Here is a 288,358-nt window from a genome sequence, read left to right on the forward strand (position 1 = left end):
GCTCAAAGTCCGTCAACTGCACATACGGTTCACGTCCACGCTGTCGCGGCATGCTACCAGTGTTAAAGACTGCGATGGAGCTCCGTATGCCACGGCAAACTGGCTGACACTGACGGCGGCGGTGCACAAATGCTGCGCAGCTAGCGCCATTCGACGGCCAACACCGCGGTTCCTGGTGTGTCCGCTGTGCCGTGCGCGTGATCATTGCTTGTACAGCCCTCTCGCAGTGTCCGGAGCAAGTATGGTGGGTCTGACACACCGGTGTCAATGTGTTCTTTTTTCCATTTCCAGGAGTGTATGAAAGGAAGCACCATAATGCTTTTTTGACAATAAAGGAACGGTTTCTACACGTCACTGAGTGAGAACGGGACAGCATGATCCATTTCCGGAAAATGAATTTGCCATACCCTGGCATTAAAAAAAATTCTTTATTACAATAATAATAATAATTATAGAAACTTAACCCACTTCCTTAAATGATTAGTGGGTCCTAATTTTATCCATACATTAATTGCAACTAGATACAGATTTGATTAAATTGTGAGCTACAACTTCAACTAAATAGCAATGGGCAACGAAAATTATTAATATTAAAAGAATATTACCTACGCTTAACTAGACTCCATTGCCTGCAGCGTGACATTTGTGTCAGTAGTTTATAAACCTACTTTTAGAGCCTTGCCCATCGAGCTAATCCCGATGGGAGTGCCCCTGACACTGGGCAAGCGAAAGATATTATTCGCTGCAGGTTCAAAAAACGGTTCAAATGGTTCTGAGCACTATGGGACTCAACTTAGTCCCCTAGAACTTAGAACTACTTAAACCTAACTAACCTAAGGACATCACACACATGCATGCCCGAGGCAGGATTCGAACCTGCGACCGTAGCGGTCTCGCGGTTCCAGACTGCAGTGCCTAGAACCGCACGGTCACTTCGGCCGGCCGCTGCAGGTTCCTAAACAGCTAATTTCCTATTCTGAGTCCTACTAACTAGTTCTAATATAAGTCAAGTCCGGTGCTTTGTCTTGTATCGGAAATGTTGTACCCCACTCCCCCTAATCCTGTACGCGGCGGATTCCAGACTATGATGAAAGTCGGCCTGTCCACGCACAGGCAGTATGGGAATAGGGCGCAAAATTCAGTTTTTGGTGTGTCTCAAATTGTTAAATTAGTCTATGTCCCTCAGGTATTCCCAACAGTTTTCGCGATACCTCATCTGCCAATTGGTTAAGAATTTGAAAAGTGTCTTCTTGTCTTAGTAGGTGGTATGTGTCATAGTCAGGTAATTGGTCACGTAATGTGGTTGCTACATCATTGAAAAGGGGGCACTCGTAGACCACATGATCGGGGGTACCCTCTGATTCACCACATTCACACGCGGGTGTTGCCCTTTTCCCGAAACGACATAAATATTTCGGGTATGGCCCATGACCAGTGAGAAAATGGATCAGTCCGCTAGTAGGTTCAAAGTATCTCATGTCCAGTCGTTCCCTGACGCTAGGAAGAAATTCAAAAGCTCTACGGCCTGTTTCTTCAGCTTCCCATAGTTCTTGCCACAATTTCTCACCTCTTTGCCTTTGCCTAAAATCCCTTCTTTCTTCGCGATATTCCCTTTCTTAACCCAGAACCACGCAGCCTGTTCTCGAATTCTGATGCCCAGGGGGCAGAGCCCCATTATGACTAATAGGGCTCCCCCAGAGAAGTTCTCTAGAACTACAGATCTCAATATCATATTTCTCTGAACCCTTCTCACTGCCAAGGCGGGTACAACCCTCGTGAGCCTGTGTGCCCAGACTCCCGAGACGTTATAATACCGTTGTGATATAGTTTTCTGAGATGAAATATTTTGTGTCCGATGGAGATGAGACTGTTTAATGTTTGAAGGGCTTTCTGGGTTACGGTGTCAATGTGTTTCCCGAAGTTCCACCTATACCCTGGCGTTATGGCTACAAATTTCCATGACCACGACAGTGTACTCGAGAACACTGTGTACAAGAGAGCTACACAAAGAGAGTTCTAAATCATGTTGCGGGATGACTACTCCCTTGTCAGGGTGCGTGGAACGGAGCTTACACATTCGTACGCTATATTGGCAATGGGGGTAGCAGACGATACTGTGGCGAAGGTTCGACGTTGTCTGCTGGACAGCTGACAAGACGGATCCTCTTGTCGAGAAACTACAAACACCTCACAGTGCAGGAGGAGTCGAAATGACGTCAAAGTGAGCAGAAGGGCTAAATGCGGTGTTAAGGTAGATTCACTCTGGATGTGAACGTCACCGACACACCGTCATTATCACACAGTGAAGTGTTTACAGTTAACGAAACGTTAACACAATTGAGCCGTAGCGGCGTCATTTTATCTTTTCTTCCGCCTTCAGTTGCTGGCAACCCGCTGGGTGGCATGAATTACCCTTGGCTTCCTGTGTGTTACCGTCGGCGCGGAGTCTTGAAAACACGGCGGAGCGTGTGGAGCTGGGAAGTGCCTGGGTACGTGGCGAGAGGGCAACAGAGACAGTGGTCGACCAGTCGGCTGTGTGGGCCGTTGGCAGAGACTGATTGGTTACGAGAGTACCGTTAGTAGCTGAATCGAACTCTCGAACACGCTCTTCAGTGTGCTTCAGCTGAATTCTATTCCCTTATGTTTTCTCTATGTCGAAACAAGGCCTCAGGAGTAGATAACATTCCATCACAACTGCTGACAGCCTTGGGAGAGCCAGGCCTAACAAAACTCTACGATCTAGTGAGCAAGATGTATGAGACAGGCGAAATACCCTCAGACTTCAAGAAGAATATAATAATTCCAATCCCAAAGAAAGCAGGTATTGACAGATGTGAAAACTACCGAACTACCAGTTTAATAGACCACGGTTGCAAAATACTAACGCGAATTCTTTACAGACGAATGGAAAAACTGGTAGAAGCCGACCTCAGGGAAGATCAGTTTGGATTCCATAGAAATGTTGGAACACGTGAGGCAATACTGACCCTACGACTTATCTTAGAAAATAGATAAAGGAAATGCAAACCCATGTTTCTAGCATTTGTAGACTTAGAGGAAGCTTTTGACAACGTTGACTGGAATACTCTCTTTCAAATTCTGAAGGTGGCAGGGATAAAATACAGGCAGGGAAATGCTATTTACAATTTGTATAGAAACCAGATGGCAGTTATAAGTGTCGAGGGGCATGAAAGGGAAGCAGTGGCTTGGAAGTGAGTGAGACAGGATTGTAGCCTATCCCCGATGTTATTCAATCTGTATATTGAGCAAGCAATAAAGGAAACAAATGAAAAATTCAGAGTAGGAATTAAAATCAATGGAGAAGAAATAAAAACTTTGAGGTTCGCCGATGATATTGTAATTCTGTCAGAGACAGCAAAGGACCTGGAAGAGCAGCTGAACGAAATTGACAGTGTCTCGAAAGGAGGATATAAGATGAACATCAACAAAAGCAAAACGGGGATAATGGAATGTAATCGAATTAAATCGGGTGATACTGCGGGAATTAGGTTAGAAAATGAGACGCTTAAAGTAGTAAATGAGTTTTGCTACTTGAGGAGCAAAAAACTGATGATGGTCGAAGAAGAGACGATATAAAATGAAGACTGGCAATGGCAAGGAAAGCTTTTCTGAAGAAGAGAAATTTTTTAACATCAAGTAGAAATTTAGGTGCCAGAAAGTCGTTTCTGAAAGTATTTGTATGGAGTGTAGCCATGTATGGAAGTGAAACGTCGACAATGAATAGTTTAGACATGAAGAGAATAGAAGCTTTCGAAATGTGGAATACTGAAGATTAGATGGATAGATCACATAACTAATGAGGGGGTACTGAATAGAACTGAAGAGAACAGAAATTTGTGGCACAACTTGACTATAAGAAGGGATCGGTTGATAGGGCATATTCTGAGGCATTAAGGGGTCACAAATTTAATATTGGAGGGCAGCGTGGAGGATAAAAATCGTAGAGGGAGTCCAAGAGATGAATACACTATTCAGATTCAGAAGAATGTAGGTTGCAGTAGGTACTGCAAGATGAAGAAGCTTGCACAGAAGCATGGAGAGCTGAATCAGAGCGGACTGAAGACCACAATAACAACATGTCTACACTGTGCGCTTTAGATGCTGGTGTTTTGCATTGAGCTGAAATTAAGGAATAACGATTTTTTGGTGTAGCAATAGTGGGCATCCCTTCCACTGTGATATGCCCGTCTCTGTGGCCCTCACTTTATGGATCTCCAAAAAAATTTTCACCTGTTGTAATTATTGTTATTACAACTGGTCTGTTTGAGTTTGATCCATTTAATTGCCAGTACTTCTTTCGCACGTTTAACGGTGGCTGCTTGCTATTATAGGTGCTACTTAAAGTTTTGCCTTAATGTTACTTTTTTACGCCAAAAGCTGTCTGCAACTTTAAATGTGGTGGCTTCAAGTCTTATTTTCTTGTGTCCCATCAGACCGTTTGTTGTCTCCCTAGTGTTTAGTAAAACTGGGTATTTAGTGCTGTTAAATTGCTCACAGGTAAATTTAGTTTATTAAGTGGATGTTTTTAACGCCTTGGGATATTTCTGGAATTTATTATTAAATGTTTTAATTATTTTAAGGAAATTTGTCGACCTAATGAATGCTGTTCAAATTGTGTTTTAGGTCGTTCTGAAATCTGAGTGCTATGGAAGTGAGCCTTACTTGTGAGTGCTAGCGATCAAGAACCACCTCCTAGAGGCAAGCCTTTGTTGCTCATAGGAATTTCAGTTTGGCGCAAACAAGTCTCTGGCTTTGTAGGTGACTTATTGACTGTCTTGCATTTGATGTAACTTCGTGAGATTAATGATCTCATCTATTCAGTTAAGTGGAAGACGTTTATTACGCCCTGATTTTACCGTTTTATGTTATTAAGCTGTGTTTGCTCAGTGTAATTTTGAATAACGTTACTGTGGCTGATCTGAAGGTTTTATGCCATTAAGTTATTAAGGTGCCTGAGAATTAATTTTTTTAACTTGTATCTTTTAGCTCATGTTTCACCTGATTGGAGTATGTTAACAGCGGGTGTGCTGTTCGGGACAGCACCTGGCCGCGGGGACCTGTTGCTGTTACGCACTGGCATGGTGTTTTTCGCAAGTGTTTGTGGCCTTCCATATTTCTTCAGTTAAGTTTGTTCACCCTGTGAGCTTATTTACAAGATCTTATGTTAATATTTTCAGCGAAATATTTTATGTCTATCCTGAAACGGGTAGTATTATCCGATTAATGATTAACCTACAGATTTTCTAAATCAGATGATTTCAACCTGTACTTACTGTGTTAATATTTGGAAACTATGATCTTACTTTCTCTATTGGTCAATGTTTGAGATGTTTTTCTAATTATTCTTCCATCAATTCATTACATCTACCCTGTACCGAGCAATACGATACATTCGATGAGAAAAAACGTTGAAATATAATATCACAGTTGAGGTACTGCCACAGATACAGTTAATTATGGCCAAAGAAAAATTCGTAATGGATGTGTTTGGCAAAGGCTGTATGGTAAAAAAAAAAGTCGAAACGTTAATATAAAAGAACATACTACAACTGTGGCAAAATGAATGGGACATTTCAGGCAAATATAGGAGAATATACGAATACGTCCCAAACTTTATGGGGAGACTACAAATTGAGATTTCTTAACTCGTCGAGTGGGCGGATACATTACCAGACTGGTTATGGTCCGTAAGCTATGCATCTTTACAAAATCAGCAGACATGTATGATAGATGCGCCTGCGGCAGGGTGGACTCTCCAGAACACACATTGTAGGACTGCTCGCTGTATGAAAGATGCGGCGGTCAATGGCCGTCAGAGATTAAGACTGTCGGATCCCAAAGCAGCACTGAGGACTCAATCAACCTGGCGCATCTTGGACGGTTCTGGAGTCGCAGTATGCAGGAAGGCCAAGCAAGACCTCGAGAGGCATTCAACTGTATGTCAGCATGCTGCCGTCCCGATTAAGCAAAATACTCTGCAAATGGAGAGAAGACGGCTGAGGCTGGCGACCACTGAATGAAAGGCTTTCTCAAGACTTTACGTTGCGGCGGTGAAAGTGATCACCGAAATGACGATTCTAAGATGTAATCGTGAGCAGTTACAGTGGAACCGCTGCTGACGTGCTGACCTACGCCCCTGGAATCCAGTATGCAAAGGCTGTTGCCCGTGATAGTATGAGGACAGTCCTAGTAGCAGAAACAACCACATACAGGTTACATGGACCAAAATAAAAGGACAAAAGCAGAACAGATCCTCTAGTAATCCATTAAATTTCGGGCATGCAGCTGCACAAATAAAATTTCCACCACTGATATTTCGGCCACGTATCATACGGCCATCCTCAGAGTGAGTCACAAGACTGACGACAAAATGCCAAGCGCGGCCATATATGCTCCACCGTACTGTGCATCTGGGTCACAGATGCTGGTCAACGGCAGAGAAATACGTTTACACATGCGCCGCCTGTGGCGAAGGCGTACAGACATTCGATTCGCTTATCGATGTATGATCGGCGGCGGTGACACCATGACGACTTCTGTGCAGTTTAATTACCCCAAGAGCCGGATTCCACGCTTTGTCCAAATGAAAACCATTATCTCTATCTATTAAATTATGAGCTAATCTAATCTCTATAGCTTCCTTGAAGGCAGATTCCCAAAAAGAAGAGATGGATGTTGAAATCTTCACATCACTGTAATTCATGGAATGTCCTTGTCTCAATACAATGTTCAGCCACAGCTGACTTGTCTGGCTGTAATAAGCGTGTGTATCTTCGATGCTGCACACACCTCTCATGAACGGTGCGTGTTGTTTGACCTATATACGACTTCTCGCGGGATTAGCCGAGCGATCTAAGGCGCTGCAGTCATGGACTACGAGGCTGGTCCCGGCGGAGGTTCGAATCCTCCCTCGGGCATGGGTGTGTGTGTTTGTCCGTAGGATAATTTAGGTTAAATAGTGTGTAAGCTTAGGGACTGATGACCTTAGCAGTTAAGTCCCATAGGATTTCACACGCATTTGAACATTTTGATATACGACTTCTCACAATTTCCACAATTTGATACACTCCCGCTTTACGAAGCTGTAAATAGTCCATCACAGAGCCGAGTAAAGCTGCAACTTTGTGGTGGGCCGGAACAAAACGTATTTCTCTACCGCTGACCAGCATCTGTGACCCGCATGCGCAGTACCGCCGCGGTGGAGCATATAAGGCCGCGCTTAGCATCTTGTCGTCAGTCTTGTGAATCACTCTGCGGGTGGCCGGACGATACGCGGCCGAAATATCAATGGAGGAAATTTTATTTGCGTGGCTGCATGGCCGAAATTTATTGGATTATTCATTACGCCACGAGAAGTTGAAAATGCAGATCCTCTAGTGTTAACAGTAGTACCAGTAGTGGCGTAAATAGTTAAGGGTTTTATTACAGTTTTAGTATTTGCGTTTTTGTGCTATAAGTTTTTTTATTATTAAGTAAAAAGCATAAAATATTAACATACACATTCGTTAACATCTAAGTAAATGTAATTATATGGCCTATATTAGCTTTTCAGATAATAGGCTACAACTTTGAAAAATAAATAAACTGACACAACCCCTTAGAAAAATTTATGAATGATTGTGCTGATACAACCCTAACGTTATTTGATTTTCAAACAGTTGAGTAAAACTAAACGTACTCAGACATTTCTCTCTTTACTTATTCTGATCATCACTAAACTGACACACAATATTTTTTAGCACAACGCAATCTGACTTTCAATAGTCCCTACAAAAGAATGGCTCTGACTAACAATAATCTATACTTTTCATGAATCACTTACAAAAATTTCCGTTGCTCGAACTACTGCAATACAGCGAGCCCCATTACTGCCAGCTAAATAAAAGATTCTAAGTGCTGAAGTCACTAACTACTGATAGCCATAGTTAGCAAATGAAACATTTCGATAGAGAGTAAACAATGTATTTACCTTAATAGTGTTCAAAAGTCATAATATATACATCATTTCATGACATCTAGTCTTACAAATTTACTGTCTCTGACGGATACACATCCAGATCGTCCGCTCTCCAAACTCCGCCATCTCTCTCCCCACATCCACCACTGCTGGTGGCTCACCTCCAACTGCGCAGCGCTACGCCCTGTTCACATCCAACTGCCCAACACTACAATAGCAAATATTCCAACAATGCCAACCAGTCGCAGATTGCACACAGCACAGTCAGTTATTTTCATACAGAGCGCTACGTGACGTTACCAACATAAAAACCTAAACAGCCTACTTACAAAACAAATCCAGAGTATCGACATTTACTTGTACACACGGTCCAATCACATTAAGCTGACCACCTGCCAAAACGTGCATAACAACGCTAGAAAATGTATCAGCTCAACCACTTGTTTATAATGTAAAACACTAAGATTGACGCGTTTCGGAAGTCAAGCTTCCATCATCAGAATAATAAAAAGTAAAAGAACCTGTTAAAGCTCGAGCGAGTTTTAACAGGTTCTTTTACTTTTTATTATCCTGATGATGGAAGCTTGACTTCCGAAACGCGTCAATCTTAGTGTTTTACACCATAAACAAGTTGTTGAGCCGATATATTTTTTAACATTGACATTCACAACCACGACCTCTCATCCAGTATGGATAAAATCAAAGTGCATAACAACCTTTTACAGTGCAGACGTGCAGGAATAGAATCGATGAAGTTCTGAAAGGCACCGACAGAAATGTGGAGCCTTGTCGCCTCCAGTGCCTCGGCCAGCTGTGCAGGGTTTCGCAGTTGAGGATCCACAGCGCGAACAGCCCGTCAGAGGTGGTCCTACAGATTCTCCATTGGTCTGAAATCGCTTGGTGGTCAGGGGAGTAGGGTAAACTCATCCGAACTAAGCACGTATATTGCGAGCTGTGTGACACGGTGAATTGTCCTGCTGGTAGATGCCATCGTGCCAAGGAGAAAGCGAACTGTATGTAACGGTGGACAAGGTCTCCAAGGATAAATTCATACTTGAGTTGAGCCACTATACCTTTCAGAACGAAGAGATCATCCAGAGAATGCCACAAAACATTCCCCGGGCCATAAAGCACCCTTTTCCAACCTGGACCGTTCCGACGACTGTTGATATCCGCATACGCCAACGGCCGTCTGTCCAAAGGAGCATAAAACGTGATTCATCTGGAAAGACCACCTGTCTCCATTCAGAGGACGTCCAGTTGCATTACTGGGGTGAAAATTCCAGCCTTTGTCGCAGTGAAACGCAGTCAGCACACGTGTATGAATCAGGCACTTGCTACACATTCCCATATGCAGCAACGTTCACTGAATGATCATTGCGAAGTCATTGTTGGTAGTCCCTGAGTTTATCTGGGTGGTCAGCTGCTCGACAGTTGCACGTCTATTCGCCCCTACACATCTACGCAGACCTCGATCACCCCTGTCATTTATGGCCAGTCGTGTACCACAGTTACCTCGGCGCCAGATCTGGATAACGCCATTTTTCCATGCACAATATTCTTGAACCACGGTAGCACGCGAACAGTTTTCGAACCTAGCCGTTTCGAAAATGCCTCCTCCCTTGGCCCTAAAGCTAATGATAATGTAATTTTGCTCGTCAGATAAATCGCTCCGTTTCCTCACTACAACAACGACTGCACTGTTTCCCGCGTCCCCCCGGTACACTTCATGTATCATCTACTGATAGTGCTGCCACCTCTCGTCTGTGAGTGGTTATTGCACGTGGCCTACGAACATAGGCGGAACATAGGCGTGGCCCGATTGATGGGTCTGGATCGTGTACAAGCAAATCAAGCAATAATTATAACACTGTGTATAGGTCTTAATGACTTTTTCCAGTGTGTTTCATCCTCTTAGGACGATATACAGTTAAAAGCTACTGTTTGGTTTGTCCTTAAATGGAACCCACTTTTTCACTGTTAAAAATATTTTAACAAAAATTTTTACAATTATTTCTGTTCTTATTCGTCAACAGCGTAGCGGTAGTCTTTTTCTCCGTCCAGGTATTGTAAGTCCTGTTTCTTCCCCTTCTGATGTTTGACCTCTTTTATAAAAGAACAAAAATACGAAAAATACCCATGTATCACGAAACCTTCTCAAAGTGCTACGAAAACAAAGCAACCAGTAAAATTAATACTGAGAAGACACGAATGGGTTAAATCCATTGCTATAACACAAAGGAGGCGGCGAGGATAACTTCCATTGTTAGCAGACGACGTCTCTCACACTCGCCCTCCACACCATCGCCAACGTCAAAACTTTCTTCCCGAGAATCCTCTTCGTTGACGTCCCCTTTCGTCCCGTCCCGTCGACGGTCTGCGTGAACGTCACCATTTCAAACACATTGTGGGATGTTTTCACATTCAGTTCCGTAACGACCAGTGTGAGTTGACTTTTATCCAACGAGTTTTATTTCAACGTGTCCTACAGTTGAGGCTCCGAAAGCTCGTCGCGTTTGTATATTTTCCACGATGTTTGTTTCTTGCACATATAGCACTACCTTACTCAACTTAATAGTTCTCCCATACGCTCTGCACATACACGATTCGTAGTCTGTTGTCGTGACTACACTGTTTCATTGATGATGTTTTAAATGTTACAAATATTATGTTTCACGATACTTAGACTAAATTAGTAATTTTGTAGTATTTTAGGAGGCGTTCCGACCAAAACAATTCAACAGACATAATGAGTTGCGAATTCTACAAATAAATTCGTTTCATCAGGTCAAGGCAGTACTTTAAGTCCGCTGTGGCCATTTTAGAGCCGGCCGCTGTGACCGAGCGGTTCTAGGTGCCGCAGTCTAGAACCGCACTGCTGCTACGGTCGCAGGTTAGAATCCTGCGTCGGGCATGGATGTGTGTGGTGTCCTTAGGTTAGTTAGGTTTAAGTAGTTCTAAGTCTAGGGGACCTATGACCTCATATGTTACGTCCCATAGTGCTTGGAGCCATTTGAACCATTTTTGAAGCCATTTTAGAGTCGTGTAAGTACAGTTCAAGCAGCAGGGAGTTTATGTATTCAAAGCACCACAGGCGTAAAAAGTCGCATTTCAAGTATGTTGTTGACCGAATTGTTTTCGCCAACTTAATTGGAACAGTATTCAGAATAACACTGGCGTGTTTCAAAATTATTGTTGGCTCATTTGTTTTGTACAGTATAATTTGATAATACAACTGTTAATAAGAAGTACATTGAAGCAAATACAGTAACTGGATCGTCAAATATCGAAAGATTTACAGAAGTGTAAGAGAGCACTGTGGCGAATCACCAAGATGGCGAGCAACTGTGCGGCGAATGTAAGTGGAGAAACTCTCTATTTTTCTTTTTACGCTTTATTGATACAGACCCTACGTTGCTCGTTTGCCTGCCTTGGAAAATATCATTATTTGGATTTCAGGACAAGCTTTATATTCTCATTTTATTTCCTATTAATTATTTGTTAGCTCGGCTCCGTAGTCTTGCATTACGGAATGAACACTAGAATACTGACATACTTTGAGTGAAAACATCTCAAAATCGTACTGATTGTTACGCAAGCCGCTTCAGCCGTGTTTGATCTTTTTATTATCAGATTATAAGCGGTTCGTTTCATTGAAAAGAGCATCCTCAGGTGACATGTAAGAATGTCTTAGGAGCTAAGTAGCTCGAAACATCGAACTCAACATTCGTTGTCAGACCAGACTAATAAAATGGTAGTTGGAGGTTCTATTTGTATTGCCTGACAACGAATGTTGGATTCCATGTTCCGAGCTACTTAGCTCTTATCACTTGAAACATTTCACCTGAGGATATGGTTTCAGTGCCTCTAAATCTGTTGTGATCTGGTAATAAAAAGATTAAATACAGCTGAAGCGGCTTCTTAATCTCATAGGTGGTTTGTCATAGCTGTGGTTACCCTGTCTACAAAGCTTTTTGTTATACGAGTAGCAATGGTGATCATCACATACTGAGCACCACAAATGCAAACCGGCACCCAGGTCCAGTACATCGACGAATTGTAACAGTTTGGACAACATTGGGTTTTCATAAATAGTTCATAGTGGGCTTCATTATTATATGCAGAGGTAACATGAATAACAATGAAACCCGCTGCGAGAATAATTGGAAACATGAAGAACAGCGTGAGCTTGTTTGGAGAAAGACAGTGAAAACAAATGTTCTCGGCGGTCATCTCACTTACGTTTCATTCTAACATGAGTTTACAGCTATGGCTCGGCACAACCATCATCTTTAAAGATGCTGGATTCCGTACACCACTAGGGCATCAGGTTGCGCACAAGAGGATCCCTATACCGAGCTTTTGTGCAGAGGGAAGGCAGTAGCCATTACCTGCCTGGCGGCGGTTCCTTGTGGCTAAACAGGCGCTCAAGCTCAGAGCGTTTCCGACTTCGCTGGCTTTCCCTGCGACTATTATTATCTGCGAATCCTTAGGATACTCTACAGCACTAGTCCACGAGGAACGAAACCGTACGGGAAACTGGCAAAGCAGTATTTTTTGGATCTAGGACTGTCTCCGACAAACATACAGGGGAGAGTTGGTGTAAAGCTCCGCCCTGGTTATTACTGAAACATACACTACTGGCCATTAAAATTGCTACACCACGAAGATGACGTGCTACAGAGGCGAAATTTAACCGACAGGAAGAAGATGCTGTGGTATGCAAAAGATTAGCTTTTCAGAGGATTCAACAAGGTTGGCGCCGGTGACGACACCTACAACGTGCTGACATGAGGAAAGTTTCCAACCGATTTCTCATACACAAACAGCAGTTGACCAGCGTTGCCTGGTGAAACATTGTTGTGATGCCTCGTGTAAGGAGGAGAAATGCGTACCATCACGTTTCCGACTTTGATAACGGTCCGATTGTAGCCTATCGCGACTGCGGTTTATCGTATCGCCACATTGCTTCTCACGTTAGTCGAGATCCTTGACTGTTAGCAGAATATGGAATCGGTGGGTTCATGAGGGTAATACCGAACGCCGTGCTGGATCCTAACGGCCCCGTATCACTAGCATCTTATCCACATGGCTATAACGAATCGTGCAGCCACGTCTCGATCCGTGAGTCAGCAGATGGGGACGTTTGCAAGACAACAACCATCTGCACGAACTGTTCGACGACGTCATTTTTTCGGATGAATCCAGGTTCTGTTTACAGCATCATGATGGTCGCATCCGTGTTTGGCGACATCGCGGTGAACGCACGTTGGAAGTGTGTATTCGACATCGCCATACTGGCGTATCACCCGGCGTGATGGTATGGGATGCCATTGGTTACACGTCTCGGTCACCTCTTGTTCGCATTGACGGCACTTTGAACAGGGTACGTTACATTTCAGATTTGTTACGACCCGTGGCTGTACCCTTCATTCGATCCCTGCGAAACCCTACATTTCAGCAGGATAATGCACGTCTGCATGTTGCAGGTCCCATACGAGCCTTTCTAGATACAGTAAAATGTTCGACTGCTGTCCTGGCCAACACATTCTCCAGATTTCTCACCAATTGATAACGTCTGGTCAATGGTCGCCGAGCAACTGGCTCGTCACAATACGCCAGTCACTACTCTTCATGAACCGTGGTATCGTGTTGAAGCTGCATGGGCAGCTGTACCTGTACACGCCATCCAAGCTCTGTTTGACTCAATGCCCAGGCGTATTAAAGCCATTATTACGGCCAGAGGTGGTTGTTCTGGGTACTGATTTCGCAGGATCTATGCACCCAAATAGTGTGAAAATGTAATCACATGTCAGTTCTAGTATAATATATTTGTCAAATGAGTACCTGTTTATCATCTGTATTTCTTCTAGGTGTAGCAATTTTAATGGCCAGTAGTGTAGAATAATTTTTGATTTGAGAGAGTGCAACAAATTGTTCACTCCAGACTGCTTTTCCAAGAAAAAAATTATTACAGTTTCAACGGAGTACCAGGACTCTGGCGTAGTGTATGAGGGTCGATCCAAACAGGGCATGCTACAGGGTCTTAAGTCATTTTTCTGGCGTCTGTCTTCAGGTTCCGTCTGCCTAGTGAATTCACTATCTTTGACGCGGAACTCTATGCGATTCTTCAAGCTGTGGACCAGATGAAACGTGAACGTGGATGCAAATTCCTCATATGCTCGTGCACTGCAGACAGTCCAGTGTATACGCAGTAGATAGAACTGTGCAGAACATCTAGGACGCCATCATGTACTTGCAAAGACAAAGAAAGGTCTCATTCGGCTGAGTACCCAGACACATTCCGTGGTAATGAGTTAGCAGATACCGTGCCCAACGAGGCATGTACTCTTCCCAACATAACCGACTACCCTATCCCTCCTTGCGCCACGCTGTCATTGCTGCGAAGGCCTGCCATGCGTCTTTGGGAGGAAGAGCGGCTGGGTGTGACGAAAAATAAGTTGCGATCAATAAAAGAGACGGTGAGGCCATGGCGCACCCACTTCCAGGCAGTTAGAATTGATGAAATCTATTTAATGCGACTTTGAATAGTACACAATTCTATGACCTATGACTTACATCTCATACGTGAAGAACCGCTTATTTGTGATGCATGTGGTGTGCTATAACTAATATAATTGTTTTTAATGGTCTGCCTTGTCTCGCTTGCTCCATTGTACCGTCCAGAGCAGTCGTGTATGTTCATGAAAGAAAGAGTACAAGGGAGAGTATGTGGTTTTATGTTGTATTTTAGGCTATCCCCATTTTGTGTACTGTAGTCCCATTCGTCTCATACAGTCAACGTACGGCCGCTCATGACTGCCACGTTGAGCGCCCTGAAGGCGTAACAGCAGCGGTAGCAGCGTGAGTTTATAGCGCAATCCTGCTTCTCACGTTTTTTTATCTGTGAATTACAGTGTATCCAAGTGCAGCTCACTTGTAAATAAACGTAACATGCGTTTTCATAAAATCATGCAAACCAACGGACTTCTAAATCAGTAACGGTGCTTGTCCAATAAACTACCCAAAACCAAACTGTCACAGTCTGCTGCTGTACGGTATAACCATTCTGTACAGAACAGACTGTCTCGCACGAGGCGGCGTAAGTAAAATTAAGGAATCGTGAGAACGACAGTCCGCATGCGACCGCTATTTCGTTGCGGCAAGAAGAATATCAAGAGTGTCGTCATAAATGTGGACTTTTAGTGGGCAAAGAAGAAGTAATTACCATTCTGCTACGATTTCTCCAATCTCTGAATAAAACAAAATGGGAGGGGCAGCTAGGAGGGGGATGAAAGAGAACGATCACTTTGTTCGCTGGCGGGCAGAGTTCCTCTTGCGTAAAATTGAAGCATATATATTCCGAGGCTCTGGCGGGGACCGGCGCCAAGAATTAACGTGACAAGTGGTCGGCCTGCGAGACTAACTGCCCTGGGCAACCTCAAGCACGGGAGGTGGCGCCTCTCCTTTGTCTTCCCCCGGCGGTTTCCTGAAGGAGCCAAACGTTCTGGAAGACCTCCGCCCAGTGATGAGATGGGAATGGGCGCTTATGTACACTAACACACGAACAGACCGCGAGATTATTAAGATTGCCTTCCTTAGAAAAAGCTATTTTGTGGTTTAAATTCCATCCGAAATCAGATATTGGCAAAGAAATTCAGTACATACTCTTGAGGGCAGTTTCGTCCTCACGTCCTAGCCACATTAATATTACCACCTCCTAAGTTCGACGTCAACGTGCAATAACCACTCCGAGACGGCAGAAGAGAGTATGCGTAATCGATGGGACGCAGAAAACAGTGCAGTGGTTGTCGTAATGCGGAACGGAGCGATTTATCTGACGTACAAAAGGGCATCATCATTGGCTTTATAGCCAAAGGTGGCTGACTGAAGAAAGAATTTAAACTGAAGTCAGAGAGGATGACAGTACTAAGATGCTGTATCAAAACAGATTAAAGGAGAAAATCCTTAATTACCCATGTTTAGACGAACAAGCCGTTTTAAGGATCACAAAAGAAAGTACTATGGATGCTCCAAAAGCAAAAGAAGAATATTAATGAACACATTCAGGTAAACAATGTAAGCAAAATACAGTGTGAAAATTATTTTAAATTGCAGTATAAGAACAAAGTTGTAAACTGGAACAAACCACGGAAGTACAGAAAATGATAGTTAAACAGACTTCTCACTGGAGGAAATCTGCACTGCAATAAAAAGACTTAAAAATTGAAAATTTCCATGGCCAGATGGCATATACAATGAATTAATAAAATACAAGGGCAGGTACTATATCAAAATTGTGGGGGATTACCAAGCTGGCTTTCGGAGGAACAGATCAACTATAGACCAAATATTCACCCTGCGTCAAATTTTGGAAAAGAAATCGGAATAAAATAAACCAGTTCATAATCTTTTCATAGATTTTACAAAATTATATGATTCAGTGTTGCAATCAAAATTGTACAGAATTCTTTTGGAACTTGGAATACCAAAGTTGTATGTTAGACCTACAGAAGCGAGTTTGAAAAACACAAAAGGTAGAGTGCTCGTGAGGAAATTGGAGTCAGAAGAATTTGTAATAAAGAACGGACTTCAGCAGGGAGATGCCCTGTCTCCGCTACTTTTTAATTTAGTCCTAGAATATATTGTACGAATGGCAGCAGATAATTCAGAAGTTGTGGAATTAAATGGAAATATTAAGATATTAGGGTATGAAGATGATCTAAACATCATTAGCGATAGGAAAGAATCTGTAACAACAAACGCGAATGCGTTAATCAAGGCCAGTGAAGATGTAGGTCTAAGGATAAGTGAAGACAAATCTAAATACCTGGTTACTACTAGAATGCCAACAGCAGTAGATCAGGAAATGTTAAGAGTTGGAGACATGTGGTTTGAAAAAGTGAACACATTTAAGTATGTAGGCGTGGACATCACTTCGAGAAATGAGATTGAATCCGAACTGAAGAAGACATTAATGGCGGGAAATGCGTGCTACTTCTCACTGAATAGATTACTTTCATTACGGATATTGTCTAGGAATTTAAAGATTGGAATATACAAAACTATTATTCTACCAGTTATGCTGTACGAGTGTGAGACTTGGTCTCTTATTGTGCAAAATGAAAAGCCGTTTCGAGTATTTGAAAACAAAATTTTGAGGAAAATTTTCGGAGCAAAATGGGATGACATTAGCGGAGAGTGGCGAAAACTGCATAACGAAGAGGTTCACGAACTCTATTCAAGCCCAGACATAATCAGTATTATTAAATCACGTAGGCTGCGATGGACGGGTCACGTAGCTCGAATGGATGAGGGCAGGGCAGCGCGCAGAGTACTGGTAGGGCACTTAGAGGCAAAACGTCCTGTGGGGAGACCGAGGCGTAGATGGGAGGACAATGTGAAGGCTGATTTGACGAGCCTAGGTATTGAAGATGAATGGAAGGAAATAGCCAAGACAGGGACAAATGGCGAAAATACGTTGGTGCGGTAATGGACTCTCGAGTCCGGTATGACCAGTGAGTGTGTGAGTGTAGGTACTATATCAACAGCATCTCGCTTTGTTTACAGTGTCATGAAGAAAGGTAGGATACTAACAGAGTGGAAAGAAAGTATTACAATTCCAGAGTATAAAAAATGAGACAAAGAAGTATTAGATAATTACCAGAGAATTACCCTGATTGATACCATTTTAAAACCTTTAACATTAGTACTTAGAATGCTGAATTATGTAGGAATAGCAAAAGAACAGCTACTATTTCGGGAAAAAATGAGCAGAATAGATGTTAGCTTCGCTTTTAGACATTGTGGAGAAATCCATAAAGTTTAATAACGCAGCTTATGTGACTTGTCAAAAGCCTTTGACAGGACAAGAAAAAAATGATACAATTCAAACGTTAATCGACAAGGGAGTGCCAGTGGTTTAGTGAAAATCATAGGAGATATATACAGTTAACAAAACGAGAATTAAAAAGCACGAACGATTCACATATTAAATTAGACTACATTAAAGAATTAGATACGGAGTCTCATTAAGCCCACTTCAACTTAATAATGGACATCGCTGATGATGTAAGAAAGAAACCGGCCTATAAAATGGGAAATAAACTGGTAAATATTATATGTGATGCTCATGATGATGCACTGATAGCAAATAAGGAGGATACTATACAAAGGTTTGCTCACCACTTTAATTAAACAGCCAAGCAATATAACTCCGAAATCTCATCTAAAAAACAAAGAGTATTGTAGTACCAAAATTAGAAATAGATGGTGTGTCTGTTGAACAATGATGAGCTTTAATTATCTAGAGACTGTTATCACCAGTTGTAAAGACTTAACCATGGAAGTGAAAAATCAACTTCCAAGGGCAGTAACGGTAGCCGGATGCCTGCAGAATAGAATACAGAAAATGAAATTTACTATAAGTGAGGGGGAAATAAAAATATACGAAACAGTGGTGCATCCTGTCTGGACATAAGCAGCAGAAACTAGAGAATAAACGAAAAATAGATGAAATAAAAGGTAACGGCAGTTGAAATGAAGGTAGTAAGATCCAGATAGAAACCACGTGGGACAAAACAAAAAATGTGTCGATAAAGGAACACTGTGGAATACAAAATGTAGGTAAATGAACTAAGGCAAGAAAAATGAACTGTAAGGATTATGTGGAAAGGAAGGACCCCTCAAGACTAGCTACAATTTGTAAATATGGACAACCACAAAAGAAATGGGGCAGCAGTTGGTCCAGTACAACCACAGAATGAGGCAGACAAACAGGGACAACTGTAGTCAGCGGAAGATGAAGATGGAAAAGAAGAAGAAGAAGAAGAAGAAGAAGAGGAGGTGGAAGCATTTCCGAAACAGCTAAGTTTGTAAACTGTTCGCGTGCCGCCGTGGTTACAGTATCCGATGCAAGGCAAAATGACGCTACCCAAAACTGGAATTGAGGCAGCTATGGTGCACACATGGATGACAGGGGTGAACGACGGTAGCGGAGATGTGTACAGGCAAATAGACGTACAACTGTTGAACAATTGACGATCCACGTGAACCGAGGGGCTACAAACAATGTCTCTTCCATGACCGTTGGGCGAACGTTATTGCGTAGGGGCCTCCACAGCAGGGCCTTGTTTCATGCACCCCTGCTGACTGCTGTTCATCAAGAAAGGCTGGAATTTTCGCGCCAGTACCGCAACTGTCCATCTACTGAGTGACGACAAATGGCCTTTTCAGATGAATTACGTTTTATGCTCCACTGGACACACTGCCGTTGGCGCGTACAGAGTGAAACGTCTGAAGGCAAACACCATGCTTGCGTTATGGCCTGGGGAACATTTCCGTGTCATTCCCTGGGTGATTTCGTCATTCTTGAACGCACAATGAATCAACACATGTATGTGTCTATTCTTGAGGACCATGTCCATCTCTACATGCAGTTTGATTTTCATCGGCACGATGGTATGTACCAGCAGGACAGTACAACATGTCACACATTTCAAAATGTACGTGCTTGGTTCGAAGAGCACCAGGATGAGTTTACTGTATTCCTCTGGAGACCAAACTAGCCGGATTTAAATCTAAGTGAGAAAATGTACGACCACGTTGCTCGAGCTGTTCAAACCAAGGATCCTCAGGCGAGAAAACTAGCGAAGCTGGCCACGGCGTTGAAGTTGGCACGGCTACTTATCACTGTTGTACCCTCGAGGACTTCACTGACTCCATTCATGCACGTCTCGCTTCAGTCAGCGCTGCAAAAGGTGGTGATTCAGGCCTCCTGACAGGTGGTCACATCAGCGTGGCTGGACAGTGGAGTAATCATGCAAGAAAGTGAAAAAAAAGGAAAAGAAAATTGAATTTTTGAAACTAACTTTATAGTGAATTGATTCGTCTCGGTTTCTTCATTTATTGTACTTTGTTGTGCGCGGTCAAATCCACGATGGGTTTCTGCAAACCAATGCAAAAAGCTGTTACTCATTATTCTTCGCTCCGGAGTGGATTATGTTTCAGAAAATTGTAAGAGAATGGCTGGTTCAAATGGCTCTGAGCACTATGGGACTCAACTGCTGAGGTCATTAGTCCCCTAGAACTTAGAACTAGTTAAACCTAACTAACCTAAGGACATCACAAACATCCATACCCGAGGCAGTATTCGAACCTGCGACTGTAGCAGCAGCGCGGTTCCAGACTGTAGCGCCTAGAACCGCTCGGCCACTGCGGCCGGCTATTTAAACATGAAAATTTCGTTTGTTCACATATAGGGTGTAAATTTTAAGTTGACAAACCAGAATAACTCGATAAATATGCTTCACACGAAAAAGTGTGTAGAATCGAAAGTAGATTATTTCCGAGGGGGACATCCGCTGGTGCTAATATTAGCCCGGCACCCCAGCTCCCTGGTGGTGGACAGGGAGGCAACTTTAAAATTTTAAATGGGAACCCACATTTTTTATTGCAGAATCAGATTCTACATAAAAAACTACGTACATTTTCTCTTAAACATTTGTCTTGATTCTTGGCGCTGTAATTCAAGAAAATCCATGTTCTCATTTTTGCGTGGAAAATGGTTACGGATAGATAAAAACCACTTATTTAATTCGTAAATTTTGATTAGCTAAAACTCCCCCTCTCTCTCCATATGGGGGTGATTTGTTTGATAATTAAAAGTTATGTGGCCTCATGACCAAGAAACAAACAAAACTTATCGGAATCTGCGGAAAAAAATAATATTAGGGTCAACATTTGTAAAAGTCTAATTCCTCTCTCTCAAACCAAACCCTATGGGTGTTTAGGAAATTATCACAACTATGTGATGCACGTCTATTTTCGAGAATTCAAATTGTATGAGTTCTACGTGCCAGGTGCAGCAGACCAGAATCTTCGATTTATATACCTGTTGCCGTAGGTGCATCACGAAATGGAGGTGCTTGCAATTATTGTGACGAGAGGTGACGCTTGGTGTCACTAAATCGATTCTGCCTTCAAAGAAGAAAGCATGCTGAGGCGACAGTCTTCCCTCGCCCCGCTCTTCCATAAAATGTGTTTACTCTAATTTCAGCGAAGAGGGAGCCGTAGTCGTGAACTGAATGGATGAGAAACAGTTAACGCTGAACTATAGTTCAGCACGTTAGCCATACCTCATCAAACTGGGCTCCTCTCGGACAACGCGACGTTCCACTAGGCCAAGAAGGTATGCCTACTTTATCGGCTGGATGTTCGTAGGTGGAAGCCTTGGAAATATCTCGCAATTGTCCTGATATCTCCGCAGATGTATTCCAAATCTTCGGAATCTCACACCGACAGCTAATTTGCAACTGCAGACTATCGGGAAAGAGTAGGTCGACCACCTATTCGGGAGTGCCTACATGGAAGCAATCTACATCCTTTCTGCGCGCTGTGAACAGTGCATCAACGCCAACGGCGATTTGGATTCTACAATTACAATAATCTATAACAGAATTGTGCTTTTTATATGAATTTACTCTCTTGGGTCATTGTTACACTTATTACACTAGGTTGTAGTTTTTATTTTAGATAGTTAAATTAAACATCAACAACTGGTACGTAAGTGAAAAAGGTATTACTCGCACAAAATATGGAGGCAGTCCCGTTTGTACAAACAAATGGATGGATGCGAATTAGTAAAACTAAGTATTCAAGACGAGATTTTACTATCATAATTCCTGCGTTTTACAACTGAACTACTGTGCTCGGTACTGCGATTGAATGAAATTTCAGACATGAAAAGTGGTAGCTCCCATCATGAAAAACATATAGTGACATAGCCGCATGAAACAACCGTAGCTCTTTTCGTAAGTTGTTAGTTTCCTTAAAATAGAAAAAAGAAAAAAAAAGGTTACCGTATATTGATCACATAGGTACCGAAGTTATGCTTTGGTGGAAAGACGTCGGAACAATAATTAATGCCGCGGTATGACTCTTCATTTTCTCTGGGCGTATTTCTTGCTCGAACAGTCCACGGGTGTACTGCCAGTCCATAGTGCCCCGATTTCAAGTACCCACTAAATGCGGCCATGCTAGATCAGACAAAAAGTGATTAGATTGCTGTAGCCATTTTACTACTGACGTCAATCGATGCAATGCATTTGTTTTGTGAAGTTTGGATCTGTTCGCAGTTCTCTGAGTAAATGCTACTGGCACAACAGTGAGAAGAACAATTTTCTCGAGTGCTTGGTTTCCAAGGCCGCTCGACTAAGCTCTCTGTTAAAAGCAGATACGCCACCTTCCACACACCCACACAAACACACATACTCACACCAACAAGCCGGACCGTAGTGTTCTCTTGTGGGGAACTGGTTTACGTGCAAAGCCAGAGACAGAGAACGCACCGAATGTGAATCGCACTGCAGTGGTTACGGCAGTCATTTAACGATTGTTACCATTCGTACTGGAAGATAATTTATGTATATACATAGTTCTGATTCGTGTGAGACAATATATACTATATTACGTTGGAAAACACAGTTTAGGACACTGAAGGTGAATGTTCAAATTTTACTCCCATTACTTGAGCAATTTACCAATATGATTAACTAGCGTAGCACCTACTGATTCACTCACATAGACAGTTTGGTGTAGGAAGATTACTTATGTTTCTCTTTAATCGAGTTTTCATGTTGTTCACATATTGCACTATCTTATCAACTCTTCTCGCTAATTAAGCCCATAGAGGTACGGTCGTTTCCGAATGTACTTCTGACCAAATCAAATACCAATTTTCATAGGCGTAGCTTTAAAAACGTTTTGATGTCACGAAATATTTTCATAAAAATTTCCATCCCCTATATCTTCCTTGTAGATGATTTATTTCCAAAAAAACACTGAAATAGGTTTCTTTTTTGTTTCTAACCAAGTTGTTGTTGTTGTTATGGTCTTCAGTCCTGAGACTGGTTTGATGCAGCTCTCCATGCTACTCTATCCTGTGCAAGCTTCTTCATCTCCCAGTCCCTACTGCAACCTACATCCTTCTGAATCTGCTTAGTGTATTCATCTCTTGGTCTCCCTCCACGATTTTTACCCTCCACGCTGCCCTCCAATACTAAATTGGTGTACCCTTGATGCCTCAGAACATGTCCTACCAACCGATCCCTACTTCTGGTCAAGTTGTGCCACAAACTTCTCTCCTCCCCAATCCTATTCAATACCTCCTCATTAGTTATGTGATCTACCCATCTAATCTTCAGCATTCTTCTGTAGCACCACATTTCGAAAGCTTCTATTCTCTTTCCGTCCGAACTATTTATCGTCCATGTTTCACTTCCATACAAGGCCACACTCCATACAAATACTTTCAGAAACGACTTCCTCACATTTAAATCTATACTCGATATTAACAAATTTCTCTTCTTCAGAAATGCTTTCCTTGCCATTGCCAGTCTACATTTTATATCCTCTCTATTTCGACCATCATCAGTTATTTTGTTCCCCAAATAGCAAAACTCCTTTACTACTTTAAGTGTCTCATTTCCTAATCTAATTCCCTCAGCATCACCCGACTTATTTCGACTACATTCCATTATCCTTGTTTTGCTTTTGTTGATGTTCATCTTATATCCTCCTTTCAAGACGCTATCCATTCCATTCAACTGCTCTTCCAAGTCCTTTGCTGTCTCTGACAGAATTACAATGTCATCGGCGAATCTCAAAGTTTTTATTTCTTCTCCATGGATTTTAATACCTACTCCGAATTTTTCTTTTGTTTCCTTTACTGCTTGCTCAATATACAGATTGAATAACATCGGGGAGAGGCTACAACCCTGTCTTACTCCCTTCCCAACAACTGCTTCCCTCTCATGTCCCTCGACTCTTATAACTGCCATCTGGTTTCTGTACAAATTATAAATAGCCTTTCGCTCCCTGTATTTTACCCCTGCCACCTTTAGAGTTTGAAAGAGAGTATTCCAGTCAACATTGTCAAAAGCTTTCTCTAAGTCTACAAATGCTAGAAATGTAGGTTTGCCTTTCCTCAATCTTTCTTCTAAGTCGTAAGGTCAGTATTGCCTCACGTGTTCCAGTATTTCTACGGAATCCAAACTGATCTTCCCCGAGGTCGGCTTCTACCAGTTTTTCCATTCGTCTGTAAAGAATTCGTGTTAGTATTTTGCAGCTGTGGCTTATTAAACTGATTGTTCGGTAATTTTCACATCTGTCAACACCTGCTTTCTTTGGGATTGGAATTACTATATTCTTCTTGAAGTCTGAGGGTATTTCGCCTGTCTCATACATCTTGCTCACCAGATGGTAGAGTTTTATCAGGACTGGCTCTCCCAAGGCTGTCAGTAGTTCCAATGGAATGTTGTCTACTCCTGGGGCCTTGTTTCGACTCAGGTCTTTCAGTGCTCTGTCAAAGTCTTCACTTAGTATCGTATCTCCCATTTCATCTTCATCTACATTCTCTTCCATTTCCATAATATTGTCCTCACGTACATCGCCTTTGTATAGACCTTCTATATACTCCTTCCACCTCTCTGCTTTCCCTTCTGTGCTTAGAACTGGGTTTCCATGTGAGCTCTTGATGTTCATACAAGTGGTTCTCTTATCTCCAAAGGTCTCTTTAATTTTCCTGTAGGCAGTATCTATCTTACCGCTAGTGAGATAAGCCTCTACATCCTTACATTTGTCCTCTAGCCATCCTGCTTAGCCATTTTGCACTTCCTGTCGATCTCATTTTTGAGACATTTGTATTCCTTTTTGCCTGCTTCATGTACTGCATTTTTATGTTTTCTCCTTTCATCAGTTAAATTCAGTATTTCTTCTGTTACCCAAGGATTTCTTCTAGCCCTCGTCGTTTTACCCACTTGATCCTCTGCTGCCTTCACTACTTCATCCCTCAAAGCTACCCATTCTTCTTCTACTGTATTTCTTTCCCCCATTCCTGTCAATTGTTCCCTTATGCTCTCCCTGAAATTATGTACAACCTCTGGTTTAGTCAGTTTATCCAGGTCCCATCTCCTTAAATTCCCACCTTTTTGCAGTTTCTTCAGTTTTAATCTACAGGTCATAACCAATAGACTGTGGTCAGAGTCCACATCTGCCCCTGGAAATGTCTTACAATTTAAAACCTGGTTCCTAAATCTCTGTCTTACCATTATATAATCTATCTGATACCTTTTAGTATCTCCAGGGTTCTTCCATGTTCTTCTTCTAACCAAGTAGCCAGACACAAATTTTCAGAGACTTAGTAACAAAAATGCTTTCGTAATGAAATATTTACATGAAAACTTTCACCCCTTATTTTACCTTAGATCTTGAATTTGCCCCCACCCCCCCAAAAAAAAGATGAAACACGTATTTATTTCCGTCCGAGAAGCCAAATTCAAATTTTCATACATTTAGCTATAAAAACGTTTTCATAATGTAATATTTTCATTAAAAATTTCTCCCTCTACTTCAGCCCCTTAGGGGTTGAATTTCAACAAAAACTTAAACATGTATTTTTTATTTCTAATCAAGAAGTCAAATACCAATTTGCGTAGATGTAACTTTAAAAATGCTTTAATAGTTCTTTCGTAATGACTTTAAGAAAAATTCTCCTATTATTTCACTCTCGTAATTGTTAATTCTCCTGAAGTGCCGAAAGACGTATTTCTTTATCTGTGATCGAGAAGGCAAATAGCAGTTTTCGTAGGTCTAGCTTCAAAATTGCCTTAATGGCGATAGATTTTCGAAAAAAAACATCATTCGAGAAATTTATTTTTAAACAATGCCCACAATGTAAGCTCAGCACCCCTTCAAATTTAAAATTTTTATTCTTAGCGGTTTGGACAGAGAGGTGATGAGTCAGAGAGTCAGGACATTTTCTTCTATATCTAGAGTTTTCACGGTTTCTTGCGTCTTTTTTACTAACTATTTTTTAATTAATTATTAACATACCGAATTTTCAATATGCTTAAATGATTTGGTATTGATCACAGCAATAATTTTTTCATTATTCTTTGTACTAAGGTACAAACTGGCGTTAGACCATTTTCAAATACCGTTTTAAACGGCAGCAACATGAATTCACTGCACTGACAATCTGTTGGAAGTTAAACATGGTAACAAATAACATCTTAAAAAGTACTGCGTGTAATAAAAACGTACTGCACAAAAGTTCAGCGATAGCACATTACGCTGCAGAAGACATGTTATATTTGAAATGCGTCTACGGTCATCCAGAATTTGTATGCAGGTGCGACACTTATTGCTGGCATCATTTGATTGTGGCATGCAAACAGACTTGTATGGGATAATGTGCGATCGATGACTCTTTTTGCAGAAAGGTTTTCTTAATCCTATCACAATTTAAGATCTGATTGGTTACTACGGTAAGCTTTTAACCGACTGTCAATGCAATGAATCCAAACTCCTTTCGTTTAACAGGATACTTGAAAATGGTGCAGTTGTACAACGAATAAAGACAAATTGTTAGCTCCAGACGGTATCAAATCATTTAGACATTTCATCACAGTTGTGCACCCAGTTTCAGTCAAGATCTTCAATATGTCTGACTCAACAATGTAGCTTTATTCCTCAGCCAGGGTTGCAGGGAAGACACCTTTGTTAGGTGTGTTACGACATTTATCACGAATTAAATTACGTCATATTTTGCTTTTGAAGAACTATGGTGTGAAACTTCTTCAACACAAAATTCTTCAGTACGTAGTCGTTGTCATCGTCTCCACAGTCGGTACCCACATGATATTCACCATGCATGCGTCTTCAGTTACAGCCAGCCGTCTTGCTGCTTCAGATTTTCTAATACTATTCACCTACTTTCTATTAATGTCCAAATGTTTGGTACATGTGAGCACACTTTGCACCAATCACGAAATGTTCAATCTGATGTTCGTTTGTGGGGAATGTTGCCACATTTCGAGAAGAGTGATGTGTCGTATTAGATAAGAAAGTGGACGTTTAACTTGGGATAGCTGTTTTAAAAACACCTATACACTACTCCCATTCAGGATATTCCTCGTTTGATTTGCATAAATGCTCAACGTCGTTCAAGTGTGGAGGAACATCTGGAGTATTGTGAAATACAGAAGTAAAAACTTTAACAGCCAAGATCGTTAATTATGTTTTTAGCCATCGGTTTTGGCAAATCTAAGTAGTCACCATCGGATCTTATGCAAATAAATCTCAATAAAATACTGTATATATGATGCAAATCTACTGAGATGTATTTGCATCATATGAACAATATTGTATTGAGACATACATTTACTTAAGACCCAAGATTTGCGGAAACCGATCAGTATTTTCGAATGTGAGCACTTAGATACTTGCAACAAAGTTTACACATAATTTCAAATCATTAGGAAATTTTTTCTCGGTGACAACCCCTAAAAAATTATGAAAGAAAAAAAATGTTTATCTCTTACTACCTTTCTGTTGTTTATGCATTAAAAGTGCCATCTGAGGCATGACATTATGATTTATTGCATCATTACTATTAACTGTAAACGCGACATATTTTACAGACAGTATGCACATATACCATTGAATGTAAGTGCTAAATTATATCAGAAGTAATGATGTCATAAACATTAAGTACAAGGACAGACGTTGCATGTACGGGGGGAACGCGCATCTATAAACAAATACCTGGGAAACGCCACGTCTCTCCTATAGCTTTTTTTTAATATAAAATTTCATTTAGAATCAAGCAACAGATGACAAGTGATTCACTGGAAAACACCGGTGCCTCCTTCTACTGACATACGGCTCTAATCCGAAATCCCAATATTCTGAATGACATCGACACTGCAGGATGGACAGTAACTCATAAACCATTAATTTTTATGAGCTACTAGACATGAAGGCCCGTTTACTATACCAGACTTAAGCAATAGTCATGTGAAAGCAAAGCATTGGATGAAAGGCCTATGATGAAGAGGCAATTGAATGGTATTTCTCGGCGATTGCGATAAATGATAGCGATAAATTTGCTCGTAGCACGGATGAATGTACTATCTGAAAATTGCTTGGGGTCTGCTTGTCATGTATCATACTCGTAACATAAATATCTCATATATTCTGGGACCCAGCAATGGGTCCGTGAGAATATAATACGCTACATATGAACGTTATGAGCATGAAATAAATTTCACTTCAATGAGCAAATAAGCCTCCTATCGCTTCAGCACGATTTTTGTTATTCTTTACTTTCTTTAACTACCTCTTAGAAGAGGAGAAGTCACCACCTAAACAGAGCTGTATTGGAGAGGGAACGCTGATGGCATGCGAATTGTACTGCAGATAAACTCCGGGAGTTCACTAGGACTCATTTAGGAAAAGGCAGACAAACTCACAGTGACACAGGTAACGGGAAAACTTGCAGTTTCGGCTGAATACCGGTTGTGATCATTGCACCTTCACTTAAATTAATCAGACTGAGAAAAATTAGGAATATCTCTGCAACATAGACTTTCAGCATACTGGTACAAGCAACAAAGGCTCCTCTCGAATTTCTTCTATCCTTGCAGATATTTTTGACTTTATTGTGGCAGTTCTAATTCACTGAAATAAATGCAAATGTCGGACAATACCGCTTGTGTGTACAGGATTAAGGCTTATTTGCCTGTTTCGTGCATACAGTCTTTAAAAGAGGTTACGGGAATGGTTCTTACTAATAGACATAGCCGACGCTTTTCCTTTCTTTAGCCATGATTAAAACTACAAACTCAAATAAATTAAAAGTTTAATGTTTTAGATATTCTTAGTTCATACTGAAAATACTATAGGATCTCTTGGCAGAAGTTACTTGTCTGTAACAACAGATTGTCTTCTTCACTCAGTTTTGTTCCACTTCTCCGTTAGTGATAATCAATTAGACGCAAGTCAGCTTTTCTGTGTGGGAAACGTGAGAATAGACTGTTTAGCCACATTTATTTTGATTTCAGCTTGTGGCTGTAATGGTTTTGTACATGTGCTGAGGCACAGTGCTTCGAATTTGTGATAGAATTGACAGATTACTTCGAAAACAAAGAGAGGTCCTCTGCTGTGAGTGGATACTCTGGCCTCAGGTGTCTGTGTTTGCAGAATCTGTGTCGCCAGGGGGTCCAGCAGCTATTGTGTATTTTGCAACCTGGACCTGCCTAACGGAAAAAGAGTGAGCAGCCATGCAAACAAAGGGAGAGCACAGGTTTCCTACGTTTCGAGAAAAGTTTATTTGAACTGCCATCGCCTGCTTTCCCAAAGAATCGGGGAGTGCAGAAATAAATGCTGTCGTTTACCGTCTAGTAATCTCATCAGAACATCAATACAAATTGCGAAACGATTCAGACATCTTTGTGATGAGGAAAGTGTCAGCTGATTTTAAACACTGCATATCGTGAGTTCCTCGACATGAGTACTAAAAATACCTGTTAAATTACGGTTATACCATACAAATTTAAACGTTGTCTATTCATTTAAATAATAGGCATTACAATTACAGGGAACTTAAATTGGAAACATTACACAGAAAACGTTATGGACAAGAAGAGCCAAAACTGCGTTTTGAGCGTGCAACAAATATACTAAAGAAGCTGCCTGTCCTCTTCTAGGGCACTGATGCGAAGAATAGGAATGACAGCAGATATCGACAAATTTTGGATAAGAGTAGATCGTTTTGCATTTCATCTAACAGGTGAGAAAATGTCATGGATATACTACGCGATTTGATGTGGAAATCATCGTAACAGATGCATTTTTCCACGAAATTAAAATGGCCAACTTTCTCCTTCGAAAATATAAATATTTTGTTGAGTGCCAGAGTCAGAAGGTGATTTCAAACCTTCTCCCCCTGACTGCAGCTTTCAAACATTACAGCGATTCACCCGATTCTCGAACGTTACGCAGTCGACGAGGTGTAGCGTGTGAGGAACTGGCAGAAAGAAGTTACCTTTTCTTGAGCATGCATTTCCGTTGCGTCTGGAGAGCATGCAACGGCAAGGTTCATTGTTCCTCCTACAGAAAATAGTCCAGTCCCCTCTGCAGTCGATACCGGACGCCTGCGCTGTTAGAAAACGAGCACCCTTTATCTACTAGAGAAGCTGTTGTAGAACCACTAAACCACTACCAGCAAACGCCTCTACAGGTTGCATCAAATATTTTTTACATTGTAGTATCTGAGCCATTGAAAGATAGATCAAAATGTTCAAATGTGTGTGAATTCCTAAGGGACCAAACTGCTTCGGTCATCCGTCTTTAGACTTACACACTACTTGAACTAACTTAAAACAACATATGCTAAGAGCAACACACACACCCATGCCCAAGAGAGGACCCGAACCTCCGCCAGGAGGAGCCGCGCAATCCGTGACATGGCGCCTTAAACGGCGCGGCCACTCCGTGAGGCAAACGATAGATCATTTTTGAATGAAATCTAACTATATATTACTATCTCTTTTATACAAAACACCACCAAGTCCGTATTAATTTGTACTTACTGTTTCATCATTCACACGCAATTACACTTACTTGTAATAACCAACTCACCGAAGCTAACAGAACCCTTTACCGTAAAGATTAGAAAACGGGTTGTCTGTGAGAGAATGCTCTCAAATATTCCAAAACTCGTTCGCTTTGACGTTCAGTTCTCGGTTCCGACTTGCTCAATACGTAAAGCGGATTTTGGATAATTTAAAAGTCACATTGTACACATTACATACAGAATCCCACGCGTTCGCCTTGCTCACACATTCACGTTCACTTCTCAGCACTCCAGGGTCATGTTCAACTAATAATTCCGCGAAGTTATCAAGTCTGTTCAAAGCTCCATACAGAAGCATCTGAAAATGATGGAGGCTGAGCTCCGAACTTAATCTAGTCTCCACGTGCTCCACTCTCATTGGCTGACAAATTACAGTCAATAATCTGTCAGTATAAACCAGCGTTACCCCGCGGCCTTCTGCATCCCAACTTAGTGTGTTGTTATCTGACATTGTCAAATAAAGAGATACGAGATATGTTGAAATCTGCGGATGAAAATCCTAAGAGAAGATCGCAAAAATTCCTTTACTGATGACCATAAAGAGCTTCTACTTTAGTAGGTACATGACAACAGGAGCTGTTCAGCCCAATAGATTATGAAGATGAGTAATGTCTGGTGGCTGACACACAGTGAATTCAGTAATAACTTTTGTTGATCCGAAGATGGCTCGTCAGTGAGCGAACTTGACTTACGACTTTTATCCACACATTTTAACAAAGCTTCCTAGCTTTTATGACCAATTTATTAAATGATCAAATTTAGAAAACAAACAAATATCAAAATTACTCCATCTTTAAATAAGTGAATTACCGTAAAATTTTTCTTCTTACCCAATACCATAAATTTTCTAACTGTGCTACATAAAACTTCCCCTGAGCAAATTGCTCACTCTCATTTTACAGATATTTCTCACGCTTTCATGTACGAGGGTCACTCCAAAAAGAATGCACAATATTTTTGTAAAAATACAGTTTTCATTCTGCATGTGTGAAAGTTTTACAGTGTGTAGATTCAACCTTCTCGCTTGTTTTCAAACTTAGTTCAACCCGTTCCCGTGAGTGGTGCCGTCACAGCACGTCTTCAAGATGGCTGCTACAATTGACGTTCGTCAGAAGTAACGTGCTGTCATAGAATTCCTGTGTTGTGAAAACGAGACAGTGGGAAACATCCACAAGAAGTTGAAAAAGGTGTATGGAGATGCTGCTGTCGACTGCAGTACAGTTAGTCGGTGGGCAAGCAGGTTACGTGATGAAAGCGGGCACGGCAATATTGAGGATTGTCCTCGCAGCGGCCGGCCCCGTACTGCACACACTCCAGACAATGTGCAGAGCGTTAACGAATTGGTGACTGCTGACAGATGCATCACAGTGAACGAATTGTCACGCTACGTTGGGATAGGGGAAGGAAGTGTTTGCAGAATACTGAAAGTGTCGGCGTTAAAAAAGGTTTGTGCCAGGTGGGTTCCCAGGATGTTCACAGTGGCTCACAAAGAAACAAGGAAAACGGTATGCAGCGAACTTTTGGAACAGTACGAGAATGATGGAGATGAATTTTCTTAGAAGAAGTGTGACAGGTGATGACACATGGCTCCATCATTTTTCACCAGAGACGAAGACGCAGTCAGTGGAGTGGCATCATGCAAACTTACCAAAGAAAAAAAAAATCATTCAAAACCACACCTTCTGCTGGAAAAGTTATTGCTACGGTGTGTTTCGATTCCGAAGGACTCTTGCTTGTGGACATCATGCCAAGTGGAACCACCATAAATTCTGATGCATATGTGACGACCCTGAAGAAACTTCAAGCTCAACTGAGTCGTTTTCGACCACATCGACAAAAGCTGGAAGTTTTGCTGTTGCACGACAATGCACGGCCACATGTCAGTCAAAAAACCATGGAAGCGATCACAAAACTCGGATGGACAACACTGAAACACCCGCCTCACATTCCTGAACTGTCTCCATGTGACTGTCATCTCTTTGGTGAACTGAAAGACTCTCTTCGTGGAACAAGGTTTGCAGATGATGACTCCCTTGTGCACGTTGCCGAACAATGGCTCCAACAGGTTGATCCAGAATTTTACCGTGCGGGTATACAGGCGTTGTTTCCAAGACGGCGTAAGGCAGTTGTGAGGGATGGAAATTAAGTGGATAAATGAAAATATTGTTCCTAAAGGATGTACTACACACCGTAAAACTTTCAAACATGTAGAATAAAAGATGGATTTAAAAACAAATATTGTGCATTTCTTTTGGAGGGACCCTCGTACACCTTTAATAGGCACAACAATATTCGTTAGTCATGTTACTTCACATCCGCACCTTCATTCACACTAATAACTGAACGTATTAAATCAACAACAATTAATAAAAGACATAACATTCACAGAAGGTTAAATTTAGTTTCCAGAATACATTGTTTTTTCTATAAAGGATTTCATAATCTGTACGATAGTGATACCTTTCGGCCACAACCGTTTCTGCTCGGAACTAACAGGTCTGCTCGATCGTAAATATACACTTATCGTGACAGAACCATGACTCATCGTCTGTACGAAACTCTCTGCTCTTGTCTGATTTTTATTGGAGCGATGCACAGGTGCTACTCCTCAAGCTAGTACATCAGACCATGAGAAACGTCGGTTTGGTGGTCGGTATGCATAGGCGCCCCGGAACTAAATTACTCCTTGGAGGAGCGGAATCCACGAGGCTCTAACTTTGGCCTGGTCTGGGTGTTCCTTGGACGAGAACACGAGCGCGACTTGCGCGCCATGCATTATTCACCACAGCGTCCTCCCTCGCTCGAAAGCAGCGGCTGAGACACTCCACCAACAGACCAGTGCGAGACAGATCTAGTGGTTCTGATCACGTTCTCGCAGCAGGAAGGAAGTGCTATGCCCGGTTCTAACTTCCACGGATCGTGTAATCCTCTACTGTCCGAGTAATGTCGTACTGGAAAGCACGTGCTGTGATACGTATGAACATTAAATAATTTAGTAACAGCTCTAGCGCGGAGGGTATTTGTGGTGGTGTGAATGAAAACATCTATTATTAGTACCATGTGGTTATAATTAATATACAGGTCCAGTGTGGGCTGTAATTATCGTATGACAGCGAAACCTGGTAGATATGCTAATGCGTTAATGCGGAACCGATTTACCCTGCTAAAAATTAGTTCCAGTTTGGTCCACCAGTTTTTACACTGATACCCGTGGAAGATCCAGATGGTGCTGCAAACGCAACCTCATGATCCGCAGAAACGTTCTAAATTTGCTCTTCTCTTTCTGGCACGGATGGAAATTGATGATATGTGGGAGGGAAATATTCTAGGGAGTGATGAGGCACATTTTGCACAAGAGGGTGCAGTGGATACACAGAGCAGCAGAATTTTGAGTAGAAAATATACCGTGATGTCTGCAAATTTTCGAGACCTCCTTGTACAGCATGTGATTCCTGTTTTGGAAGAGTGCAACTGTGTGGAAACCACTGTTTTCAAGCAAGATGGGCAACACCTCAGGTTTCTCGCCTAGATAAATATCTGCTTAATGTCACCTTCCACGAACGTGTTATTTCCAGAGATTTCCGTAAGCAGAGCCTCCACGATCACCTGATCTGAATCCATGTGACTTGTGTCTCTGGTGGTATGTAAAAGAACGCATTTGCCAGGGACACGATCGGTCTCTACCTGACCTGAATTCCAGTACACAGGAGCACTTTGCTCAGATTGCACCGGAACTGCTGCAAATAACTGTTGATCAAATCGTTTTACGGATGCGGCAATCGTCGACGTCTCTGATGTTCATATTGAACAAACTGCGTAAGTGGTGATCTATGATAAAATTAGCTTTGTGCCTTTCTCGTTTGTCTGACCTTTTCTGCCCACGTCCTGTTCCTTATCCATTGCATATGGAAACATTTCTGTACTTCTGTCCTGTACTCCCAGCGGCAGATTGGCAACTGGTGGCAAAAAAAATCCGAGGTCGGATTAGCGAGATTGGGCTGTATCTTTGTCGGTGTCCAGAGATACGTGGATGCGGAGCCTTGCGGAGACTGGACACTGGACACAACCTGCTCACGGAAGGAATTAGCTCGTCCACAGGGGCAGATACGCTGTCCCCTCCGCCGCCTCTCAATCGCTGGACAACAGGTCGCAGGAAGACCTGTTTATGTGTGCGTGTGTGTAGTTTGGGATCTTATGGGCGCCCAACGGCGAGGTTATCAGCGCCCTGACATCGATTAAAACAAACGTATGTGGATAAGAACGAAAACTGTCATACGCGCATGCACACAAAACAACCACACAATGGCTATCGCACAGGCACTCCCACATGCATTAAAATCAATGAGGAGGCAAGATAGATAATCAAGAAAGTAAAAGAGGGAAAACAAACCATAAAAGAGCTAAAAGAACAGCACAGGAAAATGAGACTGGCTGACCACTTACGAAAAAATTTCGGTGAGCCAGCCACCTACTCTCACACTGCTCGTCACTCTTCGAATTGTGATCATTACTTTGTAAAATGAACCAAAATATAATGATTCAGTTTACTGAGAACACTAAAAGTAGTCCATAGCAATGGGAAGAAAGGACCAATGTAAAAAGAATGCTGTTGTTTCTTTGCTGACACCAGTAATATCCAAAACTCAGTAAAGAATTTTAGAAAGAAATGTGATGCAAATTTTTAAAAAATATATATTTTTCCCATTCACATCCTTAAAGTGAGCTATCCTTTAAATATTTTTTCAACGGGTACTTTTCATAGTTTTCGGGGACCATAATGTTTACACGGTTGTGTATAGTTTATTGGTATCTGGTTAAGTTGAATTATACTTAACATTTGTTGCTCAGGAGCAGTCTTCTGGAACTGCCCTCTTACCTACCATGTTAGGTAAGCTGAGAGAATCAATCACGAAATTGCCACCAAAAGTGACATGGTGGTGTGTAACATGAAAAAGAAAATTGTTCAAATAACTGTGCATGTTTCCTAGTCTATAAAGAAGAAGAAAGCGTTGTTTGGCCCCGGAATATGCCTTAAACAGCAGTATATGTATCCATGCAAGTCTTCATAATACATATTTAAAAATAAATAAATAAAAGAAGTCCTATTTCCTAAGAAATAAGTATTTGGACAGTGTTATAACACATAATTCTTAAGTAGCATAAGTATATGAAAGATTAATTATTTTAACACGGAAATGTGGTTCATAAATTATTATCTGGAACTTTGCTTTCATTTTTAATATTAAAACACTGCTTTACCTTGTCAAATTAAACCACAGCAGTACTACAAATTGCACCTGCGGAAAATGCTTTCACTTCGTACAGTAAGTCATATTTCTGTAAAACAGGGAAACTTCTTTCACTTGGTACAGCACGTTGTATTTACATAAAATACACGTCACTATTACGAATTTTCTACAGAATATTAAGGAACCTGGACAACCAAACGTAGCTGTACTTAGTTATGTGGTGCTTAACATCTAAATCTTTATACGTTTAAGCCTTTTGTACCTATTTCTTCGCATTTAAATAGTGACAATAATACAAAATTTTGTACTGAGTGCTTATACAGCTGTTGAATTGTATCATGATGAAAAATACCGCTTCAGCTGTATGATAAATATTTATTTACGAACCAGTTATTTTCCAGGCTACAGCGACATCTTCAGGGATAGATCAGCACATAAACAAGAGAAAAAGTATAAAGATTCTGTTTCAGTTAAAGCGTAGATGCACTATAGACGAAAGTCTGCAAGAAAATTATGTACTCCCATTTATTTCATGATTTAGTTACAATGATAACCAGTAGATAACCTAACATTCTCTGTCCAATGGCATTAAAAATGTTCCATCGTCAAGAGGTCGGTAGTCAAGTTAAAATACGGCAGAATGTAGGGAACAGGCAGCATTTTATCCACACTAACCTTTGTTATCTACTGTACAATTATGCAAGCTCTCTTTTGAGATCTAATTTATCTTGCCAGGTTACTTCACGTATCATTTCTTTTATACTTTTACGACCATCGGGTTTACCGCTTTATCCTTCCTCTACGTTTCCTTAATCGCTATGATGTTCCCTGAATTCTGCTGTATTTTAACTTGGTTGCCGATCTCTTGACGGTAGAACATTTGTAATACAATTGGACAGAGAATGTCGGGTCGCTTGAACTAAGTTATGAAATAAATGCGAGTACATACTTTTCGTATATACACTCCTGGAAATGGAAAAAAGAACACATTGACACCGGTGTGTCAGACCCACCATACTTGCTCCGGACACTGCGAGAGGGCTGTACAAGCAATGATCACACGCACGGCACAGCGGACACACCAGGAACCATGGTGTTGGCCGTCGAATGGCGCTAGCTGCGCAGCATTTGTGCACCGCCGCCGTCAGTGTCAGCCAGTTTGCCGTGGCATACGGAGCTCCATCGCAGTCTTTAACACTGGTAGCATGCCGCGACAGCGTGGACGTGAACCGTATGTGCAGTTGACGGACTTTGAGCGAGGGCGTATAGTGGGCATGCGGGAGGCCGGGTGGACGTACCGCCGAATTGCTCAACACGTGGGGCGTGAGGTCTCCACAGTACATCGATGTTGTCGCCAGTGGTCGGCGGAAGGTGCACGTGCCCGTCGACCTGGGACCGGACCGCAGCGACGCACGGATGCACGCCAAGACCGTAGGATCCTACGCAGTGCCGTAGGGGACCGCACCGCCACTTCCCAGCAAATTAGGGACACTGTTGCTCCTGGGGTATCGGCGAGGACCATTCGCAACCGTCTCCATGAAGCTGGGCTACGGTCCCGCACACCGTTAGGCCGTCTTCCGCTCACGCCCCAACATCGTGCAGCCCGCCTCCAGTGGTGTCGCGACAGGCGTGAATGGAGGGACGAATGGAGACGTGTCGTCTTCAGCGATGAGAGTCGCTTCTGCCTTGGTGCCAATGATGGTCGTATGCGTGTTTGGCGCCGCGCAGGTGAGCGCCACAATCAGGACTGCATACGACCGAGGCACACAGGGCCAACACCCGGCATCATGGTGTGGGGAGCGATCTCCTACACTGGCCGTACACCACTGGTGATCGTCGAGGGAACACTGAATAGTGCACGGTACATCCAAACCGTCATCGAACCCATCGTTCTACCATTCCTAGACCGGTAAGGGAACTTGCTGTTCCAACAGGACAATGCACGTCCGCATGTATCCCGTGCCACCCAACGTGCTCTAGAAGGTGTAAGTCAACTACCCTGGCCAGCAAGATCTCCGGATCTGTCCCCCATTGAGCATGTTTGGGACTGGATGAAGCGTCGTCTCACGCGGTCTGCACGTCCAGCACGAACGCTGGTCCAACTGAGGCGCCAGGTGGAAATGGCATGGCAAGCCGTTCCACAGGACTACATCCAGCATCTCTACGATCGTCTCCATGGGAGAATAGCAGCCTGCATTGCTGCGAAAGGTGGATATACACTGTACTAGTGCCGACATTGTGCATGCTCTGTTGCCTGTGTCTATGTGCCTGTGGTTCTGTCAGTGTGATCATGTGATGTATCTGACCCCAGGAATGTGTCAATAAAGTTTCCCCTTCCTGGGACAATGAATTCACGGTGTTCTTATTTCAATTTCCAGGAGTGTAGTTTCATCTACAGTTGAAATACATTTTAACCGAAACAGGATCTTAACACCTGCAGCTCTTGTTTATATATGTATTTATCCCTGAAGAAGTGGCTGTAAAGCCATGAAACTAGTTGGTTCATAAATAAAAAATTATCACACAATTGAAGTGGTGCATTTCATCTTGGTGCCCTATAATAGCATCGATTTTCATGCCATGCGAAATAATAACCTCAAGACATCAAAAATTTTTACTTTGCTTTTCTTTAATAAATCATAAGCATTACTGCACGATAAATACAATTGTTTTGCAGGTTTTCAAGACACTTACACTGCTGGCGTTTGCTGATATCACAGACATAAACACCACTTAGGTGAGACGCCTGTACACAGAAATTTTAGTTTATCCTAATCATCTTTAAACCACTATTTCTTCTCTTATTACCCAACACACTTTCTTTTTTCTGTCCCATAATCATTAATAATTTTTCATAAGTCCCAAGAGACATGGTTTTTCAATGAGAAAATTAACTTGGAATATAGTGTTTATTTTTTCAACCATCGACGTATCCATTTTTGTTATTGCTTTTTGGCAGTCATAGTTAATAAAATAGTAACGAACGCTTAATTGTTCTACTATGTATTACCTTCTTAAAATTGCGTTGTCAAATGAAAATAGTGACATGACTGATGATGGTATGGTGGTGGCTTCAGCGTATTGAAGAACTGACCATATAGTTTTGTTAAGACGAGTAAATATTCTACGTGTGGAGCCCCTCATATACTGACGATGTCGAGAGATTCCGACACCACAGCTTGAAAGCGAGTATTTCTGGACGTCGCTGAACTGAGCATGTCCTTCCTTCGTCCTGAGGGATCGACGCCCAAACTGTATGGCAAATATTATGTTCACAAATCTCCGGCAAACACCACTGTTTGCATTTCTGTGGCGTCTTCTATGTCGCTTAAATGTGAGACTGTTTTGAAATGAAGGATATAGACCGCTACTACAGCCAGAGGTTAGATAATAGTATGCAGAGAAGTACACTGGAGCACAACACCAATGAAACTTTACGTCAATGTAGAGTACGTACTTTCTAAGAAAGAAAACGACGCACCACAAAGGAATTATCCGAATGGGACGGAAATCCGGAGATGCGATGTTCGTATACAGACGAACATTTTCAGAAAAATTGATCATTTATTGGCGAGAAAGAGGCTCAATAATGCGATAACCAATCTCTGGTTCTCAAGCAAGCAGCTATTGAGCTTTTGCACTGATTGACGGACTTGTTAAATGTCCTCCTGAGGGATATCGTGCCAAATTCTGTGCAACTATCGTGTTAGATCGTCAAAATTGCGAGCTGGTTGGAGGGCTCTGCCCATAATACTCCTAAACTGGGGAGAAATCCGGCGCCCTTGCTGGGCAATGTAGGGTTTGGCTAGCACCGATGTCAAGCAGTAGAAAATGTCGCCATGTGTAGGCGGGCATTATCTTGATAAAATGTAAGACAGGATGGCTTGCTATAAAGGGCGACAAAATAGAGAGTAGAAGATCGTCGACGTACCGCTGTACAGTAAGGGTACTGCGGTTGACAACTAAAGTCTTCCTGCTATAAAACCCAAATGCACCCCAGACCATCACTCCTGGCTGTCAGGCTGTATGGTGGGCGATAGTCAGGTTGGTTTTCCACCACCATCCGGGCGTCTCCAGTCACGTCTTTGCTGGTCGTCGGAGGTGAGTTTGAAGCGGGATTCAACACAGAAGACAATCCTATGTCAGTCAGTGAGATTCCACGCCGAACGTGGCCGACACCACTCGATACGGGCTTGTTTAGAGGTCAATGGTAGGCGGCATGAGAGGCGCAGTGAATTCGGCCCCATTTCTGTGAGCCGTCTATTTCCTTGTAGTCTCTGGAGCACCAGCTGCACGTCGGATTGATTATAATGGTGAATGCGTATCTATGAAAATTCTCTCTTACGTTCTACCTTCTCTCTAGGTCGACTGCTTCCTTCTTGATGCTGCATCAGCTATGATTCACGCATTCCTGCCAACATCGTGGCATCGCTCCTGTTCAAATGTCGAACCATTCGCCTGTAACGTCGCCAGTCAATACGCAATAGCATTTATTGCACTACTTTGCAGTACGGTGATAGAAGCAGTCGCTTGTATCTTAACGTGACTCATTCTCACCTGTCGCTAGCCTAGCCATGGGAAGCGGTATCTGTGTCAATTCGAGCGACAGAATTTTCAAGCCCCTAAGAATCTAAATAAACTATACTAAACATTATTTAATTTAGTTAAAAGTCATTATGCTGCCCTTGGTTATTAAAAAGACGATTGTGTAAAAATCTCAGTTTCCTAGCTGGCATACTTTCAGAGTTAGAGAAAATTACCTAAAACACCCAAGCCGACACTTGTAAGGCAGTTAGGATTCATAACAGTTTGTCTTTTAGTATCATCTGGAATCATTACTGAAGTTAACAAAATGTTAGGTAAATTTACTTGAATTTTCATAATTAAAATGTTACTTCTTTTTCATTTTCAAAATATAAAATTTATAAAGATCAGTATTTATTTAATGTTTTGTTGTGAGAATAAATGAGAGTGGTGAGAGTGTATATGTGGGATATACATAAAGATTCAATATTATCTGATGTTAAACATTATGTAACTATGTCATGGGAAAGTGTGAAGCACGCAATTGCAATGAAAGCTGTAATTTCCCTACCATGCTGATGACGTATGTCCAAGGGTATTTGCTTTTGTAAGAAGGCAGCCAGAATAGCTATTTGCAGAGTAATGATTTTCTAAAAGCATTTCAAGATTAGTTTTCGTTTGGTTTTGTTAAACATTTTATTAAGATTTTGCATGATGAAGTGACATATATGCATATGTAAATATTGATTATCGTAGGACAATTTTGGCGCTAGACAGAACTCGAAGGATTGTTTTGATTGTCATTTTGAACAACCAATCAGAGTTAAGCATTTACCGCGCTCTGTCAAGTAGTTATAGGCGCTGGAAGGAACGGGAGGTAGTCAGTCGTTGGCTAGCTATCGGACGTGCAGGTCATGTTGGACGTGTCCGTCTACGTTATGAGTAAAATGAAGAAGTTATTGGTATTTCGCGTCCGGATGTACTGCCGTGAAAGCAGTTGCATTTACGGACAGATTGTGGAAATTTGAGCTTTGTTAAGTGTTTAGTTGGAAACATAAACACTTGTGAACTTTCGGCCGTTGTAGAATTCCGCGTGGCATGTTTCTTATTCATCTATGGAACAGTTGGCGAGCAGTTTTTTATTCGAAGTCGACTGAAAAAGAACCGAATGTGAAATTCATATATTCTAGCAGAGCGTTGACTGTAGATCATACAATAATTCGGGTCGAACTTAAGTACATTTCCGGCTGTCTTGCGTGTATACTGTGTTGTATGAACTGTGAACTGAGGACATTGATATTAATCGTTTAAATAAATACGGGCTGATGGCTAATTCTTTAATTTGAAAACTAAAGAAATAAAGAACTTGTTATGGAATTTTTACATTTTTTCTAAAAGAATGAAGCAATCGCCCTCCACCCGAAAATCGTTGCAAGATTTTACAGGATAGCTTGCTACCAGAGTTTATGCGGACTTTATAAACGTTAAGTATTGACGACGTTTTTCTTCAAGGCTGCTATTAACATCGTCTGAACAGTATCTACGTATGCAGAGAATCAGGCCTGGTGACCAGACGCCGTACTGAGGTAGGTGGAACTTTTTGTAGTGCACAATAAGACGAAAGACAGTGGTCAAACAGTTACACAACTCAACGCGACTTTTAATCCGCCTCGCCGCACGCCGACTGCTTCAACCGGTTTCTTCGAGTCCAGCTGTACGTACTCTCTCGAATCGCTGACATTTCCGTACACTGTTCACACGCCTTCCTTTGAGGTGTTGTTACGTCCAACTGAGTGCAAGGAATAAAATTCGCAGACTTTTTGCCCTGGTAATCGACATGTCCCCTGTGTACCTCCTTGCCAGCCGGGGTGCGTAAGTACACAGTTTTGCATTTTCCGTCGGTACCTCTACGAATATCAGCTATTTTTGTCTTACATTGTACACTACTGGCCATTAAAATTGCTACACCACGAAGATGACGTGCTACAGACGCGAAATTTAACCGACAGGAAGATGATGCTGTGATATGCAAATGATTCGCTTTTCAGAGCATTCACACAAGTTTGGCGCCGGTGGTAACACCTACAACGTGCTGACACGAGGAAAGTTTCCAACCGATTTCTCATACACAAACAGCAGTTGACCGGCGTTGCCTGGTGAAACGTTGTTGTGATGCCTCGTGTACGGAGGAAAAATGCGTACCATCACGTTTCCGACTTTGATAAAGGTCGGATTGTAGCCTATCGCGATTGCGTTTTATCATATCGAGACATTACTGCTCGCGTTGGTCGAGATCCAATGACTATTAGCATAATATGGAATCGGTGGGTTCAGGAGGGTAATACGGAATGCCGTGCTTGATCCCAACGGCCTCGTATCACTAGCAGTCGAGATGACAGGCATCTTATCCGCATGGCTGTAACGGATCGTGCAGCCACGTCTCGATCCCTGAGTCAACAGATTCCGTTTGCAAGTCAACAACCATATGCACGAATAGTTCGACGATGTTTGCAGCAGCACGGACTATCAGCTCTGAGACCATGGCTGCGGTTACCCTTGACGCTGCATCACAGACAGGATCGCCTGCGATGGTGTACTCAACGACAAACCTGGGTGCACGAATGGCAAAACGTCATTTTTTCGGATGAATCCAGGTTCTGTTTACAGCATCATGATGGTCGCATCCGTGTTTGGCGACATAGCGTTGAACGCTCATTGGAAGCGTGTATTCGTCATCGCCATACTGGCGTATCACCCGACGTGATGGTATGGGGTGCCACTGGTTACACGTCTCTGTCACTTCTTGTTCGCATTGACGACACTTTGAACAGTGGACGTTACATTTCAGATGTGTTACGACCCGTGGCTCTACCCTTCAGCCGGCCAGGGAGGCCGAGCGGTTCTAGGCACTGCAGTCTGGAACCGCGCGACCGCTACGGCCGCAGGTTCGAATCCTGCCTTGGGTATGGATGTGTGTGATGTCCTTAGGTTAGTTAGGTTTAAGTAGTTCTAAGTTCTAGGGGACTGATGACCTCAGATATTAAGTCCCAAAGTGCTCAGAGCCATTTTCTACCCTTCATTCGACCCCTGCGAAACCCTAAATTTCAGCAGGATAATGCACGACCGCATGTTGCAAATCCTGTACGGGCCTTTCTGGATACAGAAAATGTTCGATTGCTGCCCTGGCCAGCTCATTCTCCAGATCTCTCACAAATTGAAAACGTCTGGTCAATGGTGGCCGAGCAACTGGCTTGTCACAATACCCCAGTCACTACTCTTCATGAACTGTGGTATCGTGTTGAAGCTGCATGGGCAGCTGTCCCTGTACACGCCATCCAAGCTCTGTTAATGCCCAGGCGTATCATGGCCGTTATTACGGCCAGAGGTGGTTGTTCTGGGTACTGATTTCTCAGAATCTATGCACCCAAGTTGCGGTAAAATGTAATCACATGTCAGATCTAGTATAATATATTTGTCCGATGAATACCCGTTTATCATCTGCATTTCTTCTTGGTGTAGCAATTTTAATGGCCAGTTGTGTATTTAGGGTATGACGTAGATATTAATTTTGTTGTCACAGTATTCGTGCCCGGTGAAGCATCATTAATCGCTGACCGCAGATGCGCTGTGTGACGTAGGCTGCGCGGCGTTGCTACCTGTTTGGTATGGTATGCTGGTCAGGCTGGCCGGCGGCGTGGCCTTGCACTTCCCAGTTGGGCCACCGGTACAGCCTTGGTTGCAGCTCAGCCCTCGCGGAGCCCACGCAAGGGCAGTCCGCACGTCGCTACGCCACGCCAAGCCACGCCAGTGCTGCTAATATCCGGCTGGCTCGCGGCCATTGTCTGCGCTGCGCGAAGCTTCCAGACCGGGCACTGCTCGGCGGCGGCTCCATCCGTCGCAGTTAGCTTCCCCCGCTATTGTGCCGCGGAAACCGCTTGCGCGTACCTTTGTTTTCTTTCAGGGCGGCTGCAGGCCAGCTGGCGTGTCCTGCACTGAATGGGAAGGACTTGCCGTAAGGTGGCGTAAAGCCAGAAACGTCGGCACCAGCGCTTACAACTGGATAATTTAACACCGCATCGCAGCGGAAAGCTCTACTTGTGGGATATCATGTAGACGGAAGAAACTCTGGTGTGTCTCTAGCCAACAATGCTCCTCTAATGTGTCTCCTACGTGAGCAGCATAAGATGGGATACTGTTAGATACTGAGAAACACTAATTACTCTGAGCTGACAAAAGTCGTGTGTTAATTCTGTGACGTCTCTTTTTGTCTCAGCTCGATGGTAATGGTTGTCCCAGTCGAGGTGACGTGGAACGGCGTCCGTCGATCACGACAACGCTAATTTGTAACAATTATAAAAACGAACTCCTCGCGCGGTTTGGTTATTTTTCAGATACTCTCTCTCAAAACTGATACCAACGTCTCGATGGAGCAGCACGCAGGAGTGTGAGCGCCACCCTTGCTTGAAATTAAAGGAATGGTGTTCGATGTCTATCGATCTTCTTCACTTATAAATATAGCGACTGCACCACTCGATATCGCGATGACTCCCTTGATCTGAAATGATAACCAAAAGTAATTTGGGTGTTCGCGACAGGTTTTTCAGTTTACGCGAACTTGCTGACTGTCGTTCTTATGCCCGGTTTGAGAACAGATATTCGAAAGTTGAAAATATGTCTTGAGTCATCAATCCATCACGTAAGCAGATGTCACATCATGATTTTTGCGAGGTTATTGAGTTGTTAATTATTATTCCATCGTTAAGCGTCGCTACGTCGCGTATTCAACAACTACACGACGTAATTCCAGAGATAACATACCCTTGAGTAATGTTCAGAATGCGTCGTATTGCGGTGTGAACTTATTGCCGTTTACAGTTAAATTGTGACTAAATCACTTTTCACTTTTATGTTATCCTAAGAATAAGTTAATTCCACAAATACACTTTAAATGTCCATTGAATGATATATACGACACGAAGAATTAAGGTTGAATTAAAGTTTATTGTGCTTCGTAATTATTTGTCCCTACACTGAGCACACACACCGATTTTTCATTCAGGGAATTGCGTCTGTTAGCATCAGCAATTCTGACTTTGACGATAGCTCCTGGCCGGCCGGGGTGGCCGAGCGGTTCTAGGCGCTAGAGTCTGGAACCACGAGACCGCTACGGTCGCAGGTTCGAATCCTGCCTCGGGCATGGATGTGTGTGATATCCTTAGGTTAGTTAGGTTCAAGTAGTTCTAAGTTCTCAGAAGTTAAGTCCCATAGTGCTCAGAGCCATTTGAACCATTTGATAGCTTCTGTCAACACGGCGCAATTGTAAGTTCTTCGTGGTTCCATTTATCTGTTGCCTACTCAAGTCTAATAATTGAGTGTATGTCGGCGATCAGTTTCGTTCCGCGTCCTTTGATGTTCGTGACTACTAAGTATCACGAAGGCTAAGTCCCGTCACAAATCAGCATTCACACGAGTTATTTTTCCATCACATATATCAACTAACCCGTCATCTGTCCAAATGGTAAAGATCATTTTACTTCAGTCCGACTTCTGACTAATACTTCCAACCGTAAAACTTTTAAACTTCAAATCGCTTTTAAAACAATCTATTAGCGCTTGACATGCGTACACTATTGCAAGAGTACAAGAGAGAAGTGAAGTTAGCATCTCCATCGTCGAGTTACATTGTAGTCACAGCTAACTTATAGCTCGATGGGGCTACAACTCTCTTCTAGGATAAATGTTATGTTTGCTCAATTTATGGTCTGGGCTTTAACCTTCGTAAATAATATATTTTTTAAATTCTTTCTTTAAAGTTCCTGTTTCGTTTCTTATGGTATTCTTTCGTTCAGTCCTTTCTTTATGATAAGCATTAGTATCTGCATAACATTCTTGTTAATCAAACTGTCAAGAGTGTAAATTTTGTTGTCAGTATCTGTCATCCCTGTCAGGATGACTGATGTTTCTATTTCTTTTTGCAACAAAAGGGTATTCATTATAGGTTCTATAACTGGGGTGTTAAACCTCCTAATACGGTATCGGACTTCCTTTCTCCCGGGCACTGCAGCAGCTCGACGTGGCATGGACTCAGTACGTCGTTGGAAGTTCCTTGCACAACATTGATCAATGCTGCCACTACAACCGTCGATAAGTGTTGCCGGTGGAGGATTTTGTGTACGAACTGACCTCTCAGTTATATGCCACAAAAGTCCCAGGGGATTCATGTTGGGCGATCTGAGTGAACAGATCATTCGAATTGTCCAGGATGTTCGCGAACAGCTGTGGCCCGGTGGCATACTTGGGAACATGAAGTCTACGAATAGCTGCAGGTAGTCTCCAGGTAGCCCAACATAACCATTTCCAGTCAATTATCGGTTCAACTGGACCAGAGGATCTAGTCTATTCCATATACACACAGGCCGCACTCCTATGGAAGCACCACCTGCTAGCACAGTACCTTGTTGACAACTTGGGTCCTTGGCTACCTGGGGTCCGCGCCACACACTATCCCTACCATCTGCTCATGCCAAATGAAATCGGGATTCATGTAACCAGGAAATGGTTTTCCAGTCTTCTAGGGTCAAACCGATATGGTCACGGGCCCAGAGAGGCTGCTGTAAGTGCTGCCCTGTTAGCAAAGGTATTCGTGTCGGTCGTCTGCTGCTATAGCCCATTAACGCCAAATTTCGCCGCACTGCCCTAACGGATATGTCAGTCGTGCGTCCCATATTGATTTCTGCGATTATTTCACGCAGTTTTTCTTGTATGTTAGCACTGACAACTCGACTTACACGCCACTGCTCTTTGTCGCTAAGTGAAGGCCGTCGGCCACTGCGTTGTCTGTGGTGAGAGGTAACGCCTGAAATTTTGCATTCTCGGCACACTCTTGACAGTATTGACCTCGGAGTACTGACTTCCTAACGATATCCGAAATGGAATGTACCACATGGCTATCACTAACTACAACTCCTCGCTCAAAGTCTGTTAATTCCCGACGTTTGGCCATAATGACGTCGTAAAACTTTTCATATGAAACAACTGAGTACAACTAACAGCTCTGCCAATGCACTGCCCTTTCATACATTGCATCCGCGTTACTACCACTATCTGTATATATGGGCTTATCGTTATCCCAAGAATGTTGTCATCTCAGTGTCCAGACAGAAACAAAGTGTCTTACTGAAACAACGTCGAAACGATTTTCATTTCGGTTAATGTTTCAAATTGAAGCACTGGGCTGCAAGGCATTTACTACAAGTAAGCCACAATTTTCCTGGTGCAATCGTTATTTTGCATACAAGAACTAAAGCAGAGCGCACAAAATTTCAGATCCTCATCATCTGTAACATAAGCACTTGCCCACGAAAGGCAAAGGTCCTGAGTTCGAGTCTCCGTCCGGCACACAGTTTTAATCTGCCAGGAAGTTTCATATCAGTGCACACTCCACTGCAGAGTGAAAATCTCATTCTGGATCTGTAACATAAATTAAAACAGCCACCAATGTGTTCAGAAAGAGCGGATACAGAGGTAAGCGTACTGCAAAACCATCCAGCCATTGGAATAAGATGTACACACCGCATTTCTTCCAATCTCGGGTGTGATTTCTAACTAGACTGGGTGCATATTACGTAAATCTCAATCTATAGTCTGCAAGCCACCTTAAGGTGTGTCACAGAGGGTAATTTACGTACGAATGTAAATCTACATCAATAGTCTGCAAGACACCTTAAGGTGTGTCGCACAGGATACTTTGTGTACGTACGACTGTACTTTGTGCATCAATATGCTTTGTGTACCACTGTGTAATACTGTGTTAGAGCAGTATTTTCATCCCCGCGGAAAATTAAGAACCTGCTGTGACTAGTGCGTATGCGCCAGCCAAATACATTTCAGCAAAAATGTAAATAAATACACTGTTTTCGTTGTTTTGGTCGTCAGTCCTGAGACTGGTTTGATGCAGCTCTCCATGCTACCCTATCCTGTGCAAGCTGCTTCATCTCCCAGTACCTACTGCAACCTACTTCCTTCTGAATCTCCTTCGTGTATTCATCTCTACGATTTTTGCCCCCCATGCTGCCCTCCAATACTAAATTGGTGATCCCTTGATGCCTCAGAACATGTCCTACCAACCGATCCATTCTTCTAGTCAAGTTGTGCCACAGACTCCTCCCCAATTCTATTCAATACCTCCTCATTAGTTATGTGTTCTACCCATCTAATCTTCAGCATTCTTCTGTACCACCACATTTCGAAAGCTTTTATTCTCTTCTTGTCCGAACTATTTATCGTCCATGTTTCACTTCCATACATGGCTGCACTCCATACAAATACTCTCAGAAACGACTTCCTGACACTTAAATCTACACTCGATATTAACAAATTTCTCTTCTTCAGAAACGCTTTCTTTGCCATTGCCAGTCTACATATTATATCGTCTCTACTTCGACCATCATCAGTTGTTTTGCTCCCCAAATAGCGAAAGTCCTTTACTACTTTAAGTGTCTCATTCCCTAATCTAATTCCCTCAGCATCACCCGAGGTAACTCGACTACGTTCCATTATCCTGGTTTTGCTTTTGTTGATGTGCATCTTATATCCTCCTTTCAAGATACTGTCCATTCCGTTCAACTGCTCTTCCAAGTCCTTTGCTGTCTCTGAAAGAATTACAATCTCATCGGCGAACCTTAAAGTTTTTATTTATTCTCCATTGATTTTAATACCTACTTCGAATTTTTCTTTTCTTTTCTTTATTGCTTGCTCAATACACAGATTGAATAACATCGGGGATAGGCTACAACCCTGTCTCACTCCCTTCCCAACCACTGCTTTCCTTTCATGTCCCTCTCCTCTTGTAACTGCCGTCTGGTTTCTGTACAAATTGTAAATAGCCTTTCGATCCCTGTATTTTACCCCTGCCACCTTCAGAGTTTGAAAGAGAGTATTCCAGCCAACATTGTCAAAAGCTTTCTCTATGTCTACAAATGTTAGAAACGTAGATTTGCCTTTTCTTAATCTAGCTTTTAAGAAAAGCTCAGTATTACCTCACGTGTTCCAATATTTCTACGGAATCCAAACTGATCTTCCCAGAGGTCGGCTTCTACCAGTTTTTCCATTCGTCTGTAAAGAATCCGCGTTAGTATTTTGTAGCCCTGATTTATTAAACTGATAGTTTGGTAATTTTCACATCTGTCAACAACTGCTTTCTTTGGGATTGGAATTATTATATTCTTCTTGAAGTCTGAGAGTATTTCGCCTGGCTCACACATTTTGTTCACCAGATGGTAGAGTTTTGTCAGGGCTGGCTCTCCCAAGGCGATCAGTAGTTCTAATGGAATGTTGTCTACTCCCGGGGCCTTGTTTCGACTAAGGTCTCTGAGTGCTCTGTCAAACTCTTCACGCAGTATCATATCTCCCATTTCATCATCTTCTACCTCCTCTTCCATTTCCATAATATTGCCCTCAAGTACTTTGCCCTTGTGTAGACCCTCTATATACTCCTGCCACCTTTCTACTTTCCCTTCTTTACTTAGAACTGGGTTTCCATCTGAGCTCTTGATATTCGTACAAGTGGTTCTCTTTTCTCCAGACGTCTCTTTAATTTTCCTGTAGGCAGCATCTATCTTACCCCTAGTGAGATAAGCCTCTACATCCTTACATTTGTCCTCTAGCCATGCCTGCATAGCCATTTAGCACTTCCTGCCCATCTCATTTTTTAGACATTTGTATTCCTTTTTGCCTGCTTCATTTACTGCATTTTTATATTTTCTCCTTTTATCAGTTAAGTTCAATATTTCTTCTGTCACCCAAGGATTTCTACTAGCCCTCGTCTTTTTACCTACTTGATCCTCTGCTACCTTCACTACTTCATCCCTCAAAGCTACCCATTCTTCTTCTACTGTATTTCATTCCCCCATTCTTGTCAATTGTTCTCTTATGCTCTCCCTGAAACTCTGTACAACCTCTGGTTTAGTCAGTTTATCCAGGTCCCATCTCCTTAAATTCCCACCTTTTTGCAGTTTCTTCAGTTTTAATCTAAAGTTCATAACCAATAGATTGTGGTCAGAGTCCACATCTGCCCCTGGAATTGTCTTAAAATTTAAAATCTGGTCCCTAAATCTCTGTCTTACCATTATATAATCTGTCTGAAATCTGTCAGTATCTCCATGCTTCTTCCATGTATACAACCTTCCTTTATGATTCTTGAACCATGTGTTAGCTATGATAAAGTTATGCTCTGTGCAAAATTCTAGCAGGCGGCTTCCTCTTTCATTTCTTACCCCCAATCCGTATTCACCTACTACGTTTCCTTCTCTTCCTTTTCCTGCTATCGAATTCCAGTCACCCATGACTATTAAATTTTGGTCTCCCTTCACTATCTGAATAATTTCTTTTATTTCATCATACATTACTTCAATTTATTCGTCATCTGCAGAGCTAGTTGGCATATAAACTTGTACTACACTAATGAAATGATTTAAACATAGAACCCTCTTAAGGAACACAGTGAAATAAATGTATTTTTATTAAGAGTGTGGAATTTCGGTATGTAACCTCTCTGGCACAACTAGCAAACAATCCTCATCACATTTCACATTAATGCAGTGCTGCTGTAACTGTAATGCACATGATGATCACAGCATACGGCCGAAACACGTCTCGCTAGTAAATATTAGAAATAGTGACTGAAGAAGTAAAAATTATTTAAGAAATTTGTGATATAGTCGCAGACCTCAAACATACCTAACACGGATAAATGAAGTAGATTCATTTTCAGTTTTAGAGTTAAGTGATAGCCTATGTTGCATTTAGTTCGAAAGGTGGGCAGTCACAACATTTCCCGATCGGTGATCCCAATCCTGTATTCTTACACTTGCCCTTCCTCATCATCCCCTAAAGACAACACGGCGGTTTACCTTCGAAGCAGTATAGTAGACGCTCAGTTGATACCTTGTAAACAGCGATTTTCCACTAGTCCTAGAAAGCTTTAACGATCGCTAAACTCCTGCTCATCCATCCTTAAGCCAGTAATCTCAGCGCACGCGCAGAAGACGCAGTCGTCTCCCACCCGGAAGCTGTGCCCCTCCCGGTGTTCCCAGTCCGCCTGCTGCAGCCTCCTCCAGAGTGATCCGTGCGTGGTCCCCTTCCCTTTTAAATTACTCAGCATTTAGAGCGCTGGCTTCGCTTTACGATGCGGTCTCGACAGAACCTGGTCGCTCCCCCCTTCCCCCTCCCCCGTCTCCAAGCCCCATCCCTCCTCTAGCCCTTTTTCCAGCAATCGCGTCTCTTAATGATGGGCTCCAGTGGGCTTGGCCCTTCCTCACCCAACAGGGCAGTAAACGTCTGCATCCCAAGATCATCACACAGCACTACGGAAACATTGATCCTCTCTCCCCCACTCTTCCTTGCTTCACGTCTTTGTGCGCTGGCCATTAGAAATGCAACACCAAAAAGTATAGCAAATAAAGAAATGACCGTGATTATGCAGTACAGTTGGAGGAACACAGGGGTAAATCTATACCTGATTTAGAGGCATGCAAAGGGTGAAATCTAGTACGTAGGGTACGAAATTTAGTATATAGCTTGCCACTTCTGGCAGCAAAGATGGCTATAGCCCTGGTGGACATCAGTTCGAAATGACATAGGATGACGCCTACGGTTACGTCATTCCACTCTGGTTCAAATATATGTCAGAGGTAATCGCACGTGCTGGCGATTGTAGGCCTGCCAGTTCCGCGTCAAATCGCGACCAGATGACTTCAGTGGATGAGAGGTTTTCAACACGTGTTGGCCGGCCAATATCTGAACACCGTCTGTATCGAGGTAGGTCAGGACATCGCGGGCAACATGTGGTCTTGCGTTATCTTGTAGAAAGACAATGTCGTGGAGACTTCAAAGATAGGACACGGCCTTACAGTTATCTGTCCAAACTACCCGCTCAGTGCAGCAGAAGTGATCGCGTAATATACCCATTACACTGTCGGAAATAAATCGTAACACCAAGAAGGAGTTGTCTGACATAGACAAAAGTTGGTAGGCGTGATTCTGTATCGGAAAGATCATGTTTGTTCAAATTTTGGACCAGTCCCATAAGAGTGGTGTTCGTAGAGCCATTATGAAGATGCAAATCGGGTTTGCTTTAAATCGTCGTGAGTGTTAGTAACCTTTGAGATTGCAAGTGGTCAGTTGATGTTAGTCAAGAATGCCTTTCAAGCGACAAAGACCTCATTATCAACACCTCACCGAGTGTCGTGGTCGTGCAATACGGCTCCGAGAAGCTGGATGTTCTTACTGCAATAATGCAGGAAGACTTGTCAGAATGACATCACTGTACATGATTGTTGGCAGTGGATGCACGGTCACGAGACACTACCTAGATGGAATACCATCGTGTTCGGTGTATGGCTGTGGCGCATCGTACTGCATTTGAAGCAGCAATCTGGGCGGCAGTTGGAGCACAGTGACACAACGAACTGTTACGTATCGGTTACTTTAAGGACAGCTCCGAGCCAGACACCCTGTAACCGAGCATTCCAATAAGTCCAAACCACAGCCACTTGTGACTTCAGTGCGTCAAGCGAGAGCTCATTGGAGGGCAGGGCGGAGATCTGTTCCGTTTTCAGTGAAGGACGTGTGGTGGTTAGATGGAGACCAGCTGAGGGCCTGCAGCCAACCTGTCTGTGTGCTAGACACACTGGACCTGCACCTGGGGCACATATGGGACATCGGACTGCAATTCCAACGGCATCCGCAAACAGCGTTAACCGTCCCTGTAACCAAGCGCAACAGGCATGTAACTCCATCCCTTAAACTAAAGTCCGGCACCTTTACAACGCAATTAATCCGCGTTTGCATGCTTGCCTTCAACATTCTGGCGGTTACAACGATTGTTAATGTAACAGCGTTTAACATTTGCAGTGGCTTATCCCGCCCTTACGTTAACCTATGATGTTGCAATGTTAATCAAATGTTACCTAGACAAATGTATTCCCGAAATTTTATTACTCTACATTAATTAGCTTCTGGTGTTGCGATTTTTGCCGTCAGTTCATTAAGCCATGTGCAGTCCGTTAACGTTCGTCCTCATTGGAGCTTCCAAGCACGGATGTGTCCATCGTGATACCATGCACAGGGCCAGGGCTCGTCTCAAACGAAGGCGTGATATTACTCCTGCTCCTGCGCTCCACATTCTGCGCGCCTCTGTCTGCTGCTGCAGCGTCAAGGGAAGCAGTGAAATGGAAGCAGAGAAACAACTACAGGATGGTGCAGCTGAGGAGGTCCAGTGTGCGCTATAATTGTCATATGGCAGCGAAATTTGATAGATAAGCTAATGCGCTAATGCAGAACCGTTTTACACCGGGAAAACTAGTTCCAATATTTGTTACCAGTTGCAAATCTGGCGCTGAATGCAAGAAAGACGCAGAGAAATGTTTCCTTTCGTAAGGGATTAGGAACGGGACGTGGGCAGAAAAGGTCAGACAAGTGAGAAAGGCATGATGCAGATATTACTATTAACCGCGACTAAACACAATTTCCTGCCCCCATGAACCATGGACCTTGCCGTTGGTGGGGAGGCTTGCGTGCCTCAACGATACAGATAGCCGTACCGTAGGTGCAACCACAACGGAGGGGTACCTGTTGAGAGGCCAGACAAACGTGTGGTTCCGGAAAAGGGGCAGCAGCATTTTCAGTAGTTTCAGGGGCAACAGTCTGGATGATTGACTGATCTAGCCTCGTAACACTAACCAAAATGGCCTTGCTGTTCTGGTACTGCGAATGGCTGAAAGCAAGGGGAAACTACAGCCGTAATTTTTCCCGAGGGCATGCACCTTTACTGTATGATTAAATGATGATGGCGTCCTCTTGGGTAAAATATTCCGAAGGTAAAAGAGTCCCCCATTCGGATCTCCGGGCGGGGACTACTCAAGAGGACGTTGTTATCAGGAGAAAGAAAACTGGCGTTCTACGGATAGGAGCGTGGAATGTCAGAGCACTTAATGGGGCAGGTACGTTAGAAAATTTAAAAAGGGAAATGGATAGGTTAAAGTTACATATAGTGGGAATTAGTGAAGTTCGGTGGCAGGAGGAACAAGACTTTTGGTCAGGTGAATACAGGGTCATAAATACGAAATCAAATAAGGGTGATGCAGGAGTAGGTTTAATAATGAATAAAAAAATAGGAGTACGGGTAAGGTACTACAAACAGCATAGTGAACGCATTATTGTGGCCAAGATGGACACGAAGCCCAAGCCTACCACAGTAGTACAAGTTTATATGCCAACTAGCTCAGCAGATGACGAAGAAATTGATGAAATGTATGATGAGATAAAAAAAATTATTCAGGTAGTGCAGGGAGACGAAAATTTAATAGTCATGGGTGACTGGAATTCGATAGTAGGAAAAGGGAGAGAAGGAAACATAGTAGGTGAATATGGATTGGGGCTAAAAAGTGAAAGAGGTAGCCGCCTGGTAGAATTTTGCGCAGAGCATAACTTAATCATAGCTAACACTTGGTTTAAGAATCATGAAAGAAGGTTGTATACATGGAAGAACCCTGGAGATACTAAACGGTATCAGATAGATTATATAATGGTAAGACAGAGATTTAGGAACCAGGTTTTAAATTTTAGGACATTTCCAGGGGCAGATGTGGACTCTGACCACAATCTATTGGTTATGAACTTTAGATTAAAACTGAAGAAACTGCAAAAAGGTGGGAATTTAAGGAGATGGGACCTGGATAAACTGTAAAAACCAGAGGTTGTACAGAGCTTCAGGGAGAGCATAAGGGAACAATTGACATGAATGGGGGAAAGAATTACAGTAGAAGAAGAATGGGTAGCTTTGAGGGATGAAATAGTGAAAGCAGCACAGGATCAAATAGGTAAAAAGACGAGGGCTAGTAGAAACCCTTGGGTAACAGAAGTAATATTGAATGTAATTTATGAAAGGAGAAAATAAAAAAAATGCATTAAATGAAGCAGGCAAAAAGGAATACAAACGTCTCAAAAATGATATCGACAGGCAGTGCAAAATGGCTAATCAGGGATGGCTAGAGGACAAATGTAAGGATGTAGAGGCTTATCTCACTAGGGGTACGATAGATACTGCTTACAGGAAAATTAAAGGGACCTTAGGAGAACCACTTGCATGAATATCAAGAGCTTTGATGGAAATCCAGTTCTAAGCAAAGAAGGGAAAGCAGAAAGGTGGAAGGAGTATATAGAGGGTATATACAAGAACGATGTACTTAAGGACAATATTATGGAAATGGAAGAGGATGTAGATGAAGATGATATGGGAGATATGATACTGCGTGAAGAGTTTGACAGAGCACTCAAAGACCTGAGTCGAAGCAAGGCCCCTGGAGTAGACAACATTCCATTAGAATTACTGACAGCCTTGGGAGAGCCAGTCCTGACAAAACTCTACCATCTGGGGAGCAAGATGAATGAGACAGGCGAAATACCCTCAGACTTCAAGAAGAATTTAATAAATCCAATCCAATACTAACGCGAATTCTTCACAGACGAGTGGAAAAACTGGTAGAAGCCGACCTCGGGGAAGATCAGTTTGGATTCCGAAGAAATGTTGGAACACGTGAGGCAATACTGACCCTACGACTTATCTTAGAAGAACGATTAAGAAAAGGCAAACCTACGTTTCTAGAATTTGTAGACTTAGGATAAGCTTTTGACAATGTCGATTGGAATACTCTCTTTCAGATTCTGAAGGTGGCAGGGGTAAAATGTAGGGAGCGAAAGGCTATTTACAATTTGTACAGAAACCAGATGGCAGTTATAAGAGTCGAGGGGTATGAAAGGGAAGTAGTGGTTGGGAAGGGAGTGAGACGGGGTTGTATCCTCTCCCCGGTCTTATTCAATCTGTAAATTGAGCAAGCAATAAAGGAAACAAAAGAAAAGTTCGGAGTAGGTATTAAAATCCATGGAGAAGAAATAAAAACTATGAGGTTCGCCGATGACATTGTGATTCTGTCAGAGACAGCAAAGGGCTTGGAAGAGCAGTTGAACGGAATGGACAGTGTCTTGAAAGGACGGTATAAGATGAACATCAACAAAAGCAAAACGACGATAATGGAATGTAGTCGAATTAAGTCGGGCGACGCTGAGGGAATTAGATTAGGAAGTGAGACACTTAACGTAGTGAAGGAGTTTTGCTCTTTGGGGAGCAAAATAACTGATGAACGTCGAAGTAGAAAGTATATAAAAAGTAGACCGGCAATGGCAAGGAAAGCGTTTCTGAAGAAGAAAAATTTGTTAACGTCGAGAATAGAATTAAATGTCATGAAGTCGTTTCTGAAAGTATTTGTATGGAGTGTAGCCATGTATGGAAGTGAAACGTGGACGATAAATAGTCTAGACAAGAAGAGAATAGAAGCTTTCGAAATGTGGTGCTACAGAAGAATGCTGAAGATTAGATGGGTAGATCACATAACTAATGAGGAGGTATTGAATAGAATTGGGGAGAAGAGGAGCTTGTGGCACAACTTGACTAGAAGAATGGATCGTTTGGTAGGACATGTTCTGAGACATCGAGGGATCACCAGTTTGGTATTGGAGGCAGCGTGGAGGGTAAAAATCGTAGAGAGAGACCAAGAGATGAGTACACTAAGCAGATTCAGAAGGATGTAGGCTGCAGTAGGTACTGGGAGATGAAGAAGCTTGCACAGGATAGAGTAGCACGGAGAGCTGCATCAAACCAGTCTCAGGACTGAAGACCACAACAACAACAACAACAAACACAATTTGTTCCATAGGAGCACCGGAGTAAGGGCGGGCGTACTATAGTATGTAAGCGGGGGAACGTTGAGAGCCAATCTGGCGAGTATGGTATTTTCAATGTTTTAGAAGACGAATGGTGAGTTTTTAGTAGTTATAAAGAAGTTCCATTTCTGAACCCGTTAAAAACCTGCATAATACCAACTTTTAGATCTTGTTCTTGAAAGAAAAACGCGGGATGGCACTATATTTTTGCCCTACCCCTAGAGGTAGGGGGAGGGCCGTGACCCCCACCTTCCCTCAGTGTGCGGACGCCCTTGCACCGGAGACGTCGACGATATATTCTACAGCGTTTGATTGGCACCTAATGGACATAATTGGAACTAATGTCTAGCAGCGTAAATCGGTTCCGCATTAACTCATTAGCGTATTTACCATGTTTAGTTACCATACGATTATTACAGCCAGCACTGGAGCCCCATTAGTAACTACGCTTTAATTATAAACACCCGGTATATTGTACAACAGCAAACGGCAGAATCGATTGTCTACGATCCTGCCGCGGTCGGATTCCGGCATGTCGTGCAAGACGTTTCTCTTTCCTACACATAGTATGACACGGTCTTCTCACAAGCAACCAACAATCAGATGCTATTTCTGTATGAGAAACAGGCTACGTAATTTTTCCTTATATACAATTTGTAGATGACGTTATTCTCACCTACTTTGTTTACACTGAAATGGCAGTCACCCGCTTATCGAATCGTTTGTTTATCTAAGAATTTAGGACACATATACCAGTCTGTTGTTTGCTTCTTCCCGTCTTCCTTGTGTTGAGTTTATGGCCAGCAGCCGGTAGGATGTTAGTAATATAAAAGATATTCTTCGAAAGCTGTGTTCCAAAATTGGCAGGTTCCTTCCGGGTTCAATTCACGCCGTAGTACGTCTCATATCTCGTGTGCAACGAGACACTAATTACCAGTACCAGTAGTACCATTGGACATTGTGGGATTTTGCTTGTTGGTTTTGATACGCTCCCGAAAAGATAAAGTACTGGACAATGAAAATCGTCACTATGAAGCGCGAAATTCATACATTTATCAATAGTTATTAATATTTTGCAGGTCAACATACGCAAGATTACATAAAGGTGCGACATAAAGTCACGTAAGACACTAGTGACCATTCTAATAAATGTACGTAAATTTGTAGCTAAGTTGGCTATGTCGCATAGAAGTTCATATAGCAGGTCAATATTGACATAATCGATCACAAAGTATGCATGGCACGTTTGGGAATTATTTCCATCTTCATAAATCCAAGTGCAGAGGTAACACAAGGACGACCCTTACCAGCTGCGTGCTTTACTTGCAGTGACAAACGACTAAGCAAGAGTGTCACTGCGTTAGAGCAATGTTGGAAACATTGCGCAAGGCCCTGATGTAAACAGTTTGTCGTTTTCTTCTTTCTGCTTGCACGAAAATGTCTGTAGGACTGAAATGGCTGTGTTGAGTGTTCATTGGGTGTGGTTGTGTGTTGACACTACAATGGACGATTGTAGATAGAGAAGGAAGGGAGACGGTGAAACTCAGTAAACGTACGTACTGTCTTTTCTCTGGAGATCGACGACAACATGTACTCCCACACCCATGGGAACTGCTCAGCAAAGGAGGTCCTGCTGAACGATTCATGTCATCATAATGACACCATTTGATCACGTGACACATCCCTCTAAAAGACAAAAGCGAAGATTGGCTTTTTTATGTTGTGATATTCACTCACTCCGTGCACACAAGTGAATTATCTCTACTCGTGAACACTCCATGGCTATTACAACTTGTGCTGCTCATGTGTACCAACCAGATACGTGACTGCGTCTTCACACATCAGTGGCTATGCTTCAACACTTATCGACAGTTACTAGACATCAAGTTCTATTTTCATTTGTGCTTTATACAAATAATACTTTGTATTCAATAAACTGCAGTTTGCGAGTGTATTAAACGTCGTGTAAACCCTCTAAAAGCTCTGAAACGTCTACATCGTTAACGTTTCTATCTGCCAGACGGTTAACTGCGAATTGGCCCAGTCTCACTGCAACAGATACACTTTCTTAACTTTGAAGTTCATCGTAAGACATGGGTACACTATCTGCTCTTGTCCGCCGAGTACTGTTGATGAAAACCTCCTCCTCCAACCACGCGTGCATTCGCGATCTCTCCTCCAGAGCCAACTGCGAACGTCATACATAAAAACTGAAAGGCAGTCCTTGCATTGGAACACCTACTGTTTGTCATTTGAAAGAGGACGTAGTGATTTCATTCACGAATACGACATTAGAGCATTATGTTCAGTTGCTGTCAAACGGCAAAGTTAAAACTGTTTTTGGTTGTCCTATGAGATACTAAAAAAAAAAATTGTTTTATGGTGCGTACTGAACACAGCTCTCTTCCATCACAACCCAGAAAAGACTTTCGAATATTCTGCCCAAAAGTACTGCAATAATTTATGAATTTTTCTTGGCGTTTATCTTTTAGCACACTAGCCAGTTCATTCTTTATGAAGCAAAGTATATTTACATTATATATGACACATTACGTTATTTACAGTCATCTTACGTAAAGTATATTAGCACTCCGGATCCATGAAAGAAATATTTTTCACAATGCCTAAAGCAGAGAATAAGTTGTGTTTCAGACGAAACAACAAACAAAATATTCATCGCTGCACGCATGAGGGTGTCACCGATACATGATCAACAAGTCAAGTTTCACTCTCGCCCTCAAACAGTTTTGCCGTTTCTTTCTTCTGTAGAATGTTTCTAGGAGCAATGTTGCATGTTTGTATGAAGGATACTTCTATATGCTTTAAGCTTTGGCAGAATGGTATCGCTTTACAGAGATACTATGCAGACGATAGCTGCACAAGCCACTTCATGAGGAAGAAGGTATGTTTCCGTCTCTCAAATATTTTCGGAAGTCTAGCTATAGTGTTCACCTTAACGAAATGTAAAGATTGTGAAGAAGACACATACAAAACTAGTGTGTGTGTGTGTGTGTGTGTGTGTGTGTGTGTGTGTGTGTGTGTGTATTTGTGTGTAAGTGTGTGTGCGCTTGTGTGTATGAGAGAGAGAGAGAGAGAGAGAGAGACAGAAATCGACAGTGAAAAAAATTGACAGACAGAAGCTGAAAGACTTGAAAATAGAGAATAGCAGAGAGACAGTGATAAGAGAGAAGTAGAAGGTAATCTGAAGACAAAATGAAGGCGCTGAAAACATAAGCGGAGAAGAAGAGAGAGAACGATACTTAATTAGGGGACATACTGTGTAGAGAGATCAGCAACCTTTCGTCTTTAGCAACTGTTTGCCATTACAGTTACATGTTTGTTATAGGATGATGATATTTTGTGTTGGTGGCAGTCAGCTTCCAAGTATATGAAAAAAGGAAGACATGATCATTGGGAGTTGTAGGGTGGCTTGACTTTATTCAGTGTGACGTATCGACAGCATTACCATCATCAGACTGATGTAACTGAGTCGAATAAGACGAATACTTCAGGTCTGTACTACGAGGGCAAATCAAAAAGTCTTTGCCCTTATTCTTTTTCAGCCAAATTACAGTTGTTAATGCGGTTAACACACACATTCGCAGCATTCGACCTTTCTTGGTTTGTGCCGGCCTTATTTACCGGTAGCACCACCGCACGGGGCTGCTGTGAGGTGTTAAAGATGGCGCTTGTGCTTCACACGTTCACTGCGTTAGGGCAATGAGGTGTGATTCCTGTTCTATGGAGCAAAGAACGAACGCCCATCAAGATCAACAGGGAAATGCAACCCACATATGAGGAAAACTGTGTCGCTGTGAAAACTGTAAAGCTGGCCGGAGTGGCCGAGCGGTTCTAGGCGACAGTATGGAATCGCGCGACCGCTACGGTCACAGGTTCCAATCCTGCCTCGGGCATGGATGTGTGTGATGTCTTTAAGTTAGTTACGTTTAATTAGTTCTAAATTCTAGGGGACTGATGATCTCAGAAGTTAAGTCCCATATTGCTCAGAGCCATTTGAACCATTTTTGAAAACTGTAAAATGGTGGTGTTGGTGAGTTCGACAAAGACCGTGAAGTCTTGCATGACAATGAGTGGTCGCGTAGGCCGCGTTCGTCGCCGACTCACGACAACATTTCCCATGTGGATGAAGTGGTGAAATCAAATCGGCGTGTGCACATCACGTGTGAAGGCTGCCGTCAGGCGAAGGCGCCGAGGGGTTCTCGATGCAGACAACACGTTCCTGCTCCACGCGAATGGGAGACCACATGTGGCAATCAGAACTGCCAAAAAGCTCCGGGCATTTCACTCAGAGATTCTGGACCACCCACCATACAGTCCAGACCTCTCCGCTATTGGTTTACACGTTTTCGTACCGCTGAAGAAGTTCCTGGTAGGTAAGCGATTGCCCGCCGTAGTGGCCGAGCGGTTCTAGGCGCTTCAGTCTGGAACCGTGCAACCGCTACGGTCGCAGGTTCCTATCCTGCCTCGGGCGTGGATGTGTGTGATGTCCTTAGGTTAGTTAGGTTTAAGTAGTTCTAAGTTCTAGGGGACTGATGACCTCCCACAGTGCTCAGAGCCATTTGAACCATTTAGGACAGCGATTGGTAAGTAACGGTGAAGCCAGGACAGCTGTCCGACAGGGGTTTCATATTCAGCCGGACGAATTCTACCGCAGGACATCTCAAATTAGTGCTACGATGGGGCAAATGTATGAATTGGTGTGGGAACTATGTGAAAAAATAGTGTAAGATATGTACTATAGGTGTGTATTTGTCAATACCTGTATGTACCTTACTTCGGCTAGCAAAAAATAGATGCAAAGACTTTCTGATTTATCCTCTTAGTATCCTTAGATATGTACACTACGGGCCATTAAAATTGCTACACCAAGAAGAAATGCAGATAATGAACGGGTATTCATTGGACAAATATATTATACTAGAACAGACATATGATTACCATTTCATGCAATTTGGGTGCATGAATCCTGAGAAATCAGTACCCAGAACAACCACCTCTGGCCGTAATGACGGCCTTGATTCGCCTGGACATTGAGTCAAACACAGCTTGGATGGCGTGTACAGGTACAGCTGCCCATGCAGTTTCAACAGTATACCACAGTTCATCAAGAGCAGTGACTGGGGTATTGTGACGAGCCAGTTGCTCGGCCACCATTGACCAGACGTTTTCAGTTGGTGAGAGATCTGGAGAATGCGCTGGCCAGGGAGGCAGTCGAACATTTTCTGTATCCAGAAAGGCCCGTACAGGACCTGCAACATGCGATCGTGCATTATCCAGCTGAAATGTAGGGTTTCTCAGGAATCTAATGAAGGGTAGAGCCACGGGTCGTAACACGTCTGAAATGTAACGTCCACTGTTCAAAGTGCCGTCAATGCGAACAAGAGGTGACTGGTGAGAGGTAACCAATGGCACCCCATACCATCACGCCGGGTGATACGCCAGTATGGCGATGACGAATACACGCTTCCAATGTCCGTTCACCGCGATTTCGCCAAACACGGATGCGACCATCATGATGCTGTAAACAGAACCTGGATTCATCCCAAAAAATGACATTTTGCTATTCGTGCACCCAGGTTCGTCGTTGAGTATACCATCGCAGGCGCTCCTGTCTGTGATGCAGCGTCAAGGGTAGTCGCAGCCATGATCTCCGAGCTGATAGTCCATGCTGCTGCAAACGTCGTCGAACTGTTTGTGTAGATGGTTGCTGTCTTGGAAACGTCCCCATCTGTTGACTCAGGGATCGAGACGTGGCTGCACGATACGTTACAGCCATGCGGATAAGATGCCTGTCATCTCGACTGCTAGTGATATAAGGCCGTTGGGATCCAGCACGGCGTTCCGTATTACCCTTCTGAACCCATCGATTCCATATTCAGCTAATAGTCATTGGATCTCGACCAACGCGAGCAGCACTGTCGCGATACGATAAACCGCAATCGCGATAGGCTACAATCCGACCATTATCAAAGTCGGAAACGTGATGGTACGCATTTCTCCTCCTTACACGGGGCATCACAACAACGTTTGACCAGGCAACGCCGGTCAACTTCTGTTTGTGTATGAGAAATTTGTTGGAAACTTTCCTCATGTCAGCACGCTGTAGGTGTCGCCACCGGTGCCAACCTTGTGTGAATGCTCTGAAAAGCTAATCATTTATAAATCACAGCATCTTCTTCTTGTCGGTTAAATTTCGCGTCTGTAGCACATCAGCTTCGTGGTGTAGCAATTTTAATGGCCAGTAGTGTAATTTATCAAAGGGAGAGAAAGAGAGAGAGAAAGAGAGAGAGGTAGACAGAAAGAGAGAGAGAGAGAGAGAGAGAGAGAGAGAGAGAGAGAGAGAGAGAGAATCGATTGTATCCAGCATATATCACTTCTGTGAGTTGCCCAGGCTTTGGAAAGTGATTTGCATCCCAATTTAGTCTTCCAGAGAGAATGTGGAAGTGCAGGGAAGAAGCTAGAGACAACTAGGGGAGAAAAAGAAGAGTGAAATAACTAAGAAATAAAGAAGGGCGGATACGCAAACGAGAGAGAAAAATAAGCATACAGTTCTTGCCGACTGTTGGGAGAGAGGTTAGCTATTGTCGCAACGTTGCACTGAGCTCTGACAGAGACACGTAAGCGCTTCCAGCAGCCGGCGTCTCTTCCGACGCCTGCGCTCGCAGCCTCGGTTGAAGCGCGCCAGCCTCGCGCCGTAGGTTGAGTCACACTGGCCAGCCCAGCTGCCGGCTCCGTGGAGCGGTAAGGCTGGCGAGGCCGCCCGGCGTAATTTTCACAGCTGAGCAGCACATCCGCGTACGCGGCTGCGCGCCACATCGGGACGAAATGTCACGCAAATGCCGCAAAGCGGTGCGACCTGTAGACGCCCACGGGCTGATCTCCATCTGTGCTCGCAAGTGATCGCAATAGGCAGCGCACAGGCTGGTCTCTCCATATTTCGTTCGTTCACCACCTGTGTCACATACACTCATGCTCATAAATTAAGGATAATGCTGATACAAGGTGAAACAACGCTCTGGTGGGCGGTTTGTGGTTTTAATCCCCTCGGGGTACGACCATGCGGTGCATTCGACCTGCGGTCGTCGCACGGTGCCGCTGGCGGCAATCCACATACGTAGAGGCGTGTTGGTGCATGTCACATTACGGTGCAGCGAGTAAGTGTCCAGATGTTTTCAGACATGCTAATGGTGACTGTGTGTTGAAAATTGCTCAAAGAACACATATTGATGACGTTATGATGGGTAGAATCCTAGGGCGACCGGAGGCTGGTCAAATACACCAGATCGCAGCATGGGCCCTCCGTGTGCTACAAAGTGTGAGCTCAAGATTATGGCAACGATTCCAGCAGGTAGGAAACGTGTCCAGGTGCTACAACACGGGACGTCCACAGTGTAAAACACCACAAGAAGACCGATATATCACCATCAGTGCCCGCAGACGGCCACGGAGTACTGCAGGTACGCTTGCTCGGGACCTTACCGCAGCTACTGGAACAGTTGTCTCCAGTCACACAGTCAACAGACGACTGAACAGACATTATTTATTCGCCCGGAGACCTGCAAGGTGCATTTCACTGACCCCTGGCCACAAGAGAGCCCGTAGAGCTTGGTGTCAAGAACACAGTACGTGGTCATTGGAACAGTGCTCCAAGGTTATGTTCACGGACGAAACCAGGTATATTCTGAACAGTGATTCTCGCCGGGTTTTCATCTGGCGTGAACCAGGAACCAGATACCAAACCCTTAATGTCCTTGAAAGGGACCTGTATGGAGGTCCTGGTTTGATGGTGTGGGATGCGATTATGATTGGTGCATGTAGACCCATGCATGTCTTTGAGAAAGGAATTGTAACGGGTCTGGTGTACAGGGATGTCATTTTGCACCAGTATGTCCGCCTTTTCAGGGGTGCAGTGGGTCCCACCTTCCTCCTGATGGATGATAACGCACGGCCCCACCGAGCTGCCATCGTGGAGGAGTACCTTCTAACAGAAGATATGAGGCGAATGGAGAGGCCTACCTGTTCTCCAGACCTAAACCCCATCGAGCACGTCTTAGGATGCTCTTGGTGGACGTATCGCTGCACGTCTTCAAACCCGTAGACACTTCAGGAGCTCCGACAGGCACTGGTGCAAGAATCGGAGGCTATACCCCAGCAGCTGCTCGACCACCTGATCCAGAGTATGGCAACCCGTTGTGCAGCCTGTGTACGTGTGCATGGTGATCTTATATTGATGTCGGGGTACATGCGCAGGAAACAGCGGGCTTTCGTAGCACATATGTTTCGGGACGGTTTTCTCAACTTATCACCAATAGCGTGGACTTACAGATCTGTGTCGTGTGTGTTCCCCATGTGCCTATTCTATTAGCGCCAGTTTTGTGTAGTGCCACGTTGTGTGGCACCACATTCTGCAGTTATCCTTAATTTACGAGCATGAGTGTAAATAACTGAAAACAAGTGACGGAATTCGTAGATCACGTGTAACTGCAACTCCAGGGGGACGCCAAATGCGTACAGAACAGTCCATGTTGTTTCAGTAGTCAGGACGAGAAAATAACATTGTAATGCTTAAGTCTCTTCGTCGTGCTTTTTGTATTACGAGCGAGTCGACTGGAGTTTAGTAGTTGTTTGTGCAGGCTGCCTGACACACACGCGAACTCAACACACAAATGACAAAACAAGTGATTCTATGGTCAGATACAATTCAACACAATCGTACAACTGTTAAATTATTAATCATTCACGCTGCTAAGTGGTAATGCAGCTGAATTTTCATTATCAACAAAAATAAAATGTAATTCAATTCATACAATTATACAGCACCCAGAAAACTTTCCAGTTTTAAAGAATAGTGCACGTTCCTCGGAATGGCACTTGTATTACAATGGGAACACCATAACAATGAGACTGCAATTCCGTGAACTAGAATCCTCCAATGATATTTATTTTTAATGGAAAGCGTCGCCACATCAGTACCTTGTGGGAGAAAATGATTGAGTGAGAAAAAGTAATCTTAAAAACATTAATTTAATTGCACTCAAGCAAACTTGTTTAAGTTGGATTGATTTATAATTGATTTCATAATAAAATGTGAAAAGTAATATGTATACCATGTTAACACATTTCTGAATCACCAGTATAGTAATATCCAGATTTATTAATGCTCTGTTTGTGCAGAAGACACCCAAATTCTCCCTGGAGGACTACAAATTGGGATGCAAATCTCTTTCCAAAGCCTAGAAATCTCACAAAATTGACATATATGGGCAAGCGCCGGCTTTTGATGCAGGTATGACAGTAAACTAACGATCAAAAGCAATCACAAGTTGCGAAATCGTGAGCTATGCAGAGCAAAGACGACACAGGTGCTAAAAGCGACACTCAACTCCAAAACAGTTCAAGGAGAACAACAAGACGTGAACCGCCTACGTGTGCTCGCCCCAAAATCGACTGCCGATTGCTGACACCTGTCTGATCACCCTTCTCAAAACTACCGTAGGAGTGGAGCAAACTGCAAGTTTTGCCACAGTGAGAACTGTAAATGTCCCTCTCTCTTCCTGCATCCACGCAACGCTTGCAGAAATTTCTTCTCCAACACTTGCTGCATCCTCTAAAATTTGGCAGCTTGCTGCCTCTCGCCTTATGATTAGTGGAACGATGTCTGGACGTGTAAATGCAACTCGCTTCCCACGTTGTTTACGGAAACATAGCGGTGTCTCTGTCCTCTGCTTCCGCTTTTAGGACAACCTGTCAGCTCTTGTTGAAATCCCCCAGAAACTCACATGGCTCCCAGCGCTTGGAAAGACACTTTTGAAGTACTCTGGCTTAAGAGGTAACAAAACCAGCGTATTCGTGCGCCCATTGCCCTTGGGAGTTCCCGGTGGGGTATCTCCGACACTTCAGCCATTGTTTACCCATTGCCTAAAACCCGCCGGTGGCATGTCTCGCCACATTCAAGTAACTGGGGAAACATGAGATAAAATCCCAAAATTCACATGATACTTTCAGCGGAACATGAACGAGGGAAATGTGTTAATTGCCTGGACACAACAATACATATACATTCAAAAGTTATAGGAAAGACGCAATCAACCAATACCACAATCTCTGTAAGTTCATGTCACCCGCATATTCGTAAACAAGCAACATATACATTTGGTGGACAGAAATAGGGATACACCACAAACGAAACACATTACTACCTCTAATATCATGTAGAAAAACCCATTGACGTTCAAAATGGCTTTCAGTTGTCTCAGAATAGATAAATACTAGTCCAAACTTCGTCTATTCATTTCGGATGGAGAGTGGGACAACGGCTGGTCAGTATAACAGTAACACCTTCATCTGTGTGCTTAACTCTCTTGGCACCAATGTGACCCTTCTTTGTGATACGCTGCAGCGTCATCAAGCCCCTCAACTGGCAAAAACTGGAACTATAGCCAACATTATCGCCAAATGGGATTTAGAATTCAAACTCAGCGTCCTCAGATCTGCTCGTGCATGTAATGCCTGCTGCAAACGCGCTTTTGGTGTGTAGTGGACACAATCCCATGAGAGCACTGGGTAGAAGTAAACGTTGGTAAATCAGACAGAGCTGTGGCAATTAGATTATCTAAACATAAGAGGAGCCGGAGACTATGATGCGTAGCGCCTTACGTCGTGCCTATTCAGATCTTCACAGCAGTGAACAGACGTGCTGTATGAGTCATGCACAGGACAGGTGGCGTCAGGTGCCAAAGTGAAAGTAGTTTCTATGCGAGCTGGTAGAGCTCACTAGCTGACGGACACGGAGCTGCAGATCTGTTTGTTTCTTTTTCTAATTGTTTATTATCTATATTAACGACATAGGAGACAATCTGAGTAGCCGTCTTAGATTGTTTGCTGATGATGCTGTCATTTACCGTCTTGTAAAGTCATCAGATGATCAAAACGACTTGCAAAATGATTTAGATAAGATACCTTTATGGTGCGAAAAGTGGCAGTTGGCCCTGAATAAAGAAAAGTGCGAAGTTATTCACATGAGTACTAAAAGAAATCAGCTAAATTTCGAATACCCGTCAAGTCACGCAAATCTGAAAGCTGTAAATTCAACTAAATACTTAGGGATTACAATTACGAATAACCTAAAGTGGAACGATCACATAGATAATATTGTGGGTAGAGGAAACCACAGACTGCGATTCACTGGCAGAACACTTAGAAGATGCAACAGGTCTACCAAAGAGACTGCTTACACTACGCTTGTCCGCTCTATTCTGGAGTACTGCTGTGCGGTGTGGGATCCACATCAGGTGGGACTGACCGATGACATCGAAGAAGTACAAAGAAGGGCAGCTCGTTTTGCATTATCGCGAAATAGGGGAGATAATGTCACAGACAAGATATGTGAGTTGGAGTGGCAATCATTAAAACAAAAGCGTTTTTCGTTGCGACGGGATCTTCTCATTAAATTTCAATCACCAGTTTTCTCCTTCGATGTCGAAAACATTCTGTTGGCACCCACCTACATAGGGAGAAATGATCATCACGATAAAATAAGAGAAATCAGGGCTCGCACGGAAAAATTGAAGTGCTCGTTTTTCCCGCGGGCCGTTCGAGAGTGGAACGGTAGAGAGACAGCATGAAGGTGGTTCATTGAACCCTCTGCCAGGCACTTTATTGTGAATAGCAGACTAATCACGTAGATGTAGATGTAGATTTGCAATCGTCATCGTCGTGTCGTGTGGCTAGGGCCTCCCGTCGGGTAGACCGTTAGCTTGGTGCAAGTCTTTTGAGTTGACGCCACTTCGGCGACTTGCTTGTCGATGGGGATGAGATAATGATGACCGGGACAACACAACACCCAGTCCCTGAGCGGAGATAATCTCCGATCCAGCCGGGAATCGAACCCGGGACCCTTGGCATGACATTCTGTCGCGCTGACCACTTAGCTACAGGGTGGACACTTTCCTGTCATTTGATAGAAAGTGTTCTAGTGCTACATTGTTATGAAACTGAAAACAATGTACTTCGGAAACCAAAAATGAATCAAATTATGTCAAAATTAAAAAAATTGCGGTTAATCGATTAATCATTTATATCTAAATACTTGGTCAGCGTTCCTGGACAATATATAATTGTGCTTAGTTATGAGAGTGAATGAAGGTGAGAATGTGAAAAAATGTTTTATGTAAAGTTTTTATAGTATACATTGAAATAACTGGTTTCATGAGGAATGTTTGAGTATGATGTGTGTGTTAGTCTTTCGTAGCAGGGAATTTCCGATAAACTATTTCGTCAGTTTAGGGTACTGGGGAAATGAGTAGTATTGTTAAGAGGGAGTTACTTTTATATTTGTGGGTTTTCAAAATTTATTTATGTTAATTAACTTTTCTGATTCAGTAACATATTTTGATTGCTTCTGTAGAAATGCACGGCATTGAGCGGCTTTGATGCTGCTTTCCAATTGGCTGTGATGGTTCTCTGCCAATCAGAAAGTAGTTTATTGGTGCGTATTTTGAGAACGAGAAACTTCTTTTGTTTAGAGATATGCGTAGAGTCAGGGCTTGGATCTCATAGTGATCACACCTACTGATAGGTGCTCCGCTGAAAATGGTTAATATTGTGATGTTTCAGTACGAAAATGTTTGAGAAGTACCGTAAAGTGTAGGAGATAGTTAGATTTAATGCACGGTGTGAAATTTAGAACTTTCGATGACGTTTCAAATAACTGAATTCCGCGTGGCGTGTTGCTTACTCGCGAACGTAAACATTGTTTTACGTGAGACTGATTATAGCAACATTTCAGAGAGCTTTTCTAAAAGAAAGAATCCATTTGTAAACTTTCTATGAAGGACAAGTAATAATTATCGTAAAACGGGCTACGGTTATGAATGATGTGTACGTCTTAGAGTGAGGCTTGATAACTAGTGTATGCAAGATTACCGTTACAGAGTGAAATTTTGTGGACGTAAATACTTTCATTTAACTGTTATTAACCTTCCACCGACAAAACAATTTTATTGCGATCTGTGGTTACGAGGTGGACAACTGTTATTTTTGTAGTTTTTTCCGAATGAGAAGTGCATTTCAGTAACTTCAAGGAGGCGTGTGTATAGGAAGACATTGACAACTAGGTGAGTGGTGGAAATTAATTAGCAGCAGCTTCGAACCGCACCGCAGGAAGCAGGAAAGACGCTTTAAACTTTTTGGAACATCTTTCAACACAACTACCCATATAATATATATTGTGAAGTTTTATATACTTCTAAGAAATACTTGATGTTGATAATCGTGTGACACAAAATTATCAAACACAATCATTCCTGTTTCTCCAGCAAATTTTCAGCTATGCAAAGGTTAGATTACAGTAGCAAATTAAAATTCGTATTTCATATGTTCCTAGATTTAACGACTTCCACATAAAACTTTGTTGTTCATATTTGTTCAGTGTAACGATTTCTGTGTAACGTCGAAGTAATATCTTCTTTCGTAAACATCCTGTATTTTATTCTTTTTTGTGTCTTCTACATACTTCCATGATTTTACGCACCAGTAATATCTGTGTAAATAGCACGTCATCGTATCTGTGATTGCGACAGTCAGTTGACTGCTAGAAATGGCCTAAGATTCGTGCTCAGCCGGCCGAAGTGGCCGTGCGGTTAAAGGCGCTGCAGTCTGGAACCGCAAGACCGCTACGGTCGCAGGTTCGAATCCTGCCTCGGGCATGGATGTTTGTGATGTCCTTAGGTTAGTTAGGTTTAACTAGTTCTAAGTTCTAGGGGACTAATAACCTCAGCAGTTGAGTCCCATAGTGCTCAGAGCCATTTGAACCATTCGTGCTCAAATAAACAATATTTAGCTGAGCATCAGGAACGTGTTTCTTATTTCATATTAAACTTAGTTATTTGGCACAACATTTTCTTGTCACCATATATGTCACTCATAATAGCACAAGATACCGGCAACGGCATTGTGTTGCATACGATAATCTTTAAAGACTATTTACCTTCCTTCAGCTCAAGAAGCTTCCATACAGCGCCAGTTATCTGTAAAAGAAAGAAGAGATAGTGAAGAAGATCAGGTTAGTGTCAGTATGCGTTTCATAATGTTAGTTAAGTGCTACCGCATACAAGAATTTTTAACGCAAATATTGAAGGGTCTCTGTTGGATTCCTTTCATGTTGATTTCTTAAATCTGTTGTCATTTACGGCATAAATTCCTCTTCTAAATTTACTGTGGCGTTTCTGACTATCTGGGAGGAGACTGAGTAGTGGAACGTGTTACTTTTACACATAAACAAGAACGATCTGTCACACTACTACACTTCAAAACACATTTTATATGTAATTCATGTCACACAGTCTCATGCGGAACCTACATCTGCTTTCTTTTATATACTATATTGATAAGATACTGTCATCCCCCTTCCCTTCTGTGTGAGACGATGAATGAGCAAATGTATTTCTAGTTGCATGCTTGAGGGTAGCAGACAAGCCTGTCTGCTAGAGAACAGTAGGACCAACGTCGGAACAGGTAGCTACGCTTTCTAAAAGCAGAGAGGTTGCTATTCTTAGTATGGTCCTGTCCGTCCCTTGTCATGTTGGTATAGGAAGCTGCCTCTCTGGCCACTTCCGTTTGTATTTGTGAGCCACCCTCAGGAAGGGACCACGGCAGTCTGTCCGCAGCGAGCGTCTGAAGTGGTAAGATCTCCGGCTAAGCGCATGTCTGCTAAGTCCGTAGGACAATGGATTTCTTAAGTTCAGCCTAACTGAAAATTTAATCACCTTTATTTCAGGTTTAGCTCTAAAATATCTAATGTCATCTTAAATTGCAACGCAGTGTAATTCGAGTGTGAAGTTCAGAATATATTCCGTTAGTTGCTTTGTCACTACTTTGTGAGTAAAGTGGAACCACGTGTTGATCAGTAACTCTAAGATCATCAATCTTAAATGCGAATGTGCCTGAGATTATAACGTCTCGTCTTGACAATATTTTTTCAATATAGCAACTTTTCTTTATGTTCAACCCACGTGGGGTGTACTTTGTGAGACCAGTCCCACGTGCTTATACAATGGTTTGACCCATCAGGCCGGCCGCGGTGGTCTCGCGGTTCTAGGCGCTCAGTCCGGAGCCGCGTGACTGCTACGGTCGCAGGTTCGAATCCTGCCTCGGGCATGGATGTGTGTGATGTCCTTAGGTTATTTAGGTTTAAGTAGTTCTAAGTTCTAGGGGACTGATGACCACAGATGTTAAGTCCCATAGTGCTCAGAGCCATTTGAACCCATTTTGACCCATCAGGTTAATAATAAGACGATAGTAACCAGTTAGAGGTTTTTCTTTTGTAAATTGCTTTTCGATCTAATTTATTTTAACTATCAAAATTATTGTGGAGTTACACTCTTTGTGTAAACCAAGTTGACCACGTGAAGCACGTGGTGTAATCATCAAAGTAGCCCTCAGCTATTCTTTTCGGGAAGATTTCACAGAGAGTTAGTATGAATTTAGTATACCAGTGTGTGGTAATTACATGACGGACAGGATTGTGCTATGAACGTAACTTCTTTGGGTGAAAATTGAATCGGTTGGTTGTGGTTAATTTCCTCTTGCATATGTTTCAACATTCTTCGTGTGTTATTTTATGAATGCAGTGTTGTATGCAGTCTCCCAATCTTGGCTCCATATTTGATGTGTTCTGTAAGATTACAATCTCACGTTTTCACAATCCTAAATAAGGCACCAGTTTAGTTATGAATCAAGTTTAATATGCTGAAATTTCAATGATCAATGTTAAAATAAATTTCCAAATATAAACTGATTTATTTCTATTTATTTAAATTCTCTTATATATATATATATATATATATATATATATATATATATATATATCCGGTTGTCGTATGGCTATTAAAAGATTATAATTAATGTTAGTCTGGTTGGGAATTTGGTAAGCTAGACTGCATACCTGGTGAAACAGTTGCGCAGTAATGCAAGGTTAACTTCCCCAGATAGCTCACAGCTTTTAACCAGCTTTTATTGTCTATCAGCACCGCTTTCATAGCAAATTAAACCAACAACGTTACAATATATAAAAATATATGGTAATTCATCGTAGAATTCAATGAGATAAAATATTAAAAAGAAGCATAATTTCTTCCGTTTGTGAGGAGGAAATAAACTGTAAATCAGCATCTCGCTGTTTCTGCTCTTTGACGTATGTATACTCACCCATTATGCGTTAACATCCCACAAAAGTGAAAGTAGTCAACGCAGGTAGCTTGTTTGGAGTGGACGGTACATGATTATAGGATGACACCTTTGGCATTTCGGCACTGATTTCAGAGGGGTCACAGGCGGTCATGACCTCACCCGTATTAACTGTGTAATTCTGGAACGTGGCTGTCAGGTAAGCACTATAAGCTAAATTTAGTGAGACTAGGATAGGTATTACCGAACTGAACACGTGCCTTCGAACAAATAGATAAGTCATGTACCCTGATGCGGAGGACTTTTGTTTAAGGAATGAAGTCGAGGTCTCCATCTCACTAGTAGTAGTGTTGGAGAGGAAAGGGAATGCTCGCTTCGTTTACAGCATAGTGCTTCTGTTACCGGATATCCAAATTACAAGAATGAATGTGTAACTACGCCGGATTGGCGTCTGGAGCACTTGTAGATAGTTTAATGCAATTAAAGAGGACATGTAAGTATTTTTCACAAACATTTCGTTAGAGACGGAATGTAAGTTTGGTCTGGATGGGAATGAGACAAGAAATCACCTGTGACGTTTCCAAATTAATCGTCCCAGCATTCACGAAATCTACTTAGAATCCAAATATACAGGGTGAAAAGTATTTAAACCGACAAACTCTGGGACGTTGTAGGGGACATCAAAACAAATATTTTTCCCTAATCTCATTTTTTCCTATGAGGAGTATTTAAACAGGTAGAGGAAGATTTCTCTGGCGACAAATTAATTAAACCAACAAAAACGTCCAGAGGGGACATATCTGGGGATCGAGCTGGCCATGGTACAGGACCACTTCTGCCAAACCACGTTTCTGGGAACCGTCGGTCCAGGAATCGACGCACACGACGACTGAAATGAGCCGGCGCCCCGTCGTGTTGGAACCACATGCGTTGTATTGTAGGGAGCGGGACGTTTTGCAGCAATTCTGGCGAGAAAATTGTAATAGTGCCTGCCATTTAATGGCCTAGGTAGCAGATACGGCCCAGTTAAACAGTCCCCAACAACACCGACCCACACATTAATGAAGAACCGCACTTGATGAGCGGTAGTAACTGTGGCATGTGGGTTATCCTCACTCCAAACATGCGAATTGTGCATGTTGAAGACTCCATCACGCCCGGACGTTGCTTCATCGGTAAACAACACAGAGGATGGAAATGTAGGATGCATTTCACAGTGTCCCAGGTACCGCTGCGAAAACTGTGCTCTGGGTGGATAATCAACTGGTTCCAGGTTGTGGACACGCTGTAAGTGAAATGGACGTAACAATTGCTCTCGTAGAACTCTTCTTACATTCGTCTGATTCGTCCCCATGTTACGTGCAATTGCACGAGTGCTGATTGAAGGATCCCGCTCCACATGCTGCAAGACAGCTTCCTCAAACTGCAGCGTTCTTACCGTGCGACGGCGTCCCTGTCCAGGTAATCTGCTAAATGACCCGGTCTCACGTAGACGTTGGAACACAGCAGCAAAGGTCGTATGATGCGGGTACGGCGATCTGGATATTGTTGTTGATAAACCCGCTGTGCAGCTCGTCCGTTGTGGTGCGCTACGTAGTACGCACCAAGCATGTCAGTGTACTCACTCCAGGTGTATCGCTCCATTAGTAAACAGAGACAATGCACTACTACACTGGTGGACAGCAGTTGCCTACAACTGAAGAGCGTAATACGTCCTCTAACAACTGAAGATTGTAATATGGCCTCTAACATCTCAAGAGCGTAATACTGCCTCCACCGGTTTAAATACTCCTCATAGGAAAAAATGATATTAGGGAAAAATATTTGTTTTGATGTCCCCTAAAACCTCTTAGAGTTTGTCAGTTTAAATACTTTTCACCCTGTAGATACCGTCACGAGCATTAGACCTGTTGCTCCTGAAAATGAACCCAGTGAGTTAAACGTTCGTCCTTACTCGGTAGATTTAACTGAGTGATGTTAAAAAGAGAGAGTAAGTTGCAGCCGATAGTCTGCAATGAGAATTAATTATCTACTCATAGTTAAAATCTCCAGCTGCAAGTATGTCGAGGTGACTCTGGATGATAAATCAGACTTATGTGCACACATAAATGTAACGTATTTTAAAGGTGACTGCTCCTAAAACTTTTTTCATTTCTATAATAAGGCAATATTAGCTGTCATAGTGTGTTATTAGCGAGAGTATGTACGTGTAGACTGAGGATGGTGACAAAGAAACTGTCTGTCGTGTAGGTGCAGCGTGCAGTTCTATGATGCTCACGTAAATTTGGCATAATATCAACTGACTCGAAGCCAGTCTTGTGCACATGTCGTGATCCATACCAAGATTACTTAAATAGAGCGCAGGGAAAAAAAGAACACAGTTGTGATTGTACAACACCTACCAAGTTCTACAGGAATGTCTAACTTCTGAGTTCAGGAGGGAAGAAGAGAACAGTCTCAGGGCACTCCTGAGCGCAAGGCGGTAACAGATGTGAAGAAATTTAGGCTCATGAACGAAACGACTTCAGTCCTCCATCATACAGCTAAAAGAGAGCAAGTTGATCAGCTAATGTGAGCCCACGGTAGATGATTGTGAAGTGCCACAGGGCAAAGGGTTGGGGTTGGGTTGTTTGGGGGAAGAGACCAAACAGCGACGTCATCGGTCTCATCGGATTAGGGAAGGACGGGGAAAGAAGTTGGCCGTGTCCGTTCAAAGGAACCATCCCGGCATATGCCTAGAGCGATTTAGGAAAATCACGGAAAACCTAAATCACGATGACTGAACACGGGATCGAACCGTCGTCCTCCCGAATGCGAGTCCAGTGTGCTAACCACTGTGTCACCCCCTGAAAGAACGGCTCAATCGATCAGGATACAAACGAAAGAAAATAATTTCAGTTAACCGTCGACGTGTCTTCGTTTCCGAAGCCGTCTTCGGAACTGAAGTCGATGTTGGAGACGGCATCTTCAATACCGAACTTATCACACAAGCTGTGAAACAGGAGAAAACAGTACATCTGTACATCGTCGACTTGCTTTAGGGTATACGGAAAAGAATCAGGACGTAGATTAACCTTATCAATAAGATACTTACTGAGATCACATGAAAACTGTATCTATATATGTGGCCTGCACACTTTGTTTTTGTAGAAATGATCAGCTATTTCTATTTTTCCCAAGCTTTTTCTTCATTCCATTTTCTCTTCCTCGCTTTTTATTGTTAAGACTTTTCTTTTGTTGTTATTAATATTATTATTATTATTATTAATGTTACAAATAGACTATATTTATTGTGAAAGTATTAGGTGGAGGGTAGAACAACCTGTTTGGTAACTAAATACTGTACCACATATTTGTTAGAGAAACAATTGCAGGGCAGCACACACTGTGGACACACCTGAGGGAGCGAGGTCACAAGCTTATACGAGGCTGTGTAAAAAGCAATTATAAAAATTTGTATGGTTGCTTTGTACAAATTGTTTAAAAATTTCATTTAAAAAGAATTACTTAGCTAGATAGTTTACAATCAGATCAAATAAATAAATAGAGAAATAACAAAAATGATATCGGATATGGAATTTCCATGAGTGTACGTGGGTTTCGCAGGTGTCTTGCAGATTTTACCAGACTTTACTCTGGAGACAGTGAAATTCTTTGGAGTAGGTATGATGGACTATTGTTTTTGGTCGATGACGTATTGACTATTATGAGACTATTGACGAGTATTTGACACTAATAAACATTAAAATTGCTACACCAAGAAGAATTGCAAATAATAAACGGGTATTCACTGGACAAATATATTACACAAGAACTGACATTTGAAAACCATTTCACGCAATTTGGGTGCATAGATCTTGAGAAATCAGTATCCAGAACAACCACCTCTGGCCGTAATAACAGCCTTGATACGCCTGGGCATTGAGTGAAACAGAGCTTGTATGGCGTGTACAGGTACAGCTGCCCATGCCGCTTCAACACGATACCACAGTTCATCAGGAGTAGTGACTGGCGTATTGTGATGAGCCAGTTGCTCGGCCACCATTGACCGCACGTTTTCAATTGGTGAAAGATCTGGAGAATGTGCTGGTCAGGGCAGCAGTCGAACAATTTCTGTATCCAGAAAGGCCAGTACAGGACGTGCAACATGCGGTCGTGCATTATCCTGCTGAAATGTAGGGTTTCGCAGGGATCGAATGAAGGGTAAAATCACGGGTCGTAACACATCTGAAACATAACGTCCACTGTTCAAAGTGCCGTCAATGCGAACAAGAGGTAACCGAGACGTGTAATCAATGGCACCACATACCATCACGCCGAGTGATACGCCAATATGGCGATGACGAATACACGCTTCCAATGTGCGTTCAAAATGGTTCAAATGGCTCTGAGCACCATGGGACTCAACTGCTGAGGTCATCAGTCCCCTAGAACTTAGAACTACTTAAACCTAACAAACCTAAGGACACCACACACATCCATGCCCGAGGAAGGATTCGAACCTGCGACCCTAGCGGTCGCGCGGTTCCAGACTTCTGTAGCGCCTAGAACCGCTCGTCCACTATGGCCGGCCAATGTGCGTTCACCGCGATGTCGCCAAACACGGATGCGACCATCATGATGCTGTAAACAGAACCTGGATTCATCGGAAAAAAAGATGTTTTGCCATTCGTGCACCCAGGTTCGTCGTTGAGTACACCATCGCAGGCGATCCTGTCTGTGATGCAGCGTCAAGGGTAACCGCAGCCAAGGTCTCCGAGCTGATAGTCCATGCTGCTGCAAACGTCGTGGAACTGTTCGTGCAGATGGTTGTTGTCTTGCAAACGTTCCCATCTGTTCACTCAGGGATTGAGACGTGGCTGCACGATCCGTTACAGCTGTTCGGATAAGATGCCTGTCATCTCGACTAATAGTGATACGAGGCCATTGGGATCGAGCACGACATTCCGTATTACCCTCCTGAACCCACCGTTTCCATATTCTGCTAATAGTCATTGGATCTCGACCAACGCGAGCAGCAATGTTGCGATACGATAAACCGCATTCGCGATAGGCTACAATCCGACCTTTATCAAAGTCGGAAAAGTGATGGTAAGCATTTCTCCTCCTTACACGAGGCATCACAACAACGTTTCACCAGGCAACGCAGGTCAACTGCTGTTTGTGTATGAGAAATCGGTTGAAAAATTTCCTCATGTCAGCACGTTGTAGGTGTCGCCACCGGTGCCAACCTTGTGTGAATGCTCTGAAAGGCTAATCATTTGCATATTACAGCATCGTATTCCTGTCGGTTTAATTTCGCGTCTGTAGCCCGTCATCTTCGTGGTGTAGCAATTTTAATGGCCAGTATATGTAAAAAAAAAAAAAAAAAAAATTGCCTGACCCCGGTTTCCAGACGTTGACTGGGGATATTGCATCACAGACACAGTCCTTTTGAGTGGTCACAGATGTCACTAAACCCGCCCAAACATGTAAAAAAAACATGCATGAGTAGCACCTATTAGACGGAGGGGGTCCGACAGCCAATCAGTTCCATTCATTCCACCAGGAAGGAGGTACACGGCTCGTATCGTCTGTACTTCAACCATGCCTAGACGGTCAATACCGCGGTTCGATAGCGTCCGCATTGTTACTTTGTGCCAGGAAGGTCTCTCAACAAGGGAAGCGTCTAGGCGTCTCGGAGTGAACCAAAGCGATGTTGTTCGGACATGGAGGAGATACATAGAGACAGGAACTGTGGATGTCATGCCTCGCTCAGGCCACCCAACGGTTACTACTGCAGTGGGTGACCGCTACCTATGGATTATAGCTCGGAGGAAACCTTACAGCAACACCACCATGTTGAATAATGCTTTTCGTGCAGCCACAGGACGTCGTGTTACGACTCAAAATGTGAGCAACTTCACTCCCACCGTCCATGGCGAGGCCCATCTTTGCAACCACAACACCATGCTGCGTGGTACAGATGGGCCCAACAAAATTCCGAATGAACCACTCAGGATTGGTATCATGTTCTCTTCACCGACGGGTGGCGCATATGCCTTCAACCAGACAATCGTCGGAGACGTGTTTGCAGGCAACCCTGTCAGGTTGAACACCTTAGACACACGGTCCAGCGATTGCAGCAAGGTGGAGGTTCCCTGATGTTTTGAGGTGGCATTATGTGGGGCGACATACGCCGCTGGTGGTCATGGAAATTGTCGTAAAGGCTGTACAATATGTGAATGCCATTCTCCGACCATAGTGCAACCAAATCGGCAGCATATTGGCGAGGCATTCGTCTTCATGGACGACAATTTGCGCCCCCATCGTGCACACCTTGTGAATGACTGTCTTCAGGATAACGACATCGCTCGACTAGAGTGGCCAGCATGTTCTCCAGACATAAACCCTATCGAACATGCCTGGCATAGACTGAAAAGGGCTGCTTGTGGAAGAAGTGAAGCGCCAACCGCTCTGAGGGATCTACGCCGAATCGCCGTTGAGGAGTGGGACAATGCCTTGATGAACTTGTGGATAGTATGCCACAACGATTACAGGCATGCATCAATGCAAGAAGACGTGCTATTTGGTATTAGAGGTACCGGTGTGTACATCAATCTGGACCACCACCCCTGAAGCTCTCGCTGTATGGTGGTAGAACACGCAATTGTGGTTTTCATGAGTAATAAAAAGATCGGAAATGATGTTTGTGTTGATCTCTATTCCAGTTTCCTGTACAGGTTCCGGAACTCTCGGAACTGAGGGATGTAAAACTTTTATTGATATGTATACGTGTTTATATATACATTTAATATGTGAGTGTGTGTGTTTGTGTGTGTGTGTGTGTGTGTGTGTGTGTGTGTGTGTGCGTGCGTGTTTGTACGTGTATGTATATCAGCAGAATAATTATCGCAGCCAGAAAACATGGACTGACATTGACTATGGCTGACAAGGTCTATGAGACATCAGCTTTGCACATACACACACACACACACACAGGGAGAAGAGAGAGAGAGAGAGAGAGAGATAGAGAATAAGAAAGGGAAAGATACATATAACATACACACTTCACACATTCACAACATTTTCATTTTTGCCTGGGACAACAACCTCAAAGATGGATAACGTCCCAGAAATAAATTAATACGGTTCTAATCCCCCGGTTCCCACTAAGGTTTTAGAGAGGTTTTCCTTGATTGTAAGGCGTAAGCAGGAACTGGTAAGACCCTCCGTTTATTCCCAACTGGGATCCTCCACTTGGCCCTCTATCAGCTTTTCTGATAAATGCCTGAAGAGAAACGCGACTCTTAATGTGCCAGATCTCGAACAGCCTGCATCAGTCCTAGGAGTGGAGAACGAAAAGACTAAAAAAAAAAAAAAAAAAGAAAAAAAAGTCCAGATACAATTATTTGTTGCTGCATCATGGCCACAGGACATCGGCTGGTAAAACAATTGTCAATGTCAATAAAGTTCACCAACAGCTGAGTGCTTTATAGTATTATTTTATTTTATTGCGAAGACCACCAGTTTCAGCATTTCATTACGCCATCTTCAGCCCCCATATGCATCTATCCAAATAAACGAACTTGTCGTATAGCGCAATAAATCTCTGGATATCGTGAATTCAATCGCTACACTATTGAAACTTCCTGACAGATTGCGTGCCCGACCGAGACTCGAACTCGGCACCTCATTATCGCTACACTATTGCTACATTCGAAGATGTGATAGCCGTTAGGTCTTCGTATGAAGCAATAGTCTCCACAATAAAATAAAATAATTTCTTAAAGTACATGGCTGTTGGTGAATTTTATTGACACTGACAGACACAGTTAATGTCAGTTGTTCTCATAGAGTAGATGACAGCGCGGGAGACTTCTCAGCCTTTGGCTCGGTTTCGAACCTTGCTTCCGTCTCATGCCTCGCTCTTGTTCGGTTAGTCTGCAGGTCGTGGTCTCGCGATAGCGTTCTCGCTTCCCAGCACAGAGTCCCGGGTTCGATTCCCGGCGGTGTCAGGTATTTTCACCTGCCTCGAGAAGTCTGGGTGTTGTTGTATCGTCTTCATCATCATCATTCATCCCCATTACGGTCGGAGGAAGGCAATGGCAAACCACCTCCGCTAGGACCTTGCCTAGTACGGCGGTGCGGGTCTCGCGTATCGTCCCCTACGCTCTGTCAAGGAGTATGGTACTTCATCATCATCTTGTTCGGCTTTAGGAAACCAAACGAAGAACACGTTTGTCAACATCAACTCTGACGGGTCGCTTGAATCTGCGCACGCTGCGACCCAACTGGTTAACTTCAATGCTAATTAACTCTGAAAAGGCGCAAAGTATTGAACTTTTTTCTTAACAATTATTTCTCAACACAACCTACCCTGCAACACCCTTACAAGCTTTCCAGGCTGTTTCCCACCAAGGGTGGTGCAGATGGAGACGGAGGTTTTTGCTAAAATTCTTCGTGGAATCTCTCTCTCTCTCGCTCTCTCTGATCAAATAACGGAGGACAGAGTTAACGCTACTTGCTCGCATGTGGGTAATAGATATTCACTGTCGATAACCTCTAAGTTTGGTCATCTTGCTTTGTCTGCTGGCGCCAGTTCCATAAGGTGTGAGTTTCGCCTTTCTAAATGTGCCGTGCTTACCATGATTTTAAATGACTGCACAGCAAGCACCTGTCACCATAGCGGTTGTTATCGAAGACGTCACCCAGCTGCATTCCGATAAGTTGTTTGTGCTGTATGATTCTTCGAAGCAAATCAAGAGTGCTCTTATTGGACAGTCTTGTCCAAAGAACACATATAAAGCACATAAAACTCCTTCAGCGTGAGGTAGAGGGTCCATGGCGTTCCGTATGTTCAAAACCGCAACCAATATCCAGTGGACTTCAGAAAAATTGAAACAAATTCCATCTCAATACACACAGGGCATAGATGTAATATACGTAGGCCATATTAGGTGATAATTCGATGTAAAAACAACTAAAGGGTTTCAAAATGTGCTTTCGCCGCTGTAGCGGTTAGACCGAAGAACAAAGTGTTCGGGGACTTGTGACCATATTATTGAAAGCGGAGTTGCGTGTGCTAAACATTGCTCCATTGCGCAATGCCGATTCCGTCCCCAAACGTTAATGAAGCCACTGGAGTTCAACATTTTGCTGTTCAGTAAAGTTGTGAGCGCATAAGCAGATGCAAATTAGATCTAGCTGTAAGCCATGCACGCATAGCCAATTGCTTCTGCCTGCTCTGTCACACAAACAATCTCTCTCTCTCTCTCTCTTTCACACACACACACACAGACACACACACACACACACACACACACACACACACACACACACACAATTCATTCACGACATGCTGAACAAAGAAGATATAACGACAGTAGTGAAGTATGAAGGCCCTCTGTTGAAATGAATGATGTAAATTAACACAAAAAACTTGGAATTTCTCATAAATGCGAATGTGCTAGACGTCATCCGTCAGGCGTCCATATTCATTCTTACGTACACCAGCCGCAGCAGCTGCGCCCCGCATGTGACAAGGGAATTAATCCTTTGTCTCAACCGAATGGCCGTGGGTGAACCGTGCAATAACGATGAGTACACGGCAAGTGCCATAACCGGATTTCCCAGAAACCTCGCTCAATGGAAGTGGGGTCAAAATAAGGGAAACGTGTCTTTCGGCTTATCCGTAGATAATCGACCATATATGAAAAAACGACGGCCAACGTTTTCCATGTAATTTAGATGCCTTTTAGCACCGTGCTAATCTCAGCGGAAATGGTAGCACAGTAGCTGCCGTCTCGGCCTCTCACTTTTCGCCCGTATTCGAATCCCGGTTATTGTTTTCATTTATTTTATTTTATTTTAATTAATTTTGAATGCATTATGGGAGTGTCAGTGACCAATATGTTTCAAATATTTACTATTAAAAAAAGTCTTGATCACTATTTATTTATTAAGGCGACCGGTTTCGACCACTGCTGTGGTCACCTTCAGACCATTGAGTAGGAATCTCTTTCTGCTGGAGAATCACTACTATTCTCCAGCAGAAAGAGGTTCCTACTCAATGGTCTGAAAATGACCACAGAAGTGGTCGAAACCGGTCACCTTAATAAATAAACCGTGATCAAGACTGGTTTTAATAGTAAGTATTATTTTCTTTTTTTTTTTTTCATTTTTCTACCCAAGCCCGCATAAGGTTACAACACGAATATTTCTTATCGAGTTATGGATTATAACAGCGTTAGATTAATTATAAAATTACAACATAACTTCACAATACGAGTCATACATTTACCACATATTTTATATCTGTATGTTCTTTTCAGGGGATACAAACTTTTTAAATTCTCATATTCTTATATTTCATTCTTATACCAATTATTTTTATCAATTCCTATATTTTATTCTTAAGTTTATTCTTCGGGAAGATTTGGTGCATTCACTTGCATGATATCGATAGTAGAAACATTCCGAACATGAGGAGCACCGCGCGAAGGCTGGTTTGCCACAGTGAATTTTCTTCCTTTGAGTCCTATTCGTGAAAGAAACGTCATTAACATTGCTGAAGATTTCATGCGTCGGAAACTATTTCTCGTCAAACGACAGATAATGGATCATTTTGCCGTAGACTGGCGCTGGCCGTTGATTGGGAGTCAAGATACACCATAGGAATTCCTCCGAAAAATATTTCAATCAATTTTCTCATTCATTTATTTTTGTAATTTATTCACCAGAAGTACGATTATTACATAAATAAGGTCAATGTTATTTCAGTATGGATTGAAGATCTTCTTCGGACATGGATGGATAAAACAAAACTAATAAACAATAATCGGTTTTCGAAAACGGGGCGCAGAAGTGTGAAACCGCGACGCTAGTCGCCAGCACTTCAGCTGAACGAGTTACCTGTTACATGACCCATAAAGTACCTCTAAAACTTTGCTTGTCATTTTCTCAGAAACCGTCGAGTATCTCCAGATAAGGTGAAATACGTGTTCACTTATTCCCTGTTCCACTGATCAAAGTTTATGGGAAATCGGGTTATCATACTTACCGTGTTCTACTCGTAAGTTGAAAAAATCTGCTATCTCATTTCGTTCTCCGTATGAACGTGCTATGTCTGCATGCAAATGTGGAAGATCCTCGGTGAAAGACAGTCCTTTGTAATGAACACTATGTCGTATTTTTGATGAACCCTAAATCTCATTGCTATTTTCTTGCACTTTGACCGTCGAACGAAGGATTAGATCCAATGGTTATACCAGCACTCCACGATCTTTGTCGTCGCTTCCTCATAGTTTGTAATACGTACACGACTCGCAGTCATGTTCCTTTTCACATTATGTATTGATTATGTAGGTGCTGGTCTCAAACATCTCTAGGGTCCATGCCTTACTGTTTTAAGAAAAATCTATGTGGGGAAAACGCGTGCACTTCGTGAATATCACCCTTTAGGAGCCTGCTTTAAGTAATGCAGTGCTTTCTAGATATCGCTTGCGTGCTGGTGTTCCACAACCATGAATTAACATAGTTTTCACTGACTTGAAATACACGGACGACATTGCTGAGGCTAAATATTTTAAACTTTTCAGCATTTTTACTGCAACACTAAGTTTTTCGTAGTAATGTCTAGAACAAATTAGTACAGTAAAAGTAATATTAATTTATAGAGGAGTTGCCGGTAGTTGGCTGAGGTGTGAGGGAGGGGGAGGGGGGGGGGGGTTGGAGGAGGGTGAGGAAGAGATGGACACTGCAAATCGAAAATTGGTGAATGGTGCACATTAGCTCTGGAGTTATCTCTAAATCGGTTGTCCCATAAGCACAAGTGACTTTACTTCCAATTATATTCGGAAGATGCTGATGTACATTAACTACCAAGACAAGAACTTTCCTCAGCGTCCTATCTTACGATGCACTTTGAATCAGATTCCCGTCCACTTTGTTATAACCATACAATGAAGAACTGTAATCAGTTTGGTAAACAGAAATGATGTTTTCGAGCTTCCGATAAAGGATGAGATTAGCAAAACTGCTTATAGTTCGTTCATAATTCACAACTCTCACTTTGTTTATTCAGCTGTCCATCAAATTAAAACATGTATGCCTTAAACAAAATTAGAGTAACGTGTCTTTGATGCGCATTTTGCTCGTCCTGATCGTTGAGTTAGTATATGCCATTTTTGTTCGCGTAGTGAATATCGGGCAGCTGGCGATTTTCGGGGTGTAATCGAGCTCAGATTAACGTAATAAAACTGTCACGTTTGTTTCCCCATACATAGTCACACGTAATGAGGTCGACATTACTTCGTGTAACTGCAGGCTACACCACGTCATCAAAGAGCATTGTCTGCTGCAGTGGTTCAGATGTCAGTACCTTTGTTCGAGGAGGGGCCTAGAAAAAAGCAGTGGTGCACAAGAAAAAGGAAGATGGGTGCGGGCGTATTCCTGAGATGACGCTGAGAGAGTCTTCATCAAAGTAATGGTCTGCGAACTGAGTGGTGCTCCTCAAATGATGCGCTGTATCCTCTTTCTTGCCCGCGAAAGGTCACACACTGCTATTCTACGAGGGTAAGCTGCAGACATCTGTATATTACCACGTACTCCAGGTTCAACAGTCAGAATTACCGGTTAACTACGGTGAAAGGAGAATCGCTAGTAGAAACACAGCGAACTTCAGTGAAATATTAACTTTCCAAATGTCACAATATCCCTAAAATCTGTTCGTTTTCAGAGTTGTGGACGGAACTGTTGGTTACTCAATCGAACGGGTAATGCAAATCGATTGTAGTTGTTGATGCTGCATGTTTTAAAATTATAACCGTCCTGGATGACGTTTCTAAGTAGTCTGATAGATTACAGCGACATTGGCTTACTTATGTTACCAGTACATTCAGTTATTTAAACCGATGAAATTGTTATGATGCTTCTTACATCTGCATCTATCATCCGAAAGCCACCTTACGGCTTGTGGTGGAGGGTGCTTCGTGTGTCACCTCACCTTTTGCTGGTCTAGCCACGAACAGTTCGCGAGGAGAACGATTCCTGGTAAACCTCCGTGTGAACTCCAATCTCTTCATGGTCTGAACAATCCTGTCGGAGGAATTGCCGGCCGCGGTGGCCGAGCGGTTCTAGGCGGTACAGTCTGGAATCGCGCGACCGCTACGGTCGCAGGTTCGAATCCTGCCTCGGGCAAGGGTGTGTGTGATGTCCTTAGGTTAGTTAGGTTTAAGTAGTACTAAGTTCTAGGGGACTGATGACCTCAGATGTTAAGTCCCATAGTGCTTGGAGCCATTTGTCGGAGGAACTTCTGCAACTGAGCGTTGTACCAGACGCTGTAAACACCGTTGGAGTTGAAAGGTTCTTTTATTTCGAACAGTACCGATTTCAGGCTCTTATACGCCCATCTTCAGGTGTCGTAGCTTGATGCTGTGACCACGGGCACCACGGTGTACGAGTACAAGATGCGGTGTGCTACCAGCGAGTGCAGAGCACTTCGTTGTCGGGGTCACAGCACCAAGTTACGGTGCCTGAAGATGGGAGTATAAGAGTCCGAAACCGGTCGTCTTCTAAATAAAAGAACCTTACAACTGTAGGGTACTTTCAACCTCTGGCTCGTCGTGGTCTTTTAGCGAGATATGTTTAAGAGGAAACAATATATTGGTTGATTGTTCTAGGAACGTAAGCTCCTGGAATTTTAACAGTAAACAACAAAGTGATACACAACGCTTCTCTTGTAGCTCTTGCAACTGTAGTTGGCTGAACATCTCCGTGACGCTTTCGTAGGTACTAAATGACCTGTAGCGAAACACGATGGTCTTCTTTAGATCTTATTTATTTCCTTTACCTCTAGAGATCTGAAACCAAACTTCTGAGGAAATAATTGGTAAATTGGTAATATTTTACTTTTTAGCGTCACTAAAAGCCAATAACTCGAAAAAAATATCACTTCATACACAAACTACAAGTCACTTATCATTTGTGATACAGCAGGTCTCTATCAAGCAAAAGTAACCGTAGCCCATGTATCAAAAGTGGTACATCAGGTGTCTACGAAGCTAAAATATAGAAATTTAATAACGCTTATTTATTGCTGTTTATGTCAATTTTAAGGAACTCTGGATTGGGGAGCATTAATTAAAAGAAATGAGAGCGTATGTATAGTACTTATTTATTCTTTCAAAGTGTTTTATGAATTTAAAAAACAGTATCGCATTTAGAAAATTAAAAGATACATTCGTTTCAGAGACTAAATTTTGCAAAACAATGTTCATTACATGTTCTTATATAGTAATATACATGATTATGTGTATATACAACTTACTGAACTTAGGATTTTTGCTTTCACACTCTGTTTCGTACTGTGTGGAATGTTCCGATGTAAATCCTTTCGGAACACATCACGTCTGGCATTTTACGATCGTATGACTGGAGCAACCCTGAATTCTACATCTACATCTACATCTTCACTTTTGTTCTCCCTGTGCAACTTTCTGGAAAATACAGTGTAATCCTAGATCTTCTGTATACTAGTGGGATGGCTTACACTGATTTACATTTCTTTGCTTCGTATCTATCCCTTTCGTATCCATTCTGAGTCTTATTCCTCTTCCAGGTTCGCTGACATCGCCATATTTTCTGGTTTAGATTGATAATACACCAATTTCTCTGAAATGTCAAGTTTAAATAAGTAGTGGGACATTATTTTCTTTATTGCGTCCTTGTTTTCTATGGAAGACTTTTTTTATTCAACGCAGGAACCGTAAAGGCAAAAGATATTTCGGCCGACGGGCTTCAGAAGCGCCTCCAGAATTTCTGAATTCGTCAAATCTAAAAACCACGTACACGTACAATACAAACTGTCGAATTCTTAAATATTCTGGGTATAGACTACAAACTATTCATTTTCTCATTTACAGCAATTTGATGTAGCGGACAAACAATGCTTGTAGTACATTATTCGCTCATATGTAAACGTAACTGGCATGATAATGTGCAATATATGATCATGCAGTCCGATTATATCAAAATTGGTACAGTACATTTACATGTGTTCTGAAACAATAAACAAGTGCACAAACAGAGAATAGGACATAAGTTATGTATTTACATTTATTTGCTTAAAGTTATCGTGATTATTCCTCGGAAATTATATTAATTCTGTTTTTACCTTTCCTTTTACCTGGGAACACTGTGCTTTACGGAAGTGCAGCCGCCTTCTTACGACTGTGAGAAACTTTGAAATATTACAAGCGTGAAACGCGGACTGCATAGTGGGTGACATACACAGCTGCCAACTCAATACATCGTTTCTGATTGTGAGAAAAAATATTGCCCGTCTGTCTCATATTTGATACGTGGGGACGCTAGAGATTTATCAGTTGTGTGTGTGGTACTGACGAGCAATATTCAAGTACTGATCGAACGAGCGTTTTGAAATCTGCCTCCTTTGTGGGAGGACGACATTTATAGCGCATTCTTCCAGTGAACCTCAGTTTGGAGCCTTCCTTACCGGCGATCTGCTTTACGTGGTGCTTCCACTTTAAATCGTAATGTGAGCCTCCTTCTAGATATTTGATTGTGACTGCTTCCACTGGCTGTTCTGCAAATGTGTAATCATAGAATCACGGGTCTACCTGCCTGTTTATGAGCTATATGTTACATTTGTTGAGCGTCAATTACCATTATCTGCACCACGCGTCGATCCTTCTACAGGTTCTTCTGAATTTTGCTATAATTTTCTAGCACTGCCGCCTTTCTGTGTCCAAGAGTACCATCCGCCGTTATCCACGGTCCATTGAAGGTAACCGGGCCAAATATCTTACGAAATAAGCGTCAAACGAAAAAACTACAAAGAACGAAACTTGTCTAGCTTGAAGGGGCAAAACAGATGGCGCTATGGTTGGCCCGATAGATGGCGCAACCATAGGTCAAACTGATGTCAACTGGTTTTTTTTCTTTTTAAGTAGGAACCCCCATTTTTTATTACCTATTCGTGTAGTAAGTAAAGAAATATGAATGTTTTAGTTGGACCACTTTTCTCGCTTTCTGATAGATGGCGCTGTAATAGTTGTAACACCCCACCCACCTCTTATCTGGTTTTGGCGTGTGTTCACCCCAACTAATTGACTAACAGATCAACAGAGAGTGCAAAACTGCCGCAATATCGGATAACGCAAACGAGTAATATGGCCCCGTGACTCCTGATTGAACTGCGGTGGCAGTGTTGACATTAATTTATTCAGAATTGATCACTTTTAATTAAAAAGGGGTGCACATTGATGTTATATTCAGCTACTGAAGACCAGATGCAAATGTTGAACATAAAATTAACTAAGAAAGTGACTTGGGATTTCAACTACTTGATTGAAAACAGATGCAGTCGATTAGCACAAATTTATTTTAACTCCCGACCTTCAATCACCACATTACAAGACTCTCCTATCAGGCAGTGGTAATAATTTGCGTTAGCGTGGAGTAAAGTGCGATAACTCAAAAGTAATTCCTATCGACTGACACAGGCGTAATGCGAAGTGCGAGAAGAATTCTACAGTACAAGGCCCATGAAATCCTCGTGGAAACTTTGCTGATGTGATCCAACAAATTTATCAGTGGCCGGAGTGGGCGCAATACCACCAAATACAGCATGGCATGGCGGCGTCATTGTGTGGACGTCACCCCACCTCGTGGTGCTGCAAGGCTGTGCTCGTCTATTCACTCCTAACTATCTTGCTCAGTACACAGCTGAACCAGAACTTTTTATCTCCAAGCTCAATCATCCCATTTGCTAAATCCTAAATTACTGAGATGCTCACTCTTTCTCAGGCAAGCTGAGTAAAGATCGCCACGTCCGCACTCTAGGCAAGCTGGGAACGGAAGACCTCTACTGAGACTTTTGCCAGTCCGCTCTTCGCCTCGGTTTCCCCTCCAGCAAAATCACTTATGCCAATTGCAGCACAAGTCGTGTTAATTATGCCTCACTTCCCAGCGCTGACCAATGCCTGCTCTGGGAAGTGAACAAATTCTCCGTCAAGGTTAGTGTCTGCACAAACACCAAGTTTTCCGGAATTCTGACTCCCAGGAGAGTACTTCAAATTCCTTGGTCCTACGCTCCCATAGGAGGCCAGTGTATTTCATGCTGTCGCTCTTGACCTGATTTACTTCAGACTCTGCAGACCGTGAATTCACCGTGAAGTTGCTATAGTCACGAACATGCATATTTTGGACATTTATCAACAGGCGTAAAGTTCTCTGTTGTTTCCCAGTACATCAGCATGGGGTCGAGGTCAACCACCCATGCTGTCACTCATCTTAAGGCAGCCGGTGGCTGCGCCGTGTTACCACTTTCTCAGAGCTTGAATCACCCTAAGCTGCCTATTGTTGCTTCCCTTCGCTGTTCCCCATCTGGCCACGGTCAATTCTAAATACTTCCCTATGGTAAACTAGCGTCCAGTAAATCGACTCATTCCACAAAGTTTTCATGTCATGTGAATTACTTTAAAACCATCACCTGACATTAATTATTCCACTATGTCTATACTATACCCTCTACAAGATGCATCGTGCCTTGTCAGTCATTTTGTTCAGCCCTACTGTTCGCTCAATGTGAGTTAGGTAATCTTTAATGACTTCATGTAAGGGGTATAGTTCTTGTCATCTTACATAGCCCCTCTCTTCAAATCAATTTTGTAGTACAGGTGATGATTCCTATGGTGTTACCACCTGTGGTACAAAATTAATATCTCCATAACTGGTATTTTTAATCCATTCATGTGAGTAGTTATGGGCAATTGATTACCATTGCCTCCTCTCTGATGCAAACTCCCACTCATTCCTAGGGTACCTGCCTTCAGTGATTGGATTTGATGTTAAAGATGTGGTCATTTGCTAGTCTAATTTTACTTTAATCTCTGCCGATTCCTTAGACAATTATTGGTCAGAGTACTCAAAAGAAAACTGCAATTATATTACAAGGACACACATTGCAAAGGGCAAATACACATGTTTAAGCACCTCTGTGCTTGCATTTGAATGGCAAGACCCGCAATTATAACTTAAGGTCCATTCACTCTCAGTTATCCATCCCTACTCGACTTAAATTACTAAAAACATACATGAACAATATTCGCGTAACATTTTGTGAAGTTGATAGTAGTTGCTGTCATTAAATTGTATGTGAATCCCCCTTTGACATTTTATAAATGCAGGTTTTTTTTGTGTCTGTCTCTGGACGTTTATATTGTGCAAGGTGTAAGTGTCATCTCTACACAATTCAACAAGGTCTGGTCAAGTCCAGTGTCTGGATTGTGTACACACATGTACTTTCATATATATATATGACAAGAATCATTGCATATTGAGCAACCACTGTTGTGTATTTGCAACAAGGTATAAGTATGAAATCTTATTCTAACACAAACAGATGTGGCATGACAAATATATGACGTTTTAGCAAATGGCACATTTATAAAATCGTAACCTTCTTATAACATATTTCATAAACAGAACAAATGAGTACATTCGTTGAAGCGCATGTTATTCATTTGAAACCACACCGACCCACTCACACACACGGCACAAGTTTCTTGCAGGAACGGAAGTGACAATAGTTCTGACTAGCAAGTTGAGGGATGACTAACGGCTGAGAAGAGAGCAACTTCAATTACGGAGATGGTGCCACAAGCGCCCACATCCTCTTGAGGCAGGATGGCTCTCACCTAAGAGCTCATTGTTGACATCTTGTCCGACAGGCACAAGACCCCATCGGTGCATCTGTGATTGGTGACCTCTTGCGGCTCAGCCACAGGTCATTGCTCGTTCTATAGACGTTTTAGGGCAAGTGAGGGACCATGATAAGACAAGAGCCTATTTTTTGCTCAGGCCCTCAAAGTTGGTGTCATTAGGCACAAAAGGTCAGCTGGGCTGTCGCTCCACCTGATTTGGCGAGCAACAAATATAGGAACCTTCTTGGACCACTTTATTGCTGCCCCCAATCCGCACTATGTACAGAGACCAGGACCGACCTCTTTGTCATACAAAGAGGTGCTGGATCTCACCTCTCCTTGGCTGCTGAGTTGACCACCATCCTCATCGATTCAGGGCGTGGTCTGCATGCCACCACCATCGTCAGCTGTGTGCTCCCCTCATTGCTGTCGTCCTCGTTCCTTGTCAGCTCGTGTGTGGTGAGGCAGGTGTCAATCAGGTGAAGAGCGACAGCACGAAATACGCCGATCTCTGATGGGAATGTAGGACCAAGGAATTTGAAGTACTCTCCTGGGAGTCAGAATTCCGGAAAACTTGGTGTTTGTGCAGACGCTAACCTTGATGGGTGGCCTGTGGGGAGCTAAATAGAAGAAGTTGAGAGGAAGGGAAATTTTGTGGAAATTTGTTCACTTCCTAGAGCAGGCATTGGTCGGCGCTGGGAAGCGACACATAATTAACGTGACTAGCGCTGCAATTGGCGTAAGTGATTTTGCTGGAGGGGAAACCGAGGCGAAGAGCGAACTGGCAGAAGTCTCAGTAGAGGTCTTCCGTTCCCAGCTTGCCTAAACTGCAGAGATGCTCACTCTTTCTCAGGCAAGCTGAGTAAAGAACGCCATGGTCAATTCTAAATACTTCCCTGGGATAAACTAGCTTCCAGTAAATCGACTCGTTTCCACAAAGTTTTCATGTCATGTGAATTACTTTAGAACCATCACCCGACATTAATTATTCCACTACGTCCATACTATACCCTCTACAAGATGCATTGTACCTTGTCAGCCATTTTGTTCAGCCCTACTTTTCGCTCAACGTGAGTTCTGTGATCTTTAATGACTTCACGTAAGGGGAATAGTTCTTGCCATCTTACAGCACAAGGAAGATAACTCCAAGGAGATCATGGGTAGCAGTAGAAATTCTTCAGCTGATACCGAAAGAAGGAAGTACAAAAATAATCAGGAAAATACAGGATACATAGACACAAGTCACTTAGGAATGAAATAAATAGAAAGCGCAGGGAAGCTATGGCGAAATCGCTACATGAAAAATGTAAAGAAATCGAAAGAAGGGTAGATTCAACACGCAGAAAAGTCAAAACAACCTTCGGTGAAATTAAAAGTGTTGGCGATAACATTAAGTTTTCAATGGGATTTCCATTGGTAAATACAGAGAGAGAGACAGGATACGTGGAAAGACTACATTGAAGACCTGTAAGGGCGCGGCGGGGGTGGAGGGGGGGGGAATGGTAGATTTGTCTGATGACATGATAGAAGATGAAACAGGAGTCGATATACAAGAGATAGGCTATCCAGTATTAGAATCTGAATTTAAAAGAGCTTTGAAAGATTTAAGAACGAATAAGGTGGAAGGGGAAAATAACATTGAATTGGAATACCTAATCATTGGGGAAAGTGGCAACAAAACCACTATTCAAGTTGGTGTGCAAAACATATGTGATACCATCATCCGCACAATTCTGGCCGACAAGTGCGAGAATAACGCACAATCAACTTAACAGCTCATGCATGCAAATTGCTGACGGGAATAATATACAGAGAACGGGAAAGAAAATTGAGGATGCGCTAGATGAGGATCATCTTGTTTTCAGTAAAAGTAAAGGCACCAGAGAGGTAATTCTGACGTTGTGGTTGATAATGGAAGCAAGACTGAAGAAAAACCCAGACACATTCACAAGATTTATCGACCTGGAAAAAGCGTTCAACAATGTAAACTATAAGATGTTTCAAATTCTGAGAAAAATAGGGGTAAACTTTGGAAAAAGCATGTAATACACAACATATAGAACAACCAAGAGGCAACAGTAGGAGTGGAAGACCAAGAACCAAGTGCTCGGGTATAAAAGAGTGTCTTATGCTTTCGCCCCAAGTGTATAATTTATACATCGAAGAAGTAACGACGGAAATAGAGAAAAGATTCAAATACTGAATTAAAATTCACGGTGAAAGTGTATCGGCGATAAGGACGATAAGTCGCGTTTATGAGACTGCTATTCCCAGTGAATGTGAAGAAGACTAATAGGATCTGCTGAATGAAATGAAGCGTCTAGTGAGTGCAGATTATGGAATGAGAGCAAATTGAAGAAAGGAGAAAAATTGGAAGTTAACATTAGAATTGGGGATCACGAAACAGACGAAGTACGGGAATTATGTTATCTAGGTAGCAAAATAACACATGACAGACGGAGTAAGGAGAACATAAAAAACAGACTAACACTCGCGGAAAGGGTATTACTGGTCAAGAGAAGTCTACTAGTATCAAACATAGGCCTTAATTTGGGGAAGAAGTTTCTTAGAATGTACGTTTGGAGTACAGCGTTGTATGCCAGCAGAGCGTAGACTGTGAGGAAACCGGAACAGACTAGAATATAAGTATTGTGAATGCAATAAACTGTAGTCTGCGAAGGTATTAAACGTTGCGTAGCCCACTCTAATAGCTGCAGGTTTAACGCCCTTATCCTCCAGAGGGATGGCTGTCAACTGGTCCAGTCTTCCTCCCAGACACACTATGTTTTAAGTTTAAACATTACTGGTGCAGTATCTGCTCTTGTCGGCCAAGTGCTGCTGATGAAAGTTTCCTCACACATCAAATTCAAAGTCGCTTTCCTTCGATTCTCACTAAGCATGCGTTTGCGACCTTTGCTATAAAAGCAACTGATAACATCTCTGTCACAAATGTGCAATTCGTGGATAAAATTGCTTATAACTAAAAACTGGACCCATTACGTACTGATTTTGTCCTATATGGGTGTAGACCGGCATATATATTTACAAACTTCTTGGACGCACAGACGCGAGATGAGGTGGCACAAGACCGTTGTTTTCGAAACCCATATAGATCCTGCAGAGAAGATTCTGAGTCTTCACAAATATCATAATATGTGAGCATACAATTGTTCTAAAATTCACAACGGACCGACGTCAGAAATATAGATCTATGCTTTTGTGCCTCTGCTCCTGAAAAACGGAAAGACCTACGCTTTTCTTACAATCCTTTGGAACGCATTATTAGGAATAAATACAAGGAATAGTGGAAAAGAAAACTGAATCGCTCAGTTAGGCTTTAGGAAAGAGGAACTTGACCAGAGAAGTACTTCTCACGTTAGGCTTGATAATGGAAGCCAGACTGAAGAAAAACCAAGCCACACTCATAGCATTCGTCGTCCTAGAAAAAGCGTTCCACAAAGTACAATAATGTTTGAAATTAAGAAAAAAAATTTGGAGTAAGCTATAGGGAGGGACGGGTAACATACAATATCTACTAGAACCACGAGAGAGTAGCAAGGTAGGAAGACAATGAATGATGTGCTCATTCTGAAAAGGGTGTAAGATAGACTTAACACTCTTGGTCTAGGGGTAGCGTCTTTGATTAGTAATCAAAACGCCCTCGGTCCCGGATTCGAATCACGCCACCGCTTAAATCTTGATTACTAATGCCTTGGTGGCCGAAAACTTCCGGCATAAGAAGTCACCCTCCTCCTGCAACGACCTAGTCAAGGATGGCGGAGGTGCTGACAGAGTTTCCACGAACTCTCTTGTCCTAGGGGTGGGAAACTGCCCCTAAAGGTGGAAGAATCAGGAATGATCAACGACATGAAGATGGAGAAGGCAATGGAATCCACTGCATTAAAGACACGTAACATGTACCGCAGGACATGTGGTCTGTAATTGATAAAGTGTTATGATGATCTCTCCATTGGCAAAAGATTGCGGAATAGTCCCTTATTCGGATCTTCTGGAGGGGACTGCCAATGGGGAGATGAACATGTGAAAAAGATTGAACAATCAACGAAAGGATAACGTTCTACGAGTCGGAGAGTGGAGTGTCAGAAGCATGACGTGGTAGGGAAACCAGAACATCCGAAAAGGGAAATGCAAAGGATTAATCTAGATACAGTAGTGGACAATGAAGTGAAATGGAAAGAAGGCAAGAATCTCTGGTCAGATGAGTATAGGGTAATATCAAAAGCAGCAGAAAATAGTGTAACTGGAGTAGGATTCGTTATGAATAGGAAGGTAGGGCAGAGAGTATGTTACTGTGAACCGTTCAGTGATACGGTTATTCTTATCAGAATCGACAGCAAACCAAGACCGACAATGATAGTTCAGGTATACATGTAGACGTCGCAAGCTGAAGATGAAGAGATCGAGAAAGTATATGAGGATATGGTAATACAGTACTTAAAGGGAGATGAAAATCTAATAGTCAAGGGGGACTGGAATGCAGTTGTGGAGGAAGGAGTAGAAAAACGGTTACAGGAGAATATGGGCTTGGGACAAGGAATGACAGAGGAAAAGACTAATTGAGTTCTGTAACAAATTTCAGTTAGTAATAGCGAATACTCTGTTCCAGAATCACAAGGGGAGGAGGTATACTTGGAAAAGGCTGGGTGATACGGGAAGATTTGTGTTAGATTACATCTTGGTCAGACAGAGATTTCGAAATCAGATACTGGATTATAAAGCGTATCTCACTCAGATCACTATATAGTAGTGATGAAGAGTAACCTGAAGTTTAAGAGGTTAGCCAGAAGGAATGAAGAGATATACTTGAAGTTCTCTAAGGTTACAGATACAGCAATAAGGAATAGTTCAATAGGCAGTACAGCTGAAGAGAAATGGAAATATCTAAAAAAAGCCATCACAGATGTTGAAAAGAAGAACATAGGTACAAAGAAGGTAACCGCGAAGAAACCACGAGTACAGAAGAAATACTTCAGTTGATCGATGAAAGGAAGAAGTACAAAAATGTTCCGGGTAACTCAGGAATACAGACATACATCCGCAGAGGAATGAAATAAATAGGAAGTGCAGGTAAGCTAAGAGGAAATGACTGCAGGTAAAATGTGAAGAAATCGAAAAAGAAATGTTCGTCGGAAGGATAGACTCAGCATACAGGACAGTCAAATCAATCTAAAGTGACATTAAAAGGAAGGGTGGTAACAAAAGTGAGCAACGGGAATTCCACTGTTAATTGCAGAGAAGGGAGCGGATAGGTTGAAAGAATACACTGAAAGCCTCTATGAGGGGGAAGATTTGCCTGATGTGAGAAAAGAAGAAACAGGAGTTGCTTAGAAGAGATAGAGGATCCAGTATCAGAATCAGAATTTAAAAGAGCTTTGGAGGACTTAAGATCAAATAAGGCAGAAGGGATAGAAAACATTAAATCAGAATTTCTAAAATCACCGGGAGAAGTGGCAAGAAAACGACTATTCACGTTGGTGTATAGAGTGTATGGGGCTGGCGACATACCATCTGACTTTCGATAAAGTATCATCCACACAATACCAAAGACTACAAGTGCTGTAAAGTGCGAGAATTATCGCATAGTCAGCTTAACAACTCATGCATCCAAGTTGCTGGCAAGAATAATATACAGAATAATGTGAAAGAAAATTGAGGATGTGCTAGATGACGATCAGTCTGGCTTCAGAAAAGGTAAAGGCACGAGAGAGGCAATTCTGACGTTGCGGTAGATAATGGAAGCAAGGCTAAAGAAAGATGAAGACATGTTCATATGATTTTTCGACTTGGGAAAAGCGTTATAAAATGTAAATTGTTGCAACATGTTCGAAATTCTGAGAAAAATAGCGGTAAGCTATAGGGAGAGACGGATAATATACAATATGTACAAGAGCCAAGAAGGAATAATAAGAGCGGACGGCCAAGAACGAAGTGTTTGGATTAAAAATGGTGTAAGACAGGGATGTAGTCTTTCGCCCCCTACTGTTCAATCTGTACATCGATGCAAAGATGGAAATAAAAGAAAGATGCTGGAGTGGAATTTAATTTCAAGATGAAAGGATATTAATGATGATGATATTGCTATCCTGAGTGAAAGCGAAGAAGGAATTACGTGATCTTCTGAAGGGAATGAACAATCTAATGAGTACAGAATGTGGATTGAGAGTAAATCGAAGGAAGACGAAAGTAATGAGAAGTAGCAGAAATGAAAACAGCGAGAAACTTAACACCAGAATCAGTGATGACGGAATAAGCGAAGTCAAGGAATTCTGCTATGTAGGCAGCACAATAACTCATGACGGACGGAGCGAGGAGGAATATAAAGAAAACTAGAAAAGGACATTTTGGAAAACACTGACAGTAAGAATGGACAAGGTGCTAGGACACACGTTAAGGCATCAGGGGAAAACCTCAGTGATATTTGAAATCCCTCGGCTAGCAAGACAGAGCGGATGCGGTTATACTTGTGGAAAGGGGCCCAAATAAGTTACTGTCAGTTGCTCTCAACATATAAACTTTATTTCTTAAAACATACAATCACATAAGCAAGGATCAAAGCTCTTAAGGTTTTGATTTAATTTAAATCGGCTGAAGGTCACATCGAAAATCCAACGCACAAGGCCTAAGCAAGGAATTGAGATACAGGAGTTCTTCTGGAGGTTTCACTTGTTTAGAAAAATTTTATCTTCAATATAAAGAGGCTGAAAGCCTTAGCATAAATAGAACTCGGCTGAAGGCCTCACATTAATCAAGGTGTTACGGCTTAAGGCCGAGATAAAAATTTTCAAAGTTTAATATAAATAGGCTGAAAACTCGGCTGGAGGCCGCATATCAACAAAACAATTTAACTGCTTAAGGCCTAGGAAGAGCAGCTTTCAATTTGAAAGTGCTGAATGGCTTATCTTAAAACATTTCGCGTAAAACTAGGCTGAAGGCCTCATACTAAAGGATAACGATCTTATGACTTAAGGGCAAGACAAGGATTTTTAATTTTTAATTTAAGAAAGTTTAAAACTCAGCTGATGGCCACACACCATGCACAGAACAATTTTACGGCTTAAGGCCTAAGGGGAGGAGCTTCTAAATTTCAAATAAAATAAGCTAAAGGCTTTATCCTAAAATGATTCACAATACTCTCGGCTGAAGGCCACATACGAAACCCAAACAATCTCACGTATTAAAGCCCAGACAAAGAAATTTCCAATTTTTAATTTAAGCTGCAAAACTCGGCTGAGGGGCACATAAAAACTAGAAAATATTTCTTACGGCTTAACGCCTTGACAAAATTTTCAACTTTTGATTTGAAAAGACTGAAAAAACAGCTGAAGGCCACCTACCAAACAAGAAAAAAAAATTGTTTTTTACGGCTCAAGGCCTAAAAGAAGTTGCAATTTTAATAAGCTGAAACTCGGCTGAAGGCCACACAGAGTACTTAAGACTAAAAGGAAATCACTATGTAAAACACAAGGAGCGGTTCTCAAAAGGTTCCAAGGGTCGGCCTGGGAAGGTAACACTAAAGCACGTTTAGGTGAGATAGGCAGCCAGACCGGCAACATCTTAATCGGAAGGCAACCGAAAGCCAGCCGACGAATCAACCAATAAGATTAGTTCTGCTCCACCCGACCGGCAAAACGAGAACAAGACGTCAATAGCACAACGTTCTGGATACTGGTGCCCAATCCAGCCAAGTCAGAATAAACGCCCAAAACTACCAAAGACACCTCAGCTGTCGAGCTACACGCCGTGCTGGACAGCATCAACACGACGAGGAAAATACACTGCCCAAAATTGCGTCAACGCACAAGACAGGTAACCAGAACATCAACGGAAGATAAAGCTGGTACACTTCATTAATGAAGGAATGAATTAAATTAAGTTAAACACCACACAGGAAAACAGCTGCAACTCTAGCCGACTTCAATGCACACACGTTGTTGCTCGCGGGAATCTTCCAGAAAGTGACAACCAGGATCAAACACAGAGATGTGACAGCAGTTGAGACTTGATAGTAGGTTTAGTGAGCACTCAACTTTAGTGCCCAGGATCGGTGGGCGACGAACTTCGTAGCCCTCGCAAGAAGCGCGTCACAACACCAACCGCGCGTGCACGCGTCAACGGCTCCGGCCTGACTACGCTCCACGGAGACTTCCTCGCTGCTCTGCCCCAACCGACCCACTGCCTAGGCCCGGAAACGGTCAAAGGGCCAAACACACGTCGGCCGATGAGACGACCGACCAATCGACCAACCAACGGTCGTTCCCGCTCCAGTCTCCTTCCGTTGGACAGTTCAAGTAGTTCAAGTGTGTCGCCAGCGGTCGGCAACCACTGGCTGTCCGCTCCTCACCGGCGTCCGCCTCCGACTTCACTGCTGCTGCGTCCCGACTCAACTCTAGACACACGACGACCCGGAAATACTATCGGCCGCTCCAGATATGGTAAGACAGTGCACTTATTCATAAGCGCTGCTGCTGCCACTCACGGCAGGTAAGGCAGGAAGTTAGTGACGCCAGTAAGTGGGATAAGAAAACGAGGCTGCAGTACCGTAAGAGAAGATGACAATAAATGGCATGAACACGAGCCGCGCTCGGCTCAGTGTTAGAGGGAACTGCAGAAGATAAAAACTGTAGGGGAAGACTCAGGTCTGAATAAATTCAACAAGTAATGAGATTGATTTCAGTTGGTTTTCAACTGCACGGTCACTTACTTCGATATCTGTCATTGTTACCTTCGTGCGACGATGTGAAGGTGAAATAACAGAACCATCTGCCTCAAGGAAACAGTTTTGGTAAAAGACGTTTAGTATTTCGGCCTTCTCTGTGTCATTCTGTATTTCGATGCCATTAACGACACAGAGTGTCTGAACACATGGATTCGATCCGTTTACATAACGGAATCACACATGCAATCATCAGCGTGATTTCAACATATATGAGAAGCACATTTAAAGAACCACATGTACATAATTATACGTATATATTTTATTACATTCTCACAGTATTATTCAAATGACGTAATGGTCACCATCTACTGTTCAGTTTATTACAATTTCCGTGATTGTCATTTCAACTTTCAACTTTCGTTTTCAGGTGGTCGGGATACCGAGAACACAATAGTTTTAACATAATAAAAAAATGTAAGAAGGATGGCAGCTTATGTATGCGACGAATGTTGACATGAGACATAAGGGTAACATCCTTTTGATTACTTTTATTTAAGTTGAGAACTGCTTTCTTTTGTGCACCTTAATCTCTTAAAAATGCCTGAAGATCGAAATTGCAGTTGAAAAAATCGTAATAAACTGAACAGACGATGACGTACATAGCGTCATTTAAAGAACCAGATGTACAGATTGTAAACAGGGAACATGGGTACTGTTGGTACCCAACTGATAGCGGATTTGTTTCGAAACACTAATTTTGATTGTAGTTGGCTTACAGTGCACGCAGATTTGAGGCAACTTGATGGAAACGCATGAAACGTGTCTTACCCTGTCATAATCATATATCTCTGGGATGGATATGGCTGGTCTTCGCGCCTTCCGTCGCGGTTGGAGCAGATTTTCACCTTCGCTCCTCCGGAGACCCAGACTTATTTTAGATTTGACTAATTTTAAGAAAGATAGTACACCAGATTTTATATTCCAATTTCTGTTTTTTAACATTTTAGATGTGCATCACGGTTTTACCGTCGTTTACACTGATGGCTCCAACCAGGAGAATTTCCTTGGCTGTTCTGTAGTGTTCCCTGATCATGTTACCCGGATTCGCCTCCCTGATGAATATGCCGTTTTCGCAGCGGAGCTCCACGCGATCCTGAAGGCACTGGAGCTGATGAATCGTGTTCGGGGCAATCGACTTTTCCTCTGCTCCGATTCTCCTAGTGCCTTACAATCATTGCAGAATCTACCCAACTGAGGATATGGTCCAGATGATATATGACCAACTGTACTTGCTCCAACGGTGGGGTAAGGAGGTGTCCTTCTGCTGGGTGCCTGGTCATGTAGGAATATGGGGCAATGAACAGGCCGATCGGGCTGCCAAGGAGGCCTACAGAGAGCAGGATGTGGTCCAGTGTCCTATTCCCTTGCAGTCTGTCATGTCTGCCCTCCGCAAGAAGTACATGGAGTTGTGGGAGGAAGAGTGGCTGGCGGTGACGGCCAACAAACTGCAGTTGGTGAAGTCAACAATTCGGCCATGGCGTTCCTCCTGCCGGTTGCTCAGGCGGGAAGAAGTGACCCTCACGCGTCTTCGGATTGGGCACTGTCCTCCCACACATAGCTTTCTATTACGGCGTAAGGATCCCTCGTTTTGTGATGCTTGTGGTGTGCACATCTCTGTCCGGCACATTTTAACAGATTGCATTTTAGACCGTCATGCAAGGGCAGAAGTACAAGTTGATGGGAATCTGCCCTGTGTTTTAGCTAATGATGAGATGTGTGTGTCTAGGGTTTTAAAGTTTTGTGATGTGTCTGGGCTCTGGCCTAAATTTTAAGCTGAAGGTTTTAGTGTATTGCAAAGTGGCTGGCTCCTCCCTTTTTTCCTTGCGGTCAGCCAGCCACTTCCATCTGCTATATTGTTTTAGCTCCATCTACCACTTTCTTCCTGTGTTGTCCATGTCTTACTGCTGGCGGCATGCTTTGTCCCACGCTCTTTTATCTTACTGTTCTGAGTCTTTTCTTCACACCCGTCTCAATCTGTTACTGAGCGGGCGCTGAAGACCTTGCCGTCGTGTTACCATACAACCCTCTCCATCCATCCATCATATACCTCTTCCAATTACATCACTGTGCACCTTTTTTTCTTCGTGAGTCTGGAACGAGGACCTTCACATAGCTATGCACGCAACGGTCTCTGCTTTTAAGAAAGAATATCATTCGTGCAGTTTATTATAATGCAGATGTAAGCAACATGTTTCATATTATGTAAGTCTGCAGGCTTCCGTGGCTGTTGTCATTCAAGTTAAAAATCTTCTGGGTTATTAGGCCACGTCATGTTTCTTCTATTAGATAATTTAAATCAGTATGACCCGGCGGAGATTGGAACGGTCGTCCTCACAAATGGGAGTTAAGTATCTTACAGCTGCGTCACATCACTTGGAATGAATATATTACGAAATTTGTTTCTGACATTGCTTGAAAGCTTACAGATTCATTTTCCATTATTCTTCGTAGTATTTTGTGTTATACTGCGTATTATCTTTACAGGCAATCATAAGCTACTCATAAACGCATTTTGCGTTAAATCCAAAACACTTACTCGCTTGGTGACTAAGGACATTCAATCATGTCAAGCGATGTTACTCGATCTTCGCCATCGTTGCTCTGTCCTCGTGGATGATGCCTCAAATTGAAACCTATGTGACCCTGGAGGGTTTTGCTGAAGATGATACCGCTGGTCACGGCCAGTCTGTTTATAACATTATGATCGTTTTTCTCTTTGTTCTTTCCCAAGGGGAAAATTTTGATATTCACCATCACACCGCCAAGAACACTTGTACTCAAATCGCAGTTCTTAAACTTGTGATCATCATAACACTGCACTGTGACAGGTCACACGAGCAGATTATGCGATATGTTTCTGTAGACACACACACACACACACACACACACACACACACACACACACACACTTCAATACTGCTTTCGTTTGCCAGTTAGTCTGTTGAAAAATTACGGTCGTTGCTCTACTCGTACTTTTCCATAAATTCTGATTTGGTTTTACTTGCCCTACTGACAAAAACATTTGAACTGAAAACGACATTTTTAAACTTATAGAACTGCACATACTACAAGTCACACAACCAGGGTTTTCATCACGAAGGTGACAGACAAGAGACGACAGACAGACATAATGTGTACTACATGTTTGGATATGCAACTGATAAGCGTTTCAGGACGACTTCTATACTCCGCATATGAACACTGCTCATCGGATGTTTCATTCATAAATTTAATTTCAGTGCTGTTTGTGTTTCAGATCCTACTACGCCCAGTTTAAGGTAGAGGAAAATGTACCAAATGTGTCGGAATTTGACAGCGGCAGGATCGTTGTCTGTCGACAGCATCATCGAAGCTTCTGATCGTTCTGTCTGGGATCCCCCGACTGCCACGCGGGTATGGAATCGATGGGTTCAGGATGGCCACACGCAACGCCGTGCACGTGACTAGCGCCTGACAGCGGACAGACAAATTATCCACTAGGCTGTGTTGGATCACGCAGTCACGAAATGGGCTTCTTCGCAGCAATAAACATATCCACACGGACAAATTAATGAGTAATAAAGCTGCACGCTGACAGTGGTGCAACCAACGAAAACACTCATTCGTCACGGTTCTGCGGACAACATCTAGATGGTTGAATTCGTGATTGGAGGCTTTGAGGTAAGCGAACTTTGGCTGGTTGGTTTCGTCTTCGTCAGATGGATCCAGCACATGGCACGGTGGTGTGGATTGCCATTGGACACATAACCACTCTGTCTGTTGATCCACTGTGGGCGTGGAACAGCGGATGGTCAGATATTTAGCAAAGAAATTCAAAAGACAGCCGTGCAAATTTAGAAGATATTTTACTTTGTTTTCGCTACTCAGTTTCGGCAATTCAATAAGCCATCTTTGGGCCCCTTATCCACCTCTCAACAATTATCGATGCTGGCATACTGGGGCCTCTGTTTCTGGATGTCGTGAATTCTCAAGTGCCTCCTTCGAAGACTTGACTGCAGGAAGAGTAAAACTTCGCATGATCTTCGCACAAAACATAGGTTTGAACAATACTATGCTTAAAAAAGTGAACAATGATTTAAAAAGGATACAATATTAGCAGAGAATTTGTATAAAATCAATTAATATGTTAACGCATGACCCAGGGAAGTGGGGCGGTCTTTCTCCTAGCTCCGCGGAAGTTAACTAGCTGACAATAATTATTCTGGCAAACTAGCTGCACATTGCTGCATCTCACCTCAAACTTCTTTTCTTCAAAAAATAAGAACCTTATTCAAAATTCGTATTCCTTTCGCTTTCCAACATATACATCATATTCATCCTTGCTGTCCCTTACAATAAATCTTTCTGCATACAACAGATACAACTGCAAGTCAAGACAGCACTACAGAGTACGACCATTACGTACCATACTTCAACTAAGAATGTATCAGACTGCACAACACGGAGGCAAAGACTGTGCCACGACAACACCAAAATTGTTTAACAGAACATGACTTGCTCTCTCTCTCTGACGTTCACATTGATAACACACAAAAACCAAAATGACATGGCCGCCTTACACTGATAAAAATTTAAGAAAAACACACACACAGAACCACTCTGGTTCTTACAGCCCACTTACATAGGGTGAAATCATCATAATAGTAAAATAAGAGAAATCAGAGCTCGCACCGAAATATTTAAGTATTTGTTTTACACGCACGCTGTTCCAGAGTAGAAGTGTACAGAAGTAGCTTGAACGTGGTTCGATGAGACTTCTGCCAGGCACTAAACTGTGACTAGGAGAGTAATCATGTGGATGTAGAGGTAGATGATATGTAATTTGGACAGCTGCCATTACACGTCTGCCATGTTAAAGCCAGAGACTGTGCCCTATCTCTCCCAGACGTTGTCTTTCAACCAGATAAGGCAAGACAGCCCATTCCCAGTCTTGTTCTGAACGGACTCAAAACAGGAGATGTTTGACTGTAGCATTGACCAACATGTTCTGCAGATCTCTCACTTACTTCCTATCCCAGGATTACGATAGCAACCTGTTCTAACCTCAGTTTTCCTTCCATCTCATCAATGGTCAACCAGCACCTCTTCTACCGCTAGAATGATATCGAAGAGAAAATCTGTTGTTCCACATTCCAAAAATGTGGTTTTCCTGTTTCTTCTAGCCTTGAGAAGTTCTCTCATTCAACGGGAATATATTTAATTCCTGCTTTATCTTATCATTGCGGTTTTTTACCTGAGGAACCGCATTTCAGAAGATTGTATTTCGATTCAGTAATTTGTTTTGTTCACTGACATCAAAGTCCCATATATCCATGTTGGTACAAACATAGTCTTATAAACTTTAAATTGAGTATCTTTTTTCACTTTACCCTTCAATATTCACCGAATTTTCTCAAACGCATACTGCAACCGATAAAATATTTTCTTTATTTCGTCTTGATAAATCACAACCGAGGCAAGTCAAGCTATAAACTTGTTCTACAAATAGATCGTCACTTATTATCTAGGTCTTCAATATTTGAATTGTATATCTTTCATTTATGAAGTAAATTCTAATACTTATCTTCATCGTCATATAGGATAAATTAATCGTCAACAAAAAGCATAGTATTATGTACATATTTTTATTCAATCTCATTCCAGAGTGGACACGTTCCTTCCAGTTCCTAATTTCGTCTATGTATAATAATGGCCCAGATAATAAACAATAGGCTTGGGTTTATTTGTAGCACACTCTCTTTTACAGTATTTAGATTAAAACTAATGTTGGAGAATAGAATTTAACTTAGGACCCTACAACACCTCCGTTGATCACGTAAAAGCTTTGGATGCAGTAGACTGGGAGCAGTTATGAAGCCTTATGAAATAAAAAGGATACCCCGGTATATTATATGTATTACATACAGAGTGTAATGGGTGTAGGTGCAGATGTTTGTATTGACGAGTGAGGAAGGTGCTCTGAACATCAGTATTTACATCATTTGCAAACTAATAATAATAGCTATTACAAGTAGTAGTTTTTAGGGTTAGTTAGTACCTCCAAGTATGTGTAGCAAGAGCAACCAGTAAATGCTTGCGTTCTCCTGGGCAATAGGTCAGGTGTTGAAGTGCAGATGCGTGCGCGCACACTAGTTAGTCTACACTGTCGTCGTCGACTTAGAGAGAGAGAGAGAGAGAGAGAGAGAGAGAGAGAGAGAGAGAGATAGTGTGTGTTTGTGTGTGTGTGTGTGTGTGTGTGTGTGTGTGTGTGTGTGTGTGTGGGAAGACTGTTCGACGCAGAGAAAACAGCAACCAACACAATGATATGCATACTTATTAAAGTACCACATACAGAAATACCTACATTTTTACCCATTACATCCTGTATATTAAAGTATATCTTTTGCTTAGTTCTTTTGTTAACTTATGCCCGAGATCCAAACCATTTTTCGTCTTTGCATCTGTATCTTGCGCAACTAGAATCAAGTGTTTTGGGTATACTTTTTTTCATTACGCTCCATAATTGCTCCCTGTATACTGCATAAAGAGTTTTTACGTAATCACCGATGATTAAGTAAGTTATTAGGTTAAATTATCTTCTCCAATATCAATTTTGAACTAAATATATATGTAGGATCTCACTTTTCTAAATGCACATTGTTCTCCCAGGAAAAGAATGTGCCATAATCCCAACCTTGTTGTTACGATTTTGGCATAAACTTGTCGGGAAAGTAGGGAAAGCAGAAAGGTGGAAGGAGTATGTAGAGGGTCTATACAAGGGCGATATACTTGAGGACAATATTATGTAAATGGAAGAGGATGTAGATGAAGGTGAAATGGGAGATATGACAATGCGTGAAGAGTTTGACAGAGCACTGAAGGACCTAAGTCGAAACAAGGCCCCGGGAGTAGACAACATTCCATTAGAAATAGTGACAGCCTTGGGAGAGGCAGTCCAGAAAAAACTCTACAATCCGCTGAGCAAGATGGATGAGACAGGTGAAATACCCTCAGACTTCAAGAATAATATAATAATTCCAATCCCAAAGAAAGCAGGTGTTGACAGATGTGAAAATTACCGAACTATCAGTTTAATAAGTCACGGCTGCAAAATACTAACGCGAATTCTTTACAGACGAATGGAAAAACTGGTGGAAGACGACCTCGGGGAAGATCAGTTTGGATTCCGTAGAAATATTGGAACACGTGAGGCAATACTGACCCTACGACTTATCTTAGGAGATAGACTCAGGAAAGGCAAACCTACGTTTCTAGCATTTGTAGACTTAGAGAAAGCTTTTTATAACGTTGACTGGAATACTCTCTTTCAAATTCTGAAGGTGGCAGGGGTAAAATACAGGGAGCGAAAGGCTGTTTACAATTTGTACAGAAACCAGATGGCAGTTATAAGAGTCGAGGGACATGAGAGGGAAGCAGTGGTTCGGAAGGGAGTGAGATAGGGCTGTAGCCTATCCCCGATGTTATTCAATCTGTATATTTAGCAAGCAGTAAAGGAAACTAAAGAAAAATTCGGAGTAGGAATTAAAATCCATGGAGAACAAATAAAAACTTCGAGATTCGCCGATGACATTGTAATTTTGTCAGAGACAGCAAAGGACTTGGGAGAGCAGCTGAACGAAATGGACAGTGTCTTGAAGGGAGGATATAAGATGAACATCAACAAAAGCAAAACGAGGATAATGGAATGTAGTCGAATTAAGTCGGGGGTTGCTAAGGGAATTAGATGAGAAAATGGGACACTTAAAGTAGTAACGGAGTTTTGCTATTTGGGGAGCAAAATAACTGATGATGGTCGAAGTAGAGAGGATATAAAATGTAGACTGGCAATGGCAAGGAAATCGTTTCTGAAGAAGAGAAATTTGTTAACATAGAATATAGATTTAAGTGTCAGGAAGTCGTTTCTGAAAGTATTTGTATGGAGTGTAGCCATGTATGGAAGTGAAACATGGACGATAAATAGTTTGGACAAGAAGAGAATAGTCGCTTTCAAAATATGGTGCTACAGAAGAATGCTGAACATTAGATGGGTAGAACACATAACTAATGAGGAGATATTGAACAGAATTGGGGAGGAGTTTGTGGCACAACTTGATTAGAAGAAGGGATCGGTTGGTAGGACATGCTCTGAGGCATCAAGGGATTACCAATTTGGTATTGGAGGGCAGCGTGGAGGTTAAAAATCGTAGAGGGAGACCAAGAGATGAATACACTAAGCAGATTCAGAAGAATGTAGGTTGCAGTAGGTACTGGGAGATAAAGAAGCTTGCACAGGATAGGGTAGCATGGAGAGCTGCATCAAATCAGTCTCAGGACTGAAGACCACAACAACAACAACATTGTCGATTATAACTAAACTTTCGCTACTTGAGCCAGTGTAGATGGAAAACTCTTTATCGTGTGGGTCCTCAATTTTAGAGGCAAGATTTTGAGACTGTGTGATTCAGAATTTACGTTCCGAGTGGTTTTAGTGTCACGTATTGCCGTCGGGCTCAGGCATTGTGCTCTGCGCAGTGTGCATTACAATTGCAGTCAGTCAAAATGGGTGTGGACAAGTAGAACAGGGCTCTACTACTGAAGCTGTTCTGTCAAAACAACAGCAATAGTGCAGCTGCTCTTCGTGAGTGTTGCCGCATCAAAGAAGTACGGAGAGGTCGTCTTCCCACACCGAGATTGACGAGTATGCTTCGAAAGTTCGAATTAAGTGGCGATATGGAAATTTCCCCTGGGAAGACGGACAGCCAGCTGACTCATAAATTACTGAAGAAGCTACACTTGCCACGGCTGAGAATGCTGAGCGCAATGTGAAATCTTCTAAAAGTACACGAACTGTGTCACAACAGCTGAACGTTTCATGGTCTACCGTTCGAACAGTGCTGCAAACAAATGTGAAATGTATCTCTAGTGCGGTTCCACGCTGTCGTAGATGCAGATGGTCCTGACACAGAGACGTTCGGAACTTGCGACATAAACATGCTACGCATTTTAACAAATGTTACCCTCTCATGAGGAAATTAAAATGTGTTTCTTTCAGTGTTTCATTCGTCAAATCTCTCCCGCATGTCCTCACAACTGCTTCAACAAAGTTTCGTTGCCCTCCGATCACTCGTTTTTCATGGGGTTCTCTCAAGCACTGGACGTTTAACTATAACCACACTCTCTTTTTTATACTCAACATTTAGCAAAGTTATTCCACTTATTCTTGAAAAGTGAGATTTCATTAAATTTTCTTCATTCTCTGGGTAAGACTTTCCTTTCCCAATAGAGTATAATTAATGCAAGTAGCTGCTTTTTATAGTTAAATTTGCACCTACTCACTGAGGTCCAGTATGTGCTCCAATTTTTGTTTATTTACGAGGCGTGTTTTTTTTAAAGTAAGGTCCGTTTCGTTGTAGTTGGCGTGCATACCGCAACGAGCGCGTGCGTCGTGTACCGGCATGCCTCAGGAACAACTGTGCTCAGTTTCAGCTCTGTAGCTAACCTGTACGGTTCTGTTCTGTGCTTTCAAAATGTTTAAGACTACCAACTCGCCCGCCGCGTGTGAGGTTCGCTCAGTGATACGGTTTTTGTAACCAAGGAACCTGTCTGCTGTAGAAATTCATCGGGAGATTTGCGAAGTGTACGGTGATACTGTTATGAGCAAAAGCAGAGTGCGTTAGTGGGTACTAGAATTCAAAGATTGCAGTGACAACGTCTATGATGAGGACCGCTCTGGTCGCCTTTCTTTAATTACAGACGATTTGGTGGTTTCAGTTGAAGCGAGGATTCGTGAGAACAGGCACTTCACAATAACAGGTCTCTCAAACGAATTTCCTGACGTGTCGTGATCAGTGCTTTACAACACTGTTTCTGAACACCTAAAGTTTAGGAAACTGTGCTCCTGTTGGGTCCCGAAACTCCTAACAGAGGACCACAAAAGTCAAAGATTTGAGCGTGCGATGAAGTTTTTGACTCGTTATCATGAAGAAGGTGACGGCTTCTTGAGTCAGATCGTAACCGGAGACGAAACATTGGTTTCGAATATCACACCCGAATCGAAGCAACAGAGCATGGAATGGAGACACACACACTCGCCTGTAAAGGTGGAGGCCAAACAGACCCTGTCCCAGCGCAAAATCATGGCGTCGGTGTTTTGGGATAGGCATGGTGTTTCTTTTGGTCGACTTCATGCAACGACGAACCATTATCAATGCAGAAGCATACTGCCAAACCTTGAGAAAGCTACGGAGAGCGATTCAAAACAAAAGACGCGGCATGCTGACAAAAGGAATTGTCCTTCTCCATGACAATGCAAAATCTCACGCTGCAGGTCAGACCTGCGATTTATTGGACAGTTTTGGCTGGAAACTTTTAGACCACCCACCCTACAGACCTGACCTTGCGCTGAGCGTTTACCATCTGTTCCTCCACCTTAAACAACACCTCAGTGGCAACTGATACAATGATGACGAGGACGTGAAAACGGCAGTGAACTCTTGGTTACCGGAGCAGGCGCAAGTTTTTATGAAGAGGGTATTTTAAAATTGGTTGAGAGGTATGATACGTGTTTGAACAAACTTGGCAATTACGTCGAAAAATAGAGTGAAGTTTGTACTTCCTGAAAATAAATTTACTTTTTTGAAATAACCTTTCGTTGTGTACATATGTTCAAACGAACCTTACATAAAAACATGGTTCTTATTAATTTATTGTGATCTTCATAATTACAGCGTATTGTCTGTAAAGCATGCAAATCATATTTCCTTGCATAGTAATGATTTTTTTTTCTTTTGGTCATCAGTCTACTGACTGGTTTGATGAGGCCCGCCACGAATTCCTTTCCTGTGCTAACCTCTTCATCTCAGAGTAGCACTTGCAACCTACGTCCTCAATTATTTGCTTGACGTATTCCAATCTCTGTCTTCCTCTACAGTTTTTGCCCTCTACAGCTCCCTCTAGTACCATGGACGTCATTCCCTCATGTCTTAGCAGATGTCCTATCATCCTGTCCCTTCTCCTTATCAGAGTTTTCCACATATTCCTTCCCTCTCCGATTCTGCGTAGAACCTCCACATTCCTTACCTTATCAGTCCACCTAATTTTCAACATTCGTCTATAGCACCACATCTCAAATGCTTCGATTCTCTTCTGTTCCGGTTTTCCCACAGTCCATGTTTCACTACCATACAATGCTGTACTCCAGACGTACATCTTTAGAAATTTCTTCCTCAAATTAAGGCCGGTATTTGATATTAGTAGACTTCTCTTGGCCAGAAATGCCTTTTTTGCCATAGCGAGTCTGCTTTTGATGTCCTCCTTGCTCCGTCCCTCATTGGTTATTTTACTACCTAGGTAGCAGAATTCCTTAACTTCATTGACTTCGTGACCATCAATCCTGATGTTAAGTTTCTCGCTGTTCTCGTTTCTACTACTTCTCATTACCTTCGTCTTTCTCCGATTTACTCTCAAACCATACTGTGTACTCGTTAGACTGTTCATTCCGTTCAGCAGATCATTTAATTCTTCTTCATTTTCTCTCAGGATAGGAATGTCATCAGCGAATCGTATCATTGATATCCTTTCACCTTGTATTTTAATTTCACTCCTGAACCTTTCTTTTATTTCCATCAGTGCTTCTTCGATGTACAGAATGAAGAGTAGGGGCGAAAGGCTACAGCCTTGTCTTACTCCCTTCTTAATACGAGCACTTCGTTCTTGATCGTCCACTCCTATCACTCCCTCTTGGTTGTTGTACATATTGTATACGACCCGTCTCTCCCTATAGCTTACCCATACTTTTTTCAGAATCTCGAACAGCTTGCACCATTTTATATTGTCGAACGCTTTTTCCAGGTCGACAAATCCTATGATAGTGTCTTGATTTTTCTTTAGCCTTGCTTCCATTATTAGCCGTAACGTCAGAATTGCCTCTCTCGTCCCTTTACTTTTCCTAAAGCCAAACTGATCGTCACCTAGCGCAGTCTCAATTTTCTTTTCCATTCTTCTGTGTAGTATTCTTGTAAGCAGCTTCGATGCATGAACTGTTAAGCTGATTGTGCGATAATTCTCGCACATGTCAGCCCTTGCCGTCTTCAGAATTGTGTAGATGATGCTATTCCGAAAGCCAGATGGTATGTCACCAGACTCATATATTCTACACACCAACGTGAATAGTCGTTTTGTAGCCACTTCCCCCAACGATTTTAGAAATTCTGATGGAATGTTATCTATGCCTTCTGCCTTATTTGACCGTAAGCCCTCCAAAGCTCTTTTAAATTCCGATTCCAATACTGGATCCTCTATCTCTTCTAAATCGACTCCTGTTTCTTCTTCTATCACATCAGACAAATCTTCACCCTCATAGAGTCTTTCAATGTATTCTTTCCACCTATCTGCTCTCTCCTCTGCATTTAACAGTGGAATTCCCGTTGCACTCTTAATGTTACCACCGTTGCTTTTAATGTCACCAAAGGTTGTTTTAACTTTCCTGTATGCTGAGTCTGTCCTTCCGACAATCATATCTTTTTCGATGTCTTCACATTTTTTCTGCAGCCATTTCGTCTTAGCTTCCCTGCACTTCCTATTTATTTCATTCCTCAGCGACTGGTATTTCTGTATTCCTGATTTTCCCGGAACATGTTTGTACTTCCTCCTTTCATCAATCAACTGAAGTATTTCTTCTGTTACCCATGGTTTCTTCGTAGCTACCTTCTTTGTACTTATGTTTTCCTTCCCAACTTCTGTGATGGCCCTTTTTAGAGATGTCCATTCCTCTCCAACTGTACTGCCTACTGCGCTATTCCATATTGCTGTATCTATAGCGTCAGAGAACTTCTAACGTATCTCGTCATTCGTTAGTACTTCCGTATCCCACTTCTTTGCGTATTGATTCTTCCTGACTAATGTCTTGAACTTCAGCCTACTCTTCATCACTACTATATTGTGATCTGAGTCTATATCTGCTCCTGGGTACGCCTTACAGTCCAGTATCTGATTTCGCAATCTCTGTCTGACCATGACGTAATCTAATTGAAATCTTCCCGTATCTCCCGGCCTTTTCCAAGTATACCTTCTCCTCTTGTGATTCTTGAACAGGGTCTTCGCTATTACTAGCTGAAACTTGTTACAGAACTCAATTAGTCTTTCTCCTCTTTCATTCCTTGTCCCAAGCCCATATTCTCCTGTAACCTTTTCTTCTACTGCTTCCCCTACAACTGCATTCCAGTCGCCCATGACTATTAGATTTTCGTCCCCCTTTACATACTGCATTACCCTTTCAATATCCTCATACACTTTCTCTATCTGATCATCTTCAGCTTGCGACGTCGGCATATATACCTGAATTATCGTTGTCTGTGTTGGTCTGCTGTCGATTCTGATTAGAACAACCCGGTCATTGAACTGTTCACAGTAACACACCCTCTGCCCTACCTTCCTATTCATAACGAATCCTACACCTGTTATACCTTTTTATGCTGCTGTTGATATTACCCGATACTCATCTGACCAGAAATCCTTGTCTTCCTTCCACTTCACTTCACTGACCCCTACTATATCTCGATTGAGCCTTTGCATTTCCCTTTTCAGATTTTCTAGTTTCCCTACCACGTTCAAGCTTCTGACATTCCACGCCCCGACTCGTAGAACGTTATCCTTTCGTTGATTATTCAATCTTTTTCTCATGGTAACCTCCCCCTTGGCAGTCCCCTCCCAAAGATCCGAATGGGGGACTATTCCGGAATCTTTTGCCAATGGAGAGATCATCATGACACTTCTTCAATTACAGGCCACATGTCCTGTGGATACACGTTACGTGTCTTTAATGCAGTGGTTTCCATTGCCTTCTGCATCCTCATGACGTTGATCGTTGCTGATTCTTCCGTCTTTAGGGGCAATTTCCCACCCCTAGGGCAAGAGAGTGCCCTTAACTTCTATCCGCTCCTCCGCCCTCTTTGACAAGGCCGTTGGCAGAATGAGGCTGACTCCTTATGCCGGAAGTCTTCGGCCGCCAATGCTGATTATTTATCAAAATGTAGGCAGTGGCGGGGATCGAACCCGGGACCGAAGACGTTTTGATTACGAATCAAAGACGCTACCTGTAGCCCACGGGTACATACAGTAATGAATTACCTATTTATTATTTATTTCTGATACTTAACTAAAATATCTACATACATAAAAAACTACAATTACTTCTACTACTACAAAACTACAGTAAACGTTTAACCAATTACCAGCTACTAATCTGCTACAAACACTACAGAATTTGTTGTCTGATTACTGATTTATTTTGGTCCATTTAACATGTACTAATTCTACCTTCGCCAACAGCCATAATTTACTAGACTTCTTAGGCGTCGAGCAGCACGTCAGCAGCTTTTCCACTACTGCAAGGGATTTTACTCGTCACTGTTGCCTCCATGATCACTTGCACCAACGCTGTCTAGATTCTTGGGAGAGTATTTCACTCGGTGGTTGCAGATCTCAGTTATCTTCATCTGCAGAGAAGTATGTTGACTAGCCTGGATCGCACCGTGATGACTTTTGGTTGAATGTCTCGTGAAATTTTCCTTGCCCTTCCTGGATACTGCAGCTTCACTATTGTCCAAGATGCGCCAGGCCGACTCACTCCTTAGTGTCGCTTTGGGATCCAACGTCCTTAATACTGACGTCCATTACCCCTGCATCTTCACACAGAGTGCAGTCCCACAATGTATGTTTCCGTGTGCCTACCCTACTGCACGTGCAGCTGTCATTCATTTATCTTCTGATTTTGTGCAGACACGTGACATAAGGGCCATGTGCTGTAATCAGCGTATGGCAGCGAAACTTGACACGTACGCTATTGCGTTAATGCGGAACCGATTTACGCTGGGAAAAAAAAAAAAAATTAGTACCAGTTTTGCCCACCAGGTGAAATTCTGGCGCTATACTGCATCTCTTCGGCGTCTCTGGCGCTCGTATTGCACAAATTAAGTAAGCAGTGTTTAGTAATATAATCGACATTATTGTGCCCATTGAACGGTAAATTTACTTTCAAAGTCTTTTATTAAAGAATTAACTTTATTTTCTAGCGATTCATCAAGAACATTAAGACATTTAATCACACTAGGTGGAAGTAGTTGCCATGAAGTAACTGATGGAAAATAAAATTACTTTGAACAAATGTGAATTTTATTCCTAAAAGCTTTTTCAAAACAGATTTAAAATTATGAGCAGAAAAGCGCCCTCTAAATATCAAGTTACAATTACTCAGAGGCAGAGTAACAAAATTTTTTCTTTACACTAGGAGCCTTCGGGCTGAGAAGCTTCCGCCCCCTTTCAACAGGGCCGTAGTCACGACCAGTCACAACGACCTCTGAAAACTACACTGGTACGAATCTGCAATACACCAGATTACTTTAAACTAAAAATTTTAACAACTCACACAAACACATAAACTATGCACCTCGTAAGAGGGATGGAAATGGTACAAACACTCATACTAAGAAATTATTTGCCACCAAAAGTGCAATTGTTTTTAAAAGGCTCTTACGGTGGAAGGGTGGTAACTTTATAAAAACGACTATTTAAATACAACCCATGAAATTCAGACTTATATAAAGTGTACAACATGCTCTACATTACACGTATACCGCCTCGCAAGATGGTAGGCAATGTAAAAACATATTTCAGGAATTCGGCCTTTACCTTAATTCTATAAATTCGTTAACACCGAATCCGACAAACATGACAGAGGCACCTCCGAACATATTAGCACTCTGACCGACAATCCGACCAATTTACAACCGTCAGATCCAACTGCACAAACAACAGAGAATATCGGCCGATGTCGAGTAAACCAAGATACCTACACTTTCTAACTCGGCCTGACCAAGATCAAGGCATCAAACACTACTCAAGACAAGTTTAAAAGAACACAGAAAACACAAGTCACAACTGTCAAATCACTACGGAAGAAGGCTGCGGGTTGTAGACAGCAACACCCACCACTTGTTATCACACACGTGAACTGCTGAGGAAACAACAACCCACAAATAACAAACTAATCGTAACAGTCGAGATTTTAAGAGAAGTCACTAATTACTCAACTTGAGGATGCCACTTCGGAGGAAAGTGAAGAATCGCTCTCGCAGCTAGCGCCCCCACATGCAACAGCGCGTGCCCGCCGCCAAAAGCCCCGGCCTGGCAGGACACGACCAACGGCAGCCCTCTTTCGACGACAGCGGTCCCGGCGAATACTAACACCATACGGACCCGACAGTTGCTGGTTGCCAAATCTTCCCGACTGGTACTAGTGTCCGTGCTCAGCAGACCACATGTCGCCATCCGACGACCATCCGACCGATCGACCAACGGCCTTCCGCCTGCATCGACCACGGTCCCGGCGCGTACCTGTACCGTGCGGATCTGCCTGCTGCTGACTGCCAACTCGTCCAGCAGCGGAGTAACGACGAACCCGTCTCAGTCCACAACCCAACAGCGACTGAGACTTAGAGTCGACCGACCAATATGCAAGTGTCTGCCTTCTGACTGACTCTGTCGCCTCACTGCACCGACTCCCAGACTGACCAACTGACCGACTGACCAGACTGCCCGAGAGTGAGAGACTAAAAACCGCCGAGCTCATAGCGCCCCTTAAATGCACGTGAACAGGCAACTTTTCCCCTTTCCCACCAGAGGGAGACACCAAAGCTGCGACTGCCACAGCGGCGCCACCGCCAGAAACGAAGGGCGACTGCTTTACACTACGCGCTGCGGCGCGCCCTTCAAAACAGCAATTTTTACCACGGCTCACTCAAGTCCCATTCCTAATCCATTAAATATGAAATCATCTCTATGCGTCATTCTTGCATTCATGGCGTCGGATCTGCACCTGGCGGCCAAAATCGGAAATAAATTTTTTCCGGCGTAAATCGGTTTCACATTAACGCATTACAATATCTGACATGTTTTGCTGCCATACGATAATTACGCTGGACCTCTGTGAGTAGTTGCACTTCAGTTATAACCACCCAGTACATGTATATGAATATTAAGTAAAATTTTGTTAATAAGTGTAACAGTATGTACTAAATTGATTGCAACAGCTGGACGCTACGGTGAAGCAGCCTACGTAAGTATCGATGTCTGAGCGCGGCTCGAACTTGAATCCGTCCGCGGAACCGGAAGACGGCTGACGCCGTGCCTGGGCTGTGAGGTGACCCGCCAGTGGGGAGTAACAAGCGGCCACAGGGGGGCGGTAAAGGCGAAAGAGCGCGACCGGTGCGGCGGTCCGGTCTCCCCTCGTTACGGCGGATGTCCCCGGTCCGAAGCCCAGGTCCGGCCGCAGGCTGGAGCGCGCAATCAGTCGCGCCGGCCGGTAACAAGCCGCGGAGGCGGCTCTCGTTACCAAAGCAACCGGCCGACCTCGCCCCGCGCGACTGCATTATTCAGAGGGGGCGTCGCCTCCGGAACCTGCATTATGTACGCGGCGCAACAACCGCTTCCGGATACCACTGCCACTGTGCATGGCCGCAGCGTCTGCCTCGAGCGTCGAGTCCTGTTCCCTCCCTCTCTCCCTCCCTTCTTCTCTCTCTCCCTCCTTCCCCTCTCCCATCTCTCTCTCTCTCGTCTTTCTCTGTGGCCTGGCTGCCAGCTGGCAAAGCAAGTCCCTCTGCCTCAGCAACATGTGGTGTCCGCGCTTGAGCGGACATGTGTGTACAGTGCGCGTGCGTGCGTGCGCGCGCGCGCGCGCGCACGTGTGTGTGTGTGCGCGTGTGTGTATGTGTGTGTGTGTGTGTGTTTTACCGCGAGTCGGTGTGCCCGTGACTACATGAGAATGTTTTGTGTTTGTGCGGGGCTTTTCCATATTGCGAAATACTGGGAAGGGGGATAGGATATCAGGGAGGAAGTCCTTCCTGTCATACCGCTTTAACTACCTGGCAACAGTAATTTTTTTGTTTAACGTATGTGCCTCCGTTGTAACGAGAAACACAAAGGGAAAAGTTAACGAAGGTCATATATTATTGATGAAATTTAATTCCCTAACTCTACGGGGAGTATTTGCTACGTTGTCAATATGTGACTGGTTAAAGTTGTGTGGCCAACCGCGATAATCTCTGTCGGCAGCGCTTTACCTACAGCTACGTTATTCGAGAATACCTCATTAACTAATAAAGAAGTTAAATGTCAGAGGAAATTTAATCACTTTGAGCTGAATTTAAAATGTTGATTAGCCAAACTGGTATTCGGATATATAACGCATCGTCACTTGCATCCGACACAGAAGAACAAACAACTGTTGTACAACATTTTCTATAACGTGACACCTGTGTACATTGCAGCAGAAACTCAAGTCTACACTCTCAATGACTTGTGTCTGAGTTACGAGCCATTTATGATGTTCAACTTGATATCCATCTAGCAAGCAGACAACCGTGTGGATTCCTAGAACCCAATTTCATCTCTGACAACTTTAGTATGATTAGATATGAAATTTGTCCTATCTCACAGTACAGAGGTTGTCGTGTCAAATCTTGGGCAGTGACAATTCTCGATACATATGGAACAACTGTCATACTGAAAGATTACCGTCAAACTTCCTTGCCTAGGGACGCCAGATGAAAGTTGATGTCGTCAAGCCCTGAATGAAAATTGCGTAACAGATAACTGGGGAGGGGCGCTTGAGAGCGCTACCTAGAGAGCGTGCCCTTTCTGTACGATACTGGGCAAGGGGCTGCAGGGCTCACACGCTTATGTGTGGCACCCTGCATTCTATATCTTTTATTTTAAATGAATTCCTTTAACTTGACTTCTTTGTGAATTTTAGGGTGTGTTAAAGATTGATGACAATTGATTATCTATTTATTTTAAACATTATCACTCGACTTTACAGCGATTGCAGCAATTGTTCCAGTTTGCAGACATTACAATTTTACAACTTACAGCTCGGGTTTATTTCATACTAATCTGCAAGCACATTTCTACGGGCAAGACGGAATTGCGTTGGCCAAATGTGTACCACCAAAGTCTCCCAATATTTTACATGGGACATCCACTATGTGAGGAGGATAACTGGCAAACTGGGGACCAGGTACATTAACACAGGGGATCAAATTAAACGAGAACATTCATTCCCTTACACAATTCTAAGCTGTAAATAAAAGAATTAGTGCAAATATTCAAATACCTCTCTTCCACGCGTGAACATCGAGACAGCCGCACCGAGGGAACGTCTGCTCACTTACCCGTCTTCTGTAACACTCCCCGAATATCGGGGGCACCCAGAGGTCTTCCTGGGCCCCGGTGGAGGGGATGTTCGAACCACTTGGCCGTGACCAACCTCTCCACCCCATATCTCGTGACTCTTGAACGTCTTTGACTTTTACCTGCCTGTGCTGTCTCTCTGATCCCCCACCAAGGAGTGAGGTTGGCACTACTTACTATACCACAGAACTACTTCCCAACTAAGATTTGGCCACGCTTTATGGAAAGGTGTGAGGAGGATTAGGGAAGTTCATGTGCAGATTCACATTCACGTGCAAGAAATGCATAATACACGACGCATATAAGTACGTATTATGAAGCCTGACACATTTCTTTCCACCCGTCCACATGAGTTCTGTTGCATCCGCGGCCGGCCGCGTCGAGCAATAATATTGGCGGTGGAGCCGCCTCTGTTTGTATTCCCGTTGCGAGCGAACAGCGAAACCTGCTGCTTGTGGAGCGGAAATGACTGTAACGTTTCAATACAGTGTAAACACAATACTTGTATGTCTATAACCTGCATTCGTATATATATATTAAATAGCATGTTTCGATGATTAGTAAATGAGTGTTGAATATACGAAAGGTATAAAGTTGTAAAATAATCCAATGTATAGTGTCGAATCAGACAATTTTACATGGTTAATACGGAGAGATCCCAACTGAATTTATTTGGTTAAAACATATGAATGTAAAATTGTCTAATTTGAATGATATATTGGATTATTTTACAATTTTTTACCTTTTGTTTATTCTACCGTAATATAACATCTATCGAAACATGCTGTTTTACATGGGTCTATATGAATGCATGTCGTAGATGTACTTATAAATAACAAAGGACATGTAATATCTCTTTGACCTATTAAACGCAATAATTTTGGTATCCAGGGACACGATTACTGGGAGGAGCAAGCTAAGTATCAGAGTAGCAGGGAGACGAGCGACTAATGTGGGCACGGCTCTATAGTTGTTTATGAGATAACCAATCAAAGGAACGGAGATGTGTATCAGGGTAAAGTAGCTGGAAAGCAGCAGTCACTGACCCAACAGAGAACAGGGAGGCGTGGAGTGCCACAAGAGACAATCTTATGTAGTTTGGTGCCATGAAATCGCTGTCCGGTCACTGTGTGCCCGCCGGAACCACAGCACAGCTTCACGCTAGGCGCCGTGGCCTGGCTCTACGTTGAAACGCCAAACACTTTGCGTGTGCCAGTCAACGTGTTACGGAAGCACAGGGAACACTGCACGATCGAGACGGCTGGGAGTTCTATGTGGAGTAGCGGAAGGCAGACAGTGTTTTGCAAAGTCCAGAATTGGTGGGGACTATTACAGTAGCTTAGCTTTCAGTTCAAATTTACTAAAAGGGGCTCGCTCTGAATTAATAGTGACTGAGCCATAGCGTCTTCTGTGAGGGAGCGGTCGCGTCCCTACTGGCGCCACTTGTGTGCGCGTTCCGTCGATTCTGTCCCTCGCTGTATCATCTTTGGTTGGTTATGTGTTCCCTCTGGGGCTGTGTGGTAGGGAGCAGTGTGTTGGACACTGAGATGGACGCGTGTGATTGAGCATTCAGCGTCCTGGCGACTGCTGCGAGTTGACCGTTGGGCCATGGAGGCCCGCGTTTTCCTGCAGCTTGGACCCTGGCTACCGGCGAGTTTAGCAGGCAAGGAGCGGCTCTCGTCGCATGCTGCTTGGTTACGAAGTGCATTAATTAATTGTGGTGTTCTAAATATTCCCAGATCTACTGAACAACCTGCTAGCAGCTACGAGCGCGATGATACGTATGGTATTCATTTTCTGCCCCAGCGCGAGCTGGCCAGGAATCCGTTCTCTTTATGACCCCTTTTGGGACTGTGTGTGACAATCTGGAGGTTTCTGTAAGCGCCAAGCAAGTATTTTGCAACTTTAGTCTGGTACTCGAAATCATTGTTTGTTATCATTATTTGGTGCTTTTGTTTGGCGTAGACCTTATGGCCCTTCCTGGGGCGAGTTAATGGTTTTGGCCTGTAACTAAAGTTGTGCGCCCTCAACGGAGAGGTAGGCACGTGTGGGTCATGTGTATGTGTGTGATTGTATTTGCACACTCTTACGCCGTGTTGAGGAGCCCTTCGGGTTACAGGTGCACATTTTAACCGACCATCTGCCAATTGGTGCTTATCTGAATTACTGTATCTATTAGTCACTAAGAGACCCAGTAAAGGTATACCTTGACTTACCTTGTTTGGCCGAGCGGTTCTAGGCACAACGATCTGGAACCACGAGACAGCTACGGTCGCAGGTTCGAATCCTGCCCCTCGGGCACGGAAGTGTGTAATGTCCTTAGCTTTAAGTACAGGGTGATCAAAAAGTCAGTACAAATTTGATAACTTAATAAACAACGGAATATTGTAGATAGAGAGGTAAAAATTGACACACATGCTTGGAATGACATAGGGTTTTATTAGAACAAAAAATAAATAAATAAATAAAAGTTCACAAAACGTCCAACAGATGGCGCTGCACAGCAAAAATGCTACCGTGACGGGTGAGAGGTACGCTGATATGTTACAGAATCGCATCATCCGCAGCCTGGCTGATAAACACATGCTGGAATGTAAGATGTTTATGCAGGATGGCGCTCCACCCCATATTGCTAGACGCGTGAAAGATCTCTTGCGCGCGTCGTTTGGTGATGATCGTGTGCTCAGCTGCCACTTTCGTCATGCTTGGCCTCTCAGGTCCCCAGACCTCAGTCCGTGGGATTATTGGCTTTGGGATTACCTGAAGTCGCAAGTGTATCGTGATCGACCGACATCTCTAGGGATGCTGAAAGACAACATCCGATGCCAATGCCTAACCAGAACTCAGGAAATTCTTTACAGTGCTGTTCACAACATTATTCCTCGACTATAGCTATTGTTGACGAATGATGGTCGAAATATTGAGCATTTCCTGTAAAGAACATCATCTTTGCTTTGTCTTACTTTGTTATGCTAAATATTGCTATTCTGATCAGATGAAGCGCCATCTGTAGGACATTTTTTTAAATTTTGTATTTTTTTTTTCTAATAAAACCCCATGTCATTCCAAGCATGTGTGTCAATTTGTACCTCTCTATCTGCATTATTCCGTGATTTATTCAGTTTTCAAATTTATACTGACTTTTTGATCACCCGGAAGTTCTAGGGGACTGCTGACCTCAGAAACTAAGTCCCATAGTGCTCAGAGCCATTTGAACCATTTTACCTTGTTTGAATTATTATGCATTTCAAAAGATTTTGCACATTATTTCTTGTTATTTCTAGGACGGTTATCTTGCAATATTTATGAGCGGGACGCCACCGTACTGAAATTTTAATAGTTGGTTTCCTTGGAAACAATCTTTAATTGCTCGTTTCTCCACGCGGGGTAGCCGCGCGGTCTGAGGCGTCTTGCGTGGTTCGAGCGGCTCTCCCCGTCGAAGTTTCTAGTCCTCCATCGGGCATGAGTGTGTGTGTGTGTTGTCCTTAGCGTAAGTTAGTTTGAGTTGGATTAAGTAGTGTGTAAACTTAGGGACCGATGACCTCAGAAGTTTGGTCCCATAAGACCTTACCACATATACCCAAAGTAATTGCCCATTTAAGTATTGCGGTGGACTTAAATCTCTATCAAACTTGTTTGCTGTTTGTTGCTTGTTATATGTTGACAGTCTTGTCTCGGCAGCGGTTGAAGCGTTGCTGTTCCGTTGGTCCGGGGCAGGGACGTGTTTTCCTTCAGCTTCGTCGCGTTTTCCGTCATCGTACGAAGCCTAGTTTCTGGCAGGTCCCATGCGGATCTCTCGTTCCAGCCTCAAGTTGAGTAGTTTGTTACCACTCTTTTCGTATCGTGCCGCGGCGAGGATGTCGTCGGAATAGGACTTGGCTTTAGTGATTTTGGGGAAGTAATTCACTCAGTGTTTCTATTATTGTAAACTCCTTGTGGATGTGTGATGGGAGCGTTTGGCAAACTGAGCACTGGGTTTCATGATTTCTTTAAAAAAACAAGACCAGAGGTTGAAAATACAGATTCAGTTGTAAAGTTCTTCTATTATCATACGACCGGTTTCGGGCTCTTAAACGCCAATCTTTAGGTATCGTAACTTGGTGTTGTGAACCCCGAGCGCCGCGGTTGATGTGTACAGGCGCTGTGTGTTACCTAAAGCGTTTAAGAGCCCGAAACCGGTCGTGTGACAATAAAAGAACTTTGCATTTGAAGGGTATTTTCAACCCTCGGTGTAATGCTAAGTTGCGGATGTTCCTCCAGCTGGATTGTTTGTAAAAAGTAAGGGATTAATTGTCATTACCATTTTAATAGTGTTTTAGGGGCTCGGTAGCTTATATAGGTATATGTGTTACTTATGTGTGACAGACTTGTGACCAATCAGTGAAATATTACTGTTTGTTTCTGCTTTTATACATGGGTAGCGTTCGGCTGGCTTGGCGGTATGTTTACATGGAAGCAGAATAATACGGTCTTATGGCACCAAAGTACCGTCATTTGCCTTACGCCCCCTAGTATTGTTAGTGAAAGGAAAATTTGACGTGACTGTTTACCTGGCTAATAGACTTTAAATACCAACATTATACGTATTTGCGTCTAATTTCTTGCCTTGGAGTAGACCTGGAGCTTACTGTGGCAGTGGAGATGTATGCATTTTCATGTCTCTTAACGTTAGCTGAACGTGTATTCAAGTCCTGTTGTGGGATTAGCCCGCAGCTGAAATGCTAGTCACGCGGACGGAGCGCAGCCGCAGGTTTATTTAACCAATTCAATGTTTGAATTCGGGCCACCATTTTGTTGCATAGCTGAAAAGTTCTTGGAGAACCATTTGTAGTTTTATGCATGGTGATATTAGTTTAGAAACCTAACCTATTTCTATGAATTTGGCAAGAATCTTGACAATTGTTGGTTAGCTTGTGTTATAATTGTTGTTAAATAAAAATATTTGTTTGGGAATTATAAATGAAGCACCAAGTCGGTATCTTCAGAGGAGTGTATTCAGTTATTTTGAATCGTCGCTGCATTCCAGTGTCCTCATTTTTGTTTGTTAGTGGCTGATGTAAGGAAGCGTCGTTCGTTTAATTCGATTTATTGTTGTGCGATTTTTCGGCTGTGATATCACTGCTGTTTGCCGATTCTTTGAATAGATGGTGGTTCTCCGGGAAATGGGAATTTAGAAGGGTCTTATGTGTCACTGAAATGGCGTTTCAGAAGGTTAATTGAACTGCCACGGCTTCTACTTTCAAATCGGTACTCCACACAGTACCTTAGTTCTCCTTGGGGGGTAACACGCTAAACAGGCCCCAGAGATCGATACACCAGAGGCGTTTGCCGCTGGCAGCTGCGTTTCCCTTGCCGAGCCTTTTAGTCTCTGGGTTGTTATGAGTACTAGGCTATTCTGCGCCGCCTCCGCATGCGGCTATGCGACGCAACTTCGCCTAGAAGCTGGACACCATCAAGCGGGCGCCCACATGCGGTTAGCGTGCATCGACTGCGCTCCAGTCAAAGGAGAGTTGGCGCATGCGTAGGAGCTTGGTCAGTAGCCGCAAGTGTCGCCCACAGGTGCTATTTGCTGGTCCATTCATGAATTTCTGAGAACAATCCATTCCGGTAGACAGAATATTCGCCGCACGAGATTCAAACGAAAGAACGTGGCCATACCTTATATGGATTACAGGCCGCGGGAAGCCGATGGATTTCTTTGCAAGGATGTCAGTCACGTAATTAATAACGGATAGCGCTTCGGTTTGCAGCTATTAAAATTCTGATTGACTTTTGATCGCCTGTTTTGTCGCCGGTGGTTAGCGATGACATGGCAATCCTTGTAACGGTTACCACCATATTCATGAGAAATATAAGGCTCAAATGGCTCTAAGCACTATGGGACTTAGCATCTGAGGTCATCAGTCCCCTAGACTTAGAACTACTTAAACCTAAGGACATCACACACATCCATGCCCGAGGCAGGATTTGAACCTGCGACTGTAGCAGAAATATAAGGGCGCATGGTAATTTGTTCATGAGGCTATAGTTCGCACAGTAGGTCTAAAGCCTCTTTATATGCGCAACACTTTGTTAATCGCATTATTTAAGTAATACGATTGTTTATCTCGTACTGTAATTTTTACCTGAACTCGGTCAATTTTGGATTTGTGCATCCAGTAGAGTAGCGTCATCTACTGGAAGTAACATAAATGTGTCTTTTGATGCACCTGTAGTTCGTATGTAGAACGGCAGATGGCCATTGATACCTCTGTTCGATTCCATCATTATGGCAAATTTCATTTCCTAAATCTGCGTGAATGGAATCATATTTTTATCAAGTTTATCTCTTCTTACAATTTTGACGATCGTAGTTTTTGACGTATATATTTAATTTTTTTTGTTAACATCTGACAAACGATGTTTCAGACATTTTCACTTGTTGTACTTATGTAAATCGGTATTATCAATTACCTTCACTGTATAATTTTTTGCAATGTGATATATTCCTTACTGCTTGTATTTTACATTACTTTTGTATTTTACATAGAGGGCGCTTATTGCAACGTGTCGCCACCTCATGTTGTCTTGTTGTAGTGTTGACCTACGATGTGTTACTTTATAATAGAAATCTGCCAATGACAGTACTTCTATTTATGGCACATATCGGTTAGGGAAAAATTGGTATGTTATGATTTTGAATTTTTATTTCAGACATCTGTATTTGTTGTAATTGACGTAACCATGTTGTATTGTTAATTTTTTCGTTTGTTAAAGCAGTTGTTGTTTATTCTCTATCTCTTGTATTTGTTTTAGCACCGATGTTGACTGATATCAGTCGAAATCGATTTGCAACAAGATAAATAAATTATGTTTCCGCTACTGGTTGCTACATTCTTTATAATTAAAATTCCAGTTCTTCAGTTTCTGATGCAGTTGTGGTAGCGTTTGTTTCTGTTCTTCGCTAAGCGTGATGAATAGTCGTCTCCTGGTTTTGGATGTAATAGTAATGTGCGAATGGATTCATAATTTCCTGTGGGAGAGGTGACAGCGTCCGAAAAGACGGGAAGTAATTTACTGAATCCGAATTTACATGTGTGGTTCCGTCAAGGAGTGTTACAGGCGCTCTGCAGGTTTTAATTTAAATAAACTATCTAAGCAGTCCTCTTAGATTGTTTGCAGGTGACGTAGTTTACAGCCTAGTTCATCAAAACGAATAAGAAATAATTTAAAAATGTATATGCATGGTGCGGAAACTGACGACGTTGGACGGTAAAAAGCGTGAGGTACTCCACATGAATACTAAAAAGGTACCTTTAAATTTCGGTTACACGATAAATTTAAATGCCGTCGATTCAGCTAAATATCTAGTGATTACAGTTACTAACAATTTCAGTTCGAACCATCGGTTACAAAACGCTGCTACCAAGGCAAAACCAAGATTACATTTCACTGGTAGAACATTTGGAAGATGCAAGAAACCTGCCAAAGAGGGTGCCCACACTACGAATATCGGTCCTCCTCTGGAGTATCTGCTGTGAGTTATGACATCTTTACCAGAGGAGACAGACGGCAGGTATCAGACTCATGTAAAGGCAACTCGTGTTGTATCAACATGAAACAGGAGATGGTATTACGGATATGGTAAGCGAGTTTGGGTGGGTGTCATTAAAACAAAGATATTTTTAGTTGCAGCGAGATCGTTTCACATGCCACTTACCAACTTTCTTCTCTGAACAACAAATATTTTTTTTATTTCATACACATATGAAAAAATAATGGTAGTGGTAAAGAGAAATAGGAAATCAAAGATTGCGCGGACGGATTTAGGTGTACATTTTTCCCACGTGCTATTTGAGGACGGAACGGTCGTCTAAACGTGGTTCCTCACACACTGCCAAACATTTAAATGTGATCAAGTTCGTTGAAATTGTCAGCCAGGAGATAGGTGATCTATTGTAATTTTTTTATGTTAGGGACTGAAAGCTCTTTAAGTCAAGATCGCACATGTATCCTTTATTTGGATGAATTACTAGTTTCGGCTAACAATGTAGATTATAAAACGTTGTTGATTAGTGTGATTCACGCATGGTTAAAAATATCATTTCTAACAATATCATGTATGGATACTGTTATTTTAAGAAACATTTTAACAATGTGTGACTCTCTAATGGCATCAACACTAACCGAGAACATTTTACGATTTGAAGATTGCAAGATTTTAACCGAAAATGTCCAATCTTGACTGCACGCGTTTCCAGTCCCAAATATAAATAAAAAGTTTATCTGTGAATCGCGCAGTAATGATGTAAAGTCAAATTCTTCCAGTTGTGGTATCCCTCAATTTCTTCTGGTCGCAGGCAGCGCCTGGATAGCACTGTCTCCAAAAGTCAAGGCTTCGGGATCGAGTCTCTGTACGCCATACATTTCAAAACTGCAAAGAATTTTAGGCACCGACTTTCCAGAATATCGCATACATTTTCAATGGAGCGCAGTTCAGCATATTTACCTGCTATTTATCAAATAATGAAGGTGTGTTTTATTTACAGGAAAATTATCATGCTGTTACAGAAAAGGGTCGAATGTCAAAAGTTTGTATTGTGCAGAAAGTACATTATCGAAAATGTTTTCACCAACATCTCCACTCTTTTCGACGTTCTTCATGGGTCAGAGTCCAAAACAGAAAAACAACACTCGACCCTCATGTCATTTCCATCGAATGTCCCTGTCTCCTCAGTACATTAAAATACCGTTCTTGATACATTCGACAAATCTACACATGCCTGTGTGACTACTTCACCATGTAATTATAAAGTCTTCTACTGAAGCTTACCAAGCGAACGGCCTAGCGTATTGACCGAGAGACAGGCATAAGCGAAGTCGTACATTCATGCTTGTGATCCGTGGTTTTCTGGGTAACAGCAACGGCTGAAAATCGCTTCATAACACCTTTCGTAATTCAGCTGTTACTAAAATTGTCTACAGTAACCGACAAGAATACTTCATTGTAAGTTCGTACATAACACTTTAGGGTCTCCAAGTCCTCCCAGTAAGTTTGTGAGGCTTTTCAATGCTATGAATCCGTTTACTGAGGCTTTTCAATTCGATGATTCCGTTTAGTACGTCCTTGATGATTCCACTTGATGTAATGTCACTGAAAATGGATCTGCACACACCGCATTCTAAGTACACATTAATTACTAAGTCACAAACACAATAAATTATGTTTTAGTGGCACTCATACGATGCGTTTTGTTCAGCCAGCTATCTTCAAATTGATGTTACTTTGTAAAAATTATGCTAAGAATTACGATTAAAGTGAAACGGGAAGTACTGAAGCTTACAACGAAACTCACCGTCAGTCTATTGACACGAAACATCTGTTCTACTTGTGCAGACATAAGCTTACGAAGCTACAAAGTCACCAAGCGACGTGAGCTGGTCCTACATACATAGACTATCTGGTGGTCATTTGTGGGTTGAGTAGTATAAATACAAAACGCGTGAACAGAGATGTCATAAATACATTGTTGTTATTGTTGCTGATGTTGATTTCAATCTTAGGACTAGGTTCATGCAATTTTCCACGCTAGTCTATCCTGTAAAAGCTTCTGGATAATTACTGTGGTCGACTTTCACTTAAACATTATTACTTAAACCTTAGTCTCGCAACAGATTACCAGACTAATTGCTCCTCGATACCTCAAGTTATATCCTATCAACCTATCTGTAGCGCCATGTCTCAAAAAGCCTCTGTTTTCTGAGCTAGATATCACATTTCTCCTCTGTTCAAGACTACACGCCAGAAAAATGCGTTCGGAAAAGAAATTCCTAATAGATTTATATTAGATGTTAAAACGTATTTCTTTTTTAGAAACTATTTCGTAGTCACTGTCAATCTGCATTTTGCATCCCCTTACCTATATCACTATCAGTTATTTTGTTACCTAAGTGGTAAAACTCCTCTACGACTTTCAGTGATTTTCTCATGCGTTACCCTCAACATCACCTGATAATTCTACGACATTCCTTCACCACTGTTTGTTGTTGAAGTTCATCTCATAACATTTTCCAAAACACTACCTATTTCCCTCTACTCATCTTCTAAGTCCTTTGCATTGCTGACAGAACTGAAATGCCAGTGGCAAATCTTAGAATTTCTATTTCTTCTTCCTAAACTTTGATCCTTTTTTAAAATTTCTTCGTTTCCTTTCCTACTTGGTCAATGTATAGACTGAATAAAACAGGGGATAGGTTGCAATCTTGTCTCACTCTCTTCTCAGATATTGTCTCTCTCTGATGCTCTTTGATAGTTATAATTCCAGTCTGGTCTTCGCGCAAGTTGCAAATAAATTTTCACTGTTGTTTATCCCCGCTACCTACAGAATTTCAAAGAGTGTATTCAGGTCAACAAATCAGCATGATATGTAACACATACATTGAGTAAAGAACGAAATATAAGTAGGTGGAAGAGGAGGTTAGTGTTTAACGTCCCGTCGACTCCAAGGTCATTAGAGACGGAGCCCAGGCTCGGATTAGACAAGGATGGACAAGGAAAGCGGCCGTGCCTTTTCGAAGAATTAGGGAAATCACAGAAAACCTAAAAAGTCAAACAAGGCTCCTTAGATATGTGAGTGTACAAAAATTAAGTCGTGATACGGGCAGCAGCGGACAATAAATTAGCATCATACAACTTATACATCAAAACATCATACGCGGAATAAATAATGCCAAACTGTCATGGGCTACAGCTGATAAACTGAAATCTAAATCTGATCAGAATATAACGAATCTTTGAAGGAAGCTTCAGATATAAAATATACTAAAATATCAGCGACTAAAATCGTTAACTGCTTTTAAATATGACAGATAAAAGCTGAGTGAAAGCGAAGAAGATTTTTTTAAGAAACACTTCATTAGATGCAAACATAAGCTTAGTTGTACATAGAAAAGTCATAAAGTAAAAGCGACACACGAGTTAATGTTGCATCTGTTACTTCTAACGTTTCACGGGAAGTCCAGACAAAGAGACCTGGTTTTAACTCTTTCTTCTTATTTCATGTAGACTCTGGTATTGACTCTTAGTGCTTGCGGTTATCATTTCTCGACATCGCGAAAGCGCCTGCAGGTGGCTTACTGGAGATTTTCGTTAACATCTGTGTTTTTATCGGCAGTCCTCTACGTTTTTCAGCTGAGGCAATTTTCGTACAACTGAAGTTGAATTCGCATTTCAAATGCAGGAAATTCATTAGAAGACGGTACAATATTATTGTGTATCACTAACGGGACAAATGTCTTCGAATGCAATAACAATGAATCTGCTGGCATCCAGAACGTACTGTGCAAAAAGTGGATGTTACAAAGGTGTTCGCAGATTTATTGTGGCGATCAATATATGCTTAGATTCATAGTGATAAGTGAGTAATCAGTGGCCAGTTGGCAATCAAAATGGAAGCTGTCAGGTGGATGCAAATTACAAAGGCGCCCATACTCTCTTAGGAATAGAATACGTCATTCGCTATAACTCGTCGTAAAACCATTATTCCTGGCGATCATTAAAGTCTTTTTATCTTTCTTCTTCTCACGGGGTGCCCATCATCAGGCTGTGGAAATGAACATTTAATTTCATGTGCCCCATCTGAAGATGAGCCTGAAAACATTCGAAAACTGCTTTATGAAAAACGAAAATTTCAAGAGTGAATAGATACCATTTTCTGTACTTACTTTCAACACACTCACGGATTCTATATCGTCCTTAATGGGCATGTTTAAAGAAAAGCCGAATTTCTACGTATTTTCATAGAGCTACCGAAAATAAAATATAATTCTTGTATCGTTGAGGGTGTTCAACGGGTATCTCTAGCATCAGGTCCTGTGGCAGTTACTAATTAGCTACATGATTATTACTAATGATTACGGTGTTGAACGCTGAAAGTGGAGATGCGCACGTGATACCCACGTGCTGATCGGTGTCGGTAAATCTCCACCCCCCCCCCCCGCCTGCCCCCCCCCCCCCCATCTGGATCCAGTGAACAGTTACGTAGATGGCGGATTTGTCGATTATGACTTCTAGACATACATACTTTAGCTGCGTCCTTTGTTGTTCTGACAGTGCTGTGGTTTTAGGGCTCACTGTTACAAATCGTGACAAGCTACGTTAATTCAGACAAAACCGAAGCACATTTTCAAAAAACCTCTCTTTTGTCTTTTATCTCCTAGTATTTTGTGCTAATATCTACTACAACAAATTATCCTCAAAAATCTATTGCTCCTTTCAGAACAGAGTGGCCGCGAGGGACTAGCCGAGCGGTCTCAGGCGCTGCAGTCGTGGACTGTGCGGCTGATCCCGGCGGAGGTTCGAGTCCTCCCTCGGGCATGGGTGTGTGTGTTTGTCCTTAGGATAATTTAGGTTAAGTAGTGTGTAAGCTTAGGGACTGATGACCTTAGCAGTTAAGTCCCATAAGATTTCACACACACATTTGAACAGAACAGAGTGATATACTTTTGGGCGCCTCAATAGTTGTCACTGACATAGTCTTTGTTTTAGTAATATTTTCGGAGATACTTTTCTGGTCTGTTCTTTTGATACTTAATTTCAAACTTTGTGTACTTACAAGGGAACCTCCCCATCGCACCCCCCTCAGATTTTGTTATAAGTTGGCACAGTGGATAGGCCTTGAAAAACTAAACACAGATCAATCGAGAAAATAGGAAGAAGTTGTGTGGAATTATAAAAAAAATAAGCAAAATATACAAACTGAGTAGTCTATGCGCAAGATATGCAACATATAGGTTATTCTGAGCTCAGGAAGGCCATGGTCACGTGGTTATCGTGAGCAGCTGCGAAACGAGAGGTCTTTGGTTCAAGTCTTCCCTCGAGGGAAGAGTTTAATTTTTTATTTTCAGACAATTATTATCTGTCCGTCCGATGCGAGGTAACTGCGACGTAGTATGAGGACCTAAACAAACATCGAAACACACGACGTCAGTCGGCTACAGCGCACGGAAGAGAGGGTATTCCTGCTAACGAGGCTCCCTGGCTGGCAGTTGACTGTTCGCTACTTTGGACGAGAGTGCATTAAATACGTGAGATGTTCCCATTGGAGAGGCACGTCCTTTCGTCTACTAATCGCACGGTTTTGCGGTGCTGTCGCAAAACACAGACTCTAAACTTATTACAGTGAATAGAGACGTCAATGAACGAACGGACAGATATTAGCTTTGCGAAAATAAAGAAAGTAAACTATTTACTCGAGGGAAGACTTGAACCAAGGACCTCTCGTTCCGCAGCTGCTCACGCCAACCACGGGACCACGGCACTCCTGAGTTCACGTTCTCCTTGATGTTGCTTGTCTTGCACATGCACTACTCAGTTTGTACATTTTGCATATTTTTTTCATAGTTCCACACATCTTCTTCCTGTTTTCTCGATTTATCTGTGTTTAGTTTTTCAAGGCCTATCCACTGTGCCAACTTATATCTAAATCTGAGGGGGGTGCGATGGGGAGGTTCCCTTGTTAGTTATTTATGCTCCTTCGAAGCAATAATATAGAATGACTCGTGTTACTTTTGCTGGTTATCGCGGTTCATGGTTATCTCGCCTTCAATGCTGTGCTTCATAAGTATACTTTTACGTATTTATCCCTCATTCTAGTATCATTTTTAGTATTTCAGTAGATGTTTTTAGTTGAAGAAAGCAATCGTCCCTTGCAGCAAACTGCTTGTAATATCTGTGTTGCTTTGGTCATCCTGCTTCAAGTGCATATTTACAGCAGAGTGCACTCATTCCTTTTATTCCATTTATTACATATTTCATATTCAGCAACCTGCTATCACCATTATTACTCCGCTCCAATACTACTGTACGAAGTAGGTGTTCATCTAGCTTAACAGGTGTTCCAAGTGTCGACTTACTTTTAGTCGGACGGGTTACATCGACTGAGACTCTTGGCGCTGGTATCTGCTCCGTTCAGACTTTCAATGTTAAGAATGTTAAGGAATGAAGCGTTGTTCTGGACAGCCACGGACGTCATGGACGCTCTTCAGTGAGCTAGGTATTTTAACTGCTCCGTCACAATACACATGAAACTTCCTGGCAGATTAAAACTGTGTGCCCGACCGAGACTCGAACTTGGGACCTTTGCCTTTCGCGGGCAAGTGCTCTACCATCTGAGCTACCGAAGCACGACTCACGGCCGGTACTCACAGCTTTACTTCTGCCAGTACCTCGTCTCCTACCTTCCAAACTTTACAGAAGCTCTCCTGCGAACCTTGCAGAACTAGCACTCCTGAAAGAAAGGATATGCGGAGACATGGCTTAGCCACAGCCTGGGGGATGTTTCCAGAATGAGATTTTCACTCTGCAGCGGAGTGTGCGCTGATATGAAACTTCCTGGCAGATTAAAACTGTGTGCCCGACCGAGACTCGAACTCGGGACCTTTGCCTTTCGCGGGCAAGTGCTCTACCATCTGAGCTACCGAAGCACGACTCACGGCCGGTACTCACAGCTTTACTTCTGCCAGTACCTCGTCTCCTACCTTCCAAACTTTACAGAAGCTCTCCTGCGAACCTTGCAGAACTAGCACTCCTGAAAGAAAGGATATGCGGAGACATGGCTTAGCCACAGCCTGGGGGATGTTTCCAGAATGAGATTTTCACTCTGCAGCGGAGTGTGCGCTGATATGAAACTTCCTGGCAGATTAAAACTGTGTGCCCGACCGAGACTCGAACTCGGGACCTTTGCCTTTCGCGGGCAAGTGCTCTACCATCTGAGCTACCGAAGCACGACTCACGGCCGGTACTCACAGCTTTACTTCTGCCAGTACCTCGTCTCCTACCTTCCAAACTTTACAGAAGCTCTCCTGCGAACCTTGCAGAACTAGCACTCCTGAAAGAAAGGTTCGCAGGAGAGCTTCTGTAAAGTTTGGAAGGTAGGAGACGAGGTACTGGCAGAAGTAAAGCTGTGAGTACCGGCCGTGAGTCGTGCTTCGGTAGCTCAGATGGTAGAGCACTTGCCCGCGAAAGGCAAAGGTCCCGAGTTCGAGTCTCGGTCGGGCACACAGTTTTAATCTGCCAGGAAGTTTCATATCAGCGCACACTCCGCTGCAGAGTGAAAATCTCATTCTGGAAACAATACACATGTTTGGAAATGAAATTCGTCTTAAATAATCCATCACAATTTGAGAAGAACAGTGAGGTGAATAACTACAACACTAGAGTGGAAATTGTCTTTTATTACTGGTTATTAAAGCTATCTGTGACTCAGAATGGAGTTCAATATGTAGCAACAAAAATCTTTGCTTATTTTCCCAATAAAATAAACTAAGGAAAACTTTTGAACCTAAAACGTCACCTATTCAATGGAATCTGGTGTACTTATACTGTAAACTGACTCGTTCCATATCATTTCGATAAAAGAAACGTTCAAATGATCTATGGAACATATAGTTAATTAACCAATTAACTGTCTAACTGTAACTATACCAGCATAAAGACTTCGACCTCAAATCGTTTAAAAGGGTTATGGTTAGACCAATCTCCACCTGCCGGCAAGACAAAGATATCAAGTCTCAGGTACAGCAAACCACCTCTGGCGTTCTCTGCAGCGAACTGGCTGCCTTCATGCCCGGTTTTGAAAGAAACTGTGGGTGCGCTGTTCTGGGTACAGCGTGGCGTAGCTCACTGTTTGGCGTGCTGCAGGTTGACAGTTCAAACCTGACCACCTGCAATTATTTATTTTTAGTTTTCATCATTTCTGGAACCTTCTAGAAATTTCCTATGGTTTTAATTTTTTCTGTTATATATTATTCGATATGTGTATTGTAAGATGGCAAGAACTATGCCCCTTACATGAAGTCATTAAAGATCACCTAACTCACGATGAGCGAACAGTAGGGTTGAACAAAAATTACTGACAAGGCACAATGTATCTTCCAGAGGGTATAGTATGGACGTATTGGAATAATTAATGTCGGATGATGGTTTTAAAGTAATTCACAAGACATGAAAACTTTGTGGAAACACGTCGATTTACTGGAGGCTAGTTTATCCCAGGGAAGTATTCGAGTTGACCACCGTGGCCGACGAGGGAGCGGCGAAGGGAAGCGACAATAGGCTGCTTAGGGCGGCTCAAGCTCCGAGAAAGCGGTAACGGGGTGCGGCCTCCGGCTACCTTAAGATGAGTGACAGTGAGTGGGTGGTTGACCCCATGCTGGTGTACCGGGAAGCAGAACTTGTATGCCTGTTGATAAATGTCCGTCATCCCATTTTCAGTGAAACATGCGAGAAAGCCGCGCAGTGCTACGGTGGAGCGGTCAACAGAGGCCAAAATACGCGTGTTCGTGACTATAGCAACTTCACGGAGAATTCACGGTCTGCAGAGTCTGAAGTAAATCAGGTGAAGAGCGACAGAATGAAATACGCCGGCCTCCGGTGGGAACGTAGGACCAAGGAATTTGAAGTAGTCTCCTGGGAATCAGAATTCCGGAAAAATTGGTGTTTTGTGCAGATGCTAACCTTGATGGGTGGCCTGGGAGGAGCTAAATAGCAGAAGTTGAGAGGAAGGGAAATTTTGTGTGAATTTGTTCACTTCCCAGAGCAGGCACTGGTCGGCGCTGGGAAGCGACACATAACTAACGCGGCTGGCGCTGCAATTGGGGTAAGTGATTTTGCTGGAGGGGAAACCGAGGCGAAGAGCGGACTGGGAGAAGTCTCCGTAGCTGTCTTCCGTTCCCAGCTTGCCTAGAGTGCGGACGTGGCGTTCTTCACTCAGCTTGCCTGAGAAAGAGTGAGCATCTGTGCAGTTTAGGACTTGGCAAATGGAACAATTGAGCTTCGAAATAGAAAGTTTTTGTTCAGTTACGTGCTGAGCAAGATAGCTAGGAGTCAACAGACGAGCGCAGCCTTGCAGCACCACGAGGTCGGCTGATGTCCACACAACGACGCTGCTCTGCCACGCTGTATGCGCCCGCTCCGGCCACTTACTAATTTATTGGATCATGTCGGCAAAGTTTCCAGGAGAGTTTTATGGGCCGTGTATTATAGAATTCTTCTCGCACTTTGCATTACGCCTGGGTCAGTCGATAGCAATTACTTCTGAGTTATCGCGCTTAACTCCATGCAAACGCAATTTATTACCACTGCCGGATAGGAGAGTCTTGTAATGTGATGATTGAAGGTAGGGAGCTAAAATAAATTTGTGCTAATCGACTGCATCTGTTTTCAATCAAGTAGTTGAAATCCCAAGTCACTTTCTTAATTAATTTTATGTTCAACATTTGCATCTGGTGTTCAATAGCTGAATATAACATCAATGTGCGCCCCTTTTTAATTAAAAGTGATCAATTCTGAATAAATTAATGTCAACACTGCCACCGTAGTTCAATCAGGAGTCACAGGGCCATATTACTTTTTTGCGTTATCCGATATTGCGGCAGTTTTGCATTCTCTGTTGATCTGTTAGTCAATTAGTTGGGGTGAACACACGCCAAAACCAACAAAGTGACGGGTGGGGTGTTACAGTATAGACGGTTGCACCCTGTCCATGTGTTAAATTCTGTTCTGGCCGTACGTTCAGTTCGTAACAAGCATAATTTCAGTGGAAAGTGTTGTACTTCATTGACGACCACACCTTCGGATTTGGACTAGATTGTCATTAGGACGTGACTGTGTTGGCAGGAGATGTCGCGCAACTCAAAGCATCTATGTCGCCTTGGTTCCAATTAGGGAGCGTAAAAGCTGACGCCTTCACTGACAGAAACCGAAACAAGTATTACATCCTTGCTGAGGCCTGTAATTCAGCGAAACAATGGATTCCAAAACACCAATAAGTTAACTGCAAATCATGGATACGCCACTTTTTTTCGGACCCAAGATGGCTTGAAAGGATTCGACTGAGTTTCCAACTACAACAGCTGGGATGACATGTCTTTCGTAAATGTCCACTCTTTCTGCGACGGCACGGCTGAGCACTAGTGTGGCAGCTGTGATATCGTCCAAAGATCGTGTCACTTTGAATGTCTGGAGCTCTATCTTCTTATCTCGTGTATTCTATCGAAAATCTCGTGCTTTTACTCTTGTTAACTTTACTATTACAGAGATCGCCTAAACTTTTTTTTAAATTGGTCCAGTGTGTGGTGTCACCGCCAGACCCCACACTTGCTAGGTGGTAGCCTTTAAATCGGCCGCGGTCCGTTAGTATACGTCGGACCCGCGTGTCGCCACTATCAGAGATTGCAGTCCGAGCGCCGCCACACGGCAGGTCTAGAGAGACTTCCTAGCACTCACCCGAGTGGTACAGCCGACTTTGCTAGCGATGGTTCACTGACAAATTACGGTCTCGTTCGCCGAAACGATAGTTAGCATAGCCTTCAGCTACGTCATTTGCTACGACCTAGCAAGGCGCCATGTTCAGTTGCTATTGATATTGTAAAGAATGTACAGACAAGAGCTACGTTCAACATTAATGGATTAAAGTTAAGTATTCCACCAAGTACCACCTTTTTTCTGAAGTCTAAATACCTTGTCCTGTTCCAGACGTCACGCCAGTCTGCGTGAGCTTAAACGTGTGCCTTTCGGCTTCCTACAAACCCCGTGGGTTGGCTCCTGCCAATCCACAACACTGTGCGCAACAAATAACTTACTTGGTCTTTCTACTGCCACTGCTTCGTCTGCTGCACTCCATTATTTAACAAAAACATAAAAGAACCTATTACTCATGCTGAGTGCAGTGCATTTTCTGTATGGCGGCTCCTGCTGTTGCTGTTGCTGCGGCTGCTGCTGCTTACTACAACTACATGTAATTCAAGAGAAAGGATTTGGTAAAATCTAAACTCGATAAATGATAACCCAAACAAGTAATTCCTTTTTTCAAAAACTATATTCTGAAAGCGATTCTTTCTCATTCAATTAACAAAACGCTAGAAGCGCTTTGAACAATCGCTTCGTTTGTAAATTTGCCTCCAGTGGCATTACAGCAATATTACAAATTAATCAAACTCTTGAGACAGACTGAACTACTTCTCAATTAAATACATTGTGAAACAATGCCCTGACAATTACAAAAGAAATCAATGATGAAAATCGATACTTAATCTATTTGCCTAACAATGGTTTCCCTTAAGAATTCAACTCATATCATTATCAAAGTTACCGTCTGCTGCTACGCACATACACACACCCTTTTCTTTAAATTAATAAGCTCGCTGCAAATTATAAAAAATATCAACTAAATACCAAATCCTGTGTCGCTGCTGGCGGACACGGCAGTACGGCAGCTCGGCGTCGACCCCTCGCCCAACACACGTGCGCACCACAGCAGGCGGGCTCCTACACTGGTTTCCAAACTGCCACTAATTAGTCCGTGCGCTGCGAAGCGCGACAATATCTTACATTCCAGAGCTTGTGCATGCCCGCTGTAGCCAACCTTTAAATCCTAAGAGAGTATTGCCAACTCTCAACTTCACCAAAGTAGACAATCGACATCGATATCACATACATTAGCAATATCTCACTGCAATCCCTAATGACGAACGGGAGAGGTTAAAGAAAACACGCCCTATCCCTCAGCACAGGAGTGCCCTCGCACGGAGGTTAATAAACAGCCGAGCATGGAAGTGCTCTGCCCCAGTTCGCAACCTTAGGTAAAGCATTCAACTTCATCGAGTAGGACTAAAGAGTTATTAAAGTCTCAGATGGAAATGTACTTTCCTAAATGTTGAACGTTATTCTTCCAGAGAACAGTTTGTTAATTAGTGCATCAAGTGATGCCTTAATAGTCAATGACAGATGCAAATTAGCAAATGTTCTTGTTGTAAAGGATTTTATCACGTAAATCCTTTTATATTCTTGTAATAAATGAATGTAATATTTCATATGTTGTAGTTCAGAAGAGCCACTTCGTATAGTAACAAAAGAACCGACAGTTATGGCCAGACGAATTCTGTTTTGTCTGGTTATAACAATAACAACGAAGAGAAACTCGGTAGCTGCCACAAATTCCAGGCCGAACTGAAGAAAATATTTGCTAACAATCACAGGTACATCAGCTTAGAGGAAGAACAATTGAACAACGGCGCCCAACGTCAGGTTTTCACCACATAGCACATTAACCTGTAAATGTGCATAAAATGTAAATAAGCGCCATTTGATACGAAAGTTTCGACCAAAGGTCACTTTTACAATTATTATTAACTTATCAGATTATTTTCAGCTTGTATGTTGTAAATAAAAGAAAGTACACTTTTAGCATCCTCCTTTCATAGAAGAGCCAAAGGAGTAGCTACGATGAAAGTAAAATGCCCCTGTGAAATAATGAATAGATGTACGAGATCAAGAGAATACGGCTTAATCACTCAGGAATTACGTGCTGGCGAGCTGTGAGTAACCTGGTGTTTCGTCATTGCCCTGAGGCGCAGATCCGGCAGGGAGTTATGGTTAGCGACAGAGTTTACGGCACAGCCGTGCCTCTCGCTTGAGATTTATGCGAACCCAGAGGTGACAGCCGCACAAATGGCGTCTCCAGCAGCACTTAATCTCACAGTTCCCACAGGACTTTACTGGCTCATAAAAGCGCCTTTACTGAAGGTTATGTGATAAAAGTAAGTGAACTCCATCGCGCGCATTGAACGCTCGGCTCCTAACTTGCACCACAACCAAGTCTCGGGAGGGGGGGGGGGGGGGTGCTGTTTGCTTCAATAACTCAGACCGACATCTACCTTCAGTTCGGCTAGCGAGACTTCCATACACACGAAGTGTTCCAAGGAAGCGTAACAGGATCCATAACGTTGTTAAAATACACAAAAGACAAAATCGTTCGCTGACGACTGCATAGAGGAACGTATCGTCGTTGAACGTTCGTAAAGGAATAGTGTAATGGCAGCTCTCGTTAAATATGAATGAATGTAAGCGTAATGCCTGTAACACGGAGAGAGAGCCCGACGGTATACGCTGATAATATTACTTATACATCGATAACAACTTGAGCACATAGGAGTTTCTTGGGTCAATACCAAGAATCGGCATAAAATGTATCATAAAGTGACTGCTGCAGAAAGCGAGTACAATACAGATTTGTTGCAGGAGTTCCGGGGAAACGCAAAGCATCTGTAAACGAAGTAGCGTACAAACCGCGAGTACAGGTCTAGAGTACTGTTGGAGTGTTGAGAGTCCTTATTAGGTCCCCAAGACAACAGCAATCGAGAGACTTGGGAGATCTGCTGGTATGGCAACAGGACGGTAGAGCCCTGACCGAAGAGTTACAGAAATACTCGGAGAATATAGATAGGAATCCCTGGAAGAAAGACAATTTACCTCTCTCGAAACCCTGTTGGGCAACTTTTAGAGACGCAGACAACTGTGCGACAATTATGGGTGTGTATATCACGTAGGGATCACGAAAATATGAGAGTTTGAGATGTATAGAAGCGTAATGGCAACCTTTTCCCCTCGCCCAGTACGTGAATGGTATAGGAAATCAAAACTATAATGTTAGTTTTATGCACCCTACTTCCTTATACTGCAAACTTATTTGCCTAGTATACATGTAGGTAGGTGTAGATCTACAGGGTAAGTCACTAACTATTGCCACCAGGAATAACTCCGAAAGTATGATAGTAGCTGTAAAGTTCGTGAGGCAAATGTTACATGGGACAACGGGGACCATCATGTGACGCTGGTTTTTTGTTGCTAGGTGGAGTCGTTTCAGAGATATGAAGGTCAAGTTTGTTTTTTAAATGGGATGCTATAGTTTGGTACTTATTTTCTGATAGCGGCTATCAAGACGAATCCAATGATATGTAACAGTAAGGTCTTTGAAGGACAGTGAAGGTCACAAAGGTGGCATGAGCATCCATTTACAGAAGGTGTTCCAAGTGCATGTGATGTGATGTATATGTAGTTGACGATGCTGGTGCTGATTCCGCATTTAACAGTTGACTATGCCACTATGGTGTTCGAAGTGATGACCATTGGTATCAATGCGGTGCTGCAATCTTCTCATCACGGATTGAGTGGTTTTTCTTATCACATCGGCACTTGTGGAAGCACATGCTCTGACAATTCTCTCTCGCATATCTTCAGGTGTAATTGGAACGTCTTGATAAACAATGTCTTTTGCGAATCCCCACAAGAAAAAATCCAGAGACGTCAAGTCTGGCGAACGAGCCGGCCACAACACATCTCCTCAGCGTCCAATCCAACGATTTGGGAATTGTCTGTGCAACTCATTTCTAGCCACCAGCGGAAAATGTGCCGGACACCCATCGTGTTGATACCACATTCTGTTCCTTGTTTCTAAAGGTATTTCTTCCAATAACAGACATAATGTTTCTTGCAGGAATGTGGTGTATTTCCGACCATTAAAATTTCCTTCGATGAGATAGGGGCCTATAATTCTGTCCTTCAGAATCCCACACCATACATTCACCGACCACGGGTTTTGGTGCGCAACTTGCCGCAGCCAACAATGATTTTCAGTTGCCCAATAATGCATGTTATGCAAATTAACATTCCCATGGATCGCGAATGTAGCCTCGTCAGTAAATAAAGTGAAATTAATAAATGTGTCATCCCTCTGAATCTGAATTTGTGCTCATCGGCAGAATTCAATGCGACACATGCAATCTGTACCAGTTAATTCTTGGTGGAGGCTGACATGGTAAGCCGGCCGGTGTGGCCGAGCGGTTTTAGGCGCTTCAGTCTGGAACCGCACGATCGCTACGGTCGCAGGTTCGAATCCTGCCTCGGGCATGGGTGTGTGTGATGTCCTTAGGTTAGTTAGGTTTAAGTAGTTCTAGTGGACTGATGACCTCAGATGTTAAGTTCCACAGTGGTCAGAGCCTTTGAGCTGATATGGTAAGGCTGATATTTATGGCGATGCAGAACACGAACAACACTACTGTGGCCCATCCCAGATTCCCTTGCGATTTGACGCGAACTAACAAAAGGATCTCGAACGCTAGTGGCAAGAGTACCAATTTCCGTTTCCTCGTTAGTAACTTTCCTTTGCCGGATATGTTTACAATGCGTTAAAGTTCCAGTTGTTCTCGATTTATCATACACATATTTAAATGTACGACATGTAGGGTGAGTACGTTGAGGATATCTTTCAGCGTGTAAGTCTTTAGCTACCACTGAATTTCGTTGGCATTTTCCATAAATGAGGAGCATATCGACTCGTCCTTCGAGGGACTACATCATTCAAATTCCCTTCATTCGACGATAACAGTCTTAGTGTTCCCATTAGTGCAGTACGGCGAAACCATCGAATGGTGTTTTTGTGTCAATGGCACGATAGATGGATACGTCGTATTCGGCGAATATTTACTATTTGCACGATATACGAGAGAGAATTGTCAGAGCATGTGCTTCCGTAAGAGCCGAGGTGATAAGGAATACTACTCAGTCCATGGTAAGAAGATTGCAGCACTGCACTGATACCGATGGTCATCCCTTCGAACACCTTCTGTAAATGGACGTTCATGCCACCTTTTTGACCTTTGTTGACTTTCAAAGACCTTACTGTTACATATCAATGGATTCGTCTCGATAGCCGCTATCAGAAAATAAGTACCAAACTACAGCATCGCATTTAAAAAACAAAGTTGACCTTCATATCTGTGACACGACCCCACCTGCAACAAAGAACTAACGTCATATTATGGCACCCGTTGTCCCGTGCAACATTTGTCCCTCAAACTTTTCAGCTACTATCATACTTTCGGAATTACTCTAGGTGGCAGTAGTTAGTGACTCACCCTGTACATCGCCGCGAAAGTAGAAATACATTTAGTACTCAGTGCAGTACCATTTACGAATGGTGTTTGGAAGAGCGGCGATCATGTCACGGAATTTCTGTTATTCAGGTTCCATTTTCAGTAGGCTTCAAAGCAAAGCCACATATCTTTCTGATTACTTTGAAAGGCTGCCTTATGACTGATTTGCTTTATTCATACAAATTTATCCGCTGTAGCTTAATCTCTTGCGCTCTCTTCTGCTCGCTTTTATGCAATCAATACTTTCTAAGTGGTGAGTTACGCCATGAAATTATTCCCTAAAACATTTTTAAGTGTAAATATTCGAAACAAATGAGGAACTCAGTTCATTTGTTTACAAGACTAGCAGCTATGCGGAGAGCAGAAGTAGCTCCACTTAGTGTAAAACGGTCTGCCTGACTGACCGAACGGAGAATGCCTTGGCTCAAGGCACTCGTCGTCGGTCACGTGACCATTTCATTGCAACGACCACCTTTGGTGTGGCCGAAGCTGACTTGCGACAGCTAAGATCATGTTCACATGGACGACAAGTGGGTGATTTCGCCAGTTCAGATTTATTGTATGTAAATTCTTTTATTACGGAAAGTCTAGGAGTGGGACACGAAGATGTAATTAAAAGGCAGTTTCACACTGCGGCTTCCCATGGCTTCTGGACAAGGGTCACGCGATGCGGTAACTTCTTATGCTTGTCGGCTGTTGCGTGCCACGTGGGGACCCTCCAAGGCGAAAAAGATATAAATAAACGACCTAGGGGGTAACTAGGCAACCGGTCACAACACAGAGCAAGCCGTGGAAACCAGATCGATTCCGGCGGTCTTAAGGAATGAAACGAAGCTCGGGTTGAAGAGTATACTTCTCGGGCAGCCAGCGTGTGAATTTACATTAACGGCGTACCGGTAGGTTGTTTCCAAACAGTCTCCACTGCGTGCTTACTAAGTATGATAGCGCAAAAGTGAAGTGGATACACGTCGCAGTAGACTACTTCCAAAAGTGGCATCTATTCTGCCTTTGTTATTTACTCAAAGAAACCGCTTTCCATGAGTGGTGCATTGCTGGTCCTCTCTACTGCTGAGGAATTGACCTAATTCTCTCCTATGTGACGATGTACAACGCATTGTGTACCACATACAAGACACTTCATATGCTTCAATTCTTATGCAAATCGTATGTTTATTACTTTACATCAGCAAATCAAACTATACAGTGAGACTCTTTAATCACTGTTGAAGCAATAAACATAACATATAACAATGCGTAGACACTAAAATCTTATTGCTTGTTAAATGCCGTAACCACAACAAGTCATACGAAAATCCATTTCCTCGAAACGCATTAGGCACCTTGTTACCAACGTTAGTTCGTCGAACTTGAATTTTAAACCGCGTAAACGAAAACTTTTAGGAAAAGTGTTGGCTATAACGAATAACAAAACAATGTGAGGTCACTACTTTCATTAAGATCCGTCTCGGTAATGTTCCACCAACAGTAATAGCTTGTTTTATATCACTGTCAGCTGTGTTATGATCCACACGAAAGTGCAGGTAGCACGTACCGGACCTTTACAAACAAATACACCATACCTGTGTTCCTGAATTGTAAATAAGTCTAAATAACAGACAGATGGGGCATACAGCAGAGCTAGGTAGAGAATAGTTTGAAACAGGACACATGTTCACACCTTCTGAGTGAAAAAGCGTTGATAATTTACGGTGGATCTGGAAAATATTGAATTAATAACCCATTTATTAATACGGTAACAGCGCAAAGTGCTAAGGGACAACAGAGAAGAACCATTACTGACATCGAATAATACATTCAGCCTTTCTTCTTCCAGATGCGGGCGCTGTTTACTACCACATGAACAGCTGTTAGCATGGACACTGTTAGGTTCTTGTAGAGCAGACAGTGATTTACAAATCTAATGACTTGCACAGTCTCAAAAATTGCTATTAATTTTTCATCCAGCAAACGTTATTCTGGAAACATGGAACCATTTTCAAAATATAGAATCCACTGAGCTTCCATACATATTCCAGGAAAGCGGCAATACCGATAATTGTTCGTTATACTCCATGATAGCACTTTCCTGAGGACTGCTAGTCCCGCAATGTCGTGAGTCCTACATAATAAACCCAGTGCGGTACGCAGTTTTATCTGATAGAAGGTTTCATAAACGAACATAGTTCTGACGGTACAACAGGGAGGATCTGGCAAAAGAAAATAGAAGAAATCTTTTTCCGTTCAAGGCTGGAATCTCAAATTAACCTATTACGAAAAGATGAGGGTGCATTTAGATTCCATCAGCAAAGGATCCAATAGTCTGTTCAGGCTGCCGATATCTTTCCAGAATCCTAGCTCTGATTAACGTTCACCGGAACTGGATGAATGGCTCAGACCTTGAGGAATACCACCCATCTCTGACAACAAACCCTACTCCTTCGTCCAACAAAACATGAGTCGTGTGGCCCCTGCTCAGTGCAAGGCGTACAGTGGCTGTTTGTTATGCACTCAACGAGAGAGGATGAAAGACGAGTTTCCCGGCACCTTTAAATAACCAGGACGTATTGGCTGAGGGAGATAGTCCCGAAAGGAAACCCTGGTCTTCCCAGAAGGGGGGGGGGGGGGGGGGTGAGCATATGGCTGGTAACCAACGCTTGGAAAACACTACTCTTAGTACCCCAAGGAGCCTCGGAACAGTATGGTCTCAAAAGTCAACGACAAGGGTATGGAAAAGGAAAAGCGAAAATTGATCAACAGATATATCAAAGTAGCCATCTGGAGTGTCAGCGGAATTTCCCAGAAAGAGATATAACTAGGAAATATGCTAAACGACATGAACATCGAATCTGTAGCAATCACAGAAACGAAAATGAATATCGGTGATAAACATGGAGGCAGTTACATTATGAAAGAGCAAGCAAATGTGTGGTATTACTCCTACGTAAGAGATGTGAAAAAGAGAGCAAAGATTGTACATATAGAAGCAACAGAATACTCACAGTCGGACTGAAACTGAGAAGAGGTAACGACACAGCAATAAGGATATATGCACCTGAAGAAGAAAGAAAAGGTGGAGTCCAGAACCGTCTATGAAGAACTACGAAGGCTCTGAATAAATACAGTGCTACTTATCAGATTAGTATGATGGGTGATTTCAATGACACGATAGGAAATTTTCCAGTCATGAATATTATAGTGCCTTTTAGAGAGCTGGTATGTAAACAAAATGGAAAAATGGTATCTCAGTTTTCAAGGAAAGAGATATACGTAAATATACCTGCGTCAGTAGAGGTATTAGATCACTAACTGACTACATTTTAGTAAATGATAAGCTACCTGGTCAAGTAAGCGATACAAGAGTTTATACAAGGTATTCCGAATTTCCTGTTACAAACTTGTAGGACTCGTAGGGACCTATGTCCGAACATTTATCGTTTCCGTTCTGTAGCGGTTTCAGCTGAGATGTGTCATACGTCCACGTCTGCTGAGGGAAAGAGAAAAGTCTCAGAGATGCTTGTCCTGAGGTTCAATAGCGTAGACAGGACTAGTTCTTGACTTCTTATGGGGTCACCGAGCAGGGTAGCACACTGGACTCACATTAGGGAGGACGACGGTTCAAACACGAGTACGGCAATTCTGAATTAGGTTTTCCGTGATTTCCCTAAACCGCTTAAGGCAAATGCCGCGCTGATTCCTTCGAAAGGACACTGCCGCCTTCCTTCTACATGCTTCCCTGATCCGAGCTTGTCCTCCGTCCGTATTGACCTCATTGTCAACGGGACATTAAATAGTGATCTCCTCCCCCTCCTCCTCCTCTTCCTCCTCCTCCTCTAGTGGCGTCGCACGCCAAGTTTAATTTACGAGTCTCCTGTAAAGACAGACGAAGAAATGCTTGCACTAGAAACTGAAAAGGTACCACGTGCGATGGAGAGTTTGTAACAGAACATGCTTCACAGGTACAGTGCCTGCAACAACGTTGGTGTTCGTCACATCGCGCCGCTGTTGCATTGCATCAGTACTGTTTTGTACGCACAGTATGCTGGGTTCTTTTTTGTTTTGGAAGAACGTAAACACGTAATGTTTAGATGTTAATACAAATTAATGTCGTTAGTGATAGGTCGATGTTTCGTTATGTTTCTTTTCGAATTGTTACCTAATACACTCCTGGAAATGGAAAAAAGAACACATTGACACCGGTGTGTCAGACCCACCATACTTGCTCCGGACACTGCGAGAGGGCTGTACAAGCAATGACCACATGCACGGCACAGCGGACACACCAGGAACCGCGGTGTTGGCCGTCGAATGGCGCTAGCTGCGCAGCATTTGTGCACCGCCGCCGTCAGTGTCAGCCAGTTTGCCGTGGCATACGGAGCTCCATCGCAGTCTTTAACACTGGTAGCATGCCGCGACAGCGTGGACGTGAACCGTATGTGCAGTTGACGGACTTTGAGCGAGGGCGTATAGTGGGCATGCGGGAGGCCGGGTGAACGTACCGCCGAATTGCTCAACACGTGGGGCGTGAGGTCTCCACAGTACATCGATGTTGTCGCCAGTGGTCGGCGGAAGGTGCACGTGCCCGTCGACCTGGGACCGGACCGCAGCGACGCACGGATGCACGCCAAGACCGTAGGATCCTACGCAGTGCCGTAGGGGACCGCACCGCCACTTCCCAGCAAATTAGGGGTACTGTTGCTCCTGGGGTTTCGGCGAGGACCATTCGCAACCGTCTCCATGAAGCTGGGCTACGGTCCCGCACACCGTTAGGCCGTCTTCCGCTCACGCCCCAACATCGTGCAGCCCGCCTCCAGTGGTGTCGCGACAGGCGTGAATGGAGGGACGAATGGAGACGTGTCGTCTTCAGCGATGAGAGTCGCTTCTGCCTTGGTGCCAATGATGGTCGTATGCGTGTTTGGCGCCGTGCAGGTGAGCGCCACAATCAGGACTGCATACGACCGAGGCACACAGGGCCAACACCCGGCATCATGGTGTGGGGAGCGATCTCCTACACTGGCCGTACACCACTGGTGATCGTCGAGGGGACACTGAATAGTGCACGGTACATCCAAACCGTCATCGAACCCATCGTTCTACCATTCCTAGACCGGCAAGGGATCTTGCTGTTCCAACAGGACAATGCACGTCCGCATGTATCCCGTGCCACCCAACGTGCTCTAGAAGGTGTAAGTCAACTACCCTGGCCAGCAAGATCTCCGGATCTGTCCCCAATTGAGCATGTTTGGGACTGGATGAAGCGTCGTCTCACGCGGTCTGCACGTCCAGCACGAACGCTGGTCCAACTGAGGCGCCAGGTGGAAATGGCATGGCAAGCCGTTCCACAGGACTACATCCAGCATCTCTACGATCGTCTCCATGGGAGAATAGCAGCCTGCATTGCTGCGAAAGGTGGATATACACTGTACTAGTGCCGACATTGTGCATGCTCTGTTGCCTGTGTCTATGTGCCTGTGGTTCTGTCAGTGTGATCATGTGATGTATCTGACCCCAGGAATGTGTCAATAAAGTTTCCCCTTCCTGGGACAATGAATTCACGGTGTTCTTATTTCAATTTCCAGGAGTGTAATTGTACGACTTAAAATAAAGGGGGATACAATCGATAAAATCTGTAATGGGCTTTTAAGGTGTAAGAGGCATTGCAATAATAAAAACCAATGAAATAAAGTTTGACAGATGTTAGATTGTTAGAAAGGAAAAAGTTAAGAGACATTAACTTATATACGCTCAAGTGGTGATATTATAGATAATGACTCTTTTGTATACTGTTATCTATATATGTTTGACGATGCTGGCGCTGATTTTGTGTTTTACATTTGATGATGCCACTAAGGCTCTAATACATTAGGGCATTATTTTATAAAACAGCCTCATCACATTTAAAGCCCACATTCGCACATGTATGTCAGTAATACTTTTCCTCATGGACTATTTTATTGTTTTAAGCTGTAGACAATTTGCTGGGTGTATGTTTTTCCCACATTTTGCTGCAGATCTGAAGATGGTCATTATAGACCGAAACCGGTAGTGTGATATAAAAAATTTGTGACAAAAGACGTATAGTAAAGGACATCTATTTCATAGAAGTCTTTGCAGACTAGACAAAAAAAAAATCATGTGTAACAGACCACGAATTTCAGTCAAGAGATCATAAAGTGAAGTTATTTGAAACCAAAATTTAATCTACTGGGAGAAACTATTATCCCAGACTATATAGTGAAGCAATCGAAATATGTAGGGATACTGATAATTTTAACAGTGAAAAGTGATATATGGGCAGTGGCTCTGCAGAAGCGTTAAAAAAGTTTTTATCCTTGACAGGCGACGATCGACAGTTAAGTTTTATCTTTGACAAAGATAACTCCGTTGATCACGTGTGATTTTGACTACGCCCACTTTGCACAGTATTAACGTCGCTCTCCGGCGTCCGATCCGTCAGTCGGCAAGATTCAGTGTCGCCCGGAGTATCTCTGAAATTGTCCGGCGCTGCTCTGGGCGATGCGTCAGAAACCGAAAAGTCTCTTAGAGAACAGTCACACGATCCGGAAAAACCATCAGCACCTATGACATCCGGTTGTAAAGGTCTACACTGTATTCTTTATCATATTTATACAACGCCAGTGAGTTACATCTTCTTTCTTGGTATAATCCACTATATACTAATGTCCACTGTAAGTAACTAATGTATTCCCTTTGGTAGTCTCAGTGAACTCCTTCTCCACAGCGCTTAAAACAAGGCACTACTTGCAGGTTCAAATGGTTCAAATGGCTCTGAGCACTATGGGACTCAACTGCTGAGGTCATTACTCCCCTAGAACTTAGAACTAGTTAAACATAAGTAACCTAAGGACATCACAAACATCCATGCCCGAGGCAGGATTCGAACCTGCGACCGTAGCGGTCTTGCGGTTCCAGACTGCAGCGCCTTTAACCGCACGGCCACTTCGGCCGGCCCTACTTGCAGGTCAGAGGTCAACTGCGATACTGTACTCTACAAGAAAGCCACGCACCACAGCCGCCTGTCAACAAACTAGTGTGTGGGCAGGTCCATAGTGCAGAAATTGACCTTCACCAGTACTACATAGCAGGTAGCTACGGACAGGCTGGTGTATCCTACATCTGTAACACCCTGTTTCGAGACTCAGTACCTGAACTGTTGTGGGCTTCATACAAATGTCAATACCATCTCCGTACAAGTCTCACTCCGCACAAGTGTCACGAACTCGATAAAATGCCCTTTATTGTTTGTTATTTACAAACATTCAGTCTTTTTCACCATGGTGTTGATCTTTATGGACTTCGACGAGTGCGGAAAATACGCCTTCCCATGGTCAACCAATCCGTCGGCCTCACAGTCTCATCTGCTCATTGACACTATGTCAAATAGGCGGCGTTGCCTCGAGTAACCGGTCCATGTCCAGGTCCAGCCGTGGCGACTGTTGCTGTCAAGAGACCGCAGGTCGACCCAATACCGGAAGTTACGGCTGGGCAGGTATGGCGGGGGAAGGGGTAGAGGGGGGGGGGGGCTCAGGTGGAGCGTCTGAACGTAATAAGGTGGCTGCATTCCGGTGAGCAGACTCGCTGTGGTGGCAGAGCGTAGCGTTGCGAATCGTCTGGGAGTTCAGGCTGGAGTCGAGGATGCGAGACCAGCAGGCGATGGTGCCGCCTGCGTTAAAGGTACGGCGCTGCCTTCACAGCAGTTACCAGCTAGGAGATATAACATACTGTAACTGTCCGATGATGACTGGCGGGCCCCGCGGGTATATACGTGCTTTTATTTAGAGGAAGAAGTAGTTCTGATACATCACGCAGAAGCTTCTAGAAGGAAAGCCAGTGTCCGTGACAGTAGCCCTTGCTTTATAGAAGTACGTTAAAGCAAAGAACGGCCCACGGCGGAAGGTGTTGGGCCAGGCATAGGTCGGTGACAGCGGCGGCCAGTAACCATGTCTCAGCGCTCTGACTACAAGGCTCGTTTGGCTCATAACAAATACACCATCCTGAAGTAGACCACTTGGAACAGTGGTTGAAACGTTGGGCTATAAAACGGAATCATGACATGGTCCCATGTGCGGTAAAGTTATAATAAAGGCTAAATTTCTAAATTATCATTCTTCAGGATACGATGATCTTAAAATTCATTTCTGGTGAAATGACTGAGAACGCGAGAAATTGTGCATCTGGAAAGTATATAACAATTTTTGAGAAATCAGGTGAACCTGTTACGTCAGTAAGTCTTATTTTTAATGCCCAGACATACTTTTATTTCGTCGTGTTTGTGCTGTCTCCAGTGGGTTCCCTTTTGTTTCAGTTCCACAAAAACTATTCATGTTTCCAACTCACACAACTGAATAAACGTATTAGTTGTATTTACTCTTGCTTTGATCGCATTTGGTGGAATAATTACAGTTGTCCGGTTTTGAATTCAATGAGTCATTATAAGAATTAATAACTTGTTACGAAAGTGACACGTCAGCTCCTCATTGGATCGCTCATTGTAGTTGATTTTAAGTGAGTACGACGGGCGCTAGATGACCACTTGACGTGCTACGTTTCTAATAAGACACTGGTTCTGATAATTACTCACTGAAGTCGAAACCGGTTAGATATCATAAATCCATCTAATTCTATCAAAAGAACTGTAAATGAAATATTGTTCAAAATATATCGAGTGCTCCAGTTCGGCAGTAACAAATGCCGAAAGCAAAAGGGTGTTAAGACATGTTCGGCTGCAAAAATCAACCATTGTATGCATAACAGCCAGACCTGAATTTTCATAATTAGTCTTCAAACAGGCCTACAGTGAGAGCTACAAAACCAAATCGTGCTTATAGTAAAGATGCATGTGAGATTACTCTTTCACATTGAAATTCACTGACGGAAAAAAATCGCAACACCAAAAAATAATTATAATAGAGTAATAAAATTTTGGAAATACATTTGTGTAGGTAACGTATTTCAGTGATTAACATTGCAAGATCACAGGTTAATGTAAATGGGAGGTAAGCCACTGCAAATATGAAATGCCGGTATATTAATAAACAGTGCAACCGCCATTGTGTTGAATGCAAGCATGGAAACGTGCATGAACTGTGTTACACAGGTGCCGGATGTCAGTTCATAGGATGGAGTCCCACGCCTGTTGTACGTGATTGGTCTAAACGGGGACCGTTAATGCTGTTCATGAATGACGTTGGAGTTGTCGTCCGACGATGACCCATACGTGCCCGATTGGAGACAGATATGGTGATCGAGCAGGCCAAGGCAACATGTCGACACTGAGGAGCATGTTGGTTTACAATAACAGTACGTGGGCAAGAGTTATCCTGTTGGAAAACAGCGCATGGAGTGCTGTCCATGAACGGCAGCACGAAAGGAAGAATCAGCTGACAGACACACATACACTCGTGGAAATGGAAAAAAGAACACATTGACACCGGTGTGTCAGACCCACCATACATACTCCGGACACTGCGAGAGGGCTGTACAAGCAATGATCACACGCACGGCACAGCGGACACACCAGGAACCGCGGTGTTGGCCGTCGAATGGCGCTAGCTGCGCAGGATTTGTGCACCGCCGCCGTCAGTGTCAGCCAGTTTGCCGTGGCATACGGAGCTCCATCGCAGTCTTTAACACTGGTAGCATGCCGCGACAGCGTGGACGTGAACCGTATGTGCAGTTGACGGACTTTGAGCGAGGGCGTATAGTGGGCATGCGGGAGGCCGGGTGGACGTACCGCCGAATTGCTCAACACGTGGGGCGTGAGGTCTCCACAGTACATCGATGTTGTCGCCAGTGGTCGGCGGAAGGTGCACGTGCCCGTCGACCTGGGACCGGACCGCAGCGACGCACGGATGCAGGCCAAGACCGTAGGATCCTACACAGTGCCGTAGGGGACCGCACCGCCACTTCACAGCAAATTAGGGACACTGTTGCTCCTGGGGTATCGGCGAGGACCATTCGCAACCGTCTCCATGAAGCTGGGCTACGGTCCCGCACACCGTTAGGCCGTCTTCCGCTCACGCCCCAACATCGTGCAGCCCGCCTCCAGTGGTGTCGCGACAGGCGTGAATGGAGGGACGAATGGAGACGTGTCGTCTTCAGCGATGAGAGTCGCTTCTGCCTTGGTGCCAATGATGGTCGTATGCGTGTTTGGCGCCGTGCAGGTGAGCGCCACAATCAGGACTGCATACGACCGAGGCACACAGGGCCAACACCCGGCATCATGGTGTGGGGAGCGATCTCCTACACTGGCCGTACACCACTGGTGATCGTCGAGGGGACACTGAATAGCGCACGGTACATCCAAACCGTCATCGAACCCATCGTTCTACCATTGCTAGACCGGCAAGGGAACTTGCTGTTCCAACAGGACAATGCACGTCCGCATGTATCCCGTGCCACCCAACGTGCTCTAGAAGGTGTAAGTCAACTACCCTGGCCAGCAAGATCTCCGGATCTGTCCCCCATTGAGCATGTTTGGGACTGGATGAAGCGTCGTCTCACGCGGTCTGCACGTCCAGCACGAACGCTGGTCCAACTGAGGCGCCAGGTGGAAATGGCATGGCAAGCCGTTCCACAGGACTACATCCAGCATCTCTACGATCGTCTCCATGGGAGAATAGCAGCCTGCATTGCTGCGAAAGGTGGATATACACTGCACTAGTGCCGACATTGTGCATGCTCTGTTGCCTGTGTCTATGTGCCTGTGGTTCTGTCAGTGTGATCATGTGATGTATCTGACCCCAGGAATGTGTCAATAAAGTTTCCCCTTCCTGGGACAATGAATTCACGGTGTTCTTATTTCAATTTCCAGGAGTGTATTTTCAGGAAGGGTGCTTGGGATAATGACGAGAGTGCTGACGGTGTCGTATGAATTCTCACCCCAGAACATAAATTCAGGTTTAGGTCCAGTGTGTCCAGCACAAACACAGACTGGCTGTAGACTCTCAACTGGCATTCTTCTAACCAACACCCGGCCATCACTGGCACCGCGGCAGAACCAGCTTTCGTCGGAAAACGCAACAGACTCGCATCGTCCCCTCCAAGGCGATCTCCGTTGATGTCAGTGAAGTCGCAAATGGCGGTGGTATAGAGCGTCTGGCTCGGGGCCGTCTGTGAATTAACCTGTTTGTAACAGTTCGTTGTGTCACTGCCAACTGCTGGAGAAACTGCTGCTGCAGACACAGTACGATGCGTCAGAGCCACATACCGAAAACGATGGTCTTCTTTCTCGGTAGGGCCACGTTGCCGTCCGGTGCCCGATCTTCTTGCGACCGTACGTTCCTGTGACCACCGCTGTCAGCAATCACGTACAGTGGCTACATTCGTGGCAAGTATTTCTGCAGTGTCGCACATGGAACATCGAGCGTCTCATAACACTCTTACACAACCCTGTTCAAACTTAGCGAGGTGTTGATAATGGCACCTTGGTCACATTAAAGGCTTACTTGACTAACAAAAACTCACGACGTGCAATCTTAAAGGTAATTTAGGGTCTTGCCCGTTACAGCGTCTATTTAAAGCATGCCTAATTTGCATCCATAAAGTGGCGCAAAAAAGTTAATATACACCGTCTCTGTGTAAAAACACACCTACCAAATTTCGTTTATGTCGCACAACTCGCTCTTGATGTGGCGATGGGTTTTTTTTTTTTTTTTTTCGTCAGTATAGTAGAGGGAAAGAGGGAAATGCAACATATCTATCCATATGCACTACTGGCCATTAAAATTGCTACACCAAGAAGAAATGCAGATGATAAACGAGTATTCATTGGACAAATATATTATACTAGAACTGACATCTGATTACATTTTCACGCAATTTAGGCGCATAGATCCTGAGAAAACAGTACCCAGAACAACCACCTCTGGCCGTAATAACGGGCTTCATACGCCTGGGCATTCAGTCAGACAGAGCTTGGATGGACTCTACAGGTACAGCTGCCCATGCAGCTTCAACACGAGACCACATTTCATCAACAGTAGGGACTGGCGCATTGTGACGAGTCGGTTGCTCGGCCACCATTGACCAAACGTTTTCAATTGGTGAGAGATCTGGAGAATGTGCTGGCCAGGGCAGCAGTCGGACATTTTCTGTATCCAGAAAGGCCCGTACAGGACCTGCAACATGCGGTCGTGCATTATCCTGCTGAAATGTAGGGTTTAGCAGGGATCTAATGAAGGGTAGAGCCACGATTCGTAACACATCTGAAATGTAACGTCCACTGTTCAAAGTGCCGTCAATGCGAAAAAGAGGTAACCGAGGCGTGTAATCAATGGCACCACATACCATCACGCCGAGTGATACGCCAGTATGGCGATGACGAATACACGCTTCCAATGTGCGTTTACCGCGATGTCGGCAAACACGGATGCAACTATCATGATGCTGTAAACAGAACCTGGATTCGTCCGAAAAAATGACGTTTTGCCATTCGTGCACACAGGTTCGTCGTCGAGTACACCATAGCAGGCGCTCCTATCTGTGATGCAGCGTCAAGGGTAACCGCAACCATGGTCTCCAAGCTAATAGTCCATGCTGCTGCAAACGTCGTCGAACTGTTCGTGCAGATGGTTGTTGTCTTGCAAACGTCCTCATCTGTTGACTCAGGGATCAAGACGTGGCTGCACGATCCGTTACAGCCATGCGGATAATATTGCTGTCATCTCGACTGCTAGTGATACGAGGCTGTTGGGATCCAGCACAGCGTTCCGTATTACCCTCCTGATCCCACCGATTCCATATTCTGCTAACAGTTATTGGATCTCGACCAACGCCAGCAACAATGTCGCGATACGATAAACCTAAATCGCGATAGGCTACAATCCGACCTTTATCAAAGTCGGAAACGTGATGGTACGCATTTCTCCTCCTTACACGAGTTATCACAACAACGTTTCACCAGGCAACGCCGGTCAACTTCTGTTTGTGTATGAGAAATCGGTTGGAAACTTTCCTCATGTCAGCACCTTGTAGGCCACCGACGCCAACCTTGTGTGAATGCTCTGAAAAGCTAATCATTTGCATATCACAGCATCTTCTTCCTGTTGATTAAAATTCGCGTCTCTAGCACGTCATCTTCGTGGTGTAGCAATTTTAATAGCCGGTAGTGTAATTACTAGAATTCTATCTGTATGCTGCCATCCATTCGTACATTTTAAAATTCCTTGTCGCGGGTCCTTCTGTAAGCTTGTAGGCAAAGAAAGTTTTCCTAGAGACAGCTATAAATATTTACACATAATACCCCGTTCCCCGAGAAGATTTTACTTTCCCGCCCGTTTCTTCGTATTTCATCTTTAGTAAACAGCGCTATTCAATAACTCTGGAAGTCGCAAGAGAAATAAAATGTTCCGCTGCCAAAGGGCTCGGCCGGCGACGCCTCCGTTCAATATGCGGGTGCAACACGCGAGAGCGGAGTAAACGGTGTTTCCAGGGCGACAGGCGCTACCGCCACACAGACGCACACCTGCGCGTGAAAGGGCGGCGCTGAGCGGCCTGTGACGAGCCAAGTCGCCGGGAGACGCGAAGAAATAAGTTTTGGCGGCGTCAAAGCGGGCGGAGGCCGTGTGGGGCCAATCCATCAGGTGGCGCAGTCCGGGAGCGGCAGGGGTACCTTCTCTGGGGTGCGCGCGCATCCACCGGCGGCGGCGGTAAATTCTCTGCGCGGCCATAAACACTTCCACAGATACGGGCGCTCATTACAAATGCGCATAGCAAACGGGAAACGCTGCACTCTTCTGCTACTCGAAGACGCACAATCTCTCTCTCTCTCTCTCTCTCTCTCTCTCTCTCTCTTGCAATATGGCTCCCCTCCCTCCAATTCCTTCTTATTGCATTCCACCAGCGTCGTGGTATATTTAGTGCTGATTAAGGTGGTAACGAGGTGCGTGGCGCTAGGGGGTTGCGTTGATATGGATATATGCTGATATATTAACACGTATCCAGAGTAATACTGACTGAAACGGGCGCGCTGGGCGACTGTTATGGTGGGTGAGGCTAATGGGAAGATCGAGTTCAAGACGCCGACGAACCAACACGCCAGGGCATGGGTGAGCGATATGTGGTAGACAGACGATGTGGCATCAATGGAACAGTATTGCCAGACTATGTCCATTCCGTGTACATCAGTAGCTGTGACGTCGCTCCAGACTGTCAGTGCATGCCTTTTGATGTATGCGCTGTCCAGTAGCCGTATTCTATGTCGTTCATACCATTCCGTTCAGTAGGTTAGCTTTGGTAGTTTCGGTTCGGTAACCGAAACTTCTATTCTGTACGCTACTGAAGCCTGAGGAGGGGACTTAGAAAGAGGAGGTGACCACGAGAAAAAGATAGAATAACCAGCGTAAGGATAACGTCCTACGAGTCGGGGCGTGGAATGTCAGAAGCTTTAACGTGTTAGAGAAGCTAAAAAATCTGAAAAGGGAAATGCAGAGGCTCAAACTAGATACAGTAGGGGTCAGTGAAGCGAAATGGAAAGAAGACAAGGATTTCTGGTCAAATGAGTATACGGTAATATCTACAGCAGCAGAAAATGTTATAACGATAGTAGGACTCATTATGAATAGGAAGGTGGGGCAGAGAGTGTATTACTGTGAACAGTTCAGTGATAGGGTTGTTTTTATCAGAATCAACAGCAAACAAACAACGACAACGATAGTTCAAGTATACACGCCGACGTCGCAAGCTGAAGATTAAGGGGTGGAGAAAGTATATGAGGATATTGAAAGCGTAATACAGTACGTGAAGGCAGATGAGAATCTAAGTCATGGGGGGACTGGAATAAAATTCTAGGGCAAGGAGTCGAAGAAATGTTAACAGGACAACTTGGCTCGGGCCATGGAATGAGAGTGGAGAATAACTAAGTTCTGTAATAGGTTGAAGTTAGTAATAGTGAATACTCTGCTCAAGAATCATAAAATGAGAAGGTACTCTTGGAAAAGGCAGGGTGATACGGTATGTATTCAGTTAGATTACATCATGGTCAGACATGGTCAGTGATACCGTACCCAGAAGCAGATATAGACTCAGAGCAGTGATGAAGAGTACGCTGAAGTTTAAGAGAATAGTCAGGAGGAATCAATACACAAAGAAGTGGGATACAGATGTACTAAGAAATGAAGAGATACGCTTGAAATTCTCTAAGGCACAGCAATAAGGAATAGCTCAGTTGGCAGTACGGTCTTAGAGGAATGGACATCTCTAAAAAGAGCATTCACAGAAGTTGAAAGGAAACACATAGATACAAAGAAGGTAACTGTGAAGAAAGCATGGGTAACAGAACAAAAACTTCAGTAGAAAATTACAGAAATACAAGTCGCTGGGGAATGAAATAAATAGGAAGTACAAGGAAGCTAAGACGAAATGCCTGCGTGAAAAATGTGAAGAAATCGAGAAACAAATGATTATCGGAACGACGGAAGCAGCATACAGGAAAGTCAAAACAACTTTCGGTGACATTATAAGCAAGACTGGTAACTTTAAGAGCGCAAAGGGAGTTCCACTGTTAAATGCAGAGGAGAGCGCGGATAGGTGGAAAGAGTACACTGAAGGCTTCTGTGGGGGGGAAGATGTGTGATGTGATAGAAGAAATAGGAGTCGATTTAGAGGAAATTGGGGAACCAGCATTAGAATCAGATTTTAAGAAAGATACAATTGAAAGAAAAACAGCCCTCGTCACTATATTTAAACGAATTAACCTAGTTTCAACACTGCTAGGAGTGTCTTCCTCAGAACTGAAATCAAAGAATGGTCTATTTCTATTACATGGTCACAGAATTATGACTAAAAACTTATCGTACTTATATGTCATTTATAAAATAATAAATATGCGAAAAGGGCATTAGTCATAAAGATATTTAAGATAAAGAAAACTGTGATGGCGAGCCATCAAGGGCTGCTCGTTACTTCTGTGGTGCAGGTTGCAAAACGGACTGAGGTGTCCGCGTTAACACACGCGGCCAGGTGAACATGGGACTGCAACGAGCACGCCATCTAGTAGCCGTAGATACAATTAGGCTATTTCACATTGAAATATAGACAGAAATGATTATAAATAAATAGTATTTGGTACATAATGGAATTGTAACTATTCACGGTCTCTGAACGTGCAGCCATGTACAAAATAAATAAATAAATAAGTAAAATAAAATAAAATTTAAGAAAGCTTTGGAGGACATAAGATCAAATGTCAAATGAAGTAGAAGGAATAGAGAACATTCCACCAAAATTTCCAAAATCATTTGGGGAAGTAGCAACAAAACAACTATTCACGTTGGTATGCAGTATCTATGAGTAGTCTGGCGACATACCATCTGACTTTCGGAAAAATATCATCCACACAATTCCGAAGACTGCATGAGCTGACTTGCGCAAGAATTATCCCACAATGAGCCTAGCAGCTCATGCATCCAAGTTGCTTACAAGAATAATATACAGAACAATGGAGAATGACATTGAGGACATGTTAGATGACGATCGGTTTTGCTTTAGGAAAGTTAAAGGCACTAGAGAGGCAATTCTAAAGTTGCGGCTGATAATAGAAAAAAGACTAAAGAAAAATCAAGACGCATTCAGAGGACTTGTCGACTTCGAAAAAGCGTTCGACAATGTAAAATAGTGCAAGATGTTCGAAATTCTGAGAAAAACAGGAGTAAGCTATAGGTAGAGACGGGTAATATACAATATGTACAAGAGCCAAGAGGGACCAGTAAGAGTGGACGACTAAGAACGAAGTGTTTGGATTAAAAAGGCTATAAGACAGGAATGTAGTCTTTCTCCCCTACTATTCAATCTGTATATCGATGAAAGAATTGTGAGAATAAAAGAAAGGTTCAAGAGTGGAAGTAAAGTTCAAGGTGAAAAGATATCAATGACACAATTCGTTGAAGACATTGCTTTCCTAAGTAAAAGTGAAGAACAGTTACATGATATGGTGACTGGAATGAACACTCTAATGGGTACAGAATATGGCCTGAGAATAAGTCGAAGAAAGACGAAAGTAATGGGAAGTAACAGAAATGAGAACAGCAAGAAACTTAACATCAGGATTGATGGTTATTAAATAGATGAAGTTAAGGAATTCTGATACATAGACAGCAAAATAGCCAATGACGAACCGAACAGAACATAGAGGACACCAAAATCAAACTAGCACTGACAAAAGGGCATTCCTGGCCAAGGTAAGTCTTTTAGTATCAAACATAAGCCTTAATTTGAGGAGGAAATTTCTGAGAATGTAAGCTTTGGAGCACGGCATTGTATGGTAGTGAAACATGGACTGTTGGGAAACCGGAACAGAAGAGAACCAAAACGTTTGACACGTAGTGCTAGAAACGAATGTTGAAAATTAGGTGGACTGGTAAGGTAATAAATGAGGAGGTTCTGCGCAGATACGGAGAGGAAAGGAATTTGTGGAAAACACTGACAAGGAGACATCGGTTAAGATAGGGGGGACTGACTTCCATGGAACTAGAGGGAACTGTAGAGGCGAAAACTGTAGAGGATAACAGAGGTTGGAATACATCCAGCAAATAATTGAGGATGTGGGTTGCAAGTGCTGTCTCTAAGGTGAGGAATTCCTGGCGGGCCACATCAAATCAGTTACAAGACTGATGATATGCACAAAAAAAAAAAAACCTGCGCCTTGATAACGTCAATCCACTTGCCGACTGTTTGCCTTCTGTACCGAGTGGTGCTGAGGTATCGGTAAGGCCGTTTGTTCGGTTCGGTGCGCTTCAATTGCAGAGATAATTCGTTATTTCAGACATATAGAGTGATTTTTTGTTTTGGATTAGTGATCAGATTTTATTGAAGAATTCCTGGGATGTATAGATGGAAACATGTATTCCCGGACGTCAGAACATTGTAAACGTTGTTTTTGCATTTCAGCCGAGAAGCACGGAGGTGGACATAGTACACTTGGTACTGTTAAGAAGAAGGCAATAGCGACGTAGGCATGCATGGCAGATCGACGAGATGCAGCGTCAGGCGATTTGGTAATGTAATCTGCGGGACGAGAGGAACTCTTTTGAATTGCCTCAGAACAGCTTTTTGGTAAGCTACAGACTGAGCAGAGTGGCAGGCCGTAATTTTGTTGAAGAACTGCAGCCATCCACGAGACCGTAAGAAAGGGATAAAGCCATTCCATTGCACTTGAAGCTGAATGATTGTTATTAGTCATCAGATACAATTTTTTTTTCTTCTAAGTTTCGACAGCTCTTAACTTGTTGGGACTTGGGTCTGATCAAAAGGGGATAAGATCTGACAATTCAGCTTTTTGCGCCACCATTGTCAGATTTCTGAAGCAAGTCACGAATTATGGCCCTCGGCTGTAGCCTAGAGGCTACCAGGTTCACACAGGGCACCAAAGGTTGCTAAACTGACGAAGTCCAGTATTATGGTCGAAACCAGTCAATAATAAAGTGTCTTACAGCATCCTGGTTGCTGCTTTTATTTCAAATACAGCACACATAAACAACAGACACACAACGGCAATACGTGAAGCCATTTCAGTGTCAGAGGGATGTGAACCTAATAACATTATCTTTTTTTCGCCATTTCCAATGATAAGTCATCAACAGAGTTTACTACAAAAACACATTTTCGAAAACTATAATGGAAACAGCATGACTGGTGGTTGTGTTGGCTGGCTACTTCTTGTGTGGGGCGCTGTACGTGCTGCAGTGCGCCATGCCGGGTGCGCAGTCGTCAATTGAGCACGGCATGCCAGCAGCTGGTGCAAGGAGGGACGGCAACACAGCACGTGTCCCCCACGGTTCCTCTGGAGCCGAAGCGACTCACTATGGAATGGCTCACGGAGTAACACGGAGGCTCGATTGCTGTAACGGTGTAGCGATCGGCAGAGCGACCAAACGGTACAGAACACTGCTACGTCCGTGATCGTGGCTGCAGTAAGATGGTGCCGAAGGAAGCAGTGCCATCAGCAACAGCGACACGGTGCAGTCGCTGACCCTACAGACTCGGCACGCTTTGTCACACATGCTGCCCAGTGGCCATAACTAGCTTCAAGAGAAGGACGCCAGGTCGACCATTACCACGACGTAGACAGCGTTCAGAAGGAGCTGTCCCCAGTGGCAGAATCGGCCCAAGCAAGCAGTGTAGCCAGCAAAATGTATGCTCTCACCAGTGGGAGCAATCCCCAAGCCCCTAGTTGTGAACTAAAGGCCACCAAGAGGGCCGGCCGCGGTGGTCTAGCGGTTCTAGGCGCTCAATCCGGAACCGCGGGACTGCTACGGTCGCAGGTTCGAATCCTGCCTCGGGCATGGATGTGTGTGATGTCCTTAGGTTAGTTACGTTTAACTAGTTCTAAGTTCTAGGGGACTGATGACCACAGATGTTAAGTCCCATAGTGCTCAGAGCCATTTGAACCATTTGAACCAGCCACCAAGAGGGCCACCGGTTGCAGAGGACCAATCCACTGACAGTGGACTCTTCATGAGTGCAGTGTCACAGCCAGCAGCGTCTAAATCCACAGGAGAAGATGAACAGACCAGTAGAACTCGTAGATCAGGACATTCGAAGGGTACGTCCTAGGTCCCTCCGTGAAGATCGATTTTAGTGGTCTGAAATCCCTCAATTTCCACTCAGTTCATAAGAGAACCCCGGCCTTAGTGTGACGTGACTGGAACGTTTGGAAGTGAGTGCTTCGTCTTTCTGCTGTGTGGGTACTTCTACACCACTGGCCAATATACTTGTCGACGGTGTGAAGTAACCGCCTCAGTGCCAGGAGGAGATCAGATGGTTCAAATGGCTCTGAGCACTATGGGACTTAACTTCTGAGGTCATCAGTCCCCTGGAACTTAGAACTACTTAAACCTAACTAACCTAAGGACATCACACACATCCTTGCCCGCGGCAGGATTCGAACCTGTGACCGTAGCGGTCGCGCGGTTCCAGACTGCAGCGCCTACAACCGCTCGGCCACCCCGGCCGGCAGCAGGAGATCGCGCCAAATCAGCACGCCATAGTGTAGAACTTGCTCACCTGGGATGAATCACTTCATTTTAAATATGAAATCTTCTGCAGCGTAGAACGCTTGGTATAGTTAGTTTATTTCAATATGACCGGTTTCGACAGATCTGCAATGTACGCAAAATAAAACCATTAATAAAGAAAATTTGTCACTGCATGTAGACCCATATCTTAGCGACGAGATGTACAACAACATTTATCTCTTTTCTGTCATTTCATCCCCTTCGCCTCATATGGGCAGAATGTGGGCTGCCAGCAGACGCTGCTATTCAGCCATATGAGAGTAAAACTTGTATAACATGATATAAAACTGGACATTGCGGTTGACAAAATGCATTCTACAGTACCACTATCTGAAGTATTTGAAGTCATGTGAACTTGAGTAACTCTCAAAGAAATTCAGATGTAATAAAGATGAAACATCTTTTGAGAAGCTCGCTCAGATAGACCGGACGTGTGGCCCGAATATGTAATCACAAGAAGCTGTGAGCTACGAAGTGAGTAGAGGTGGGAGTTGAGGGAAGGAGGGAGAGTAGAGGACAGAAATTTCATTTGAAGGATGCGTTCCTGTACATCCACCCGGTTTACGTGCATTGCTTCTTGGAGCACCAACCATTAAACGCGTCTTTTATGTAACGCGCAGGGTTCCATCTTCAACAAACACTTATGAACTGTGAAGAGCAGTGGGAACATAGTGCACACGTCATACAGATTGTTTCGTTTCTCTAGGTAGTCAATAACGTCGATGCATCATGTAATTGGTTGTTACGAAAGATAAGCAGTTTTAGAACGCGTACCCCACCCGCATTGATTGTGCAGACCTAGTAGCACCTGAAATGTTTATTTCCACCCGCCCGTTATCTGTAAACACTCAGTTTGTTACATTCCACTACCGCTATTTATTTATACTCTCCTGGAAATGGAAAAAAGAACACATTGACACCGGTGTGTCAGACCCACCATACTTGCTCCGGACACTGCGAGAGGGCTGTACAAGCAATGATCACACGCACGGCACAGCGGACACACCAGGAACCGTGGTGTTGGCCGTCGAATGGCGCTAGCTGCGCAGGATTTGTGCACCGCCGCCGTCAGTGTCAGCCAGTTTGCCGTGGCATACGGAGCTCCATCGCAGTCTTTAACACTGGTAGCAAGCCGCGACAGCGTGGACGTGAACCGTATGTGCAGTTGACGGACTTTGAGCGAGGGCGTATAGTGGGCATGCGGGAGGCCGGGTGGACGTACCGCCGAATTGCTCAACACATGGGGCGTGAGGTCTCCACAGTACATCGATGTTGTCGCCAGTGGTCGGCGGAAGGTGCACGTGCCCGTCGACCTGGGACCGGACCGCAGCGACGCACGGATGCACGCCAAGACCGTAGGATCCTACGCATTGCCGTAGGGGACCGCAGCGCCACTTCCCAGCAAATTAGGGACACTGTTGCTCCTGGGGTATCGGCGAGGACCATTCGCAACCGTCTCCATGAAGCTGGGCTACGGTCCCGCACACCGTTATGCCGTCTTCCGCTCACGCCCCAACATCGTGCAGCCCGCCTCCAGTGGTGTCGCGATAGGCGTGAATGGAGGGACCAATGGATGATGATGATGATGTTTGGTTTGTGGGGCGCTCAACTGCGTGGTTATCAGCGCCCATACAAGTATCCAATCTTTGCTCAGTCCAATTTCGCCACTTTTCTGGATGATGATGAAATGATGAGGACAACACAAACACCCAGTCATCTCGAGGCAGGTGAAAATCCCTGACCCCGCCGGGAATCGAACCCGGGACCCCGTGCTCGGGAAGCGAGAACGCTACCGCGAGACCACGAGCGGCGGACGGGACGAATGGAGACGTGTCGTCTTCAGCGATGAGAGTCGCTTCTGCCTTGGTGCCAATGATGGTCGTATGCGTGTTTGGCGCCGTGCAGATGAGCGCCACAATCAGGACTGCATACGACCGAGGCACACAGGGCCAACACCCGGCATCATGGTGTGGGGAGCGATCTCCTACACTGGCCGTACACCACTGGTGATCGTCGAGGGGACACTGAATAGTGCACGGTACATCCAAACCGTCATCGAACCCATCGTTCTACCATTCCAAGAACGGCAAGGGAACTTGCTGTTCCAACAGGACAATGCACGTCTGCATGTATCCCGTGCCACCCAACGTGCTCTAGAAGGTGTAAGTCAACTACCCTGGCCAGCAAGATCTCCGGATCTGTCCCCATTGAGCATGTTTGGGACTGGATGAAGCGTCGTCTCACGCGGTCTGCACGTCCAGCACGAACGCTGGTCCAACTGAGGCGCCAGGTGGAAATGGCATGGCAAGCCGTTCCACAGGACTACATCCAGCATCTCTACGATCGTCTCCATGGGAGAATAGCAGCCTGCATTGCTGCGAAAGGTGGATATACACTGTACTAGTGCCGACATTGTGCATGCTCTGTTGCCTGTGTCTATGTGCCTGTGGTTCCGTCAGTGTGATCATGTGATGTATCTGACCCCAGGAATGTGTCAATAAAGTTTCCCCTTCCTGGGACAATGAATTCACGGTGTTCTTATTTCAATTTCCAGGAGTGTATATCATATTGCAAAGGTCATAAAAAAGGTATTGTAAATTAACAACACAACACTGCAAAGATGTAGGACACTATAAAAATATAAAATTACTCTCTGTTAACAATAACTGAAATATTACATTCATCGTAAATGGACAAACAGTTTGTGTATGTATAAGGGGCGTTCAAAAACAAACGAGCTGGAGGCTTAGCTACAGAAAACAGTACCTGTATGTTAGAAGTATTGACCCGAGCTGTTAAGACAATTGTCCCACTGTGACACAAGGCGGTGGTTGGCTGCCTCATAAAATTCCCGAGGCTGTGATGTTAACCATTTCCGCACGTACCTCTGGACGTCGTCGTCCACACGAGTGCAAGAAAGGTTATGCTGACGTCGTTCTTTAACTAAGATGGCCCCATTCTGATTCACTTCCTGCAGCACCCGACAACAGTGAATGCCCAGTGTCACTTGTAAACCTTGACCACCCTTCGCCAAGCGATCAAATCAGAACCACCAGGCAATCTCACCCCGTGGGGTCATTCTGCTCCACGACAATGAAAACCCTTATAGCGCCAACACAGTAACTGTACTCCTGCAGAAACTCAAATGGGAGGTTCTCGGCCACCCTCCATACAGTTCGGACCTCTCTCCCTGTGATTACACCGTTTTTTGGTCCGTTTAAAAAGACTCTGAGGAACAAACGATTCACCTCGGACGACGACTTCCAGCTGTACGTGCGGAATTGGTTAACTTCGCAGCCCCGGGAATTTTATGAGACAGACATACACCACCTTGTGCCATAATGGGACAAGTGTCTCACCAGCCAGGGCCAATACTTCTAACATACAGGTACTGGTTTCTGCAATTATGCCTCCGGCTCGTTTATTTTTAAACGCCCCTTATAGTTAAATGCACTTGTCACTGTCAGAAAATCATTCGCATGTGCCCCTTTCGCTTGTAAGTTGCAGTATTGCGTCATGTGACGGATCGTTTCTCTTTCGGCGCCACAGTCACCTTATGTCAATGGCATACAATTTTGATCCGTTAGGTTAGGGGCCATTCTGCATAAGGCATATTTACACAAAAACAAAATCCCGAAAATACTGGTGGAAAACAATTGGTAAACAACCGTTCTCTCGTGCTTCCCCGTTATGTAATAAGTCTTAAATGTCCAAACAAAGCGTCCAGAAAAATACATTTTAATAATGCGAATTATACTAATTTAGTAATGATATCATCAAACTAAAATTATGAGAAACACCCATAACACACCAGTTAATGAAATTGTGCTTGCTCATGATTTAATTTAACTGATGTCGACGCCACGTTATTACCTTTACTATTGTTGTCCACTAAATTACAAAGTGTATCCTCCAGTTCACATGAGTAATTAATTTTTCGTTCAGCAACTACCTCGCAGATATACTTCTTTAATTCATGTACATTTGTCACACTGAAATTCACTGGACGACATTCTCTGGGTTTTTATAAATCTTATAAACTGCGAAGCATTATTAATTATTTAATGTTGGCTGGAAATCCGTGCTTTAGAAATGTGATTCCCCAGGTCAGTTCCCACCACCTTAAGAAGAGAGCGAACGGGAAACGTTGAAAACTAAGACTAAAACGTAGCATATTATGTAAACAAACCTCAGAACTAGTTTCCCATGATACCCAATGAACTATCACTTAAAACAGTGTTCCGTAACCACGGAAAGATGGCTGACGGAATAGATTAATGCAGCAGATGCAAAACTAAAGCCATGACGGTTGTTTGACATCAACAGAACAAATAGAGAAAAGAAAAAAAAATGCTTACATACTTTTTCATGCTGAATGAATAAAATATTTACAGTAACATATTTATTTTGAAGTATTTTTCAAAAAAAAAAAATCTTTAGATATTCTAATGATGTTTCGAGGAATGTACGGTAAAGACTGGGCTGTCTTACAATACATTTTTTCACAACCGGTTTCGTCGTTGATAATCTTCACACTGGAAAAATATTGTGACAACTTAATATGTCATACATGCTATTTAACCAGAAAAGAAGCCATAGCTGACTTGCAGACATCAGAAAAAGATACTTCAGGCATAATACCGAATTAAGCAAACACAACACATAGAAAAATGAAACCATGTGTTTCGCTTTGTGTTTCCTTAAGCCGGTATTATGGTGTGAATTATCTCTTTCTGACTTTTGAAAGTCAGCTGTGGCATCTTTTCTGATCAAACAGCACATATGACACTTGAAGCTGTCACAATATTATTCCATTGTGAAGATGATTGATGATCAAAACTGGTAGTAAAATATATATATATATATATATATATATATATATATTGCGAGACAGTACAGTATTTACCATGCATTTCTCCAAGTATACTGATGCTGTTGACAGTCGCCTGAAAAAAAAAAATTCTTCTAATGATCGCGTTCCAACAGACTGCAAGCAAGTACAATGCATATCTGGGTGGAGGGAAAGACAAAAGAAATAATCATATTTCAAATGCGTTCATGCATAAAGACGGCGATGAAATAATTTTTTCTGTGGATGTTGTACTACACTGGTAAAAGGAAAAGTCTTCTTACGCAGCGTAAGAAATTATTTACAGAGGCTGGCTTGCGTAGCTGGTCCCTAAACCGTTTAAATGATCCCCAAACTGCCGGAACAATCAGCTTTGTGTCGAGCCGGGAGTAAATCCTTCCACCCGCTGCGTAATCCGGAGATGCTTGGGGTTTATGATTAACGAGACATAAAACCGTATAAATCAATTACTTCTCAGTCCAGAAACGTGCAGCGCAAGCGATTAATGCGGCATAGAAAACCCGTCAGCAATGAAGCGGAAGAGGATAAGCCAGAAATACGTCCCGCGCGCCGGCGCTCCGGACGCGCACGCCGGCGGTATGGTCGGAGCGTGTGTGACGCCAAAGGGGATCGACCCGTACAGCGGACGGGTCCTCCATGGACTTTAGTTTGCTTGCGCAGGAAACGCCGGCGCAGACATCAAAGGACGTGCGGTTTTGCAGCGAGAGGCATGGCTGCAACTAAACGCTCCCTTCGGGGTCGGTGATGTAAAAAATGATAAAATCACAAGTGAAGTCTTTCGAGGGAAATCGAAGTTCAGTTTTCACTTTCGCTCTTTGTTTCCTCATTTTGTGTCCGAATCAATGAACAATGAATCGTCTGTGAAAGCTGCTTTGACAATACGTTGTCTAATATATTTAATGTTTTCCAGCATCCTTAAATCGCATTACTTCTAACCAAATTGGCCTTTAGATGTCATGGAATCCCTTTCTATCTTAATGGGATTTGGTGTAAATACGATGCAGGCAGCCGCTCCATAAAAAAAGATACACGGTTAGTGTTCCGGCGTAGCGACAAGCGCCGGAAAGAAGATCAAGTAAGACACAGCAGAGAGCGATGTAAGACGAATTCAGCCAACACCTGGCTGACGAGGACGTCACCACGATAGGAGCGGCATCTACACGAAGAGAAGCGACGCGCGGCCTAGCCGCGGCCGGACAGTACAAGACGCGCATTAGAAGAGCCGCAGTGATATTAACGATAGCAGTGACTTATGAACTTGTGTGATTAGCTTGTATGCCCTTCCTGCAGCCACCCTGTACGCCCCCCCCCCCCCCCCCGCCAGGACTGAATTAGTGTACCCCAACCGTCTGCGTTTAGCGCAATCCATGGAATACCGCGAATGTGGCCAGATGTTGGCGAGCCGTGTATTCACTTAGTGGGATGTGGTAAACCGCCTAAAAGCCACATCCAGGCTGACCGGCACACCGGCCTCCGTTGTTCCCGGGGCCGGCGCGCATACCCGAGCCCAGGATGCAGCGCATTAGCGCTCTCGGCTAACCTGGCGGGTAATTCAGTTACTGTAATAAACACCATTAATATGATTTGCTTGTATGTTGTCCAGATATCTGAGAAAACAGCTTTCTAGGCATCCTAGAAGACACGACTGGGCAGGATCACACAGTTAGGTAGTGCCACATTGTCTGGCAGAGAAGCTGATTTAATAGACTCTAGGCAGCGCTTCATCAGTTGTCAACGCGGGCTCCTGACGACGTGCTGTGTCAGTGGATAACGTTTACAGCAAAAGAGCTGCACACGAAAAGCACGATTAGCCTACAAAGGAATAATTTCAAAGGAACACAATAAATAAATCACAACACACAATATTACAAGTTACGTGGTTATGATGCTATTGTTTGTGATGTGGAGATTTTGGCTGAGAAATTTCTAATTGAGCAATAATCACTTATGTGAAGGAACAACAATGCCTTACTTTGTACTTCACAGTCCACACAATGGAAGATATTAAAAATAGTACATGATTAAAACACAAAAGGTTACAGTATTACAAGTTATATTGTTATAGTGAGGTTTGTGAGCTAAATAAGGTAAGGAAAATGAAATTCTATTGTGTTTTAATTTTGTGTGGCAGTATGGATCATTGTGTCTCTCTGTGGGTATGTGACTGGTTGATTGCATCATTTTAAGCTTGAAAGTGGGGATGTGCTCAGTTGTAACCGATCGTGTTGAACCACCTGAAGATTTTGAGCTAAATGTTTGTTTACTTGAAGTGCTTCTACTGGCTTAGTTTTCCTCCTCTGTTGGCTAAACGTAGCACTTCTGTGTGGAGTTGGGATCTGTGTCCTTGCTTTGACGCATGTTCGGCAAAGGTGGAACCTGAATTATGTGATCACCAGCTGTCTTGTTCGATCAGCCCAGTTGCAACAGGCCAGCCCTTTTGGGTTTAATTATTTTCCACTGCGTGAAGTGTAATTTAAAACGTTAAAAACATGTTTGGTGCAAAACCCAAATGAGGAATGCTAAATTTAATAGTTTCTCAACGAATGTCGCTTCCTAACAAAATTTGGCATAATAACCATGTAACCTGTAATACTTTAATATTGTGTAGTTTAATTATTTATTTCTAGTGTAGTGATGACCATATGGGCACGTTCCGAAAGCCAATGAATTTTAAAAAAGTCATGCTCTGATAAACCGAGGGGCCAAAGAAACTGGTGCACTTACCTAATATCGTGTAGCGCCCCCATGAGCACGCAGAAGTGCCGCAACACAACGTGGTATGGACTCGACTAATGTCTGAAGTAGTGCTGGAGGGAACTGACACCATGAATCCTGCATGGTTGTCGATAACTCCATAAGAGTACGAGGAGGTGGAGGTCTCTTCCAAACAGCACCTTGCAAGGCATCCCCGATATCCTCAATAATATTCATGTCTGGGGAGTTTGGTGGCCATCGGAAGTGTTTAATCTCAAAAGAAAGTTCCTGGAGCCTCTCTGTAGCAATTCTAGGCTTGTAGGGTGTCGAATTGTCCTGCTGGATTTGTCAAGTCCCTCGGAATACACAATGCACATGAATGTACGCAGGTAATCAGACAGGACGCTTACGTACGTGCCACCTGTCAGAGTCGTATCTAGAATTATCAGGGGTCCCATATCGCTCCAACTGCACACGCCCCACACCGTATCAGAGCCTCCACCAGATTGACCACTCCCCTGCTGACATCCAGGGTCCATGGATTCATGAGGTTATCTCCATAACTGCGCACGTCCGTCCTCTCGATACAATTTGAAACGAGACTCGTCCGACCAGGCAACATGTTTTCAGCCATAAAAAGTCCAATGTTGGTGTTTATGGGGCCAGGTGAGGCGTAAAGCTTCGTGTCGTGCAGTCATCAAGGGTACACGAGTGGGCCTTCGGCTCCGATAGCCCATAATGACGATGTTTCTTTGAATGGTTCGCACGCTGACGCCTGTTGATGGCCCAGTATTGAAATCTGCCGCAATTTACAGACGGGTTGCACTTCCGTAACTGTGAACGATTCTCTTAGTCGCCATTGGTCCCGTTCTTGCGGGATCTTTTCCCGGTCGCAGCGGTGTCGGAGATTTGATGTTTTACCGGATTCCTGATATTCACGTTACGCTTGTGAAATAGTCGTAGGGAAAATTCCCACTTCATCGCTACCTCGGACATGCTGTGTCCCAACGCTCGTGCGCCGACTATCACACCACGTTCAAATTCACTTACATCTCGATAACCTGTCATTGCAGCAGCAGTAGCCGATCTAAGAACTGCGTCAGACACTTTTTGTCGTGTATAGGCGTTGCCGACCGCGGTGCCGTGTTCTGCTTGTTTACCTATCTCTGTATTTGAATACGCATGCCTATACCCGTTTCTTTGGCACTTCAGTATAGTTGAAGAGAAATTAAGCATGTCTCATTTAACTGAAAAAAAAATTTCATTAAGTGGTGTACGCGAGAATCGCTGTTGCAAAACAATTAGAAAAATAACATAGAACAGATGGTTTGGAAAACGCAGTTCTCCCTCCCTCGCTACTTCCGAGCGTTTAAGGCGTCCGCAGTCTGCATGATGTGCAAAAATTATTGGAAGTACCAAAGGATTGGCGGTACCACAAGAATAAAATTAAATAGACCCCGAAGGACATGCAGCTCAGGTTCTACAGTATAATGTAGTGGCTATCGCTGCTCTGCTTTATGGAAATGAGTTACAGAAAATGAGAGAGAGAGAGAGAGAGAGAGAGAGAGAGAGAGAGAGAGAGAGAGGAGAGCCGCGTGCAAAGAGAAGAAACGAAATTTGTAAGGTATGTAAAAGGATTTTCTGTTCGAGATCGATTTAGAAATGAAGTAATTAGAGATGAGTTGCAAATGTATGACACAAATGATAAAATAAAACTGCATAAAAAGGGGGAAAGACGATCTAGAACGTGTGGGTGAAAGAGGAATACCAAAAGCAGCAAGTGAATATAAGCCACTCGGAAGAAGTAGTGTGACAGCAGCAAAGAAATAATGAAAATAAATCCTATGGAACCAGAACAGGTAAAGGAGACCTAATCATTGTTGGGAAGAAGTGATACGGGTAGTAGCAGCTGTCGTGGAGAATGTCTGTTACTGACACAGGAGTCATTGTCAAATACCTTTTATCTCCATGCGGGTGCACCTTCCTTGGAACTCATTTTCAGCCATATGTGTCGACATTACCTTTTTTACTCCTCAGGGATCGTTTTCTGCAGTTGTCTCCATTCAGAAAAATAATCTTGTACATCGAGAAGAATAAGTAAAGATGATAGAGATCCGCCTTTGATATACAGTCAGTATCTGGAAACGTCTTACAAAAAAGCGACTGTTACGCACCCTGTACAAAGCAAAGCATGAATCCAGAGATAGGCAGCGCTTGATTAGGGACGGTGTGTTAGTGGTACCTTTCCAAAACGTCTAAAAATCAGAATAACACCCACCAGAAGGTCACAGTACCAGAACCTCTTTCTTTACAAGTCAAGCACTGCTGACTGATTTTTTTTAAAGTGAAATGTATTACACTACGAGAGCACTGCGCGAAGCCTTCAAAAAATACAGTGACACAATCTGATGAAAGGCTTTGTCATAAAAAACCCCAAAATTTAATCATATTCTGAAGCTATAAGTGACAAAAAGTCAGTGGCCAGTGTGGTGTAATAGGATGATCTGATTCGATACAGTTTGCACCAGGCCACACGAACCAGACCGAAGCTGTGTGCATATTGGATTCTGCTACGAAGGGCTGTATTGACGCATTTTTCTTGTCGCTGCCTTCATGTCGGTAACGCTATTTATTCTGAAACTGGCAATGAGTCATCGCTATCGCACGTCAGTTACAGTTAAACAGTGATATCACTTCTTTCAGGAACCTTCTCCTCCCTGATTTGCTCTTTTGAATGATTAAATTGCACTAGTCGAGTAAGACAAGTATAGAAAGCTTTGCATTTAGTGTTAAGTATACATACATATTATAAAAATTGTACATTTCTCTCTCTCTCTCTCTCTCTCTCTCTCTCTCTCTCTCTCTCTGTGTGTGTGTGTGTGTGTGTGTGTGTGTGTGTGTGTGTGTGTATGTATATATGTATGTGTGTGTTCCACATTTCCTCCTAAACTACTGGACTGATTTCAACCAAACTTGCACACATGCCCCTTACTGCCAGGCAACAATCGCTGTCGGGCTAAGAAGGTAAGAACCACCTATCACAGAACAGCAGATATAACGTCATAAACGAGACGCGTGAAAAACTGGCACATCGTGCTTGACGTAAATTTGTTACTTCTGTGTGTAACACCATAGCTTAGCCACTTTAGCTTTATATTTTTTTCAACATCTCATCGTTGAACTTCTGTAATTAGTGTATGATTAATTCGATACTGTAATGAAGTGTAATCTCTGTAATATGCAAAATATGAGGAAATGATGTTTTGTCTTCATCATATAATCTCTTTGGTTACCTTTGAGGTTGAATAATTTTGTTTAAATAATTTTTTGTAGAAATGTCAGTAAGTGAAAATGTTTTGTTATATTTAATATGTTTGGTTGCTGTTATATAAACTACTGACCTACACTTAGGGTTCGTAGTTATTTCATATGTAAAAGGTGTTGCGGTTCCCCTCGGGAAGCCGGCCGCAGTGGCCGAGCGGTTCTAGGCGCTACAGTCTGGAACCGCGCGACCGCTACGGTCGCAGGTTCGAATCCTGCCTCGGGCATGGATGTGTGTGATGTCCTTAGGTTAGTTAGGTTTAAGTAGTTCTAAGTTCTAGGGGACTGATGACCTCAGAAGTTAAGTCCCATAGTGCTCAGAGCCATTTGGACCATTTGGACCCCTCGGGAACGGAACTTCGTAGCGCGCGCAAATTGTGGTTGGCATGGATAAAAAGGCAGAATTAAGAGTCAGTCGGGGACGAGCTATCAAACTATCAACTGCTCATGTAAAAGTTGTGTCTTCTGCTGGTGCCGAGAGAAGCTTTCCGTGCCGCTTGCCAGTGCCTCGGATGGATGGGTAAAGAGTTCGAACTATTCTGGAATTGATATCTATCATCGCCACCAAGAAATGACAGAGTCCAGCAATTCTACCTGCAAATCCACCTACCAACATGCAATCGCCACTACATTACGCAATCACTGAAAAGGAACCAAGGAATAGTAGAAATGTTTGGTGAAGGATCAACTCATTGGATATTTTAGTGTACGAAAACATAAGTTAACTTATACTCGAACTCTTATACCTACCTTGATTTCTTATCCCTCTGTCACGTTTCCACTTAGGGTTCTTCTCATGCTAAAGTGATTACCGAGTGTCCTTATTGAGAGAACATTACTCATGCCTCTTGAATATAATAAAAAGAAAGTTAAAGTTAACGTGGCAAGAGAGTGAGCTAAGGTACATGATGCTAGCTGAAAATAATTTTTCTATTAAAACTGCTTATTAATACGTTGTTGCCAACTTCAAAATTAAAAGTTCTTAAATCTCAGGCTTATAAAGTTTTGCTGTAAATGATTACATTGCTAAATGTTGTTAATCGCAAAAGGTCAGTCAGTACCTTACAAATATGTCAATTTTGTGTCTCACTGTAGTAAAAGTTGAAAACTGCAATTCTAGAAAGTTGTATACTCATGCTTGCTAAGCACTTGTTTCTCTTGTGTATTTAAAGTGCATATTAATAGTGTAATAGGCTCCACAGTGTATCCTTTATGCTCATGATAAATAACAATTAATAGAAAGACCATTATCTATGAAAACAGTAACTTCTTTTATTCAAAATTCAGTGATAAATTTTTAGTGAACTACATTTAACTTTCATTCTAAATAGAAAAGTATTTAGCTGAGAGAGACTTAACCTATGACCAGTTAATAATTTTGCAGTAATTGCTTTAACAAGATAGTTTTATTTCACGACCTGCCTCCATTAAGGTAATGGTATAACAGTTGCAGACGGAAGTGTTATATGTGCTACTAACTTTATTGGCAACACATTTTGCAGACAGTATTCTCCTATGCCGCTGAATGTATCTACACAAATACATCATTGTACGACACGTATTTCAAGAGAATACGTCGTTAACACGACACGTGAAAAAATGCTGCAAATGCATGAGGTTCATACATTCATTCTTTATTAAGAAACTCCTACAGTCGAGTCTGCATGAGGAAATCCTTAACACCTGGCTGCGCTTTCGACAGCTGTCAACTGCGAAACACAAACGACTGTAGGTGAAACCGATTGCCGTCTATAAAGCAATGAAGAGGCGATGCCATAGAGATGTTTACAAAATCACGTTGTAGACGCACGAGGCAACTGCGACCAGCGTACAGAAACTGTCCAGGATCACGTTTCTTAATTGGGATACTGACTTATAGATTGGTACATTACGCATATTTCTTTCTACGACTCTTTCATAATTTCAAAGGTGTTTTCAGGAATACATGGAAATGAAATTTTCTCGATACTTCGCTACAGACACAGTTCACTTTTGTTTTCCATTCTGATAGAAAACTGGCAAAATGAATAAACGGGCAATGCCGGTTTTGTCAGTGAGTAAGTTATACATAGTACTACTAAATAAGGAACCTAAACGGTAATTTGGAATTTGTGAGTTTGGCTCAAAAGAGGCTCAGTTGCTACTGTTTATCTCTCTAATTATATCAGCAATAAAGCAGTAAAACACAGTGAAAACTTTATTTTTGTTCCTCTACCTATTGAAGCACAAGAGCAGAGGAGCCTAACGTAGTGTATTAACGGCCCTTCTTTATTTGTAAACTGAACTCTCTCACAGAAACAAGTTATTCAATGCCGGAACATAAAAGTTTTTTCCTTTTCCGAGATACACCGCATTCACAGATGTAAAATAAGAGAATGTCCGTGTGTTTTGTGTCTGCTCTGAATAGCGTTTGTCTTTCCCCCTGAGAAGAAAGGGCAGCAGCTTACTGCGGAGAGGTGTTTCTTCTTCCGCGAAACCTCACTGACAGCTATGATGCATTGCCGTTCTACGTGAGAGAGGTAATGTTGACATGAGAGGTTGGCTTTTGTCTTCTCCCCCTCTGACACTGCATGGGTAAGGGATGAGGGTTGGGAGGGGGAAAGGGGGAGGGGGCGCAGCAAAGCAGATGGGCAATAGTGCTCGACCCTGGCGTCTGGTTGCGCGCTCCAGGGGATGTGTTCTCTCGTGCGCCTTCCCCGTCTGGAGTTCCTCACCCTCTTCCGGTTCCCCTTTGTCGGGAAGCTAGCTATAATTTATAACGCATGAGTATTCTGGCGAATCGCCAGGTCTCCTCACACAGCGGCACTCTGCTGCTGTACCGGAGTATTTTTGTTCCTGGTTGTACCTACAACAGGTGATGCCAGTAGAGACGCATTTGTTACGAAGCCTGATAAGATACCAAAGTATTTTTTACTGTTATGTTTTCATCGCATCGCGTTGGACCAGTGTTTTTTACTGTCACGAGGACCACTGTGACTCTTGAGTAGAAAATGTTTTGGGTGCATTATGAGAATGTTTGCTCTCTTCTTACGCAACTCAGTTCTTTTCTTTTACAAAACAATGACATGGAGTCTACAGTATCGCACACCACAGACGAAAAGTGAAGAAGTCTGGAAACTATTGACAAGCACCTCATATAAAACAGTTAATATTTTCAAGCAGTCCAGCATATGAGTGTCGTTCGATATAAAATGCACCTAATTTCTTTATTAGAACTTATTTATACCTAAGAGTTAGAATTTGGTGACCATGTCAGTCAACATTTCTTTTACATGTACTGTTTTTCTACGTAGTACGCACCACCTTTTAAGGCATTACGACAGAATTGTAAAACTTCATACATTCCTTGTTATCCTTGTTAGTAAAAGGTCCGTCTTGTGCTCGTACCCAAGTCATCACTGCATGAATTACGCTCTCTACGTGTCCCACGTAGAGAATTCTTAAGTAGTCCAAACAGGTGGGACTCGCATTCGGGAGGACGACGGTTCAATCCCGCGTCCGGCCATCCTGATTTAGGTTTTCCGTGATTTCCCTAAATCGCTCCAGGCAAATGCCGGGATGGTTCCTTTGAAAGGGCACGGCCGACTTCCTTCCCCGTCCTTCCCTAATCCGATGAGACCGATGACCTCGCTGTTTGGTCTCTTCCCCTAAACAACCCCCCAACCCCACCCCCCTCCCCCCAAACAGACGGAAATCTGCAGACGCCAAGGATGGGCTACAAGGTGCGTGAAATTATGACGTCCATAACGTTCTGAGACTGGCTGTGTGCGTGGATTGTCGTGCTGGAGAGAGATTTCTTTTGGATTCTTGTCAGACAAAAAAGGTTCTCGTGTTTGCTCTCGATCTTAATTAATGGTTGACGTTTTCTGCAACGAAATAACACCATCATTGTCCCAAAAAATGTCAACATGGCTTTGCCAGCAGAGGAAGCTATCTCGAATTGCTTCGTTTACGATGACTGCTGGTGGTCCCACTCCAGTGATTATCTTCTTGGGTCCGGTTCTAAGTGATGCGCACAGGTTTCGTCACCTAAAACAGCCCTTGACAAGAGCCCTCCCCCCTTCCCCAGTGCCTTCAGGGTGTTCCAACAGTTCAGATGAAATAGATTTTCTTCGAATCTTGAGGCCTTTTATCACTAGCCTTCTTGAGCACGTCTCTGAATATCCAAGAATTGTAATCATTGCGTTCGCAATTTCGATGCTCACCGATAGCTGTAAGGCCAATTTTCAAGTTGGAATGCGTCAGTCTGCAGAATAATGACATGATTGCAGTTCACGTGGCTGTGACAGGACGTCCAGAAAATTGTCGAGCGCGGAGCTCAGTTTCTGCACTTGCTGACTCTTTAACTCTCTTTTATACATCACTCCTCTCAACTGCACTCGAAGGTGGATGATCATCACGGTTACTTTTTCCGCAGCCAAGAATTCTATTACCCCACACATACACACATCAAGGGACGACAAATCCAGTGTTATCCACAAACAGTACTAAACGTCTTTGTTTTGACCGATCAAGTGCAACAGTCATGGAACTCCATCTCACAAACTGACATGTGGCAGCTGTACGACACGTTACATACACGTTTACGTGTTTTCAATCAACACTCTGGTAGCTACACCGGATATTAATGTACCAGAATTTCACATATGCAATGGCTTATCTCACGTTTAAAGTAACCTGTGGTCTTGCAGTGTTAAACGCTTACATATTTTACCTGGACAACTGTGTTCCCGAACTCTTTATCTGTTGCGATCATTCCTGCATATCGCTAAGTCAAACTGGCAGGAATTTTGGAGTGAACCTCCTGGAGCCTTTCAACTACAACAACCAAATAAACAAGCAGCAGCTGCTCGTTTACTTTGAACTGGACGCGTCATCGATAATACTGAAAAATGGTCACTACAGGATATTTAGAACCTTTCACATACACCATTACACATCCAAATCACATACTTAACGAAAAGAGACACAGCGAAACCATAACAGTTGTAAATAAAGGCGCTTGAAGCATTCTACGCATGGTACCTTTTATTTGAAGTTTTCTTCTGTTCCTTGAGAAAATAACTGGAAGAAACGCCCTGTACATTTTTCATTAAAATGTTGATAATTTTTTGAAACAGAAACGGAATTACAGTTTTTGACAGCAATTTAGTCTCTCTACTGAAAAAATGTCACTGTGGGAGCTCACATATGAGGTCATCAGTCCCCTAGACTTAGAATACTTAAACCTAACTAACCTGAGGACATCACACACATCCATGCCCGAGGCAGGATTCGAACCTGCGACCGTAGCAGCAGCACGGTTCCAGACTGAAGCGCCTAGAACCGCTCGGCCACAGCGGCCGGAAGTCTCTCCACTGCTCGTACCTTTAGAATGAAGCTTCATAAAACAATACCTCTGCTAACATAATTTTCACCAATCTCTTCTCACGTACTGTATGTGACGATATGTCTACAATAAAGAGTAAACAATGTGACTGAATTTCGCCATTGGCCACTGGTGAAACTGTTACTCACGGCATCGTGTATTTTTGTGCCTCTGTAGTGTTTTTTTTTTTTTTTACTTTTTTTCCGAAACATTGTGTGTTTTTGCGTTTCTGTTACATCTCTGAGGTGCGCCTGTTCTTTACGTATTTCAGTGACAGACGCACATTTGTATACACTCATACAGGGTGATGGTGTAAAATAACGACGTCAGGAGTAGCATTTGAAAATGGCATACCTCCGAAGTCACCTAATCGTGTCAAATAAATAACAATGTGAAACAACCAAGGTGAAAAATGGAACTGTCTTTGAATTGCAGATACGAGGCCCCCCCCCCCCCACACCATAAAGGGCTATTAAATGTGAGGCAGACCTCGTGAAATTGAATTAGACCATGGAGTGTAGTTAGGCCACATCTTTAAATGGGATTAGTACGATTTGCAAAATAATACTAAAATGTTCCAAAAAACCTTGTGGAAAAATGCGACTTTTCAGGGGGTCACATTTCGGGTTCTATCACACAGATAAGCGGTAAAGTATTTTCGATAGCTCCTAGCGACCATTCATATACCTGTCGGAAGAGTGGGCATACTGAAGTTATGCTACAATACAGGATCAAAATTTAAACATCATACACTTCCTCCAGCCAAGGCAAGTCGGTTGGTTATTTTGCATTAGGTGGAGGTTAGGTAGGACCATAGGTATCTTGTAAAAGCACTGTATTTTCATCGGTGTTTCCTGAGAAAACACCGAAAAACATGCCTCTCTTCGCGGGGACATTCTCGACAGATCACGGTAACTCTCTGGCTGTTCAGCCTGGATTGCTGCACTGAGATCACACGTGCTCACGACAATAATTGCTTGTTTTTCCCGTGCAGCTGCCATTGCTAATGAAGAGTACTACATTGTCTTATTTTTCGTGTCTGTATCAGTCATTCTCTAATGTGAATAGTTTGAGTTGCCCATTGATACTAAGTTAGAATTACTCTAATAATGTAGTGTTCAAACGAAAAGATCAAAAATCTTGTCACTTTCATTTACCCAGATAAAGGGCAAATATGTTTTGTTTACTGCGTATTCAAGTGCATCAGTTGTGAAGAAAGGGAACGGCGCACGTCACTTAAAATCGCTCATTCAGGGATTGAGAAGGATTTCCCATTGGATTCTGCTCTAAGGAAAGAAAAGGTAAGGCTGCTAGAGACATCAAGCGGTCACCAATTTAGTACTGGAGGGCAGCATGGAGGGTAAAAATCGTAGAGGGAGACGAAGGGATGAATACACTAAGCAGATTCAGAAGGATGTAGGTTGCAGTAAGTACTGGGAGATGAAGAAGCTTGCACAGAATAGGGTAGCATGGAGAGCTGCATGAAACCAGTCTCTGGACTGAAGACCACAACAACAACAGGTCAAGAATAAAGCAGCAATTTAGGCGTCATTCCGTCTGTCACAAATTATTACTATGAATAAGGAAGCGTACAAATTTGGTGAGTTAATCGAAACTACATATTTAGAAGTTGTACAGTCGTTATTTCACAGTCCATAAAATAAAACTGAGATAATTTCCGCTATCATCTTTCTGCAAGTACAGTATGGAAGGTTGAGTTCTGATATTATTTTACAATTTAAAACTGATTTTTTTCGCTGCAGCTATTTTTCCCTATAATTTGACGAATCGAACGATATAGCTCAGTTATCAGTTTTTGCAATGTTCTCTGATGATTTACAAATATGATGGGAGCTGGTACAGATTATGCCTGCTGGTATAGATAATATCACTAACAGGGCACACTACAGGACAACATGTTTTCAGCAGTTAAAGATCTTGTTAGCTCTGAAAATATTCCTGTAAAGAGGCTGGTAGTCTTAGCAATTGGTGGAGCCCTTGCAATGGCAGAAGACCACTGGATTCATAACTTTGTGTCGTAATGACAACAGATTTCCGAAATATCTGTGTTACCATTGTGTAAAGCACCAGTGGGCCTGTGTGGGAAGTTTTTAAGTAGGAAGAAGCCAGTAAAAACAGTCATGAACGAAGTGAACAAAATTAGAGCAGATGCAGTTTAGATACGTTTGTTTAGAGCACAGAGCACTATACTGCCAATACAGAGTATGGTGCTTCGTTGGCTCACTAGAGGCAGAGTTTTACAACCTTTTAAAGATTTTCTTCGTGCCTTAGTAGAATTTTTGGAAAGACGAGCCAAATCCTTCCATGAAATAGAAGATTACGTTTGGTTTCAGGATTCTGCTTTTCTCGGTGATATCATCGAAGAGTAAGAGTGAAGATATTGGCGGAACAGTTTCAGATGTGGCTTTATGCTCAGAACAGCTGTAACAAAGTCTCATCCATGGAGAATACAGACACACTGCCTGTATGAAACAAATCCTTGACAAGCAAGGCCTTTAACGCCTCCTTACAACAGCAAACAATACGTTGAAATTCTTTCAGGGTTGAGAATTCAATTCCAATCGTTTCCACGATTTTAAGAGCAATTAAGTTGTTGCACAGTTCGTCAAATCGCCTTTTATAGACTGATGCTAAAGAGCTCTTTACTCGCGACATGAAGCATTATGATTTTCGAGAAGACAATGCTACAGTGGAGTTGGAACTGAGATGAACATCTGGACAACTGTGTTCGAATAGGAGCCACTACCTACTACTCCAACATTTAAAACCTGGTTGATGAAAGGAAAGAGTGCTATCCTTCTCGTTTCAGTTAATAAGTCTGATAAAAACTCTTTTCTATTTCTGTAATTTGTTACGAACCACACTCCAGTTTCTGTCTTATGCATAATTAAACTCCAGTTATTTTATTAGATACAGTTTAGTTGCAATTCATTTAATATTTACTAGTGCTATAAGTTTATAAGCAATAAACAAGTATAAGATTTTTAATAAGTTCATATTTGGTCTTAGTTTCTTTGCTAGTTCGCAGTAGGATTTAAAATGATTCAGTACGATACGGTAGCTCAGAAGATTCATAAGTACTCTAAGCAGTAAAGGCCCACCGCCTTTCCTTGGGGTAATCCGGAAATTACCTTCACGTCTTTCGAGTTTATTCCGTTAAGACCGACGCACTGGGTTCTTTCCAAAAGTTAGTCCCGAATCCCGTGACTGATGCGTTCCAATATTTGGTAAACTCGTATGTTTTAATCACTAAACGACTGTGTGGAACAGTATCAAATGCTTTCCTGACATCTAGGAATAAGGCTTCAACCTGGGCGCCAATGTCTGTTGTGATGTGTATCTTATGGACGAAAAGAATGAGCTGAGTTTCGCAAGATCTCTCTTTGTTGAATTCTCGTTGAGTACATGTTGCACGCATACGTATTCCTGACACGAAATTAATAAGTATGTGAACTGCTGTGTCCTTTGGAAGACACAGAACACAGCCATACACAGAGGACTGACGAGCTGCCTATTACTCACGGGCAAGGCTAGCCTTCAAGAGAGCGTACAAAAAGTCAAGGACTACTTTATTCTTCCGCCATGGGTCATTTAAATAAAATGGGCCTTCATCCGCCAAACGCGGGTATAAACGGACTTATGGCTCCTGTCAAGGTATCAGTGACAGCATCAAGGGTACCACAAGACAGCATCAAGACAGTGTCTACTGACGCATTGCTCGAAAATTGTACCATTTTTTTTGCGAAAGCGAACCGGAATTTGCACTATAATCACGCCATTTCTCTTTGAATGCGTGCCAGTATACAAATAACATAGATGAAAACGTGTTTTGTAGTGCTCCCTCCACGGTAAATAGAAACGAGTGTAGAGTGCTAAACTGACAAACAACCGCACTGCGATCGGCTCAGAGAAGCGACGGAGCTGTTTTCTGCTGTGTATCCTGTGTTATGACGTCATCGTTTCCGCCAGAAGGTCAGTGAGAAATACGAGCCCCATAATGAACTTGTGACGTTAACACCAGTCGCCTTGTCCACCATACGTCGTGAACGCCCGACTCCGTACAGGGCCCACATGAAATCAATGTGTCACTGAAAAGGTATCCACTAAAGGACTTAGCTTCGTCGTGTGCTTGCATGCGTTTACATGTACAGCTAAGAATTATTAAACTTGTGTGAAACAGTTGCTCGCCCCCACTTGGAGACAACTGCTGGCACTTGTGCCGGCCGGGGTGACCGAGCGGTTCTAGGCGCCAGTCTGGAACCGCGCGACCGCTATGGTCGCAGTTTCTAATCCTGCCTCTGGCATGGGTGTTTGTGATGTCCTTAGGTTAGTTAGGTTTAAGTAGTTCTAAGTTCTAGGGGACTGATGACCTCAGAAGTTAAGTCCCATAGTGCTCAGAGCCATTTGAACCATTTTGTTTGCTGGCACTTGTAAGACGTGCAGTGTCACGTGTGTCACATGCCGTGACGTATACATCGCAGTCAGTCTTCCTCGTTGGCCTTGTTCCATCTCTACGAGTGCTAGGTTGCCCACAGCACCATATCAGTACGTTTCTTTCAAAATGAATGTGGCGTATTGTGCAAGCATAAGGTATGAGTGATTTTTAAAGCGCCCTTATCATAACTTCTAGACAGACTAGTGGTTAGCTGGCGCAGTAACTCAGCGTGTTTGGTCAGAGGGATAGCTGCTCCTTGTAATTAAAAAAAAAAAGAGCGAATGGATTAACGACGAACTTCAGCTGGTGACATGGGAGTCCGCACCGAGCAAATTCAACTGACAACAACGGAACTGATCTTAAAAAAAAAAAAAAATGTTCTGAAGCATAGATTGGTAGTTTGTAAACCTGGGTTCGATTCTTGCTAATATGAACTTTCCTTCATTTATTTCTTGCAGTGTTAAGCTATTAATAATAAACCTTAAAGGTATTTAAATAGTTCAGCTGATGCATGTAAAACTGATATATTCAATGTAATTACGAGTATTGCCGCTTTATGTCAAAGGACCACAGGTCACCAATTTGTAGCACATTGCTTTAATTTTGCACGAGCTATCACTGAAACTGGAAATTCTACAATGATTACAGTTGTCGTTCACTGCATTCGGGAGCAGACCTGAATTAAAGACAAATCAGTTTAAGTGAGCACTGAATCATCGCCACGTTGCTAATCTATGTAGTCAGCATTAGGCTGCATGCGAGGAAGCCACCTCGTATTTTCGGTGGTAGGGGTTCCCTTCCTGCCACGTTATTATGTTACTGTCAAGCGAATTTAGGGAATACAACACAAATGATGCTATTTTCCACAATTTCCTTTGTACACATTCGCCCTTGACGCTCTGTGTTAGCATCGATCCTCCTCCCAGCAACTGATGTGCTAGCGACGTCTTTTCTGCAAGTTGCTAGCAGTACAGCGCTCGGGCTGCGCATTATCAGCAACAATGGGGGACTAGCTCCCAGAGTAAGGTGCGTAACTTGGCCGGCTAGAGCAGCCAGCAGCTGTATCGATAAGGGCAACGGCTGCCGGCTTCCCCCTCACCTGCAGCATCCAGGGCGCGCAGCGTTGCCCGTATCGCCCGGCAGTCCCCAGGGAGCGTCCGCTACTTGCCGCCGTGAAACACGCCGCCCCACACCGGGACAGCTCCCTGGGGAAGGGTGGTCCCCAGCTGCTGTAGCTGCGGCGCACACCTCAGCTTAGCGCGCCCCGTCTCTTAATGCTGCTCTGCTTCTGTACAACGCAACACAGACTTCCAGCACAGAAAAGTTTGTGATTTAAGACCGCCGTCTCGAGGAGCCCGCAGCAACTCCGTAATAATAAGTGTATGCTCCTCCGTGCAGAAACTCATTGTGCGCCACCTTCTTCTTCTTCTCCTCCTCCCCCTCCCCCTCTTTCTTCTTCTTCCCTGTCTCGTATTGTTGCCACAGCCCTCCAGTCTTGCCCTCATTTGCCTTCTCTACATGATCATCTGTTCACTTCTAAAAAACATGCCCGTGCAGCACCCTTCAAAGAGACTAAACGCAGCGCCCAGTCCTTACATAGCAAATGAAACCCCTGTTAGTACCAAATTTCTCATCCTTCAAGGCCTCTAGCCTCGATCTTCAGGTATTCCATATGCTGCTGAAGCCACTCACTGCTGAATATATTCCGTAGAGCTACCATATGGTAGTTTCATCTGCTACCAGCTGTGTAGCTTCATTTTAGGCTTACCGCTGTTAGTACCAAATTTCTCATCCTTCTAGGCCTCTAGCCTCGACAGGTATGCCATATGCTGCTGAAGCCACTCACTGCTGATTTCATTCCGTAGAGCTACCGTATGGTAGTTCTATCTGTTACCAAATGTGTAGCTTCATTTTAGGCTTGCCCCAGCCATTTTCTTCTGTCGAACAGGAACCCCTATCTCTGTGAGCCGGTAGAAAGTACATGCTTTTGTCATATCTCTTTATTTCTTTTCCCTCCATCTCACCAACTAATATTACCCTCCTATTTCTCGCTCTTCCTCTGACCAGTCGGCTTCTTTCCTCATACTCATTCCTTCTGTATAACCGTCAGATGTTACTGTTCCATGACACTTCTCACATTCCACAAGAACGAAACAAGGAAATTTTTTAATGTCGAGAAGATCCACATTACTTAAATTTCACTCTTTCGTTACTAAATAAATTTTATTGTTATCATTTTGTTATTATATATGTATAGGCCGTTAGAGGACCACAAGAAGTGTCTACTTGTTCTGGGATTTTGTCACGGACCACACTTTATTCTTCATCTTCTCACTACGCGTTATCTTTCTTCGTTTATTGTTATTATTGTTATTGTTACTATCATCATTAAGATCGCATACTGCTCATGCACCAGGGATCTGTAGTTAAATGTTATGGGAGAGTCTGAAGGAAAAGTGAAATAAATGGGTAAATAAATAAATTAATTAACTGCAGGAATTCTACGATTCTATCGCTGTCACAATTAGTCCCACGTGTTTTCAAATGGTATTAAGACAGGATGGTTTAGTGGACCAGACGGCGTGTGATGTCGTACCAGTGACTATGCACAACCCGGAACGTATGCCTGGAACCTTGTAATCATGGCTGTCGTCGTCTCTGAAGACAGAAGCGACCACAACATGCTCAACACAGATGCGTAGTAGAAGGCACAAAACCTGGTCACTGAGAATATGGGATCGACATCCTGGTTCATGTTGACAGTAACTCGAGTAAGTGAACTCAAACTATGGTACGAAGAACACCCACAAAATATTACAGAAGTTTTTACTAACTAAGTACAGGAACCTTGGATAGTAAGAAAAATTACTAAGATGTGCAACCATATCGACGTTTTCTTACTCGTGAGTCGCTTATTTAATTATAATAATACGAATCTACTATAACAACTGAGTTTAGCATTTACTGTGACCTTTTTTTTATTCAGTAATACGAGCAACAACTGCTGTATTTCCTGATAAATTCTTATTTGATTATTATTATTTAAACACCCTTTGTCATCTTTTCATTATTATCAGTATTACTCGTGTGCTCTAATACTATAAATTTTTGAGAACCATAATATATCTGTTCGTTTAAGTCTAGATGTAGTTGTAAGCTGTTTAGCGTTTGTAATGCTCCTCTCCTATCCTATGATTTATCTTAAGCTGAGACTGGGCAGAAAGACTGGAAGTAATTTTGCTCTGTGTGTAGGGAAGGAAGTCTAATACTTTGGTATCAGCTCGCTTAACTGTTTTTGTAGGTCTAAATAAACTACTGATCTGACGGTATTACATTACATCGTTATAGAAGACTAAATAATCTTTTGTCTGATCAGTCGTTTCCTTCTGATATTCAGGAGTTAGTTTTCCGTTGCGCTTGCAATTGTTAATTGGTGTCAGCACATAAATTTTACTTGCGTGTTTGCATGGGTTTGCCAGAAAACACGTCTGAAAGCAAGTTCCAAACAGTGCTAACTCAATTTGAGTTACAAAACAAAGACAGCAGTTGGCTTCCAAACGTAAACATTATTTTGAAGAAACAAAAGCTTTTCTATTGTCGTGTCTCCACCAAGCGCGGTACACTGCGTCATCTCGAGAGAATGCAGCTAACCATTTTGTAATAGAATGGTTCTTAAGACGCAGTGTGAGCTATCCGGCACCAGATAGCACTTATACTCACAAGACCTACTTTGTACTTCCAGTCCAAGACTTTCAAATAGGCCACTCATCTGGCAATACTTACGTCTGGCACGACAGAGACCGCTGACACACAGAACTATTTGATGCAGCCTCCAAATAATTCATATGCGGACCAGAAGACTTAAGTGACTCCACCCCGACACTCGGCCACTTACACTTCTAGTCAGTCTCAGACCCTGTCTCCAGAACTTCGCCAAAAGACATCAGTAGAGTTATCGTCCAGGAGTCATGGCAGTCAACACCTCAGTTTTCAATAGTTGAGTGTAAGTTATGCGCTGAGCTGACCAGACTAGTCGTGAGACAATTGACACCGAGTTTGAAACACAATCCTCAGTGATAATCAATGTGTGTATCCGATGGGAAACAAAAACTGCAATCCATCAGAACATCTAGTAGATTAGTAGTGTTAGGGGACAGTTTTTCGTAAGTCAACTCATTTAAATTCATATTAGAGACCCCTTCCCGATCTGTATATTTAAATGCAATAGGAGAAATGAATTGATATTGAATGTATGAGTGATTGTCGGCTTCCGTAGTAACCTAAAACAGAACCGCGCGCTAGCTGGAAATGAGTGAATGTTTTCGCAGTCGCACTGGCTGACAAGGACTCCGAGCCGAAGCCTGCTGAGCTCTTCTTGTATGGTTAGCAAGGCGAGGCGTCGTTGCCATAGCCGGGACTCTAGAGCACATTTAGGTAACCACTGGGCGTCTCTGTGGGGTTGGACTACAGCTAGGACAGCCTTTAGTGACAACTCACACATTCGTTTTTATAAGGTGAAGAAGAATTTTTCGAGGAAGGCCCTATTGTGAGCTGAACACTGCAAAACGACTTTTTGTATGGACAATGGAGATCGGTCTGTTACATTTGGAAACAGAAGTCCAAAACTGCCCTCTGGAAAGCGTGAGAAACCAACGGCTGTGTAGCTCTTACAAAAAACATTTTTAAAGACACAAGGACTATATACATTGGTTCACTTAAACATTTTTCAGAGAGAGAGGGACAGAGAAGCATGACAGTAATGACGAAAAGCTGGGTCATTGGTCAAGGAGAGAACCAGGGATAGCAAGGAGCGCCTTTTTTCATAGGAGAATGGCAAAATCGAGATCATTGGTTAACCAAGTAAAACACAGCCCAAAAAAGGAGACCTGAACGATTATTCTGGTGGTCAGAGCTCAAAAGATTGAGTGGTCAGCCAATCAGCATATAAAGAAAAATGTGGCGAATCGAGGTTTCCCTATTGGATGATTTCGTACAGAGGCCACTGTATCTCAGTCACAAGTCTCATCTGGCCTAGTCTCGTCACCCACTTCAGTGGGACTCTTGTCTTACAGCACCACTGCTACTGCTCCACCGTATTCTTATACCTCAAGCACCACATGATCTGATAAGTTTCGGGAACTCAAAAAATTTTTGGGCAACTTAGATGCAGGAGATGGCCACTGACGCTACCACATCAGTCACCGAAAGCTAAATTATGATAAGACCAAGCCCCTACAATGTGAGCCGTAGGGGATTTCAAGTTCACGTTTTTACAATGCTAGAGCCTCACGCTGAAGATTTATCTTGTGAAGTGAAGTTTGCCTCCAAACTCCACAACAAGTGTGACATATTATCGTCAGTGGTTCTATTCTGTGTTAACCAGTTTCATGACAGTAACTAAGTACTTGCGTGACTATTCTTGGTTTCCGCTCTGACCCTCATGTTACATTCATCCGATTTGTACTTCGATAGGGTGTCATTATTAAATGTTTATTAAAAAGTCACCACTGGTTCTCATAATTGTATTAGTTATCAGTAAGTGTATTTGAATATCATTTTCCCTACACTTTTAATGTCTGACTTTTGATATGAAAATAAACTCAAATAATTACAATGTGCCTATCACTGAACATTGTTATTGACTTCTCCAATCCAAGTTCCAAAACATTAGCAATCATCTACTGTTTTAGGTTAGAGTAGTTCCATCCGTGCCATGCATTCTCAAAAAACAAAGGATTAATAGGTCTGCGATTTGTGATGTCTATTCCTTTAATTTATGTCTCTTCTGTTCATGTGTTGCTCCAGGAATTTTGTTTTAGTGTTATTATCCTCTGAAGAGTGTGTAGCTAGTTGCATGCCAGCAGGCTACTTCCATTTAGCTACATATATCTGTGGCAGGGGGTTCGCTTCCTGCGACCTTTACACTGGACGCAACATATACGTCTTTTTAAAAATCATGATTTGTTTCAATAGCTGTATGTCACTTTATTAAATCCAACCTTTGCTCAAACAACAAACTATCCTTAGGTATAAATAACGACATAGATTACAGGATATGCATTCAATCGTTGTCGATTGTGCCTAGATTCAGACTGGATACAGTGGTTGCAAACTGCAGTAACTGTTTAACGTAGTCAATGATAGGAATTACAGAGAATGTCCATCGTAATCCAAGGAAGATTTCGTTAGCGATCAACCAAGCACATTCAGATGACTCTAAAATTTGCAGATGGCACGGGCGGTTTGAAGAAAAGGAATGTTAGCGCAAATCAGGACTTACCGGCTGGCCGCCTATATCAGTATAAACGGTGAAAGTTCTGCCTTCCTTTTAGACGTAGTCCACCATAAATCGATGTACGAAACCAAGATGGAGCTAAAAATGCAACAAACCACGTTTGTCGTGTTCTTTAAACGAAGCTGAAACCGTAATTCAAATTTTAGGGAATTGAAACAGTAAACTACGTCAGACGTACAGATTATGCTGAGGTAATGCTTGAAGTCATGGAGGGTTAAACATTCCCTGAAGGTCTCATTTTAGCAATGAAGCAACACTCCACATATTATGTGGGCAACTTAACCGCCAAAATATTGCAATGGTGGGTACAGAAAAGGTTTAATGTGGAACGTGTGTCAACGTGGCACAAAGCGATGTCATAACAAAAATCTACACTTCTCTGTCGTCACTTAGCTTTCAACATCACTTACCACGACATGCTTAAGCAATGGCTAATTGCAATGGCTAATACTCTACCTTCATACGGATTGCATGATTCCCGACTTCCAGCATGAAGCGATCCCACATTTGGGTATAGAGGTTTACAAATTTTTAAATTAACCTCTTCCTAAACCGTTGTATCGTTCGTAGTGGATATGACGACGCTGTTTTGCTTTTGGCCATCTAGATCTGCGGATACATTTTTTTGGGGTTGTGTGAAACGCCCTGTGCGTAATCCCACTATGGCGAAAACAGTTCAGAACAAATCAAAATGGGCATTTCTAAATCACTCACGTGGGTTACACTTCAAATGGCTCAGAATGTTTGGCGTGAAATGGATTATCGCTTAGATGTTATACATGTGGCTAAGGTGAGTCATGAACCATACCTAAAAAGGATATAAAAAACGAACTTACCTGTACATTGTACACAATGTTATAGCTAAATGTAGGAAGACATGCAAAGAAAGGGCGCTTGGTGCAAGGACTGGCAGTAAGCCTTCAACTCAAACAAATGTAGATTATTTGGCATAAATAGGCAGGACGACCCATTATTGCATAAACACACGATTGCAGAGCAATTATTGGAACCAGCCACATCCATTAAATATCCAGAGTATGCATACAGAGCGCTTTAATGTGGAACGACCGCGTAAAACAAATTGCGGGTAGGGCAGACGCTAGACTGAGATTCATTATAAAAATCCTTACGAAGCGTAGTGGACTCACAATGGTGGTAGCTTGAAATCGCTCGTTCGACCAAAAACTAAATGTTACTCATCAGTCTAGGACTCGTATCAGACAGGATTCATAGAGAAAGCAGATACGGTTTAAAGAAGAGGATTGCGTTTCGTTGCAGGTTAATTCAGTAAGCATGAAAGCGTGACGAAGATGCTGAGTCATTTTCAAAATCAAATGCTACAACAGAGGCGTTCTGCATCACGCTGTGGTTTACTAATAAAATTTCGAGAGCGTCCCTCCCTGCAGTAGCCCTCCTATCTATATCTCGCGCAAAGACCATCAAGGTAAAACGAAGGAGATTCGACGGCACACGGAGGCTTATTACCAATCGTTGTTCCCTCGAGCCAGTGAGAAACTGACGGTGGTACTAACATTACCCTCCGCCATACCCCCTAATGTGGCTTGTACAGTACAGACGTAGATATATATTTAGATTCTCCGTAATTCCTATGTAGTGCTATGATTTAATAGTCGTAACCGTTTGTAATCGCTGTTTTCATATTGAGCTCCAATGTACATTAATTGCATTAAAAATTAATGAATGGACAACGACAGAGGTAATATCTATGTTCAAGACATGTGACGGGGAGTAATGTAAGAAATGTAGAGGTATAACAGTTGTCGAATCAGTATAAAAGTTGTATGCAACAGCGGTTAACAGCAGGCTTAAAATAATTTCGGAAATTCTCATTAGTAAAGAAAGGACTGGATTTAAGAAAGGAAGAATAATAACAGACAGTGTATTTACTCTGCATCAAGCAAGAGAGAAAAGACGAGAGCATAACCTACTGTCACATATAGTGTTTTAGGTTTGATTTAAGCATTTTACGATGTGAACAGAAGAAAATGGACAATAATCAAAAGCAATGGATGCCATGGCAAATTAGTAAAAGTCCTAAGAAACCTATACAAAGAATCAAAATTTATTATAAATTCTGGTGAAACAAGGACAAATATAATAAATAAAGAGGTATGAAATGAATGCCCAGTATCACCCAACCCCTAAACTGCAAGCAACATCTATAAAAAGATATAAAATACCAAAATACATCATGCAAAATGTTTTAATTTTTGCAGATGGTTTCTTGTTATTTCAAGAAAAAAGGGACCACTTCCAACATGTATTGAGGCACCTGAATTATCTTACGATGGTGAGGTTTACAAATTTCTGAAACGAACACTAAAAGGATTGCTTTCTGGGGCGAAGATCCGGTCCGATCCAAAATTATGGTGCATAATGTTATTTTGGAACAAATTTTGTCCATAATTTACTTAGATTGTGAAATTGATCCTGATAGTCATAAACATCTACATGTAAAATTGTCTAGAATTGGAAAAATATGTAAGATGGTACCCAATGAAATTAAGAATAAGACTAGACATGAAATGAGGGTACAATGTTATCAAACTATGGCTCTCCCATCACTTCTTCATGCTTGTGAATCACAACCTACAAAAAAAGTTTAAATAAAACTCAAAATCAGAAAATGAAAGTTGTAAGAATAAGAAAAGGCTGCCCAAGAGCAGAGCACATAAAAAACGAAACAATGTAGAGTCAAAATGTAGCAGATAATGAAATACCATAACACCTAGTACGAAAATGTGCAAAGGATGGACAGTCTATAACTTTCCAAACTACCTTTAACATACAGACCGGCATAAAGAAGAGATGGAGGGCCAATGAAGAGACGAATAATTTGTGAAAACAAAGTAAGGTCAGTGCCTAGTCCATCACGTGTAGAAGAAGAAAAAAAGAAGAAAATTGTAGAATCTACGAAAGTAACACCAGACAATATGTTAAAAGAATAAAGCACATAGGCAGACTGACCTCAAAACATTAGGAAACGTAGCATTGTTGAATGTAGTGTCACGCGATCAGCTCGAATTAGTGAAGGAAGACAAAAGATATCAACGCGTCAGGATCTGAATCTGGTATAGATGAAGTGTTGAGATCGACAGAAGTTACAGAATGATGTATGTGTTTCGCTTCCACACTTAGTGGCTACAGTTAAGAAAATCCCGTTGCCCTGTTTCCTGAAGCGGAGCACGCACCGGCAAGAAAATCTCGGCGCCCGCCAGTTGTCCATCCGAGTGACGCAACAACAGTTGGTCCGCGTAAGGGTCTCAGAGACGACGGCGTCTGCTGATGCCATCTCCAGGGCTCGGCACTAGAGGCCGGACGTGCCCGTCCGGGCCACGTGACCCTGGGCCGCAAGGACCCCCAAGGGTCGGCTCGCCGACCCTCAGCTCCTCAGTTGCAGATTGCCGCCAGTGCTGCTGCCGCTTAACGGTGCCACGCCCCCTCGCAACGAGACTAGCCTGCTATCCAGGATCCGGCGCCACTCGTCCGCGGACTGTCTGCTGAAATTGTGCTGCAGGGCAAAACGCTGCGTACACGGCGCTGTAACGTAAGCCTTACAACTGTGTGTTGAGGTGATGAGATCTGTTTGGCTGTATTGTCAGTGCACCAAACAGGCATTGCGCTTGATAATGGGAGCAAAATCCGACAGACTCTGCACTGAGGTCGCTAACGTACACCTGCACGGAGGCGCTCAACTCGGAGTGGCGTCGGTTTGAATCCTGTCAGAATTAGACCGACGAGGGAAGCAGAGTCTTTGCGCCATTTCCAAACCTCTTCGTAGTGTCACATGAAGTGAGATCGTGTGACACTGTTGAAGGTGATCCATCCGTATGATTGGGACGCTAAGCTCGCAGGATCCCTTGGTGAAGGAGTAGGCCATGTGGTGGCACACGCAACCGTTACACTGTTTTTCCATAAAAACACAGGAGAACTGCCGGATATCAGTAACGTCCTGCCACGATATTTCGGTGCAGAGTCTTCTGGCCATCTTCAGGTGAGTGCCACTGTGGTAGTACTGGCGAGTACACGCTGAGCTCCGCTGTTTAAAGCCGTACTGAGGTGACATTGCACATGCGCTGCTCAGCGTGCGCTTTCATACAGCTCCGTGCGCTGCGCCTCGCGCCCTCCACGGTGAAAGCTTGGCGTATCGATATCAGGTCGATTTTCATCTTTATGCAGATAACTACGTCGACTACGAAGTTTCTCTATACAGGATTCCTAGCAGAGTTTAGCTGATAACTGCTATCTCGATTGATGAGAGTCTCGTTGTCAGACAATCTTATTTCCACAGATCCATTGATGATCGAGCACCATGCATTGCATGCACAATGTCACCTCAGTAAGGCTTTAAATAGCGGAGCTCAGCAAGTACTACTACAGTGGCACTCACCTAAAGGTGGCCATAAGACTCTGCGCCGAAATACACTCCTGGAAATGGAAAAAAGAACACATTGACACCGGTGTGTCAGAGCCACCATACTTGCTCCGGACACTGCGAGAGGGCTGTACAAGCAATGATCACACGCACGGCACAGCGGACACACCAGGAACGGCGGTGTTAGCCGTCGAATGGCGCTAGCTGCGCAGCATTTGTGCACCGCCGCCGTCAGTGTCAGCCAGTTTGCCGTGGCATACGGAGCTCCATCGCAGTCTTTAACACTGGTAGCATGCCGCGACAGCGTGGACGTGAACCGTACGTGCAGTTGACGGACTTCGAGCGAGGGCGTATAGTGGGCATGCGGGAGGCCGGGTGGACGTACCGCCGAATTGCTCAACACCTGGGGCGTGAGGTCTCCACAGTACATCGATGTTGTCGCCAGTGGTCGGCGGAAGGTGCAAGTGCCCGTCGACCTGGGACCGGACCGCAGCGACGCACGGATGCACGCCAAGACCGTAGGATCCTACGCAGTGCCGTAGGGGACCGCACCGCCACTTCCCAGCAAATTAGGGACACTGTGGCTCCTGGGGTATCGGCGAGGACCATTCGCAACCGTCTCCATGAAGCTGGGCTACGGTCCCGCACACCGTTAGGCCGTCTTCCGCTCACGCCCCAACATCGTGCAGCCCGCCTCCAGTGGTGTCGCGACAGGCGTGAATGGAGGGACAAATGGAGACGTGTCGTCTTCAGCAATGAGAGTCGCTTCTGCCTTGGTGCCAATGATGGTCGTATGCGTGTTTGGCGCCGTGCAGGTGAGCGCCACAATCAGGACTGCATACGACCGAGGCACACAGGGCCAACACCCGGCATCATGGTGTGGGGAGCGATCTCCTACACTGGCCGTACACCACTGGTGATCGTCGAGGGGACACTGAATAGTGCACGGTACATCCAAACCGTCATCGAACCCATCGTTCTACCATTCCTATACCGGCAAGGGAACTTGCTGTTCCAACAGGACAATGCACGTCCGCATGTATCCCGTGCCACCCAACGTGCTCTAGAAGGTGTAAGTCAACTACCCTGGCCAGCAAGATCTCCGGATCTGTCACCCATTGAGCATGTTTGGGACTGGATGAAGCGTCGTCTCACGCGGTCTGCACGTCCAGCACGAACGCTGGTCCAACTGAGGCGCCAGGTGGAAATGGCATGGCAAGCCGTTCCACAGGACTAGATCCAGCACCTCTACGATCGTCTCCATGGGAGAATAGCAGCCTGCATTGCTGCGAAAGGTGGATATACACTCTACTAGTGCCGACATTGTGCATGCTCTGTTGCCTGTGTCTATGTGCCTGTGGTTCTGTCAGTGTGATCATGTGATGTATCTGACCCCAGGAATGTGTCAATAAAGTTTCCCCTTCCTGGGACAATGAATTTACGGTGTTCTTATTTCAGTTTCCAGGAGTGTATCTTGGCAGGACGTTACTGATTTCCGGCAGTTCTCCCGTGTTTGTATGTAACAATCAGTACGCCGGGAAAGCTTTAAACATCACAACCGTTACACTCTCCTACACTCCACAAATACACCCACAACTGTCATATATCCGCAAGGGAAGGGGCTAATGTACAGGGGGGAAGAACACACTTTCCGTTAGGTGGCAGAAATTACGGCGTGGGATGTCCCATGGGAAATTTACATTTATACCCAAGGAAAACAATCACACTGTCATAGTATTTGACTACCTAGAAAAATCGTTTGTCAACGGAAAGTTGTGCAATATACGAAGTGACTCAAAAGTCTGCTAGCATTTGGAAAAACACTAATTCACCAAATAATGTAAAAAGAGAGGTAAAACTCCAAATGATGCCTAAACCGACATGGGGTTTTACTGAAATCAGAAACGAGTGCAAAACCACCAGATGATGCTTGACAGTAACACGTAGGTGACACCGCATGAGAATCGTGTATAACATGGAGTATAGTGGAAATGGGACCCAGATGTGCCTGCAAGCGTAACATCTTTACTAGGAAAGGTACTGTTAGTTTTACGATCCCATCGCCATACGAAGGTTATTCGAATGGGTAAAGGTCCTCTGACAACTGTCACTTTGGAGGAAATGATCTCGGAGTTCGAAGCCATGGGTTTGGTTTGACGATCGGCCCCATAGTGGGCGACCAAACACAAGTGCTACTGCTGCTCGCACAGTTCAGGGAGAGAAGGAGACTTTAGCGGTTTCTTCTCCGTATGGTGAAGGCAGCGCTGGTGAAGCCATACGTCACACTATTATTTGGAAAGCACTAACGCGTACCCTCCAATGCTATCCGTACAAACGTCGTCATGAATATTTGGCCACCGATTTTGTGATGCAGAGAACATAAGCGGTGTCGGCATTTCAAAGAAATGGGAGAAGATGACGGTTGGCTGTCTAACGTGTTGTGGACCGAAGAAGCCCACTTCACTTCCCAAGGGCGTGTTGAGAGCCACACCTGCAGAACTTGGGCTCCGGAAAGTGCTACAACTGTAGTGCAAACCCCACTGTATGACGATGAAGTCACGTTCTGGTGTGGATTTACCACATCGATCGTGGTCCGAAACGTTTTTGTCGAGGAAATGCGTGGTACTGCTTTTCAACTGCAAGAGCGAAGGGTGCGAAGTATGGAGATATAGAATCACATCATCCGAAGCCTGATTGATAAACACCTGCTGGAAGATGAGACTTTTATGCCGGGTGGCGCTCTACTCCACACTGCTACACTAGTGAAAGATCTCTTGCGCACATCATCTTGTGACAATCGCGTGCTGGGTCCCCACTCCCGTCGTGCTTGGCCCCCCAGGTCCCCAGACCTCAAACCGTGTTACCTATCACCGTAAGTCGCCTGTCTACCACCATCTTTCGATCCCATTAGGGGTGCTAACAGACAACATCCGACGATACTTTTCAACATACCAATCGATGTGTTGTCCTCCCCTGTTCACAACACTGCCTCTCAACAAGAGGTATTGTTGATGAATGACGGGCGGCATTTTAAGCATTTTTATAAAGAACATCGTCTTTGGTAAAAATGAATTGTTACGCTGATTATTGCTTTTATATAGTATAAAGCGTCACGTGTGGGTCATTTTGTACGCCTATTTTGGTTTCAATAAAATCCCATGTAATTTTAAGCATGTGTGTCCATTTTTAGCTCCCTGCCTACATTATTCCGTGAAGTACTGAATTTTCAAATATTAACGGAGGAATGTAGTCGAATTAAGTCGAGTGATGCTGAGAGAATTAGATTAGGTAATGAGACACTTAAAGTAGTAAATGAGGTTTGCTGTTTGGGGAGCAAAATATCTGATTATGGTCAAAGTAGAGAGGATATAAAATGTAGACAGGCAATAGCAGGGATAGTGTTTCTGATGAAGAGAAGTTTGTTAACATCTAGTATAGATTTAAGTGTTAGGAAGTGGTTTCTGAAAGAATTTGTATGGAGTGTAGCAGTGTACGGAAGTGAAACATGGACGATAAATAGTTTGGACGAGAAGAGAATAAAAGCTTTCGAAATGTGGTGCCTCAGAAGTATGCTGAAGATTAGATGGGTAGATCACATAACTAATGAGGAGATATTGAACAGAACTGGGGAGAAGAGAAATTTGTGGCACAACTTGACTAGAAGAAGGGATCGGTTGGTAGGACATATTCTGAGGCATCAAGGGATCACCAGTTTAGCGCTGGAGGGAAGCGTGGAGGGTAAAAATCGTAGAGGGGGACCAAGAGATGAATACACTAAGCAGATTCAGAAGGATGTAGGTTGCAGTAGGTACTGGGAGATGAAGAAGCTTGCACAGGATAGAGTAACACGGAGAGCTGCATCAAACCAGTCTTTGGACTGAAGACCACAACAACAACAGAGTTCACGGTCACCTTCTACTTGCAGTTCTCAGTAAACACCTATGCGGAAATACGGGTCATATACAATATGTAACAATCCAGAGAGGACAATAACACTCAAAGAACGAACTTCCCGGATTAAACATGGTTCAATACAGGGATGCAGTATCTCATCGCATGAGAGAAGCAAATGTTGCACCCCCCGGTAGTTAGCTGCTACCCCTGATGGAATGTTCTACAGAGCTTGCCCTGTCCTGTAAGACAAGTGACAGTCCCACGCCGCTGGAATTTAACATTGTGTTTAGTGTCGACGGCGGAAAGCATCGGCGTCTTACCTATTTGCTAGGGGTCTCTCATTAATTAGCACACTGATGAAGGTGAGTGGGATTTACAACGCCATTTGGAAGACAAATTAAAAGGGCTATATTCTGGACATAGAGCTACAAACACTTGCTGAAAGCAGTCTTTCTTGACAGTAAGTCCGGACCAAGTAACACAAGGCACATCAATGGAGACGTGAACCAGAGATTAATAGTATCTACATAGAAATTGACGAAGGAGGTCTAAACTGAGCCATCCGACTGATCAGTAGCCACCTTGCTAGAGACAGAAGGTATACTTAATGGCGGAGGATCGTTCATGAAAATCATACAATCTTTAAAAGATGCACCAAATTCACAATTTTAGAGATATGGCAATGAAATTTTGTACCACCTTCTACATTACATTAAATCATTTACTGTTAAGTTCCTTATTTAATTTTTTATTGGATTTAAAATTTTTATTAGCAAAAAATAATATATGTACCTTTTCCTCAGAATCTAATCAAGAGGTTTCTACAAAATTGTCACCGTTTAATCACTTTGCATGTAGTAAGCTTCTCTCATGATTAAATAAAAAGCAGGAAGTTCTCCACAGAATATTCGAGGAAAGGATTATGTGGAAAACACTGACAAGAAGAAGTGACACAACGAAGGGACATATCCTAAAGCATCAAGGAATTACTTCCATAGTGCTACAGGGAGTTGTGGAGAGTAATACCTGTCGGGGAACACAGAGTATGGAATATATTGAACAAGCAGTTAAAGTCGTTTTGATACAATGCTGGTCTGTGATGAATAGGTTGACACAGGAGAGGAACTCGGCGCAGGCCGCATGAAATCAAACAGAAAAAAAGGGGGGTGGGGGAAGTACGGCTGTCCTTTCCCCGTCCACTTGCCATCGTCCACAGTTCACCATTGGCTGAAGTCGTATCACGTTGAAAAGCGACGAGCTGTTTCAAATGTTCAAATATGTGTGAAATCTTATGGGACTTAACTGCTAAGGTCAGCAGTCCCTAAGCTTACACACTACTTAACCTAAATTATCCTAGGGACAAACACACACACCCATGCCCGAGGGAGGACTCGAACCTCGGCCGGGACCAGCCGCACAGTCCATGACTGCAGCGACAAGCTGTTTCGGCTGGTCACTTTTGATTCAGTTTGATAGGTACATTGCATTTAACTTAATTAAACTTATGCAAATTGTGCAAACACATTTTTCATGTTGGATAAATCGATAACAGTGATTGCTAGGGGAGATCAGTTTTTTTTTTTCTTTACTGTATTACAATTAACTTAGTGCACGCTGTTATAATGACTTCCTTGGGATAACTTTTAAGCTGTAGTGTGCTGGATACCGGACATTCAGGGAAAAACACAAGCGAATGAACCTCACAGATAAAGGAAAGGTGTTCTTAGTTGGCGAAGGCCACGCAATGAAAAGAGGAGGAGTCGTACATATCGTCCACTGGAAAACAGAGGACTGTACACCCTGACCGTGCAGACCAAGGGCCAGAGGCAGTCGGTCTGGAATAATGTGAGCCAAGGCAGAAAAACATAGTAAAAAGGCGAGGCCCAGTAACCACCGTCTGTGTAATTCCACTACATTCATTACTTCAACAACATATTCTTACTGATGCACATGTCACCTTCAGATCGGAAACTAGGGCTGCAAAATGAAGTTTGGCCAAAAGGGTGAGTCTGTAATATGAGTAAACGAGCCAAGTTAACAAAATTAATGGTTAGTTTAAGAGGTTATAAATGACAGAACTAACCCCCCACCCTCATTTGGAAAATAATGACGAGGAAACAATGCTGCAGGTCCTTGGCAACGAGACGGGCCGTGAAAAGAGAGGTCGATGAGTGACAAACAAACACAATAATTCGTGGTGTTTCGCGCCAAGATGTGTATAGTGCTGCAAGCCACCGTGAAAATAGGTAAAACTTTACGTACTGCAAACCATATAAGCAGACGACACTTCCAGATGTAATCTGGAATCAGACAGTATGCTCTAAGCAAAAGTAACGCTTCACTATCTTTCGTAATAAACTGTGTCCTTAGGACTTTATTTACTACTCTTATTTTTGTGTTCATTTTAAGTACTGAGTGAGACTTATTGGTAATCAGAGCAAGCCGGCAATATAAACTTTTTTTAAAATTTGTGATAAGTTGCTATGGGACCAAACTGTTGAGGTCACCGGTCCCTAGGCTTACACACTACTTAATCTAACTTAAACGAACTTACGCTAAACACAACACACACACACCCATGACCGAGGGAGGACGCGAACCTCCGACGGGGGGAGCCGCGCAAACCGTGATGCAAGACTCCCTAGACCCCACGGCTACCCCGCACGGACAATACAAACATTTTCCATTTCAGATCACTGGTGATACAAATGAAGGAAACGAAACACTTACATCATAATGTGACATTTTTAATGAGTAATTCCAGGCAAGCTGCGCACAGTCTAACTAGTAGTGCTTCTACATTCCTACGAGCTCGTGTCGGCTATAGCGCCATTCACAAGCAAACCTAGAGATGTTACAGTTGGTACTTTTATAAAAGCTGTACGTTAAGGTCATATTACGTACATACTTACGTCTAGTTGAAATAGTCGCCCATATTGCATCAGTGAGTAAATTGTCGACTATTTGTTGGTAGGCGGTAACAAGCCATGTAATTATCATTTGTGTAGAATTTTTTCAGTAGAATACTTTTGAGAGCTATACTGACAGTTCATTGTCATTGATGCTTTATGTTTACCGTGTAATCTTTGCTTTTTAGTGATGTTAGTTGTGTGTCATTGATGCTATAATTATAATATCCATGAAGCACAAATTACATCACTATATCTATCAAACACAACTAACGTTAATAACTAGCAAATTGTAAATTATGCAGGTTTGCTTGAGAATTGCGCAATAGCCGAAATAAGCTCGTAGTCAGAAAGAAGCACTACTAATTAAACTCATTCGCAGTTTGCCTGAAATCATTCATTATAAAAGTCATATTGTAGTAAAGTAAATACCCAGTTGTTAGTAATTTCATAGATTGGTCACAAATATCTTTAATAAAAAAATTAATTGCCTAATTTCACTGAACATAAACTAAGAAATTTCATTCCAAAATCGAAATGCTCAATGTCGATTGTAGGGCAGCGAAGACCGAGAAAATTACTCAGTGTCCTGTTTTGCGTAGAATGTAGCTTAAGGGATGAGCTCTGTTGCGGAAGCAGGTATCGCGAATTGTGACTTCAAACTTCGCTTATGAAAGCCATGACCCTACAAAGCTCACCACCGAGAGCGTCAAATACGAAGTAGAATTAACAGATGTGACCTGTCTCGTGCTGGAAAAAAAATTATCACCAAAGATTATTAAGTATTTGCTTTCTTCTTATTTCGGTGTCTGACTCTACACCTACAAAATACTAATCTGTTGCTACTACAAGGACTTTATTTTAAAGTCCGTGTTACTAAGTACGATACCCAGTACGTGAGTGATTTTCATGAGTGTTTGCATGCGTCGACGAGACCGCGCAGGCTGCAGTTCCTTTTTTCCGCGTGTAATATTTAAATGGCAACGAGATTTTCTGCGTGCTTTCGGGAGCAGACGTCTTGCTGGCCTCACAGCGACTTGTCCAATTTACGGGAAGCCGGGCAGACTTGCAGGGGGATGACGTTTATTCGGTTCTCATTTATTTAGGCGTCTGGTGCGTGAGGCGGCGCCAGCTTCCTGAAAGTTTCAGGCTACCAGAGGATGAAGTGCAGTCGCAGCCGTACGCTGCGTTACCTTATGCGTGTGCGTACAAACATGCTGCCTTGCTCTCAGGCGGCGCCTCAGCCTCTCTCGCTTTAGCCTCTCACTAGCGCCTACAAAGTGGCTAACGGTTTTCTTAGCTTTACTGTATAAATAATCATACTGCACAGCTCTTTTACTTGAAAACTTCTATTCGTCCGTCGGTCGAACTTTCTTTTGTGACAAAATACCGTGACATTTGGATCGCTAATAACTACCAGACTAACAATGTGTAAACAGTGGTTGAGCTCACAACAGATATCTTTAGAGGGCCACGCGCAAAATCGCGGTTTCTTTGGTGTGTGTGTGTGTGTGTGTGTGTGTGTGTGTGTGTGTGTGTGTGTGTGTGTGTGTGTTTGTGTGTGTGTCGCGGGGGTAGGGGGAGGGCTCGATTCCTGTTTTAGTTAGGACGAAGGGGTCAAAAGTTTTTGGTTTAGCCCAGATCTGCAAAGCCATTCGAACATCAGTCTTACTGTAGCTATGATACATTATATTAAGCAAGGATTTAACTAACAGTCGGAGCTGGCGCCCACTCAAATTGTGCGAATCGAGTAATTTCTTTTGCAAAAGATGTTAACTGGGGTGAAATAAATGCTCAGCTAAAGGCACCATTTGTGTGTGCCTTGTTCGAATTTCATGTGTAAAAAACATGTTTTTCTTGTAGTTTATGAAGCGCACCACTTCTGAGCTTGCACAAATTAGTTCAAAATTTGCGATAAGTTTGATCGGTTGAAGTCAAAACGAAATATTTTCTATCCAACATCTTTATCGTTGTCGAGATACTATGGTTTAATGTCGAGATAAATGTAGCGCGTGGAACTCATTCTTACGTGAACTCAACACACGGAAACGGTTTTGAATGATTCAAATAAACAAAACAAAAAATGCGTTCTTACGATAAAACTGAAAACTGGCTTTCATAAATCTAGCTTCTACGGCTCGTCACATGCAAAAAACACGTTTTTTCATAATTTCTCTACTAGCACCGCCTCTATGTTTTAAACTTTTGCAAATCGGTTAAATTTTTGTAAGAAGGTAGATAAATAGATGTGACTTATCGTCGTCGTGTTATTCTGTGAAAGCTTTGTTCTTGGCCACAAGCAATATGGTTCGAAAGATAGTAACGAAACTAATACCGGATCAGTCGTCGCCCGTTTCAACAAAAATCTACATCACCTGCCACACTATGGTCATCTAATGTCACTATTATCGTAGAGTAAAAGTTGGTAAACAGAATGAAAAATGCTCCTATTATGACTCAAGAATGGACGAATATATCCTGCGGAGAGGTAGGGATGTAAAAGAAGGGAACTACCTTTGCGATACCTGACAGCCTCAACGACATTTAAATCAAAACATCTTGATACACTCGCGTTTTTCTACGAGTTAACCCTATTTCCCCAGCGCTGTGTGCTCTCTCGGCTGCGAGGTGTTGGCACACTTGTATCTTGCAATTTATGGGATAAAATCACTGATCCTGTGCCCAAAATCCAGAAGATTCGCCAGTCATAGTAAACAATATATGTAACTCGTGCGGCTGAAGAGCATACATGTAATAACTGACAATTGTTTTCTGCAGCGATAAAATTTCTGGGAGTGGATTTGTTCCTGGGGGACGACATCATGTGCACTCATGTTCAGGAAAAAACAGAACTCCTTGAACGACTAGTGATAGAACGTTCATATTCACAGAACCTATACACTAGTATGTTTTGCAGAAATGATCAGCATATCAGTCACCTCGGCTCAGCATGTGTCCTGTTCCCTAGTAGGCACAGGGTCCTGATAACTTGTTCCATGCGTGAATGGCGTCCTGTGGTATAGGCACCCATGCTACATTCACCTGGTTTCAAAGTCCATCTGTGGTGGTCGGCTGTGAGTCACGGCGCTGCACCCGTCGTTTGTCTGGCCTCTCAACAGATACCCCTACGTTGTGGGTGCACTACGGTACGACTGTCTCTATCCCTGACGCACGCAAGCCTCCTCACCATCGGCAAGGTCCATGGTTCATGGGGACATTTTAAAGTAAGTATATTTAATTCTGAGATTTTCTTAATCAAATTTTTTGCACATGTAATGAACTTGTGTTTTTAATTGAGTGAGGATTGAATTTATTAAAAGCTATGTTTTTTGTGATTGGATATTTTGTGAGTGTGTCCGCCTTGCACACTAGATACGAAAAATTATTTAGTAAGAGTTATTTGATGGGATTCAGCTCAGCACACGAACCCATGCCTGGCCGTATCGATATTTCGAAGCCAGTTGTACTTTGCCGGCTAATGTGGTTTCCTGAAGGGATCTCCCTGGTGCAGCTAGTTCACATCTCGCTGTCTCGCTCTGATGTATCAGGATTATTCCACCCTTGTGTGAACAAGCCGAAAATTTCATGTTTCATCAGGACGGAGCACCACCGCACTGGCAGCTGCAGGTAACGTCACTGATCAACAGTGAGGTACCTAAGCAATCATTGGCTGTAAAAGGCGAACGGACTTAGCATTGCACTATCTCGTGGTTTGTGGTTTACATATTTTGTATGTGAAGGTTTATGATACCATCCAATCGTGAAAACTTTGGGTAAAGTGTGTCACTGCCTAGTAGAAGCAGTGTAGGCGCAACAACCCCAGACATGCTCGAAGGGTATGGGACGACACTGTCTATCGTTTCGATAATAGTCCGATGAAGGGCACATTGATCATTTGTGATAGGTAAGCGAACGCTTTCATCCTAAATGTAGTTCTCTAATGCACCACAAGTTTACATGTTCATCCATTTAAAATACGGACCCTTGTGAAAACTCGTCGTTCTTTAGGAAATAATTCTTTTCTAGTCCTATACGCTTTGTAAAATTTATCCAACCGTAGAGGGAAACCAAGAGATGAATACATTAAACAGATTCAGAGGGATGTAGGCTGCAGTAGGTACTGGGAGATGAAGAAGCTTGCACAGGATAGAGTAGCATGGAGAGCTGCACCAAACCAGTCTCTGGACTGAAGACCACAACAACAACATCCCAAATTTGTATCATCAGTCATGCAGAAGATATAGGCTTATAAGATCGGACGACTCTGTTTCAAACACCATGTACTGCACTGTGCGAAGCAATGCCACAAAGGTATTTTGGTATTTTTCATTACAGTATTTTACGAGAATCATCCCTGGCATTAGACATATTTCTGTGTGATCCAGCTACTTAGTATGATATGCCTAATCATATTTCTTCGACTTTGACGTTGGTTAATGACCTTTAGGGTGTACAATGGGCTCATCGTGTCTACCCAGTTCACCATTTCGGGAACGCATGAAGTCGACAATCGACAGATGCGTGCTGTAGGGAGAACCTGCAGAGTCATACAGAAGCTGTGAAGAGGGCATTTATCCCAGGGACAACTGGACTAGCATAGTGGTAAGACACTTGCCTTGCATTTGGAAGGATGGTGGTCCAAATCACAGTCCAGCTACCCAGATGAAGGCTTTCGGTCCCTTACATCGTTGAAGGCAAACCTGCGATTAAAATGTTTTTCAACAAGTGGCAAGGATGGGGCACCAACCAGTAATATATGATGAAGAAATATAGCTGCAGAGATGTGTTTATTGTTTATTAATCAACGACGCCTTTCGCCTAACTCAGGCATCTTCGCGTTGGCTGCGTGTTAGATGGTGTTAGGTACAAGGGATACACAGCATACAAAACGTCCCAGGAAATAATTACCCTCGTCAAATATTTGGAAACGTTGTGCGGTGTCCCTGTTGAGATATGTGATGTGACTCAATAAATGATAAACATGATCAGGCCTACTTAAATCTATCACCATGCAAACATTTTCGAGATTTAGTTGCCCATATCCTGGCTACCAGCATAGTACTATGTGCAGGTGCGCACGGTGTTTGCTTTCACACGCATGACGCACGATGGAGCATGAAACGTAATTAATCTAAATCTCATTGAACGTCCAGTCGCAGAGCTGATGTCCAAATTCCAGCCTTCGTCAATAATAAACAGCAAACAGCTTGCGTGCATGAAACAGGCGCTTGCTGCAGGGACCCATTTCGCAGTTACGTCTGCTCAAAGTTCGGTGCGGAGACACTGTTGGCAGTCGCAAAATTCATCTGCGTGGTCAGCTGCTCAACAGTTTCACGTCTATTCTCCCGTACACACCTCCGCAGTGGTCACTCACCCCCTATCATCTGTCTCTCGTGGTGCACCAAAGTTGCCTCGGTGCAGGTTTTGGATAGCTCCATTTTGCCATTCACCGTATACTCTAAAACGGTATCACTCAGACGGTTTAAAAGGTTAGCCATTTCGAAAATGTTTCCAGCCTTGGCCCGAAACCATCGATCTTGCCCTTTTGAACATCACATAAATTGCTCCGTTCTAGCATTTCGACAATGACTGCATTGTTTTCCGCGTCCCCCCGACACGCTTTATATACCAGCCACTGCTAATTCTGCCACATGCAACCTGCTAGTGGTTATTGCACATTTTCATAGGTGGTGACTGAACCATGTGTGTGCACTAATGTCTTATACACTACTGGCCATTAAAATTGCTACACCACGAAGATGACGTGCTACAGACGCGAAATTTAACCGACAAGAAGAAGATGCTGTGATATGCAAATGATTAGCTTTTCAGACCATTCACACATGGTTGGCACCGGTGGCGACACCTACAACGTGCTGACATGAGGAAAGTTACCAACCGATTTCTCATACACAAACAGCAGCTGACTGGCGTTGCCTGGTGAAACGTTGTTGTGATGCCTCGTGTAAGGAGGAGAAATGCGTACCATTACGTTTCCAACTTTGATAAAGGTCGGATTGTAGCTTATCACGATTACGGTTTATCGTATCGTGACATTGCTGCTCACGATGGTTGAGATCCAGAATATGGAATCGGTGAATTCAGGAGAGTAATGCGGAATGCCGTGCTGTATCCCAACGGCCTCGTATCACTAGAATCGAGATGACAGGCATCTTATCCCCATGGTCGTAACGGATCGTGCAGCCACGTCTTGATCCCTGAGTCAACAGATGGGGACGTTTGCAAAACCAACAACCATCTGCACGAGCAGTTCGACGACGTTTGCAGCAGCATGGACTATCAGCTCGGAGACGATGGCTGCAGTTATCCTTCACGCTGCATGACAGACAGGAGCGCCTGCGATGGTGTACTCAACGACGAACCTGGGTGCACGAATGGCAAAACGTCATTTTTTTCGGATGAATCCAGGTTCTGTTTACAGCATCATTATGGTCGCATCCGTGTTTGGCGACATCGCTGTGAACGCTCATTGGAAGCGCGTATTCGTCATCGTCATACTGGCGTATCACCCGGTGTGATGGAATGGGGTGCCATTGGTTATACGTCTCGGTCACCTCTTGTTTGCACTGACGGCACCATGAACATTCGACGTTACATTTCAGATGTGTTACGACCCGTGGCTCTATCCTTCATTCTATCGCTGCGAAACCCTACATTTCAGCAGGATAATGCACGACCTGCAGAAGCTACAAACATTTGGGAACAATAATAAGCAACTGGGGTACATGAGATCCAGAATATCAGTGGGGAACAGAGCTACTAAACCTTTGCTCGGGGTAATATGAAATAATAATTTTCGGCAGGACACTAAGAAAAGAGTACTTCACAGACTGATGGAGAACACAGTTCTGTATGTGACCTCAGACAAAGAAAGTTAGCCGGCTGTGGTGGCCGAGCGGTTCTAGGCGCTTCAGTCCGGAACCGCGCGACTGCTACGGTAGCAGGTTCGAATCCTGCCTTGGGCATGGATGTGTGTGATGTCCTTAGGTTAGTTAGGTTTAAGTAGTTCTAAGTTCTAGGGGACTGATGACCTCAAATGTTAGGTTCCATAGTGCTCAGAGCCATTTAAACCATTTGAACAAAGAAAATTAGGGAAGAAGTAGGGCAGTGTAAGTGGACTCTTTCTGCAGATAATGAAGAAAGATAAAATACGAAAAGAGGTGTGGAGGAATATGGATACAACGAGCTCCATAACAAAAACTTTGAAGAATAGAGCGCTTCAACGGTATGTGCACTTACAGAGAATACGCAGATAGTTGGCCAAGGAAGATTTTGAACTGGGAGCCGACGGGAAGAAGAAGGCAGCCCTAAGACGAGAATAACACGTACAGAAGTCGAAAACCTAGGGCCCGTTGACCGGAACGAAAGAGGTCTGTAGAGGAGGAATCGCCTTAGAAGAAGAAGAGGTTTACCGAGGACACCGTAATCGTCTGAGCAAAGGAAAATGGTGTGGAAGATCGGTTAAAAAGGTTAATGTCTTGAAAAAGGTTGTAACATAAACAAAAAAACTAAAACGAGGGTAACGGAATTAGTCTAAACAAATCTCCCGATATTAAGAGGATTAGACTGGAAGATGAGGCACTAAGAGTAACTTATGAATTTTTCCGTTTGGACAAAAAAAAAAAAACAAAAAAAGGCTTATGAAGGCTGAGACAGGCCAAATTTAAAAAAAGCAGACTGTCAGTAGCAAGATAAACGGTTCTGAAAAAAGGGTCTTGATTAACATCTAACTTGAATTGCAGTATTATGAAGCCTTTCTTGAAGGTATTTGTATGGAGTGAAGGTAGCATCGTACTCAGGTCAAATATGGATGATAGACAGTTCAGGGAACAAGAGAATAGACGCGACTGAAATGTTGTGTTATACAGCGTGAAAAGTATTTAAACCGACAAACTCTGGGAGTTTGTATGGGACATCAAAACAAATATTTTTCCCTAATGTCATTTTTTCCTATGAGGAGTATTTAAACCGGTAGAGGAAGATTTCTCTGGTGACAAATTAATTAAACCAACAAAAAAGTCGAGAGGGGACATATCTGTGGATCGAGCAGGCAATGGTACAGGACCACTTCTGCCAATACAATTTTCTGGGAACCGTCGGTCCAGGAATCGACGCACACGACGACTGAAATGTGCCGGCGCCCCGTCATGTCGGAACCATATGCGTTATCTTGTAGGGAGCGGGACGTTTTCCAGCAATTCCGGCAATGCTCTGGCGAGAAATTTGTAATAGTGCCTGCCATTTAATGGCCTAGGTAGCAGATACTGCCCAATTAAACAGTCCCCAACAAATGGCCTAGGTGGCAGATACGGCCCCATTAAACAGTCCCCAACAACAACGACCCACACATTAACGAAGAACCGCACTTGGTGAGTGCTAGTAGCTGTGGCATGTGGCTTATACTCACTCCAAACACGCGAAATGTGCATGTGGAAGACTCCATCACGCCCGATCGTTGCTTCATCGGTAAACAACACAGAGGATGGAAATGTAGGATGCATTTCGCAGTGTCCCAGGTACCACTGCGAAAACTGTGCTCTGGGTGGATAATCAACTGGTTCCAGGTTGTGGACACGCTGTAAGTGAAATGGACGTAACACTTGCTCTCGAAGGACTGTTCTTTGCACGAATGCTGATTGAAGGATCCCTCTCCACATGCTGCAAGACAGCTTCCTCAAATTGCAGCGTTCTTACGGTGCGACGGCGCCCCTGTCCAGGTAATCTGCTAAATGACCCGGTCTCACGCAGACGTTGGTACAAAGCAGCAAAGATCGTATGATGCGGGATGCGGCGATTAGGATATTGTTGTTGATAAACCCGCTGCGCAGCTCGTCCGTTGTGGTGCGCTACGTAGTATGCACCAAGCATGTCAGTGTACTCACTCCAGGTGTATCGCTCCATTAGTAACCAGAGACAATGCACTACTACACTGGTGGACAGCAATTGTCTACAACTGAAGAGCGTAATACGCCATCTAACAACTGAAGATCGTAATACGGCCTCTAACAAGTGAAGAGCGTAATATGGCTTCCACCGGTTTAAATAATCCTCATACGAAAAATGACATTAAGGAAAAGTATTTGTTTTGATGTCCCCTACAACCTCCCAGAGTTTGTGGGTTTAAGTACTTTCCACACTGTAGAATAAGACTGGAGATTAGGTGGGTGGATCGAATAACTGATGAGTAGGTAATGAATCGAAATGGGGGAAAAATTTTGGCCCAACTCGACTAAAGGAAGGTATCAATTTATAGGACACATCCTGAGACCTCATCAGTAATATGGTGAAGGCCCGCGAATCCTCCAGGAGAGGCCCTGTTAGGCTATTCGAAGAAGTTACTTTAGAATCACGTGTTGCAAAATCAGCCAGGCCTTCTTCACGCATAACTGTAATGTCCAAAAGCATTTCTGAGAGGATCCATTCACGGTGCTTAAAGCAGACGTTGTGTTCTGTTCTAGTGCTAAAGCGTGTGCCCGTAACCGAATCTCTATCGCACCAAGGACTTTTCAACTTGCCTTTTGACCTAGCTTTCACTTGTCAGGGATGTGGAGATTCATCAGAAGTGGTATAAATTCTGAATTACATTGTAGGACCCTTTCCATAGATGGATAAATGGGGTACGTTAGGGACACCCAAGCTCAAAAAATGTTCAAATGTGTGTGAAATCTTATGGGACTTTACTGCTAAGGTCATCAGTCCCTAAGCTTACACACTACTTAACCTAAATTATCCTAAGGACAAACACACACACCGATGCCCGAGGGAGGACTCGAACCTCCGCCGAGACCAACAGCACAGTCCATGACTGCAGCGCCTCAGGCGAAGTAGCCGAAGTGGCGACCTCTTGAAAGACTTGAGCCATACGTTGCAGAATGACACAAATTGTACGTGTGAAATGGATGGAGGAAGTTTATAATCTTTCTACAAAAAAATTGTCTATATCTTTGAATATTTTATTTTTTTTGAAAAAAAGTCTTTCTACTTGTTTAACTTGTACTTTAAATCTCGTGTTCACTTTTTGAGTAATACTGATTGTTGGTTGGCCCTATGTTGCGCATATGAACAGTGTCTTGAACAAAACTTTAAACTTAACGAAATTCAGAATTTGAAATATTGGAAATGAGTCTAATTAACTGCCAAAAGAAACTAATTGTGTGCTGAATGAAAAATATACAACTGAAACTCAATACCGAAGTACTTTATGAGATTTGCTTGATAGGAAGTGCAATGTTTGGCTTGGAGTACTCCCGAAATAAATTTCTCCTCCACTCAGAAAATACTCTTACTCAGCATGCTATTTTGTGCCTGATGTTCTGATGTGTTGGCGTTCTATAAAGCAAATACAAACCACCATACGTACTATCAAAAGTAAAATAATCTAATTTTTTTATATTTTATTTTTTAGAAATAATCTGTTGCTGCATGTGGCATAAGGTGCAATCCACACGAAAAAATGTTCAGAACTTTACTAAGAAAGATGGACATTGTGGTTTTACTTTAAGGAAAATCGTTCTTGAAAAAATTAAACTCTGGTTATTGAGAACAAGGACTGTATAACATAAGACGACTAACAACTGTGAAAGTCTTTTGATACAAAAATTACAAAACATCTCAACCAAATGCGTAATTTGTGACATAATGAAAACGAAGAGATGAAATCAACACTAATCATAAATATTGTTAGTTATATGAGGGACAAAGATTTCGTTCGGTTAATACATCTGACAGACATACATGTTACTCTTGCGTATGCATGGGTTTCTTTAAGAACTCCTCCAAAAATCTTCTCCATTAACGTAAAGAATGAAATAATTTTATAAAGAAATAAACATAATAAATAATAATAAAGCATTCCGAATAGTTTCTTCCAGAGTCGCAAATAACAGATCTCCTTCCCGGAAAAACTCAACCGCTCGCTACTACGCTTGAAATAAGAATGGCCCAATGCTACACAACTGGCTGACTATCAAGTGAACCACAGATAAAACGAAACACAGACCCAAGGATCTTATTCACTATTCGTTCAATGCAGTCATTCGTATTTGTCCCAGTACAGTAAAGGTGAACTGAACCGTGGAAAAATTTCTGTTTTGGAAAGCGCGCTGCAGCGTGTAGTGTGAAGCAGTCGCCCTCCGTTTCTAGCGGTGGCGCCGCTGCGACAATCGCAGCTTTGGTGTCTCCCTCTGGTGGGAAAGGGGAAAGGTAGCCTGCTCACATGCATTTAAGGGGCGCTATGTGCTCGCTAGGCAGCGAGTGTGGGCGGTTGGTCAGTTGGAGTGAGTCTGAGTCAGTCTCGCGTCACCAGTTACTGGTCTGTCTCCCGTTCGCATTTGTGCGGCAGTTAGTGTCTGTCTGTCGTCGGAGTCCTAGTATGTCTGACGTTTGGATCAAACTTTAAAGCCGGCAAATGAGATGCCACTCCGCCAGTAACAGAACTCATCGTGTGGTCGCCCGGTCGGGGCTGAGTTCCCTCATCTGAGTGCGCATTACGTCGGGCAACGGTCATTGGCGGTGGGATCGATCGGTTGGTCGGTCGCGCACTGAGACACAAGATGACTTGCGCGCCTTGAGCGTCGGCGCATGTGAGGTCGCCTCATGAGTCCAGTAGGCCGTGCCGTATAACGAGTAGTGGCTTCGCGGCCGACACGAGAGCAACAGAAGTCAACCGACGACATCGGCTGGCCGGTACGAGCTGCGATGCCGTAAGACGGGAGATCGGCCCGCCCTCCTGCGTCCGTTGAAGCGGCTGGCAGCGGACGGTTCAGGAGAGCGATTTTGGGGTGATGCGGTCTCCGCCAGACATCGCAGTTTATTAGAAGCCATATGTTGTTTCATTTACTTGCTAAATTTTACTTGTTTCCTTGGTCATTCTCTCGTCCCCAGCATGCTCGTCTGTCTCCCGTCCGCATTTCTTAGGCAGTTAGTCTCTGTCTGTCTGTCGGTCTGCCGTACGTTAATAGCTGCCTCGGGGTCATGTTTGTCGGATTCGGTTTTAACGAATTTATTGCTTAAGGTGTAAAGGCCGAATTCCTGAAATACGTTTTTATCTTGCCTATCATCTTGAGAGGCGGTATATGCGTAATGTAGAGCATGTTGTACATTTTATGTAAGACTGCATTTCATGAGTTTTTATTTAAGTGGTAATTTTAGTATATAAAGTTGCCGGAGTGGCCGAGCGGTTCTAGGCGGTACAGTCTGGAACCGGGCGACCCCTACGGTCGCTGGTTCGAATCCTGCCTCGGGCATGGCTGTGTGTGATGTCCTTAGGTTAGTTACGTTTAAGTAGTTCTAAGTTCTAGGGGACTGATGACCTCAGATGTTAAGTCCCATAGTGCTCAGTGCCATTTGAACCATTTTGAACCTTCCGCCGTAAGAGGGTGTTGTTTTTTTTTTTTATTTTTTTTTTTTTTAAACAAGTTGCACCTTCGGTGGCAAGTAACTTTAACTTTTTTTAATGTGAGTGTTTGTACCATTTCCATCCCTCCTACGGGGTGCATAGTTTATGTGTTGTGTGAGTTGTTAAAATTTTTAGTTTAAAGTAATATGGTGTGTTGCAGATTTGCACCAGTATAGTCTTTCAGAGGTTGTTGTGAGCGGTAGTGACCACGGCCGTGTTAATAGGGAGGGCAACGTTCTCAGCCCGAAAGCTCATGCTGTCAAACAAAAAAAAAAGTTATTTCTGCCTCTGAATAAATTGTAACCTGATATTTAGAGGGCGCTTTCTGATTATAATTTTTAAATCTGTTAAAAAAACGAAAAGGTTTTTAGGAATAAAATTTCCATTTGTTGAAAGAAATTTGTTTTCATCAGTTACCCACTGGCAACTAATTCCACGCTCACATAGTGTGATTAAATGTGTTAATGTTCTTGTTGAATCGCTAGTAAATAAAGCAAATTCTTTAAGAAAAGATTTTGAAAGTAAATTCTCGGTTCATGAACTATTTACGAAAGCAGAAAACATATGAAAACCTTAAAAGTTCAAGACGTCAGAACTCTTTGTCGTCTGCCTTTTGTTGTTGATGGGAGCCACGAGAAAGTCAGTTGTCTGCTCGCCGCTATTGCAGAGAGGCGGAGACCCCGTTAAACGCCGCCTCCCTCCGCTGCCACGGCAAGTTCCCGCCTGGCCCCGCAGAGGCTGCGCTCATTCCGCGTGCAGTCGTGGCTGCGTTACACGCACCGTTTAGCAGTGTGCGGCGTGGTAGACACAGTTATTAGTCTAAGAGCAAATATTTGCTCAGGCTCTGTTCTGCGTAATTCCGCGTGCAGATCCCCCGCTTCCCAGCGGTTAAACACCCGCGCAAGACAATAACGGCGTGGTGTTTTGTACACAGCGGAGGAATAAATGCGGCGCGTAAGGAATCCGGAGTAGAATATTTTCAGTGTATAAAACTTGTATCACAGATACCTGAGCCGAACATCAAACTTCTCGTGTATGGCGCTATTTTTCGTAGCCAGTTCTAAGAGCCTGATATCTATTTAGCAGCGGTTGCTGAACACAAATGTTTACATCTACGGGTATTCATAAGTGCCTCCAGGGCTTCAGAATACGACTGCACAAAAAGCACAAGACGTACAGGAAATAGATATCGGTGGACAGAGCATCTCTCCAAGTTTTTAATGCACTTAATAGATGCTCAAAATGAGCAGCGTTGGAAGTCGCTGATGTGGAAGGTCGTTTTTAATGTACTCTTCTCTCTATTCAAACGGGGCAGAGGATGGGATTGACGCTCCACGTTAATGAACTAAATTCTGGTAGAGGTGATAAAACGTATGCATATGTACTCGCGATTGTTATAATGGGAGCATTTATGAATATTAAACGAAACAAGAGTTATAATGACTTCGATTAATTACAATAAAATGAATATTAAACAGTGGCAACCTGTAGCAACATTAATCAGATAATTTCATGGATAAACAAACAAATGAATGGCATCCTGTGGCCACTTTTTTCTAATATTCTTGGCATCTAAGTGATGGGGTAGGGTGTAGGAGGGAGAAGCTAATCATTTTATAATCACTGAATACGTAGAGATTTTCGTAAGGTTAATGGATGTGACTCATACTAAAGAAAGGAACCAACGAGCCTCGCCAGTGGCTACGTCCAAATTGGTCCGAAATTAGATTCCCCAATGCATCTACTTACGAGGCTCTATGGCAACTCTCACCGTCGAAATTGGACGACGCAGGCTCTGTACCTTGACCTGCGTTTAAGAATTCTACTTTCTCAACTGCCTTCCAGTCGAATGTGAAGTTAGAGGAAACCCTATAACGCTGCATTTTCTGTCCTCACAGAATTTGATTGGATCAGCTCCAAATCTTCCGAGCGTCAACCGATCAAAATGCTTATGAAACCTCGTCTCCTTCCCCTGAGGTGTTAACCAAAGGTTTGTGATCTATCATATCCTACCGAAAAAACTTGCGTCTTTCTCTCTCTCTCTTTGTTCAGCTTGTGAGGTGCTCCGCATCATCATCATCATCCGGTCTCTCAGTCTACCTTAGGGTTGGTTTATATTAGCCAATAGCGGACGGTTTCACAACGAATATGTATTGTTTTTCTACAAAGAACGAAGAATATTCGACGGTCTCCCACAGTTTCAGAGCCCTAGGACCAAGCGTCCCGCGTCCACCACCGAGATGTTTATCTTTAGTTTTCTGTGCTTTTCTGGGGAAATGTCCACCATTCAATACCTCGTGTACAAAGGTGCATTCCAACTAAAGAAGGTCAGTTCTAACTACTTTTCTTGGTCGTAAAATGTTTTTGCCAGGCGTTGCTCTGCAGACTATGTTATCTGCGTTTCTATTCAATGGCTCAGCTCCCCGCGGTTCGTCTGCACGGCAACAGTCTCGGTCTGGTGGACAGTGTCTCCTCTGACGATCCCCGCCAGCCTTTCGAAGAACTTGTCCTTCGGGCGCGACACACTTATGGATTTGGCCAGTGCGCGTCCCACCACATTGCCTTGCAGTGTGTTTAACATACTGAAGCGCCAAAGAAACTGGTATAGGCATGTGTACTCAAATACAGAGATATATAAACAGGTACAATACGCCGGTGCGGTGGCAACGCCTATATAAGACAACAAGTGTCTGACGCAGTTGTTAGATAGGCTACTGCTGCTGCAATAGCAGGTTATCAAGATTCAAATGAAGTCGGCGCACGACCGATGGGACACAGATCTCCTAGGTAGCGATGAAGTGTGATTTCCCCGTATGACCATTCTACGAGTGTACCATGAGTATCAGGAATATGATAAAACATCACGTCTCCGACATGGCTGCGGTCGGAAAAAGTTCCTACAAGAACGGACCAACGGACGACTGAAGAGAATCGTTCAACGTGACAGAAGTGCAACCATTCCGCAGACTGCTGCAGATTTCAATGCTGGCCCAGGTGTCAGAGTGCGAAACATTTAACGAAACACAATCAACACGGTTTTTCGGAGCCGAAGGCCCACCCGTGTACCCTTGACGAATGCATGGCACAAAGCTTTACGTCTCGCCTGGTCCCGTCAACATAGACACTGAACTGTTGGGGACTGGAAACACGTTGCCTAGTCGGACGAGTCTCGTTTAAATTGTATCGAGCGGAAGGACGTGTACAGGTACTGCGACAATCTTATGAATCCACGGACCCTGCACGTCAGCAGGGGACTGTTCAAGCTGATGGAGGCTCTGTAATGGTACGGTGCATGTGCAGTTGAGTGATATGGGACCCCTGATATGTCTAGATACGATCCTGACGGGTGACACGTACGTAAGCATCCTGTCTGACCCCCTGCATCCATTCGTGTCCACTCTGCATTCCAACGGACTTGTGCAACTCCAGAAAGACAGTCCGAATTGCTACAGAGTGGCTCCACGAACACTCTTCTGAATTCTTAACACTTCTGCTGGCCACGAAACTCCCCAGACATGAACATTACTGAGCATATCTGGGATGCCTTACAACCTTCTGTTCAAAAGAGCCACCCCCACGCACTCTTACAAATTTATGAACAGCCCTGCAGGATTCATGGTGTCAGTTCCCTCCAACACTACTTCAGACGTTAGTCGACTCCACGCCGCGTCGTGTTGCGGCACTTCTGTGTGCTCGCAGGGGCCCTACACGATATTACGCAGGTGTACAAGTTTCTTCGGCTCTTCAGTGTATTTCCCACGGCTTCGTCGCATACAAATATGAATTAAAAGTAAGTGAACAGCAAGACAATATCAGTTATTTATCTACGATCACTAGTACTGTAGTACATCAATTTTATCTACGTAAATGACGTATTCCACTCAAATGGGAATTCCCTAACTGGTCTGCATATGTGGCGAAACTGTACCCGAAAAACTGTCCCGTCACGGTGAGGAAATTGCCATGGTTGGCGCGAGAGCCACCTCCTTTGGATATTTGTGCTCTGGGTTGCCTACATGCACGTACGAACTAATCCGTTGCGACAGTTCGGAGCGGGTGGTTTGTCTACAGTAAGTCTGCTTGCTCTGATACGCCTGCCCATAGCGCGACTCCTTCGATTAACGTAAAAATCTTCACCGTAAGAAGTCACAGGATATCCTCATGTTGTTCTTGTTGTGGTCTTCAGTCCAGAGATTGGTTTGATGCAGCTCTCCATGCTTTTCTATCCTGTGCAAGCTTCTTCATCTACCAGTACCTAATGCAACCTACATCCTTCTGAATCTGCTTAGTGTATCCATCTCTTGGTCTCCCTCTACGATTTTTACCCTCCACGCTGCCCTTCAATGTTAAATTTGTGATCCCTTGATGCCTCAGAACATGTCCTACCAACCGGTCCGTCTTGTACCACAAACTCCTCCCCAATTCTATTAATACCTCCTCATTAGTTATGTGATCTACCCATCTAATCTTCAGCATTCTTCTGTAGCAGCACATTTCAAAAGCTTCTATTCTCTTCTTGCCCAAACTATTTTTCGTCCATGTTTCACTTCCATACATGGCTGCAGTCCATACAAATATTTTGAGAAACGACTTCCTGACACATCTACACTCGATGTTAACAAATTTCTCTTCTTCAGAAACACTTTCCTTGCCATTGCCAGTCTACATTTTATATTCTCTCTACTTCGACCATCATCAGTTATTTTGCTCCCCAAATATCAAAACTCCTTACTACTTTAAGTGCCTCATTTCCTGATCTAATTCCCTCAGCATCGCCCGACATAATTCGACTACATTCCATTATCCTCGTTTTTCTTTTGTTGGATATCCTCATATCGTACCGAAATAGTTCCTGCTATATTTTTCATGGTATCCAGTTGCCAAGTAAAAGACAGTAAAATACGTAGTTGGATGACCATTTAAACAGGGAAGAACAAGCTATCACTGCAAGCAAGCAGTGTGTCACTTGCCTACATCCAACATATAAAACTTGAAAAATATTTCCACGAATCCTTACTGCTGAGAGGTTATTCAACATAGCAGAAACACTGAACATTCTATACGACTCGAGCCATGGATACCTACTTTACGTAATTGTAAGTGTAACTTTTGACTGTTTGATCGCGTCAGTTCCTCCTGCACTGAGTTAGGTTGGATATGACCATATAGACGACATCATTTTCATACTATCTTCATCGGTTTCTTACTCAATGCTGTTCTCAGTACCTCTTCTCGCATGTCAAATGCCTGCCGCTATTCAATAATTGTAATAAATGCCCGATACGCATACGTCCGGAACAGATGACCCTGTAGCCTGTATCTTACCAAGAGGAGATTAAAGTTTTAACTGTCATCATGGGCGTAACGCACTTTTTTCTCCGTAAATTCTGTTACTTTCTTCAGACCATTTTCTTCCTCGTTCTGTGTCTGTGCTCCAGACCTGGAAATATTTAGTCTGTGCGAGTTTCTGTCCAAAATATCTGAAGAATTTATGTGGGCTCGATCGTGATATATTTCGATTTTTCGACATCGGAATGCATTTTATAATTGTGCGGAGGATGTTAAAATTATGTGGCTGAGTCTTGTTTCTGGGAGACTGTGAACGTCTCAGTAAAATTTTGCTGTTCTTTTTTGGTCGTCTGCCCTGTGGCTGGATAATTATTGTTGTTTTCCGGTATTTTAGTCGTTGGCCATTTTTCGTTCTGCTTGACCCAAAAACCAGTTACGCTGATACAATTCTCATTTGATAACCGTGCCGTAATGTATGAATTTCGTGTGTGTGAAAATATAATGATGAGCTAGAACATTATGACCACCTATATAATAGCCGGTATGTCATCAGATAACAGCGGCGAAGCGTCGTGGCAAGGAAGAAATGACCCCTTGATACGTCGCTGGAGATAGTTGGCACCACATCTGCATACACATCAGAATCCCGTAAATTCAGGGGAGGGGGCGACGAGCTCTGAGGCCACATTCAATCACGTCCCAGATCGATCAGTTTCAGGTTTGGTGAGTTCGGGGACCAGCACATCAATTGGATCTCGCCTATATGTTCCTCGACCCATCACATTCCTGGCCTTGTGACAAGGTGTGTTATATTACTGAAAAATGCCACTGCCGTCGGGAAACATGATCATCATGAAGGGGTGTACGCGGTCTGCCACCAGTGTACGATGCTGCTTGACCTCACACGAGTCATTAGGTATTTTACTGCTCAGGTAGCAGAATTCCTTAACTTCATCTACGTCATGACCGTCAATCCTGATGTTAAGTTTTTCTCTGTTCTCATTTCAGCTACTCCTCATTACTTTCATCTTTCTTCGATTTACTCTCAATCCGTATTCTGTACTGCATTCGAAAAAACCCTAAAGACCGAGTGAGGTGACACTGTGGTCAGCAAACTGGACTCGCATTCGGGAGCACGACGGTTCAAACCCGCGCCAGGTCATCCTCTTTTAGGTTTTCCGTCGTTTCCCTAAATCGCTTCAGCCAAATGCCAAGATAGCTCCTCCCCCCTCCTTCTTTAATCCAATTTGACCGACGACCTCGCTATATGGCCCCCTCCCCAAAATCAACCAGCGAACCAAAGTCTAAAAATAGACTCCAGGTTGTCCGTGGAACATTCTTCCTTTGATTCGGAGGAAACTGATCTTCAGTTAGTTGACAAATTGTTACACTAGTATCCATCATCAAGTAGCATCTGAATTTCTTTTCTTCGACTGCTTCTCCTTTACATTTCTTGCATTTTATGATAGTCTTTTGACCTCCATTTGTTGCATCTACAGCGTCTTGCATGAAATTATAACCAAGTCTGAAAAGAACATACGTATCAACGGAAATATAATGTCGTTTCACATAGCTTGAATTTAGGCACGTCAGGCACGATATCTTTTTGTTGCAAATCGGGATATCTTTTAATATTTTCTCGTATAATTCCAGCATTCAGAGACAATATTTTTCGAGAGATTACTCCGTCTTTTTTAGGAACGGTATCACATAAAATACCAAATATCTGCTTAAAATTCTGGGGGTTTATAATTTTTTTGTCCAAAACATCCAAAACCAGATCCAAAAATGGATGGCCCACCATTTGAATTTTACTTTTGAAATCATCACTGAGTGATATTGCTTGCATGAATAAGGTCATCAAAGAATCGAAACCGCACGTTCCCTTCAAGTTGTAAGTAGCAGATTTGAATTTGGTTGAGGACCCATATAGGAAAAGTGGCAAATTAATATCTATCAATTTTTTAGTCGAATTCCATTTTGGGCAATCATCTAAGTAGTTTTTCTTGCTCTTAGTTTGTATGCTCGATGTGACAACGATTTCATTTTGAAGTTTTTTCAGCAATGCACCCTCCTCCATTTTATTGTTACAGGTCTCTCTGTCTTCTTCTGTTTTCGAACCACAGGATGAAATTTCAGTGACATCCCTGGTGAAGTATGATTCTTGATAGTCTTTTATGGAATGAAATATCTCTTTAGAGTCCAAATTGGGCAGTAAATTTTTATCTGAAGAGTGCTGAAAACACACACTATCACTCTTGACTGAGAGACTGTTGTTCTCCGCATTCATAACAAGTGAGCTCGAAGTAGGAGAAAATCTGTATTCAAAACCATTAAAATTTTGTCTAACTCTGTCTCATTGCCATCTTCGTGTTGGGTCTCACTTCGTAAGGTATTTTTCAGTGTGCTCTCAGAATTATCCAGTATATGATTGCTTTTGGGGTTTGTTATCTTCAGCTTCTTATTTTTTCCTCTCCAGTTTTCTTCTTCATGGTAAGGCAGTGATGCTTCAGTTGGTTTGTGCTCCACGGTTTGCTTTGAATCTTCTTTTTCCATCATAAGTAGCGCTAATAGTTTTGTTTCCTCATGCAGCCACTTCAAATGTTGAAAAATGAATTTGTCTACTCGTAAAGGCAGCTTGTCAAAGCCCATTGTCTTTAATTATGAAAATTGTCCTTCAATCGCTACTGAAGAACGAATAGATAAAGGAATACGGAAAGAAGGATACATTACAGCTGTCCACAGTGGTATAAAGTACATCAACTCTTTCAGCATCTCTGCAGCATTAGGAATGTTGTACAGATTCACATAAAAGACATTGTCATCATTAGTCTGATTCGTGATGACTTCAGCTTCATTGTAGATACGTTTTGCCTTATCAATCCACGAGTTTGCAGTAGATTCCTTAGAGATCAAAACTGATTCCAAAAGACAGTCATCATTGTTTTCAAAATCCTCAGTTTTCTTGTCATCATCTTTCTTTTCGTCAATATATGAATGACGTGGACCACCTCTGATAATGTTATCAAGGTGGCGCTGATGTTCCATTGATGAATATTCTTGACCGCACTCATCAATACCAAGATGTTCACTCAACGCAACAAACAAAAGTGAGCGCAAAGCACTTTCAATATCACGAAAATCTGTCATAATGTAAATATGGGCGAAAACTCGAAGATAAAGTTGTTTGACTTGTGATTTACTTCTTGAGAAGCATTTCCACCTCGAAATCATGACCATAAAATGGTTTAAATCTATTTTCAAACAACACAAGCGTAGAATTACTCTTTCATGCAAAACAATATGACTCTAACACCTATTCAAACAATCTGTTAAGTCCGAGCAATTGGCTATTGTTCTAGAAATGGCAACCAACAAAGCCTCACCAAAATCAGTTACCATGATTTTTGGTCTGGGAGCTCCAGATCTAACGATTTCCATAAAGAAAAATGACAAGAATGAAGCGTCATGCCTAGAGGATATCATCTGATAAGTTGGGCAACTGATTGATGATCGATTGACGATATTTGGATCTTTACTAGTGACGTTTACTTCGCGGATGCACATGTACTGGTACAAGCATATGTACTTTGACTTAATTTCCACACAGTCAGCCCTGTTTGACAGATCCCCAAATCGTGAAATAACTCGAAATGCAACGCCACCTGTAGCATCTATTGAATCGTATACACTGCTATTGATTTGATGACAATATTTGTGCAACTGACTTTGATCTTTCAGCCAATATATACAGAAGAATGGGTCCAATCCGACTGTGTGAATTTCGTCCCGATGGGTTGTATGCTTTGCGATTTCCAGGTTTTCAAAAGGCTTACTCGTTGTTGTACAAAATCGTTTGTCCCTTTCCTGTTCTTTAGCCTTTCTCAAGACATCAGCATTTGGTAAATTTGGAGGAATCATGTCTCCGAAAGACATATTTTTCGCTTCATCATTTCGTGAAAGAGCTGCAGGCATCCTGTAATCAACCAATTTAGCAGCAACCTGTTGTCTTCTAGTGCCACGAAGTTGTCTTCTTTTCAGGTGATTACTATCATCTGAAAAGTTTGAAAGTCTGCAGTTCAGAATAATATCATTGTCCTTTTTTCGCTTCTTCAGAGTAATCCCTTCGAAAGTGGCTCCGCATTCTGTACATCTTCCTTTGATCTTCAAGAAGTACTTTGAACTTTCACACACTTTCGCATATTTGAAAGAAAAGGCACATGGAATTTTGTGATGTTCATAAATTTTATCAGCCATCAAATCAGTCCATTTCCCTATTTCCAGTCTTGAAGGCTTTCCAAGTTTCCTCTTTGTCGGTTTTATGGAAGATCATTTTTTTGCTGACAGTACAAAGTCAAATTGCTTTGTCATGTCCTTGCACGAAGAACCAAAAACATTCCACGACTCATCATTGCTGTCGTCGTCTTTTTCTTCAACGAAACATTACAGCCTGAAGGTGTTTGTAACAAAAGTAAGCAGGTCATGACGATCTTCTTTAATTGTTGTGTAAATATGTTTTGAAGACATTTTCGGACAGTTTTTGGAAGACCGGATGAGACGGAGTGAACTGAATGCCTCTATCATCGATTACTTTAAATTCCTCCATGCTGAGAAGACGTTTCAATTCTGGTAGATTGTATATTTTTATGAGTATTACAGTTCATAAATATCACTTACACAACAGCACCGACTGCTCAACAGGCACCGACTGCACAAGAACTCTGACTGAACGAGCATAATGATTGTTCGCATGAGAGTGAGTAGTATTGTTGCGTATAGTCATTAGGGGCAGATCAAGGAGCGAAATGCAGCGCTGGCGGGCGCCTTCGCATGACGCGGCGCGCGCCACCCAGACAGTGCAGCTGTTGTTGTCATTAGCTTTGATGCTACCGCGAGAAGCTTTCATGCTACCTCTATTGTAACTGCTACGCTGACGTCATTTGTCGACTGTTTAAAAGACGCAGTTCACGTGTTTATTGTTTTACAGATGTAGTGCCACGACTTTTACATTGTTGCTGTGCTTTGTTTATGATTTTTTGGTCTTGAGAGGTCTCAATGACGTATCCTAGTTTTTATTATCCTTCCATCGGGCGCAGCTATTCAGATTGGTACATGTCGAAATTGTCTGTAAATTACTTTTCAATAATTTGCAGTATTGGCGCCTTCTCGTTAATAGCTTCCCTTTTCCGTATGGCTTTCATTGTTGTGTTATTCTGTAAATTACTAGTCAACAATGGGCAGCACTGGCACCTTCACGTTATAGCTTCCTTTCTGTGTATGCCTTTCATTGTTGTATGATTCAGTATCGACGCTAATGCTCTCTTGATGAGATATGAGCCGATTGCTCGTTTTTATCCACTGTGCCCTTTCGTATTTCATTTTAGCAATTAATTTATTTGTTTATCAACGTAGTAGGTAGTACAAAGCTAATCCATAATGTAAAATGCTCTTAAATTCTGTTTGAACTGTTTAATCGTCAGTGTCCGCAGCCTGAACGTCAAATATCAGATTAATACACTGGTTGCGTTATGTTATAGGAATTTTATTATTTTAAGTGGGATGTACCAGATCATGTTGAAGAAATCCAAAGCATATTGTTCGAAGAGGATAATGTTATTAGAAATTTACCTGGACAATAGGCGCAGCCAAAGCAGCCTTTGTGATGCTGTAATTGCCTCATAGATGACGATATTTGTCTATTGTAGTTTTGTATTCCATTCAGCATTTTGAGAGAGTCAAAGCTTCATTTCAGCGTGAGAGAGCGGTAAAAACAGTAGATGTTATTGAATTGAAAGCCTTCATCAGTCTCTTGCTTTTAATTGTTGTTAACAAAAGTAACAGATAAAGCCTGGAAGATCTCTGTGGAATTGATGGGGATGGAATTGAAATGAACTTAAAATGTTTCAAATTTATTGTTGAGTGCCTTAGATTTTACAGTCACGCTATTCGTGATGAAAGGAGACAAGTAGACAAGCTAACAGCAATTCGGGAAATATTTACTGTGTTTGTACGCAACAACCAGAAATCTTATACCCTCGGAGAAAATGTTACAGTAGACAAGAAGCTGGAAGGATTCTGTAGAAGGTGCAGTTTTCGCCAATATGTACCTATCAAAACAAACAAATATGGATTTAAAATCTATGATATTGTGGATTCTTAAGTATTTTACCTGTACAATTTGGAAATATACACTGTGTTGCAACCAGAAGAATTTACCAACTGAGCAATAAACATTTTGATGTTGTTCTGTTACTGTGTAACCTATAAATCAGTCAGGTCGAAATATGAAAGCGGACAACTGGTATACTAGTATTGGAATGATAATAGAACTATGAAGGGAGAATTTTTCTTTTGTTGGCACGATGACGAATAACAAGCATGAGATTTCTCTAGAGTTTGCTATCAGTAAAAGAAGGGCTGCCACAGTTCCTTTTTTGGCTTCCACAAGACTGAACTCTAGCTTCCTCTGTACCTAAAAAGGGGAAGTGTGTGATCCTGGCATCACGTTTACATGAAGATAATTCGATAGATGCTGACACTGTAGATAAACGGAAGCCATCCATCGTAAATTTTACAATAGCGTTAAGTGTGGTATTTTCACGGTGGATAAGCTGAATGCTTTGTACAACGCTGCAAGAAATGTGCACCGTTGATCACTGGTTATATTTTAGTAATGATCAATACGGTTGGAATCTATGCACAAGTGTTTTATTGTGGCAACAGTAAGAATTGTACCAGAAGGAAAGGGTTCCTGAATCAGCTATGTTATACACTGTTGTTTTCTTCGCTAAATTCTGCAGAACTATTGAAATTTTGTACAAAGAACTCTAGAACTATGGCATATTTATCAAGAACTCTGAAAAATGTATACATTTCTGAAAAAAGGGTGCCAACTTCACAGTAAGTGAAAAGATTTTCTCCTTAAATTGCAATTATCTCGCAAACTATTAGCTGCACAAAAAAATGTTATTTGGATTTTCGATAGAACTATTGGGGCTCTGTTGAGAACTGTCCTCAGAACTGTTGTACGAATTTACTTTTTGCGAAAATCGACAAAAAATCGTTTCGATACCACAATTTTTACGACTGCTGTTGTTTTCTTCGCTAAATTCTGCAGAACTATCGAAATTTTGTACAAAGAACCCTAGAAATATTTCATATCTATCAAGATCTCTGAAAAAATATACATTTCTGGAAAAAAGGGTGCTAACTTCACACGACTGTTCGCAGCTCACCGACCCAGGACATCAGAGTTGAGTGGTGATTTAATTACCGAAGCCAGTCTGTTGACATTGTGCCGGCGGTTTTCATGGGTGGCTGTGGGGGGTATTCACATGAGCAACAGCGAGTTTTCGAGTTGGCGAAGCTTGGCCACTATCCGGTGGAGTTTGACTGTATTTTGGTTATTTGAAGTCCAAGTGCGCTAGCGGAATTTTCTGCCTTGTGGCCGTTAGCGTTCCGGTTATCAGCCCCGGCCGCTGATGTTAAGTTCAGGCAGTATCCTTTCCTCACCGTGTTGTCGCTGTCCAACAAGTGTGTAGTTTTGGCAGCTTATGCATACTTGGTTGTGGGTGGCTACTCCATTTATGTTTTGGCTTTGGAATTCCTTGTGTACTGCTCGGGTGGAAAGCAAGTTGTCTTGTCGGTGGGTCCGTTCATTGTCTCTTGGTTGGGTTGCTGGCGGATCGGACATAGTTGGGCCGACTACCTGTCTCCACTAAGGGAACGTTAATATTTCAAGTGCAGACCGATCCCCGGAAACTTCTGAGCGCCGCTGGCTGTACTGCCTTTCTTATTGGTGTTTGATTGTGTATTTTAAAGGCTCAAAGCGGATGGTTTGAATTTGTATGCTTAGTTGGACTTTAAATAATGTGCCTTCAGCCGTTTTAAAATTGAAAGTTCCTTACTTGTCAAGCATTGTTTGGGCCTTCAGTCTCATTTAAAATATTTTTTTTGGATAAAGCTTTGGGCTTTCTACTTTTTGAAAATTCATTGTAGATGGGTTTTTCAATCATGGGCTGTAAGCCGTTTTAAAATTAAAATTCCTTACTTGTTAAGTCTTAGATTGTTTGGGCTTTCAGGCTCATTTAAAATATTTTTGGATAAAGCTTTGGGTCTTCTGCCTTTTGAAAATTTATTGTAGTTGTGTTTTTCAAGCTTGGGCCTTCATCCATCTTACAATTAAAATTCCTTACTTGCCTTCAGCCTCATTTAAATTTTTTTTTTCTGGATAACGCTTTGGGCCTTCTGCCTTTTCAAAATTTATTGTAGTTGTGTTTATCAGTCATAGGCCTTCAGCCGTTTTAAAATTAAAATTCCTTACTTGTCAAGTCTTAGATTGTTTGGGCCTTCAGCCTCATTTGAAATATTATTTAAGGATAAAACCTTGCGCTTCCTGCCTTTTGAAAATTTATTGTAGTTGTGTTTTAAATCATGGCCCTTCAGTCATTTGAAAAATTAAAGAGGTTGTGCCCTTAGGCCATAAGACTGTAAACATATTCAGTCGATATTTAATCTCGGAAATTTGTGCTGTAATGTTTGGGCAACTAAATAAAGTTATATGTGTTCGAGTGTAAGTGACAGCCGCTCATTTTTGGTCCCTTTCCACAGTTCCAACTACCTGTTCTGTCCTGCGGATTTAACCAGGCGTTTCAATTATTACACAAGTAAATTTGTTTACTTTCCATTAAGAGTGTAGAAACATTTATATCATTGTTGGCAACCGTTAGTGAGTTGTTTCAGTCGTTTCCTAACCTTGAAACGAGTTAGTTTTCTGTATTGTTCAGTGAAGGAACATAATAACTACAATGTATTTAAGTGAAACCACAAAGGAACTGTTGTAGTCTGTAGATTATTTATGAACTAGGGATGCCTTTCAAATTTACTACGGAGGGGTACGCCGATATCGTGTGTATTTATGGCAAATGTGATGGTAATGATATGGCTGCAGTTAACGAATATCGCCTACGTTATCCAACTTGGAGGATTCCGAATGCACAAACCATTAGCGGAGTATTTCACTGTTACGGGAGACAGGTTTTCTACCTACCGTTCACAATTAGTACGAGCCTTCGATGCATGAAAACGATGATGAGGATATTACGGCCGCGCGGAGTGCCCATGTGGTCTAGGACGCCGTGTCACTGACTGCGCTGCCTCTCCCGCCTAGGTTCGAGTCCTCCCTCGGGCATGGGTATGTATGATGTTCTTAGCATACGTTAGTTAAAGTTATGTGTAAGTGCACGGACCGATGACCTCAGCAGTTTGGTCCCTTAGGAACTCACACACATTTGAACAGTTGATACTATGGTAGCTGTTCAACGTAGCCCGGGTACCCGTACACGACGTGTCTCTCAATGATTACGCGTTTCATAACATAAGATATGCCGTACACTGAAGTATAATAATCTCTATCCTTACCATAAACAAAATGTTCATCTTTTATATCCGGGAGATCCTGCCCTTCTCTTGGAGTTGTGCAACTGGTTAACTACTAATTGGCAGCTACACAAATACATTTTATTTTCTGATGAGGCACAGTTTACTCGAGATGGTGTAAACAATTTACATAACGAGCTCGTATGGTCTGAAGCAAACCCACATGCAAAAGTGCAATGCTATTTCCAGCAGCGATTTTAGCATAAATGTGTCGTGTGGTATAACCAACACACACTTTACTGGACCATTCACTTTCGTCTAACAGGCGAGACGTACTTAAGAGTACAATTCCTTCAAGACGAAATGCCCCACTTGCTCGAAGATGTTGCACTTGCTACGCGAATTCAGCCGTATTTTCAACATGTAGGCGCGCCTCCACATTTCACCAACGCCGTTATAACACATTTAAATGAACATTTTCCATAGACATGGGTTGGTCGTCGTGCTGCACGCCTGTGGCCACACAGACCGCCCGATTTAACACCAATGGATTTTTGTGTATGGGGATAGATGAAAGACACAATTTATGAGTAGAAAGTCAGTAACGTGAGGCATTAGTTGCATTATGAATGCAATAGACGAATTTAAGAACAACCATGTGAAACTGTAACGATCAACAAAATCTGTTGATACACTTGCAACTAAATACATTGAACTCGGAGGAGACGTTTTTGAACATTAATTGCGAATGTATTGTTAAACTGTATGTACACTTTACAACTTCCTTAACAGTGAGATTCGTTTTTTTCGGTTTAACATGAATTAACGTGTGCTGTGGTATTAATAAAAGCAGATTATCTGACAAATTCGTACAGTTTCAGTTAACGTTATTACCATCAGTTTTCCAAAATCAAATTCCCGGCAACTTCTGTTGAAAACTTTGTGAAACTGTCTGGCATTAAAAAACAAATTGGGCAAGTAGTTAATAAATTAAAAACTTTACGAAATTATATCTTTGCTTCTCTGCATGTTCTGGATAACTACCGCAAATACACGTCTGGGACATGTTTTATTAGATTCACCAGATCAATAACAACAAAATGAATGAAGATCGTGCTTTACTTTAATCTCCTACAGTTTCGCGATGCCTTCATGTTATCGAAGTTGCTAAATATCAGTCAAAATCTTTTATTAGCCGTAACTCCATAACTAAACACTTGCGGATCTACGTTTATATGAACTTTTTTCTTTAGTTTTACTTGTAGAATAACTATTAAAATATTCGGATACCTTTGCGAATCACCTTGTATAAAACGTGTCGAGGTGACTTGGAAGACAGTGCAGTCGTGCTGCAGAGCGGGACCGGAGAGATTTACTTGACCTCCAAAAGAGTCTTATCATTGGCTTTCGGACCAAGGATGGAATCATTTCTGAAATGGCTATGTTTTGTAAAACGTTCGCGTGCTAACGTGCATAAGGCAAAACGTGTATGGCAAAATGATACTATGCAAAAGTGCCGCCGAGGCAACTGTACTGCACCATGCGCCATAGATAATAGGGGTGAACGGCGGCTGCGGACCTGCGTACACGCGAACACGCCTGCAATTATTGAGCAACTGATCGGCCAGACGAACCGAGGGGCTACTAACGAAGTCTGCTCAACTACCGTTCAGCGACCGTTGCTGCATATGGGCTGCGGCAGCTGGATCCTGGCTCGTGCACCCATGCTGACAGCTTGAATCATGTACATTTGTAGTAACGTAACTGACAGTAGCCTACAATACATCTGTTAGAATGGGACTGGCACGTGAACGTGTATTTTGTCTCGCCACTTATGTGCTTTGCCCTGTAGCGAACTTTTCCGACTGCGAGAATGTAAACTGTCAGTAACTTTAAGCCAAACCAAAGCTACATGAATTTACGTAACACAAAAATTGGATCTGATGCGACATTGTTGATTTGAAATTGGCCCTGGCAATAAAACAGAACTTGATCAATTTGAAAACTCGAACGCGATTTCCTTAATCGTACCACTCTTACACACCATATCTTAAATACCATAAAAGAGGAAGCGGGATGGCATCGTGGGTGGTAGTTACAAATTATAATTAAGACAATTTATTGACATTACGCCTTTTAAGGGATTTCACAATTACGAATTGTGGACGAGCCGCTAGATAAAGCTTTGCAAATACAGTTAGAAACCCAACGTACTCGGTACTCAAATAAACAGTCCCTTATTAAGAAAACACAATTACAGACAAACTTCAGAAATTCAAACTGCCATATAGGATTTCGCTCAAAATACACATAATAAAAAGAATTATCAGTAAAGGGTGACTTAATGACACTTGAACACTAGTGCCAAGCTAAGATCCAGTTACATAACACGATAGAACCACTTAAATAAAACTACAGCACAAACACCGATCTTTAAAAATAAATGCTCACGTGCTCAGACGTGTTAATAAAAAAAGTTACTAGAAAGAGCTGCACAAGGAACTCAGCGGATGCAATGCAGCTTAAGGTTTAGCCAGTTGCAAATCCGTAATATTTAAGGAAACAGGTTCATATACGAACAGGTTACATGCAATAAATAATTATATATCTACCAGCTTCACCCGCTTTTGCGCAAGGAAGATAAATACTAAACTTTGGAAGGCGATATGTGAACGGCTCCCGGTAGTAGCCAGGTTCTTAAACACTGCCAGGCCTAGACCTCGGACGACATTTCAGTCGCCGCCAAGGCGCTGGCGCAATCAAAAGTTTCTGCGCAAATCACAAAGACACTCCAATAGCTCTGAAACAGAAACACTCGGCAGAATCTTTGACTCGATGTATGGGTTAACGTGTAAAGGAACACACTACACTATTGACAAAATTGCATGTTTGACCTGAGTGGCCGGCCGCTGTGACCGAGCGGTTCTAGGCGCTTCAGTCTGGATCCGCGCGGCCGCCACGGTCGCAGGTTCGAATCCTGCCTCGGGCATGGATGTGTGTGATGTCCTTAGGTTAGTTAGGTTTAAGTAGTTCTAAGTTGTAGGGGACTGATGACCTCAGAAGTTACGTCCCATAGGGCTCAGAGCCATTTGAACCATTTTTTTGACCTTAAGTATTTTACACAAGGACAACTGTATTAATAGAGGGCAGGGTTTCATAACGCCAACATAAAATCATTTGATTACAAGAGACACAAGCACTAATAAAACTTATAGAAAACTTTCAAATAACGGCCACCACTTCACTAGACCAACTGAACTCTTCCACACCATCTTAAAGTTCGACTATTAAAGTCTCACCACAATAATAAGGTTTAAATTGCGTCGGTCAACAAAACACGATTACGACCACTTACTTCATATCATGTACACAATACGAGGGGACGGGTTCCACCGCTTCACTTCAAATTTTGTTCTCAGCGAAGTCACAGAACTTGTATCTCCAAGCTGCCCAAGCCGCCAAAACGCCCAACCAATTTCACACCACAACATGTAACGGTCATCACGCTCGTTCGGCAGCCGTTGACACTCGTCTTCCAGCGAATGTCACGAGATCTCGAGGGTTACCCGTCTAAGGCTAACAACCAACTCGCTTCGCCCGCCAACCCGGAAGATATGACACGCGAAAAGCAAAGATACCTTAGCTCAACCACAATCGATCCAAACGATACATGAACAAAATAACACTGGAGCCAGCTCGCCACGGACCCTGTGCTTAACGAATGCTATTCCTGAAATGATAAAATTTTTACCTTCATCTGCGCAATGGTAACGCTCTTCGCACTGCTCTCTGTTAGTGCTTTAAACTGTGTAGTTAGCATACAGCTATTGTGCAGGGCTGTTGCTTAGCATACATTTTAAATAAACCGAATATGACTGAGACAATAAACTCTTGAGCAAAATAGTTATTAAAAAACGAGATGGATCTGGGAACTGGTAGTGGCTCGTGGTAAGTAACAATACGGCACTAACTTTAAAACTCTTATATTCCTATTCTTTGAAAATTAATAATGCTCGCTATTAACACAATAAACTGATTATACATTAACAATTAGATTTACAAAATCATTGGATGTGAGTGCTATACGTTGTCTTAAGCATCACTTACGAATACGTGCATTGCATTGGTAACAAAACAACTTTCTTGGCCTTAATTATTCGCAATTAGGTATCTTGCAAATAAAAAATTGTTACTGCCCCTAGCGATTAAGTACACAGCCAGCACACATCAGACAGAACACGTCTTTACACTTGAGAGTCCTCCATACACCTCACTGTCTAACGTTACTCTAACACATTACCCTTAACATTTTGAAGTAGCGATCACTGTTGAGCAGCGACGCTACTACACAATCGATATTACATTTGGCCATCTCTGGTCCAATATAAAATTTTCTTACAAAATTTGTGTATACAGGGTGTTACAAAAAGGTACGGCCAAACTTTCAGGAAACGTTCCTCACACACAAATAAAGAAAAGATGTTATGTGGACATGTGTCCGGAAACGCTTAATTTCCATGTTAGAGCTCAATTTAGTTTCGTCAGTATGTACTGTACTTCCTCGATTCACCGACAGTTGGCCCAATTGAAGGAAGGTAATGTTGACTTCGGTGCTTGTGTTGACATGCGACTCATTGCTCTACAGTACTAGAATCAAGCACATCAGTACGTAGCATCAACAGGTTACTGTTCATCACGAACGTGGTTTTGCAGTCAATGCAATGTTTACAAATGCGGAGTTGGCAGATGCCCATTTGATGTATGGATTAGCACGAGGCAATAGCCGTGGCGCGGTACGTTTGTACCGAGACAGATTTCCAGAACGAAGGTTCCCCGACAGGAAGACGTTCGAAGCAATTGATCGGCGTCTTACGGAGCACGGAACATTCCAGCCTATGACTCGCGACTGGGGAAGACCTAGAACGACGAGGACACCTGCAATGGACGAGGAAATTCTTCGTGCAGTTGACGATAACCCTAATGTCAGTGTCAGAGAAGTTGCTGCTGTACAAGGTAACGTTGTCCATGTCACTGTATGGAGAGTGCTACGGGAGAAGCAGTTGTTTCCGTACCATGTACAGCGTGTGCCGGCACTGTCAGCAGCTGATTGGCCTCCACGGGTACACTTCTGCGAATGGTTCATCCAACAATGTGTCGATCCTCATTTCAGTGCAAATGTTCTCTTTACGGATGAGGCTTCATTCCAACGTGATCAAATTGTAAATTTTCACAATCAACATGTGTGGGCTGACGAGAATCCGCACACAATTGTGCAATCACGTCATCAACACAGATTTTCTGTGAACGTTTGGGCAGGCATTGTTGGTGATGTCTTGATTGGGCCCCATGTTCTTCCACCTACGCTCAATGGAGCACGTTATCATGATTTCATACGGGATACTCTATCTGTGCTGCTAGAACATGTCTCTTTACAAGTACGACACAACATGTGGTTCATGCACGATGGAGCTCCTGCACATTTCAGTCGAAGTGTTCGTACGCTTCTCAACAACAGATTCGGTGACCGATGGGTTGGTAGAGGCGGACCAATTCCATGGCCTCTACGCTCTCCTGACCTCAACCCTCTTGACTTTCATTTATGGGTGCATTTGAAAGCTATTGTCTACGCAACCCCGGTACCAAATGTAGAGACTCTTCGTGCTCGTATTGTGGAACTACTGTGATACAATACGCCATTCTCCAGGGCTGCATCAGCGCATCAGGGATTCCATGCGACTGAGGGTGGATGCATGTATCCTCGCTAACGGAGGACATTTTGAACATTTCCTGTAACAAAGTGTTTGAAGTTACGCTGGCACGTTCTGTTGCTGTGTGTTTCCATTCCATGATTAATGTGATTTGAAAAGAAGTAATAATATGAGCTTTAACATGGAAAGTAAGCGTTTCCGGACACATGTTCACATAACGTATTTTCTTTCTTTGTGTGTGAGGAATGTTTTCTGAAAATTTGGCCGTACCTTTTTGTAACTCCCTGTATACCTTTCAAGCAATTCATCGGTGACGAAGACTGGAATTTGCACATCAGTACCGCTATTGGAGGTCCACTGAGAGGCGACAGATAGCGTTTCGAGATGACTCGCGTATTATGCTGCATCGGACTGAAACTCTGAAAGTAAACACCCTGCACCCATCGGCGGAAGGATCCAGGCCAGAGGAGACAGCGTTATATTCTGGAGAACATTTTCGTGGCATTCCCTCAGTGACCTTGTCATTCTGGAAGGACAGTGGATAACCACAAGTATGTATCTATCCTTAGGGACCATGTCCACCCCTACATGGAGTTTGCTTTTCCTCGGCACTACGGCATATACCGGCAATACAGTGAAAAGTGTCATAGCAGCCGGCACGGCTCCACATTCCTATCGGTTCTTTCCGAAACCTCTTTTGACACTCTTCCTCTACATCTCGCAGCAGTCCGCCTGGTTACTCAGGCTTTTGACAGGTGGTAACATTAATGTCACCGGACATGGCTATAAACCACAAACTGTTAAATGTACAGAAAATGTTTTCAGGTCGTTCTAGGAGAGCAGCTCTATGTTTAATTTCATTGTTATTTACGCCAACAAACGTTTATCATCACACGACAAATCTACGGAAAAGCATTTTCTGGTAACGTTAGCCAGTTTTCGACATGCAGAAAGCTTTTCGTTATTGAATCTAGGTGGACACACTGGAAAAGCATTCTTTACTGTAAATTATGTTTTTCTCTGCCCCAAATCGGATCTTTGTCAGATATCTCCAACATAATATAAATAGAATTAATTGTGAAGTATATGGTCCGCTCGCGTGTCAAAAGCTAAACGTTCGCCCTTTTCGTTTCATTGCTGGCAACAGATCACTATCTTTATAAGTAACCGGTTGTAAGTTTCCTAATTAGTGAACATATTTCTCACACTGGAAATATGCTTTTTAGTTGAGATCATCATTCCTGTATTGGAAGAAAGAAGAACAGCGATGCAAAAACACTCTCTCTTTGTACCAACAATTATACTATGAAGCCGTTCGGAAAGGACTTCACTCTTGAGATGAATTTCATTCGGACTGAGTTAAGATAATAGCCTGCTAAATGAAATGTGAAATCTTCTAAAATACAGTTCTGCTGTTTTTCTTACAGCTACTAATCACGATAAACCACCCAAGTTGACCGTAAGTCATCTTTAGAGGTAGCTGTAATACGGCGCACCTCTACAGCACGAGTGTTGCCCATATTTCCATTTCATCAAATCTACCCTGTTCACTAGCGCCGACCCGTGAATCGATAGTAATTAAGGTTCCGACCTCCATCTTGCCAAGATTGGGTTTTTGTCGGTTGCTGTTTCCAACCCAAAAGAAATGTACGTGGCATCCAGAAATCTTATTTCATCTCTATCTCACGTAATAAAACGTCTGACCAATAAACAATTCTTAGAGCCCTGCCCAGTGCTCAGTCTTTACGATTGTACTGAACCAACATTATGCGGCTAACCGTTTCGGGAATGTTTTTGATGCTTCCATTGCATTGGTTAATTTACTGGATGGAACACAAACTTGTGTTAAGGTAAGACAAACAAAGCTGAAAGTTGCTACATAGATTACATAAATGTTGAATATTTTCGTTTGCAATTTTTTTTTCTCTTTGAAAGATCCTTTGTATTCAGCCTTACTATGTCACACGACAAGCATAGCTTTTTCTTCATTCAAAAATGTCTTGAACGTTACAACTAGGTTTATGTTCTGCCGAAGAGTATTTTAAATGAATAAAACAGAGCAGACGTAAGTAATTCCTTCAACAGATTACGTAATCAGAGGAGCTCACGTTAGTGAAAGGATATACACTTACGAAGCAAGTAAGTGACGTAGAATATACATTTGATCTGTTAATAATGTATGTAGGAATAAATATCAACTGCTGAACGTATGAGAATATTGCAATTTTTTTAGATATGATGCAAGGAACTTCTTTCTTCCTCCACGACCAGAATGGGCGGAGCGATGTAGCACTCTTTCTCCTTAAGCTGGCTGGTACACTGCCTGTAAGTACTTGGCATACTTAATCATAAGCTATCCTTCATTTGTACTCGTGTATTGTTTGCATGTTACGTTGGAATAATTGCGAACTGCAGAAGACCATGCATATGTAAACATATAATTCTGTACGCTTCCGCTGCCAGAGTCAGATGACATAAAAAAGTTTTCTGAGCCACCGTTACAGCGACCTTCTACTTGGTCTACCGTTACAACAGTAGACGCAGAAGACTGCCACTGTAAGCGTGGCCGAAACGTTGGTTTGTCCACTATAGTACTATTACAACAGTAGACACAGTAGATCAGTGTAACCGTGACTGAAACTTTGCTTTGCCCGGCGTAGTTTTTTACATTATGATGCGGTACAATACTCATAAAATTTTTATGTGAAACGTGAACATCTTTCCATAGCAGTTGGTGTCGACTAAAATTGTATTACACGAATAGATACGATAACGGTAACTGACATACGTGCGCTTTACATTTTATACTTAGACATGAGAATCGTTGCATATCCGTAACTACGTAGTAATGAACAGTATAGAACAAAAGGATCATTAAATCCTAATAATAATCAGTGTGCCAAATTGCTATCGTCAAGAACTTTATCGTGACTGTGGATCAAATTGCAACAAGAGCAATATTATAATGTTAACCAAACATATTAATGCACAGAAAATGAAAACGTCGTATATAAACCCGGCGATGGGTATCAGTAATAATGCAAGAAAAGCGGTGAGTTGCGGAACCTTTAACCAGGGACGATTCAGATGCTTTTAGTGTCATGAATATGGAAGTTTCTGTAGATTTCTGCAGTTTGGAAAATATAAATATCGCAAGCGACATCGGCCATGCTGTTCACACCAGCAGCCTAACTAAGAAGTTGCAAAGAGTCATAACTGAATGAAGACACGTTTATTTCATGATTACTGGCTGCGAAACGAACAGATTCGCATAGCTAAAATCGGTCATCGAACTGATGCAGTGCTCTGTCGGCGTCTGTGTACTCCTCGAATGCTCTCTTGCCCTCTTCAGAACTTAGCTATTTCAGTTTCAACATACGGGAAAACACTTACTGCCTTTTTCCGGCTTGTCATTCATTTATCTAAATAGCCTTACAGTCTGGCAGAAGTGGAAAAATCCAGATGAGGCCCCACATTCGTTAATGGTGTCTACAGACAGTGAAACGATGTTTACGCCGGCTTACTGGCGAGTGTCCTGCGACAGCCGGCAGATGTACCTGGAAATGGCTGAAAGCTTTTAGGGAGTCCCAGAGCTAAAGATATGTAAACAGTTCGCTAGGAGTGGGAAGGGAGATGCACGAGCGGATGCTACTCATTTTGCCCGACAGGTGCTCAGTACCATCGCCGTTTGTTACACGGAACACAACTAGTCAACAACCGGGTTCTTATTCATACCCTCATTAGCACTCAGAGCGTAACTGAGATGAATGCTGTTTCAACCCAGTTTCTCATGCAGGTCAGTTGTTATCGGAGGTACATGTCGTGAAATTGTTTTAACGTGCAAGTACGACACACTAGCGATCTCATACTTTTCGTAATGTCAATGAGGGTGCAGACCATCTTGTTCCGAAATCAAAATTTGTACATCAACAGTCCGCAAGCCATCTTATAATGTTTGGCTGAGCTCTCTTTATGTACGACTGCCTCTTCCCTCCATTTTCCTGTTCCAGTAATGAATGATCCGCGTGAGAAACGGCTGTTGGTTAGTCTTCGTGCGAGGTGGAATCTCAATTACCTTCGTTTCCCGAGATATATAGGGTGTCAAACTTTTGAGTCAAATTGAAACAGTGATGCTGTGCCCACAACCGATTATGTTGAGATGGAGAACCGATGGTCGGAAATGAATATTTACTGTGTTATGAACATACTCAGCTTACGCCGCGTAACAACAACGTAGCTCATAGGAATAGTTCAAAGTGACGATGGACAGTCTCAATGCATGCATAGCAACGGCGCCTCAAGTTCTGCCACATTCTTTCAAAAGTCCTTGGTGCCTGTTGTACCAGGAGAGAGGCAGCTTGAATACTAGCAAGCAGGTCTTCATCCATAACTGCGGTGCTTCCATACATGGACGTCTTGCCGCAACACCAGAAGAAAAAGTCCAGAGATGGTAGATCGGGCGATCGCCCTGCCCATGGGGCAGGACCTCCTCCCATTCCAATCAAACGATGAGGTTACACGTTTCTCAGGAGCTCACGGACATTAAAGTCGAAGTAGGCTGGTGCACCGTCGTGTTGAAACTACACCATTTCGCGACCAACATGGCGTACAGTCTGTACGAGCTGTGGCAGCACGTTTCGCAGGAACACAAGGTTACGTGGACCAATCAAACAGGGAGGCAGCAAATGAGACACTATTTTGGACAATGCCCGCCCATATCTGCAGACAATGGTTGTTGGTTGCCACTGATCTGGATGGCGCGGAGATTGTCGTCAATCTAGACATGGCTGTTGCAGATGTTGAAAACTCTATCATAGGTGAATGAGGCCTCTTCCGCGAAGAATACAAACTGTACGAATGGATCCAGCCGAAGCCAAGTCTTATCGGCCGATATGTCTTCTGGGCGTGTCAGAGACGCTGTTTGAAAAACTACTGGCTGACAGACTGGCGGCACACCGAGTGCTGTGCGTGTGAGTGACAAGCAATTCAGCTTTTAGCTGGGACTAATAGCGTGCGACGCAATTGCTCTGGCAGCTGAGGTATGTGGCTCAGTATCGCACAAAAACGTATTTGGTATCATGGCAGACATTTGCGGCGCCTTTTGCCACCTCTGTTGGCCTTCACTCTTTCCCCACTTTCGAGAGGTAGAGTACCCAGAGACACTTTATGGTAGTCTTCGGAGCTACTGTGAGCGAAGGGAGGACTGGCTATCATACCATAGCGGGAGTATCGCTAAAAGGGTTACAAAGGCGTGTCCAAAGGTCTCTCTCCTGCAGCCGCTCTTTCGGGATCTTGACGAGGAGGAGAACCTACAGAACCTACAGAAAGGATTATAATTTACACGGACGACGTCCCCCTGCTGGTCAGCAGCCGCAGCCGCGAGGATCTTGAGCCTACAGTAGGGAGGACAATGATCCTACTTACTGAATGGTGGCAAGAAACTAAAATTAACATTGATCCAAATAAGTCGACATACTTGCTATTAAAAGGTCAGCTGGTAAGGATTCCAGCGGTCAGACTCAAGTTCTCGCCAGTTCTTCGGCGTCTTTAGGCTCGATACCTGCGCGTCATTGTTGACAGGCGCTGGAACTATGCAGCCCACATAGACGAAGTAACTCAGAAATCGTTCTCAAATGTTACATAATCTGAATGGGACTAGGCATAGAAGGTTCATCTACCTCCAGACCTAATGAAAATAAATCATAACAATATACTGACATCTGTTGTGGGTTACGGTTCTGGTGTCTGGGCACCAGGGTAACGAGGGTCATGCCTGCCATGGTAGTGAGGAGAGTCCAGTGGAATATGATATTACACTCGGTTGGGGATTTATTAATCCTAATTGGTCTCTGCTCCTTCATATCAAAATAAGGGAATAGGTATTGAGTCAGAAAGGGGAAATTGAGAAGATGGTTGAAGTTCTGGGAATTCAAGTTGGGGTAAGATAACGAGAAGAAGAGGAAGGAAGAGTTTTGGCAAGAATCTTTGGAAGCAGAGGAATCTGGGAGGAGGACCTTTCGATTGCTACCAAACATTAGGGAACGTTTGCAAATAAAGTATTTCAAACCAAGTAGGAGATTGCTGCATTCCCTTACCGAGCATGGGCGGTAACTGGCATATTTTTGCCGGTTAGGGAAGCATTCTACACCTGCGTGTACCTGTGGAGCGGTAGAGGGCACTCCCGACCTCATTGTCTACGAGTGCCCGACGTGTGATGACGTAGAAGCTGAACATAGACAACGACGTCATGATCATGACACATATGCCAGACGAGAAGAAACTTTCCATATATTAAACAGTTTGGCTGATGAAATTTCACAGAAGATTTTGGGGGTATTCCTACGGGAAAATGACCACTAGTAGGAGATAGAAGATGTGACTAGGCCGCACCTGTCCATTGCCAATGGGGCGTGGCTGTCCGCCATTAAGATCGAAATCCACCACGTCTCGGAAGAGGTGCGAAAATTCTCATGAATTTGACTACAGAACTTAGTTTGGTAACAGTGTTGAATTAGATTTTGCATAGGAAGCAGATTTTTTGGAAAGTTATCTTTTTGAGAAGACTGCAGCGAGTAATGAAGGTTTCTGGTTGAGCCCAGAGCCAGGGGAACGCCCAGTGGAATTATCTCCGACACGGCCGATAGACTGTGATAGCTTTGTACATATGCTGGCACAACCTGTGACGCTGCGTGTAGTAATTGGTAGATCTCAGTAATAAACAAAATAGAAGTACTAGTAGAAGTTATTACTTGGTTCAGTTTAACTCAAAAGGTTTGAGACCGCCTGTATGTAGGGGGAAGTGGTTTTTTGGCTCTAAGCACTACGGGACTTAACACCTGAGGTCATCAGTCCCCTAGAACTTAGAACTACTTAAACCTAACTAACCTAAGGACATCACACACATCCATGCCCGAGGCAGGATTCGAACCTGCGACCGTAGCGGTCGCGCGGTTCCAGACTGAAGCGCCTAGAACCGCTCGGCCACTTCGGCGGTTTTTTGGCTTACTCTTCTACGCACATACGCTCTCGGAATCTTAGCGGTAAACCACCACATACGCACAACGCCTCTTTTGTAGCATCTGCGACTGAAGTTGGCTGAGCTTCCACTACGTGAAATTTTCACGCTAAATAAGCGAACCTGTAACGAAACGCAATGCTTTTCTTTGAATCTTTCCTGTTTCCTGTATCAATGGTACGGATCACAGACTAATAGGTACTATTTAAGCGCTGCTCGAATGGTTCTTTTGTATGCCACTCCTTTTGTGAGTAGACTAAAGTTTCTGAAGCTTTTCAGCCTAACATCTGCGTTACTTGCCATTTTTTATATGTACTCATTCCACCTTATATCGTTCCGTATTCATAATTTATAGGAATGTGACTGCTTCCAGTGACTGATCTGCAAGCATGTAACCACACAATAACATATCTTTCTACCTACTCGTACTTAAGCGCAGTGCGTTAAATTTGCACGTGTTGAGGCTGAAGTGCCAGTCACTGCACCAAGTTTAGATCCTCTGAAAGCTTCTGCATTTCACCACAAGTTTCTAGAGTTGCGATTTTTCAGTACACAACAGCATCACCCGCGAAAATTCTCGTGGAACTTTTGACGTTATCTACTAGGCTATTTGTATGCTTTGTGAAAATTAATGGCTCTTTCTTGGGGTACCCCCGAAGTTACTTTCCAGTCTTAAAATCTCTCTGTTTAGAATGTCATACTGTTTTCTGTTTGCTAGAACCTCTTCAATCAAAGCACACATTTGGTCTGCTATTTCGTACGCTCGCATTTTGTTCATTAGTGGCAGTGCGGATCTATAACGAACATCTTCTGGAAATCAAGCGTCATGCTGTCAGCCTGTGAGTCGGTACCTACTGCTTTCAGGATACCAGTGAACTGAGTTAGTTGGGTTTCACATGGTGCTAATAATCTTCCTTGAGAACACGTGCCAGACTCAATATATTTTCCATCATAATCTGTAAAATTTTCACTTTAATCATTATCAAAACAACCTTTAAACCATACCAGACACATAATATGATAAACGAATTACAAAAACTGAAAACCATACCAAACGGCGGAGTTGTGAATTTTGATATACATACATACAAATTACCTCCATGCACCTTGCAGCAACAGATGTGACGTATACATTAATCCATCAGTCCACACATGGAATCACACATAATCATGAGCATGGACTGAATTTAATGTAAAGAGAAAGTTTAAAAGACATGTACAGTTTAATACGTATTTGACTCCCACTGCTGAAAATCCATATTGTTCCATAAATGAACCTCAACTTATTCGCTCGATACATCCACATGGCGACCGAAGTTTAATCAGATCTTCTGATGTGTAACAAACATATTATCAAAGGCACTACACTTATATATATATATATATATATATATATATATATATATATATATTACATTCAACCCATACTCATGATTATGTGTGATTCCATGTGTGGACTGATGGATTAATGTATACGTCACATCTGTTGCTGCATGGTGCATGGAGGTAATTTGTACGTATGTACATAAAAAATCCCAATTCCGCCATTTGGAATATATATATATATATATATATATATATATATATATATATATATATATATGTGGGGGGGGGTTGTGCTTTTTGTGCTTTATATATAGCACACTGGCTTAAGGAACTGTAATAACGATACGCTACATTTCTGAAATATGATGTGCGTAACTTCGGTTGCAACGTCTGTGCAAAATAAACTTAATAACAGGTATATTACCTCTGCAATACAAAAAGTGAGAAGTATAGAATCTGCGTATGAAACCTTATTGTCGAAATATTACATGAAGTACGTATGTATGTCAGAATACCATTCATGGCGCATCGGCATTATAAACTATGAATCCTCAACAATATTGCTAAGGTAGGGTAATTAAGAAAATAAGGATGTAATGAACGTCTCAGTACTATAATACATATAAAGCTGGTTCAGTGTCGTAGCACAATAATCCTGGAAAAAGGAAAACTGTATCTTACGTGCAGCGAGGAACGTGAAGTGCACATATAAAACGTCATTTGCATCTTCAGTAAAGAACAATTGTATGAATTACATATGCATCTAAAGCTGCTATAAACGCATGTCTCTGTTCCAAAACATGAAATTTCAAATCAGCTTCAGAGGGAGAATTAAGGAAATAAGTTTCTGTCTCAAGTAGCTCAACACCACCGCAGTTTGTATCCTGTCGACAGTGGCCAACATAACTTGTGTTTCCGAACAGTGTCCAGTTCACCATGCAACTGAAAACAACAGGCTTAGCCTCTATCCATCTGTAATCAATTTTCCTCTTTATCATTAAGAAAAAATATTAATCCGAGCAGTCGCTAGTTACAACCCAAATATTGTTTCTACGCTGCTTCAGATTATCACAGTACTACGAAATCAGCTTACGTTATACAAACGCCCTGAAAAATAATCAGACACTTGGAATAAGTCAGACAGTAGTCACACAGTTAAGTACACAGATACTATTCATTTTTTCACAGAGGACTAAACTAAATGCTGTGAAAAGAGGAACTGCCACTTTCGTTGGTAGGTGCGCTCGAGCAAGCGACTGCAGATGCACTTAGCCTACTTGCAGAATATCAGGGTAAACAAATCAAGCCCCTCTTCATCAACAAAGAAGAACGGCCCATAAACGTGCGCTCGTAAAGTATTATTCTGGAACTCAATTTCGTATTGCAACACGTCCTGTAGATATTCTACTTCCCAGTCCGTCAAGGCGAGTTGCTGCTGTAACACGGTCTATTAATTCTTCCATAGCGCTTGTCTGAGCAGTAACAGAACAGAGCAGCTATAATTCGACATCAGTATGAAATAGTGCTCCAGTTAGTACAAAGATATCTCAAAAGTAAAGTTTCAGGTCAAGCCCCAATTAATTTCCGTTGAAATTTCAGTTGTGGACAACCTTATCAATAACTGAAACACCTTTCAATACTTTACACGTATTTTGAATCCAGTGACACATTCCCAAATCATTTCGTAAATGTTGACGGAGTATGCAGTTCGCTGCTTCAGTGCTTCAATCGTATCAACAGGACTGCTGTATAATTAATCTTTGACATTACGTGACGCAGGAAAACTCAGAGGACTGAAGGCAGATGATCGCGAAAGGAAAGTTACACGCCCTGTTGTACGTAACTGTCTTGGAACATACTGACGCCTCAGACATTGTTTAGCATTAGCAGCAGATTGTGCATGTCCTGTATTTCCAAACGTTGCTCAAGAGCATCACATTGAAACAGCCCTGGGATATTCTACTGCAGAAACCGATGGTACCTGTGTGCATTAATTTACCTTGGAAGAACGTGTGGCCTTGTAAGATGGTACTTGGTATCCCTCGTCACACGTGCAATAAAGAAACGTTTCTGTAGAGACTCACGATCGCCATGTGGGCTTGCATCATTCCGAAAATTTGTATTTCGACGGTTAAAAATACCACTGTAAGCGAACCCAAATCATCTGAAAATAAAAGGTTACTCGTAAACCGATGCTGGCTGCAGTCTGTGGTTGGAACGACTGGAAAAAAAAGTCACACTCGAATAAAAGTGTTCAGAGATACACTGAACCCGATAGAAACGGTACGTGTGCAGCGGATTGCTTCATAAAATTCTCGTTTCAGTAGTATGACTTAGTATAGGTCCTTGTGGTGCTGTTCTCCACGTGCAATACCTTGGAGAGCTGTACTGCTTCCAAAATCGTGTCCTCAAGTTCCGTTGTAATCCTTCCATATCTTTCTGCTGCCGTGCCACATGCGAAGTTCCCAAGTTGTCTGAGACGCTGATCGTTCTGTGTAAATACACGACTTTTAGAATGTCTTACAACTCCCTATGTACTGTTATCAGCCCTATCATACATGAAATGTGTGGCAGCAAAGAAGGTTAGAATGAGGGGAGATGCCCTTACACCACAAAAGTAAAGCCACCGCCGCCATATTCGTGTGTCCCTAACATTTGGTGACGAGTGAGTATTCATACTGCATTGCAGTGATACTGCATCAAAATGCGTGCTCAGAAGTGACTGCCTATTACAGGTATCAAGGCTAAGACGTAAGTGTCACACAATATTTAACCGAGAAACTGACTTCCTGGTTTCAACAAGATGGTCTTTGTGGTTTCAACCAAGTGCTGTGCTTGGAATAAGTAGTGCCATCTTCAGTTATTCTAACTTCCCAGAAGGCAGCATACTCCGCATTGTTGTAAGGTTCCATTGGGAAAACACCCGACACTGCTCAGCCAAATGACCGTTACTACAGTGCACCGTACACATCCTAGCCGTCCAGCACTTCACGTGTGCTATTATTAGATCTCCACCTTGCGACAATGTTCAGAACATCGCTTCGGATACCATTTGATGTGTGCAGTGAGAGAGCATAATGATGTTTACAACAAATGGAATGGGTCGGTTCGTATCCACACATTTGCCAACAGTTCGTTTGGCGGATCCTTGTTTGCTGTAAACTCTTCTGCTTGTTCTATCGTATGCTTTCAATCATGCCAGTTTTCACTATTAATTGTGTTGCACGCTACATGAATGTCCCAAATCCATATGCACTACCTCGGCGCGGACGTAACAATATCTACATTTAATTTTCCTCAAGACATTCGAGTCTCATCTTTACCTACGATAGTATGAAAACTGAAGAAATGAATTACAATTTGCACCATGGCCGGGACGTGAATTTGGGTTTCTTTTCTTATTCGCAAGAATATGGTACTAGCCATCACACCGCCGCAGTGCTATAACTAACAGTGTTGCATGCCCTCCCCAACACAACTCAAATTCACACCTTCAGCTTAGTTTCCCCTTCCTAGACCGCAGATGAAGATGACTCAAATGTTTCGAGGAGAACTTAGTCATAATATCTACAGATACTTAATTTTAACATGTATAGGTCACCTACACCTGATGTACAAGATTTCCCCGTTAGTCCTTAGGTGGGGTGTTATTCCAATGCCAGAAAGCCTCGGCAGTTGTGACGATCTATACTGAAGAGCCAAAGAAACTGGTACACTTGCCTAACATCGTGCAGGGCCCCCACGAGCCCTCAGAACTGCCGCAACATGACGTGGTATAGACTCGACTAATGTCTGAAGTAGTACTGGAGGGAACTAATATCATGAATCTTGCAAGCGGTCCATAAATCCGTTAGAGTACGAGGGGGGGTGGAGATGTCTTCTGAACAGCAAGTTGCAAAGCATTCCAGATATACTCAATCATGATCATGTCTCGGGAGTTCGGTGGCCAGAGAAAGTGCTTAACTCAGAAGAGTACTCCAGGAGCAATTCTGGACGTTTGTGGTGACGCGTTGTCCTGCTGGAATTGCGCAAGTCCGTCGGAATGCACAACGGACATGAATGGATGCAGATGATCAGACATGATGCTTACGTACGTGCCACCTGTCAGAGTCGTATCTAGAAGAATCAGGTGTCCCATGTCACTGCAACTGCACACTCTCCACACCATTACAGAGAATCCACCAGCTTGAACATTCCCCGGCTGACATGCAGGGTCCATGGATTCATGACGTTGTCTCCATACCTGTACACGTCCATCCGCTTGATACAATGTAAACGTGACTCGTCTGACCAGGCAACTCGTTTCCGGTCATCAACATCCAATGTCGGTGTTGACGGGCCCAGGCGAGGAGTAAAGCTATGTGTCGTGTAGTCTTCAAGGTTACACGAGAGGGCTTTCGGCTCTGAAAACCCATGTCGATGATTTTTCGTTGAATGGTTCGCACGTTGATACTTGTTGATGGCGCAGCATTGTAATCTGCGGAAGGGTAGCATCTCTGCCACCTTAAACGATTCTCTTCAGTCGCCTTTAGTTCAGTTCTTGCTGCATCTTTCTCCAGCCGCAGCGATGGAGATTTGATGTTTTACCCGATCCTTGATGTTCACGGTACACTCGTGAAAGGGTAGTACAGGAAAATCCCCATTCATCGCTACAATGGAGATGCTGTGTCCCATCGCTTGTGCGCCGACTACACGTTAAAACTCACGTAAATCTTGATAACTTACCATTGTAGCAGTATTAGCCCGTCTAAGAACTACGCCAGACACTTGTTCTCTTACATAGGTGTTGCCGACCGCAGCGCCTTATTCTGTCTGTTTGTCTGTTTACACATCTAATGGTTCAAATGGCTCTGAGCACTATGGGACTTAACATCTATGGTCATCAGTCCCCTAGAACTTAGAACTACTTAAATCTAACTAACCTAAGGACAGCACACAACACCCAGCCATCACGACGCAGAGAAAATCCCTGACCCCGCCGGGAATCGAACCCGGGAACCCGGGACTGGGAAGCGAGGACGCTACCGCACGACCACGAGATGCGGGCGTTTACACATCTCTGTATTTGAATACGAATACGCATGCTTATACCAGTTTTTTTTTTTTTTTTTTTTTTTTTTTTTTTTTTTTTTTTTTTTTTTTTTTTTGGCGCTTCGGTGTAAGAGAAGAAAATAAGTTGAGGATGTGAATTAGAGTTGTGTTGGACGGGGAATTCGACTTGGGTGGTCTGTGCAATAGTATTGGCTATAGTGGTGCGGTGGTGTAAGCCCTAGCATTTCTACCTAGTAGTAAGTGAGGAGATCTTGGTTCACGTCCCGACTGTAACACAAAATTTAATTCATTTCTTCAGCTTCCATCACTATCGTAACAATATTTCCTTTTCATCCTTAGACGCGTTCATGTTAACGTTACGGTATTCCATAGTTGAAGGAAGAGGTCAAGGAAACAAAATATTCACTGAGACATTTGCGGTGCAGTTTTCTGCCTGTTCAGTATCGAGAAAGTCTGAGAAGAAAGGACAGGAAAACAAATGTGGCATTTGGTCGTATAATACTTGACGGTAAAAGGCGCTTATACAGCACAACTTGACTGCTCGCAACTCTCTCAGCTCCTGCATTTTCTACTTTTTCGTTATTGTCACCGACTATATCAATGAGTTCAGGCCACAAACCAGTTAGCGGTTGCGTCACCAGAGGCGCTGCTTGAAGTTCCGATCGACCAATTAGCAGGCGACAGCGGCGAGGCGACGTTCTTGGACCGACGATGGGAGCTGCCTCACTGCTTTATAACGCCATAAAAGCCAACTCCCAGGCCAACCGAGCTCCTGCCCTCGTTCGTTACATCATTAATTACACCGCCAATTCTTCCCCACAGTGCTCTAAGGACTGCATTGTTTCAAGAAGACTGTGAAGCGAGATTTATAGAATGAAAGTTCTGAAAGCTCTCAGCATCAGCAGTCTCGATACTGATATATGTCTTTGTAACTGCTTTTACTACACGAATCTCAGAGACTATATATTTCTTCGTCCATTATCTTCCATCAAAAAACGTAATTAATAAGTTCAAGGGAAAGTCTGGATTATAATTATCCTCCAACGGTGAAAATTCGTAAGAGAGAGAAATTTCCTGGTGTCGTGCTATTTCTTGTTGTATTTCCCGGTACGCATTCAGCACTTAAGAAGCTGAGTGTGTGAACAATGTCTTGTATGCTGATATCAGACCATAGATATGCTCGGAAGAACACAATAACATAGTGTTTGGGAAAGGATAATCTTCATCGGAAGCATTTCCGGCGTCGTCGTGACTTGCCTGCAGTCAGAAAATCAAGACGATACCCACGCAACTATCGTCCTGAAAGAAGACCCCTGACTCTACTACCGTCGGCTGTCTACGCATTTATCCCAACTTACCTGCGAGAAGCTGGCATAACTCATCTGCAGGACGCTGCTGTTACCTGTCATATGCTTTATGGGGTAGATCTATATTTATTTTTAAGGTAGTGTCGGAAGCAACAGCCTCCTGGGGGATTCATTTCACTTCAGTTTCACTTAAGCAGCGTTATTTGCTGATGGCCCAACTAGGTCAAAGAGTTACAATATATATAAACACTGTCGTAGGATGAAGTCCGGCGTGGTCCCTTATTGCTCAAAGAATGCTTCTGATAAAAGCGCCAAAGAGGCAGAGAAGTTAAACCACTTAATGATGCATCGCAGCGACATTGCGAATATATGTGTCTCCAAAACTGTCTCAGAAGTTATCACTGTTAGGCTAAACAGGCAAATGAAATCTACAGTGAAGTGGTACTGAAAGATTATGTGTTACAAGGCCCAGCCGGCCGAAGTGGCCGTGCGGTTAAGGGCGCTGCAGTCTGGAACCGCAAGACCGCTACGGTCGCAGGTTCGAATCCTGCCTCGGGCATGGATGTTTGTGATGTCCTTAGGTTAGTTAGGTTTAACTAGTTCTAAGTTCTAGGGGACTAATGACCTCAGCAGTTGAGTCCCATAGTGCTCAGAGCCATTTTTTTTTGTTACAAGGCCTTCTACGGAAACATCATATCAAATGGTTCAAATGGCTCTGAGCAATATGGGACCTAACTTCTGAGGTCATCAGTCCCGTAGAACTCAGAACTAGTTAAACCTAACTAACTTAAGGACATCACACACATCCATGCCCGTGGCAGGATTCCAACCTGCGACCGTAACGGTCGAACGGTTCCAGACTGTAGCGCCTAGAACCGCTGGGCCACCCTGGCCGGCAAACGTCATATCAGCAGAAAGAAATATGTTAGCGGTAAACCTATATATGCCGCAGCATCCAGGATTAAGTGATCGGGCCTTAAAAGGAACAGTAAGAAAGCATATTGCTGACTAAGATATTGTTGCGTATGTTCAGTGTACTTGTTATATAAAGATGAAACGAGCAGTACGCTACAAGAAGAACTGAAAGAAACCTTCAGTCCCGTTGACAGATTGCTGATATGAGAAGAATCATTTTAAAAAGTGTAGGCAAATGTTTACGTCTTATTCACTGGGAACTAATCTTTCTGTCAGCTAAATTTTTCAGAGAGAAGATCGTTCTTCTTGATAAACCTACAAAATGTGCAAGGAAGATCTATGGATATTATGTACAGCTGGCGAGAGGATTTCATTAACCTGAGAGGCTGCAACTGTAAACGAAGGAGGTATCCTGACATGCGAAACGCCTCGTTTTCGTTTTAGCTGGCATCTCATCTCCTTATAGATTTATTTTCTGTCGGAACTTTGCGTTCGCTAGTTTGTATCTTTATGTAAGAGTGAATGCGTAAGGGCAGATGAGCGACCATTTTCGAATTCATTGTCGCCATTCTTTAAATCCTTCACATCTTTAATTTTCTGCTTATTTGGGATTCATCAAAGTACGAAACAGCACTTTTTTTAATCAAAAGACGATACGGTTATGAGTCTAGTCTCTCTCTCCGTGCGTTATCGATCAAAGCTCTGCATGATAGCTGTCACGAAGCCTAACTCCTACATACTTACAAGGGAACCTCCCCATCGCACCCCCCCTCAGATTTAGTTATAAGTTGGCACAGTCGATAGGCCTTGAAAAACTGAACACAGATCAATCGACAAAACAGGAAGAAGTTGTGTGGAACTATGAAAAAAATAAGCAAAATATAGAAACTGAGTAGTCCATGCGCATCATAGGCAACATCAAGGATAGTATACACTCAGGAGCGCTTTGGTCCCGTGGTTAGCGTGAGCTACTGCGGAACGAGAAGTCCTTGGTTCAAGTCTTCAAAAATGGTTCAAAATGGTTCAAATGGCTCTGAGCACTATGGGACTTAACATCTATGGTCATCAGTCCCCTAGAACTTAGAACTACTTAAACCTAACTAACCTAAGGACAGCACACAACACCCAGCCATCACGAGGCAGAGAAAATCCCTGACCCCGCCGGGAATCGAACCCGGCAACCCGGGCGTGAGAAGCGAGAACGCTACCGCACGACCACGAGATGCGGGCTTCAAGTCTTCCTTCGAGTGAAAAGTTTAATTTTTTATTTTCAGACAATTATCTGTGCGTCCGTCCGTACGATGTAAGGTAACTGCGCCGTAGTATCGGGCAAGGTAAAGAATCTTTTTACCCGTTCGCCAAGTGCACAAGTAAGGTGGGTCGACAACATATTCCTGTCATGTGACGCATACGCCGTCACCAGTGTCGTATAGAATATATCAGACGTGCTTTTCCTGTGGAGGAATCGGTTGACCTATGACCTTGTGATCAAATGTTTTCGGTTCCCATTGGAGAGGCACATCCTTTCGTCTACTAACCGCACGGTTTTGCGGTGCGGTCGCAAAACACAGACACTAAACTTATTACAGTGAACAGAGACGTCAATGAACGAACGGACAGATCATAAATTATAAAAAAAGTAAACTTTTCGCTCGAGGGAAGACTTGAACCAAGGGCCTCTCGTTCCGGAGCTGCTCACGCTAACCACGGGACCACGGTGCACTTAACTTAATAAACTTATTACAGTGAACAGAGACGTCAATGAACGAACGGACAGATCATAAATTACAAAAAAAGGTAAACTTTTCATTCGAGGGAAGACTTGAACCAAGGACCTCTCATTCCGCAGCAGCTCACGCTAACCACGGGACTACGGCGCTCCTACGCTTACACCATCCTTGATGTTGGCTATCTTGCGCGTGGACTACTCAGTTTGTATAATTTGCTTATTTTTTTCATAGTTCCACACAACTTCTTCCTGTTTTCTCGATTGATCTGCGTTCAGTTTTTCAAGGCCTATCCACTGCGCCAACTTATAACTAAATCTGAGGGGATGCGATGGGGAGGTTCCCTTGTTAGCAGGCTAATGACTGACTGAAAGCCGAAGAACCGGAAAGGTGTGTCAATTACGGCTGCTTTTTCAGAATCATCCTCAATCCTTTGAAATCCACTCATAGATGAGAGTTTCCTCCAGATTTTTCCACACCACCTACGCCATACTGATTCTGTTCACTGCCGCACGTTTTGCAAAATCTTTCTATTGGTTTCCTATTATGTTGTACTCCGGGCTTGTTTTTATCAGCAGTAAGACAGCAAAGGACTTACTTGATCGATCTACCACCAGTTTTCTTGCAGTCACAATTACTTCTTTTAGTTTATTATGTTTTCTTAATCATGTCTACATTGTTAATTTTGCTATTGTCATTTCGATTTGCTGATTATTCATTACTTATTACACTGCAACTGACAGGGCTGTATGAAAACTGCGATTAGTCGAAAGAATTCATAACACACAAATGCAGTGGGAAAGTACCTATAGTAGAATTTCTTGTAATACAGTTTATCCAACGATTTGACCCTCTTGGTGAGACATTCTCAGGAACTGACTACACTCGCCAGAGCATTGTCTAGTCAGCACCTTATAAAGGAAGTATTTCCGACATTTTTCAACGTAGATGTTTGTAACTGGTTGTCGAATAATGTTTCTATGGACTGTAGGAGCGTTTCCCTGTGCAGTATCCAGCAAAGCAAACTGGTTACGCGCTAATGTGATAGTACTGTCGTGGTTACTCCAGGGAAGCAAGGAGGGGAGGTAGAAATAGAGTACGATCCACTACTCTTACAATTGGAATGTTGCCACACATTATGTCTCTGTACGCACCACTGAAAGCAGTGATCATTTAGATCGAAAACAAAAACAAGACGTACAACGTATTTCACCTCGTGACACTTCCCAAACATATTTGATAGACTACCTTCCCCAACGATGCTGCTATTTTCCACAGCTGTCTCTGTTGATACGTCCTCTCTTGTTCTAATAGCGGTTGATAATGTAGACTCTTTTCACGAATAGTCACCAGCTGATTTTATTACACCTATACACTACTGGCCATTAAAATTGCTACACCAAGAAGAAAAGCAGATGATAAACGGGTATTCATTGAACAAATTTATCATACTAGAACTGACATGTGATTACATCTTCACGCAATTTGGGTGCATAGAACCTGAGAAATCAGTACCCAGAACAAATACCTCTGGCCGTAATAACGGCCCTGATACGCCTGGGCATTGAGTCAAACAGAGCTTGGACGGCGTGTACAGGTACAGCTGCCCGTGCAGCTTCAACACGATACCACAGTTCATCGAAAGTAGTGACTGGCGTGTTGTGACGAGCCAGTTGCATGTCCTCCATTGACCAGACGTTTTCAATTGGTGAGAGATCTGGAGAATGTGCTGGACAGGCCAGCAGTCGAACATTTTCTGTATTCAGAAAGCCCGCACAGGACCTGCAACATGCAGTCGTACATTATCCTGCTGAAATTTAGGGTTTCACAGGGAGTGAATGAAGGGTAGAGCCACGGGTTGTAACACATGTGGAAAGTTACGTCCACTGTTCAAAGTGTCGTCAATGCGAACAAGAGGTGACCGAGACGTGAAATCAGTGGTACCCCATACCATCACGCCGGTAATACGCCAGTATAGCGATGACGAATACACGCTTCCAATGTGCGTTCACCGCGATGTCACCAAACACGGATGCGACCATCATGATGCTGTAAACAGACCCAGCATTCATCCGAAAAAATGACGTTTTGCCATTCGTGCACCCAGGTTCGTCGTTGGGTACACCATCGCCGGCGCTCCTGTCTGTGATGCAGCGTCAAGGGTAACCGCAGCCATGGTCTCCGAGCTGGTAGTCCATGCTGCTGCAAACGTCGTCGAACTGTTCGTGCAGATGGTTGTTGTCTTGCAAACGTCCCCATATGTTGGCTCAGGGCTTGAGACGTGGCTGCACGATCCGTTACAGTCATGCGGAAAAGATGCCTGTCATCTCGACTGCTAGTGATACGAGGCCGTTGGGATCCAGCACGGCGTTCCGTATTACCCTCCTGAACCCACCGATTCCATATTCCACTAACATTCATTGGATCTCGACCAACTCGAGCAGCAATGTCACGATACGATAAACCGCAATCGCGATCTGCTACAATCCGACCTTTATCAAATTCGGAAACGTGATGGTACGCATTTCTCCTCTTTGCACGAGGCATCACAACAACGTTTCACCAGGCAACGCCGGTCAACTGCTGTTTGTGTATGAGCAATCGGTTGGACACTTTACTCATGTCAGCACGTTGTTGGTGTTGCCACTGGCGCCAACCTTGTGTAAATGCTCTGAAAAGCTAATCACTTGCATATCACAGCATCTTCTTCCTGTCGGTTAAATTTAGCATCTGTATCACGTCATCTTGTAGCAATTTTAATGGCCAATAGTGTAGTTACCATGTCCGTCAAAGCGCCTCCATCAGTCACACGCTTTCTTGGCAAGGCACGCTGTCTTTCTAAAGTCGCAACAAACGCAAACTAACCGTATAGTCTCGCGATTAGCGATAACTGCTATCAAAGACATAGTCCCGCTTTTATTTCTTGATGACACCTTGTAATATTTTCTAGTTTTATTGCGTAGAAGGCCAACTGAAAACACGCTTCAAGACAAGGCATCAAAATAGACGCGCATGTTACCGAAGTAACGTCACGTCGAATGGCATGTATCTGGCGGGATGTTTATTTATCAGCAGCAAAGCCATCAGCGGTTATTTTTCCAGGTTAGAGAGAGAGACGCTTGGCGTTTTATAACCGTGGGTCGTATTCTTTCGGCCAGCTCTATAGAGTTTGAGTATAGATGGTAGGGCAGCAATAGGAAGGGACCAATTTCCTTGAGCATTTTGGCACTGGAATAATGCTTTGTGCTCCTTAATTAATGCCACAAGTTCGCCTGTCTTTGTCTCTATATATTTTTTATTTTTTCTGTCCATTTCCGTACGACAGTTCGAAGTTTTTCTGTCACAGTCGTAGAGGATAAGTTAACACGGAACGACTCTTTGCGTGCTGAACAATAAAACACTGGTTGGTAATGTTCAACAAAATTCAGTGCTCACTGTCACTTTGCAACATATGAATCCACAGTTCGTCTAAATAAATGTGCTCCTTCACTTCTGACTTTTTTTTTTGTGAAAAATCACAAGTATGCCCTTTCGTCCGCAAATAATTTTTCATTCAGGCACCTTTTAAAAATCAAACACCAAATATGGGACAGTTTTACTCACTATTTCTTTTCTAGCCGGGAAGTCTAGTTCTATGCGAAAACAGCTGTGAAGTTTTTGCGAAGATGCTGTTCCCTTGTAGTATTCATACTACGACAGTGTTGCTAGTAACACATTTTTCTATATCGTTAATAGAATTTTGGGTGCATTTTACTTATTTTGCTTTGGGCCAGATACCTGAGTCCTGCTTCAATCGGCATCGAGTGAAATAAATTCCGTTGTGATCACATGTCTTGGTATTTCACTGTTGCGAAACAGAAGCGTATTTTCTCCAAAAAAAAAAAAAAAACTGTAACATTTTGCTTACAAACAACATGGAAATCCAAACAAATTCAAATTACAAACAATTGTGAAAATTCTAATACTTTTGCAAGTGCATCTTCCCTCTGAAAGTTTTTGTATTAAATCTTCTACTTGTTATGCGGATTGTTTGTTTTCCCTCTCTCCTTTCATGCGCCATAACAAATAACGTCAAGATAGATTTTCTTAATTTGATACTGTGTTTTAACCAACACATTAATGTTTTGAGTTCCACTTCTATGAACATCGTAAAACATTCAGTGAGTATTTCTTTGCGTTTTCTAATTATTCTGAAAAGTTCCTTATTTGCTTTCAGTGTACCCATTTCAGTGCAATTTTTTTTATGGTAGGAGGAGATATTTCTCCATTTTTTGGCGTATGCTGTATCAAAATGATTAATTAATTTATTTTTTACGTTATCGCTAACTTAATTTGGGTCAAAAATTGATTCTTCAAGTTTTCTCCGCAAGTAAACGTTTGTGCCAGGGTACCTACCGTGTTAGACGTTGGGTATTCGTCAGCGGGTGTCCGATGTATTTTACGTAACATCTTGCCAAGAGCTGTTCACGTCACTGGTGTGGTATCTATATTTGTGATTTTATTTGTAGCTGTTATCTTCTTAGCAACTATAATGCATATTTCAGAATGTATATGATTCGTCAGTTGCACAGATATTTTATTTAGCTGCACTGGTTTGAACAGGTTAATATGTCTTCTTCAGAAGCCTACAAAATTAGGGCTATTATAAAGACCTTGGTCTTACATTTATTTTTGGTATTATGCTTCTGTGGAGAAGGTACTGAGATCTGCTAGAACAGTACTAAGGGAGTTTTTATAATAGACTTCTTACACTTTATACACGGTAAATGTTTACAAGGTCTAATGATTTATGTGCCTAACTTGATTGGCTTCTGATGATGACAGATTAACTCACAGGAAGCGGTAAAGCGAAATAAAAATATCGGTGCAAGTAACAGCTGAATCTTATTCTTAAATTTAAAGTTTAATTTGTTCAAATATCGTCCCAGCAGCTAACATTTGCATATTCTGTACTGTATTCTCGTGGTTCACGACGCTTTTCCACCCATACCGTTTCTTCAGAGCTGCGCTGGACGTCTGCAGAGTGGCCGGTACTCAGCGGAAACAGAATCACCTTTGTAGATGTTCAGAGTAGCTCTGGGCGAAACGTTCGGAACGGACAATTTTCGAGGACCACGAGCATACAAGCAGTAAGACTCACCAACCTCTGCAAAATGCGGTCGTGGAATCTGTGGTGTCACCGCCAGACACCACACTTGCTAGGTGGTAGCCTTTAAATCGGCCGCGGTCCGTTAGTATACGTCGGACCCGCGTGTCGCCACTATCAGTGATTGCAGACCGAGCGCCGCCACACGGCAGGTTTAGAGAGACTTCCTAGCACTCGCCCCAGTTGTACAACCGACTTTACTAGCGATGGTTCATTGACAAAATACGCTCTTATTTTCCGAGACGATAGTTAGCATAGCCTTCAGCTACGTCATTTGCTACGACTTAGCAAGGCGCCATTACCAGTTACTGTTGATACTGTGAATAATGTACCTTCAAGAGCGATGTTCACCATTTATGGATTAAAGTTAAGTATTCCCCCAGCTACGTCCGTTTTTTCTAAATTCTAATTTCCTTGTCCTGTTCCAGACCTCACCCCAGCCTGCGTGAGCTAAAACGCGTGCCTTTCGGCTTCCTCTTGTATCCCGGTGTTGGCTCTCCTGCAAACCCACAACAGAATCATTCATTGTACGAACATTTCAAAATCTTTTATATATTCTGTTCAGTCGTGGCACCTTCGTTAACTGTAAACTGCTGTTGTTGTTCCTCTTGAAAATTTATTTCATTGTAGATGTAAATTAGTTGTTTCTCGGAGTTTTTTAATTATGATTCACAGTGAATGTGATTTCGCATCACCGGTGCAGAGATACTTGGCTTTAGACATTTCTGTCACCAAGTTCATGTAGGGGTGAAACGATCTTACATCAGTTATAATGAATATAGGCTGAAGCAATGAAGTAAAATTTTTATGAAACCTGGGATTCGAATCTGGGGCTCTTGTTCATTAGGCATACGGAATGATAACTATGCCACCGTGGCACTGTGGTTAACACAGTTGCAAGGATTAACCTAGTACGTCTCCCTCCCTAATACAAAACTCCAATTCACGCCCATCTTGATGTTCCTCTCCTTAACTCGTGTCAGTATAGCACAGGCTCTCCAACATTGGAATAGCACCTTAGCATTGAACGAAAGGGGGGTAATCCTGCGTCTACCTCAAGCATAGGCTACACATTAATCACATAAAATTACTTGTTCCAGAGACATATTCTCAGCTTTATCTATGATTATGAGTACAGTCTGAAACAATGAATTAAAATGTGTACGAAGGCTGGAGTTCAAACCGGAGTCTCCTGCTCCCTAGGTAGATGCGCTAACAACGGCAGCCTTGGCACAAATTTTAATTCGTTTCTTCAGCCCGTATTAAATTATCACAGATAAATTTAAGACCTATAAGGTCTCTGGAAAATATAATTTCTTATGACTTTACATCAAATCATACAAAATAAATTTTAGCACAAGGAACTAAACCACATTTCAGTGGAATGCTGCACTGCTGTTCAGAAGAACATTTAAGATTGCAGCTTTAAACTGCCAGTGGCATGACTACCTGTCTTCATTGTTACAGGGTTACTACCGGTGTATCCAAACATAAACATAATCAAGGCGTTACTCATACTCCGCCTTCCAGCTGTAAGTATTACTCGCGAAGGCGAATTGGTTACCCAGCCACAGTGGGGACTAATTTGCTCACGTGCCCAAGTGCAGTCCCGTTCCAATGGAAATTAGTACACAATCGTACCTCCCAGTCGTTACTTTACTGACAGTGATAAAGAGAAACGTGTGGTAGTGCCAACAGGGAACTGCGGTACAAGACGGAAGCAAATGTTCACAATAAAAAGTAAGTCCATGGTCAGCAAATTACGGGAGGAGGACGCGATGCCGAGTGAAGCAGAACTCAGGTGTCTGGCCCAAAGCAAAATAAGGAAAATGCACCCAAAATTCTATTAACGATATAGAAAAATGTGTTTCTAGCGACACTGTGGTAGTATGAATAGTACAAGGGAACAGCATCTTCGCAAAAACTTCACAGCTGTTTTCGCATAGAACTACACTTCCAGGCTAGCAAAGAAATAGTGAGTAAAACTGTTCCATATTTGGTGTTTCATTTTTAAAAGGTGCCTGAATGTAAAATGATTTGCGGACGAAAGGGCATACTTGTGAATTTTCACTAAAAAAGTCAGAAGTGAAGGAGCACGTTTATTTAGACGAACTGTGGATTCATATGTTGCAAAGTGAACAGTGAGCACTGAATTTTGTTGAACATTACCAACCAGTGTTTCATTGTTCAGCACGCAAAGAGTCGTTCCGTGTTAACTTATCCTCTACGACTGTGACAGAAAAACTTCGAACTGTCGTATGGAAATGGACAGAAAAAATTAAAAATATGTAGAGACAAAGACAGGCGAACTTGTGGCATTAATTAAGGAGCACAAAGCATTATTCCAGTGCCAAAATGCTCAAGGAAATTGGTTCCTTCCTATTGCTGCCCTACCATCTATACTCAAACTCTATAGAGCTGGCCGAAAGAATAAGGCCCACGGTTATAAAACGCCACGCGTCTCGCTCTCTAACCTGGAAAAATAACCGCTGATGGGTTTGCTGCTGACAAATAAGCATCCCGCCAGATACATGCCATTCGACGTGACGTTACTTCCGTAACGTGCGCGTCTATTTAGATGCCTTGTCTTGAAGCGTGTTTTCAGTTGGCCTTCTACGCAATAAAACTAGAAAATATTACAGAGTGTCATCAAGAATTAAAAGCGGGACCATGACTTTGATAGCAGTTATCGCTAATCGCGAGACTATACGATTAGTTTGCGTTTGTTGCGACATTAGAAAGACAGCGTGCCGTGCCAAGAAAGCGTGTGGTTGATGGAGGCGCTTTGACGGACATGGTAACTACACTATTGGCCATTAAAATTGCTACAAGATGACGTGCTACAGACGCAAAATTTAACCGACAGGAAGAAGATGCTGTGATATGTAAGTGATTAGCTTTTCAGAGCATTTACATAAGGTTGGCGCCTACAACGTGCTGACATGAGGAGATTTTCCCACCCTGCCTCATACAAATGCCGGCCTCTGTGACCGAGCGGTTCTAGGCGCTTCAGTCCGGAACCGCGCTGCTGCTACGGTCGCTGGTTCGAATACTGCCTCGGGCATGGATGTATGTGCTGTCCTTAGGTTAGTTAGGTTTAAGTAGTTCGATGTCTAGGCGACTAATGACCTCAGATGTTAAGTCCCATAGTGCTTAGAGCCGTTTGAACCATTTCTCAGACAACTGATGAAACACTGTTGCAAACAATGAATGCTGTGGCTGTTGTCGGCGGGGTTAGGTCTCCTGATACAACCTTGCTGCCCGCCGCCCGTTGCCATTTTGCCTTTCCGTAAGCAAACACCACATCGGCAAGCTCTCGATTCGAATACGGAGGCTTTGCGTACAACGCTGTATCACATCCACTACAAGGTGAGTCAGCAAGAGAAGTGAATCGGACACAACAGTATCACAAGCTGCGACAATGTCACGAATAAAACAGTTACCCGTATACAGAATAAATTTCCTTTAATTTATGTCTATGGTCACAAACTTTTTGTTCACAAATTACCGGTTTCGGTCTATAATGACCGTCTTCAGATCTGTGTTTTATAAAAACAGTGTCCTACTGTACTGTAGCTGTAGTGGCATCGTCAAATGTTAAATGCAAAGTCAGCACAGTCTGAAGATGCTCATTATAGAGCGAAACCGGTAATCTGTGAACAAAACGTTTGTGACCAATGATGTAAATTAAAGGAAATTTACAGCAGTACCAATTACTACGGCAGGAGAAGGCGCTAAGGCATGACGTACGAGGAACAGTACTACACTCTAGCGGGAAACCATGCATATTGTGACCATGTCCGCATGGTACAGCGTGTATTAGACCGCAGTCTCTATAACAAACTATGATTGAATAAATGGTCTCTAGCATGGAAACGATGCACTTCCGGGCACAAGTTCGTTAGACCTATTTTGTTCCGTATCAAAAAAATATGTGTGAAATCTTATGGGACTTAACTGGTAAGGTCATCAGTCCCTAAGCTTACACACTACTTCATCTAAATAATCCTAAGGACAAGCACACATCCCCAAGCCCGAGGGAGGACTCGAACCTCCGCCGTGTTCCGTATCCTCTCCTCGCTCAATCCCTAGGGTTTGCAAACGATGAAAAAAAACCCACTCTACATAAACTCAGTCAGTTTTGTATTATTGCGCAAAATATTACAATTTGTTAAAGAAAATATTGAAACAAAAAAGTTAAAAACAATGAATACAGTTAATTATAAGTTGAGTGCGGTTTATTTTATTGCGCTGAAAGTACGTAAAATGTTACTCTTTGTTAGAAAAATTTTGTAAATGAGAAACTAAGAGAGACTGGTGAGGGGCCTTAACCACTGCAGTGAGCAGGGGAGGCAGCAGTTTGCACCGAGCGAGAGCTGCGTGCCACAGGGCCCGGGACGGGCGTTTTATAGCGACCAGTGGCGGCGAATTTGTGGCTGCGCCTGTTCTCCTTAACGCCATCTGCGTGCGGCTGTATTTTTCCGCGGCGCCGCTGTAAAACGGCTGTTTACATTCGCTATTGCGGCCGCCGCGCATTCATTGCGGCATTTATCTCCCGGGACCCAGTCTTTTCGTCAGGGCTGTTTGCTGGCACTCATTATTGCCCCTCCAAAAGCCAACAGCCCCTCCCGTTCGCGATGCACGCATTTGTACGCCAATGGCGCGCACCCCAGACACCGATAAACCGGCACCGATGTGCCGCAAACATGTTTTGTGTATAGCGTACCACAGCTCCTGTCATTAGGGGAATATTGCGTGTTTAGGATATGCTTACATTTTTCTTTATATGTATTCTAAACGAGCTAGCCTCCAACAGATGTGACACATAGCTGATAATTAAGCGTTCAGTTGCATAGGAACGATAAAGAAGAAAATAGGTTAAAACTATGTCCTGAGAGGGTGACATCTATCTCCTAACACGCTTCTCGCAAAAATATAGGAAAGTAAATTATTAGCTAAAGCATTGGTCGTCGTCTTTCTACACGGCCTTTATGGTGATGTTAAATAACCCATTATGTCTGAGTAAGTTAATAAATAAACATTCTTCCAATTCACAAGTCCATCTTCTTGTTCATGATATCCACTCCTCTTCAGGGCGATTCAGCTTTATATGGCATACTTGTAGAACAGAGTGGACTCTCGCCTCGTCAAATTAGGAAGGCCAGAAGCGGTGTTACGCGATATTGGTCTAATGTCTCCTGATGGTGACTAACTTTTTGTCTGATGTTCCTGTCACCTCGGACTGAAATTGTACCAGGGCGTGGCTCTGTTCTGTCATATCTTTAGTTTGCTTCTCTTTCACCTAAGTAGAAAGCTTTCAATATTTTAAATAAAATTTTATGGGTTACTAATTGATGAGACTGTTTCTTGGCATCATTATTCTTCCGACTGGTTTGATGCGGCGTGCGACGAATTCCTCTACAGAGCTAAACTATTCATCTCGGAGTAGCACTTGCACTCTACGATCACTTCCTGGATGTATTCCAGTCTCAGTCTTATCGTACAGATTTTACCGTCTATAACTTTCTCAAGTACCTACCATGGAAGTTATTTTTTGATGTCATAACAGATATATATCATCCTGTCCCTCCTTGTTGCCAATATTTGCCACGTGTTCATCTATTCGCAAATGCCTGTGAAATGCTTCATACAATGAATTGTAATGTTCAGAATGTAATTTTATTAACAAAGGATTTTTGTTAATAAATTATGAACTGATAGTTGCCCAGTAAAATGACCAGCACGTTCCACTCCATCATGCCCACGCTCCCTGCCATATCAGAAGGTAAAAGGAGTGGACATCAATGAAAATAGCACGACATCCTGAACCTACGTTTTATTAGTCTTACACGTTTGACGGAATAAATAGAATTAAGGTGTCTTATAGAAAAGGAACTTGAGGATCTGTTATACGACTATCAGTTTGGCTATAGGAAAGGCAAAGATAGTTCTGATGGCGCAATTCAACAAGACTTAAGAAAATTCAGCACATAACCATAGTATGTGCTGGCCTAGATGAAGCGTTAGACAGTGTAAAATTGTGCAAGATATACACATCAATATACAAATCACCAAAAGGAAAACCGAGACTGGAAGACAAGAATGAGGCGCTCGAACTAAAAAGGGTGTAAAACGGGGTGCAAATGGTTCAAATGGCTCTGAGAACTATGGGACTTAACATCTGAGGTCATCAGTCCCCTAGACTTGGAACTACTTAAACCTAACTAACCTAAGGACATCACACACACCCATGCCCGAGGCAGGATTCGAACCTGCGACCGTAGCAGCAGCGCGGTTCCGAGCTGAAGCGCCTAGAACCGCTCGGCCACAAAGGCCGGCTGTAAAACAGGGATTCAGTTCTTTCTCCCCTACTTTCAATAAATACGTCAAATATGCAACTACGGAAATAACAGAAAGATTCAAGACTGGGATTAAAATTCAGTGTCAAGGAACACCAGTGATGAGATTCGCTAATGATATAATGATGTTCTGTTGACACTAAAAGTGTAGACCGTATACAGGAACTCTTGACCGTAGTGAACAGTCTAATGAGTACAGATTACGGACTGAGAAGAAAAGTAAGAAAGGTCAAACTAATGATAAGTAGCCGAAATGAGATTAGCAACATACTTATGCTTTTCAGTTTTGGAACAGAGTCGATGAAAGTAAGGGCAGTGCTCGTTATATAACAGATCTTTGATGACAGGAGCCAGTGCAATGCCCGTTGCTTTCTCTGATATTCTTGATACATCTGCTAGTTGAGTTTGGGCACAACGACAACGTCATGACGGTGAGAACAACAAGCTCAGCCCTGCACCAGATTATATTTAATATTAGTGGGTCGCCTATGGAAAATTTGTGGGACAATTGAAGGGCTCTTAGAATCTAAGTCAACACTAATTGGAAGATTAACAGACATTTATTTGCTCTAATGAATGACAAAAGTCACAATAAAACTTATAAGGAAACATAGTTCTCTAAAGTTAAAATCAGATTACAAAATGATGCTACACGTTCAAATGGTACCAAGAAGTACGGAAGACTGCATGGAGAACTCATAACAAGATTTGCTGATCAGGATGGCTCACGAAATAGAAGTTAACAATGCAACAAGGTGGCACAAATAATAGCCAAATTAAGCAACATAGGCTGTGTCGCAGTAAGCCAATAACGAGCTGGCTGTTCAGAATATGATTCATGCTACCACGCTTATACTTACCCAGATCAGCAAACCTTGCACACAACAGCGCCAGACAGTGACTGGGAGAAGAGAGAGAAATTCTTACGGTGGACGGCGAATGTCCATGAAACGAACACCACTGTTCATAGCTTTCCAGTTTGGAAACAACTTTATGGAGGGGATGACTCGATGCTGTTTGCCAAAGTGACAGACGACAATACCGCGAATTTTAAAGATAAAATAACACTGCAGATATTTCACGTTCTTGGTGTACAAAACGCCCCTTAACAAATAGCTTTGCTCTGGCTTGTAGCAGTGTCCTATCGATTGGTTCGCTTCTGCGCCTCAAGCACGGTGGCGGAGAAACGCAATTCGATAGGGTACACCAAATTTTGAAGGGAAAGCAACGGACGTTCCAATGCTGATCGTCCATGTCTCAGTGTGTCGTTCTGTGATGTCCGAACAAAACAGGCAAATATGTTGTGCTCAATTATTCTCTGTGTATGCAGAAGCGACACGGCGCCTTCTAGGCGATCTTCACCATACGTAATGAGATTTACTGACAGTTCACTTAAAACATGGAGATTTCCAAGCACAAGGAATTAGGGAATTCTGTTACCTCAGAAGCAATATAACTCATGACCGATGAAAAAAGTACAACGTAAAAAGTAGACTGGCCCAGGCAAGGCGTGAGTTCCCGCCCGAGAAATGTCTACTAATATCAAAGAGTGGCCTCAGTTCGAGGAATAAATTTCCGAGAATGTGGGTTTGGAGTAAAGCATTTTATGCAAGTGAATCCTGAACTGTCGGAAAACCAGAAAAGAAGATAATGGAAGAGCAACGAGATACGGTACTATAGAACGACGTTGAAAACTGGGCGAACCGATAAAATATAAAATTAGGTAGTTCTCTAAAACATTTACGAATAGATGAACACGTGGCAAATATTGATAATAAGGAAGGATAGGATGATAGGGTATCTATTATGACATCAAGGAATAACTTCCGCGGTATTTGAGGGTAAAATCCGTAGGATAAGACAGAGATTTGCGTATCTCCAACAAATGATCGTAGGATACAAGTGCTAATCCGACTGTAACACAGAATGATCTCCAGATAGATTCCGCAATAAGAAAACAGATCTTTCGTCTTACAAATACTACTGCAAGTATTTTGCTGTAATCTTTCAGGCACATTAGAGAAAAGCAGGCATATAGACCTCTAAAGCACAATCGTTGACCAAAGTGATAACAAGACTGAATGGTTATGATCAATTTCAGAGTAAACAACGACAAATATTTAAAATTACAGTCACAGCAACTTCGCAAGGAGTGGTACTTTCTCCTTAAGAGTCACGAAAGACATCTACGAGTAATTAGCAATTTCTTTAGAAATAAACTATCGGCAGAAAACTCTCAGAAAACAGACATGTAAATCAATTGACTTGGCACACAATGAAGTCTTCACACTACCTTTGCGCAACTGGATCATTAATCTTCAGAGAATTCAAGCTGAGATAAATAACTTTGCAGATAGGGTGTCCATGATTAAAGCTACAGTTCCAAAACGCTGTAGAAAGAGAAACACTGCCCAGAATGACGTCACATTTCAGTAGCGGAAATCGTCATGGAAAAAAACAATGTAACGAAAATCTGACCAACAGATGGCGCTGTAAAAGTCAGAATATGCACATCAAGAGACGAGTGGCACACGGCTGCTCCTCAGTTCTCGTCAGAGAAGCCCATCATGAGGGATCGTGCGCTGCCGGTAAAGCTGTTATACAAGACCGGGGGCTGTGCGTCAGTAGCCCTACAGAAGCTCTGGACACTCAAAGGGATCAACAAAAATCTGATCCAATATCGGCTAACTGTCTGGAGAAAATGATTACAAAATTATGAAAGAGTTTCTTTCGAAGAGCAGTGTGACAGAGGCAGGGAAGCACTTGATCCGACCCCGAAGATGTGGCCACAGCAATGTATCAGGGGAATTGCCCGAACGTGGGACATGCCTTCGAGCACGGTGCATAAAATCCTACGAAACATCGTGCACTACTGGCTATACAAAATTACCCAAGTTCGGGGATTGCTTCATGCTGACCTGCCAGCAAGACAAACGTTCGCACTGCAATTTTTTGCTCGCATGGACGTGCACAATGAATGGCCATGGAAAATTCTGTGAACGGACGAAGCCCATTTCCATCTCCAACGAAGAATATGGGCAATGTTAAACCTGCACGCTTATCAACCGGTACTACTTCATTGATGGCATCGTTTTTCGTATGATGGATCCTACGGGATGTGTTACCTGCACCATCACTGGTAAACACGATGACGGTCTGTGGCACACCAACGTCTTTCCAGACCTTCAACAGCGTGGATAGCATCTTTTTTTATGGAAGATCACACTCCTCGGCAAGTAGCACAGCCATTGAAGTGGCTGCTGCAGAGGCATTTCGGAAACACTACAATTATCAGCCAACATTTCCCCACAGTCTGGCTTTCCATATGACCTGATTCTATCCCATGTGACTTCTGGCTGTGAGATTATCTGAAAGATGTGTTCAGTGCTCCAGTTATGAACGCAGCTGAAGTGAAGGCACGCACTGCGCAGCGCATTCTGAACGTGATCCCCCGAGATACCCCGATCTCTTGTGTAACATGCTGTTTCCCCATTTCAACGTGTAGCACAAAACGGTGGACATGCCTTGAGCCCGTCTCATGACAGTTAGAAAGCGATGTTATTTTGAACTTTATGCAATTTTTGGCGCCAGGACAGTAAAAAAACTGATGTCATTTTGCTGTGTGGGTCTTTAGCCTCAGGACAGTTTAAAACCGACTTTTTCGTACCGACGGTGTACGACGCTGCCTTGGTGGGTGCGCTCATCCAACCACGAGTGCCACAATCGTTAACTGCCAAACCTGTGCCGTCATGCGTATTGAACAGTAAGAATGGTGCAAAGTGCAACTAAAACCATAGCCATTGCATTGCGAATCAGCTGTCATTTATAACCAAACCCGTTTACGTTAAGTCGCTTGCAGCAGCTTCTATTGGTAAAATTTTCACGTTAATTTTTTTTCTTTCTGATTCATAACATTTCCCCCCGCATCGATGATTTACTGTTCAAATCTGACGTCGTTCTGAGCAGTGTTTCTGTTTCTAAAGCGTTTTCAAACTGGAAATTTAATTACACACACCTGTATATCGAGCAATCTCTTACGCAATCTCGGCGTTACAAACGTTGTACATATCTAAAAGTAATGGCCTGATGGCAATCTGCATATATTAAACTCTCAATAAAACGTCACTGTACCTTGCATTAGTTAAAAACACATGGTTATAGGCATACACTAACAGAAGACAAGCCAAATTAACACTAGTTTTAAAACGGGGTACGTACGAGAAGGAAGCTTGACATTCCAAAACAAGCCCCTCACTTGTAGTAGAGACCGAAGCACTCACGTACACAATTTAACAGGGTCACAGTCTCACACGATGGGACAACATTCACTCAACCTAACAAATAAAACAAAGTATTCAACTTTTAGATTTGCACCTCTTGTATTTTTTTCTGCAGTTACATGTTTGGCTAACAAGAGAAAAAAACAGTGGTTTAGCATAAAAAGTGGAATCTGTATTCTGGTATTGTTTATTTATTGAAATTTTCCTCTATACAAAGGTTTTTCTACAACATAACAAATACTTGGAAATTATTACATCTCTTAGATAAGATCTTAACGTATCTCCTCAGGATGTCCTTCCAGGTGTTTCGATTCCCACGATTTCGTTAAGAGGGAATCGAAAAAAATTACTGAACTCAGTTTACTCAAATATGGTTCAATACTGAAAATACGGATTGCTTTTACTGTTTTAAAGGAAGAACCGCTAATCAAGAGAAATCTCCTACATTTACATTTATTTTTACTTGTCAAAATTAGCGAATACTAAGATATTTATTACGACTCTGGGCCGTTATCACAATGGTGCTCACCTCTGCACCAATGTTAACCTATAAAATCTGCAGAAAGAAATTAATTTTATCACTTCATGAATATAGGAGCTGGTCCAGATACACAACAACCCATTTAAGTAATATTTGATTATATTTAGGCTAAATATTACATGAAACTTACACGTTTTCCTGCCTCGTCACAATACGAAGAAACAAAAGGGAAGCGAGAGAGATCTTTCTTGCAAGAAAACAGAGATTGCAATTACACTCGCAAGTCATATTAATTGATGACAGAGTATTTGTTATTTTTCTGAGATTATATTTCGTAACGACGTCAATTTTGATATATTTGCGAAGTTATTTAACATCATTTTTATTCCGTTATGGGGGTACGGCCATATTACGTCGTTTCTTAATTTCTGTTTTCCAGAAATTCTTGCTGATCTCCAGAATTCCATTTCTACCGCTTACATGTTTTTTTAGGCGTTTCAGATTTGTGGTTCAAGTCTCCACTTCATACATAACTACGTTCTCTAGTATTGATTTATATATGATATCCTTATTTGGTTCGGTTTATTACATTTTTACTCTACATCTACATACATAGTCCGCAATCCACCATATGGTGCGTGGCGGAGGGTACCTCGTACCACAACTAGCATCTTCTCTCCCTGTTCCACTCCCAAACAGAACGAGGGAAAAATGACTGCCTATATGCCTCTGCACGAGCCCTAATCTCTCTTATCTTTGTGGTCTTTCTGCGAAATATAAGTTGGCGCCAGTAAAATTGTACTGCAGTCAGCCTCAAATGCTGGTTCTCTAAATTTCCTCAGTAGCGATTCACGAAACGAACGCCTCCTTTTCTCCAGAGACTCGCACACGAGTTTCTGAAGCATTTCTGTAACACTCGCGTGATGATCAAACCTACCAGTAACAAATCTAGCAGCCCGCCTCTGAATTGCTTCTATGTCCTCCCTCAATCCGACCTGATAGGGATCCCAAACTCTCGAGCAGTACTCAAGAATAGGTCGTATTAGTGTTTCATAAGCGGTCTCCTTCACAGATGAACCACATCTTCCGAAAATTCTACCAACGAACCGAATACAACTGTCCGCCTTCCCCACAACTGCCATTACATGCTTGTCCGACTTCATATCGCTCTGCAATGGTACGCCCAAATATTTAAGCGACGTGCCTGTGTCAAGCGCTACACTACTAATTGAGTATTCAAAGATTACGGGATTTTTTTTCCCTATTCATCTACATTAAATTGCATTTATTTATATTTAGAGTTAGCTACCATTCTTTACACCAATCAAGTCGTCTTGTATCCTCCTACTGTCACTCAACGACGACACCTTCCCGTACATCACAGCATCATCAGCAAACTGCCTCACATTGCTATCCACCCTATCAATTTTTTTTTTTTTTTTTGGTCATCAGTCTACTGACTGGTTTGATTCGGCCCGCCACGAATTCCTTTCCTGTGCTAACCCTTCATCTCAGAGTAGCACTTGCAACCTACGTCCTCAATTATTTGCTTGACGTATTCCAATCTCTGTCTTCCTCTACAGGTTTTGCCCTCTACAGCTCCCTCTAGTACCATGGAAGTCATTCCCTCATGTCTTAGCAGATGTCCTATCATCCTGTCCCTTCTCCTTATCAGTGTTTTCCACATATTCCTTTCCTCTCCGATTCTGCGTAGAACCTCCTCATTCCTTACCTTATCAGTCCACCTAATTTTCAACATTGCCTTGAATTTCGATTTTGAAATTCGTGCTTTTTTTTGTCGTGGAGAACCAGGAGTTTTCCAATGCATCGATTGGCGTTTAGTTTCGGGATCGTAAGTAAAAAACCACGATTCATCGCAAGTAATAACATTTTGTAAGAAGGTGGGATCACTTTCAATGTTTTCCAGGATGTCAGAACAAACCATTCTTCGGCGTTCCTTCTGTTCAATTGTGAGACACTTTGGAACCATTTTTGAACACACTTTGTTCATGTTGAAACTTTCATGAAGAATCTGCCTAACACTTTCCTTGTCAGCTCCTGTTAACTCAGACACTGCTCTGATTGTTAAACGGCGATCTTGTCGAACAAGTTTACCGATTTTTTTTCAATGTTTGCATCAGTTTTTGCTGACAATGGTCTGCCAGTGCGAGTGTCATCACTGGTGTCTTCGCGGCCATCTTTGAATCGTTTAAACCACTCAAACACTTGTGTTCGCGATAAACAATCATCGCCGTACACTTGTTGTAACATTACAAACGTTTCACTTGCAGATTTTCCTAGTTTGAAACAAAATTTGATGTTAACACGCTGTTCTTTCTGTACACTTAACATTTTACTACGCACAGACAAAACGTCAACTACTTAAAACAGACGCCATGGGCAGACTGAGTGCAGGAGGCAGATGAAACTCGAGCAGTAGGCGGAGCGAGAGTCACGTGACAGGCCACGTGACTTTCAGCCTTATTGCATTCGTTTTATTGTTTTACCAGTACTAGTCCGGTTTTTTTCTAGCCACACCTCGTATTGTATATGACCCGTCTCTCCCTATAGCTTACCCCTACTTTTTTCAGAATCTCGAACAGCTTGCACCGTTTTATATTGTCGAACGCTTTTTCCAGGTCGACAAATCCTATGAAAGTGTCTTGATTTTTCTTTAGCCTTGCTTCCATTATTAGCCGTAACGCCAAAATTGCCTCTCCCGTCCCTTTACTTTTCCTAAAGCCAAACTGATCGTTACCTAGCGCATTCTCAATTTTCTTTTCCATTCTTCTGTATATTATTCTTGTAAGCAGCTTCAATGCATGAGGTGTTAAGCTGATTGTGCGATAATTCTCGCACTTGTCAGCTCTTGCCGTCTTCGGAATTGTGTGGATATGCTTTTCCGAAAGTCAGGTGGTATATCGCCAGACTCATATATTCTACACACCAACGTGAATAGTCGTTTTGTTGCCACTTCCCCCAATGATTTTAGAAATTCTGATGGAATGTTATCTATCCCTTCTGCCTTACTTGACCGTAAGTCCTCCAAAGCTCTTTTAAATTCCGATTCTAATACTGGATCCCCTATCTCTTCTAAATCGACTCCTGTTTCTTCTTCTTCTATCACATCAGCCAAATCTTCACCCTCATAGAGGCTTTCAATGTATTCTTTCCACCTATCTGCTCTCTCCTCTGCATTTAACAGTGGAATTCCCGTTGCACTCTTAATGTTACCACCGTTGCTTTTAATGTCACCAAAGGTTGTTTTGACTTTCGTGTATTCTGAGTCTGTCTTTCCGACAATCAAATCTTTTTCGATGTCTTCACATTTTTCCTGCAGCCATTTCGTCTTAGCTTCCCTGCACTTCATATTTATTTCATTCCTCAGCGACTTGTATTTCTGTATTCCTGATTTTCCCGGAACATGTTTGTACTTCCTCCTTTCATCGATCAACTGAAGTATTTCTTCTGTTACCCATGGTTTCTTCGCTACCTTCTTTGTACCTATGTTTTCCTTCCCAACTTCTGTGATGGCCCTTTTTAGATATGTCCATTCCTCTTCCACTGTACTGCCTACTGCGCTATTCCTTATTGCTGTATCTATAGCGTTAGAGAACTTCAAACGTATCTCGTCATTCCTTAGTACTTCCGTATCCCACTTCTTTGCGTATTGATTCTTCCTGACTAATGTCTTGAACTTTAGCCTACTCTTCATCACTACTATATTGTGATCTGAGTCTATATCTGCTCCTGGGTACGCCTTACAATCCAGTATCTGATTTCGGAATCTCTGTCTGACAATGATGTAATCTAATTGAAATCTTCCCGTATCTCCCGGCCTTTTCCAAGTATAGCTCCTCCTCTTGTGATTCTTGAACAGGGTATTCGCTATTACTAGCTGAAACTTGTTACAGAGCTCAATTAGTCTTTCTCCTCTTTCATTCCTTGTCCCAAGCCCATATTCCCCTGTAACCTTTTCTTCGACTCCTTCCCCTACAACTGCATTCCAGTCGCCCATGAATATTAGATTTTCGTCCCCCTTTACATACTGCATTACCCTTTCAATATCCTCATACACTTTCTCTATCTGTTCATCTTCAGCTTGCGACGTCGGCATGTATACCTGAACTATCGTTGTCGGTGTTGGTCTGCTGTCGATTCTGATTAGAACAACCCGGTCACTGAACTGTTCATAGTAACACACCCTCTACCCTACCTTCCTATTCATAACGAATGCTACACCTGTTATACCATTTTCTGCTGCTGTTGATATTACCCGATACTCATCTGACCAGAAATCCGTGTCTTCCTTCCACTTCACTTCACTGACCCCTACTATATCTAGACTGAGCCTTTGCATTTCCCTTTTCAGATTTTCTAGTTTCCCTACTACGTTCAAGCTTTTGACATTCCACGCCCCGACTCGTAGAACGTTATCCTTTCATTGATTATTCAATCTTTTTCTCATGGTAACCTTTCCCTTGGCAGTCCCCTCCCGCAGATCCGGATGGGGGACTATTCCGGAATATTTTGCCAATGGAGAGATCATCATGACACTTCTTCAATTACAGGCCACATGTCCTGTGGATACACGTTACGTGTCTTTAATGCAGTGGTTTTCATTGCCTTCTGCATCCTCATGTCGTTGATCATTGCTGATTCCTCAGCCTTTAGGGGCAATTTCTCACCCCTAGGACAAGAGAGTGCCCTGAACCTCTATCCGCTCCTCCGCGCGGTTCCAAACTGTAGAGCCTAGAACCACTTTTTTTTTTTTTTGTTACCGTATAAGGAATTTTTACTAGCAGTTAGCAACTCCATTAATTAAAATGGGAAATAAAAGGTTGTAGTCAGCGGCTTCCACCGAGATTGGAACTACTATGTCTTATAGTACGAGCACCGCAACGCACAAGGAACCTCTGTTTTTTTTTAGCGCCTTTAACCGCTTTTTTAATTTATTTATTTTTTACTTAAGTGTCCTACATCTATACAAATACATAAATAAGATTTACATACAAGGTCTATGAAAGTGAAAATAAAAATTCGTATTCCAAGCGGATTTTTTTTATCTTGTTTTTGGGAGCAGGAAGGCAGGGTAAACAAACAATCTCTATTCGTACAATTGTACTATCTTAGGGATAAGAAAAGGATCGAGACAGCAAAAACAAAGCAAAAACAATTTGGAAACCAGAAAATCAACGTAAAGGCCGCCCTTTTTTTGTGTAACATGAATAAAGTAAATGATAATCCTAGTCACGGGCGGGAGTGAAAATGAAGTTATCATCTGCATCACAATCCCGACAGCACACGGTGTCGCATCATAAATCTGGCAGACAGCCATATAATCTTGACCATTTCTGCCTTTGTGGGCGGCATATATTTATGTATTTCTCCTGCGTCGACCATGTAGGGGCCAGTTTTCTTCTCAGTGTGCTGTATGCCAATATAACTGAACCGCGCAGTATTGTCTCTAGTCGTTCTGCTGCAGGAGTCTTCTCAATTCTGGGACACCCCAGCTGTCGGGCGGATTGTGAAAAACACTTCCTAAAAAATTGGAAAAGTAAGTCCTGTATTTCGTATGACTCCGTATGAGCTCGTGTTGTTCTTGTAAATACATCCAATAATCCATCACGGACTTAATATCGTACGAATACAAATATTTCGTCGCATGTCCAGCGATCCAATTGACCGCATCCGTCTTTTGTTTGGGAAAAAAGGTCTTGTCCGGTAGAAAAAGTACATCCGATGTGATTTCTGTGTAGTTAGTGCGCCGAAGGAAGGCCAATATTCGACGCGTCAGCATCCAGACGTCCCTCGCTGCGCCACACACTAAACCATGTTCTTCCGTTGCTAACAAGCCACAGTTTGTGCAAAGAGGAGAATCGACCATATGAATTGTATGTAATCGACTCCTGGTCACAAGTGTACGGTTTATAAGAATGTACCACATCGATCTCGCTGCTGTTGACAGTAATGGAGTATGCACTGCACACCAAATGTGGTTCCACGTTCTCGACGGGTATTTGAATTCCATGACGTTGCGGGCATGGTATTCCATCAAGCACCTATAGATCTCCCGAGTCGTGGGTATTCTCGTCGAAGGTACTTTCAGACGAACATAACTGTAATCAACAAGAAATGAGACAATGTGTGCAAGAGAAGGCGAAATATTGCCCACCGCAATAGGGGGTTCGTACGAAGGCGGAACAAGTGCTTCTATCAGAGCTGACGTTATGGTGTGCTTTCGTTGCTGCCAATTTCGTATCATCGCTCGCATGTAAAGCGCCAGAGCTTTGTTTCGCACGTTTGTGAGGTTGAGGCCACCGTTCCGGAATTGTAGCGTTAACGTGTCATATGTGATCTTAAACAACATCCGAGTACTAACATAGTAACCAAAGGCAGCCATGAGGCGGTCTGCAATACCCTTCGGTATTGGTAGGATCTGCGCTAAATGGGGCAGTCGTGACGCTATGTGAACGTTAGTGTATGCCACAAGCTGGATCATGTCAAAGGCTCTCACTGAGTTGTTCCGTATCGCCAAACGAACATTTTGCAGAAGCCGCCGAGAACTCGCCGCCGCTGACCGCCGTAGTGAACGGGTAAATGTGATCTCCAGACATCTCAGCGATTCCACCATCTGAAACGGTTCCGGTATGTCTTCCAGACCCCGTCCAATGTGCATAATTTTGGATTTCGTCATGTTAATGACACTGCCTGCTGCCGTCCCGTAAGAGTCTAGATATTCAACAGCCTGATGCACTTCATGACCTGATCTGACAAGAAGGATCAGGTCGTCCGCATATGCGCGACAAACGAAAGAGTTCTCATTAAGCGCTATCCCAGTAAGTGAGCGCCTCATAACACACATCAGCGGCTCAAGCGCTATCGCAAACAGCATCATGGAGAGTGGGCACCCTTGTCGGACGGAGCTGTTAATAGGAACCGAGCCCGCTTCCCGACCGTTTACAATCACCTTCGATGTAGCCCCTCGTATTAGCCTCATAATGATGGAGATGAAAACAGGTGGAATCTCCATTCGGCTCATGACTGACGCCAAGAAGTCATGGTTTATCCTGTCGAACGCACAATCGAAGTCCACAGATATCATCGCTGCTCGCATTTTACAAGTTTCCGCAAGGGCGATAACGTCACGGTATTCACTTAACGCCGAGGAGATGTTGCTTCGCACCCCTAGGCAAGCCTGATCAGGGGATATTGTCCTGGATATCGCCAGCTTGAGACGAGACGCTAGTAGCCGTGCAAAAATTTTATAATCGGTGTTTAGCATAGTGAGAGGCCGATATTGATTAACACTGCGATTCCCCGCCATCTTCGGGATGGGAAGAAGAAAGCCCGTCACAAAATCCGACGGTAGGCGCATGTTCGGACTCATCGCCTCATTGTACATCGGACACCTACTGTGGCATCATCATGTCCGCGAATTCTCGATAAAACTCTAGCGTAATCCCATCTGGCCCGGTGATTTATGGGCCGCTCCTTTTGTAAGTGCCACCTTTATATCGTCTTCTGTGAGTGGCTCCATAAGCGCTGCCTTATCCGTCTCTGTCAGTGTCGTTTGCAGATGTTGCAGTATCTCTTCCCCTACCTGACGGTCCGTCGGTGTACCGGCATAGAGATGGCGGAAATGCTCTAAAAATTCATTTGCAATGTCCTGTTGTCAGTTGACGGCCATCTAAACCGTGGAGCACTGTTACCAATGCCCGGCGGTAACGCTTATGTTCCTGCGACACATGGTGCATCGAGGTACGTTCCCCAGTGATGGTGTCAAGACATCTTGCCCGTATTGGGATGCCACCCAGTCGTCGTCGCGTGATCGATAGGATTTGTGCCTTGAGACGATGAACTTCCGCATGATGTTCTGCAGACGGCACCTGGAAGGACAGCTCACGAAGCATGGTGTAATAATAATCAAGTGTGTCTCTCTGCCATCTCGCCTTATCCCGACCATACTGTATTAGAGCTCTTCTTATTGCCGGCTTAGTGCACTCGAGCCACCATTGAAGCACGGAGGTATACGTTGGTAGACGGCGTTGACATGTGGCCCATACCTCCTCGACTCTCTGACGACATTCGGGGTCCGCCAAAAGGGACGAATTGAGCTTCCATGTCCCGCGGCTTCTCCACACACTTTGCCTAGGGAGTGACATGGTAGAAATGTAAGCCAGATGATCAGTAAATGCCGCAGGCCATCGTTCCGCGTCGACCACCTTATGCTGTAGGCCAACCGAAACATATATTCGATCGAGTCTGCTCGCCGAGTGACTGGTAAAAAAAGTATATCCCTCACGGTTCCTATGAATCATGTCCCAGGTGTCGCTTAACTCCAGATCCCGGCATAGCACATGCAATTCACGACAGGTATTGTAATGTGGTGTCTGGTCTTTTTGGGCTAAAACACAATTGAAGTCACCACCTATAATGAAATGATCGAATCTGCCGGTAAATAAGGGCACAATCTCTTCCGAATAATATCTCGCACGCGCCCGTCTGTTGTCTGTGCCGGAAGGGGCATAAACATTGAGAATGCGAATTCCATTAACAGTTATCGCCAGTCCTCGTGCCGAAGGTAGATAAGCCAGGTCTCGGACCGGAATCCCGTCCCGGACCAACATCGCCGTTCCACTGTCGTTGTTCGAGTGCGGCGAGGTGTAGGAGATGTATCCATGTACTTCCTGGAACTCAGGAATGTAAATTTCCTGCACCATCAGTATATCCACATCCGACGCGTATATCATGTCCCTAAACAACTGCTGTTTCACGGGCGATCTAATGGTATTTACATTCACTGTCCCTATTCTGTATGCCTGGGGTCGAGTAGCTGTCATCTCCACATGATGTTAAAATGACAAAGTTTCACCGTGTCGATAGTCCCTTTGCACATCCGCCGAGGGTCGCCCGAGAAACGTGTCCCTGCGGCATTAGGTTTCTTGAGATGCGGACGGATGCAAGGCCCCACCAACAGAATGGTCCGCATCGGTGATGTCGTCGTCCTGCTCATACCAGCTGATACTATTGGTGTGCTCCAAATTTTCCTGTGCGTCATTGATGTGTGACATCTGTTGTTCTTTCGCAGCTGTAGACTCCACCGCCGAAGGGGTAGCAGGCCCCTGAGCGGATGCGTCGTCTGAACGATATGACATCATTTCACTGTCCGAATTCATATGATCTGCGACATCCGAAGCTTGTGGTTCCATGTCAGACAGGTCCATAGTGTTAGACTCGTCTGGGCTCCCTAGAAGAGAAGGGAGCGTCTCCGCAGAGTTTAGTCGGCGCTTCTTGCGGCGCTTTGGCGAGCGTTGTTTGCGGGCCCTAACCTCGGCCTCTGGTGTTAGCGCATCTTGCATCTCCTGCGTTCCCGCTGCCGCCACAATGCCCTGGGGCCGTTCCATTTCAGCTTCCATGCCTATTGTGATGCTCTCATCCTCTTTCTGCGCCACCTGTAGTGTCTGAGATTGGAGGTTGGTCGGAGCCATTCCTTCTTCAGTGGCGTCCGTAGGCGCCTCAATCAACTGCGTCGTCGGTTCGATGGTGCGCTCCGACCTCGGCGTCACCTCCCCGCGAAGTGCCATCACGTAAGTCATCGGCAGTGACGTTGGTGTAGTCGGATTCTGGAAGTCTCCGCTGGGGAGTTGCACGAGTCTCCTCAGCATACACGCTGATCGAAGATGTCCTTCACCACCACACCCAGAGCATGTCCGGGGCTGTCCATCATAGATGACAATAGCTCTACAGCCGCCGATGTTTATGTACGATGGCACATGTTTCGTAAGGGCAATTCGCACCTGTCGCACACCATTGAGCACTGGATACGTGCTAAAACTTGCCCAGCGTTCGGCCGTATGACTAATAACTCTGCCATATGGCTGGAGTGATTCAGTGACCAATGATTCGGGTACCTCGAAAGGCAGCTCGAAGATTCGAATCGTACGCACGCCCAGGCCCGAATGAGCGACTAAAACTTCGCCAATATGACCATCGGAGTGTCGGAACTGGAAACCTCGTTTGGCGGCTTTAATGATCCTATCACATGCTGCGTCGTCAATCATCTTTACGTAAAGAGTGCTGCTCACGATTGATAAATGAATTCCAATAATCTCCGTGTAATTAAGATGCACTTCGTCCCTCAAGAAACGTTCGATTTCGAAAGCCTTCGGTGTTGCATACTCGTTACAGAACGTGAACTGTATCGTGGTTTTTCGGAAAATGTGTGCCATGGCGTTCGATTCAAACAGTAACACACGCGAGTGACGACGGTGTAAACACCGGTTCTTCCGCGACCGTTCGCAGCCGAGACGTAAACAAGTCCGAGCTGCTCCGCGGCGAAAGGCGGACTGTCCCTAGACTACCTATATTCAATAACAATAATACGAACATGTAAGAGACACAACTAGAAGGACAACGCCGTAAAGAACCACAATGACACGCAAAGCTTCATCACAGCAATCCATTGACAGCACACAAGAAAGTAACACTGTACGTGAAGGAAACGATGTTGCGCCAATCGCGCGGAACTTGGCCCCGCCTCTTCCGATAGCTGCAGCCAGTTAGCCAGCGAGTAATAATTTTTCATGGGCTGCGGGGGTAATAAAGCTGAAACCGCAGCCAGCGTCACCGGCCGGCCGGCCCGGCGGTAAACTCTTATCCGGTGTGTGTGTGGTAGGGTCGCCCCTGCCCTTCCCCTGCTGCTGCTGCTGCGGCTGTCGCTGCGGCAGACGGGACGATTTAGACGGACATAAAGCGCGCCCGCCGCCTGCCGCCCGCAGCGCGTCTCATCCGCCGGAGAGCCGCCGCGCCGCTGCTATCGGCCTGCGACGGCGGCGCCGCCTCGCCTCAGCCGTCCAGCTGACGGGTCGCAGCCGCAGATAGTGGCCACTGTGCCCGGGAGCCGCGCCATAAAACACATGCCGCCCCCAAAACACAGCGCTGCGTCCACAATCTTCAAGAGTAAAAGGGGGGAGGGGGCCGGGCGGTGGCGAGAGAGGATCTACAATGGCAAAGGAGGGTGCTCACTGAAATAAATCTTCGTGGTACTATTATTATTATTATTACACATTTTTGCCCTTAACACAGTCCTTGAAATTGATAATTTTATTCATTGAAATGTCTATTAACTCACAGTCATCATGGGTTTAGAAAACATCGTTCCTGTGAAACACAACTAGCTCTTTATTCACATCTACATCTACATCTACATGATTACTCTGCAATTCACATTTAAGTGCTTGGCAGAGGGTTCATCGAACCACAATCGTACTATCTCTCTACCATTCCACTCCCGAACAGCACGCGGGAAAAACGAACACCTAAACCTTCCTGTTCGAGCTCTGATTTTTCTTATTTTATTTTGATGATCATTCCTACCTGTGTACGTTGGGCTCAACAAAATATTTTCGCATTCGGAAGAGAAAGTTGGTGACTGAAATTTCGTAAATAGATCTCGCCGCGGCGGAAAACGTCTTTGCTTTAATGACTTCTATCCCAACTCGCGTATCGTATCTGCCACTCTCTCTCCCCTATTATGTGATAATACAAAACGAGCTGTCCTTTTTTTGCACCCTCTCGATATCCTCCGTCAATCCCACCTGGCAAGGATCCCACACCGCGCAGCAATATTCTAACAGAGGACGAACGACTGTAGTGTAAGCTGTCTCTTTAGTGGACTTGTTGCATCTTCTAAGTGTCCTGCCAATGAAACGCAACGTTTGGCTCGCCTTCCCCACAATATTATCTATGTGGTCTTTCCAACTGAAGTTGTTCGTAATTTTAACACCCAGGTACTTAGTTGAATTGAGAGCCTTGAGAATTTTAATATTTACCGAGTAATCGAATTCCAGCGCATTTCTTTTGGAACTCATGTGGATCACCTCACACTTTTCGTTATTTAGCGTCAACTGCCACCTGACACACCATACAGCAACCTTTTCTAAATCGCTTTGCAACTATTACTGGTCTTCGGATGACCTTACTAGACGGTAAATTACAGCATCATCTGCGAACAACCTAAGAAAACTGCTCAGATTGCCACCCAGGTCATTTATATAGATCAGGAACAGCAGAGGTCCCAGGACGCTTCCCTGGGGAATACCTGATATCACTTCAGTTTTACTCGATGATTTGCCGTCTATTACTACGAACTGCAACATTCCTAATAGCAAATCACATGAAGTGTTGAGTGCTATTGACAAGGGATTTCAGATTGATTCCGTATTTCTCGGTTTCCGGAAGGCTTTTGACGCTGTACCACACAAGCGGCTCGTATTGAAATTGCGTGCTTATGAAAATATCGTCTCAGTTATGTGACTGGATTTGTGATTTCCTGTCAGAGATGTCACAGTTCGTAGTAACTGACGGAAAGTCGTCGAGTAAAGCAGAAGTTATTTCTGGCGTTCCCCAAGGTAATGTTATAGGCCTTTTGCTGTTCCTTATCTATATAAACGATTTGGGTGACAATCTGAGGAGCCATCTTCGGTGGTTTGCACATGACGCTGTCGTTTATCGACTAATAAAGTCCTCAGAAGATCAAAACAAACTGCAAAACGATTTAGAAAAAAATATCTCAATGGTGCGAAAATTGGCAGTTGACCCTGAATAACGAAAAGTGTGAGGTCATCCACATGAGTGCTAAAAGGAACTCGTTAAACTTCGGTTACACGATAAATCAGTCTAATATAAAAGCCGTAAATTCAATACTTATAAAATGTAACAGACCTACTAAGGAGACTGCCTAAACTACGCTTGTCCATCCTCTTTTAGAATACTGCTGCGTGGTGTGGGATTCTTACCAGATAGAACTGACGGAGTACATCGAAAAAGTTCAAAGAAAGGCAGCACGTTTCGTATTATCGCGAAATATGTGAGAGGGTGTCACAGAAATGATACAGGATTTGGGCTGGAAATCATTAAAAGAAAGCCGGTTTTCGTTGCGACAGTATCTAGTCACAAAATTCCAGTTCTCCTCCGACTGCGAAAATAATTTCTTGACACCGACCTACATAGGGAGGAACGATCACCACGATAAAATATGGGAAATCAGAGCTCGTACTGAAAGATATAGGTGTTCATTGTTTCCGCGCGCTATATGAGATTGGAATAATAGAGAATTGTGAAGGTGGTTCGATGAACCCTCTGCCAGGCACTTAAATGTGACTTGCAGAGTATTCATGTAGATGTAGATGTAGATATAGATGAACTCCAATGTTATGTGATTATTCAATTTTTTTGTTCGTGTCCTTCTTTTTCTCTTCCAAAGTCCTCTTCATTCTTTCACTGTATTCTTGTTTCCTTTTTTCTGTTCCTTTTTCCCCATTTTCTCCCTTTCTTTTACTTCATACATCGTGTTCAAAATTTTGTTTCTGACTTGGTCTCTTTATCATTTCGCCATTGATTCCTGCTCGTTTTAGGTCTTCTTCTATTGAAAGGGTTCAGTATCGCCCGACATTGAAAATTCTTGGCTATTCTTGTCAGAAGAACATATTATTTGTAATAATGACTCAATTTCACTTAATACACCCAAGCCAGATACCAATGTAGGAAAGAATGATAATTTATTTATTTAACTGATCACATGTGCACTCCCACAAAATAAATCCCTACATCCAGTTTGGTGAGATTCGTGAAATGAATGAATGTATGGTCGTCTGCTAACCACAGATAGTGAATGTGCAATATATGATCATCTTTGAGATGGTCCTTTGGTCACCTTTGGTGGAACCAAAGAGATGAAATTTACCCCAATACGGTAGCATGGTGCTCCCCCGCCTCTGCGGAGGTGCGAGATGACCTGAAGAACGGCCATGTTTCAGCACTCTGGTGCTGGATCTGGTAAGACCTGTCTTAGGTGTGCTCAGTAAAGACAAATGAGTGGAGAGAATGGTATGCATGTGAAATACTTAAGAGTAGTTTGGAATAATTATTTCTCTATTTCAGGAACTTTTGGGGGAAGATTTAAATGACAGGCAGGCAATATTAAGGGGATCGTAGTAATCTTCGGAAGAGACCAACGGTCACAATGAAACCACGTGTAGCAATAAGTTAAAATACTTGCGAGTGCTAGTACTAAGTTGAAATACTTGCGAGTGCTAGTACTAATTGAAATACTTCCGAGTGCTAAAGTTAAGCTGAATTACTGGCGTGTGTACTATAAGTTGGAAATATTTAAGAAATGGCGTGTACAGGACTTGAAATTGGAGACGAGCACTTCCACGTGGTGAGTATTGTGTGAGTCTCAATCTGTGTATGAGACAAAGGATAAAGAGAAGTACTCGTCCAAGGTATCAGTTGAGGACTCGTTTGTGTGACGAATATGATCTTAATATTACTTTGCGTGTTATGTTTCCGTGTGACGCTAGATTCAAACTTTAATACTCTGAGAGTGAAGCAAGGTGAGTCAGCCGTCTATCCAGCAAAGCCACTTGGCTTGCATTGCACAGGAAGACGCGCATATATCCTCCAGAGTTCGTAGTAGGAAAGAAAAGTTACGAAGTGGGGCAGTGTCGTGTGAAACTGGGATGAATACTAATTGAAGTGGGATGTATGTTGCCAGTGTGATGTATTTAATGCAATTTAAGTATGTGTGGTTTGCATGGGAGAGTAGCAAGGTAGGTTCAGAGGCAGTGCGTTATGCATGTTCCTTTTTTTATCCGTTCGGTCTGGAGTAAATCAGATAGAGAATCACCAACGTAAAGCCATGCCCACTGGGCGGAGTTTCTCATGTGTAATAGTTGTATGAAATGTAATGGTGTGTTTAGGTTATCTTTGAATCATAATAGAATTTATCGGAATAAAAAAGATAGTGAAAAGAAAAAGATTGGTGGCCTTGTTCTTCGAATAGTGTGTAGTCATGATATCCATAATTTATAATGTGTGCGCCGTTCATATTCAGTACGATGTTGATCAAAGCCGTTGGGTAAGAAAGAAAATCTGGTATTGCCAGAGCGTAGTGAACAATCAGAGTTGTGTAAATTCCTAATAGTCAGACTGCGTTATCTGTTTCCGTTGAAACAGGGGAATAATTTGTAGCTTAATTGTGGGTACTAGCGCTCATAATCATTCATTGATGATACTCGAGAAATAAGAATAAATCCACTCGCTTGGCAGACCACTCATCTTGCAGGCCTGACTGCTTAGATGCCACAGTATGAGCAAGGCATGTGTGTGCCTCTCACTATTCCTTGATGCTGCTGTGCCAAGAATTGTAAATCTCTAAAATTTAAGGGCGGCTGCTGACAGGCAATAGAGGCCAACTTTGCCGATGTGCTAATCAAGTAGCAGTATTGTTGACCATGCATCAAACACTCCAGCCGCCCGAGATTGCGACAACGACCACAGGCAAAGCACAGATAACAGCTAAACCCGGAACACAGTGTGACCAAGTGTGAAGTGGCGTATTTTATCTCAGAGAACTTGCATTCTGCCAGAAACTCACGCACTCCAAATACGAATAAGCCTAGCAACCTGTGCTGTTTGTGAGGCCATGAAGTGCGCCAGGAAAAGCTGACGAGACGACCAGCGTGGAACAAATCCACTCGTCTCCTCTCACAGCAAGTCTACGTCAGAAGTGTAGCAATAAGTTTATAAATAATCGAGTCTAGAGGCACAAGTCGTTCAGTCGTGTCGTCGTTCTGTCTGTATCTGGAACCGTAGAGAATAATGATCTCTTGAGTTGCAGAGAGACTGCGAATAACGCTTCGGTGATGAAGATCTGCTGGCCTGCCTGCTGACCAAGTTGTCAAGTTCCAGCCCCAGGTGCGTCGCACCTGTGGCGTAGCACTTGGGAAACTTCCCATATAGGAGGGAATTGCGTACGGCCAGCGACAGCCCTCTGAGGGAATTCAGCCGAGGAACTGCAAGCTGCCTTCAATCCAGCTGGCGGAAGGGCCCCCTAGCAGCTTCCTAGCCTCCTAGACGTCATCGGCGACAATCCTGGTCGACCCCTGGTGCCTTACAGGGGCACTGCTGCACATCGAACTTCTAACAGTGTCAGCTATCGCACGCAAACGCACGACGTAGCTACCATGAATAACTGTGGAGGGGAGTAACAGGCCGAACTCCGGAGGCCACGAATGGGTCGCTCCCTTTCTTCACCAGCTCCCGGGCCACACGGCGCTGAAGTAATAGCCACCCACGCCGAAAGAAGTCTACATCAAACATAGGCCTTAATTCCCAGCATAAAATCTATGACAATGTACGCCTGCAGCACAGACCTGTATGTAAATGAATCATGGACTCCAAGAAAGCCTCAAAAGAAGAGAATGAGAGACTATAAGACGTTGTTTTACTATATGGATTTGGAAGCTATGTAGGCTGATGACTAAAAACGCTAATAAAAGTTAAAATCCAATTTGTGACATATAACTTTGAAACTGTGGGATGAATCCAACGTGCTTCTATTAGTGCCTCTAAACTCCTTGCACTGAATCGAAAAGGCCCAAGGGTATCTTCTTCCTCTTGGTTTGCTAACTATCAAAACCTTTGTATCACCATCGCCAATCCCTACTACCACCGTCTCTGTTTTCTAGAGTTCTTTGAAAAGTCTTCATCCTTCGATTTATAATCGACATCTGATTTGATCTTAAGGGGAATACTCCCCTCCAGTCGGTAGAGTGTTGGCACATTTAGTGAAAAATTAACAGTTCCAGGTATCTCCTGCATATTGTGTCACTCGTGATGTAAAAGGCGCGCTGCGTAAGGGATGTATGACCTTTTGAAACAATCTGTAATTGCTCCTTATAACCAAGCTGGACAGAGAGAGAACAGGGACTCACTAGTTCGGTCTTCAGTTGGTGATAGATATCAACAATAAAATACTTAAGACAGCTGATAATGTGCACATAGGCCAGTAAGCGTTCTTTCTTCTCACGTCAGAACAGGTTGAAAAAGGGTGTATCAGGAGAATATCAGTTTGTTCCAACGGATCAGAATATTCGGCCACCGGAAAATGACGCAGACGGACTGTGATATTTAGACTTTTCTTGCAGCTACGACATTAACGCGTGGGTGGAAACAGTGCAAGCAAAATATGTTGATCGCAGCACGGGATCAGTTGTCTGTCATAACGTACCTAGAAACACAGTCACTGTTTTGGCAGACTCGACAACTACTTCACGTATCACTGCGTCGGATTCAGTTGTCCAGAAAAAATGAACGACGCCGCTGCTTTGCCGAAAGGAAGACCGTAATATTTTCGGAACAGCTTCTCTTCAGTCGTCCTTCAGTGACCGCTATGTACGTTTCGACGCTAACGTGATGACCTAACTTGATAACCTGTAAGTTACTGTTGAGCAGCATAAAGGTAGGTGAGACGGTTTGGGCATCGATAAGTGTACTATAGTGTCTTGAATTCAAAGTATTGTAGGCAAACTGAACAGTGATCACTCGATCAACGGAGTTCTACAGGATCAGGTGCTGTCTTTCTTCTACGTGGTGTTGCCCAGGGATCATGAGGTCCACTCTAGTTCATGATTAGCCAACTATTTATTTTATCTTTATGGCTGTACATCCTTCCTGCAGCCTTGGTGCCTGATAGAGGCAAGTCCACTTGCGTGTGAATTGTGTAAAATTTCTGTCGGTTGCAGCTTTCCACCTATGTGGTGTTTTCTGTGGTGGGCATTGGGGAGATACCCAGCAGTTTTCTAAACGTATATGGAAGACCGCCTAAAAATGACTTTGGGGCTGTCCGGAGGTAAGTTCTTTTGGCACGCAAATTCTATCACGGTTTGGATGGCTAATGTGCTTCGCGTTCAGCTACACGAACTGGTCTCCTTCAGTTAACACCACAAGACACATCTAACAAGGGCACTCGTTTGATGAGGAATATGGGCGTCGCTGGGCTTTCACATTACCTGACTTGTCACCCACTGAGCATACGGATTTGGCTCGTCAAAAATTTGTTAGTACTGTGGCACCTACTACTGTCGTTTTTCGGAACCCCACAAAAGTGGAAAAAGAGATTGGAACGAAGAAAAATGAAGAGCAGAATTTTGAATAAGCAAAATCTTTTAGAAACTTCGCAAGCTTGGGGACAGAAAATGGAAGCCGTGTGGATTAAATAAAATGGGGTAAACGTAAAAGTCTATTGATAGTAAAAATAGTTGCGAAAGTATTGAGAATGAGATTCGCCTTTTTATTAACGCGTGGTGTTGTATGGCAGCGAAACACAATCGGAGAAAAAGAGACTTCTGAAACGTGGCTGTGAAGAACAATGCTAAAAGCGAAACTAACAGACAGAATGGGGAATGAAGAAGTACTAAACAAAAGGAGAGGAAAGGCTAGCGGAAATGATATGTATAATGGAAAAATAGTCTGTAGAGAAGCGTCATTGAAGGAATGGCTACAGGGAAAAAGAGGGAGAGGTAGAAGAGAATTATTTGGAAAATTGGATGGCACTAAAAATGGAATAAATTAGCAGCAGATTAAGGAAGAAACAAACGAAGGACAAAAGTGGGGAGAATCTACTCAATACCTCTAGTAATACAGATATAACGAAGAAAAGGAGTCCATGAAAGAAAGAAAACTGCATTAGTAAACGGCGAACCCAAGAGACAATCCAAGTTGCAGCAACAAAAAATTGAGTGCCAGTTTGCCATACAATCACTCGCAGAATTTAAAAATTTAAAAAGCCCTCAAAATCTGCGCAATGAGAGCTATAATGTTAAGGTAAAGGCTTCACGAAGTAAGAGAAAAATTATATTTAGAAACTGTGCATGTATTGATGCAGCGTATATCACGGCGCGCCAATTACCCAGACTGTATTCGTCCAGTACTTCCAACAAACATTCAGGAAACCTTTTCTTGCTGACACACTCCCGAAAATGGCGTGAGGAAAAAAGTTACCATATTTTCGCTGTTCATGCAGTGAAGCTGTAGCATAGGGCATACAGCTTTAATATTTCACTTCTTTACTACTAATTATCTTCCAAACAATATTACAGACAGTATCCACATATACCGACGAATTGATCTGTTCAAGGATGGTCCATTAATAGTGACCGGGCCAAATATCTCAGGAAATAAGCATCAAACGAAAAAACTACAAAGAACGAAACTCGTCTAGCTTGAAGGGGGAAACCAGATGGCGCTACGCATGGCCCGGTATATGTCGCTGCCATAGGTCAAACGGATATTAACTGCATTTTTTAAAATAGGAACCCACATTTTTTATTACATATTCGTGTAGTACGTAAAGAAATATGACCACTTTTTTCGCTTTGTGATAGATGGCGCTGCAATAGTCACAAACGTGTAAGTACTTGGTATAACGTAACAACCCGCCAGTGCGGACGGTATTTCCTTCGTGATACATTACCCGTGTTAAAATAGACCGTTTACCAGTTGCGGAAAAGGTCGATATCGTGTTTACGTATGGCTATTGTGATCAAAATGCCCAACGGGCGTGTGCTATGTATGCTGCTCGGTATCCTGGACGACATCATCCAAGTGTCCGGACCGTTCGCCGGATAGTTACGTTATTTAAGGAAACAGGAAGTGTTCAGCCACATGTGAAACGTCAACCACGACCTGCAACAAATGATGATGCCCTTGTAGGTGTTTTAGCTGCTGTCGCGGCTAATCCGCGCATCCGTAGCACACAAACTGCGCGAGAATCTGGAACCTCAAAAACGTCGGTGTTGAGAATGCTACACCAACATCGATTTTACCCGTACCATATTTCTATGCGCCACGAATTACATGGCGACGACTTTGAACATGGGGGACAGTTATGCCACTGGGCACAAGAGAAACTACGGGACGATGACAGACTTTTTGCACGCGATCTATTTAGTGACGAAGCGTCATTCACCAACAGCGGTAAAGTAAACCGGCATAATATGCACTATTGGGCAACGGAAAATCCACGATGGCTGCGACAAGTGGAACATCAGCCACCTTGGCGTGTTAAAGTATGGGAGGAAGGATAATTGGCCCTCATCTTATAGATTGAAATCTAAATGCTGCTGATTTCCTACGTAATGTTCTACCGATGTTACTACAAGATGTTTCACTGCACGAGAGAATGGCGATGTACTTCCAACATGATGAATGTCCGGCACATAGCTCGCGTGCAGTTGAAGCGGTA

This window comes from Schistocerca piceifrons, chromosome 2, assembly GCF_021461385.2.
Source record: "Schistocerca piceifrons isolate TAMUIC-IGC-003096 chromosome 2, iqSchPice1.1, whole genome shotgun sequence".
In the NCBI taxonomy this organism is placed as follows: Eukaryota; Metazoa; Arthropoda; class Insecta; order Orthoptera; family Acrididae; genus Schistocerca; species Schistocerca piceifrons.